The 288358-nt window shown below is 44.9% G+C and overlaps 1 protein-coding gene across 2 annotated transcripts; it reads left to right on the top strand.

Moving 5' to 3' along the window:
• The first annotated feature begins 1551 nt into the window (after positions 1-1551).
• NAA60 (N-alpha-acetyltransferase 60, NatF catalytic subunit) lies at positions 1552-108853 on the top strand. 2 transcript variants are annotated; one of them, XM_078663088.1, is made up of 7 exons: positions 1552-1991; positions 11206-11321; positions 59946-60075; positions 66171-66267; positions 67540-67774; positions 99394-99585; positions 104136-108853. In XM_078663088.1, exons 2-6 carry the CDS (start codon positions 11212-11214, stop codon positions 99548-99550), a joined length of 729 nt encoding a protein of 242 aa, XP_078519214.1. In that variant the 5' UTR covers positions 1552-1991; positions 11206-11211; the 3' UTR covers positions 99551-99585; positions 104136-108853. The 2 variants fall into 2 exon arrangements, 1 of the variants encoding a protein (XP_078519214.1); XR_013601630.1 differs by having other exon boundaries at positions 1556-1991; positions 99394-99672.
• Positions 108854-288358: the final 179505 nt, after the last annotated feature.

Here is a 288358-nt window from a genome sequence, read left to right on the forward strand (position 1 = left end):
GCTGAAGTATGATGAAACTATATCTGTTCAAATGTTCCATACGATTTTATTATCATTAGTATTTAAGTTCACCTGCTGTAATGTCTGATGTTATAATGCTTGTTATAAAGGTTTCACTGTTGTGCTCCGGAAAATAGTTTTAGTACAACGTTTTGTTAAAATCCGAGTAAAACGATGTTTCCGTGCTGCTATTTGCCGACTTACACTATTTGTGTATAGTTGTCATGGCAATTGAAGATGGCCGCCATGCGTCGAGGACGTAATGTCGTGGAGATGCGTAGCGTTCATCAGCGTGATTCAGCGTTGAGGCGCGATGATGCACAAAGTAATGACGCGTGAGATAGATTGCTGAGTTATGCGTGCAGCGCACTTGAAAGTCAACAAAGCACGCGAGTGAAGATTTGTAAATAAACACTGTAACGAATATGTTATCCAGTACTAACGATCTCCAGCATGTAAGTTTCTTTTTCGAAAGGCAACAGCTTAATCCAATTTACGATTAAAATGCAGAGAAGAACCACGTTCTAAGTTCAAAATGTAATATACATTCAGGCGGTTGCGAACGATATGAAGGTTAAAACTTTTGTTGTTTATACATGAATGCAGGTTAAAAATTAAGTAGTTTAAAAATCGTGCAGAAATAGATTTTATCTATAGATAACTACAAATTACAAGGAACCTTTGAATATAGCTATCAGCCTTAGGGGTTGAGAAAAATTTTCAGAAGTTTGAAGAACTTTTCATCAGTAATTCTTCACAGATTCATTCATTTCTCCATAAATGCAGTATAGAGAATCTTCAAACCGATCCCATCCTCGTGGCCACTGAAATGACTTGATGTACGCGGATTGTAGGTATAAAGTAGGTTTAATCATCCATTCAACCCCATAGGCAATCAAGGACCAACTCCATCAGCAACCAAGTTATTCTCCTTCTGCCACCTGGATTCCACATTCTAGAATCCAGTAAGCAAGGCATTGTAACATTAGCATTTAAAGGAATATACATCATTAACAAGATATAACACAAACCAGTCTGTAGTACTCATTAGGGGTGAGCCTCGGTCTTACAACAGGAACCACACATTTCTCACACAATTAGCCTCCTGAAACTAACCAAGAAATGTTTTGTGAAAGATTGCACTCCATGAATGTGGGACACTTTTTGCGTAGCCCAGGTCGATTTTTGGTCCCAACCCGACCCTGTACATACATATTGAGCTGCAGCACTTTTTACGCTGCGTCACACTACGTACATCATACAAACACTCATGAATGGCCGAAACGCAGTGACATGTCAGAGCGTTACATTTACTAGATTTGAGTGAATAAAGGGTTATTGAGGCTGATGATATTCATTCAGGCGTGCAATTTAGCACCACGATACGTGACATTGACTTATAACAACAAAAGCTACGCCGACTAATAGAACAAAATGCTGTTCTCGTCCGTTTTCCATGTCAATTCTTATGAATACTTTTTCGGCTTCTCGTCCTTCTTCTACTTCGATGACAGCGAGTCTGTCTTCTGTTTGTATTCGTGAGGTAACACCGGAAGTAAATAATATGTGTCGGGTGCGCGCCGGTGACGCAAGAACTGACAGCGCAGAGGACAAGCGTAAGCCCTGGGCCCGGTTCCCGTAGCATGGACTGATCGGAAGACCCCCGCACCAACACGGCAACCCCGCCCAGGGCCCGTTAGCGACGCACGGGATAAGACTGACATAAAACGGCACCTGTAACGTCCATCCGTCTCGGTCTAATGCCCATTATTAGGTAAAGAGCAGGCCTCCCAGTGCCGATGTATATCTACCGTCTGTCCAGAAGCAGTCTGCTTTGGAGCGAAAACACTTCACTTAGGATCAGCCTCCTTCAAGCAAAAAGCATAACAGAGCATCTCACCGAAGATCAGTCCCCCAGTCGCTGTCCCACCGCCCGACTGCAGAAACCCATCACACGCTCACGACTAATCCACAGAAAATCAGACGTCGAAGTGAGTTCCACTGTTATTTTTTACTGCTAAATAGTTCTACTGCTTTACTCCCGAGAAGACCACAGTGACTGGAAACACGTCCACTCATCCTCGTCACATTAATTACGTACAGGATACAAGACCTAAAACAAGCATTTGCAATGCATACGTTCTCACATTTGTTAACATTAGAGGAGTTGGCGTTTAAAATGACAGTCGTTTAAACTTTTTTTTAAATTTGCAGTGAAGTACTTATATTTGCATAGCGCTATTGTCATTTGTATGAACTCGCTGCGCTTGAGAATCAGAGAATGGGAACTAGGTTATGAGGGAGGGGAGAGGAGTAATATGCTGCCTGAAGTAATAAAAGTTACAGCATCTTGGAAAAAGCAAATGCTGATGAGGAATGCAACAGTAAGTAAAGAATGTGAAATGTAAGCAGGAACAACATAGATGCAGCGCTGAAGTTGCAAGTAAAAGATGAAGCATATCATAGTACCTCCTGGAATGTTGTACTGCCCCACCCACGGCGGGCTGCTTGTAGATGAAGGCGCGGTGGGTCCTGGAGGAGCGTAAAATTAGCGGCCTTTGTTTTGTGGTGGGACCCCTCTGGGAATGTGCAGCACCGAAGCTGCAAATAAAAGATAAAAAGCGGCGCTCGTAAAACGGGAGCTGCACTGATAGTATGTTCCTAATTATTAAAAAAAATGGCAGCGATATAGCAGCGCCTTGCAGAAGAAAAGAAAGGCATGGCCTCCATACTACTAGATAAAGCTTGGCATGCCATGCTGCAACAATTACAAACCAGTAATAAACAACAAACTGGTAAGAGCTGTGGTGCTGAAGAAAAAGCGTGACCGCCATGTTAAAAGCTGAGACTCTACGGCTGCTGTTTTGCAGAAATAGAACAAGCCATGAACTGAAGCGCTTGCAACAAATGTTATCTCCTATGCTGTGTGACGCTGCAATTATACCCCAGGGCGGTTGCGGAAGCTGGAGAGCATGTTGTGCCTGCAACGGCAGCTAGGAGAACGTCATTAGGAAAGTAATGATGACAAACTGTAAATGAAACATACTGAGGAAGATCACATGTAAACAGGGCAGTCCTCATGGGAGGTTACAACTGGAGAAAAGGAGGGACTACTAAACAAATTAACCAACAAAATCAAGCATATCAAAAAAACAGTGAAAGGAGCCAATTGAAATCATGGTCGGGAAATTGGTGGATCATAAAGCCCATATTCTGAATACAGTATACAGCAACAATCGGTTCATTCAAGAAATGCACGCTTTCTAATGGAAAATAACATTTATCCTGATATATTCAGAAATGCCACTCAATGGCGCACTGTCTACGTCAGAATAATGAAGCTGACACAAAATATCCTACACAGTATATATACATTCATATATAGTGAAGGAACACATAGATCGTATATCCAAGGCACAGGACTATTATATAAAATATATAATTACATATATAAGTGCCATATAGAAGGTACATTGCATAAAACATAATCCAAAAAACAGGACACTGGACATGATGCAATACACAGAAAATTTACTCAGTTGGACTTCCATTCATTACTGGAAAAATTGTTCAAACATAGCCTTATTCCTTAGGTGTAGGTATGTAAGACATTGAGATGGAACACCTATGCTTATCATCGACGTTTTAATCCTCAACGCAAAGTGTGTGAGTACAACACATCACATTGGGTCTTCTTCAGGACAAAATAAATTAAAAACAGCCATAATCCAATAGGTTCGGCATTTAACTTTGTGTAGGTAGAGGAACATCAAAACCTCCAAGATTTATACAAAATGTGGGGTCCTCAATCTGGACCTTCAGTTAAGTAACCTGTGTGTATCATTAAAAAGGTGCCTATTCATTTCACAACACTATAGCCATAAAATGGGAGCTAAATATTGGCTTTTATATTCAAGGATTCAAAAGGATTCTCTTATTCATATTGAGAGATGGAATAAAGCCAACCTGTTCTGCCTCACGTCTGGAATAGAGCAGGTTGGGTTTATTCCCCATTGAGGACCCCACATTTTGTATAAATCTTGGAGATGTTTTGATCTACGGCTAAAAATAGAGCTTGGCCACAACTTGCAGTGGTACAGTCAATCTGTGTCACTTTTCCTGGATACTTGTATTACACTTTTTTCAGGGGAGAGGTGATCTCTTGTATTTGCGGTTGGTTTCCCGATGTTTATGACAGATATCTCGTATTAACCTGGGGCTTGCGGGAAGAGATGCCACCAATTGAATCTGCATTAAAAGGTTCTGTAATCAGTGAATTTGTAAACAAAGTGACCTGCTTTTGCATGTCTGTAAAAGTGTACCTGCAGGTGCAGCTTTGACTCTTTCTAGAAAAATCTGATCTTTAAGAAGGTTTCTGATGGGTACTCGTCTGCATTAGTTTATTATTTAGTATTTACCTGTCGATAGCATTTAAACTAATCTTTCTTTGTAGTGTGTACATTAATTATGTTTTGTTGGAGATAGGAGACAATATCCTCCTGATCACAGGGCAGCTTCTGACTTATTAACTCAATGTTATGTAAGCAGTTGTGATTTCATTTCGTTTTAAGCTCTTGCATAAATATGATTTCAACTATGTGACCTTTATAGTAGTTGTTACTTCTAGTGGACTGTCTGAATTATTTCTCCATTGTAAAATAATGTATTTTTCCCCTGGATCCTGTTCCTTGTTAAAGTAGGAGTCTTTCAAACTAGTCCACCTGATTGGCAGTCTTGTTTTTCATTCTTCCAAGCCAGCTGTGGAAGTAAAGCAATATGCTCATATATCACAGAGGATCAATTTCTTTGCACTCTGTTGCAGAAAGAAAAGCTCTATGTAAATAAGGCATGTTTGTGTAGCTACTGTCCTTTAAAACATTTTATAGCCTAGTGAAGTGCATTACTTTCTTAATACAAACTCAAACTCTTTATTTGTTTCTCTTTGGACTTACAAAGTACTAAACTTCCTTTACTTGTACATAAAGACTGAGATTACCAGAAGGAATTAGAAAACTGGGTACATTTCACTTGCCTTTGGTGGCGGTGTAGTTCTTTTGTTTACAGAGCTATGCTGGAGAGGGATTCCTACATTTGCCCATAACAACAGTAGGTATCGCTATAAGTGGGTACAGAAATGAAATGTCAAGATCCTTGGCCTGTTGGTAGCAATGTTACTTCCATCCCCCATTCTACATGCTGGACTTATAGTCTGTTACTTAGTCAATGATATTGTAAGTGGTATCAATGTTGATCAGTTGTAAAAGAAATGTTGATCAGTAGTGCCTTATCCTCCAGTTAGCCACTGTTCCCTCTTCTCTGTGACACTGACCTGTCTGTCTAACATCCCCTCTTTTCGTGTCATCCCCTTGGCTTCAGGAAGTCTGATGTAGATCACAGCCCGCACGATGAACACCATCCACTCCGGATCACCAACCGACCCCTGCCCCCACCACGTCTTCAACAAGGCCGACTCCACCATCGCACCCCAACTCCGGAACATCATCAACACCTCCTTCAACACCGCCACCTTCCCGGAGAGCTGGAAGCATGCCGAGCTCAGCGCCCTACTGAAGAAACCAACAGCGGACCCCACCGACCACAAGAATTTCCGCCCCATCTCGCTCCTCCCTTTTCCTGCCAAAGTCATCGAGAAGATCGTCAACAGACAGCTTGCCACCTTCCTCGAGACGAACGGATCCCTCGACCCCTCACAGTCCGGTTTCAGAGCCAACCACAGCACCGAGACCGCCCTCATCGCAGCCACCGACGATATCCGTGCCCTGCTCGACAACGGGGAAACAGCGGCACTCATCCTCCTGGACCTCTCTGCAGCGTTCAACACTGTCTGCCACCGCACCCTAGTTCAACGCCTCAACAACATCGGCATCCAAGAGAAGGCACTGGAGTGGATCATCTCATTCCTCGCCGGAAGAACACAGAGAGTCCGCCTCCCCCCGTTTTGATCCGAGGCCACCGAAGTCATCTGCGGCGTCCCGCAAGGATCATCCCTCAGCCCCACCCTCTTCAACGTCTACATGAGACCTCTTGCAACCATCGCACGCCAACACAACCTCAACATCATCACCTACGCCGACGACACCCAGTTGATCCTCTCCCTCACCAGAGACCCCAACACCGCCAGAACCAGCCTACACGAAGGGATGAAAGACGTCGCCGAGTGGATGAAGAACAGCCGCCTGAAAGTGAACTCGGACAAGACGGAAGTCCTCATCCTTGGACCATCGCCCTCCGCCTGGGACGACTCCTGGTGGCCCTGGGCAGCGTACCCAAGCCAACAGACCATGCACGCAACCTGGGCTTCATCCTGGACTCCTCCCTCTCGATGACCAGACAAGTCAACGCCGTCTCCTCATCATGCTTTCACACCCTTCGCATGCTCCCCAAGATCTTCCGATGGATCCCGACCGCAACCAGGAAGACGGTCACCCAGGCACTCGTCACCAGCCGACTGGACTACGGAAACACCCTCTACGCCGGAACAACAGCCAAGCTACAGAAAAGGCTAAACGCATCCAGAACGCCTCCGCCGACTCATCCTGGACATCCCCCGATGCAGCCACATCACCGGCCACCTGAGGAACCTGCACTGGCTCCCCGTCAACAAGAGGATCACGTTCAGGCTCCTCACCCACGCACACAAGTCTCTCCACGACCTGGGCCCCAAGTACCTCAACGACCGCCTGACATTCTACACGCCCACCAGCCAGCTACGATCTACTAGCCTCGCCCTCGCCACCGTGCCTCGCATCCGAAGAGCCACCGCCGGAGGCAGATCCTTCTCCTACCTGGCGGCCAAGACATGGAACTCCCTCCCCATCCACCTTCGGCTGACCCAGGTCCATCTCGCCTTCAGGAGACAACTCAAGACCTGGCTGTTCGAGCAGTAACGGACCCCCTCCCCCAAGCGCCTTGAGACCCTTACGGGTGAGTAGTGCGCTATACAAGTGTTATGATTGATTGATTGATAGATCCAGGAGGGCTGGAACCATGTCAGATTTTCGGATATTAACATAAAATAAAAACGCACACAATGAAAATGAATCTCGATGGAACGCCTCTTCGTAGTTTAATTGTTATCCTGAAAATCTGACATGGGTAAAGAACTTCTGGAACTCATTTTACAGTCCTGGCGTAGTTGTGTTTTTATTCCAGGTAGGATGGACAGAACAATACTGCTGGCCTAGTTTACTCAGTAGGGCGATGCAGATGAGTTTTTTTTTTTAAAGGTTTTTCAGAATGCAGGAGTTTGTCTTGTTTTCATAGTTTATAGTGCCTCTCATCAGTCTCTTGCCTCTGTACTTCGTTCATGCCACAGGTTTCCATTTGTCAGCCTATCCTTTTTGTCATCTGGCTTATAATACCCACAGGTGTCCTCCAATTGAGTCCACAGACTGCCAGTAAATTTTTTTCCTGATCTAATGGGTAAGGACCATCTCATTCCCCTGTCCCTTGAGGATCTGTTGCCTTTGTGTACAGTTCAGTTGAAAATTGAACTCTGGATTCTAAGGGGCAGGCAGCACAATTTAGTAGTAGGCAATGTCCTCCTTTCTTGAATGGGCTTGGTTGAAGTGACAAGATTCTCATACAACCTTACCCATCCCCGGATACAGACCACTTGTAAATAAAGTTCTGGTCATAGTTTTATAATATTTGAGATAACCAAAGGGAATATATTTAATTAATCAGCATTGTATTGTGTGTGTGGAAAACGTCCAGGGTTGCATGTCCTTAGTTGTCCACTAGGCCAACCATACAATTTTCTTCCCTTATCTACACCTATTTTTGCGCATTGGCCTTCTGGTCCTGAAGACCCAAATGGAAACAGAAATGAATAGTCTCCCATTTCTGCAGATTATGGCCGGTGAGTGAGGGACACCGGAATTGTGACACCACACTTACTCAAAGAGGGTGGCCCATCCCCACCATGCTATGAGTAGTTTAATGGTTAAAGACCTTGATTTCGTAATCCTGGGTACAGACTTTTTAACCTGCATTGCTAGGAAAGAAGCTCGTTAGCACCCTCAATAAAAACATTTTAGTCCCCCATAACTGTGCACTCTCCCTGAATGGGTGCTTTTAGTTATGCATGGTTTACTGCAGTTCTGTTTCACAGTTCGATGCATTTGTGTGTTATGTAATGGACTGTTTTTGCACAAGGGGGTTCCTCACATAAATATAGAAAAAAGGGACAACCTGACCCCAATCACCGACCCCCTGTTCGTGTTCTTGGACGTGAAGGCCAAAGCTTATCTCTAAATTCTACTTAAGGAGTTAGTGTCTTTGGCACTCAAGGCCAAGATATCCCCTTCTATCAAACGGGATTTAGGAGACACTCTTTCATGCTGTAAAACACAGCAGCCCAATCTTACTTGGTTGACTGCAGCTTTCGACCTTCTCGGCTGCACTTATTTACATGTGTTTTTTACTCTGCGGCCTTTGATGGAATCATTCGAAATAAATGTGGTGTAAATGAGCGGATTGAAGGTATTCGAATAAAGTGAAGTTTCGATGTACGACTATCTAGGTGTATGGTTCTCAGACACTGGCAAGGCCAGCCAGGATTTCTGCAGGGTTCATATTTGCCTTATCCAAACTAAACTGTCATCTTTTTGCACCTTGAACGGAAGCCATCACTCAAGTCACATCGGCCAAGATAATACCTACACTTTCATATGGTCATCTAGCTGATCTAGGGAAGTTTGCTTCTATTTTAGATATACTACAATGTACTGCCTATAGAAGATAATTCCATTTCTTAAATATACCACTGTTCATTACTTCTCCTAAAATTTGGTCTATCTGACCAAGATCTTAAATGCAAGGCTTTCTTTCTTAAATATTATTATTCGTTACAGCAAGCCAAACCGAGCTCTCTGAAAACTGCCTTACAAGAGATCTTCTGTCAGTCAGACAATCCTTGGTCACAGTATTTAAAACAGATGATCATAGATTTACACGTGGATGTGGCCACCTTAACCACTGTCTTAATTCCGTATTCAGGTGTAAAATCCACCTGATGATACAGGCCCGATTTCTCTTGAGGATGGCGGATCTCAATTCGGTCCAAGCTTGCAGCTATGCTGCGTCAATTGCAAATCCTATGAAGGAATGGAATTGTAATCCTATTTGAAAGCTTCACTCAGTAGGGGTCAGACTTAAAGTTCTCTCCGCAAGACTGATAGTCTTACCAATCAATGACTTTTCACTCCAGCTGGGATTATGATTTCAGGACTGGTCCTTGCAGATTAAGTTTCTATAAGAGAAAGTCCATGCTTCTTTTACTTTGCTCCTGTCCAGAATTGTTTAATGTACGACTCACCTTGCTGAGCCAATGTTCGAAACATGTGGGGTATCTACCAGTAAGGATGTTTGTAACGTCTGTTTGACATCTGACATCCCGATGACCTTGTCTTGCTATGGCAAGTGTATGAATGTAATCTTTACTTCCTTCCCGTCTCCAAACCTGTTATTAGGAGTTTGGGAATGTGGTTGGATGAATCACTTAAATTTGATTCCCAAGTAGTAAAGCTTGATGCGGTCTGTTTTGGTATGTGGATGATGCTTTATAAAATTCTCCCTATCCCTCCGCCCCTGCCCCCCACCCCCACTTCGAAGAAGATGGCAGTCCAGGCGCTTATACTCTCTTGCCTGGACTACGGCAACTCTCTCTATTTGGGAGCACCCAAAGCCACAATAAACAAAATGCAGGTAGTTCAGAACACTGCTGCCTGGATACTGCCCAATATTCCCAGACACCAATCTGCCCAGCAATCTCTCTGCCTTCTCCATTGGCTCCCTCTTGCAGAGAGAAATACATTTAAATCACTGCATTGCTCATAGGCCCCCGTTTAGAAAGGGCCTCTGATTTCATGTGCACTGATGTCCTCCTACACTACCGGGCGATCTAGGCGTTCCTCCAATGCTCATCTTGCCAAAGTACCTGTCATTAAGAGGGCAAAATACAAAGGACCCTTCTTTGTATACAATGCTGATAAATTGTGGGAAAGCCACCCACTCTCTTCACTCAATCAAAAACGTGGCTTTTTAAGATCGGGTCACTTTCATTCTTCGTAACGATTCTATGCCACACCTTTAGCGCTGGGATACCGACCGGTAGCTTTTCAAGTGCTTCTTAGAATAGAATAGACTTCCATTAAACTAACTGTGAGTGCAGGCTTCAGGTGCATTTGATCATGGTTGCAGCCGTTTTCAGTATCGCACTTTTTTATGGTTTTATTTGTTTTTAAATTGCTCTTGCTTGCACTTTGTGAAACTCTGGGCACTTTATTACACATTTTATCAGACTACTAAGTATCCCATGCACTGAGATTGTTAGTGATTTTTACCACCCTTTTACGTATCTGTGCAATTTGTAATTCATTTACACATTAAATAAATACATAAATATGCATTTATGTGTTGTGTAACTGTATGTTTTTGCACAAGGTGATTCCTCGCATAAAGGGCAATGTAATCTTGGTAAGGTTCCTCAGGTCTTGATAAGGAAACCTCATTGTTGTTTTCGAGCTATCTGGCCTGTGATGTTAAATAAATGTCTAGCTGGGCACATGTTGTCCCCTCCTTTCTCTTCTTAAAAGCTTTTGAAAGGGAGACCCTCCTTTTGTTTGTTGGTCACCTGAATTCAAAGATGGCATCAAAATGTTTTTGATACTGGTGCCCTGAACCTTGAATACGTGCTCTCCCTGTAGAGCCACCATCTAGCAACGTTTCTAAAAGTTCAACTCACTAAAAGCGTTTATTTTTAGAACCGTTAAACAAGGATACTTTTTAAACGGCATTGTCAAATATGTTACAAATTATTTTAATATGAAGGATAGATTAGGGAATACAGTTTTAGACAAGTTTTAATGAAATTCTGTTTCTCTGCAGTGAAATTCATTGTTGCTGTTTCGCTTCAGTAGTGCAATTGATTATTTTAAGAAATCTAGTTTGGGGTAGTTTTTGTAGTAGTTTTTTTTATCAAAGATATTCTGCATAATGATAAAGTTCGTCCCCAAAACCAGGGGAAAGGCCTAACAGAAGATAGTAGAGGAATTCGAGTAGGGTACTTTAGACTACCTTTAGAAAAAAAGGAAATGAGGACCGGCTATATGGGTCAGTTGATTTACATGCTGCCTCTTGTTAGGTTAGCAGTTTTACTAAACAATTTTCTTTCTATTGTAGGCGTGAATGACAGAGGAGGTCCCAATCACAGCGCTTAGCGAGACAACATTGCGTCTTCTCTGTCGCGATGACATAGACATTGTAAAACAGCTCTGTGCTGACTGGTTCCCGATCGAGTAAGTAACATGACTAATATCTGTTTTTTAAAGTAGTATTAAAACTATGGGTATGTTTCCTGACATAAGTAGTGGTTGTGCTTTTGATAGTGCATTATTGTGGAGTGCAGTTGCAGAAAGATGGATCTCTGTATGTCCGATAGAAGGGGCGGGTTGATAAAACTAAAATGGCTGTTCTGTATATTTATGAAGCCTTCAAAATAGGAGGGAGTTGTGTGTGATTATTAATTAATCAGAGAACAGTCTAATCATACTCTTCCTACCTTTGTGCAGTATTCCTAAGTTTGTTGAACCTCTGCCTAGATTGCGGGCATGCTGCGTTCTGGCGTTCCCAAAACACAGATCCTTAAGCTCAGCAGACTGCAGAATTTGGAATGTGCTCAACTCTCAAAATAAATTATCATACAACACTTTACACACATTTCTGTACTGGCTTCTGGTTGTACAAAGGATTTAATTTACTGTACTGTGGAACGTGTGTAAGGCAGTTTGTGACCAAGGTCCCAAATGCCTGCAATCTAACCACAGGCCATAACCCAGCGGAAACCAAAAAGTTAGTTGCTCATTATAAGGCAGCATAAGATTAGAAAGAAACAAAGACAGCACAAGTACCATCCAAGAGCAGGGATCCATGCTCTGGAAAAACATCCCTTTTTCTCAAAACATTTGGCCATCAACAAATTGGCTTCTATGACTCCTCTCCTTCCATATTTTTCCCATCCTCTTCGGACAAACTTTAATACAAGAGCATGTCTGACTGTCAAACTATAGAGAAGCTCTCATAAGTAATTGCCTCCTTGCCTATAAAAGCATGTTTTGGTCTAAGATGGTCTGGAACCAGGGCATGATTCGAACCACTTAGCATATGATCCTTTCTAAGAACGTCATTGATCATCACACAGAAGTCTAAAGTAGATAAAAGGCAGTATGTTTAGCACTATATAAGACTCCCTTATAAATAATTCAATATTTGAAAAAATGCTATCGCCACTACAGATGTTGTTGCCTGGAAGCACTCTTTGACGTAACACACAACTTACAAACTAGAAAGCAGAAAGGAATGAAGTTTTGCTGTGTTTCTGAGGCATACTTCAGCTCACCAGGCTGCATCCTTTGTACAGGCCATTGCATCTGCAAGTAAATCATGTTCAGATGAATAATTAACATTTTGAAAAGCACACCTTTTACCGAGAGGAAAGGTGACTTGTAACCAATAAGAGTGTCTGGCATTAAAATAATACCAGAAAACCTGCCTGTAGCTAAAACGAGGTTGAGAACAGTCTGATTTGGGAGCTAATTTTTGAATGATAAGACTGTGCAGAGCTCCAACAGCTTTAGGGAGGCGGGTTGACAGGTTAAACAATGAAAACAAGCTTAGTTACCAAAGTAAACTTATTATTGAGAGGACCCTTACTCAAAGAGACCCCTTCATTACTTAGTGGCACCCCACCCCTGATTTGTGTTAAGAACTCCATAGGAATGCATACTTTTTTCGAGCAGACTCCCTTCCGTACTTCTGTCCCTCTGCTCTGCTCTCCGTCGCCCACCCCCTCCCTAATGCACTTGCACATGTGCTTCTTCTCATTGCCTCCATAAGTTACTTCCGGTGTTGAATCAATAGTACAAGCAATGCTGCTGAAGCGTAACACACACCCATCGTTTTCGGCTGTTGTTTTTGGATGGCACATACCCACTTGGTTCTGTTGAGGGGCACCGTACGGATGCTCTGTCAATGTGATCTCTCCTTATGTTTTCGGTCTCCGCCTATCAAAGGCTGCGCTTGCGCAGTCTCGCTGGGGAGATCTTATGTTTTACAGAGTGGGGCTTGAACCCGCCCCTCTTCTCCATTGGCTGGCTTCCTAAACGGAGGCCAGCCATTGGAGGAGAGGGGCGTCGCTCCATTCAAGCCCTGATACCGTTCTTTCTCTCCTCTTCCCATTGGCTGGAATTTTACATTCCAGCCAATGGGAAGAGGAGAGAACGAAAACCACGCCCCCGAATCACAAAATGGCGCTGCGTTTCTCCGAGGCATTTCCGCATGACCTCGGAGAAACATGGTGGTGTTTACATGTCGTGGGAGCGGGTGAGTCATTGTAGGACGGGGCCTGGTTGCCCCCAGTCTTCCCCCCCCCGCCGTACTTCGGCTCTTTCTGGAGCTGCTCGGCTCCGCTTGCCCCCCCGTTCCCTCTGCCCGCAGCCCTCCTCCGTCCCACTCTCGCCTCCCCCCTTCCCTCTGCCATACTTTGGGACGAGTCAGCTACAGTGTTGATCGCCAAACTCTAAGATCCATTCTCTGTGCAAACTTGGATTTTCCACCAAACTCAAAATCAGTGCCATGACTCCGTTCAAGGACAATCCCAGAACGTAAAGTGCACCTAAATTCCTAAAGCACTTTGGGGCGCACACAAATGTTAGTAATCCACTTAAAATTAATAAAACAACGGCCGTAGGCTGGTGGCTTGACACTTCCCTGACTTTCGTCGTGATTGAAGGGCGGTCGCTTTATTGCTCCTTTTGTCAGCTTATACTAGTGATAATAATGGGATGCATGTAAATCAGTCAACACCCCGTTATCGTCGCCATCAAGGAAACGGATACTGAATGTCCGCCCCAGAAGTACCTCTTCCTATGAAGAGAAATGAGCGCTGCCCACGGCCAGTGACCAGGAGGGTGGCATATGCCCAGAAACGGAACATCTGTCATGAAAGAAGAGGGAGATAAATGATCCCATCGCTGCCAGGGTTGTAGCGCTCACTTTGCAGTCTGGCCCCCTGGGAGTGAAGGCAGCCCCCTGCCCACCCCATCTGCTGCCCTTGCTCTGGCTGAGTCCCTCACCATGCCAGCAGCCATGAGGACAATACCAGCTAAACTACACCTCTCCCATCTGCTACCACCAGACTACAGTGGAAAGGTGGCCCCGCAGCCGGCGAGCGGCGTTCGTGGATTGGCAGCCCGGCCTCCCAGCCCCTGAACGACAAAGAATGGGGGGCGTGAAGAGCGGGAGGGATTAATCCTACAGGAGGTGCCGCCGTGGACCCGGGCTGCTTTCATCCCTCCGCCTCGGGGCGCTGAGGGCTCTCGCCGCTCCTGCCTCGCGAAGCCCCGGCCGGTGCACCACACCGACCCCGGGAGGACCATGAAGCTCCATGCGGTCCCCGGCGGGCAGAGAGGAGGCCGAGGGTTAGTGAAAACTAACGGAAAACAAAAGCATTTCCTCCGCACCCGCTCTCACTGAGGAGACGGGACAAACATATTCATGCAGCGGCTGGGTGGCGTGGGGAGGGTGGGTTGTTAGGCACGTGCGCACCTGAGCTCCAAGGTGGGGGTCCAGGTCATCTATGGGTAGTAAACCAGGTGTGTGGTGTCGCGTCTCGCACACATCGTCTCGCTGACAACCACAGGAGAAAACAGTAGGAGCGGCATCACTGCTGTCCTATTCCAAAAAAAATTCAAGAGTGTGTGTCATATTCAACACGACGTCACTTGTTTAGAAAAATCAAAATAAAGTCCACGAATTCACACCACTTGTGTTTTTAGGTTTCTGCCCGTATGTGTGTGTGGCTCTTTGTGTGTGGCTCTCTGTGTGTGTGTGTGGCTCTGTGTGTGTGTGTGTGGCTCTGTGTGTGTGGCTCTGTGTGTCTGTGTGTGGCTCTGTCTGTGGGTCTGTGTGTGGGTGCAAATGCAATAGGTCTCGCATTTGCAAGAGATTAAGCTAGTGGCATTGTAAATGACAATGCCATTTATTTATCTGTTTTCAAAACCAACACATAAATAAAAATGTTGTAATTTACAATGCCAATAGCTCTAACTTTTGCAGAAGCGAGACCGTTGCATTGTAAATGCTTGTTATAATGTGATGTTGTACATTCTTTGTCCCTGCACCATGTAGTTTGCTGACATTGACCCTCAAGGTTTTGTAACATTGTTTCAGTCTTGTTATTGCGCTGTGTGCTTGTTAGAGCTACTAAAACATAGCTGGTAATACGCATAAAGTAAAAGATTTGCCAGTCAGCATCTATACTGCTAGTTGAAGCCTCCCTAGGCAAGCTGTCGAAAATCTTTTTATATGTGGCGCAGAGAAGGAAACGGGTTCATGTTTAATTCCATAACGAAAATTATTTGTGTTACAAGTCACGGTCTGCGGTAGTGAGTGTGAGTCTGCAGCACCTTTTTTTGACAGTGGCTCCTCCCATAAGCTATCCTCGTCGGCCATTCCCTCAGTTGTCAGGAAAAATGTAGTGTCTTCATTTGTAGGTTTATTTTCTAAATGAGCAACACATCATTCGGTAGACTTGTAATAAATAGATTTAATTCATAAATTGGAAATGCCTTCTGATTTACTGTCCTAGTCATATGCACTCTCCTGGCACTATGGAAAAGCCTTGCTGGTAGCACACTGACACCTCTCTTCTCTCTTGAAAGTTCGAAGACATGAAAGGGTATCATAAACATGTCTGATTAACTTCCAAATAGTAATCCAAAGACTGCTATAACCCAAACCTCACTAATCTCCATGTCACAGTGCAACCATCATCATTCCAGCTATGTCTTAAAAAATGACATTTTGCTCTTGTGAATAGCACATTAGTGTCCACTTGTGAAGCTACAACACCTCTTGCCAGGGTAAAAGGCACAGAAATGAAAAATTCAAAATATTGCTTTGTTCGATACTGCTATCTTTGGGCTTCAGACTTACTGTGACATTTTTTTAATCAGCTGTCCCTGTTAAAGTGTTTTTGCAACAATATCTAAACTGTATATTGTCATGGTTACTTTCATAGTACTAACTAAGTCTGTCCTCATTCTATTGATCCATAGCGAAAGGTACTTTCTTAGCAAGGAGAAAGAGTTCAAGAATGTAAGCAAAACGTGTAGGCAGAATGGTTGTTACCAAGTATCAAAATTATTAAAATGTCCCCTTGTGTACAAGGAAATAAATATTGCAAGCCATCTATTAATTCTGTAACCTTAAAAAAGAGCTTATCTTTGACCCATTCTTCTCTTGGGTCACAGAATTCCTCCTTGGTGACATGCAATATCCTCATAATGTACAGTATGTTCAATGCCACTAAAATTATGCGTCAAGGCAATAAAAAATTTGTGACCGTTTTGACTGAATTATGCGGCAACAAAAAGGAGATTATCTGGTGTAATGTAACATATTTTGTACTAGTATAACTTCGATATCCTGTCTTATTTTAATTCTGGCATGCCAGACAACCTATAGTTTTGTGTAGTTAAGAGCCTCTTGTGGACCTTACCAAAAACCTACAGTGAGCTTGGAGTCTGACCATTTGTTCACCTTATTGTTACTATTGTTTGCTTGTTAATTATTAGATATCCTTCCTTCCTCTAATGTTTGTACCTTCACTGGAGCATAGCTTCCCTTCTTTAGTTTGGCTGACTTGTATCCTTCCACTACTCTCTTTAAGAAACCACTTTTTTTTCTTGTAAAGCACCTCTTTTTTTCACTTTGAGGGAGTTTATTTGTTTTCCATCGCTCTCAGGCTTCTCCATCCTACAAATACTCGCACCCATGTGCTCCGTGTTGCTGCCTCTTTATGTGCTTCTACTCCTGCCAAGGACAGTTTGCTCTTTCCTGAGGCAGAAGCCGGGAAAGTTAGTTGCCGCATTTTTAATCTTGTTTTTTAATTTGTGTTACTTTGCACGAGCCTACCTACCTCCTCACTGCACTTCACCCCTCGCAGCCGATTAGGCCCTGTCGCGGGGAACATCCAGGGTAAGCCGCCATCTTGGGGGAAGTTCCGGGTTGCCGTTCCAGTTGCTTGGCCCTTCACCAGCACATAAGCCGCGCCAGGACTCATGCACGCTGATTAGACAGTTTGCTCTTTCCTGAGGCGGAGGCCGAGAAAGTTAGGTGCCTCATTTTTTTATCTTTTTAAATTTGTGTTACTTTGCACGAGCCTACCTACCTCATCACTGCACTTCACCCCTCGCAGCCGATTAGGCGCTGTCGCGGGGAACATCCAGGGTAAGCCGCCATCTTGGGGGAAGTTCCGGGTTGCCGGTCCAGTTGCTTGGCCCCTCCCGCCCTCACCAGCACATATGCCGCGCCAGGACTCATGCGCGCTGATTAGACCGTTTGCTCTTTCCTGAGGCGGAAGCCAGGAAAGTTAGTTGCCACATTTTTTAATCTTGTTTTTGAATTTGTGTTACTTTGCACAAGCCTACCTACCTCATCACTGCACTTCAACCCTCGCAGCCGATTAGGCGCTGTCGCGTGGAACATCCAGGGTAAGCCGCCATCTTGGGGGAAGTTCCGGGTTGCCGGTCCAGTTGCTTGGCCCCTCCCGCACTCATCTGCATATAATGACCATCTGTACCCGGCCGCGCAGCGGGCCGCCAAAGGCAAGCCCGTCTGCGCCCGTCCGCGGCAAGCCGGGCCCAGGGGCCACGACCCCTGACCAAAAACCCACGACACAGTTTATCTACTCCTCATCCCAACTTTATTCTCTGAGACCTCAGGGGAACCGTGATTGTAGCATTCTCCATGTGGACCTTCATAGCCCCAGTTTTTGTCCCAACAGCAAATTCTTCCTAGATGCACCCCAGTTATGCCGTCGGTATGCACCTAGCATGAAGTCTTCATCCAATTTTAAGTTCCTTAGCTTAATTTGCCGTTCATACCCAAGCATAAAAGGGACATTTACGCTCTCTTAAATGACGAGCTACCCGACGCCTTGTTTCTTACTGAGACATGGCTTCATGATAGTTCGGGTCCGGACATCGCCGAAGCTCTGCCATCCAATTATGCCATTGTCAGTGTTGATAGACCTAACAAAATTGGGGGGGGGGCATTGCTATAATATTCAAAAACACCTTTCAATGTAGGCTTGAACCAATTACTTTGAGCAATTGTGAGGCTGTTCTCTTCAAACTAACCCTACACCCTCACCGGCTTATTAGTCTACCGGCCTCCTGGTCCTGTACACGCATGGGCGACCCAATTTTCGGACATCATAGCCTCGATACTCGTGAACTCCAGCAATATCTCTATTTTGGGAGACCTTAATCTACATCTAGAGGACTCCGAAAACGCTACGGGCAACAACCTTATTGCCGATCTTGCGGCTATGAATATCACGCTATGTAACTCTGGTCCCACTCATAGAGGTGGCCACCTACTCGACCCAATATTCTCCAACCTTTCCCTTATACACTGTCTTCCTGCACTTCCTCTTCACTGGTCGGATCATTTTTTATCCAAATTTAGTCTCACTGTCCCTGTTGCCCTGGTTCCTTCAAACGTGACATCAAATATCTGCAAAAGAGACAGGAAAAAGTTAGACATTAACTTCCTTAAGCATGTCCTAGACACCCATCTCCCCTTGGATTTTAGAGATACGGACGATGTGGAAGATGCATCCACTAAGATAAACATCTGGCTCACTGAGGCCATTGACACTTGTCTTTCCCTGTCTTATATAAAAGCGAAAGCCCACAAATCTCCAGCACTCTGGTTCAATGATTTGCTAAAAGCTGATAAGTCCAAATGCAAATGCTTAGAACTGATCTGGAGGAAAGACTACTCCCTAGCATCAGGAGTTGCTTACAAAAAATAATTTAAGCTATATCACAAAGCTTGCTCCACGACTAGGGCCAGCTATGTCGCTAGGACTATTGCAGAGGCAACAAACAAATCCAAAACACTTTTTGGTCTAGTTAAAGAACTAGCGGGCTCTCAGACCATAGCCAAACCACCTCCCCTGAGTAGCAATCAATGTGAAGAACTTGCGCAGTTTTTCACAAAGAAAATAGAAAATATCTATCAGGATATATCGAAACAGCACTGTAATAGTCCCCAGCAGCTTCAGGTTACTGGTCCGAATAGCACAAATCACCTCACTGCTTCCCCTCTATCCCTTACTTATGATGCCTTAAATTCTTAGCCAGACATCAACCTAGATTCAGAGATACAGAGATTCTACGTAAACTGAAATCGGGCTCACCAGCTGACCCACTTCCCACCCCGATACTCAAACTACTTGACACTCCTCAGCTTTCCATGATATGTAAAACCCTCAATCTCTCATTAAAAAATTCAACTGTCCCGGCAAGCTGGAAACATGCCATGGTGACACCTTTTCTGAAAAAGCCCACTTCTGACCCTAAAATTCTCTCTAATTTCCGCCCCATCTCACTTCTGCCTGCCTTCTCCAAAATCTTGGAGAGGCACATCCACTTCCTTCTTGCCCAGTTCATCGAGGCGATTGACATACTTCACCCTTCCCAATCTGATTTCCGCCCTGGGTTCTCCACCGAAACAACTTTGCTGGGCGTCACAGAAAACCTTCGTCATCTTTTGGACAGAGGAGACACAGCTGCGCTGATTCTGCTTGATCTCAGCGCAGCATTTGATACCATTTCTCACACCATACTCATTCAGGGCCAGATGTAGGACGGCAAGTACCGGTCGGTAACGGCCGATTTCGGCCGTTACCGACCGGTATTTGGAGTTTCAGATGTAGGGGGCCAAAATATTACTGAATCTGTAAATTTACCGAATCGGTAAATTTACAGATTCGGTAATATGGGATGTAGGTAGCACTGAAAACAGTGCCACAGGCCCTTAATAATTTGTTATTTACCATCAAATACTATTTGATGGTAAATAACGAATTCCTGTGTACATGCACATCTGTGCATGTACACCTGTGCCATGTGGCACACATACATGCCCTAAGGGCATGTATGTGTGTCACATGGCACACAGGCCTGAATCCGGGGTGCAACGGTGTCAAAGTGACACCCTGTCCCCCTTGTAAAATCGGTAATTTTACCGAATCTGTATTTACCGATTCGGTAATTGCCATTGGTTCCTATGGGCCTCAAGGCCCATAGGAATCAATGGCAATCACCGAATCGGTAAATACCGATTCGGTAATTACCGAATGTTACCGATTCGGTAAGTATTTCGGTAAAAATACCTACATAGCATTTACCGATTTGTAAATACCGAATCAGTAAAATTCGGTATTTAAGAATCGGTAAATTCTAATTACCTACATCGGGCCCAAAGTCTCTTACCTCGATGGGCATCGGCGGCCAGGCTCTGGGCTGGCTGGCATCCTTTCTTACTCACAGTACTTTACAAATCTTCTCAAACACTGCTACCTCCAATATCCATGCGTCCCCCTATGGAGTACCACAGGGCTCGGTACTTAGCCCTCTTCTATTTAACCTATATGTAACACCACTGGCCCACATTGCTGAACAAGAAGGTCTTACTCTGTTCACATATGCCGATGACTCCCAGATCGCTTTTTCCCTCTCTAATTCGGACCAAGCCTCCACCTCCCTCCTCCAGTCAGGCCTAAAGAAAATTTCAAACTGGATGAACGACAATTTGCTCAAATTGAATGGAGGAAAAACCAAAGTCTTCGTTCTAGGTCAAAAGCATGACCTTTGGAGTTCCAAGCATTGGCCATCAGAGATGGGTGCCCTCCCTCTTCCATCTGACCATGTGGGTAACTTGGGGGTTATCATGGACAAAGGTTTAACTATGCAGCATCAAGTAAATAAGGTGACAGCCATCTGCTTTACCATTCTGCGATGGCTAAAGAAAATTATTTGGATGCTGCCTTGCGATACCCAGAAGTCTGTGATCAGTGCCCTGATAACCTCTTGGTTGAACTATGGCAATGTCCTTTACCTAGGGGCAACTAATGCAGTAACAAGATGCCTACAGCTTGTTCAAAATGCCGCTGCGAGACTGCTATGTAAAAGTCACAGAACTGATCACATTACAGGGCACCTCCGTGACTTACATTGACTTAGAGTGGTGAATCAGGTCAAATTTAAAACCCTGAGCTACATGTATAAAATAAAATGGGGTACTGCCCCCCGCTACATGCAATCCCTTGTCCACACCTACACTCCTGCACGCTGCCTCCGATCTTTATCCCAAGGCTATTTCAGCGTGCCCAAATTCAGACTCGCTAGAATGGGTGGTAGTTCCTTTTCTCTTTTAGGACCTAAACTGTGGAATTCTCTCCCCATGAATATCCGTACAGAAACCAGCTATGTCCGATTTCACAGAGCCATCAAGACCTGGCTGTTCAATCAATAACTTTCCAGTACGTAGGAATCTTTCAGGCCTCTAGCACACTGCCTTTTTCAGCGCCGGGAAACCCTTATTGGGTAGCTGTCGCGCTCTATAAGCTTAATTAATTAATAAATAAATAAATAAATAAATAGACATCCATTGTGCTTTTTTTTGCGCTCTCCCTCTTGTGGTGTTTTTACCCTGCTTTTCCTCCACTCCTTTTAATTTACCCCCACCCCATTCACTCCCTTTTGCTCCCCCCACCCACTCTGCCGTTGGTCACCCACCTCGATCAGCCCTTTAAAATATTTTTAAAGCATTTTTTAAAGGGCCGGATACCTCTCATAGGCTGCTGGACTGCATTGCTTGCTAAAATGCAATAAAAAACAAGCATTAGAAATGCAATCGGGCTCGGATTTATTTGAGTTTGAGCTAATGGCATTGTAAATGCCAATGTATTGTTGCTATGTGTTATGGAGTGTGTTCATGTGGTATATACTGCCAGTGATCTCCTTGTGAGTGTGAGAATATTGCACCGTTACTGCCTGTGATGTCCTACTTGTGAGTGTGAGAAGCTTGCACCTCTGCTGCCTGTGGTCTCCTTGTGAGTGTAAGAAGCTTGCACTGCTGCTGCCTGTGATGTCGTTCTTGTGAGTGTGAGAAGCTTGCACCTCAGCTGCCTGTGGTCTCCTTGTGAGTGTGAGAAGCTTGCACAGCTGCTGCCTGTGATGTTGTACTCACTACTCTACTCAATACTCTACTCACTACTCTACTCACTACTCTACTCTACTCTACTCCTCTACTCACTACTCTACTCACTACTCTACTCACTACTCTACTCACTACTCTACTCACTACTCACTACTCTACTCACTACTCACTACTCTACTCACTACTCTACTCACTACTCTACTCACTACTCTACTCACTACTCTACTCACTACTCTACTCACTACTCTACTCACTACTCTACACTCACTACTCACTACTCTACACTCACTACTCTACACTCACTACTCTACACTCACTACTCTACACTCACTACTCTACACTCACTACTCTATACTCTCTACTCTCCACTCACTACTCTACTCACTACTCTACTCACTACTCTACTCACTACTCTACTCACTACTCTACTCACTACTCTACACTCACTACTCTACACTCACTACTCTACACTCACTACTCTACACTCACTACTCTCTCTCTACTCGCTGCTCTACACTCACTACTCTACTCACTACTCTACTCACTACTCTACTCACTACTCTACTCACTACTCTACTCACTACTCTACTCACTACTCACTACTCTACTCACTACTCTGCACTCACTACTCACTACACTACTCACTACTCTACTCACTACTCTACTCACTACTCTACTCACTACTCTACTCACTACTCTACTCACTACTCGCTACACTACTCTACTCACTACTCTACTCACTACTCTACTCACTACTCTACTCACTACTCTACTCACTACTCTACTCACTACTCTACTCACTACTCTACTCACTACTCTACTCACTACTCTACTCACTACTCTACTCACTACTCTACACTCACTACTCACTACACTACTCTACTCACTACTCTACTCACTACTCTACTCACTACTCTACTCACTACTCTACTCACTACTCTACTCACTACTCTACACTCACTACTCTACACTCACTACTCTACACTCACTACTCTGCACTCACTACTCACTACTCTACTCACTACTCTACTCACTACTCTACTCACTACTCTACTCACTACTCTACTCACTACTCTACTCACTACTCTACTCACTACTCTACTCACTACTCTACTCACTACTCTACACTCACTACTCTACACTCACTACTCTGCACTCACTACTCTACACTCACTACTCTACACTCACTACTCTACACTCACTACTCTACACTCACTACTCTACACTCACTACTCTACACTCACTACTGTACTCACTACTGTACTCACTACTGTACTCACTACTCTACTCACTACTCTACTCACTACTCTACTCACTACTCTACTCACTACTCTACTCACTACTCTACTCACTACTCTACTCACTACTCTACTCACTACTCTGCACTCACTACTCTACTCACTACTCTACTCACTACTCTACTCACTATACTCACTACTCACTACACTACTCACTACTGTACTCACTACTGTACTCACTTCACTACTCTACTCACTACTCTACTCACTACTCTACTCACTACTCTACTCACTACTCTACTCACTACTCTACTCACTACTCTACTCACTACTCTACTCACTACTCTACTCACTACTCTACTCACTACTCTACTCACTACTCTACTCACTACTCTACTCACTACTCTACTCACTACTCACTACTCTACTCACTACTCTCTACACTCACTACTCACTACTGTACTCACTACACTACTCTCTACTCTCTACTCTCTACTCTCTACTCTCTACTCACTACTCTACACTCACTACTCTACACTCACTACTCTACACTCACTACTCTACTCACTACTCTACTCACTACACTACTCACTACACTACTCTCTACCCTGAATGGGCGCGCGAGGAAAGCTGACATTAAACAGCGTTGCTTGACTTTGTTTCATTGCCATGGCAAAAATAGACTTTGGGGAATGCTGACTCTAAAACTAAAATGTAAAAAAAGCTTGGCACGGCGTTCATGCGTTGAACACGTTATTCTAGTATTGTTGATGGCGGCAGAAGGTGATTGCGTTACAAAGGCACTTTGGGAATATCTTGCTAACGTTAGCAGAGCCTAGGAAGGAAACAGAAAAGAGATAGATAAAAAAATAACTTGTACGTTAATTCTTTCATAACTGCTTTAAAAATTAGAAAATGCTTTTGAGATGAGAAAGAAATGCTACAATAGTTATAATAGCCCCGAATTAGGACAGTAACTGTGGTTTGTTTATTGCATTTGCATAGCGGATCACCTCTGATTAACCAATGTGCTGTGTGCATTCTTGAAAGAAGTGCGTATGTTTACAGCGCCAAATAGTACTCGTTATTATTAGTACAATCTTACTTAAAATGCATTAAAATGTAATTGCATCTAGGTTCTAAAGCCGGTAGACCACTATTTTACATAATATGGTTGTTACGTACATCTTAAGCATTAAAGAGTAAATAAACCGGGGTAGGAAAATCTCGACATTTGCGCTTTTGCAGGTGATAGGTTTGTTGAGCTTCATATAACGCTGCATGCCACATGGGATTGGTTGTCTGATGAAACTCATTCTAATTTATGTTAGCAACTTGGTAAAAGTATATCATGGGGCCTACCACACAAGCAATGAAACGCCCGACAAACACACTGCTAGATCGTGAACGCGCGCACACCATCTGGAATGCATTACACGGCCACCCTGACAGCTCCTAATTAAGATTAATGCACTTTCCAGCTCGTAGCCGCACGAAATATGCCCAAAATGGCGCCCGAAAATTACAACTGCCCAATAGCATCTAAACTACTAAAAATACATCACCGCGAACACCAATGACCATTCACATAATAAAAAAACTAAGGAATGTGTCTTTCGCTAGCCCTTAACACACTTTTTTTCTTTCTGTACTAATAGGATCTCGGCGCTGCGCCCCGAGCCCTAAAAAATGTTTTATTTACTGCCCCAAGTGGTGTTTGCCTTCTCAGATGGATAAATATTACTCTAAATAAAATGGCACCCTCATCATTCAGTAGGTACATGCATATATGGCATGCATCCTGTCTCATCAAGCTTGCACAAGCGTACTGAATGCACACACCATTAGCGCCATGACCCAATTTAATTTTCTTCATTTGTAAACCCAAAAGGTCCCAAAGGCAAGGCCTATTGGCTTTAACAGTGCTTTTTAATTTTTAGGTTGAGCCTGAGCCAGTGCGCATGCGCTGCTCTGCGAGGCTTCTTGTAAGCACTCTAAACTACTTTATGTGCCTCTGACTGTCCCCACGCACTGGGTTGTTAGTTGCCTGTCATTTCATTATCGTAGCCTGCAAATGGCTAAAGTACAAAAAAGGGGTTGGCCCTTACGAACTCCAGACCTGGGTCAGTGAATCATTACAAAAATAGGGTTGGTCAGAGTTTAGAAATTTCAATTGGGCTTACAGACAGCCAATTCTTTAAATGTCCAATGTTCACACAATCAACAACTTCATTTTAAATTAAACTTAGAGATTCAATTTAGACAATTCAATTCAAAATCTTTTTTGGCATTTATTTACGCAAAGTTCCAATCAAATTGCAGCCAAAGGTTCATTATAACGATAAAGTAAACATGTAATTGTAAATTCATTACATTCGAACATTCAAAACAGTGCTCTCAGTGAGAAGGGAAGGGGTGAGTGAAGTGAGTGGGACACGGTAAAGGTGTGGTGACATTTTTGTGGCATCATTTCGCAATTAAGAAGCCTTTACACCTAAATCAATTGGCAAAGGTTCCAAACAATCATCACACATAGAGGGCGAGACACAGTCTCTTATTTCAGTCCTATGGTGTGAAGTAAGCAAAGCGTAGTTCTACGTTTCGACCCCTGGATTACGCTAAAGGGTTGCTTTCAGCCTCATGTTGGGGTCTTCATCAGGAAAGAGGGGGGAGAGCCTAGGGGGTAAGATAGACACATGTATCAGTGATTGTGTGTTTAATTAAATAAGAAGTGAGTACAAGAGACAAGGGATGTGGTATTTACCTACATCGAAAGACGGTAGACGTCTGTGCCGTCTATAACGGGGCCATGGTACAGCTCCCAAAGTTTATCTGAAACATTAATGAATTAAAGATCGGCGTCAAGGTGCTAGTTAATACCAAACTGCCAGGGGGTGAATGGTCGAAAGGAAAGGGACTTACTTATACGTTGTACTGTTCAGGAAAAACGCTGTGGGCACATCCCTCAATCACGGGGACCTCAAGTGCTCCTTAGCTGCAGTGATAAAAAGGTAGCGCATTGAAACATGCCGGACAAGGGCATGGATAGGCAAACAAAGTTTGTGAGAAGAGCTAATTCTATGGTCAGGCAGGAAGGGTTGTGATCTCACCTTGGGACGGGACCGCAATAGCTGGATTCCCGCTCCAGCTGCGCGCTGCATCCGAGTGAAGACTCGCGGTGCAGCCGCTGGGTGCCGGTAATGCGAAAAAGGGGGCTCGTCACAGGCGGCCAATCAGCGCGGAGGTAGGGCGGAACCGCTCTGGACGATCAAGGGAGCGTCTACTCAAAAATAACTTTGTGCGGAGGATTGCAAGGGGGGATCTGTAAACAACCAGGATCGGTTGTCACAGTAAAGAGTTTAAAAGGCCACCCCGTGATGTTTCAGTAAATGGCAATCGCTTTTGCAGCAAATAGAATTAAATAGAATTAATCGAGCAGACATGAAACTGTAATGTACACAAACGATTTTCGCATGTCATTTCGAGATATTGACAGAATAAAGTTTGATCATTAACAAATAATCCTACATTGTGGTTATGGGATATGTTAGAAAGTCCAATATCAAACATTGTATCTTAATAAAATCACAAACGTCATAAAATCAGAACACATTCAAGTGTGAATAGTTGTGGCACATTCAGAGGTCGGTGGTGAGTTGAGCGTGCGCCACATAACAGAATTGACAGTGTATCTTATAGAACAGCAAGTGACCGGAGTCAGAGCACATTCTGGTATGAATAGTTATGGCACATGGTGGTCAATTCAGTGTGGGCTATACACCAGAATTAAGTAGTCATTCATGGATATGCCGGTAATGTATGCGAGGTCGTAGCAAAGGACCAAAAGCAATTTAAAAAGCCATAAATTGTTGTAGGATATAAATAAAACAACAAGAGTAATCACTATTCAGCTAATGCACTAGAATGGGAATTATGTGGAGGAGGAATTCAAGAGTCTATGATGACCCAGAGTGTTCATTCTGGACATAAACTAGCCATCTGAGAGAAGTTAGCCTCGAGTTCATTCAGCCCTCTCCTTATAGTTTGGAATTTTTGCATCCACTTGCATTCTCTGGTGTTGAGGATGGAGGTAAGGTTCCATGAATGACTACTTAATTCTGGTGTATAGCCCACACTGAATTGACCACCATGTGCCATAACTATTCATACCAGAATGTGCTCTGACTCCGGTCACTTGCTGTTCTATAAGATACACTGTCAATTCTGTTATGTGGCGCACGCTCAACTCACCACCGACCTCTGAATGTGCCACAACTATTCACACTTGAATGTGTTCTGATTTTATGACGTTTGTGATTTTATTAAGATACAATGTTTGATATTGGACTTTCTAACATATCCCATAACCACAATGTAGGATTATTTGTTAATGATCAAACTTTGTTCTGTCAATATCTCGAAATGACATGCGAAAATCGTTTGTGTACATTACAGTTTCATGTCTGCTCGATTAATTCTATTTAATTCTATTTGCTGCAAAAGCGATTGCCATTTACTGAAACATCACGGGGTGGCCTTTTAAACTCTTTACTGTGACAACCGATCCTGGTTGTTTACAGATCCCCCCTTGCAATCCTCCGCACAAAGTTATTTTTGAGTAGACGCTCCCTTGATCGTCCAGAGCGGTTCCGCCCTACCTCCGCGCTGATTGGCCGCCTGTGACGAGCCCCCTTTTTCGCATTACCGGCACCCAGCGGCTGCACCGCGAGTCTTCACTCGGATGCAGCGCGCAGCTGGAGCGGGAATCCAGCTATTGCGGTCCCGTCCCAAGGTGAGATCACAACCCTTCCTGCCTGACCATAGAATTAGCTCTTCTCACAAACTTTGTTTGCCTATCCATGCCCTTGTCCGGCATGTTTCAATGCGCTACCTTTTTATCACTGCAGCTAAGGAGCACTTGAGGTCCCCGTGATTGAGGGATGTGCCCACAGCGTTTTTCCTGAACAGTACAACGTATAAGTAAGTCCCTTTCCTTTCGACCATTCACCCCCTGGCAGTTTGGTATTAACTAGCACCTTGACGCCGATCTTTAATTCATTAATGTTTCAGATAAACTTTGGGAGCTGTACCATGGCCCCGTTATAGACGGCACAGACGTCTACCGTCTTTCGATGTAGGTAAATACCACATCCCTTGTCTCTTGTACTCACTTCTTATTTAATTAAACACACAATCACTGATACATGTGTCTATCTTACCCCCTAGGCTCTCCCCCCTCTTTCCTGATGAAGACCCCAACATGAGGCTGAAAGCAACCCTTTAGCGTAATCCAGGGGTCGAAACGTAGAACTACGCTTTGCTTACTTCACACCATAGGACTGAAATAAGAGACTGTGTCTCGCCCTCTATGTGTGATGATTGTTTGGAACATTTGCCAATTGATTTAGGTGTAAAGGCTTCTTAATTGCGAAATGATGCCACAAAAATGTCACCACACCTTTACCGTGTCCCACTCACTTCACTCACCCCTTCCCTTCTCACTGAGAGCACTGCTTTGAATGTTCGAATGTAATGAATTTACAATTACATGTTTACTTTATCGTTATAATGAACCTTTGGCTGCAATTTGATTGGAACTTTGCGTAAATAAATGCCAAAAAAGATTTTGAATTGAATTGTCTAAATTGAATCTCTTTAAGTTTAATTTAAAATGAAGTTGTTGATTGTGTGAACATTGGACATTTAAAGAATTGGCTGTCTGTAAGCCCAATTGAAATTTCTAAACTCTGACCAACCCTATTTTTGTAATGATGCAAATGGCTAAAGGCGGACGCATGTCCCACCTCTTTTGCAAAGGTTCACTCCCACAGAGTTTTGCTTGCGGGAGCGAGCAGCGGCGCCCAGGGTGTTAGCTGCATTCCTCTTTTTTTCTTCCTTACAGCGCCTGCGCACCACTCGCGGGACTCTGTTCTTTATGTAAGGTGTGTTTCTGATTTTTTTAGGTGTGTCCGTAGTGATTTATGTCTCCACAGTGTCGGTTTAGCCCCACCCTTCCCTTCTCATGCCTTGCAGTTCATTTGTATTTATTAAGGCGCTGCAGCGATTTTGGGCTTGAGGGTGACTGTGTCCGTGCTGCTTCAGCCCCACCATTTCCCTTCTCATGTTGTGCAGTTAATTTGCATTTACTAACCATGCGAATATTGATTTCTTCATTTTGAACAGTGCGCAGACCGCACTTTCACTTTCCTAGTAGCTGCTACACGCTCTACGCCTTCCAGCGCTGCTGCTCCCCCGGACTCCTATGATACCCCCACTCTCCACCCCCACTCCTGAGCAGCAGAAGCCAGGAGCAGCGATGCCACCCGGTCTCAAATGCCACCCTGCACGAAGAAAGCAGGCGGCAATGCAAGGTAATTGGCATGAGATCCGCTTTTGTCAGTGTATCCCCTTGAAGTGGATGTGTGGACATTGCAGGCAGGAGTTACCCTCGGAAGTGTGAACTTTTGCAGGTCATTCTGAACATAAACTTGCAAATATTCCCTTCCTCCGGGGCCTTCAATTTCACGGCACTAACAGCGCGTGCCATCATTCCTTCATGAATACATCTCCAGACCAGTTAGGGACGCGAACTTCGGGTCTGTTTTTGTTGGTGAATAAAATATACACTGTATAACGCAGGTTTTGCAATATTCTGTGTGTACAACTTTGGATCAAAGTCTCAATGTCTCATTTCTTGTGTTTGTGAAATCATTTGTAAAACACGCTACTAAGTCTAAGAGTGCTTGTTTCATGGACCTCGTTGCAACATGCTTGTTCCTCTTCATTGTCCCCAGTAAGTCAGATAAGCTTTATGCATCATGCCTCAGTATTGGTAAAACAAGTGAAAGTACCAGAGGTGCAGTACAAATGAGCATGTGCAATGCAATGAAAGTTTGAGCTACTGGCGTTGCATTATTATTTGCAATGCCAATAGTTCAGACTTTTAGCATTGTAAGACCTATTGCATTGCAAATGCTTGTTTTTATTATTGCTTATTTATTGCACAGCTATGAGACATGTCATTTTCTGTTATTAAACTTCACTAAATCAAAAAGATAATTTTGCCTTCAAAAACTAGGCTGCACATTTAGGAACCTAGCTGGTGTCAAATGTTATGAAGCAAGAGCAGTAGCATGCATCTGCAGAAATCTTCAGTTCGTCTAGTTTTTTTCTTTAATTTTTCAGTCTTCCTGCTTTGGCAACAACTGACCTGATAAATGAGAATTAGCTAGAGAAAAGCTTATTCCCGGATTCCATGTTCCGTCAATGGCTAATTGAATTAGGCATGTTGAAGAGACTATTTCTTCATAGGTTTTCCCTATTTCCACAGTTTTTATTTAGTGGCTTACCTCAAACAGTTTCTTGATCTGCAGTAATATTTGGACATTTTCTATTTCTTTGCTAAGGCTGTGCCATTTTCACAGGCATTTCTGTTAAGTGTGCTTGACTTTTCTGATCATTAGGGTGCCCTTCATATCAAGTGCATGGTGAATTAATGCGTGTTTGTTGCTTGCGATTCAGTGTGTTAGACATCAAAGACTATATTTTAATTTTTGCAGTGGCTTGCGAGTTTCTTTTCCTTCAAACAGCTATGGACTGATTCCTGGGCTAAAGCCAATGCTTAGTCATGAACAGAGACCATGCTTCTTTCTGCACCTTTTCAAGATGAAAACCGGGTATTTGTTGAGTAGTCCATTTTTCAAAGTCTCATCAGTAGTTTTTCTCACAGGGATGTGCACTTTTCTGGTACCATAATCCATTTGTATAGGTGAACAGTCCAGCCCGTATCAACAATGCTTCCCCAGCCATTATACAGGCCCTCCAGGTAGTAGTCTGGTTTTTTAGGTCTCGTGACCTATCAATGCGCATGCGCATTGAGAGAAGCGAGACTATAGGGCTTTAAACAAAGTTTACCTAACTGCGGCGATTTGGTGCTGTGCCCGTGGCTTTTAGGTCAATGCGCAAGCGCATTGACCTAAAATGCGCGTGCACATCACCAAATCGCCGTCTGTTCCCTCAGCCGCACTCCTCCCACACCTTTGAAGTGAAGCCTAGCTTCACTTCAAAGGCCCCGGCTGCTTCACACCCTCATGCCGCTCTCCCCGCTCCGCCCCCTCCTCTGCCCGCCGTGTGCATTTCTCCTCCCCCCCCCTCCCCACAGCAATGCCCTCCGTCTTGTTTCCTTTCTTGTTTTTCTTTCAGGTGAGATATCTTTTCCATCATTTGCGATAATACAGTTCTCATATGCATTTTTTAATTATTAGCAGCATATACACAGGCGCCCCTTCGGCGCTTTTGCTCTCAACCCTACTATCCTGTCAGCCGCATCTCTATAAGTTACTCGAAGCATGGCCTGACATGTGCACAGCTTATTCGGGCACCACCATCCTGCCAGACGCTTCTGCTTTGTTCGCCCACCGCATGGCCCTATTTGTGCACATTTTACTTTCGTGCATACCCTTACCCGCAGCCTCTCCTTCCCCACTTCTGCCTTTTCGGGTCTCACGCTCACCGCAGACCCCTTCACATGGCTCACACCCACATTTTTTTCAGGTTACCATGCCAGGTTACCTCACTCACCCTCAACCCCTCACCCCTCACCCCCTCACCCTCACTCACCCTCACTCACCCTCACTCACCCTCAACCCCTCACCCTCAACCCCTCACCCTCACTCACCCTCACCCTCACTCACCCTCAACCCCTCACCCTCACTCACCCTCAACCCCTCACCCTCACTCACCCTCAACCCCTCACCCTCACTCACCCTCACTCACCCTCACTCACCATCACTCACCCTCACTCACCCTCACCCTCAACCCCTCACCCTCAACCCCTCACCCTCACTCACCCTCACTGACCCTCACCCCTCACTGACCCTCACTCACCCTCACTCACCCTCACTCACCCTCACTCACCCTCACTCACCCTCACTCACCCTCACTCACCCTCACCCGCACTCACCCTCACTCACCCTCACTCATCCTCAACCCCTCACCCTCACCCACCCTCACCCACCCTCACTCACCCTCAACCCCTCACCCTCACTCACCCTCAACCCCTCACCCTCACTCACCCTCAACCCCTCACCCTCACTCACCCTCAACCCCTCACCCTCAACCCCTCACTCACCCTCACTCTCACTCACCCTCACTCACCCTCAACCCCTCACCCTCACTCACCCTCACCCTCACTCACCCTCACTCACCCTCACTCACCCTCACCCTCACTCACCCTCACCCACCCTCACCCTCACCCTCACTCACCCTCAACCCCTCACCCTCACCCTCCCTCACCCTCACTCACCCTCAACCCCTCACCCTCCCTCAACCCCTCACCCACCCTCAACCCCTCTCACCCTCACCCTCACCCTCACTCACCCTCACTCACCCTCACTCACCCTCACTCACCCTCAACCCCTCACCCTCACCCTAACTCACCCTCAACCCCTCACCCTCACTCACCCTCAACCCCTCACCCTCACCCTCACTCACCCTCACTCACCCACCCTCACTCACCCTCACTCACCCTCACTCACCCTCACTCACCCTCACTCACCCTCACTCACCCTCAACCCCTCACCCTCACTCACCCTCACTCACCCTCACTCACCCTCAACCCCTCACCCTCACTCACTCACCCTCACTCACTCACCCTCACTCACCCTCAACCCCTTACCCTCACTCACCCTCAACCCCTCACCCTCACCCTCACTCACCCTCAACCCCTCACCCTCACCCTCACTCACCCTCAACCCCTCACCCTCACTCACCCTCAACCCCTCACCCACCCTCAACCCCTCACCCCCAATCCCTCAATCACCCTCACTCTCACCCACCCTCAACCCCTCACCCTCACTCACCCTCAACCCCTCACCCTCACTCACCCTCAACCCCTCACCCTCACTCACCCTCAACCCCTCACCCTCACTCACACTCACCCTCACCCTCACTCACCCTCACTCACCCTCACTCACCCTCACTCACCCTCACCCACCCCCACCCACCCTCACCCTCACCCTCACTCACCCTCAACCCCTCACCCTCACTCGCCCTCACCCACCCTCACCCACCCTCACCCACACTCACCCTCACTCACCCTCACTCACCCTCAACCCCTCACCCTCAACCCCTCACCCTCACCCACCCTCAACCCCTCACCCTCAATCCCTCAATCACCCTCACTCTCACTCACCCTCAACCCCTCACCCTCACTCACACTCACCCTCACTCACCCTCAACCCCTCACCCTCACTCACCCTCAACCCCTCACCCTCACTCACCCTCAACCCCTCACCCTCACTCACCCTCACCCTCACTCACCCTCACTCACCCTCAACCCCTCACCCTCAACCCCTCACCCTCACTCACCCTCAACCCCTCACCCTCACTCACCCTCACCCTCACTCACCCTCACCCTCACTCACCCTCACCCTCACCCTCAACCCCTCACCCTCAACCCCTCACCCTCAACCCCTCACCCTCAACCCCTCACCCTCAACCTCACTCACCCTCACTCACCCTCACCCTCACTCACCCTCACTCACCCTCACCCCCTCACCCACCCTCCCTCACCCTCACCCACCCTCACTCACCCTCACCCACCCTCACCCACCCTCACCCACCCTCACCCACCCTCACTCACCCTCACTCACTCACCCTCACTCACTCACCCTCACTCACTCACCCTCACTCACTCACCCTCACTCACCCTCACTCACCCTCACCCACCCTCACTCACTCACCCTCACTCACCCTCACTCACCCTCACCCTCAACCCCTCACCCTCACTCACCCTCAACCCCCACTCACCCTCACTCACCCTCACTCACCCTCACCCTCACTCACCCTCAACCCCTCACCCTCACTCACCCTCACCCTCACTCACCCTCACCCTCACTCACCCTCAACCCCTCACCCTCCCCTCAACCCCTCACCCTCACTCACCCTCAACCCCTCACCCTCCCTCAACCCCTCACCCTCACTCACCCTCAACCCCTCACTCACCCTCACCCTCACCCTCACCCTCACCCTCACTCACCCTCACTCACCCTCACTCACCCTCACTCACCCTCACTCACCCTCAACCACTCACCCTCACTCACCCTCAACCCCTCACCCTCACTCACCCTCACTCACCCTCACTCACCCACCCTCACCCACCCTCACTCACCCTCACTCACCCTCACTCACCCTCACCACCCTCAACCCCTCACCCTCAACCCCTCACCCTCACTCACCCTCACTCACCCTCTCACCCTCACTCACCCTCACTCACCCTCACCCTCACTCACCCTCACTCACTCACCCTCACTCACCCTCAACCCCTTACCCTCACTCACCCTCAACCCCTCACCCTCACTCACCCTCAACCCTCACCCTCACTCACCCTCAACCCCTCACCCTCACCCTCACTCACCCTCAACCCCTCACCCTCACTCACCCTCAACCCCTCACCCTCACCCTCACTCACCCTCAACCCCTCACCCTCAATCCCTCAATCACCCTCACTCTCACCCACCCTCAACCCCTCACCCTCACTCACCCTCACCCCCACCCCTCACTCACCCTCAACCCCTCACCCTCACTCACCCTCAACCCCTCACCCTCACTCACCCTCAACCCCTCACCCTCACTCACCCTCACCCTCACTCACCCTCACCCTCACTCACCCTCACTCACCCTCACCCTCACTCACCCTCACCCTCACTCACCCTCACCCACCCTCACCAACCCTCACCCACCCTCACCAACCCTCACCCTCACTCACCCTCACTCACCCTCAACCCCTCACCCTCACTCCCCTCACTCGCCCTCACCCTCACCCACCCTCACCCTCACTCACCCACACTCACCCTCACTCACCCTCAACCCCTCACCCTCACTCACCCTCAACCCCCCACCCTCACCCTCACTCACCCCCTCACCCTCACCCGCCCTCACCCGCCCTCACCCACCCTCACCCTCACTCACCCTCACTCACCCTCAACCCCTCACCCACCCTCAACCCCTCACCCTCACTCACCCTCAACCCCTCACCCTCAATCCCTCAATCACCCTCACTCTCACTCACCCTCAACCCCTCACCCTCACTCACACTCACCCTCACTCACCCCTCAACCCTCACCCTCACTCACCCTCAACCCCTCACCCTCACTCAACCCTCAACCCCTCACCCTCACTCACCCTCACCCTCACTCACCCTCACCCTCACTCACCCTCAACCCCTCACCCTCAACCCCTCACCCTCACTCACCCTCAACCCCTCACCCTCACTCACCCTCACCCTCACTCACCCTCACCCTCACCCTCAACCCCTCACCCTCAACCCCTCACCCTCAACCCCTCACCCTCAACCCCTCACCCTCAACCTCAACCCCTCACCCTCAACCCCTCACCCTCCCTCACCCACCCTCAACCCCTCACCCTCTCACCCTCACCCACCCTCAACCCCTCACCCTCACTCACCCTCAACCCCTCACCCTCAACCCCTCACCCTCAACCCCTCACCCTCAACCCCTCACCCTCAACCCCTCACCCTCCCTCACCCACCCTCAACCCCTCACCCTCACTCACCCTCACTCACCCTCACCCCCTCACCCTCACTCACCCTCACCCTCACCCACCCTCAACCCCTCACCCTCACTCACCCCACCCACCCTCAACCCCTCACCCTCACCCACCCTCAACCCCTCACCCTCACTCACCCTCAACCCCTCACCCTCAACCCCTCACCCTCAACCCCTCAACCCCTCAACCCCTCAACCCCTCAACCCCTCAACCCCTCAACCCCTCAACCCCTCAACCCCTCAACCCCTCACCCTCCCTCACCCTCCCTCACCCTCCCTCACCCTCCCTCACCCTCCCTCACCCTCCCTCACCCTCCCTCACCCTCCCTCACCCTCAACCCCTCACCCTCACTCACCCTCAACCCCTCACCCTCACTCACCCTCAACCCCTCACCCTCACTCACCCTCAACCCCTCACTCACCCTCAACCCCTCAACCCCTCACCCTCACTCACCCTCAACCCCTCACCCTCACTCACCCTCACCCTCACTCACCCTCACTCACCCTCACTCACCCCTCAACCCCTCACCCTCACTCACCCTCAACCCCTCACCCTCAACCCCTCACCCTCACTCACCCTCAACCCCTCACCCTCACTCACCCTCAACCCCTCACCCACCCTCAACCCCTCACCCTCACTCACCCTCAACCCCTCACCCTCACTCACCCTCAACCCCTCACCCTCACTCACCCTCAACCCCTCACCCTCACTCACCCTCAACCCCTCACCCTCACTCACCCTCAACCCCTCACCCTCACTCACCCTCAACCCTCAACCCCTCCCTCACCCTCACCCTCCCTCACCCTCACCCTCCCCCTCACCCTCACTCACCCTCACTCACCCTCACTCACCCTCAACCCCTCACCCTCACTCACCCTCAACCCCTCATCCTCACTCACCCTCACTCTCACTCACCCTCACTCACCCTCAACCCCTCACCCTCACTCACCCTCACTCACCCTCAACCCCTCACCATCCCTCACCCTCCCTCACCCTCACCCTCCCTCACTCACCCCTCAACCCCTCACCCTCACTCACCCTCACCCACCCTCAACCCCTCACCCTCGCTCACCCTCACTCACCCTCAACCCCTCAACCCCAACCCCTCAACCCCCCTCACCCTCACCCTCCCTCACCCTCACCCTCCCTCACCCTCCCTCACCCTCCCTCACCCTCCCTCACCCTCCCTCACCCTCCCCTAAAGACCATCACCCTCACTCACCCTCACTCACCCTCACTCACCCTCAACCCCTCACCCACCCTCACCCACCCTCAACCCTCACTCGCCCTCGCCCTCACTCGCCCTCACTCGCCCTCAACCCCTCACCCTCACTCGCCCTCAACCCCTCACCCTCACTCACCCTCACCCTCACTCACCCTCAACCCCTCACCCTCACTCACCCTCAACCCCTCACCCTCACTCACCCTCAACCCCTCACTCACCCTCAACCCCTCACCCCTCACCCTCACTCACCCTCAACCCCTCACCCTCACTCACCCTCACCCTCACTCACCCTCAACCCCTCACCCTCACTCACCCTCAACCCCTCACCCTCAACCCCTCACCCTCAACCCCTCACCCTCACTCACCCTCAACCCCTCACCCACCCTCAACCCCTCACCCTCACTCACCCTCAACCCCTCACCCTCACTCACCCTCAACCCCTCACCCTCACTCACCCTCAACCCCTCACCCTCACTCACCCTCAACCCCTCACCCTCACTCACCCTCAACCCCTCTCCCTCACTCACCCTCACCCACCCTCAACCCCTCACCCTCACTCACCCTCAACCCCTCACCCTCACTCACCCTCAACCCCTCACCCTCACTCACCCTCAACCCCTCAACCCCTCAACCCTCACCCTCACTCACCCTCACCCTCCCTCACCCCACCCTCACTCACCCTCACCCTCACTCACCCTCAACCCCTCACCCTCACTCACCCTCAACCCCTCATCCTCACTCACCCTCACTCTCACTCACCCTCACTCACCCTCAACCCCTCACCCTCACTCACCCTCACTCACCCTCAACCCCTCACCATCCCTCACCCTCCCTCACCCTCACCCTCCCTCACTCACCCTCAACCCCTCACCCTCACTCACCCTCACCCACCCTCAACCCCTCACCCTCGCTCACCCTCACTCACCCTCAACCCCTCAACCCCTCAACCCCTCAACCCCTCACCCTCACTCACCCTCACCCTCCCTCACCCTCACCCTCACTCACCCTCACTCACCCTCACCCTCACTCACCCTCAACCCCTCACCCTCACTCACCCTCAACCCCTCATCCTCACTCACCCTCACTCTCACTCACCCTCACTCACCCTCAACCCCTCACCCTCACTCACCCTCACTCACCCTCAACCCCTCACCATCCCTCACCCTCCCTCACCCTCACCCTCCCTCACCCTCACCCTCCCTCACCCTCACCCTCCCTCACTCACCCTCAACCCCTCACCCTCACTCACCCTCACCCACCCTCAACCCCTCACCCTCGCTCACCCTCACTCACCCTCAACCCCTCAACCCCAACCCCTCAACCCCCCTCACCCTCACCCTCCCTCACCCTCACCCTCCCTCACCCTCCTCACCCTCCCTCACCCTCCCTCACCCTCCCTCACCCTCCCTCACCCTCACTCGCCCTCACTCGCCCTCACTCGCCCTCAACCCCTCACCCTCACTCGCCCTCAACCCCTCACCCTCACTCGCCCTCAACCCCTCACCCTCACTCGCCCTCAACCCCTCACCCTCACTCGCCCTCAACCCCTCACCCTCACTCGCCCTCAACCCCTCACCCGCCCTCAACCCCTCACCCTCACTCACCCTCAACCCCTCACCCCCTCACTCACCCTCACTCACCCTCAACCCCTCACCCTCACTCACCCTCAACCCCTCACCCTCACTCACCCTCAACCCCTCACCCTCAACCCCTCACCCTCACTCACCCTCAACCCCTCACTCACCCTCACTCACCCTCAACCCCTCACCCTCAATCACCCTCACCCTCACCCTCAACCCCTCACCCTCACTCACCCTCACCCTCACCCACCCTCAACCCCTCACCCTCACCCACCCTCAACCCCTCACCCTCACTCGCCCTCAACCCCTCACCCTCACCCTCACTCGCCCTCAACCCCTCACCCTCACCCTCACTCGCCCTCAACCCCTCACCCTCACTCGCCCTCAACCCCTCACCCTCACTCGCCCTCAACCCCTCACCCTCACTCGCCCTCAACCCCTCACCCTCACTCACCCTCAACCCCTCACCCTCAACCCCTCACTCACCCTCACTCACCCTCAACCCCTCACCCTCACTCACCCTCACCCTCACCCTCACTCACCCTCACCCTCACTCACCCTCAACCCCTCACCCTCACTCACCCTCACCCACCCTCAACCCCTCACCCTCAACCCCTCACCCTCACCCTCACTCAACCCCTCACCCTCACTCACCCTCACTCACCCTCACTCACCCTCACCCTCACTCACCCTCAACCCCTCACCCTCAACCCCTCACCCTCAACCCCTCACCCTCAACCCCTCACCCTCAACCCCTCACCCTCAACCCCTCACCCACCCTCACCCTCACCCACCCTCACCCACCCTCACCCACCCTCACCCACCCTCACCCACCCTCACCCACCCTCACCCACCCTCACTCACCCTCACTCACCCTCACTCACCCTCACTCACCCTCACTCACCCTCACTCACCCTCACTCACCCTCACTCACCCTCAACCCCTCACTCACCCTCAACCCCTCACTCACCCTCAACCCCTCACTCACCCTCAACCCCTCACTCACCCTCACCCTCACCCTCACTCACTCACCCTCACTCACCCTCACTCACTCACCCTCACCCTCACCCTCACTCACCCTCACTCACCCTCAACCCCTCACTCACCCTCAACCCCTCACTCACCCTCACCCTCACCCTCACTCACTCACCCTCACTCACCCTCACTCACCCTCACTCACTCACCCTCACTCACCCTCACTCACCCTCAACCCCCCTCACTCACCCTCAACCCCTCACCCTCAACCCCTCACCCTCACTCACCCTCAACCCCTCACCCTCAACCCCCCCTCAACCCCTCACCCTCAACCCCTCACTCACCCTCACTCTCACTCACCCTCACTCACCCTCACTCACCCTCACTCACCCTCACTCACCCTCACTCACCCTCAACCCCTCACCCTCACCCTCACCCACCCTCAACCCCTCACCCACCCTCAACCCCTCACCCACCCTCAACCCCTCACCCACCCTCACCCTCACCCACCCTCACCCTCACTCACCCTCACTCACCCTCAACCCCTCACCCTCACTCACCCTCACCCTCACTCACCCTCAACCCCTCACCCTCAACCCCTCACCCTCACTCACCCTCAACCCCTCACCCTCACTCACCCTCAACCCCTCACCCTCACTCACCCTCAACCCCTTACCCTCACTCACCCTCACAACACATATTGTGTTACAATAGGTGTCACATTTGCGAAAGATAAAACTATTGGCATTGTAAATAACAAAGCTATTAATTTCGCTATTTTCAAAACAAGCACATAAATAAAAAATGTGTCCTTTACAATACCAATAGCTCAAACTTTCCTAATGCGAGACCTATTGCATTGCTGTGCTTCTCTCCCCTGCTGCACTCTCCTGCTCTCTAGAGATGTGGCCTAACAACCAGAGCTGCCATCTAAGTGACGTAAATACAAAACATGTTGCATTCCAAATGCTATAGGTGTCACATTCGCGAAAGTTATAACTATTGGCATTGTAAATGACAAAGCCATCAATTTAGCAATTTTAAAAACCAACAAATAAATAAAATATGTCATTTACAAGACCAATAACTCCAACTTTTCTAATGCGAGACCTATTGCATTTCCAATGCTTGTCTTTTAGGTGGAGGCACTGCTAAAGACATTTAGGGGCATTTTGGAAAGCTTGCTGGGAACGCATTCCACCCATTGCTTACCATTGGCTTTGTGATTTGTAATTCACATTTGCCTGGTTTCTATTTGCTAGCTGCATTTGTTTTCAGCTGTCCAGTTTGAGTTTGTCCTTCCGGTAGTGTATCCCTTGTTTACTGTATCCTTTCATCAGTGTTCGATTTCTGTGACCAGGCCTTTAAATCTTGTTATCTTGTAACACTTGGTGTGTATTCCAACACCAAGGCCAAATGCCAGGCTCTGTCTTCCCATGGAGCTCGGTGTTTATCTTTGTGTCCCAGGCTTCAAAGTGAAAGGATTTATATGACCGTCATGCTGCCTACATGGAGGTGTGCTGAAGTGAGGATGTGGGATGCTATTTCTTCTAGCACACTACAACATTTAAATGTCTGTAAATTAAATGTGAAGATATAAAAAAAATATAAGTTTGGTGGAATTTAAAAAAAATACCATAACAAATAAAAACACTAGGTAATGACATTTCCCCACATTAACATTTGTACGCTGTATAGTTTTATCAACAAAACTGTATGTCTGTGCAAACGTAATGGTCATTCAAGTGAAGATGTGTTGTATGTAATGGCAGTTTACTACCACACCATGCGTACTCCACTTTATGGCACTCCACTTCACTCTGCACCACTCTATGCCACTGTACTCTGCACCACTCCATTTTACACCTCTCTACTCTGTACCACTCTACTGTATGCCAATGCACTCTACCCCCCTCTCCATTCTAGCCTGTTGTGCTCTGCTCTACTCTATGCCATGTCCCTCCACTCTGCCACTGTACTCTACGTTAATGCACTCTACTCTGTACTACTCCACTCTGCACCAGTGCATTCTATGCCAATCCACTGTACACCACTTTAATCTACCCTGCACCACTACACTCTACACCACTTTACTCTACACCACTCTACTTTTTGTCACAACACTCTACCTTGCACCACTTCTCTCTACGCTACTTCACTCTATTCTGAAACACTCTATGCCACTGCACTCTACACTGTACCACTCCTCTCTAATCCACTCTACACTAGGCCATTACACTCTACACTATTCTTCTCTAACCAGTGCACATTATACCACTGCACTCTACACCAATGCACTCTTAACCACTTTACTCAAAACCAATGCACTCTGCCATTCCAATGCACTCTACGTCACTGCACCCTATGCCACTCTACTCTACGCCACTGCTTTCTACGCCACTCGATTCTGCACCACTGCACTCTACGGCACCCTACTCTATGACCCTCTAATCTGCAACACTGCACTCTCTGCCACTGAACTCTGCGCAACTATGCACCACTGCACTCTATGCCACTCTAGTCTATACCACTGCAGTCTACGCCACTCTAATCTACTCCACTCTAGGGCACTTCACTCTACTCTAAAACAATCTACTGTATGCTGCTGCACTCTATGCAACTCAACTGTACGCTACACCACTCCAATCTACTCTGCATCACTCCAGTCTGTCATGCGCTACTCTACTCTGCACCCCTGTATGCCACTGCACTCTCTATCACTACACTGTACCAACAATCTACTCTTCCCCGCTGTACTCTAATCTACACCACTGTATGCCACTCCAATGTACTCTGCACCACTGCACTCTATGCCACTGCTGTCTACTTCGCACTGCACTCTGAAGCCCTCTACTATGCACTCTACGCCACCCTATTCTACTCTGCACCATTGTACTTTATGCCACTCTACTCTGCCCCACTCTACACCACGGCACTGTATCCCACTCTATACTACTGCCCTCTGTGACACTGAACTCTACGCCACTCTACACCACTGCATTCTATCTACTCTGTGCCACTCTCCTGCACTATCCACCAGTGCACTGTATGCCACTACACTCTATATACCACTCTACTCTGCATCACTGCTATCTTCACCTCTGCACTCTACTCTAATTTGCACCAATACTCTGCACCACAACACTCTACAACACAGCACTCTGCACCATTGCACTCTGTGTCACTGCAGTCTATGCTGTGCCAATCCACACTGCGCCATTCTACCCTTCACCGCTCTACTCTAAGCTATTGCTCTGTACCCTAAACCAGTGCACTCTATACCACTTTACTCAAAACCTATACACTCTATGGCACTGCACTCTACGCTAGCCAACTCCTCACCCCTGTACTTTCTGCCACTTCAATCTAGACCTGTCTACAACACTTCACTCTGACATTACGCTCCATGATACTCCACTAAGACACGCTACTCCATTAAACTCTACTCCACTCTGTGCCACTCTGACACTTTACTCCATTCTGTGACTCTCTACCCTGCTCCATGCCACTTTACTCCACGCCACTTTACTCCACTCTATTCTGAGACACACTACTCCACTCTATGCTACACCACAATACTCTATGCCACTAGAATCTGATACTCTGCACCACTCCACTCGATTCAATGCCTCTCCACTGTATGCCAATATACTACACTCAAACACATTCTATTCAACTCTCTCTGCCACTTCACGTTACTTTATTCCACCCTGCGCCACCCTACTCTTCTTTATGCCTCTCCACTCTGACACTCTACTCACTTCACGACACCCTAAGCCACACCAATCGACGACACTCTACGGCACACCATTCTCTTTATGCAATGCACTTTTAGCCATGCTGAACAGTAGCCACGCTAGTGTACAACATGGCTAAAACACTCTGACAAAGCCAATAGCTTTTGCATAGTAAAGACCTGGCTTTGCCAATACCTTTTTTTTTTTTTTTAAACGTGTTTTATTGATTTTAGCTCAGCACTATACAGCATACAAATTGTGGTTATAACATACATGTATAAGCATTTTTACATTTCCTTTCGAAAGCTACCAGTTAGCAGAGTATCACTGAGTAACTTATGTCTTACGAGAACATTAGAAATGGACCTGTCTGCATAAATCAGTTGCTTACTTGAGCAAACAAACATTACACAATGTAGTTTGACAGGGAGTTGATATTCTCATGGTGACATGACCTGTATATATTTATATATTTTAATTTCTTTATTTGGTTTTGTAACTATGAAAAACAATGCCCATGCAATTTCAGTACATTGTGTATATATAGGGATCATTTGTGCTGTAATAAATACATCTGGCTTATGCAGCTCAAAATCAGTCCAGTTCAGGATGACACATTCAAGTATGTTTCATGTTAAGGGCACCCAATGCCATATAAATTCAGCCATATATAATAAGTTGTGCTTAAAAGTATATAACATTTCCCCGTTTTGTCTTTGTAGCTATCCAGAAATGTGTGACAGTGGGGCTGAAGTGGGGGCACCGGGGTGTATCTCAGATACTATGTGGCATCAAGAAAGCCAGGCCTCTCCATGTGCCTGTGGATGTCTGTTGCAATAGGGAGAGGGCCCTCACAATTGCCACTGCGGTCACGCCTGCTGGACTACTGTCCATCCACGAATCTGCCAAGAGTTTGCTGCGGAGGCCTCTGTAGTCTTCTATGCACTATGTAGCTCCCTCAGCCAGCACCCAGCTCACAACCTCTGTCTGTGTGGTGGGCCATCTGGAGATTTCCTATTGTAGGCAATGTCCCTGCGGGCCAGGCCCATAGCGAAGGTCAGGTACCTATTACCAGTTTCCCTCCCTGCTCTTCTACTTGGAGGCCAAGCAAGCAGACCTCTACTGTATGCAGCCTTTGCCTATTTAGTGTTCTATTTAGCTCCATTGTAACCTGAAGTCAAAAATGAGTTATCACTTGGCAGCTCCACACCATGTGGGCAAAGTCCGCATCAACAAGAGCACATCTGGGGCAGCTTTAAGTCAGCTGTGTGTTGCATGGCACTCATTCTGTGGGATGTTTGGAAGGTTGTACGAAGGGAGTTGAACTGTGTGAATTTAAATAGTGTATTTTGTAAGATAATGTGCGTGCATTTCTAGGGTCTGTTCCCACTCCTTCCCATGAAATTGTGTGCCTATGATGGTCTTCCATCTGGTGCTCAAAGTTGTCAGGTTTTCATATATCATGGCAATCATAGTCTTGTAGAGCCAAGAGAACAAATGGTGGCCATGTCCGAAAGTTAGTAAAAACAGGCCATGTGCAGGAGGTTCTGTATCTAACGCCCCTAGAATTGGTGCCATCGCTAGCGCTCCATTGAGTAGGAATTGGGTACCCGGGAGCTAGCTCTCTATAAACAGGTTCTCTAGGCTCCGAATGGTGCTCTCAGAGTAACAGTCCCCTATTGTTATTATTTCCACATCTGTCCACTACATCATCCAGCAGTCAGTGAAGAAACTCCCCTTTAGGTTCGACAGGCCCACTAGGGGGCATATAGGGTGGTGCGCCCCAAGCGCTAGAGTGCCCGCTCCAACACCTGAGGGTGATGGTGAAGAATTTTGGTTTCCTGTTTTCCTTCATGAGCCAGTTTCGCCCACAGGAATAGTGCCAGAAGGGCACCCTCCTGTTGGGTCTCCCAAACTCCCCCACTTCAGCAAGACCAGTTCCAGCTTGGTATTGAGCAGGTCTTTTTAGCTGTGCCACAAAGTAATATCACTCGTAGTCAGGGATACCCAGGCTTCCCCTGCATGGAAGTATTTGAAGTGGGTGCAAAGAAACATAGTTACACCACCCATCCCACATCAATTCCCAGAGCAGTGTACTTAAGGTTCAAAACCAATCCCTTGGAGTTCAGATCAGTAGATTTGCGAAGCAGTAGTCTACTCTGGGCAGTGCAATCAATTCTGCCAGCCCCATTATAGCTATAACGGGAAGACTGAGCGTCTGCCAGAAGACAATATTTCCCCTCATGCAATGGAATACGCACCCCAAGTTATCCTCTAGTAACCCTATTGAGTGGTACACTTTGACTCACAGGTATTTGAAGATTCTGGGCTCCCACTGGAAGTTCAGACGCTGTAAAGGTCTCAGAGTCTAGCAGCTACAAAGACACATGGCCTACACACTCTTCCAAGTTCTTCTAGGAGCCTCACACACTACGGAATCCTAATTTGGGCTTCTTTTAGGTATAAGAGCATGCAATTTGCACATGCTCTCTGTTGCGCAGTTCGTTTCTCCATCACGTTTCTCAGCTCTTGATCTGCTAGCGAATGGGTCAACTGCCAGCGTGAAAACAGAGAGATCAGGCAACCCTGTCTGTCCCATGATAAATGGTAAAGGGGTCCTATATGCACTGGCCCATACAGACTTGCGCCTGCGTGTTCGTGTACAGCAAAGCGACTCATTTGTTCCAGCGTTCACCCAATGACATCAGCAAAGCGACTCATTTGTTCCAGCGTTCACCCAATGACATCCCATTTGGGACCACTCTCAAATAATCCCATCTCATGGTGTCAAACGCATTTTAGATATCAATCGACAAGACCACTGCCTCTGGGTAATGAGACAGGGGCATCTCATCCATGACATAATATAGGCGCCATTTATTGTAGTAGGTATTACTTTGAAGGATAAAAGCATTTTGGCCCTTGTGTGCCAGAGTATACAAGTGGGATTGTAGCCTATTGGCTAGTATCTTACTGATAATTTTATAATCCAAATTTTACATGGAAAGAGTTCTTTAGGCCTCCACATCGATTGCATCACCCAAAGGTTTGGGAATGGAGACTATTAGGGCTTCTCTAGTCTTGTCTGGCAGGGACCCATATTCCATCACTTTAGCATACTTTCTGCTATTTTCGACACCAAGAGTAACGGGTACATCTGATGAATTTATACCTGTAGGCCATCCGTATCAGTCGATTTATCCCATGCCAATTTCTTAAGGGCCTCTCTTAATTAAGGTTCAAAGATAGGCACTCCCAATACATCCTCATGATTAGCCTGTTGAGTGTTGATGATCGCTCACGTCGGTCCAGTTATCTGGATTATTGGGTACCCCACTACCCTCTGTTCGACTAGCCAGGAGAGCATACTACCTGCCTGGCCCGCCTCAGCGCGAGGGAAGGTCAGATAATCCCATCTATGCAGGACATAGGTGGGACCATGGGTTATGTGGAGATTCCCTTTCCAGTCTGCAGATTCCAGTGTAGACTGCTCATTCCTGAGTGATTTCTGAACCCCTACCGAATGACTGAGGCAGTACCCTCAGATGATTGCCTTGAAGGCATACCAGTCGACATTAGTGTGTGATGTCGTATTTTGATTAGTGCAAAATGTATCTCCAATCATGTCTGCCAAAGAGTCTCTGAAAGTTGGCTTGTATAGGTAATTTGAAGAGAGCTGCCAGGTGGGAATAGGCGATGCATGTTTGCCCCACTGGATATGTAGGAGCAACGGGTAGTGGTCCGGCAGCGTGCAGCCCAGGTATTCTATAAGTATGACTTGTGCATTGATTTCTAGGGAGCACAGAAGCTTATCCAGTCAGGCATGCAGATCATAAACCGGGGAGGAAAATAAATATTCCCCTGTTCCATGTTTCTCAGTCTCCATTCGTTGTGGGGGCTCCTGTCGCCCAGCTACTCCCTGAAATCAAGCACCAACCGCACTGTTGGGAAATCTGCAAAAGGGGGGACCAAAATATCCAGGGTGGTATCTGCAACACAAGTGCAATTCGTACAGACCACTGTCACTTATCAACACAGATGCCAAGATTCTAGCAAAGAATCTAGCATCACGACTCTGTTTGCTATTGCCCATGAGGGTTCTGCCGGACAAGTCCGGTTTATACCGGTGCCGTCAACCTCATACAATTTGCGCACTGTTCGCGGTTTTGCATCAACTAGAACCTAAGCTCCCAGCTGTGGCTGCCAAAGCTTTTGATTCACTTCAATGAAAGTACATGTTTGCAGTGCTACGTTGCATGGGAGTACCATCAGCACACACGAAACAGATTACGCTATTGTACAACAACCCAGTCACTTGGGTGCAATTCAATGGGCACACATCGGGAACATGATCGATTCACTGAGCCACTCGACAGGGGTGCCCACTGACACCCCTGCTATTTGCTGTGCCACTAGAGCCTCTTGCATGTGTACTGCGGCAAAGGCATGCAGATACGGCGTTACGGTTTTGTCAGCAACCGCTGGCGGTGTCGCTGTATGCTGATGAAATGGTGCTGTACGTCGGGAACCCCAGGGAACCCTTGGAGCGTCTTCCACATGAATAAGTGTGTTTTGAATGGTACTCGGGGTTAGGCATCAATTGGTCCAAATCGGTCATTTTCACTTTAACTGTAGGCACAATACCCTATGAAATGGGCTACCCTTTGGAATGGTGTGAGGACCCGGTAAAGTTTCTAGGGATATGGATTCATAAGGAACCCCAACTGGTTCTGCAGTCAAATTGTGGCAGGGAAATCTCATTCTTTGAAGAACAAGTGACGAGGTGGATAAGACTCCCGCTATCGCAACCCGATTGAATAGCATTGATGAAAATGGTGGTACTACCCACATTTTTAGGTCTCGTGACCTATCAATGCGCATGCGCATTGAGAGAAGCGAGACTATAGGGCTTTAAACAAAGTTTACCTAACTGTGGCGATTTGGTGCTGTGCCCGTGGCTTTTAGGTCAATGCGCAAGCCATACTTTAACAAGTCAAATAATTTTCACAATGAAACAAGCAGAGGAAACACACCTCAAAGCTAGTTAAGTCTTGAAAGTTGCCTCAATGCGTTCCTGCATATAAGCTTCTGTTGCAATAATAAACTGTGTGAGCAGTGAAAGGTTGTCTATATTTAGCGCACTCTACTCAAGCACATTATACTGAGCGTGTGTGACATTCCCAGCATGCACGGAGAAAACGTCACACAACCATGACGGCACGCATTGGTACACGAATGTCTCAGGAGGCTGACGTGCACAGCTTGGAACAGCGCGCGCAATAGACTCAAGGCAGTAGGATGTGGGGTTCAAAATCTGCACATGAAGCACGTAACGATGTAGTGATTTTTTTGTTTGAATCTGTTATTTGAGTTTTTCAAGATTTCCAAAATAGTACAACATGCACATAGCTCATATAATTGTTCGAGGTTCGTGTCAGACAGTTACAGGGAAATTAACTCGTGATTCAAATACTGCTAAAAATAAAACAGAAAACTGTAATAATAAAACAAGCACTGGCATAGCCAATAGGCCTCGCCTTTGGAACCTTATATGAACCCATCTCAACCCCTCACCCTCACACCTCAACCCCTCACCCTCACCCCCTCACCCTCAACCCCTCACTCACCCCCTCACCCTCAACCCCTCACCCTCACCCCCTCACTCACCCTCAACCCCTCACCCTCACCCCCTCACCCTCACACTCACACTCACCCTCAACCCCTCACCCTCACTCACCCTCAACCCCTCACCCTCACTCACCCTCACTCACCCTCAACCCCTCACCCTCACTCACCCTCAACCCCTCACCCTCACCCACCCTCAACCCCTCACCCACCCTCAACCCCTCACCCACCCTCAACCCCTCACCCTCACCCACCCTCAACCCCTCACCCTCAACCCCTCACCCCCTCACTCACCCTCACCCACCCTCAACCCCTCACCCCCTCACCCTCAACCCCTCACCCACCCTCACTCTCACTCACCCTCACTCACCCTCAACCCCTCACCCTCACTTACCCTCACCCTCACTCACCCTCAACCCCTCACCCTCACTCACCCTCACTCACCCTCAACCTCACCCTCAACCACCCTCACCCTCAACCCCTCACCCTCACTCACCCTCACCCTCACTCACCCTCAACCCCTCACCCTCACCCTCACTCACCCTCAACCCCTCACCCTCACTCACCCTCAACCCCTCACCCTCACTCACCCTCACCCTCACTCACCCTCACCCACCCTCACCCTCACTCACCCTCACTCACCCTCACTCACCCTCAACCCCTCACCCTCACTCACCCTCAACCCCTCACCCTCACTCACCCTCAACCCCTCACCCTCACCCTCACTCACCCTCACCCTCACTCACCCTCACCCTTACTCACCCTCACTCCCTCACCCTCACTCACCCTCACTCACCCTCACTCACCCTCAACCCCTCACCCTCAACCCCTCACCCTCAACCCCTCACCCTCAACCCCTCACCCACCCTCACCCTCACTCACCCTCAACCCCTCACCCTCACTCACCCTCAACCCCTCACCCTCACCCACCCTCACAACACATATTGTGTTACAATAGGTGTCACATTTGCGAAAGATAAAACTATTGGCATTGTAAATAACAAAGCTATTAATTTCGCTATTTTCAAAACAAGCACATAAATAAAAAATGTGTCCTTTACAATACCAATAGCTCAAACTTTCCTAATGCGAGACCTATTGCATTGCTGTGCTTCTCTCCCCTGCTGCACTCTCCTGCTCTCTAGAGATGTGGCCTAACGGTCAGAGCTGCCATCTAAGTCACGTAAATACAAAACATGTTGCATTCCAAATGCTATAGGTGTCACATTCGCGAAAGTTATAACTATTGGCATTGTAAATGACAAAGCCATCAATTTAGCAATTTTAAAAACCAACAAATAAATAAAATATGTCATTTACAAGACCAATAACTCCAACTTTTCTAATGCGAGACCTATTGCATTTCCAATGCTTGTTATACTTATTTACCAATATGTCAATACGCTTATCCCAACACTTCTTCACTACACTACTCTCACTTCTTGTTAGGCTGGCTTGGGCGGGGAAGCAGCTGTGACTCAAATGGGAGATGTTAATGCTCCCATATAGCCAGGGAGGTTTTACAGCCCCATATCGAAGTTGTACTACTTATGTGCACAGGCACACTTCGCCTATTACTGGCACCATGCACCGAAGTATACCCCACACTTGGATGTGGAAGGAGATGCAGTGCACCCTGTCTCTTTCAAGGCTATGATCTCCAAAGAAAGCTTAATAGTTGAACATGGGGAAATAGACACGGTACAATGCACGGTTCATGCTTGGAAGTGACTTGTGTGTAGAGCACAAATTGACCCCTTGTATACTCTTACCCTACCACTTGTGCACCATTTTGATATTCCCGTCACGAGAGAGGTAGGCTCGTTGACCACTCTGAAAGCGGTGGAACTTCACACCATGGGAGATGTCTACCGGGAGGGCAGATTGATAAATTCCTTTGTGTTCTCAATGGAAGGTTAATGGATCTCCCATGCTTCTTTTTGCATACAGCAGACTTTGAGCAGCTCTGCATGCATTATATCCACAGTTTCCAACTGAACCTGGGGCTCTGGGGGCACTCCAACTGATCACACACCTGTATAACACACCACAGATAGATACACAGACCATGGCGGAAGGGCCCCTGGCCAAGTGGAACGCTGTCCTTTTCACACCAATTGACATGGATGATTGAAAATTCTTCTGTAATCTAACAGGACAGCTAACCGCAAATGCTAACTTTAGGATTATACATTTTAAGTACCTACATTAATTATATAATACTCCAGCACAGCTCTGTAGATTTGGGTTACGAGAGGAAGCAGAATGTGTTCAATGTGGGGCACCAACCGCAGATTTTATACATTTGGTGGGTGGGCTTGTCCGGGGATACTGACATATTGGGAGCAGGTTACAAGCACACTTACTGCAATAGTTATGAAGCAAGTGGAATGCACCCCACAGTTGTCTGCTAGGCCTGACCAAAGCCATACAACCACTCAACAGCAAAATAGTAGCTATAACTTTATTGCTGGCCAAACTGAGGGTTTCCATTTACTGGGGGGTAAGGTCATCCCAAAACATGAGCATTGGATACGGGATATGACGTATTGTTGTGATCATCTTAACTGATATGCTGAAGAACTACCTCTGGCTTCGCACCCTCTGGATATATGGGGCCCCTTTACTGCATATTTGTTTGCCAAATCTGCCAACTAATGTATACAGAAATAATTCATAATGAAATAGAGGTACTGTTTTGATGTGAAATTTAACTTACAGGAAATTGAATGTAACAATTAATGTATTGTACGAATCATGCTGCCGCTATGTAACCGGAAAAATGGCTATCTTGTTTTTTTGTGATGTTTATATCTGAAAACTTGAATAAATAAATAAAAAAATTTAAAAATAATTCTTTCCCACCACAGCCAATTGTAACTTTTTCTTCAAATAATGCTTAAAGTGCTTGACCAAACCTTTGCATTGTGGCTCATATAAGGCTGTACTGTACATACATGCTTTAGCTTGTGAGTATGAAGAAACTGTGTCATCTAATTTGAAATAAATTACACACCATTGTCTGCGACCAATTTCTCAGGATAGCCTTCTCTATCAAATACTTCATGAGAAATTCAATCACTGCACTGGTGCTTACTTTCTCCACAAACTTTACCTCTGGCCACTTGGAATGAAAGTCTATAAGGACTATTGCGTACCCCATCTCACCTGGTAAGTTCACTGATGGTCCCACAATGTGTAACACCACCTTTTGCCATTGGCCTTCCAGCCATGGCGTTGCTTGCATAGGTGATATCAGGGTTTTGCAATTTTTGTCGGAAAATTTGCATACAATACACTGTCTTACAAAATGATCAGCTTCACCATCTATCCCCGGTCATCAGTAATATTTCCACATTTGGTTTTTGAATGCAGTCATTCTCATGTGCCCTTGGTGACTCCATTCAAGGAGACGGTTCCGCAATTTCTCTGGTCAGATAAGTTTGCCATTGCAAAACAGGGATTCCCCGTTCAGATAATTTAGATGCAACCTGGGCAAAGGAATGTAAGGGACCTACAAGACCTTTAGTACTGAGCCAACTTCCACAAGGTACGTTTTGACCATATTGAGTTCGACATCCTTTGAATATTCTCAAATCCACATATCTTCATAGTCAATGTCTGCATTACCTCAACATACATCACTTACACTGGCGCCATATCAAAATACTCCCCCTCATTCATTTTTTCTCTTTCATCACAATGGGGTAACCTGAAGATTGTTATCTTCTCTTTGTTCAATCAGCAAAGGCACATAACTAATAACAGAAGCATACTCCTGTAACTTGGAGGACAATCTTGCAGTACAGACAGTAGAATTTCTTCCACCTCTTGGAGATAAAATGGGTATAAGGGGCATGTAATCTGCCACAGTATCAAAAACCCACACAAAATATCTTAAGTGATTTGTAGCCCTCACACATGCCAATAACCTGCGTTCAATAACTGAATACTTGGGATCCGCTTTGTTTAACCGCATGCGTGCGGGCGGAATTCCGCCCGTACGCTGGGTTTTTTAAAATCGCACTTTACGTGACGAGCTGGGCTCGTCATGAGCGTGCGAGGAGGCTACGCCATGACGAGCCCAGCTCGTCATGAGCGTCGAAGGGGTTAATGTCTTAGAAGCATACGCTACCACCCACTCAGTTCCACCTGCTCTTTGCAACAACACAGCACCTAGCTCTAGAGCACTTGCATTCACTTATATCACACACTTCTTTTCTTCACAAAAGGCTGAAGGGCAAGCACATTTACTATTTGCCGTTGAATACACTCAAATGCATTCTGTTGATCAGTTTCCCACACATACTCGCAATCTTTGCGTGACAACTTCTTAAGCTTCCAGCACAGTGGCAAAATCTTTCACAACCCTCCCGTAGTATTCACCCAGCCATATAAAGGACATCAATTTCTCTTTATCATCTGGTGCTTGTTTGATAACATCTGTAACACTCTTTGGGTACCATACCTTTGGCAGATATTGTATGTCCCAAGTAATCCAACTGGGACTCAAACATTTACATTTTTCAACACATAAAAAAAGATCTTTTAGAGAGTCACTTGCAAACACCTTGCAGAACCCAAAGTGCTCCTCCTCTGTTTCGGCGTGCACCAAGATATCATCCTGAAAGCCCCTTACTTGAGTCTCCATATCCCTGAACATATGTTGTATGGTTTTCTGGAAAACAGAAGATGCTGAAACCAGTCCGAATGGCATCCTTTTGAACTGGTACACACTACAGGGCGTGATAAAAGCTGTCAAATGTTTTGACTTTTTTGCCAAATTTATGATGGTAGGCACTATGTGTCTAAAGTGGAAAACACCGTGGCACCATTGAACATAGAAAGCAGATAATTTATCTTTGGCAAGGGATACCTGTAAACGATGATGTTTTCATTAAGCGCCCTCAAGTCTATGCATAACTGTGGTTTGCCATAATTGTCTTGGCCAAAACCACCTTGGAAATCCATGCTGATGTTTTTATCTCCTCAATGACGTACCCTTTAAGCATATGATCTAATAGTAAATTATTGTCTTACACTGAATGGTAACAGCCTCACTTTTTGTTTGAAGGGTTCAGCACCACTTTTCAATTTTAATTCATGTTCATACCCGTGCAACTTTCCCAATTTCTCACTTAATACTTCAGGAAAAGATGAAATGATCTTTTCTTAACTTGTGGTTCATGTACCACCAGTACAGGATCCACAGCATTAGGATCGAGTTCAGTGCCTATTTTTCTTTTGTCCCTACATCTAATCACATTTGCTCCTTTTTTGGCTACATAAATCTTTAACTGGGCCCTTCTTCCTTTGAACACTGTCATGGCCCCAAGATAACCTGTGAAATCATTGCGTCGCCAATCAAAAGTGACCGCTGTAACATCCGGTTTTAACAAAGATGGCTTTTTATTTTTAAACTTGGTATCAAAGTATGCCTGAGATATTATACAAGAGTCTGTCGTAACAGACAACTCTGACCCAAGCACTTGCAAATTGCACCTAGGTGGTTTAATGGGTGCATCCTCATCTGTTTTCTCCATGCACCATTAGCACCACGCTTTTCTCTGCAACATCACTTTCTCTCAAATATGTGCCTTCTGATACCTGCACAACAGGTTATCTTTTCACATCACTGCACATCTTTGAAAAGAAACCTTCTTTATTGCAATTATTAGACTACATGTTAAGTGCAAGACAATTTCTTGAAGGCGGTAAATGGTTAGGATCACCACATCTAAAGCAGTACGTCTTGCTGTCCTTGCACCCACCTTTGTCTCTCATTTTTCACATATTTTCCTGTAACAGCACAAACTTCCTTCTCTTTTTTTACCAAGTTGAGATTCATTTACTTCCTTTACCCAGTTGATGGATTGTTCTCTGTCTTTGGCTAAAGCCACCACTTCATCCATGGTGGGATCTCCCATGATCCACAAGCGTTCTTGGTTGCGTTTATTGTTTGTGCTAACCCATAGTTGATCACGTATCATTTTGTTGGTTTTGTTTCCAAAATTACATGTGTTAGATAAACTTCTCAGTACAGTTAGAGATTCATCAATAGATTCTTCTTCTTTCTGTTTCCTCATATAGAAGTGATATCTCTCAAGAGAGGTACTAATAGTGGGGTTAAAGCGGGCTTCTAGTCTCAAAAGTGTGTCATCAAATTAATTAATGCCTCATCTTCATTCTTGACTCTCGGCAAGGACCTGAAGACCTGTTGTCCTTCCGACCACAAAGAATGTAAAAGGATATTTTTTTTCCTAATAGCTGGCATTCTGTTACTATCAATTGCCATTAAATGTTAAAAACTCCTCCTTCCATCTTTTCCAGGTATTAGGTGGTTCACCTTTTTTTTTTTTTTAAATAATGACTAACTGCATGTTTATACTTCACTCGTTTCCAATAACAAGAATAAAGTCACTGCAATATATATATATATATATATATATATATATATATATATACACATTGAGAAAGGCGTTCCACGCTGAAACGCGTCTGTCAGCATGAGGGGGGGGGGACTTTTAAAAATAAATATGGGCCGAAGACAATCGACGAGTGTGCCTATTTGTTTGGTATGACCACGCCGCTGTGTAGAAATAAATATATATATATATATATATATATATATATATATATATATATATTTTTTATTTATTTCTCCTTCAAATGGCACTGAATCTCTCAATTTACCAAGGAAATGTTTAAACTGTCCGTAGACATCCCTTAAGATGCCCACCGATATAGCTGGAACGCATAAACTGATAATAATAGACTGGGATGTCAAAATGGCAGCCAAAACCGAAATGAGGCTTGAAGCGCCATGTGACTTGCTCTTGTCTTGAGGATGGTTTTCCCCTGGCTCCTTCTAGGAGGCGTGTTCATAGTCGAGAGCTCCCTCTCGGGCGGTCCTGGCCACCTGCCATAGCGGGGAAACACCCAACATGCTTGAAACGCTAAACTCAGCAGGGAAATACCCACCGTGCTAGACACTTACTGCGCACTGTCGACTTCACTCCGACAATACACTGTGTTCTTCCTGCTAGTGGCACTCACAGGCCCCGTCTCTCGTCGCCACAGAATTATGTAGTAATGCAGGTAGATTTGAATGAAGGTATCACAAGGTCCTGAATGTAGCAGGCATGTCTTTATTCAATGTCTGATCTCCACAACTTGTACGGTAATCCCAACCGTCACATACAACTGTCAACCCATAGAACCCCCATGACAGGAACATTCCGGGCAGGAGCCCAGTATCCACTCTGTGCAAAGGATGGAAAAAGGGTAGAAGAAAGAGAGGAAGGGGAACACGGGAACGGGCTATGAAGTGGAAGGAGGATCTACTACGGTATGTACGCTGAATTAAAACATGACAATGACATTACAGGTAATGTAATTTAGCATTATATTGACTGATAGAAGGGAGTGATTGAGTGCCAGCTGAGCTAGTCTCCAAAAAGGTGAAAGGGGAAGAAGAAAATTTACTGCCAAAAAGCATTTCATAATAACACTCTTAACGATGAGCAGCCAGTGTAGACGGGCAAGATGACAAGCAACAGAAGTCTGATGAGTGATCCCTAAATAAAATGCTTGGCTCTGTTCCGAACTAGGTGCAGTCTGAACACTAGATATTCAAATAGGCCTAAAAAGGCTATTGTGAAAGATAGCTGTAGGAAAATTATGGGTTGAACTATCGTCTTCCAACAAGATAATGATGGACAGGGAAGGTATATTTTGCCTTGGAACTATGAGAAAAAAATACAGTTGGTAGGAGCTTTATTAAATTGGGTTGTAAGAGACAAGATCAGTGTCCCAAATTAAGCTTAAATAGTGGACTAAAGTGGTGTAAGAGAAGGGAACCCATATTTCCGGGCAACTAATCATCTAATGAGAAGAATGGGACTACTCGCACTAGGACCTCTGTTCTTTTGGAGTTTAATTTCAGAGAATCTGGGCTACTTATCAACTGGCACTCTTGATAAAGGGTGGCAATATGTTTGTGCCCCCCTTCTGCTGTGTAAATGGGTAGGGAGGTGACCGTCCCTGCTTTGGCAGGGTGGTAATGTTAGTTGCCCTTGCCGTTGCATTGAACAAGGCGGGGAAGGGGGAATTTCTCACCCTCGTATTGGAAGAGGCAGGGGTTAGTATACACTACATTGTCACCCCCACCTGTTTTGCCTAACTGCCCTCTTTGTGAATTTGTTGTTCCCCTTACCAAGCCCCCCTCCCTTGCAGAAGGGTGATGGAATTTTAGAAAGAAAAATGAAACAAATCATCCAGTCGTCTTCACTCAATCTTGATTTCCACCTTTGCCATACACTGTCTGTCATTTCGTTCCCACCTATTACAAGTCATGGCAGGCGTGGGAGTTATGATGATGGAGAGGTGGTATGTAAACTACACATGGCATCTTTGGCGGTAAGGAGAAAATAAGATGTCAGTGAGAGATAGAGGAGTGTATGGATAACTGTGCTCTGGCTAAAGATTTTACTTCAGTAAAATAAGAAGAGAGTGAGGATCTGAAAGTGCTCGTCCTTCTCCCCTGAATAATCTATATAAACAACAAGAAAGGGCTCGAGAAAGTCAACTGCATCCAAAAGCAAACGTGTGTTTCTCCACAAGTTTGCTCTTGGATACAGCCGACTTTCTCGTGCCCGTTCTTGTTGTTTATATAACGATTTAAATCAACATTTTTCATTATGTCAATCAATCAGGGGATTTAAAGAGCACTACTCTCCCGTGAGGGCCTCAAGGTGCTGGGGGAGGGGGTGGGGTGCGAGCAGCTCCGTTGGTCATTCGAAAAGCCAGGTCTTGAAGTTCTTTCTAAATTGGTGCAGTGTTGGGCTTCGTCGGATGTGGTAAGGGAGTTCGTTCCAGGTCTTGGCCACGAGGTTGGAGAAGGATCTGCCACCTGCTCTGGTCCAGCAGATGAGGGGGACCATGGCTAGAGTGAATTCGGCAGAGCGGAGGCTTCTCTTGGGGGCGTGGAAAGAGATTTGCTCGTTGAAGTATTGGGGACCTGTGTTTTGGAGGGCTTTGTCCGCATGTGTGAGCAGTTAATCCTTTTTTCGACGGGGAGCTAGTAGAGGTCATGGAGTTGTTGGGTGATGCGGTCATGTCGTGAGATGTCGAGGATGAGTCTGGCTGCGGTGTTCTGGATGGTCTGGAGTTTTCGGAGGAGTTTTCTGTTGAAGTCGGTCATAGTTGGGGTAGGAGTGCAGTTGAGGGCGGAGGTGAGGTTTTCTTTGGAGATGTTGTTCCAGCTTCCTTGTGGGGGGCGGGACGCGCCCTTGCGAACAGTGGGTTTCGAGAAGGAGAAATGGATGCAGGTGTGGTCTGTCCAGAGCGGTTCCATGGTGTGGCTGAAGCGCATGTTTCCTCTGGCAAAGATGGGGTTGAGTGTGTGTCCTGCTGTGTGAGTGGAAGTGGAGACAAGATGCTTAAGTCCTATGTTGGTGAGGTTCTCTAGGAGGGCGGTGGTGTTGGGATCTCTATGGTTCTCTAGGTGGAATTTCAGGTCTCCGAGCAGTATGTAGTCTGTGGAGGTGAGGGCATGGGGAGCGATGTGGTCTGCAATGATGTTGGTGAAGGGGGTGCGGGGTCCCGGTGGTCTGTAGGTGAGTGTTCAGTGGACCGTCGTTCTCGGGTTGGGCTGGATCTGGAAGTGGATGTGTTCCATGAGGAGCGAGGCGTCTTCCGTGTTGATGGTTGTTAGTTAGAGGGAGCCTTTGTGGATGATGGCGAGGCCTCCTCCTTGGCGGTTGAGGCAGTCCTTCCTCAGGATATTGTGTCCGTCTGAGATGGCGGTTGCGATGTTGGGTGCTGAGCTGGCATTGGTCCAGGTTTCTGTGAGGAATGCGACATCGAGCGAGCGAGGGTTGAGGAGGTCCCAGATTTCTACGGCGGGTATGTGCAGGGAGTGTACGTTGAGGAGGATGCAGCTCAGTGGCTTGTGTGCGGTGGCGTCCGGTGGGTTGGGAGTAGCTGCCTGGGTCCAAAGGTGCAGTAGCATTGTTGGCAGGAGGTCGGGCCCTGGCTGTTGCTCGGCGGTGAGAGCTGAAAGTTGTTGTTGCGTCCAGGGTTGAGTGCATGGAGAGAGCTGAGGTCGTATCAGTGGGTGGTCAAGGGACCAGGGTCCCTGTCGCTGGACGCGATCGGATCGCAGACATGCTTGCCTTTGACACGTCAGCGTCGCTCATGCTGCGCACGGTCGCCATTAAGTAGGGGTGAGGGTGTTGAGCCCCTCGGAGGCAGGAGCCGAAACACCCTGGGGAAGAGGGGCCACTGGGGCAGCAGTGGCGGGGAAAAGGCAACCAGAAGGGCCAAACAGAAAAAGGCAGAACAGAAAAAGGCAGAACAGAAAGGAGGACACACACACACACACAGCAGACTAGCAGAAGAGTAGGCTTTTCCACTAGACCACCAGGGATGAGGCGCAGGCAGGAGCCTGCGAGTGGAGGAGGGCTTTGAACACCTACCTGAAGCTCAAGTTGGCGCTAAGGGCAGTGCCTTAAAGGTGGAGCTGCCCGAGGGCAGAGCGGTGCCTGACCAGGAGGTCAGAGGTCTTACTCTAACGTACGCTTGTATGTGTGGGATTATGTTTTATGTTGAAAACAATGTATGCTGGTTATGTTAATTGTATGATGGTTAAGATTTAGCGAGAAAGGCAGGCATATGAGCTAAAGCTAAAGTCTCATAGCTTGTGAATTTTGTTTCTATTTGGGTGTGTACTGTAGCCCCCATTAACTCCTTGTCAACCACAACCCTCTCAATCATACCTTCCCATTAAGTGTATTGTTTATCAGGGAAAATATACCTATATAAGCATGCCAAAGAGAAGTTACTTTGTTACACACTTACTGGGAATTACTGTGTTTGACTCTCTTATTTCTTTGGCTAGGTATCCGGACTCATGGTATCGGGACATCACATCCAACAAAAAGTTCTTCTCTGTCGCTGCGGAATACAGAGGGGTCATTGTGGGAATGATAGTAGCAGAAATAAAAGGCCGGACGAAAGTGCATAAGGAGGTTAGTGCGCTACCTTGGGCCTGGGATGCTCCACAATTTGAGGGCTGTTGATATGAGTAATGGAAGTTTTGGAGAAAAGTGCTCACTGAGTCGAGGAGCAAGAATGCTTGATAGTTGGGCTATTTTTATGTACATGGTCAAGGCATGGATGCGTAAGACCCAATGAGAAAATATCTGCAGTACTTCAATGATGTCCTCTATTATGAAGAGCACACATTGTTAGGGAGGAACCATCTAAAAACAAGTTAAATTGCGTTGTTCTTATACCTGGTTTTGACAGCCATTTACACTTGAGTAAGCGATGTGACCGTATGCATTGGCAGTTGAGATCTTAAAGTATCAGTTACTGTCAATGACTTATGACCCATAGCCCTCCCCTTTGGACAGTTATTAGGGTGAGTTGCGTGACATGTTCCAGCTTGCAATACGTCTTTTTTTTATTGTCCTTTATTGTACTGCTTGGGCTGCCATTTTTAGGTCTCCCCTATTCCATTCCGCAGGAATGAATATGCGAGTCTAATGCCGCTAAACCACCGCTAAACCAAGACTTGAACCCAAGGCTCTCAAAAGGTAGCCTTCCAGCAGCATTTCTCCTCCCCTTACCACCATTTGCTCCTGCCTCCGAGAGCTTCAAAGGGATCTGCTTCCCCGCCCACTGCTTCACACTTTACGGCCGCCAGGCCGTGACTCGCATTTCTCCTTCCTTCGTGCCCAGCCCCCCTCCCAGCGCTGTTTTGTTCTAAAGTCCATCTGTGGCTCCTCTTAATCTCGTCCATCTTCCCTTTCTTTCCCTTGCCTTCGATCCCTTCATGCCCTCTCTCTTCTTCCCGACACTTTGCCTCCCCTCCCTTCTTCTCTCCTCTCTCCTGCTTTCTCTCCTCCTTTTACACCCTTGCCATTCAGCCATTCCCAAATCATACTTAAGGCACACAATGCGCCACTGCTTGTGGGTGCCCCGTCTGGCATTAATTATTAACAAAAAGGGGTGGTGATGGACAGAGTCTCTGAATTAAGAAGAGTACTCTCACCCAGTCAAGAGAGAATAGGGCTAGATCCAACACCGTTTTTTAGCTCATTGCACCATCCCAGTTTCAGAACCTGGCTGTATGCAAATTAGTCTGTCCCTGGCCCAGTGCATCATGGGAACAGGGCAGACCAGACTACAAAAGCCAATTCTTACACTGGGAAGGAAACAAGCTTCCGGGGACCGGTTTCTGCCATTTCAGGCGTCTTCGGCCCGGCTTGCTTGAATCCTGATGGTGCAATGAGCAAGGGACTCACATCTGAGTATACCCTTCCACGCTTAGGGTGGACAAAATTATTAACAACAAGGGGTGGTGATGGACAGAGTCTCTGAATTAAGCAGAGTACTCTCACCCAGTCAAGAGATCAGGGCTAGATCCAACACCGTTTTTTAGCTCATTGCACCATCCCAGTTTCAGAACCTGGCTGTATGCAAATTAGTCTGTCCCTGGCCCAGTGCATCATGGGAACAGGGCAGACCAGACTACAAAAGCCAATTCTTACACTGGGAAGGAAACAAGCTTCCGGGGACCGGTTTCTGCCATTTCAGGCGTCTTCGGCCCGGCTTGCTTGAATCCTGATGGTGCAATGAGCAAGGGACTCACATCTGAGTATACCCTTCCACGCTTAGGGTGGACAAAATTATTAACAACAAGGGGTGGTGATGGACAGAGTCTCTGAATTAAGCAGAGTACTCTCACCCAGTCAAGAGATCAGGGCTAGATCCAACACCGTTTTTTAGCTCATTGCACCATCCCAGTTTCAGAACCTGGCTGTATGCAAATTAGTCTGTCCCTGGCCCAGTGCATCATGGGAACAGGGCAGACCAGACTACAAAAGCCAATTCTTACACTGGGAAGGAAACAAGCTTCCGGGGACCGGTTTCTGCCATTTCAGGCGTCTTCGGCCCGGCTTGCTTGAATCCTGATGGTGCAATGAGCAAGGGACTCACATCTGAGTATACCCTTCCACGCTTAGGGTGGACAAAATTATTAACAACAGGTTCTGAGCTGGGATGGGGCAGTGAGATAAATAACGGTGATGGATCAAGCCCTGATCTTTGGACTGGGTAAGAGTGGTCTGCTTAATTCAGACACTCTGTTCATCACCACCCCCTTTTCTGTATCGTTTTTGGCCACTATAGGTGTGGCAGGGTATACTCAGACATGAGTCCCTTTCTCACTGCTCCATCAGGATTCAAGCAAGCCGGGCCGAAGAGGCTGAAATGCCAGAAACCGGTCCCCGGTAGCTTGTCTCCTTTCTGGTGAAGAATTGGCTTGGTAGTTTGGTCTGCCCTGTTCCCATGATGCACTGGGCCAGGACAGACTAATTTGCATATAGCCAGGTTCTGAGCTGGGATGGGGCAGTGAGATAAATAACGGTGATGGATCAAGCCCTGATCTTTGGACTGGGTAAGAGTGGTCTGCTTAATTCAGACACTCTGTTCATCACCACCCCCTTTTCTGTATCGTTTTTGGCCACTATAGGTGTGGCAGGGTATACTCAGACATGAGTCCCTTTCTCACTGCTCCATCAGGATTCAAGCAAGCCGGGCCGAAGAGGCTGAAATGCCAGAAACCGGTCCCCGGTAGCTTGTCTCCTTTCTGGTGAAGAATTGGCTTGGTAGTTTGGTCTGCCCTGTTCCCATGATGCACTGGGCCAGGACAGACTAATTTGCATATAGCCAGGTTCTGAGCTGGGATGGGGCAGTGAGATAAATAACGGTGATGGATCAAGCCCTGATCTTTGGACTGGGTAAGAGTGGTCTGCTTAATTCAGACACTCTGTTCATCACCACCCCCTTTTCTGTACCGTCTGGCATTAAGCCACATTTCCTCTCGGAATAGATGCGGACATGCACTCTAATGTGGCGTAACAGTCAGATCTGCCGACTTTGGAACTGGAGAAACAGGTTCGCGCCTCGGCGTCGTCTCAACATCCTGTGATTCTGGGCAAATCACTCCCCGTGCCTACCAAAACATGAATGTATACTTGTCTAACGCAACTGACGCTTATGTAAATCCCTCCATATCTTCGGGAGGAGTTCGCGCAATATAAAACTGAAAAAAAACAAAAAAAATTGCATGCTTTTCGTTTCTTGAAAGAGCAATATGAATAGGCATACTTCGGAATCGTTTCTAGTATGCTTAATTTTTATGGCGCTCTTCCCAAACTATCAATCTCCTGCAAGTTAACATTATACTTTGTGATAGCTCGCCCATTCTTTTTAAGCGATGGTGGCCCAGTTTGTTTTATTTTCTACTTTGGGTTCTTCACTCTGTGTTTTGGCAGTCGCGGGAGAGATTTACACGCTGTTTGGTAAAGAAAACTGTAGCGCTACTGACACCTAGTGGCTCAGTGATATAGTTACAAAGACGGCCTGGCTATAATCTTCATATATTCCAGTTGATGAAATAAGGTTTTTTTGGGAAATCTCACTGAAACTTCCTAAGCAAAAGTACAGTTGCGTCTTTCAAGTATGGCATGAGGTTAAAATGAAATGAAACCTTAACGCCTTATAGGCTGTACTCACACAATGTACATCACATCATTGCCGACATTCTGACCTGATAACGATATTGAGGCATGCATGTGACAATGATCAGCCGCGTGGCTTCCAGGGGAGCTGCTAATTGCTTTATTCAGCTGCCCCAGGGAGCGCGCAGCCTGGCAGTTTAGCGCTGGCCCGCCGCCTCTGTTATTTACCCTAATGCCTTTGATTCAGTGCTGCTGGGGACGACGGCGAGGGGGGTGGGGTTACACAGTCGCAGCCTTTTGTGCACCTTCATTTTGTGACCTTCTCTCCCCACTTCCTCTCTTCTCGGACTTCTCTTCCCCTCCTCCATTCTCCCCCTCCTCCGTACCAATACATTTCCCTTCCTCTCTCCCCCGCTCCTTCACCTGCCCTCTCCTTCACACCCCCGCAACCCCTTCTCGTTCCCTACACACCTCTCCTGCCTGCTCGCGCCTAGCAATACGCAGAGTAATTTAAAGCTGTTTTGTGGCCTGTAATGCGCTCTCTTTTTATTAACAGCTTTTGCCTCCATGTCACAGTTTAACAATAATCTCTGCAATAATCTCCCTTCTCCCCTTCATCCCAAAGCCCTGATTTCTCAACTATCACTTGTATTGCTCCATCTTTCTACATTTCTTCATCATGTCTCTTTGCTTCCCCTTCTCCTCCTATTCCTCATTTACCTCCACTTCTTCCTCGCTCTCCACGTTTTTACATCCTCCTCCTCTTTTTAGGTCAAGCCAATTTATAAGCGCAAACCTTCAAGTACACGCAGTTAAAAAAATGTCCAGCGCAACTACCACTGTTAAACAAAATGGAATGGTTGCTTTGTATTCTTTCTAATGTTTGGAAACTTGCAGCTTGTAATTCTTATGTCTTTTCATTCCCTTTTACAATTTCTCTCCAGCCTCCTCGTGCTCCATTTTTTTTTCTTCCTCTTTCCTTTTTCTGCCTTGCTGTCCCCTCCCTTCTTCTCCCACTAACACCTCATATTTCTCTATTTTCTCTCCTCCTCTCAACATTCTGCCTTCCACTCACTTCTGTTGTTCTCTGTCTCTCTTACTAACGTCCCTTTAGACCCGTTTACATGCTCCCCTCTCTCCTTCGTTCACCGTGTCATTGCATTTTCTTCTTTATCCCTTGGTCTCATTCTATCTATCGCCCTCACTCTGTCTATCTATTGCCCTCACTCTGTCTATCTATCTCCCTCACTCTATCGCCACCACTCTGTCTGTCTATCGATCGCCCACACTCTTATCTGTCTGTCTATCGATCGCCCTCACTCTATCTCTCGCACTCACTCTATCTCTCGCACTCTATCTCTCGCACTCACTCTATCTCTCGCACTCACTCTATCTAACTATCGCATCACCACAGCATCACTCAGGGGCACCACAACATCACTATGCGCTACCACAGCATCACTGAACGCCACCGCATCACTCGTCGCGACCACAACATCACTCAGCGCCTCCACCTCATCAATGTGTGCAACCATTCAACAACAACTGGTTCAAATATGTTCTCTCAAAGTTTCAAGCTTTATTACAAATGTCACAAAAAGATGTTAATATTTCACTTCTGTTCTTGGATTTTCGTCACAATAAAATACAATGAACATAATCTTCTTAAAAAAAATTAAAAGCCATTGTTATTTGTAATATCAATACATCTAAGTCACATAAATACTACACATATTGCATTACAAATGCTATAGGTGTCACATTTGCGAAAGTTATAACTATTGGCATTGTAAATTACAAAGCTTTTAATTTCGCTATTTTCAAAACCAACACATAAATACAAAAATTATCATTTACAATAATAGCTCAAACTTTCCTAATGAGAGACCTATTGCATTGCAAATGCTTGTTTGATAAAGGAAAGCATATACTTTTGAATGGCATTGACCCTTTTCTCTAATCTCTTCTGTGCCCTGTATTTCTTTCTGTCTCTTTTCCTTTCTGTCTTCTCTTTCTCTTTAGTTGCTTCCTCTAATCGCTATGCTTGTTTTTCACTTATTTTTATCTTCCTCCTTCTCTCTTACTGCTTCTCTCTCTCCCCTCCTTAACTTCCTTCCTCTCAAGACTACGTTTGTTTACCGTTTTACAGTCTCGTCTTTCTCTTTTCCTTCCCCCATGACTCCTCGCTCACCTTGTATTTCCTCTTTGTCACTCATGCTCTCCCCACTGTTTTGCTTCTGTGTACCTTGTTCCTACAACTTTACACATATCCCTACTCCATATTTCTTTATTTCCTCCTTCCTGTCATCCTTCCGTCTTCATTCTTTCTCTTCACCTCGCTGTTTTTCACTTAACTCTTTTTTTCTACTATCATCTGTCCCTGAGCTTCCCTTTTCACTTCTCTTCTCTATTGCTCCTCTTCATCTACGTTCTGCCATCTCTTCTCCTCTGTTACTTCCGGTGTTCCTATTTCCACACCTTTCTTTACTATCTCTACTAACCACTTATCTCTTGCAGTCACGTTTGCTTTTCCCACATTCCCTCTCTGATTTTAAGTTGTTCTTATGTTACTTTTTGTGTCTTGTCTCTCTTAGGATGGGGATATTCTTGCCTCCAATTTCCCTGTTGATACCCAGGTTGCATATATCCTAAGTCTAGGAGTCGTAAAAGACTTTAGAAAACATGGAATTGGTAAGTATAAACTGTCTAGAGGTCATTAGTCCGGTCATCTGATGAATGATCTGCGGCGGCGTGCTTTAGTCTCTTTTTGGTAGCTGAGCAGCATTTGCGTCACATTGATTACTCTGCAATGAATTTTTGCATTGATGCCTATCCAGCAGGTAAATATTCTTGTGATATTTTACACTGTTTAACAGTAAAGTTTTCCAAGTGTTTGTGGTCCTCTGCCTGATGGTAGTGTTTGCTGTTTTTGTTTGTAAGACTTTGCATCTAAAGTTTGGGTGTTCTCTGTATGGGTTTACTATTGTGCTTGTGTTTACATTCTTCAGATTGCAGTGCAGTGTTTTGCCATTTGGAGGTTAATCTTGTATGAGTCTGTGGTGTTTTTCCTATGTCTTCATATGCACGTCTTGCTTGAAGATCAAACATCCACAAGCATGTGTCTGTAAGAAAGGTGCATTGCACATTTTTGTTTTTTTCTTTGTGTTTCACCTATATGAAAAACAACTCTATTCATTGGACACTGCCTTTTGTTTGATTCGTTTTATAAGCAGTTGCAGGGTGGGAAACGACCTGCAAGATGTTTGTGGATTTCCACTGCATTTTGCATGGCCAACCCTCTGCAGTGCCTCCCTTGATTCCCCAGCCCCCAGCTTAGGGCAGGGGAGAATATTCGTGCTGGCAGAATTTCTTCGAGGCTAAAGGTTTACTAGACCTAATTCTATGAATCGAAATATAGTATTTTTAAGTGCAAGCAAGCTATTTATTTGTGTGGGGAAAAAGTTTAAAAATCATCAGGCTTCTCTGTTCAACTTTGTGAGTTTTTCCCTTGTGTCTTGGGCATTGTGTCTTGTGTTCACCTTGTTAAGGCTGTGGGTTTGCAGGTGTGCATGTGCTACCAGTTTTCTTTGACTGGTTTGCCTGTGATGTGTACTTTGCATCCTTGTGTCTATCCCTTGCCTTTTTTGCTCTTTCCTCCCGCCATTCTTCAGTGTTGTATCTTTGAGTCTGAGTTTTTCTGTAGTAGGCACAGTTTCTTTCCACAATTCATCTGGTGTGCATTTCTGGCGTCCTTTGGCTGATATGTATATTTACTGGGTGCTTTGCCAGCCTTTGATTTTTTGTAAACAAACTTTATTCAGTTTTTCATTTACCATACACACGACATTCCCCCTTTCTTGTGCATATTGCTTCTAAGTTTACATCATTACGCCATTTTTGCCAGCCTTTGATGTATGGTTTGTGTGGCAGATGCATATGACACTTTACCCCCTTAACTTCCAGGCTCCCTTTTACTTGAAAGCCTAAAGGATCATATCTCCACCACAGCTCAAGATCACTGCAAAGCCATCTACCTGCACGTCCTAACCACAAACAACACAGCAATCAACTTCTACGAGAACCGTGACTTCAAACAGCACCATTACCTTCCATATTACTATTCCATCCGGGGTGTATTGAAAGATGGCTTCACCTACGTCCTCTACATCAATGGTGGACATCCTCCGTGGACACTCTTATATCCTTTACTGATCTTAGTGCTCCACTCCTCTCTTATTCAGGAGTCTTTTGCGTAATTTAGACATTGTAACAATAGGTAGGTGGAAGAAGTGGATCTGGTTATGATCCAATAGGGCTAAGATTACCATTCAAGGAAAGGAGAATGGAAGATCCAGCCACAGTCAGAGCCCCAAAATCGGTGAACAAAATGACTGAGCTGTTCCTAAAGAAAAGGAGAAGGGAACGGTCACAGAGGTAGGAAGGATAGTGCTCAATGGAGGACCACCCTTGGGTATCCAATTAGTTGGATATAATGGCCTCACACACCCTTGCGAGTGTCATGCTTCATCATCGGCAATGCTCCTCGTTGGGCAGGCGGTGCAATGCCCAACGGGCTCACCTCAAAGAGGGGCTCTTTATCGGAGATCTTTTATCCAACTGCCTATGGGTGAAGTGTGGGTGAGGGGCCAGGAAAGGGTAGATAGTGTGGGTGAGGATAAAATGTGGCACAAGGTACCGGAAAACAATTTTATTCTGGTGGTCCTCTGCCGCAAGTAAAAACAAAAGTAGTCTGTGATCGCTGAAAGTTAGGTTTCCAAAACACGATACAGAACTAGCGTGCAACTGGTGTGGTCAACATGTTTCTCGCTTTATAGTGCATTGTCTGCGATTCTTCACGACCTAATAAAAACTACTATCAACAAAACATGACCTATAATAGTATCAGTTTAAATTACAGTACATAGGTTGTACTACCTGTTTGACACTGCTCTTGCCTAAAGGTTAGAGTATAAAGGTGTCAACAGTACCCGGTAGGTCTGACATCAAGGGGGAAACCATAGTGGTTTAAGGTTTCAGCTGCCTTAGTCAGTGCCCGTTGTGCCTACCCATCACTACCGGGTCATGTTTTGTTGATAGTAGTTTTTATTAGGTCCTGAAGAATCGCAGTCAATGCACTATAAAGCGAGAAACATGTTGACCACACCAGTTGCACGCTAGTTCTGTATCGTGTTTTGGAAACCTAAGTTCTGGGAATGCTGCCTCCCCCCTCCATTCCTCCCGCATCTCGCCGAAAAGACGGGGGCCCTTTTCCAGTAAGCGGCGGAAACTGGAGTCTCAGCGGTCGGGGTCCCGACCATGACCGGAACCTCCTAAAGTTTCCACCTGGCTGAGGTCATCCTGAGAAGTGCAACATCTTTTCTACTTAAAAGGGAAAAGAAAACCAGACACCTCCGACACCTCAAGCTTAGATTTTAAAACTCCTGTTTTCAGGTATTTTGGGGGTGAAAAAGTTGGTAACTGGGGTAGGAGTCCTATAGGAAGTATCTGAACATCAAGGAATCTTGTCAATTTTGGTCAGACCACTAATATATGAGTAGTGGAAAAAGGTAAGTTGTATTATTGAAGCATGAAAATCCCCACAAAGCTGATTAGCAGTTATGTCTTGGCAGGGTATTTTTTGAGTTTTCCATCGTACAAAAATAGATTATGTAAATAAGGCAGCTTCATTATGTTGGTGTCCTGTTTCGCCATTCTTAATACCCATATTTTATTAAGGCAGAGAGCCCAGCCTCATCCCTCTTTTTATTATTGTTTGTGTAGATTGACTATTAATCATGGATCTAATTGAAGGTTTGACAGTGTCAGCATGTATAACTTTGGAAAATGTAGAGCACATCTGAATATTTGTGAGGTTGCCAAGATGTATTGCCATTTTGGACAGACAAAGGCATTTTGGCCCTCTAGTGGAAGTGTGTTTTTTTTTTCCTACACTCAAAATCTATTACAGTGATCATACTCCTAATATGTACTTGACAATTTCAGGGAAGCTTTCCAGTTTCTATGGCCAAGAGGTCCATCACTGCCCACTCTGTGAGCTCCTCAGTCTTTTCTTAATTTTTGATCAGTCTATCCTCCGCTATTGCCCTTTCTGTTAAATCTTTTGCCAGGCCTGCTTCTGCAGACCAACTTGCTGTAGCAAATGAATACCTGCACATCAATTAGCTAAAATCTTAACCCGCATCACAAATTTGTATTTCATCTTTCCATTTTGGGCTTAGGAGCTGCTTCAAGTATGCATTGCTTTACTGTATATGTGAGTATGCCACCTGTAATGGTGTTTAGTGTATCTAGTTAGTATAGTATTCCAGTATCTCTCCACTGTGTTCTCCGATTGGTTAAGCGAACACAAGGAGATGATGGACGGAGCGCTGAAACCTTTCAGACACTCACCCCCAGTCTCAGATCTTGGTTGAATCCATTATCATTCTTTAGCTCACTTCACCACTCCAGTTCAGACACAGCCATATGCAAATCAGTCTTGACCCTGTCCCTCATCGGAACAGTCCAGCCCGAACTGCCAAGCCAGGTCTTCCCTGTACCGGAAAGAAGCACCCTGGGATCTGTAGCCAATGGCTTTATCATACACTTTCACATGACAGTTGAGGACCACTTTAGGTTAGTTTGCAGAATAATGGGCTGGATCCTTCTTTTTCAATTTGCTCCGGATTTTATAATTTTGTTTAGATTTGTTTTTGGAGTCTCATTTCAGAGCAAAGCGTTTTCCTCCTCGGTGACCTCTACATCCTCTATCAAGACCATTTGTTGATAGGCTACATCTATCATCCTTGACTCCAACTTCTTACCTCTATTTTCAGCTCTTATGTTTATACTAATATTAATATCAGAGCTGGATTTAGTGAGGACGGTTTCATAGGTGTCTGTTTCTTCTTTTGCCTGACTCTGTAGTGTCGGGTGTTTCTTCCCTGTGATATGAGGACGGCCAATATAATATCAACTCTAAGGTCTAGGAATCTTAAAGCCTAATCTTAAGATAGTGTCTCCTTCTGAACAGTGACGGCCTCTAGATCTCTTTAGTACAATGCTGTGCAGATTAATGTTAATGTACACTATTGCTTGTAATTGATGGAAAAACATTGGAACTTGACCTAATTCCAAGTTGTTAGCGATTTGTCTACTAGTTCTTAGTTATTTATTTTTAACTGATGAACAGTAGTATTAACCTCCCCGTTTAAGGTCCTTGGGCTATCTTTAACTCAGATAGGACCTGGTTTATAGTTTGGCGGAGAGGGTACTCTGTCATAAAGGCGATGAAGTACCTTCTCCTCCAAACAGAAGGTCTGTCCTTCTCACTTAGTTGGGCAGTTCTTCAGTATGTCAACCACTGTCTCCCCGCTGACATACACCTTCGACAACCAGAGGGAATAATGGCCGTCAGAGGTTTTTCCATTTGCCTGCCCTAATTACAGGAAAACTGCAAAATGACCCAGGTATACTGGAAAAAACACCCAATGGCAGGCGGGAGGGGTGGCTATTTATTCATTTATTACACATAAACAAAATCCTGGTTTGTTTTTTGGGAGAAAAAAATATATGTTTAAAGCTTGGTATACTTTTTTAATGTTTTCACTGGTGGGCATGCAACTCCTTAATTTGGTACACAGCCTACTACCTTGACCACCGAGTCCAGGAGTAAAATCAGCCTGTAGCAGTGTGTGCTGTCACCATCACTCTTTTTAAAAACGGGTACTATAGTCGAGGTGGCCCAGGACTCAGGGCATCCATTCCAGGCCTCTGCATTGAATATGGCCACAAGGACCAGGGCCCACAAAAGGGGGTCAGATTTAAAGAGATCTGGGGGGTGCCATTTGGTCCCGGTGTTTTGTTGCTAGTTAACCCGCAATACCCACCTCAACCTCCCCCTGCTCAAAAACTAATGTGGGGCGTCCATCTCACGGCCTGGCTGACAAATTTGCTCACGCGGAATTTCAAACATGGTTTTAAAATGGAGCACCCATTCATTCTCAATGATGTGCGTACCAGGTTCACTACCTTGTTCATACTCTAAAAACGGTCTATTAACAATACTCCAAAACCTAGAGCTATTCCTCAGGGTACTTGACTCAATCAGCTCCCTCCAAGCCTCCGCCGCCAGGATGCATTTTGCCAATATCAGTTTATACTCTGTACGGCAAGCTCTAACCAAGGTTAGATCTCTCGGGCTACCATTAAGGGCTTCCCTCAACTTTGTAGCCACCTGTGAACTGGTCGAGTCAAACCATCTAGGGGTCGGGATGGCTGTTCTGTGTGCCGGGGCACTTAAAAATAGTGTTAAAAACACTGATAACCTCCCCCGGGGATATACCTGAAGAGGTACACAGCACTAATTCAGTGGCACAGGATTCTTTTACTGCAATATAAAAAGCATCTGGGGAGATCTGAGTCCTTCTGAGCCGTCGTCTGCCGTCTATTGGTCTTTTCATCTCATTATGCTCCACTCTTCCTTTTATGTCATTAATGGTCCACTCATTTGGACACAGAGCGTGTTATGGTCACTGTAGGCACTTTCCAGAATAGTAAAACCACAGAATAAAGACAGTAAAAGAGATGAAATTATAAAAAAATCTATATAAGAACCACTACCTCTCCCTTTAAAGGAGGGGACAGGTGCCTTGCTGTACGGGTCAGATAATGACATGAGGGACATTAAGTCAAATTCATGTAGTAGATTATTCAATACTTCCCTCTGGGTAGAATGTTCGAAATGGTTCCCCCTCACCCGAGGGCAGCCCAAGTCAGCTATGCTGGTGGTCCTTGGGTCTCCGCAAGGGTGTATGTTAAAATCCCCCAAGACCATGAACACACTATATTGTTTCATAAAGTGTATCCAATTAGGATCAGAGAACTTGTTAGCCAGACCTACAATATTCCTCAATATTATATTAACAGCTGAACGAGGGCCCACCAGTCTTGCACTGGGGGATCCTTCTGGTTTGGGACTATCTCTGGGCCAGTCAGTGAGGGGCTTATCAGTCAATTGCACGCCTCCATCATCGCTATTGGGGAAAATCTGTTAAATAACTCCAAAGCGGGCGGAACAAAGTGCTGGTGACCTGAGGGCAACTGGTTTGAGTGAGCTGCAGTGGGGGCAGTTGTGAGTAAACAGGAGGAAATCTATGTGACAGACATTCTAGAGGGGCCTCAGTGTTGGTGTTCCTGTGGGTGTACCCTGTTATATTTGGTTTATAAAAGAATCCAAGTGGTAATGCCCTAACGGACGACCTGGAGCCGGGAGGAGCAGAATATGCGTCCATGAACCGGATCCTTTCAGCTAAATGAGGTCTATTACAATTTCAATAGCACAATCACCCATTCTGGTTTTACGTGTACTACCTATCCAGCTAACTCTACGCACCATGTTGATATTTGTTTCCACCCTTAGTCCCAATGTGGTGTTATTTGATAACCAATTAAGTACTTTGTTCTTCAACTAGCCAAAATCATGTTTAGTTCCCTGGGGGAAAGATGGTACATTCCCTAAAACCACTACATTAGGGGTAGATTCAGGTGGCCGATGGGTAGCTGGTAGGCACTGAGAGTGGACCTCACTTCCCCCCTGCATCCAGCTATCTAAACATTGATTTCCTTCCAGAGCCCATGCCTGTATAGGTATATCCCTGCTATTACTTGGGCCTTGGCTCGTTGTTGCAAGCCCCCTGTGCTTGAGACTGCGGCTGGGACTGTAACTGTTCCATGTTATTATTGGACGGATTTGCCAAAGTAAGGGAGTCCATTGCAGTGCTCTGTCCCAGTTGGACCCTTAACCCTCCTATTAAAGAAGGTAATTCAGTATGGTTGAAGGCTGATGAGATTTTCTCTATCACTGTCAGCCGATCGATTATCGGACCCAATTTTGAGTCTAGCAAGTTTGTCATCACTGCCTGGAAGGATTCCAGTGCACCCATTAGATCCAATGTGGGGAGGTATTGAGGAAGATGTCGAGGGTTTTGGAATCATGTTGGGTTTAGATTTCTCTTCCAGGGGATCCTCATCAATAGTCATAAGCATTAGAATATTCCCGCCCATGTGCGGGACCCCGGAAACACTATATTATATGTGCCCCACATATATATACTCATATATATATATAAATACATATATATATATAACATGCAATATCAGCCAATAAAAACAGAGCTGAAATATGCTGTGTAGAATTTCCACCATACATGTAATAATAATAAGCATTAGAAACATGAGAAACAACAAAAAAGTTTGTTTAGAAATTGTTTTAATGCTCAGAAAGCAGTAGAAATTCTTATAACTCACTGGAAGCATAGAAAGCTCCCAGGCTGCATTGCAAATACACAGTCTAAAAAGACTGAAAAGCTAACCTGTAGCTGCATAGCAATAAACTGACACCGTGCCTTTAAGGCACTCATGACCCCCAGTATCCCATCATGCCTCAGGGGTGACAGTTAGGTCAGTTGTTCTTTCCGGCTCCTTCAGAGAAGGACCCTGGTTACACAGCTCCACTAATTTTCCTGTTTTTTGACAGAAAACTCTTCACTTTTGACAATTTTTTGTTCTTACTCGACATTTAACAACTAGTCAAGTAAGATACTGTCTTTTTCAGTCATTTTGGTGAGCATTTTATCCTGAAAATGCCTTCACTCTTTGACAAATGCCCTTCTTGTGGCAACAAGAAGGCCAAGTCAGACAACCACGACGTCTGTATCCTGTGTCTGCCTGAGGAACATGATCCAGGCACCTGTCCTCATTGTGAACACCTGTCAGGAAGAACTTTAAAAGACAGGGAGAGGATTCGCATTTATGGCCTAGCTCATAGGTCATCAAGAGGAAGATCTCCGGTGAGGAAGGGCTCCAAGAAGACTCATTCATCTTCCAGAAAGAAGTCTTCACGCCCCTCACCCTCAGCGTCGGGCTCGGCGCTGAGAAAAGAACCACCGGTGGATCATTCATCGTCTAAACTAACGTCGACGGCGGGCTCGCCGTCGAAGAGAAGACCAGGTACGTCGACGACGTCGAAGGATCCAGTTCCATCGTTGAAATCCCCTCCGTCGGCGTCAACCGGGCGACGTCCGACGTCGAGGAAGGGAACTCCGCCGCCGTCAACCGGGCGACGGTCGGCGTCGAGTTCCAAGACCCCTCCGCCGTCAACCAGGCGACGACCGGCGTCGAGGGAGGTCACCCCTCCGCCGTCGTCATCCAGACGTCGACCGGCGTCGAGAAGTGTGACTCCTCCGCCGTCGTCGAAGAAGCGACGTTCGGCGTCGAGGACCAAGACCCCTCCGCCGTCGACAGGGAAGAGTCGATCGGCGTCGAGGATGCAGTCTCCGTCGGTGTCTCGTCAGCTCTCGGCGTCGAGGGTGTCCAATACCCCTCCACCGTCGTCGCACAGACATTCGACGTCGAGGCAGAAATCTCCGTTGACGGCTGATCATCACCGTTCGACGTCGAGAGAAAGACCTCCGTCGACGATTAGACATCGTCACTCGACGTCGAGGCAGGGTGCTTCGTCGACGACAGGACATCGTCGTTCGACGTTGAGACTTCCGTCGACGACTGGGCATCGTCGTTCGACGTCGAGAGAGAGGGCTCCGTCGACGGCCGGTACTCGCCGTTCGACGTCGAGACATGGAACTCCGTCGGCGGCTGCTCATCGCCGCTCGACGTCGAGAGACCATACATCCTCGCATAGACATTCAAAAACAAGTTTGTTTGATCCGCCGACTCCCCGAAAGCACTCGACCACGAGGGAAGAGCGCTCGGCGTCGAGATGTTCAGATGTGGTGATGGTAACGGAGTCCGCTTCCCGTCATTCCACCTCAAGGTCCTCTGGCTCCTCAACTGCATCGTCGAAGTCCAGAAGTCCGGTACGCAAGTCACCTGAGCGTCGGACGGACCCTTGGGCGGATAAAGTCAGACGTTCACCTAGATGGTACAGGTCTTTGGAACATTGGAGAGATTCTGGGGCTGCAAAACGTATGCAGGACTACGCCAGCTCGCAGCACAGGTCTCCTCTTCAGGATCTGGTGGAGGAGATGGACAAGCATAGCCCTCCCAGGCGCAAATCTCCTGTGAGAACGCCAACCAGATCTCCCAGAAGGACCCGATCTCCCAGAAAAGAACCAGAGGAGCGGGTCAGGTCTCTTCTCTCCTAGACGAGAAGAGCGTTCGAAACGATCAAAAGAGAGGAGGCACAGTGTCCACCGTTGACGTCGACGAACTCCGTCTACTTCCTCTACCTCTTCTTCCAGGTCTTCCAAGAGGGACTACTCCCCTACTTTGACGGACAGTCCTACGTCCCGATCCTCCCCAGTGGATGACATTGGCACGTATCTGGATGTCTTGCAAAGAGGAGCTCAGAAGCTGAACATTGAAATGTCTGTCCCTCAGGTTACAACGACAGTCATTTTTGAGACTTTGCACAAAAAGGCGATCACCTGTCCTCTACTGCCATTAGTCCCGGGGAGTATAGATCCTGTCAAGGAGGTATTCCTAACTCCGGCGGCTATCAGAGCGGTGCCAGCCCGCATCCAAAAGAAATACAAACCGGCCTCTTCTGACCCGGTTTTTGTAAGATCGGACCCGCCAGCAGCTCTGTTATTGTGGCGGCGGCGAGGAAGACACACGCAGTGGCAGGTTCTTCTTCAGTCCCCCCAGACAAGGACAGCAAGACTCAAGACTCCTGGGGTCGCAAAGTTTGCAGCTCAGCTGCGTCGACTCTTAAGGTTTCTAGTGCGGCTGCACTTCTGGGTCGGTACGACAGAGCCTTATGGGACTCTATGGAAAGGTTCAAAGCCAAGCTGCCAAAAGAAGACCAGCAGGACTTTGAAGAGACCGTGACTGAAGGATGTCTGGTGGCGAATCAGATGATAAGCGCGGCTGCGGATGGTGCTGTCCTGTCGGCGCATTCCTATTCTCATGGGGTTTGTGCCAGGAGATCGGCATGGTTGCGCTTGACAGGCCTGAAGCCGGATGCTCAACATCGCATCCTTAATCTCCCCTTTTCGGGTTCCGCTCTTTTCGGTGAGCATGCTGACGAAGAAATGACCCGAATGAAGACGGAACTGGACACAGTGAAAGCGGTGGGCTTGGAAAAGAAGAAAGAGTTCAAGCGTCGTTTCAAGCCCAACAGGGGGAGAGGGGCTCAACAGAGGGTTCAAACCCCTCAATGGTCCCAAAGTAAAGCCCAAGGAAAACCCCAGTTTCGAGGTAAACCTGGCAGAGGTAGAGGAGGTCATCCACAATCCTCTACCACTACAAGAGGAGGAAAAGCCTGATCAGTGGCTTCCTCTGGCGCCGTTGCCCACTCCAGTGGGAGGAAGTGCTTCACAACACCTGGCAGAGTGGGTCAGCATCACCAAGGATCAGTGGGTGCTGAATATACTGCACAATGGATACAAACTACGTTTCCTTGCTCCTCCAAAGAACATACCTCCAAAGAGCGCTTCCCCTCACCAACTAAGCTTGCTCCGAAGAGACGTAAAAGTCCTACTACAAAAGCGAGCGATAGAGGAGGTTCCTCTCGCTCAAAGAGGAAAGGGAGTTTACTCCAGGTACTTTCTTGTCCCCAAAAAAGATCAGGAGGACAAGTTCAGACCAATACTCGATCTACGACTTCTAAACAAGATCATCATCAGAGAAAAGTTCCGCATGCTGGCTCTTCACCAAATATGCCCACATCTTCAAGTCGGAGATTGGATGTGTTCGGTGGACCTGCAAGATGCGTACTTTCACATCCCAATTGCTCAGCAACATCGCAAGTACTTGAGGTTTGTCGTAGGGAACAAACACTATCAGTACGCAGTGCTACCCTTCGGTCTCAAGTCCGCACCACGAGTCTTCACCAAATGCATGGCAGTGGTGGCGGCTTTTCTGCACAAGAAGGGGCTCTTCCTATACCCATACTTGGATGACTGGCTCCTAAAAGGTCCGTCTCCGGTGCGGGTAAAACACGATCTACATCTGTGTCTTCTCCAATTGCACAGGCTCGGTCTCCATGTGAATCTGGAGAAGTCAGTCCAACGGCCTACACAGTCAATTCACTACCTAGACTCCGTTCTGGACACAAAAGTGGGAAAAGCGTTTCCTTCGGAGGAGAGACTTTTTTCCCTGAACCAGAAATGTGGAATTCTGCTAGAATCTCGGCTTCCAACAGCCCGACAAGTAGCATCCCTGCTGGGTTCCATGGCATCCTGCATCTTTCTCATCCCAAACGCCAGGCTGAGAATGCAGCCTCTACAGCAGGCCCTGGAGGATCAATGGGACCAGGCGACAGGTCTTTGGGAGGATCGCATCAAGCTCTCCCAAGCGACGAAAGACGCCATCAAATGGTGGACACGGAGAAAGAATCTGCTGGTGGGGATTCGGTTTCACCAGCCTCTTCCAAGCCAGTCGATAGTGACGGATGCCTCTCTGCAAGGTTGGGGAGCACATATGGGTCCGCTTCAGATTCAAGGCCTGTGGTCTGCGCAGGAGCAGACATACCACATCAATATGCTGGAACTCAGAGCGGTATTCCTGGCTCTCAAAGCTTTTTTACCAGCGATAGAGTCCAACTCAGTCCTAGTTCAGACGGACAACACGACCACCATGTTCTATCTGAACAAACAAGGAGGCACAAGATCTTGCCCTCTGTCTCGAGAGGCTCAGGCAATCTGGCATTGGCTCCTCTATCGAGGCCTCACGATAGTGGCGGTGCACCTTCCAGGCGAGTTGAACGTAAAAGCAGACGCACTCAGCAGGCACTTCGAAGATCAGCCAGACTGGGTGCTAAACGACAAAGTGGTGGACGAGCTTTTTCGTTGCTGGGGTCGTCCAACCATAGATTTGTTTGCAGACGACGAAAACTCCAAATGCCACGCCTTCGCGTCCAGGTTCCAACGGCCAGGGACTCAGGGGAATGCTTTATTGATGGATTGGTCAGGGACATTCGCTTACGCGTTTCCCCCCCTGGCTCTGATTCCGAGAGTAGTTTCCAAGCTCTGCAGGTCGAACATGGACATGATCCTGATAGCTCCGGATTGGCCACGGCAGTGGTGGTACCCGGACCTTCTACATCTGTCTGTGTGTCCACACAGACGACTCCCTTGCAGGCCGGACCTGTTGAGCAAGATGAACGGGAGGATAATGCATTCCAACCTCCCATCATTGAACCTAACAGCATGGCTCCTGAGGTCCTGCAATATGGGCATTTGAACTTGCCTCCTGAGTGCATGAACATTTTAAAGGAGGCCAAGAGACCTTCCACGAGAGCGTCCTATGCGTTTAAGTGGAAACGGTTTTTCATATGGTGTAGAGATCATCACCTTGACCCGACTAAAGGACAGGAGGACGTCATCTTGCCATACCTCCTTTCCCTAGCTACTGCTGGTTTGAAATACGCTTCTATTAGGGTGCATTTGTCAGCCATAGTAGCATACAGAAAATCACCAGATCAGGTTTCTTTCTTTCAGGTTCCAGTGGTTAAGGACTTCCTCCAGGGGTTGCAGAAAGTCTATCCCCCTGTGCGAAATCCTTCTCCTCCATGGGAATTAAACCTGGTGCTATCCAGGTTAATCTAACAACAATACGTAGCGATATGCACTCCTATTTTATGCAATATACTATTTTATACTTTCAACAAATTAAATCTGGTGCTAACCCATGTATTGACTAGCTCCTAGTCAAGTTGCTAACAATAAAGAGAATCCACAGCAGCCCGTGGTATGGGAAGCACTATACACTCAGTCACTATGACGTGATTGCTATTTTTTGTGATTATCATCCATATATACAATTCAACATTAACATCATAACTTAAATATCTTTGTGTTATCGAAAAACTTCACACATTCAAAAATAAATTCACAGTTTTTTGATCAAATGTGAGAGTCTTAACCCTTTCAAAGTAAATGCTTATGAAACAGTAATCGTGTTTCTTTTCTTCAAAGATGATTTATTTCTTCTTGTTCATCAATGAATGCAATGATATTCTTCAAACAACTTTCCAAAAGTCAACAAATAATGACATATCCCAATGCATTTCGGTATGCACCTTCGTCAGGGGAATGCACTATAAATAACAAAAACATTTTTTCCAATGAGTACTCTATTTACATTCATACATACAATGGTTTCATAATTTTACACTACTATAACCAGAAGATCTCCTCATGTGATGTCGGATATCTGATGTGTATTCAAAGTCATGCTCACAAAAACTCATCTATCACCATCTCCATAAAAAATATATATATAACAGTTAAAAGAACTGAATTCCAAAACCTACAGTGCAGCCTAAAGTACCACCACCTTGTGCTCACTCGTAAACTAGCCGGACTCGCATGCCAAGAGTCACAGGGCATGCCATTATCAAGTGTATCGCCTTAAAACTTGAGTTCCTACCTCATTGAGCTTGTCGGAAAAAAACGGTTAACCACCATCGGAATTCATATGAATTTTCTGTCAAAGACACACAGAATGCCGCCCTTAGTGTTTAGCATATAATGCTCCCTTCATCGTTATGTACACACTAACCGGTACTCACTTAGTCAAGAAGACCCGTGCTTCAAATCCCTGCACCGCTATTATGCCACTCAAACTTCGTTTCACCCACGTCGATGTAGTGATCTGTAACACAGTTAAGGATGTGGCTCCTTAATATCTGCACAAGTTGCATTATACTTGGCCCTTAACTCCCAAAGATTACCGTCAGCTTACCTCAATCTCTTTCTGACCGCTTCCGCGCTGTTCTCAATACGTTATTCACCTGCCGTTTTTCGCTATGCTGAACCCTCTCGCCGAGGCACCAAAGTATGGCGTCTGACGTCACCGCTATGGACATAGACAACGGACTCCGATATTTCTGACCTATCCAAAATGGCCCCCATGTCTTTCAACTCGTATGTAAGGCGAGTTAACACTATTCACTACACCCATAATCTTAAAAAAGAATGTACTCTCGTTACCCATTCTTAATTTGCTCAGAATACAAATAATCTCAGAATGAAAAGTTCTAAACCATACATATGGACGAAAAATACAAACAAAAAACTAAAAAACTAAAAAACGTGGAGTTTTGTGAACGTGAGTGTAAATACCACCTGCATCACATTTACAGACTAGCATATTAAATACAGCCACATATTACATTATTTACAAAAAACAGATCATTTCAATTTTGTCATTGAGCCCATAGGGCGTCAACGTCCTAAGGGACTTAATCCAATATGTTTCTCTTTGTGCCAACATTCTATTGACGTCAACATGTGGTTGTTCCACCAATCGTTCTAATACAGTGAATTTCAGTTGCGGTATTGAATGTCCCTTCTCTTGCCAGTGTGCAGCTAAACATGACTTCATGTTTTTAGTACGTATCATACTTTTATGTTCGGTCATCCGAACCTTCACCTTCCTGCTGGTACGTCCAACATAGACCAAACCACATGGACATTTGATTGCATATATTAAAACACTCGAGTTACAATCCGACGTATGCTTCAAGGTGATGTTTTTGCCTGTTTGGGGGTGAGAGAAAGAGTTACCCACCAATACATTCCCACAATGTCCACAATTTAAACACTTTCTCATGCCTTTCTGTCCTGTGTCTGATATTCCTAGTTTACGATCCTTAAGGTGTTCTTTGATATTCTTAGACCTTGAATGTGCAAAAAGAGGTTTGTCCAAAAATACCTGCTTAAAATCAGGTTCTTGCTCAATTATTTCCCAACGCTTTTTTACACATTTTTTTATGGCCGCTGTGGCTGTGGAAAATTTTAATACATAGACTTCCCTCTTATTTTCACTCCTTTCTCTTTTGTCCAACATCGCAGATCTGGGCATGGTTTTTGCTCTGATCTCAGCTTGTTCAAGGATATTATCTGGATACCCCCTTGTCTGATACTCTGCACGCATACTGGCAATAGTTTCAAACCCTTGTTTCTCATCTGAGCAAATCCTTCTTGCTCTAATAAATTGTGATAGTGGTAGGTGTCTTTTCAATGATTCTGGATGGAAACTATCAAAATGTAAGGCATTATTTCTATCTGTTGGCTTCTTGAATACCGTCGTCACTAGTGTATTCCCCTCTCTTTTGACCAAAATGTCTAGATAGCTTATTTGTTCTGAACTAATGGTGTGAGTGAATTTAATAAAAGCATGACAGTTGTTCAATTCATGTAGTTGTTCTCTTAGCTTTTCTTCTGGACCCTTCCATACAACAAGTATATCATCGATATACCTAAGGTATAAAGCTAAATGTTGCTGCCAGTTTTCATTGCGTAGTATGTGCTCATCTTCAAATTTAGACATAAACATATTTGCATATGTCGGTGCCCCGGTAAAACCCATTGAGGTACCCGTCTTTTGTAGAAAGAAAACATTCTGCCACTCAAAGTACCCATGATATAAACAAAATTGCAGTAACTCTAACAAAAAGATGTTGTGCCCCTCCTCATACTCATGTCTCAACAGCATCCACTCTGCTGCCTCCAAGCCTTCCATATGTGGGATTGAAGTGTACAAGGCTGAAACATCAACCGTGCACAACCACACTTCCTCATCAACTGCAATGGGTACACTTTGTAATTTCCGTAAACAATCTGTTGTGTCTTGTACGAATGTCGACCATTGTTGCACCAGAGGTTGCATAAAATGGTCTAGATATCTCCCCACTGGTTCATGTAGTGACCCACATCCCGACACAATGGGTCGAAATGGTGGGTCTACCGGGTCTTTGTGCATCTTGGGCAGCATATATATATGCGGCCTTTGCGGATAGTTTGTGGTCAGATATCTTTTAGTTTGTTCATCAATCCTGCCCAATTCACATGCTCTTTTTAGAATTTCTGATAGAATCGCCTGGAACTCTATTGTAGGGTCCATTTCTAACTGTATGTAGGTGTTGGTGTCTTTCACATGTTGATCTACTTTCTGGTGGTAATAGGCGTTTCCCCCCCTGGCTCTGATTCCGAGAGTAGTTTCCAAGCTCTGCAGGTCGAACATGGACATGATCCTGATAGCTCCGGATTGGCCACGGCAGTGGTGGTACCCGGACCTTCTACATCTGTCTGTGTGTCCACACAGACGACTCCCTTGCAGGCCGGACCTGTTGAGCAAGATGAACGGGAGGATAATGCATTCCAACCTCCCATCATTGAACCTAACAGCATGGCTCCTGAGGTCCTGCAATATGGGCATTTGAACTTGCCTCCTGAGTGCATGAACATTTTAAAGGAGGCCAAGAGACCTTCCACGAGAGCGTCCTATGCGTTTAAGTGGAAGCGGTTTTTCATATGGTGTAGAGATCATCACCTTGACCCGACTAAAGGACAGGAGGACGTCATCTTGCCATACCTCCTTTCCCTAGCTACTGCTGGTTTGAAATACGCTTCTATTAGGGTGCATTTGTCAGCCATAGTAGCATACAGAAAATCACCAGATCAGGTTTCTTTCTTTCAGGTTCCAGTGGTTAAGGACTTCCTCCAGGGGTTGAAGAAAGTCTATCCCCCTGTGCGAAATCCTTCTCCTCCATGGGAATTAAACCTGGTGCTATCCAGGTTAATGTCACCACCTTTTGAGCCCATCCACAAGGCCTCTTTGCAACATCTATCTTGGAAGGCGGCCTTTTTGGTGGCAATTACCTCTGCTCGCAGAGTCAGCGAGATTCAAGCTCTCTGTGCGAAAGAACCATACACTATCTTTCATCACAATAGGGTAGTCCTAAGGGCTCATCCTGCTTTCTTACCTAAAGTCATCTCTGATTTTCATATAAATCAGTCCATTTCCCTCCCGTAATTTTTTCCAAATCCTACGACCCCAGCCGAGCGGTCACTTCACTCCTTAGATCTTAAAAGAGTGCTCAAGTTCTATTTGGAAATGACCAAAGGGATTAGGAAAACGGATCAACTGTTTGTGAACTATGGTTCAATGCGAACAGGTTTTCCAGCGGCCAAGAGGTCCATCGCAAGATGGATTGTCTCTTGCATTAAATTGGCTTATCAGCTTGCAGGCAAGCCTTTGTTGCAGTCACCCAAAGCGCATTCCACTAGAGGGAAGGCCGCTACAGTAGCCTTCTTGCACGACATTCCAATGTCGGAGATATGCAAGGCTGCGACTTGGAAATCAGTTCATACCTTTACGAGACATTACTGTCTCAAGTCTGATTCCAGGGCCGATACTCAAGTAGGACAAGCCTCTTTGAGGAATCTATTTGGGTAGCCTACGGCCTATACGAGCTTAGTGTTTACTAGGCTTAATATGGTTTATTACTGTATTGTTACTCCTTTGCCCGCAGGGAGGTGAGGTGAGGCTCGCTATTCTATTCTAATGCTTATGACTATTGATGAGGATCCCCTGGAAGAGAAGGATTAGTTACTTACCTGTAATCCTAGTTCTCTTCCAGGGGTATCCTCATCAAAGTCATAAGCAACCCTCCCGCCTCCCCGGGCAAAGGACATTCTTTAATAAGGAGATATTGTTAACCTATTTGTTATTGGGTTTATTTTCAGTCTCCGAAAAGAACAACTGACCTAACTGTCACCCCTGAGGCATGATGGGATACTGGGGGTCATGAGTGCCTTAAAGGCACGGTGTCAGTTTATTGCTATGCAGCTACAGGTTAGCTTTTCAGTCTTTTTAGACTGTGTATTTGCAATGCAGCCTGGGAGCTTTCTATGCTTCCAGTGAGTTATAAGAATTTCTACTGCTTTCTGAGCATTAAAACAATTTCTAAACAAACTTTTTTGTTGTTTCTCATGTTTCTAATGCTTATTATTATTACATGTATGGTGGAAATTCTACACAGCATATTTCAGCTCTGTTTTTATTGGCTGCTATTGCATGTTATATATATATATATATATATATATATATATATATATATATATATATATATATATATGTATTTATATATATATGAGTATATATATGTGGGGCACATATAATATAGTGTTTCCGGGGTCCCGCACATGGGCGGGAATATTCTAATGCTTATGACTTTGATGAGGATACCCCTGGAAGAGAACTAGGATTACAGGTAAGTAACTAATCCTTCTTGGCTTTACCCCAATTACTTGAGATTACCTTTTAGTGCCTGCACCTAACCGTGGGCCCTCCTCGTCGGCCAAGAATAAATCCACACGCCTAGTGGCTGATGAGGTTTCCGATTGCTTACTAGTTGTGATAACCAGTTTTCCTTGTGTTGGAGAGGCTTCAAAACCCCCCTTATTGCTTATTATAACAGCAGGAAAAAAGGCCAGTGGCATGGACGGCGGATAAACTATTGGTTGGCTAAATGTCTCAACACTGGCCTGCATGCTCTCATGATTCCCGGTGATATTAGACAGGCTCAAAAGTTCATTGTCAATCCCTGCCGGAGACACTTGAGTATCAACATGCGGGGAATAAAAGGCAATATTTGGAGACCTAGAAATGAGTCTTATTAACCAGCGCAATCTCCTTGTCTAGTTACTGAAGCTATGGTACCAGTCTTTGCCCTTGCAGTAGCTAGTGTTGCTTTGCGCCTAACCATGGCTCAACAGATAAAATACCAATAAAAGGTTCCAAGGACAATGTGATAGAGCGTTACACCATAAATACCAAATAAAGCTGTCCAGAGTCATCAAAGTCATGGGACAGTGGGACCAGAGTCAAGATGCGCTGTGACAACCCGCATGCAAGCAACTTCTCTTTGTCATACCTCCCGGTACCTCCCGGTACCTCCACAATGCGCCAACTGCTACTGACTTTGTCTGCCCTGGTCACAACAGACACAACTATTGCGTCTTGAGCGTAGCGGGAGGAAAGGGTCCAGCAACTACAGCCACAGCCACGAGACTAGCTGTGTCTCCAAGTCAGCCTCACCATTGCGTCTCCCTCCGTTCTAATGAGAATTGCCCCCAGAGGCGCATCAGGTGCGCTCAGTATTATGCCACCCACAATCTCTGTGCTAGTCAATAGCCCACTGGGCACTCAAGGCAGTCTACGGATGGGCCCCCGTACATAGGAGGGGCAAAGTGAAGAGGAGCAGAGAACTGTACCTCCGCTTAAGTGCTCTCCAGTGCAGGCCTCCCTCCTAGGCACCTCCGGTGCACTTAACAGTCAATCTCCAGCACTGGGGGGGTCAAGGTCCGGGTCCGCAGCCCCCACCACCAGACGCTCTCTCCATCTGCCAGGGAGCGATGAGGACAGCCGGTGAACAATCGTTTAAGGCGCCCTTCACCGCGGAGCCCCAGCGGCCTAGCCACAATCCGTGTTCCGCTCCGCCACTGCTCTGCTCCGTCCCTGGCTCCGCCTCCCGCCCTCCCAGTCAGTGCTCCGCTTAGTCCATCCAGAAAGCACTCCATAATGTGCTTCGCTCTTAGCAGCCACCGACTGTCGACGTCTGCACTCGCTGAGCCGGTGTAATCCGTCAATACTGAGGGCAGGTTCCCGGCAGTAAATGGCAGGCAGGGGGGCGGAATTGGGTTGAGCCGGAATCGCGTTGAGCCGGGCAAAACAAAGCCCGATAAGCTCACTTACATAAGTTGTCCTGAAGGCTTTTCTCCCGTCATTCAAGACCAACTCTCTCCTTGTTCAAAAAGACAATACAACAACCATACATCATCTGAACAAACGGGCAGGAATGAGATCCAGACCTCTGTTCCTGAAAGTATAAACAATCTGGAAATGGCTTCTACCCAGGAATCTCAAAATTAGTTGGCCACCACCTTGGAACCCAGAATGCTTAAGCGGACACTCTAAGCAAAATCATTCAAAAAATCATGAATGAGTACCAAACGACGCTGTACTCCAAAACATCTTTTTCGATTGAGGTTTTCCTGAAATAGATCTTTTTGCAGATGAAGAAAAGAAGAAATGACCAAACTTTGGCCTAAGATTCTACCAACCAGGCACACTGGGAATGGCCTATGGATCGACTGAAAAGTAAAAAATGTTTACGTCTTTCCCCTGATTCCCATACGGCCAACATTGATCAACAAGTTCTCACACTCTAGGCCAGAACAACTCTTGTTGCCCCAACAGTAGTGGTTCACGGATCTCCCTCACCTCTGAGTGTCCACACAGGAGGCTACCATGCAGACCAGATCTTCTTCAGAAGTATGTAGGCCAGATTCATCATCCCAACCTTCACTTTGTTGAATTTGGCTGCATAACTCCTGAACTTATACAATATGGTCACCTGAATCTCCCTCGAGAATGCATCTATGTTCTGAGAGAAGCCAAAAGACCATCCACTAGAACTTCTAGAAAATCAAAGCAACTCCTTTGTCAACTATGGTCGTATGTAGACAGGATATGCCACTTTTAAACAATCCTTCTCTAGATGGATTGTTTCCTGCATAATCCTTTGTTATCAAAAAGCAAACAAAACCCTATCTGGTAGATCTAAAGCCCACTCTACTAGAGGTAAATCATCTACTGCTGCTTTATTTAGGAACATCCTAATTGCTGAGCTTTGCAAAGCTGCAACTTGGACGTAAGTTCACAGCTTTACAAGACACTATTGTCTTGATTCGGGCACTAAGGCTGATGCCCAAGTGGGGCAAGCATCTCTAAAGATTTGTTTGTCTAATTATACTATTCTTTATGTTGATCTCTTCCTTCGTGGGATTTTGGGGGGTGAGCTAGCTAATCTGTTCCGTGCGTATGATCATATGTGGCTATCCCCTAAGAGAGAAGGTATAGTTTCTTACCTGTAATCCTAGTTCTCTCTCATAATTTTTATTCTAAAAGTAATTATTTGTCTCTTAATCACATTCCTTTTTCTCTCTTCCATGGAATTCCTGCTAGCAGTTAAGCTTTCTTTCAAATTAGTCTCTGTTTTTACCTAGGTCGCCTAAGGTTGCCCAGCTTTCTCTAAGGTTTATGGGAGAGTGGAAAGCAACAAGATGTCACCCACTTACATTGTTTATTCTTTTTCTGGGACATGACTGAGTTTTTGAGGTAAAGATTAACAACTGTTTGATAGGTGCGCCATAGAAATGCAAATTGTTGATTGACTATTTAACCTTGGTGCCGGCTTTAAAGTAGAAGTTTCTAGAGGGTTTCATCCCCAAAGGTGTTTGAAATGTCCTGCCCCGTCTGGGGGAATAAAAGACTAGTGTGAAACCCTTTGTAAGTGTATTGAGGCAGCATCTTTGTGATGTGCAAGTGTGGTAGGTCACAGCTCCTCCCCCATCAAGTCAGGAATGGCTTGTCCTGCCAACACTTATTACCCCTTTGTCACACTATCTGGGAGCAATACACCAAAACCAACTGCCAGATATACCCAGTCATGTGACCCATCGTAGAGGGTGCAGGCATCAAATCGTTGGGACAAGAAACTGTCAACTTTGTAAAAGTGGCATTTTCAGAATTGTGACTTAAATTCCAAATTTACCATTTAATTGGATTTTAAATTGCAATTCTTTAGACACCAAACTCTCAATTGAAAGTCATCACTTATGAAATGTAATAAGGTTACCCAATGTTATCCTATCTGAGAGGTAGGCCTTGCAGCAGTCAAAAACGGATGTGAGTTTTTCACTACCACGACACGTAAAACTTAAAAGCTTTTTAAATACACTGTACCCTTCCCTATGAGTTGTTTAGGGCCTACCTTGGGTGCAAATTGTATGTATTAAACAAGAAGGTTATGCCTGGAAAAAGGTTTACTTTGCCAGGTTGAAATGTCAGTATAAAACTGCATACATGAGCTGCAATGGCAGGCCTGAGACCTGTTTGAAGGGCTACCTTAGTCCACGCACAATGGGTGTTGCAGGCCCACTAGTAGAATTTAGTTTACGGGCTCTGGGTACATGTAGTACCTCTTTACTAGGGACTTAAACGTAAATTGAATGTGCCATTTGGGTGCCAGCCAATTTCACCATTTTTAAGGGAGAGCACTAGCACTTTGTCACAGGTTAGCAGTGGTAAAGTGTTCAGAGTCCTACAAGCCAACAAGAACTGATTCAGAAAACAGGTGGGTGAAGGCAAAATGTTTGAGGATGGCCATGCAGAGTGGAGGGACAAGTCCAACCTGACCGCACTCCAGCCAAAAGCCATGGTGGAGTAACCAATACCTTGATGGGATTTCCTGCTTATGTAAAATAACATGGCTGAAGGGCCTGTTGTGTAGGGGTACATGTGAGTTCAATGCCTCTTTGAACTCAGTTGGACCCCTCTGTATATATTCTCCTGAGCCACTGGACTGATTCTTGGGGAACCCTTTGTCTTCCTTATAGACTCCATCTCTGAAAAAACCTATCCATAACTTGTTCAAAAATGCATCCCAATAGACAGACAGTACCACCATGACCAACAAAGTGATGTGGTCCATTCCGACCCCATGATCAGACTTCTGTCCCCAACCCAAAGAGGACTCTCCCCAGAAGGACTGCAACCAACAGTAGCCACTGTCAGTGTCAGGAGCTAGGCCTGGGCAATCCTTCCAGGTGGAAATCCACAACTGGGACATTGGGTAGACCTCTGTTCCCTCTTTGTGGCTGGGATGGAATTCCCAATGGGCTACAAGGTATCTGAGTGGGGGGTGGAGGGGCAACAGGCCCTGGTGTTAGGCACCCTACTTCCACCAGTCCCAGGCTGGTATTCTTTGGCTATCTTTAGCCCAGTGTCTGTACCATTAGCCTGAGCAGGGGTGGGTGAGTCCTTCGGACCACCGTCCCTCCATTTGGGCTTCCTTACCCTCTGTTTGAGAGTGATACCTCCAAAAAACTGACTTCAGAGAGCCCTAGGTGACTGCCCCTTTCAGGTCACTGACAACTGATGGAACTGTAGTACCTAGAATGCGGTCAACAGGCATCTGGGAGCTATCCACTATTGGTTGGTACCCTTTAGTACAGATCAGACCCCCTCACTTGTGCTCCAGCTGGGAGCAATCAAAGCACTGGGTGTTGGTAATGGGTCTCCCTGGGCAACCATCCACCTGAAAATCCTCTCCAAGTTTTAGAATCAGAACCTTTTACCCACACTATTCTGTGACATTTCTGTGTCACTCTATACCTCCCCCTCACTCTGTTGGGGAAAACCTGTGCCACCCCCTTCAGGATCACTTCTAGGTACCTTCTCAGACACTCTGGTACTAACTCAGAGGTATGCTCCTTTGCAAGCCCCCTCGGATCAGTGAGCTTACAGTCAACCAGCTGTTTGTACAACTCTGAGAAACAGTTACTGAGCAAGAACACTCTCAAAATTAGATTATATAGCCCTTCATAACTACTCACTAGGCTGCCTTCACCCAACCATTCAGCGCCTTTCGAGAGAAGTCCAGAATATCTGCCAAAGATTGGTCAGTCAGCCAGGGACTGTCCCTAAACCTTAAATGGTATCCCTGTGTGGTGCAGCTAAAGTTAGTGATAAGGGCTGCTTTCACAGGGGTTTAGGACATCAAGTCAGTCCTAAAGCCAACAGGGTATACCTCCCTACAGCTGGCATGTGCTCCAAATATTGCCACCCCCCCAAACAAAACCTCCTCTAGGACCCTATATATTCTGATGGCTAGCTCATAGGCTGCAAACCACCTATCAGTATCACCCCTCATCTCAAAGCTGGGCACCAGGTCTAGGGGTATATGGACTCCTTAATCTCCATTGGACACTGTTCTGTTGCTGCAACCATTACTGTTGAACTCTGAGGCTTATTTGAGCTTTGGGTCCAGTTCCTTTTGACTCAGTTCATGAGGCCATACCATCCTCTTTTCTGCAAAGGCCCTTTCAGCCTCCGCCTTCATCTTATTTAACACTCTTTCTGTCTTAACTTTTCTCTCTTCTACAGCCAGCTCAGCTATCTGCAGCTTCAGGTCCATCTCAGCTTGTCTGTCCTTTGGCTCTTCATGAGACTGGATGTGGGATTACATTGCTTCCTGCATTAGATCCATCAGGGGACTCCATTTCTGTGGGCCCTCCTCTTTCCTCTGGAGCCATTCCAAAGTAATTTCCTTCCTCCTCATCCTTCTCAGGGACTTTATGGTCCTGGATGCATGTTGAAGCCTTCCACCAGCGTGCTTTCTCAAAAGCATACAGGGCAACCCAAAGGTCCTGCTTAGTGTTCCCCTTTTTTACGGCCATCCCCCTCTTTGCAGAACTTCTGCATCTCAGCCTTGCTAAAGTCATCTCTGTGGACCAGCGTCCATATATCGTCATCTAATGGGCAGTTTGGATCCATTTCCATTCTGGCAAAGTATCACAGGTGCAACAACAACATTACATTTGGAAATATTACCAATTTGAGAGGAGAAAAAAGGATAATTTACAAAGATGTTGAATCTGGTATCAAATTATATAACTGGGATTTTAGCGTTATACAAATTCACTGTATTGCACCACACAAACATAAGTACTGAATCTCACTGCTGAACACTGATGTAGGAAATTGGGTTACTGGTTGAGGGGTGTGTGAAATCCTACTCAAGAAGCACCCACAATTCGTGTCAGGGTGAAGTCTCACAAAGCGATACAAAAGGGGATGATGGACGGAGCGTTTGAGCAAATCAAACACTCACCCCCAGTCAACTGATCTGGGTTTAATCCATCACCATTCTTTAGCTCACTCAGCCACCCCAGTTCAGACATGGCCATATGCAAATCAGTCTGACCCTGTGCCTCATGGGAACAGTCCAGCCCGAACTGCTAAGCCATGTCTTCCCTTGACCGGAAACAAGCATCCTGGGACCGGTTTCGGATTCATAATCCTCATCAGCCAGGCTATCTTTAATCCAGTGGCCAAGTGAGCAAGGGACTCACGTCTGAGCAGACCCTGCCAACTTAGGGCGAACAAAGTGATACAAAAGGAGATGATGGACGGAGCGTTTGAGCAAATCAAACACTCACCCCCAGTCAACTGATCTGGGTTTAATCCATCACCATTCTTTAGCTCACTCAGCCACCCCAGTTCAGACATGGCCATATGCAAATCAGTCTGACCCTGTGCCTCATGGGAACAGTCCAGCCCGAACTGCTAAGCCATGTCTTCCCTGGACCGGAAACAAGCATCCTGGGACCGGTTTCGGATTCATAATCCTCATCAGCCAGGCTATCTTGAATCCAGTGGCCAAGTGAGCAAGGGACTCACGTCTGAGCATACCCTGCCAACTTAGGGCGAACAAAGCGATCTAAAAGGGGAAGTCTCACACAAACCCCACATTAACCTTCTTTTAGCTTGACACAAAGCAGCCGGCTGAACTTACATGCAATGTGTTAAGTATTTCTGCTACACTTCAAACAGTAATAAAATGAAACCACAACACAAGAACTATCCCACACCAATTTAGAAACGTAGAGTAACATTTTATAAACTATTTGAGACCAAAATGACAAAAATCCAATTAGTAAAACTGGAGATATGCAAATAATTTCTTTTAGGTAAATATAGTGCTTAAAAACTCAAGGCGCCAACTGTGGTCATCTGTTTGTGCTGGACTGGTACACAGTCACAATTTCAGGCTGGCTGTGATGGAGCACAGGCCGGCTACAGGGATCCAGTTGAGTCTGCTGGATAGTACCTCATGTCTATGGTGCACGGTCTGTGTGGAGTTGCTTTGCGAGGTTTCGTGTCCCGTAGCGTCGGACCCAAGTAGCTGCAAGGGCTGCGATGTGAGGTCCTGTGTCGAGTTGCGTCGTGCTGCATTGGTCCGTTGAAGAGCTATGAGGGCTGCAATGTGAAGTGCTGCATAGGGTTGGGTTGCACTTCGTTAGCTCCTATGAAGATGTGTGGCAAGGCTTTGCATTGAGTTGCGTCTGTTCCAATGGGGCTTGGAGGCGAGACTTTGCGTTTCTTGGTATCGATTCTGTCGAGGCTGACATCTGTGGTGAGGCTCTTTGTCGCTCGATGTCTGTTCCAATGATGCTTGTAGCTGTGCGGTGGATCATTCCACCGGATTTGATGACCACAGCTGGACTGGCAAAGCACCTTTATTCCAAATTCCAAGGGTCCTTTCCTGGAGGGGCAACCCTTCAAGGATAGGACTCACAGCAGGCAGAGTCCAGATGCAGAGTTCAAGTGAATTGGAGCCGTTTCTGTCCATGAGACTTCGATTAGAAGTACAGCCAGCTAGCCCATGGAGTCACTCTTTTGGTCCTGGTTTCAAGATGCAGGTCCAGTCCTCTCTCAGGCAGGAGGGCAGCAGGATGGCAGGGCAGCAGTTTTTCTTTTAATAGAGTAGCACATCCTTCCTTCTTAGTCTTCCAAAGGTCTAGGTGTGGTCTGAAGGGACCAGCTTTGAGGTAGGACTTTCTACAGGGTTTCACCCCAAAGGTGGCTGGAATTTCCTTCTTCCCTGCCCCATCTTGTCTGAGGACGCAAAATACTAGTATGAACACCTTGAGAGTGTACTGAGGCAGAGTATTGTTGATGTGCCGGTGTAGTAGGATGACAGCTCAGTCCCCTCCAAGTCAAAGATGGCCCATCCTGCCAACACCTATTCTGGCTTTGCCTTCTTGTCCAGAAACAATATACAAGCACCAATTGCCAGCCACACCTAGTCATGTGATACAGGATGCAGGCACCAAATGGTTGGGACAAGAAAATGCCAACTGTGTAAAAGTGGCTTTTCAGAATTATGACTTTAAATCCGACTTTACGATTAAAAAGGGGTTTAAATTGCAATTCTTTAGGTGCCAAACTCGATATTCCTACCTGTTCCTAAGTGAAAGTTATCAGTTATTAGTTGTAATACCATAACCCAAAGTTATCCTATGGGAGAGGTAGGCTTTGCAGTAGTGTAGAATTTATTTAGCTATTCTTTATTACTAGGACATGTAAAAATTAAAAGTACATGTCCAACTTTTTCATTACACTTCACCCTGCCCTATGGGCTGCTTAGGGCCTACCCTAGGTGTGACTTGTATGTTTTAAAAATGAAGGTTAGGCCTGGTAAAAGGTTTATTTTGTCAGGTCAAAATGGCAATTTACAACTGCACACACAAGCTTGCAAGGGCAGGCTTGAGACCTGGCTTGAGACCTATTTAAAGGGCTACTTAAGTGGGTGGCATAGTGAGTGCTGTAGGCACACTACTAGCATTTAATGTACAGGCCCTGGTACATGTTTTACCACTTTACCGGGGATGTGCAAGTAAATTAAATGTGCCTGTTGGGTCTAAGCCAGTGTCGCCATTTTTAAGGGAGGGAGCACAAGCACTTTATCATTGCTTATAATGGTAAAGTGCTCAGTCCTAAAGCTAACAAAAACAGGTTCTGAAAACAGGAGGATGTAGTCAAAGCTGGGAATGACCAAACGGAGAGAGCCAAGTCCAGCACTGTTCCCAATCCAGCGTAAGCAACCGTAGGGAACTTTGGAGGGGTCAAATGTATTAATCTCACTCCAATATAAGCAACAATATGAAAAGTCTTAGGCTTTGAATGGGTCAAAATTGCTATTCTCACTCCAGTATAAGCATCAGAAGGTATTTGTAAGACTAAGGGTACCCCTGACGCAATTTCCGAAATCAGGGTGTGTTAAATCAAATGTAAACAAAACAAAGTAGGAAAGTTGAAGGTAATTTATGGACCTAAACAGCATACACAATATAATACAAATACACCCTGTCAAATTGGATATAGAAAAAGGTATTTTTTATTTATTTATTTATTTATTTATGGGTTTGTAATGCGCCGGAATCACACCCGGAGGTGTATCTCCGCGCAATGCTGTAATAGGAGAGTGCGATGAAAGGGGCGTTAGTATTGAAACGGCACTGTTTTTAAACTTTTCCTGAAAATTAAGTGGCTGGTGCATTGCCTAAGGGAGAAAGGGAGGCTGTTCCACCGCAGAGGGCCCATAACAGAGAGGGCGCGTCCTCCTTGTCTGGCCTTTCTGACTCGGGGAACCTGTAGTAACAACTGGTTACTAGAGCGGAGGTTGCGTGTGGGGCGATGAGGGACAAATCTATCGGCCAGATAGAGCGGTCCCAGATTATGCAAGCTTTTATGCACCACACAGCAGGTCTTAAATTCGATACGTTTTCGAATTGGTAACCAGTGTAGCTGGTCAAGAAGGGGCCGGGACGGAGTTCTGGGAGGGGCGTTTACCACCAGTCGTGCGGCGGTGTTCTGCACTACCTGAAGTTTGTTCAAAATGCCCTCATTAGCCGCCAATAACAGACCATTACAATAGTCCAGGCGACTCAGCACGAGAGCCTGAACCAGAGTCTTCCTAGAGCTATCGGGTAGGAGGGGGAATACCTTCCGAAGAAGACTGATGACGTGAAAACAGGACCCCACAATGATGTTGGTATGATATTGAAGTGTGAGGTCCTGGTCGAGACAGACCCCCAGAATTTTTACCACCTGTTTAGGAGAGGGGGCCACTCCTAGGCTAGCAGGCAGAATTTTAGCTTCCCCGAACAGCATGACTTCGGACTTTCCCACATTGCATTGGAGAAAGTTATTGGCCATCCAGCTGGAGACCGCCGTCATGCCGTTCGAGAAAGCTTGCCTTACCGCAAGAGTAAAGGTTTTAAAGGTGAACAACAGCTGGGTATCATCAGCGTAAAATATGGGTACAAACCCATAGGATCTCATGATTCCAGCCAAAGGGGCAACATAAACATTAAACAGCGTAGGGCTGAGACAGGAGCCCTGCGGAACTCCTTTAGTGATTTTGGATGAGGCAGAACTAAATGCCCCCATGTTCACCCGCTGGGTGCGATCTGTTAGGAAGCTAGCAAACCACGCCAGAGCAGATTTTTCTAGTCCAATCTCCTCCAGCCTTTTTAAAAGGATGGCATGGGATATGGTGTCGAATGCTGCTGATAAATCCAGCAGCACCAACACCACAGACAGACCTCTGTCTAAGGACATACGTATGTTATCCGTGACAGATAGCAGGGCGGTTTCGGTACTATATTTCGGCCTGAACCCAGATTGGGAGTGGTCCAGGCACCCGACCCGCTCAATGAAACTCGAGCGATGGTAATTGACATGTTTCTCCATTAATTTACTAAGATAAGGCAGGAGAGAGATAGGCATCAAATTAGACATGTCAGACCAAGGGACTGATGTGTTTTTTCCTAATGGGTTTTACTAGGGCGTTCTTCCACTCCGATGGAACTGAACCTTCAGATAGAGAAAGATTGATCAGTGTCTGAATAGTCGGGCTGAGTGTGTCTCCTATTAGATGCATCACTCGGGCAGGGACAAGGTCCGCCGGACATCCTGATTTAACTGTGCCAATCAGATTATTGACATTATCCAACTATTTATGGAACTAATGTCTACAGTCCCCTGTAATGAGCCCTGGGGAGGATCACTGGTGTCGGCTACAAGTCTTGATTGAGCGATTTTTTTCGTAGATGGACTCAATTTTATTCAGGAAGTATCTGGCAGTATCGTCACAGAGTTGTTGAGACACAGTCTCAGGATTTTCACAAGCTATGGGTTTGGTAAACGTTTGAAGAACCTGATATAATACTTTCGGGTCCTTACCTGCCTCAGCCAATTGAGAGATAATGTGATTCTTCCGTGCTGCTCTAATATTTTTATGATAGATTCTCAAGGCAGAGTGATAATAGGTTTTATCTACTATAGTACGGGAGTTTCTCCAGGTCTTCTCCAACTTCCTACATACTTTCTTTTCAGATCGCAGCAGGTCTGAGTACAGCAATTCCTGGCGGTGATTAGACCGCTGATTACAGGCTCCTAAAGGAGCGATAGAATTCACTGCAGTGTCTAGAACTATGTTGAATTTGGAGAGAGCAATGTCAGAGGTTTCAGAGGTAAGAATGCCCGGGGATTCAAAAGTGTCTTTAAAAACCTCTGAAGACACTTTGTACCACTGTCTGCGCCAGAGTGGTAGAAGGGCAGGTTGAGGGCGTTCCTCTATCAGGGTGGGTAAAATGAATTCTATCACAGAGTGATCCGTCCATTCTACCTGTTTGGGAGGAAAACAGGTCAGCATGTGGGAGTTCGACAGAATTAAGTCTAGGGTGTGTCCGGCCTGATGGGTGGGCCATTATTACACTGTTTCAGGCCCAAAGTGGCTAAATCTGTTAACATAGTTTGAGCTTCTACATTGTCCAAGAGTTCGCTATGAATGTTAAAATCTCCGAGGAGTAAGAAGTTGGTCCCCATACAGATGTGGGGTGCCAAAGTCTCCATTAAAATCGTAGAGACAGCCATACAGGGGCCAGGGGGACGATACACCAATGCCCCCTTCCAGCTGGTCCCCATGTGGTTGCTTATTTTAAAAACCAAAATTTCAATGTCGCTGGTACAGCTTTGGTCCAAGATGGTAATCGTGAAAATTTCCTTATAGACCATGGCCACCCCCCCCCCCCACCAGTTTTCACGGGGCGATCTAGCCTAATTATTTTATATCCCAATGGAATCCCAAGCGTAATAGCTGGGACCAAATGCGGTTTTAACCATGTCTCAGTACAGAAACAAAAATCTGGAAGAGCAGAATGAATCAGGTTCCAAACCTCAGAGTAGTGCTTGGATAATGACCTAACATTACAAAGAATGCTGTTGCCTATGGGAGAAGAAATCTTAAGGTTCTCCGGCAGTCTCTTATCCAAGCGCTCTTTACTGGGGATGGACTGATATTTACAAATCTTGCACGAGAACGGGCCATCCGGAAGAGGCCATGGGTCCTCCACACAACTCGAGAGGGAGATAAATTGTAAATTGCGTAGTTCTTGGGCTGAATAGCTTATCCTCCTAAGAGAGCTCGGGCATTGCGCAGGAGATGTAGGGATCATGGCCCCTGGCCCCGTCCGGTCCTCTCTGGCTCGTCTCAGGCGCGTCCTAAGGCTACGCGCTCGGGGCGACGAGTGGGCTTAATAGCCCTGCCTGCTGCACAACTAGAGCGCTAACCGCGCGTGAGACTGGGGTGGGGTGACTGGCTCTTCCTGTCCCGCCCTCCGCTCAACGGCACTGGTTGCCGAGTCGGACCGGGGCGGGCAGGTGGAAGGTCGAGCACAGCCCCTCTCACTACTGGAAAAGCTCCAATGGACCCCTAGTGCCCCCTGAATTAGTATCGGCAACAGAGGTGAATAAAAATAAAACGATAAAATTACAAAGAGCGAATTTTAAAAATAACACAGCTCAGAGGTATCAGGCAGTTTTTAGGAGCAGTGCGCACTCATGCACTCACGGTCAGCAAATGATGTACAAGCGGGTCGGGGAGACTCTGCCACCGTCCTCCCTATATTATTGATATAGACTATTCTATTTCTGTACAATTTAAAAGAACATGCTGAGAGGATGATGCCCTTTATAATCAAAAAATGCATAATATTTACACATTTATTGGATTTTTTCTATATCGAATTTGACAGGGTGTATTTATATTATGTTGTGTATGCTGTTTAGGTCTATAAATTACCTTCAACTTTCCTAATTTGTTTTGTTTACATTTAAGCATCTGAAGGTAAAATGTTAAACTTTAGAAATCTGAGTTTGAATTTTGAAAATAAATAATGTATATATAAATAAACATAAAATATATCTCTCTAAATAAATAAAATGTTTTCATATAATTTATATTAAAAGTTAAACACATTTAACACATAAAAGTATGCATATAATGATATCAAACAATTAAAACATTCATTAAATTAGTAAGAGAAAAAATAGCAATTCACTTTAGTGTTAAAAGTAATAACTCCGTAAAATTAATATACAAAAAGCGTAATATACTTAATATCCAAATATTTAAAACCAACTAATTATTACAGTCAAATATCTAATTATCCAATTACCAAAACATTACCTTAGTTGGCAAGTTATTAATTAATACAAGTAATATACATAATTAATCAAGTAACACATATACAAATAACTCTTATAACCCATAAAAAAATTTTAAACTTCCCATCCCCCTTCAAACCCTACAACCCCCCGAAAAATTGACATAAAATAAAAAACAATCTATTATTAAATTTAAAAAGCACAAAAACGAATGAAGTAAACTTAAACATTAAAATAATTAATACATTTTTAAAACTAATACAACTAATAAAACTATAAACCAATTTTATATACAACTTTAACACTAAAAACAATGTTCTCACTTCAAATCTTCTGTCCCAAGATATTTTTAGCACAATGTATGTCTCACAGTATTTTGTAAAGATTCTTTTATTTGAATACAGTGAATATTAATTCATATAGAGCATAGCCATAGATATAGGCCGGGGGTACATTGGAATTAGTTTAAACATTATCCCTATAAAGTGGCGGACCATGCAGACAGTTATCTTCCTCACTTCTAGATAACTGACTGGGTTATACTGAGGAGACCCAGCCACTGCTGGTACCCTGTATGGTCTTGTGCTGCCCTGGCTGCTTAAATGTCAGTAGTGAACAGAAATGTATCCAAAAGAATTCACACTGCTATATACAATATGTACACCAAAACAGGCCCATAAGATACACCATTCGGTCTGCCCATTGCACAATTAGTGTTGCAAACTCATTGAAGGGGCAAGGGATTGGAAGCTTGTAACTTTAGATGCTTTAAGGTGAGACAGTGACAAATGCTCACCAGTCTGTGCTCTTGGAGCTAGGTGGGAGTGATAACCTTAGGACAGCATGAATGGTGCAGATAATGCTTGGTACACTTCTTGTAGTCCTGGATAAACGAGTGCAACACAGGTTTGCATTGGAGTGCCACCCCACAGAAGTCACTCAGGAGAAGTAACCTATCTGGAAATGGACGCATATCTAGATGATGTTCAAGGACTGCATCCTGTTGAGACGTATTGTGTGCCTTTGTGGACCTTTCTGATATCATTAATATCCCACTATCCTTGTAAGATTCTGTTAAGATGTGACTGTAGTTTCATCTGCTGTTTCATATGCTTTCTTTTTTTAATTTCCTTGACTACGGTTTACTGATTATCTTCAGCATTTTGGGTCTACATTAGCGAACCTCAGCCCGTGTTCCATTCCCCAGCGAATTTACCGGCAAGCACAGACTCTTCTGCGTAGCCTACTGCCCTGGTCTGGCATCTCGGCAAAGAGTGGCATTGCCTACAGTCGAACTATGTGACCACAAGGAAATCTGGGCTGAAGTCAACGATGGAGGTACTGTGGCAGGAGCCAGGGATCTATAATTCTTAGAAGGCGATGTTGAGTGGAAGCAGTAGAGGCCAAAGACAACACTAAGGGAATGTGAGTAATAAAGGTATCACTTGAATACAACTGTTAAACTAAGGAATAGCTTACAAGTGATTGTAAGCGAATGCATTAGAATGCTGATAAACAAGGTGCGCGTGGAGATATGCCTTCTGCAAAGGTGCAAAACACTGAAATCGGACAGAACATCAAGAGAATATTTATTACAAGGGCTTAGTAGGAATATATGATGGTGGACCGAGTGAAAAACGTGGAACAAAACTAATATGATATCTAAGAGTAGTGTCAGTTGTTGAGTAGCATGAAATGAAGTGCCTATGAATGCAGTAATCCTTTTTGTACAAAATGACAGACCTTCCCCTCTTGAATTTTATGAGCCAGTCCTGACATCCATGGTGTAAAGAGTATACAATTAGCCATATGTCCCCATAGCCCTGTTACTTCCTCCACAAGCTGCACAGAAGACTTATGCACCGATAGTCAAATTTTAAAAAGGAATTCTTCTTTATCATTCAAAGTGAAACCGCCGTTTCCAACTCCTTTTTACAGTTTTAGTACAAGGTTTATAAAATGCATTGCTAGGGTATACTGATGCCATAGTTTTGGAACTGTTTCTTGGTCCCTTCTATTTCTAATGTGCTATTCAAGCTCACTACGATGAGTGCCATTTATTTTCAGTAATCAGTAACACACACAGTCCACGGCCTCTTCCTTGACTTTTTCTTGGAGGCTTAAAGCGCATGTATTTGTTTCTAACTGCATGACTATGTGACCTCATTTTGCATTACATACTACAAATCCTGACCACTAACGGTCTGTGTCAAATATTGGTCACATTGAAAGAAGAGGCATTCAGGATAGAATTTTTCCTTGATCATTGCAGATGAAAGTTTGATACTTGACAGAGGTGCTTCATGCCTGGGAATGCAGTGCAGTCTTAATACTTCTTTTGCTCAGTGGATATACAAAATGAGTACTTCAGTATCCCAATGAGTGAAGTACATCAGGTTTCTCACATTTTTGTGGGGGTAAGTGCTTGTAATAGGTGTTCAAATCCAACCTTAATGTGGCCCTGCGCAACGCCGATACACGGCAATATTTTACATGGAACATGGGCCATTGTGAGCAACCAGTCGTGATTGGTTGCGAAATGCCGATACACGGCAGGATCATTTTCTTTCTGATAATTGCAGAAACAATGTTGCAGTTAAACAATTTCGAGCTATAATGATTGTGGCATGTTTTATTTTGGTTAAAGAATAAGAAAGAGAGATGTTTACTCCATTCAAATATGGCACGCATTACGAAGAGCGTCTTTGCTGGCTGATTCTGTTGCCATGGTAATATGTAAACTTAAAATGGTGCCCCGGCATGTGTAGCGCTAACAACACTGAAGAAGGAATTTCTACGAAACGTTTCGTTTACTTGAAAATTAAAACTCTGCTGCAGTAAAGTCCTGCGCATGCCGCCTTTTCTTTTGTGGAGACAAGAAGCTTTTTGAGCGTTCATACTTACACGGAGCACTACCGTGAAGCGGCAGCCGTCCATTGAGTGACTCGCGCTGAGTGCAAACCGAAGCGTTATATATATATAAAAAATCTGATTTGCCTCGTGTGGATGAAGCCTCAGTTCCAAAGAACAAAGCGCTCTTGTTTCATACAGCTATACAAAAAGCACTCAACTGGCAGGTGTATTACAAAGTGCTGAGATATTGCTCCTAGGAAAAGTAAGAAAACCAGTTGGTAATATCACTGAAACACTCTTGTTTGAGATAATTGGTTTTTTTGTTTACAGAGTTCGACAGGTACATCATCTCGAATCAAATCTTTTTATATAGCTCAGTTATACAACTTGCTTTGGTTTCTTTGTGAACAAGCAAATCTAGTTATCAGATTTAGCCCAGGATGTGAACCAGGTACTCCCGATCATTCAGAGAGTTCCCTTTATCAAGCTAGTGTGATTAAAGATTTACGTATCTCCAACTGTCTGACTCTGCCACATCTCATGCTGAGACCATTACCATGTTGGTTCTAAAACAAATATACAATTACCCCCCCCCCCCCCCCCCCCCGCCATCTGTTTCTTAAACTACTACTTTTCTTTCATGGTGTAGAGCCCAGTTGCTAACTGGTTGTGGAGAAACTGGGCAATCTTTTCTATAGCTCAGCTAATGCACTAATCCAGCCTGTCATCATCATAGCTAAAGTAACTGGACGGAGGCCTAAATATATTGCTACAGTCAACCAGATATACTGCCAACAGAATTTAATGTCCTTCAGAAAGCATATATGTAAGAGTTTCAATGAGTGTATCACATCCAGCATACTCTATTGTGCCTTACTCTTTTGCTTGAAGGTTTTCGGGTGTAGTTTATTGTTGGGGCGATCCCAGCATAATTTTAATGCACTGCTTCGTTCGCTGGCCTGGAGAAAAGGCTATCCTGAAGTGCTCGTCTTAATTTCCTCAAATATAATTTCAGGAGCTATTCTCTAACTACAATTTACATTACAGCTGTGATTGTGTTTGTGACAGCCTATAGAAGGGGCAGCATTAATCCATCATCACCAGCTTGTTTCATATGATTTGTTTCAACATGATGCGAAAAGTATTTAAAATACTTTTAGAGTAAAGATACTTGAGCTAACGCATGATTGCAAACCAGTTTTTCTGTCTTTGAGAGAGTTAACAACATCATTACACCTAATTCAGGTGGGGCATAGCCTCCTTCTCTAAATGACTGATGTTCTTGTTGAATCCATTTCTGTCTGGATTTCCACTGTAACTGGTTCATATCCTGCGGACAGGTGTGGAACAGCTCATATTAGCTCATCTTCTTCCAGTTCTCCATAACTTAGCCCACAAGGAGTGGCTCTCTTCCAGCTGCCTTCATCAGGAGTAATTTAGAGGTTTTCGTTACCAATGTATATTAAACCCTTGATTAGCACACTGGTAACTTCAAAACCACGGTTCCGTTTTTTTAAAGAGATTCAGGATGAACTCCTCCAACAGCATGGCAACAAGCAGACTGATCAGTAGAATGATGTCTGTGGGTTACTCCATCATTTTAATGGCCTTAAGTTTACTAGACCAGCGGTTCTTAACCTTTGGCTTGTGAACACCTAGGTCTGTGACAACTACTTACAGGACCACGACTGATTTGAAAATTAAATGATATTAGCAGGTTATTAAGGCATATATAACGTGAAGGAATGTATATATGCTAAGATGGTATCCTTAGTGTGATTTGTGGGAGAAGTGTTTATATACCAAACAGAATAAAGTATGCAGGATGTGTTGCCTTAATTGAAGTGCTGACAAAAAGAGAGCATGCATTAGGGATCAAAATAGACCGTGATTATGCTAGAGACTAGCATATTGCTTCATCTTTTAGAATTAGAAAACACATTTTGAAAAGCTCTAAATCTCCCATTGAAATTTTCTTTTCATATATTTGGGAATTAAATTAAATATTTCATAATTTCTCTATTTGTTTAGCGTCTACACGTTTCTGTACTTCTGTGTATTGTTTTGAGTTCAAGTCATTGAAATCGCTTAGACCAGAGTCCCTGACTTCTAGTAATGCGTCGGGTAGGGTTCCGCAAATTCTAGTAATGATTCATTGGGTGTTTACAGCAGGTAAAAGGTTAAGAATAGCTGTACTAGACTGTTGGAAACATGTACTGTTAGTATCCATTGTTTATTTACAGAGACTGTGGCTCATCCTTCTCCAACTTATGAATAGGGTGAATATGCTTCTATTTTCTTACTGATCTCATCATCTTATGTGGCGAACACAAATGTGTCAGCGATATATAAAGTAATACCAGCCAAATCATTGTGTCACAATCAAATATGTAAAATTTCTTTCTATGCACTTGCATCGGAGCAAAGTCCGCTTCTGCAGCCTCCAGCAGTATATATTACTCTGGACTTTATCTGCAAGGCTCCTACGTGGAACACTCAGCACACCTTTCCAGAGATCATGAGTTGTATATGAGCTCTCATTTAGTCACACATTTAGGTCATTATCTATTGGGCTTTGTCCTTTTCTCTGGTTAAATGCTTCCACTGCCATGTAACTGTGAATATTTCAGATGTTCTCAATGAGCGTGGGAAAAAGTACAAGACCCTCTCATGTGTAACATGCTAACTGGACCCCTTTCCACCAGTACAAAAACTGTGCTATTTCTGTCCTGTTCAAAGAATATTGACAGGTTTAATAATGTTTGATATATTTTAAATAAATTGTATCAGGAGTTGCCTGAAATTCATGATTTGTTTGGCTGTTACTAACAAGGTTAGATTTAGTAAATTACAGGGTGAGCTAAGAGTGATGGGCAGTGTCTTCCAGTTCATCAGTGTGGAATGGGGGGGGGGTGTCTTGTAAGAAATGAGGTGGAAGGAAAACATCTTTTCATTGTACCACATTTACAGTCTATGCATATGAATCCGTATGCAGTAGTAATAGGGTATGTTTTCTCTCTTTTTTGTTTTTTAAGGTTCTTCTTTTCCTGCTGGGCTGAGAATGCTTGATTCCATATTTGCTTCGGATTGTACAATGGAGGCCTACAAAGTTGGGGTCCCTGCTCTTGTTGACCAAGTTATAATGGACACCTTTCCTGGATGGCGCTTTCTCCTTTTTCACGTTCAGAAATCTAGTCCTGCAGACTTGTGCCAGAAATTGACCAACGACTAACATTTAAAGTGCCGTTTCCAACCCCTGCGCACAGCGCTTTGTGCTCCCATCCTGGGCCACTTTCGTGTTGTGTCATCAATGTGATGTATTTGTGCTGTCTGTGTTTTAAAGAAACAAGTGGAAAAAAAGGTAGTTGCTACTCTTTTGATCATTGCTACCGGGGAGTCTTAACTATAGTGTACAATTGTTATATATTTTTTAAATATTAGTGAGGAGTCTTAGAAATTCAGGGGCAGAAATGTGTTTTGGTGTACACTGAACCAGGTCTGCTGCAATATATCCAAAGAACACACCCTAAACCATCATAATTTCTAACATCTAATACCTTTTTCAAGTGTTCTTTTATTATTTGACCCAATTCAGTCTTCACCTGAATATTCATTCTGCAATATATGCACCAGGACACTTTATTGACTAATGCCATAGGAAGTTACTAGAAGGGTACAGGCGTGAAGTATTAACACATACATCGGTCATCAAAACAGCAGTTCATATTGAGCAACTCACCAAAGATCTTATTTTTGAAAATGAGTAACATACTCGAACGCTACTCATTTTGATCATATTAACTAACCATTTTCCAAGAAAGGCCATGATCATACCTGCAACTGATGTTTCTGCATTTTTTTTCTTCGAATTTTTATTCAACTTTTCGATTGACATCTCGACCACACACACTATCTCCAAACCTATCTAGTGTATTCAGTGACCATCTACCAATGTATTTATTTCACTCTGTTACTGGTCATCAAAAGTCCTGGTTTGCTGCTGTCAAGCTTTTGGAATATTTTATGGAAGTCTTTTGGAAACCTAGTCTTCTTCAGAGTTGGCTGTTTACTTTAACTTTCTCGTCAAGTGTTTTAGATCTTATTTGTTGTTTTGCTGTGAGTAATTCAAATGTTTTCAGTTTTTTTTTTAACTTATTAATGTGAATGTGGGTTTATCTTCAGAAGACCTGCCAGAAATAGGACTAAAATACCATGGAGGTGATATGAGCCAGGTACATTTTTAACCCCTTCGACGCTCATGACGGAACGGTTCTGTCATGAGCGTCGGTTGAGCTGTGCTCATGACGGAACCGTTCCGTCATGAGCCCGTTGGCTCATTGGAACGTTCAGCACAGCGCAGGAATCTGCGCCGCGCTGATGTGATTAAAATGTTCATTATTATTACAAAGACAGTGAGAAAGATTAATTCGGACTTGCGGTGTGCCAAGAACAGCAGCAAATCATGTAGCCCATAAACCAAGAGACATTTGCTGCAGAGTCATTAACCCTCCATGATAATGCAGGTAAGATCAGGAGATGTGTACTACTTTTAAATGTAGAGGAATGTGGAACCCAAAAGAAAGTCATGAAGAGCTCTTTCTGCTTAGATGGTATGTTCATGACGTTGAGACCCTGGATAGTCAGCCATCTCTCTGTAAACACTATGTGAAACCTCTTTTTATAGACACTATGCTCTTGGCTTTGTCAATGCTATCAGTATTGAGGAGTTTTCCCTCGGCAAAGATCAAGTATTTTTGAGCATTCACCTTCCTATATTCTTTCTTCCACATTGAGCCTTGCACCATCATTGTACAGTACATGAAGGGGCCATTTTATCTTACCTTTACATCATAATATTTCGGCCTCGTCCAGTCATTTACCTATGTTTTTCAGGAATATTAAGGGGCAGAGGTCCGCCATTTCCATTCAAATGATGTTAGAAGACACAAAACGTGTTTTAGTACTCCTTTTCTATGGAGTTCTGGATTTCACCATCATTATTACCAGTAGGTAATATTGAGATGTACTGATTTACTGTAAAAATAAGATACAGCAGTGTTGGTTTTGCTGTAAACTAACTTCAAAGCGGCTTAATTGAAATTTACGTTCTACTCTAGAATTCTATCTTGCTTGACGACCCTTTATACATTTTTTCCTGTCGGCACATGAGGAATTACATTAACTCTTGGAGGGAAATAATCTTAATTCTTTTTTCTTTAAATTGTCATTTTAGTTAGTGTTCCGCTTGCAGTTTTTCTTTATTAGAGCATTCATTTCCGTGTTGACTACCTTTCTCTCGAACATCTACATTAAGGTAGCAATGTTTGTTGCTGTACAGCGGATATTTTTTGCACATTTTATTGAAATTCTACATTGTGTGGCATAGGACCCTCCTGCCAGCGGGTTTCATAGGTTTTTTATGGTGTCATTAAATTCACCTTGCCCTCAATGAAATTCCTCAGAATTTAATATTGGTCGCAGTACATTTCCACAGGACTTTTCTTCCATCAAGCTGAAACGACTGTTAAAGTAGTATACAACTAAAAATGATTTGTCTGACACGTCTTTAATAAAAACTCAGTAAAACTAATTTTATCAACTTGTGAAGGATTGTATATGAGGCGGCCATGTTAGGAATGAATCAAACCTTTGATTGATGAGTTTCCGGTGAGTACCTCATCTCACTTTGCTCTATTCTCAAAAGCACTTGCCGTTCTTACTGTTTTATATTGGTGTCTTTTTTTCAGGACATTGTCCTTTTATGGCTATTGATCATTGTTTTGAAAGGTTAAGAAATTTTAAAGAGGGAAGCTACAGCAGGCAGTGAGGTACCTTCTATAAACATGTCTGAAGTCCTTATAATATGTATCCAGTCACTACTTCTGTTCTGTAGAGATTGTAATTTTGGTGCTGAGATGTCAGCAATGACACTGCAAGTTGGTATAGAAAGACTGGCAATCCAGATAGAGAAGTATGTTGGCTAATTCTTATTCTGGAAGAGCCACCTTTTGAGTCCTAGGTTGTTGAGGGTCGATTTTGTTTTTCAGCTCTGGCATTCCTTCTTCCTGCACCGTCAAGGGCTGCTGAATGTACATTATTGTGTTATACATTTCATTGAATGCCGTGAACATTTTCATAACATTCTATATAATTCCAGCAACTTCTGCTTGTTGTCCTGGTATCCAGTAGTAGTAGTCCATGATTCCTCCGGTCCCATTCTGGGTTGTTGCTTGGACACCGTTATTGCTTCACAATTCCATGGGGGCTCACCCCTTGTTCCTCTTCTAACTCAAGAGCCTCCTAACTTTGGCAGTGCTGTCTTTCAGTTGTAGTCCAGTGCTTCTCCTTAGGCAACCCACCTCCTCCGCTCTCAAGAAACATGTTTTTAATTTCATCTATTGAGTATGGCTTCCATCTCTTGACAAAAAAGTGAGCCAGAGCTTAATACACTTAGAGAAAGTTGGGTTTTATAAAAAAAAAATATATATTTCTAGACAATAAGGAGATAATTAATGAGTAGCATCAGCAGAGGGAACCCTGTGACTTGTGTCTGAAGGATATCCCATTATGATCACATTAATGATAACCTGCCCTGAAAATTCCAGTTTAAGGAGGGCAAGTCCTAAATCTCAAAGATTCCTCAATCAGACTTCAATTCATCACGAGATTGGTTTGCCAGTTGTTGTCGTAGTTTGCATCATTCATGTAATATTAGCTTTCTTATAATCGTATAGCTAATTGTAGGTTTACTATACTTAACTGCACTTTTATGTATCCTGACACTATATGTACAGCTTTCTAACAGACACTCTGTATAGTCAGCCCACCAATTCCACTAAAATTATAAGATACTAAAGGAGACAAATACGTTTTTTACATTCTGTACCAAGAAATACATGTATTAGAGTTGCCATTCACAGACCTAGGTTTGCTCTATAACTGAGAAGGGATCAGTAAGAATGGTCTTGTATGGGCATTGTATCAGTGCCCACGAGTCTTGCATGCTAGATGACCAGTATGTCAATGTATAGTCCAATTATAAGCACAGCATATGGTCTTATATGAAATTGTTTTCTAGGACCACTTTTAATTGTTGCAAAGGGTTATGGAACCGGCAACACAAAATTTCACACAACCCTTTAAGTGTGCAAACCATGCTGCTAACGTAATGACAAAAGGAATGCCTAGAAGGAGGTATGAATAGTTGGAAGTACATGATCTTACATCAGTGAATCTTCATGTCAGACTCTTGCTAGGGCAGATCGGTGTGCATATGTTTCTTACACCTGCCTCTTAGACATTATTATTTTATAAATAAACTCTAAATGTTGTGCCTCTTATTTAGGTTTAGAAAAGCTTTTCAACAAGATTTCCTCATTCCCGCCAGAAGGCCAATTTACTGAACTATTCTTTGTAATTCAAAAACTCTGGGAGAAGGATCTCCCTCTTTCTAACATTAATCATTTCTTCTTTTTCATGCATTGATGAAGATATGTGAGGATTCATTGATTTTATTATTTTTGTACGTTAGAACCTGGAAGGGTTACAGTCTTTATTTAGTAACATTTATAATTGCACCATGTTGGGGATAAAACAAATCATTACATTCTTCTCACCTCCTTCATTATCTGGAAGTCAGTACAATGCTTTAATCAGAAGCTACTGAGAAAATGCTCTGGTGGGGAAATTGGAACAACAAATTATTTTGTAGATAGTTAAAGATACATTAAAAATCAGAGATTCAAAATTGTAACTAAGATTCTTCGAAATGTTAAAAAAATAACTTGTTTGCACTTGATTTGAAATTTGGACACTTTGCTACCCATATGCTGCCAGGAACTTATTGTGTTTTTGAGCATTCAGATCTCATTATAAATGAAAAGCCTTACTAGTCATTCCCCACACTGCACCCGCTGTTTCAACTAACTGGTAGTAGCAGCACGTATCGAGATGGATTGTACATGCTAGTTTTTGAGCTTGTCAAGAAAAGTTTTATATTATACCACTAAGTATGACCCTCTTCTTTGCCGCTTGGGATGTCTAGGCCAGCTTCTGAAATCAGTACCTTAAACCCAGTCTGTACTAGTATTTATTGTATGGAAGCCCTTTGAAGCTCTAGCTGCCACTTAATCACCGGACCTGGCCCTACCTGATCAGACGGCCTGCATTAAGTCACGGGAAAAAGCAGCAAAGTCAATATTGAAAGTAGGCAAATTCTAAGAAGGTGAGAACCCTCTCATTGGCAAGCTCTTGAACACATGCACAACTACTAAGCATACATTTGTTTTACATTGGCTTATGTTTCTAACATGAATATAGAATGACATAAATTGCAAACCTGTAGTTAATGATTCAATCTCTAAGGTCTACAGATGTGTAGAAAATTTCTTTTGAAGGTTCACCCCCAATTTCTGCTCCTACGTTTTGATGACCTAAGTGTAGTTTTTTGACTCTGTAGTGCACTGGGCCTTGTTGTCCAGGCACCAGTGAATGTGCTCCATCCGCTTTCAAAGTCTGTGCACAATTAGCTCATTCCTGATTGGCATATTTAACTTACCAATAAGTCCTATAGGTATATGGTAGAAGAGGTACTGAGGAGGTTAGTAAGTTAAATGTCACTAAAAGACTGACACACTTAATTGTGTCACAACTGCAATGATAAGGGGTAAACGCGACTCTAGTCGTTCCACTACAGCCTAGTTGCTCAGCTTTAAACTGCCAACTGAGTGAGGCAAGATAAGCCCTTTTTTCCATATCAAAACCTTCCTTTTTTATACTGAGAAGACAACCCTGGGTAAGTCCATGGCAGGCCACCACGCAGTGTGGTAAATATTAAAAAGAAGGGCATGTTCCTTTAGTGTTTAAAATGCCCTTACAATAAAATCTCCGTAATATTAAAAAAATAAGGGTCCCCCTGCTAAGGATGCTGCGATGACGGAAAAAAGTATACTACAGAGAAACCCCATCTAACCTACTATATCACTTTATATCACTAAGGATATATATATATATATATATCGGCGAAGAGTTTCTCGATAGATTCAAACGAGGAACAAGCAGACTCACACTCCAGTGATCCGTGTAGACACAAGTGTTTATTGGTGACGTGTTTCGACCAGGTGGTCTTTTTCATTATCCAAAGGCGTACATATGACAACACCATTTTAAAGTGCACAAAAAGTAGAAATTGTGGTAGGACCAAGGTACGGGGGGACAGAAACGCAATGGAGCTGGTAAACAGACTATCAGGTTACACTGTTACCATTACACATGCTATTGAGCGTCTTAGCTGCCAATACATCAGAAACAATTCTGATAATGATTATTAATATTGCATAATTCACGGATCTGTGCATGCATGTGATGTAATGGAAATTCAGTGATGAGATAACCATGTCCATTTGATAATTGGGGATCCATGAGAAAAACACATAAGGCTTCCAGGCCAAGTGGCCTTGTGCATTCTGTCCAGAAAAACATTGTGTGAACATTGATTGCAATCTGGCCCAAGTGGCCTAATCATGTGAATCGTTCCATATGTAAACATACTTCATACAGGTTAAAAAAAGCTGTACAATTTTTGCAAGGCATTACATGAAGAAGAAAATTCATACACAAGAGTCAATGTGGGTATGCAATCATAGGAATCAAAACACAATATGCATTTGGATGGTCCTTTAGAAAAATCGATACTGGTCCAAGCCTGGAACCAAAGTCGAAATAGTGCAATCAAGTGACCCTATACTTAAAATATACAAAGCTAAAGTTCAACCAAAGAGTGACAGGGCAATGCGGTGAGTGGAAGTGAGATGTGCAAAAAATATAAAAATTAACAAGAACGAAAAAAGGAGAGAATAACCCAGAGTAAATTGAGATACATAGAATTCTTAGGGTTACAGATAACTGTTGTCAAGAAATTATAAAAGCATGATATGGGTAAAGATGTATTACTGGGAATGGATCGTGGCCCGTAGTCCAGCGATGGTAATCACACTAGAGTATTTTAGGCTATTCTGTGAAATTTCAATGTCCTATCTGTTGAGACAAAGAAGAGAGCCCTCTTCCAAGTTACAGTGTGGTCATAGAAATTGGCTATCACAACAGCAGAAATTCCAGGTTAGAAGCAGGCAGTACAGAAACAGTGAGCTCATGTGCAGAGTACTTATCCAATATGGACATTTAACTCCTCATCCAGGCCAAAGGGGTTCTTGGAATTGAGATGAACGATGTAACGTGATTCAAGGATTCTCAATTGTTTGATTCTGTCACCGCCTCTGGGATTAGGTGGTACTCTGTCAATTTAAAAAAATGAGAGACAATTAACATCATTGTTGTGATACCGCAACCAGTGGCGCGCAGTGGCATAGCTCATATCCCCATTCTTGATTGCCCTCATATGCTCAAGGACGCGTTTTTTGATGAGGAAGATCGTGCTCCCTACGTAAAACTTATCGCACGGGCATGCAATGACAGACACAAAAATCAGTATTGCAGTTCATGAATTTGCCAATGAGTTCAGTTGTACCCGTCGGCACACGGTAAGATTTCACATTTTTGCTTGTCCCACACGCCTTGCATTTTCCACACTTGAAAAAGCCCTTCTGTTCCTTCAGCCAGGACCGTTTCTTGGGGGGGCCCCCATGTAGCTGCTGACTAACATATCTTTAAGAGAGCGTGCCTTCCTGTAGGTAACTTGTGGTTGTGTGCTGACTGCGCTCCCTATCACAGGATCGTTTTTCACAATGTGCCAGTGTTTCTTTAAGGTGTCACGGACTTTATGTGCTTCCACATTGTATGTGGTTATCATCCTGACATTGTGGGTGGGTCTAGGCTCTTTAGTTTTCTTAACAAGAAGTTCTGTTCTGTCTCTGGACTTGGCTTTTTTGTGGCTGCTTTCAGTACTTTGTCGCGGTAACCCCTGACCCTGAATCTTTCGGTCATGGATGTACGTTCTCTCTCAAAGGCTGTCTGGGAACTGCAATTACGCTTAGCTCTAAGGAGCTCCCCGTACGGGATTCTGTTCTTAAGGCTGACAGGGTGTTGACTACTAGCGTGTAAAACGCTGTTGCCTAATGTGGACTTCCTGTAAAGGCTGGTGTGTAACTTCCCGTCCTCAACCTTGACTGTTGTATCCAAAAAATCCATTTCTACCTGATCTTGTTTGTTGGTAAATCTGAGATTTATGTTGTTCTTATTCAATGAGTAGAGGAACCTATCCAGATCTTTTTTAGGGCCCCCCCAGATCATGAAGATGTCATCTATATAACGGGTATAGAAGGCAATGTGGCGTGTGAGATTTTCATTCTCACCTGTCCAAAGCATTTGCTCCTCCCACCACCCCATTAGCATACACGCGTAACTAGGCGCAAAGCAGCTTCCCATCGCAGTACCCACCTCCTGTTTAAACCACCTATCAAATAGAAAAAAGTTGTTTAGTAGACAAAATTCTAACATTTCAAGTAGCATCTCAGTTTGTTTTAGAAGGAAAAAGGATCTGTCCCTAAAGAAGTGCTTGCAGGCATTTATGCCATCATGGTGCCTGATGCATGTGTACATGGAAATTACATCAATCGTGACAAGCCAGAAATTTTCTTCCCATGTAATTCCCTCTATTTTGTTGATGAAGTCTGTACTGTCTCTGCAGTAGGAGGGAAGATTGAGAACATAGGGGATAAGGAAGGTGTCTAAAAAAGTGGAGGTATTTTCAAGGAGACTGCCATTTGCAGACACAATAGGTCTGCCAGGAGGATTGTTGCCATCCTTGTGAACCTTGGGCAACATGTAAAAACAAGGTGCAACAGGGTGTTTGTTGTATAAAAACCTGTATTCTGCCTCCGCAAGAAGACCACCCTCCTTCCACACCCTTAACTTCTCACAGTAGCTGTCAACGCTCGACAAGTATTCCTCCTTGTTGGACTTTCTGTAATTACTAGAAAGTCCCAACTGTTTGCCTCATCCTTGTACATATTGATGTCTCACAGAACCACGTTTCCCCCTTTGTCGGATGGCTTTATGAGGAAGCTTGGCCTGATGTATGATGTCTCCAATTCTGGGGGCACCTTATATCAGTCCAAACAATCCCTTATGGTGGTGGTTGTAAGTCAACCTTAAAGACAAGCTATCCTAGAGGTAGCATGGACTAAGCAGCATATTGGCTTAACTCAAGAGGACATGTGAAGCCTGCTGTTTTACCATATGCAATCCTGTAATATCAAATGAAAGGACACCACACAAGTTCTATATTATAAAAATATGTATTTATTCGCAGAATAATCCCCTGTACTCTTTATGAGTATAGAAGCACAAGCGTTTAAACAAAAGCACAGTATAACATATGAAAGTTGCACGTTTATGGATGAGGCCGGTGGCCACTCAAACCATATATCAAAAAAGTGGTATAAATATCACTAATCGATCAGTGGTAAGGCCTAGGGCCTTGGGAATCGCTGGGACTACACTGGACTAACAGCAGTTAGGACGGGAGTAGCCTGCGGGAATCGGGTGCAGCGCTTAAAGCACACGCATGCACCAATGCAAAGTCAATGGTGCGTAAAAGTTATCGAGTTACAGTTTTAAGAGTCTTCCGACTGGACTAGAAGGACAAAACTTTAGACTTAGACACTAGAGGTGTAAACCACTACAGGAGCACCGGCGTTCAAGAGTTACCTCACCCACAGGAAACGGGTGCACAGGTGCAAAAGCGTGTCGGGTCTCGTTGTGTAGATCTAGGGTGCCTGGAGATGAAGATGCTGCAGGCGGCCAGTAGAGAAGAGTCCGGTTGGATCCAAGGGTGGTTCGAAGATGTAGAGTACCTGAAAGAAAATGGGACAGAGTCTGGGTCACTAGCCAGTGACCAGGAAGGAACCAGGCAATGTCGGGCGCAGTCAGGTGGTTGTCGTGAAGCTTGTCTCCGCTGCCACGTGGACTCTGGGGCACCGAGGATGTCCTGGAGTGAATCACGAGCTGTCCCACGAAGGCTCTCGCTGTCGGCGGTGTCTGCTTCCGGATCGGAGTCAACAGGCCTTGGCAAATGCAACCCACGCAGGATTCAAAGATCGCTTCTTACTCGGACCAGCAAGGTCAGAGCGGGTGCTCCTTTTCAGGGGAGCGAGGGCCAGTCTGGAGCAACCAGACTAGCAGAGCAAATTCAAAGGTTCGTCGGTACTGGGGCCACTAGCCAACGGGCAAGCGACCGGACCAACGCGTCGAGCAGGAAAATGCAAAAGGGCCCCACGCAGCACTCGATGAGTGTGGAGGGGTGAGCTTCGGTGCAAAAGCTGCTCGGGGCTGGAGCTTCTCAAACACCAATGCACAGCTTCAAGGGAGCCTCGGATGCTGCACGGTCAGCACTTTGTCGTTTTTCCAAGATGGCCGGCCCCACGCTTCAGGTCGCCTCCACGGGTCTCAGCTTTGCAGGACTGTGGATCGGGCTGTTGGAAGGCAGGCACGCTGGGTCTTGTTGATCTCTGTCGCTCGAGTTCCGGCGGGAACTGCAACAAAGCAAATGGTGACGAGCTGGATGGTGCCTTTTTGCACAGGGTGGTCACTCCTTGACCTCAAGGGAGATTCTTCAGTCTTCCACGTCGAGTGGGATGTCGAAGGGTCCAGAGTTTCGATTCATAAGTTTCAGTCAGGATAATCTGATGTGCATCTGCCCAATTCCTACCTTTATTCCAAATCAAGGGGCTGGATTACCTGCTAGGTCCCTCCTATGGGTGGGACCCAGGAAGGGGGTGGTTACACCCCTTTCCCTTTGTCCAGTTTCGTGCCAGAGCTGGGGCTGGAGTGCCCCAGAACCGGTTTGACTGGATTTTGCATGGGACACCTTGTGTGCCCCAGGCAGTGTCTAGTTTCTTTCAACCCTCCCTGCTCCAATCCACTATCTCCTGTCTGGGGTGGTGTAGCACCTCCCTGTGACAGGAAACCCTTTGTACAGGCCTCCCCTGCCAAGTTTCGGTCAGCAGCAGGAGGTCAGACTTGTGTCGGGGCAGCAGCATCCATTTTGTGATGCTGAGGCTCTGGTTAGGATTAACCGCGTTTTAAGTAAAGTAACATGTCTTCTCCCTCTAGAAGGGTGGAATGCTACCCCCGTCGACAGAACTGGCGAGGGGGTAGTATTCCAAAGTGTATGACACCAAACACGACATGTTTTGATAAAGCCAAACCAAAGTTAGCATTAACCGCGAGGATTATAATGCACTTAAGAGTATATGGTATGGCAGTATCACTGGAACAGCAGTAAGGAAATGGTTCCGAACACTGCAGATAGGCTCAGCTCATGCTAGAGCACCATCTGACATAAAACCAAGCACTCTGCCTCCAGGATTGTAAAGGCCTGCCATAGGAGTGATTTATAGGTGCATATGTGCCCAGATATAGGTTTAGACATAGGTATACTATATCTAAGCAAGGGGTGAGTACACCACCTTGCCCCAGCTGTGTGAACAGCCAGTTGTGTCGGTTTAAGTACCAGCCAGGGGTGGCAAAAGATATGCTGCAGCCCCTGGTAGGCCTTGGATGCACCTATGCCCTGAGCACCTATAGTGCATGGTGCAGGGGCTGACAAGGTGTCCAGTACCAAATTGGTGATGTACCTATAGTACATGATTATGAATTTAGAGAGAGAACAGCAGGCTGTGGATCTGATTAGCAGGCCCACAGCCACATTAAGTCGAAAACCAGTGAAGCAAAAAGCCAAAATTGGGGTGACCATAGGATAGCAGACCCTACTCTCCTACACACTACCTTTCCATACATACAACAGGTCCCTGATTACAACTTCGTGGAAGGTGTCCAAGCTGTCATGTTGTGTAATGGGGTTAAATGTAGACTTAGGCCTGAAGTTTGTGGTGTCAATCCCTGCAAGTGTAAGCCCCATGCATTCTAGCATTTCCGAATCATTTAGACCCTCAATATCTGTACCACATAGCTCTAATGCACATGCTAGACTCTCCACATCCTGTATTGCCAGTACCTTTGATGCATTTGTGCTCCAACCTGCTTCATTAACCCTTTGGTCTAAAGCACGCTTTTTCTTTTGCATAAACATTTTCATGAGTTTAAGTTTCCTTACAAAAAGGAAAACATCGATTCTGGTCCGGCTGTAATCGAAATTGGCCATGGGGCAAAAAGTCAAGCCCAATTCCAATACCGATCTCTCAGCCAAAGTTAAAGTATGAGAGGAAAGGTTCACAATTGTCAAATTGGGCTCACCCATCATTGTTGCTTGGTCTGTCGTGTTGATCTCCCATAAGACATTGCTCCTCTTGTGTTTCCTTCCTCCCCTCCTCTTTGGCCTCCTCTTGCGTTTATGCCTCTTCCCCTTCCGTATCTCTGTTCTGGTGGTCTTGTCCGTAGTGTCATTCCCGACTGTAAAAAAAGATACTCTTCCAGGGGTCCGAAGGTCAAGATGTTCCTGCTGCTGGTGTCCATTGTTTCATCCGACTCCGAGTAGTTCTCTGATCCAGACTCAGATATTGTCGTGTTGCGTTGCTGTGAAGTAGCACCTGATTGTTTAAACTGTTTTATAGCTCCATCATACTTTTTGCCAAAGGTCAGGATCCGCCCGCTGGCATAGTCCTGTTTATCACGAAGGAATTTGCTTTTTTTCTTTTGTTTGATTTCATCCTCATATTTATTAAGCCTCTTCTCCATGTGCTCCAATGCTTTTTTAATTTAATCTTTGGCATCATGTTTATCAAGCGCATCTTTCAGTTTTTCTATGTCCTTAATGACCTGCTCCAGTTCGATGGCTGCATATTTGGATAAAAGCACCAGCATATTCTTGCAAGTACCGGCCATGAGCCCCGACCAGTCTTCTATGAGTTTGGGATGAGGATTTTGATAGGTCGGTGTGATTAGAATTCGCAGCCCTCTTGGTACTCTGCCAACCTCGATAAGTTGTCTAGGGATGTCACCTCCCACCAACGGTTGATCTCTTTTTTCAGGAGTTTCTCATATTGGAATAACATCTGTTTGAGACTGGTGTCAGTGGGTGAATATATATATATATATATATATATATATATATATATACTTTATTTGTGCAGTACATTCTAACAGAAAAACTTTGATAACAAAAATGACATCTCTGATTATTTAAACAGCCTCAAATATTTCAAGCACTGGTCTTTTGGATAACATAAATAGTACTCCATAAAAAACAAACTGACTCATCCACTAACTACATACTGCATGTGCACTCCTTCTTCCATTCAGTCATTCGTTGATATATGTGTAGAAAACGGCATATTCATGTTTAGAGGATTGTAGTACTGCATACATACCACTATAAAGCCTGTACATTCAAATAGTTCCCAAAAATTGGCATCAACATATGAATCAACTAATATACTTCAGCTGTAATTATGTCATTACCATCACTTGGGTAGACTATACAATACGCTAACTTTTCATTAAGTAGTAGCATCCATTTGCTATTTCCTTTTTTTGTGAGAAGACTACACTCTTGCCCATCTAATACTTTTTTGTATATTGTGGCTTTATACAAATCTGTCAATTAGAGTTTCGTCAATTCAGCCATGCACTTTTCTTTCTTTTTGGGAGGAGGGGTTTTAAGAGAGATTTTGCCTTTTAATCTCATGGGTGAATTCTAAAATATTTGAATTGTACCTGTTCAGCTCAGTAGGGCTCTGTATTATGGGTTTGCAGGTAATCTGAATACTAAGTGGGGTCTGAAAATATGTAGCGGTCCTGATGAAGACGTTTCACTCCGTAACATTCGTTGATGGATCTGTATAAAGCCACAATATGCAAAAAGATTTCAATTGACAAGAGTGCAGTGTTCCAAACAAAAAAGGAAATAGCAAAAGGATGCATCTACTTAACGAAAATGTTTCTTGTTGTATGTCTCTACATAAGTGCTAACACCATTACAGCTGAAGTATCATAGTTGATTCATATGTTGATGCCAATTTTGGGGAAATATGACTATTATTGTTATGGTATTTATGCAGCACTAATACCCTGTAATTGTGAATACGAAGTTTTCTACAAATATATAAATGAGTTATTGTTTGGAAGAATGAATGAGTACATGTTATTCATGTTGGGGGTGAGTCTGTTTGGTGTTTATGAAGTATTGTTTCTGTTATCCTAGAGACGAGAGTTTGAAATATTTCAGACCATTTAAATAATGAAGGAGATGTAATTTTTCCTAACAAAGATTTATTCTGTAATCGTGTTCTGAAAATGAACGAATATAGGATTTGTCAATATAAAACCTCTCTAAGCCATGTGCACCTATATATATATATATATATATATATATATATATATATATATATATATATATATATATATATATCCTGAATAAGCATAAACCGTGATATATTGGAAGGTTAGATGGGGTTTGTTTCTTTGTAACTAAATGATGGTCTCATTCACTAAAATGGAGTTCCACTAGTCACTGTGCTAAGTGCTAACTTCCATTTGGGACTGCCAAAGATGTTACTCCAAAGTATCAAGTCAATTGTTACATTAAGCCCAACTCTTTGAGGATACCCAATTTAAGATAAAATGTAATAGGAAGGTGACCTTAGAAAGTCACCACTTTGATGTTCAAACCACCGGTAGCATATTCTGTCTCTCTGCAGCAGTTTTCACCCGATATATGCTGCCCCATTGCTAGGATATGTGAAACGCTACCAGGAACAGGGAACAAAGAGAACTGTTGGTAGGAGGAGCTGTGACCTTCTCCTGCAGGATGCTTACTAGGCTGTGACCACAGATGGCCTAGCTTGAGAAAGAATACTGCTGCAGTGGAGCAAATGACGATCACACCTTCACCTGCCAGCTCCATTGTGTAAGCAGACAGGCTTGCATCCGTTGCATAGCCGGAAAATCTGTTACAGAACCGGTCTTCCAGGAGTAGTGGCTCATTATGCTGGGCACACCACACCTGGGGTGTGCCCAGGGCTCTTAATAGGGAAGACTTGCACCTTCTTGGATTAGGATAGAGAACGGTATCCTGGGATTGTTTGGTGGCCAAACCCCCAGGAAGTGCTGTAAAGTGGAAATGGTTGTCTTGTGGGAACTATTGCCTCTTTGGCCTCTGAGTCCTCCCCTACCATAAACACTAAGATGGCATAAAAGTTTCACTCCAGATACACAGCTCTCAGATCCCTACTGGATTGGAAAATAGACAGAAGTAGTACTGCCCTGGATTCCCATTGACCCAGCAAAGAGAGGCAGGACTAAAGAATGGATCACACTCCCTGCTCCCAAGGGACCCACAAAGGGGATTGTTCCTGTTGTGCCCACTTGTGAAAAAAGCTCCACTTGGGCCAGGAAGGATGACGTGACTCCAAGGGCTAGTTGGCTAGCCTGTTAAGCTTCAGGACCTCCAAAAGCTAAGCAACACTGCACTCCTCAATAGCCCAGCTGCCCAGGAATGCCTACCCTCTGCTAGTTGCCAAAGTGCCTTCTGGGCAGCCAATTCCGGACCTTCCTGAGGTGTCTACAGGTCCACTAAATCATCTGTAAATGGGATACTTGTTGACCAGTGGTGACTCGACCTGCACTGGACTCCTCAGCTGCCTCTTGTGAGATAGAGTCCTGAGGACTCAGACCACCCTTGGTGCTCGTGGATGCAAGGGTGGACCCAGGAATTCTCACTGCATCTCTTCAGGATTAGGAACATTTCTTGGTTGAACTTCAATACTGGATAACATTTAGAAAAGGCCCTGAGATTGCTGGACCCGCAGTTAAATGTCTCCCTGGACCTTAGTGGTCCTTGTGGCTGGCCCTCAACTCATTGTGGCTGTTTAGTGAAAAGAAGTAGCAGCGCTAGCCATATCGTTAACCCCTTCGGGGCTAATGACGAGCTGGGCTCGTCATCGCGCTTACCTGTCCTGCGCGGATGACAAGGCCAGCTCGTCATCAGCCCCACCCTCGGGGGAAGCGCTGGCGCTCCCCCCGAGGCTCTCAGATCGTCATTGTTTTGCTGGGGGCGGCAGTGGAAGAGCTTCCGCTGCCGCCCCCGCCCCCCCCCATGGTAATCCCTGATGACGTCAGCGCGCACAGCGCGCGCTGACATCATCAGGGATTCCCAGCGCTCGGGAAGCCATTTGCTTCCTGCGCGCTTCAGAAGAAGGTAGGTTTTGGGACTCCGGCGGGGGTTTGGGGCAGCGAAGAGGCATCAGGGGAGAGGAAAGAGATTTTCCTTTCCCCTGATGTCTCTTTGCAGGGCATTTCTGCCTCACGATCGCGCACAGCGTCGCGATTGTGCGGCGGAAATGCCCCCACTAGACACCAGGGATATACTTTTAGTTTTTAGGAAGTGACCCCTTGGGCAAGGGTCACTTCCAGGCTGGCTGGCAATATGTTTTCGTTTTTCTGCCCCCCCTGGGGGGAAATCGGCCCGTTTTTTCGGCCGTTTTGCCCCCAGGGGGGGCAGAAATTCCCCACTAGCACCAGGGATATAGATTTGTACAAAGATGGCGGCCATTTATTTTGTTTACGTTTTTCTGTCCCCCCTGGGGGCAAATCGGCCCGTTTTTTTTTGCCGTTTTGCCCCCAGGGGGGACAGAAAATGCCCACTAGACACCAGGGATGTAATTTTAGTTTTTAGGAAGCGACCCCTTGGGCAAGGGTCGCTTCCAGGTGGGGTCTGAGTATGTTTTCGTTTTTCTGCCCCCCCTGGGGGGAAATCGGCCCGTTTTTCGGCCGTTTTGCCCCCAGGGGGGGCAGAAATTACCCACTAGAACCAGGGATTTTTGTTGGGGCAATGTGTTTGTTTTGGGAAGCGACCCCTTGGGTAAGGGTCGCTTCCAGGTGGACATGATTGTGTTTTTGTTTTTCTGTCCACCCTGGGGGCAAATCGGCCTGTTTTTTTTGCCGTTTTGCCCCCAGGGGGGGCGGAAAATGCCCACTAACACAAAGTTTTTAGGAAGCGACCCCTTGGGCATGTTTGCTGGTGGTGTGTGTGGGGAGTGGTACTTGGCTGGATGGTGTGCGTGGAGCGGTGCTTGGCTGGCGGTGTGTGTGGAGTGGTACTTGGCTGTCGGTGTGCGCTGAGTGGTGTTTGGCTGGCGGTGTGCGTGGAGGGGTACTTGGCTATCTATGCACAGAGTGGTGCTTGGCTGGCGGTGTGTGTGGAGTGGCACTTGGCTGGTGGTGTGTGTAGAGTGGTACTTGGCTGTCTGTGCACGGAGTGGTGCTTGGCTGGCGGTGTGTGTGGAGTGGCGCTTGGCTGGTGGTGTGCGTGGAGTGCTACTTTGCTGTCTGTGCACGGAGTGCTGCTTGGCTGGTGGTGTGTGTGGAGTGGCGCTTGGCTGGTGGTGTGCGTGGAGTGCTACTTTGCTGTCTGTGCACGGAGTGCTGCTTGGCTGGTGGTGTGTGTGGAGTGGCGCTTGGCTGGTGTTGTGCGTGGAGTGCTACTTTGCTGTCTGTGCACGGAGTGCTGCTTGGCTGGCGGTGTGTGTGGAGTGGCGCTTGGCTGGTGGTGTGCGTGGAGTGCTACTTTGCTGTCTGTGCACGGAGTGCTGCTTGGCTGGCGGTGTGTGTGGAGTGGCGCTTGGCTGGTGGTGTGCGTGGAGTGCTACTTTGCTGTCTGTGCACGGAGTGCTGCTTGGCTGGCGGTGTGTGTGGAGTGGCGCTTGGCTGGCGGTGTGTGTGGAGTGGCGCTTGGCTGGATGGTGCTTGGCTGGCGGTGAGTGGTGCTTGGCTGGTGGTGCTTGTGGAGTGGCGCTTGGCAGGTGGTGTGCGTGGAGTGCTACTTTGCTGTCTGTGCACGGAGTGGTGCTTTGCTGGCGGTGTGTGTGGAGTGGCGCTTGGCTGTTAGTGTGCGTGGAGTGCTACTTTGCTGTCTGTGCACGGAGTGCTGCTTGGCTGGCGGTGTGTGTGGAGTGGCGCTTGGCTGGTGGTGTGCGTGGAGTGCTACTTTGCTGTCTGTGCACGGAGTGCTGCTTGGCTGGCGGTGTGTGTGGAGTGGCGCTTGGCTGGTGGTGTGCGTGGAGTGCTACTTTGCTGTCTGTGCACGGAGTGCTGCTTGGCTGGCGGTGTGTGTGGAGTGGCGCTTGGCTGGATGGTGCTTGGCTGGCGGTGAGTGGTGCTTGGCTGGTGGTGCTTGTGGAGTGGCGCCTGGCAGGTGGTGTGCGTGGAGTGCTACTTTGCTGTCTGTGCACGGAGTGGTGCTTGGCTGGCGGTGTGTGTGGAGTGGCGCTTGGCTGTTAGTGTGCGTGGAGTGCTACTTTGCTGTCTGTGCACGGAGTGCTGCTTGGCTGGCGGTGTGTGTGGAGTGGCGCTTGGCTGGTGGTGTGCGTGGAGTGCTACTTTGCTGTCTGTGCACGGAGTGCTGCTTGGCTGGCGGTGTGTGTGGAGTGGCGCTTGGCTGGTGGTGTGCGTGGAGTGCTACTTTGCTGTCTGTGCACGGAGTGCTGCTTGGCTGGCGGTGTGTGTGGAGTGGCGCTTGGCTGGTGGTGTGCGTGGAGTGCTACTTTGCTGTCTGCACGGAGTGCTGCTTGGCTGGCGGTGTGTGTGGAGTGCTGCTTGGCTGGCGGTGTGTGTGGAGTGGCGCTTGGCTGGTGGTGTGCGTGGAGTGCTACTTTGCTGTCTGTGCACAGAGTGCTGCTTGGCTGGCGGTGTGTGTGGAGTGGCGCTTGGCTGGTGGTGTGCGTGGAGTGCTACTTTGCTGTCTGTGCACGGAGTGCTGCTTGGCTGGAGGTGTGTGTTGAGTGGCGCTTGGCTGGTGGTGTGCGTGGAGTGCTGCTTGGCTGGAGGTGTGTGTTGAGTGGCGCTTGGCTGGTGGCGTGCGTGGAGTGCTACTTTGCTGTCTGTGCACGGAGTGCTGCTTGGCTGGCGGTGTGTGTGGAGTGGCGCTTGGCTGGTGGTGTGCGTGGAGTGCTACTTTGCTGTCTGTGCACGGAGTGCTGCTTGGCTGGCGGTGTGTGTCGAGTGGCGCTTGGCTGGTGGTGTGCTGGAGTGCTACTTTGCTGTCTGTGCACGGAGTGCTGCTTGGCTGGCGGTGTGTGTGGAGTGGTGTTTGGCTGGCGGTGTGTGGGGAGTGGTGTTTGGCTGGCGGTGTGTGGGGAGTGGTACTTGGCTGGATGGTGTGCGTGGAGTGGTACTTGGCTGTCGGTGTGCGCTGAGTGGGGTTTGGCTGGCGGTGTGCATGGTCTGGTGCTTGGATGGTGGTGTGGGTGGACTGGAACTCTGCTGGCGGTGTGTGAGTAGTTACTTTCTGTTGGTCACTACACACACTGCTAGTTGAGTGACACTCTACGCAGTCCATCATTTTCTGTAGTTGCTATGTCAGATATGTGGGCGTGTGAAAGTGATGGGCGGCTGGCGGTGTGAATGTTTTGTATGTGTCACACGTACAAAAGGTGTATGAATGTCCTTACTGCCCCTGTGTGATATGGGTACTGGTAGTAGCAAAAGACTGACTGGCACCAAAGTGGTCAGGCACTTTACAAAAATTCAAAAAATTATCCAGTGTCTTGATGTTAAAACTCATCTAATCTCATTTGGTCTAAGCCCTAATTGATGGCCCATCTGGCCGAATTTTAATTTGGGGGGCAAATTTGTGTGTTGTTTTTTTAATTGTTATATTGTTTGTGAAATGTGGTAGTAATTTTTTTTTCTTCTCTATTTTTGTCTTGTTCCAGGCTTTTGCTGTTTGGATTGTTGTAGGTTGCGTGTCTGTTTGCAGCTTGTGTAGTTGCTTGTGCTTGGTAAGTGAATGTATTTTGTACTACTTCTCCTTGATGTTTGTCTTTTTGAAAAAGGTTGTACCTCTAGCAGTTTGTGTGGCTCTGTGTTTTTTTTTTCAGGATTAGTGTTTGATGTGCACTTTGTTTTCTAATGTCATTTCTTTTTTTCTTTCTAGTGGGATTTCATTTCTTTTCGCTGTGTCTCAACAGAGTAGGTGCTGGTGAGTGTAGCTATATTTTGTAAGAGTGAAATTGTTTTGGATTGTATTTATCTTTTAGTGAAAGCCTTACCTTGTTTACTTCTTACTTTGCACAGTGTAGGTTGTTGTTCACTTGTGTGTGCAGTCTTCTTGCTTTGTAAGGATAATGGCTAGTCGCAGGATTACTGCTCAGCAGGTTCTTGGTTTGCTTTTTGAGTCTTCCTCGGACCATGGTTCAGAGTCTGAGTCCGATTCGGACTCCCAGGAAGTGGCAGAAGATTCAGGCAGTGAGTTTTCTCTTCGCATGGAATCATCATCATCGGATGATGACTCTTCTTCTAGTGCTGATGAAGGGCCTATGGTACAGGAGGACATTGTGTTGCCGGTAGTGGGCCAAGAGGCACCTGTGCTGCTGCCTAGGGCCGCAAGGTTTCCTTTCTTTTTACGTCGGCAAGAGGCATGTGGGCTGGAGCCTGCACCCAAAAGGCTTCACATTGCTGTGGTGCGCAAAGGGGCATCTGGTGCTTTTCGTCTTCCTGCTCGTGTAGTGCAGCAAGAGGCATCTGGGGCTGTTAGGCTTCCCATTGGTGTAGAGCGGCAAGAGGCATCTGGGCCTGCTGGGTTTCCCGGTGGTGTAGTGCAGCAAGAAGCATCTCAGGCTGCTGGGCTTCCCGTTGGTGTAGTGCAGGAAGAGCCCTCTGGGGATGCTACGTCTTCTGTTGGTGTTGTGCAGCCAGAAGTATCTGTGGCTGTTAGGCTTCCCGTTGGAGAACAGCAGCAAGATGTTTCGGTGCTGCAGGCTGGGGTGGCTGCTCCCCCCGTTGATAGGGATGGCCTCTGGGTTCCCCCTGGCTTGGTGCAGCCGGCATTGCCAGAGTTCACTGGTGTTCCTGGGTGTAGAGTGAATACAGAGAATTTTCTGCCAATTAATTTTTTTCAGTTGTTTTTTGACGATGTGTTTTTGCAAAAGATTGTTGAGCAAACCAATTTATATGCAGAACAATATTTGAGGGCCAACAGTGCCAGCCTTAAGCCCTATTGTAGAGCAATCCGGTGGACTCCCACCAATGTTGAAGAGATGAAGAAGTTTCTGGGATTAACTTTTTTGATGGGCTTGATAAGGAAGTCATCAATTACTTCATATTGGTCCACTAGTCCCTTGATGGTAACAGCTGTATTTCCAGCAGTCATAAGTCGTGATCGGTATACGCTTCTTCTTCGGATGATGCATTTTGCTGATAATAGTTTAGCGTTGTCACGCGATCACCCTGATTGTGACCGTTTGTTTAAAATTCGGCCTGTCCTTGATCACTTTGTTGATCGTTTTTCTGAGATTTTTGTCCCTGGTAAAGAAATTGCAGTGGATGAGTCTTTGGTGTTGTTCAAGGGCCGCTTGGTTTTTAGGCAATACATTCCTAGTAAGAGGTCACGCTATGGAATCAAACTGTATATGCTGTGTGACAGTGAGACTGGATATGTCTACAATTTCAGGGTGTACACTGGTAAGGAGTCCCGCATTAACCCTCCCGGTTGTCCTTCTACTTTTGGAGTAACTGAGAAAATTGTGTGGGAACTAGGTAGAGGATTATTTAACAAAGGCCATCATTTATATGTAGATAACTTCTACACTGGTGTGCAGTTGTTCAAGGAGTTGGCCAAAGTGGGCACTGTTGCTTGTGGCACAATGCGCAGTAACCGTAAAGGTTTCCCAAAGGAACTTGTTTGCAAAAGGCTTGTGCGGGGACAGTCTACGGCATTGCGATGTGGGGAGCTTTTAGCTGTGAAGTATTCAGACAAGAGAGATGTGTACATGCTGAATACTATCCACGATGAAAGTACTGTACCTGTGCCTGTTTGGGGTCAGGGTGCTGAAGTGCGCAAACCTGTGTGCATTCTAGCTTACAATAAGTTCATGGGTGGTGTTGACAGAGTAGATCAGAGGTTGGAACCTTATGCTGCTCTTCGAAAGGCTTACGTTTGGTACAAGAAGTTGGCTATCCATCTGTTCCACTTGGCATCATTTAATGCTTTCGTTGTGTACCAGAAGTCTTGTTCTGGGACGAAGATGACTTTTCTTAAGTTTCAGGAGTCTATAATAGGCAGCCTTGTACTTGTGCAGCAGGCAAGTGTTCCTAGATTTGGAGTGGTGGAGGAAGTGGCTAGATTGCAAGATCGCCACTTTCCTGAATCTATTCCTTCCACTACTGCTAGAGACTTTCCGACTAGAAGATGCAGAGTCTGTTGGCGAAGAGGCGTGCGGAAGGAGTCTCGTATATACTGTCCTGACTGTCCTTCTAAGCCTGCATTGTGTATGTCAGCTTGTTTTAAATCGTACCACACGCAAAAGAACTATTGGGAGTTTGATTGAGCTGTAAAGTGAATTGCTTGGTCTGCATTCTGTAAAACATTTTTAGTTTGTTTCAAGGATTGGCATTAGTGCAAAGTTTTTATTTTAAGAATTTGTGTTACCTGATTTGTAGGTATTTCCATTTGTTTAGTGTCATTTTCAAAAAAAGAATTCTAAATGTGTTTGTGGTGTGTGCCGGCTGGTGCTTGGCTGGCGGTGTGTGTGGAGTTGCGCTTGGCTGGCGGTGTGTGTGGAGTGGTGCTTGGCTGGCGGTGTGTGTGGAGTGGTGCTTGGCTGGCGGTGTGTGTGGAGTGGTGCTTGGCTGTCTGTGCACGGAGTGGTGCTTTGCTGGCGGTGTGTGTGGAGTGGCGCTTGGCTGGTGGTGTTCGTGGAGTGGTACTTGGCTGTCTGTGCATGGAGTGGTGTTTGGCTGATGGTGTGTGTGGAGTGGTGCTTGGCTGGCGGTGTGTGTGGACTGGTGCTTGGCTGGCGGTGTGTGTGGAGTGGTGCTTGGCTGGCGGTGTGTGTGGAGTGGTGCTTGGCTGGCGGTGTGTGTGGAGTGGTGCTTGGCTGGCGGTGTGTGTGGACTGGTGCTTGGCTGGCGGTGTGTGTGGAGTGGTGCTTGGCTGGTGGTGTGCGCTGAGTGTTTGGCTGGCGGTGTGCATGGTCTGGTGCTTGGCTGGTGGTGTGGGTGGACTGGCGCTCGGCTGGCGGTGTGTGAGTAGTTACTTTCTGTTGGTCACTGCACACACTGCTTGTTGAGTGACACTCCACGCAGTCCATCAATTTGTGTAGTTCCAGTGTCAGAAATGTGGGCGTGTGAAAGTGATGGGCCCTTGAATGGCGCTGTTTGCTGGTGTGAGTGTTGAAATGTGATGGGTCCGCGGCTGGCGGTGTGAATGTTTTGAATGTGTCACACGTACGAAAGGTGTATGAATGGCCTGTAAAGAGGTTGGTGCCTTGACGTGGCTTTACAGCTCACGAGCTGTGAGTCAGTGGTTCAGTTTATCATACTTGCAATTATACACAGTGTATTTCATTTTTGTGAAATTACTTGCGTATACAATTGTATGTACTGAATCATCACTCACCCTCGTGCCAAATCCAACCAGTATGTGTGTGTGCTTGCGGATTAGATGGGTGTGCAGTAATAATTGTTTTTTTCTCTTTCTGCATTAGGGTGTACCTTGTCCCTTATTGTGATTGTTGTAATGTGTTGCTTTTATTCCAGATGGTGTCAGTGGTCTTGTTTGTATCAGGTATGAAAGGTGCGTGAATGGCCTGTAAAACGGTTGGTGCCTTGTCGTGGCTTTACAGCTCACGAGTTGCGAGTCACTAGTTCGGTTTTTATGCATTTATTTATTGACAGAGCATTTCATTTTTTTGAAATATCTTGTTAATAAAATTTTATATACTGAACCATCACTCGCCCTCGTGCCAAATCCAACCTGTATGTGTGTGTCTTTGAGGAATAGATAGCCGTGCTTGAATGTTTGTCTTTTGAGTAACTCTGTTAAGGTGAGGTACCCTTTTACTCGGGAGAACAAGGGGAACGCTGGGTGGTAGGACATTTTTGCCGGCACGGCGATCCCACGGCAAAATTTTTGTAAAAGTGCTATTTTTACCTAATTAAGGTTTGCAAGGAGTTCTGGGTAGGAAAACATTGGGGGACCCACGCATGCCATACCTCCCTGGACTCCCCCGGGTGTCTACTTTTCAGAAATGTGTGGGTTTGGTAGGTTTCCCTAGATGGCTGTCTCGCACGGGGCCAGAAACCCAGGTAACCCCTCTTGCAAAAGCTGGAGAATTCATGTCCACCAGCTTTTGCAAGAGGGGTTACCCGGGTTTTTGGCCCCGTGCGAGACAGCCATCTAGGGAAACCTACCAAACCCACACATTTCTGAAAAGTAGACACCCGGGGGCTTCCAAGGAGGTATGGCTTGCGTGGATCCTCCAACGTTCCTTTACCCAGAATCCCTTGCAAACCTCATTTTTTGCTTGGAAATAATCATTTTTTTTCACACGTTTTAGTGTGGGAAAGCGTGGCATCACTGGGCTCACACAAATTACCTCCCACCCAGCGTTCCCCAAGGTCTCCCGATAAAAATGGTACCTCACTTGCGTGGGTAGGCATAGCGGCTGCTTTAGGAAAAGGCCCAATTCATACTGTGGAGACAAAAACATTACCTTTAGCCAAATAATCTTATTTTTTGAGGGGGTCACCTGAGCTTTTGGCCCGGGGCTTGGCAGGCATCTTTGGAAACTACCAAACCCAAACAGTTCTGAGAACTAGACACCCGGGGGAGTCCAGGGTGGTATGGCATGCGTGGGTCCCCCAATGTTTTCCTACCCAGAAACCCCTGCAAACCTGAAATTTTGGTCCAAAAACCAACTTTTCCATACTTTTTTGGGTGGGATCTCGCTGCGGAACAAATGTCCTACCAACCAGCGTTTCCCTTGTTCTCCCGAGTAAAATGATACCTCACTTGTGTGGGTGGGCCAAAGGCAAGTGACTTAGGCTGGGGTGCTTAATTTGTAAAACGTAAATATGAGTAAAAACTACCTTTTTCAAAATTCATTTTTGGGGTGTTCTACTTTGGGGCACCCACACAAGTGAGGTATCCTTTTACTCGGGAGAACAAGGGGAACGCAGGGTGGTACGACTTTTTTGCCGGCACGGCGATCCCACGCCAAAAAGTTTGGAAAAGTGCAATTTTTACCTAATTTTAAGGTTTGCAGAGAGTTCTGGGTACGAAAACATTGGGGGACCCATGCATGCCATACCTCCCTGGACTCCCCCGGGTGTCTAGTTTTCAGAACTGTTTGGGTTTGCTACTTTGCAAAGAATACCACCGAGCCCCGGGCCACAAATTCAGATCCCCCCCCCCCAAAATCAAGGTAGTTTTGCAATAAGGTAATGTAAATTCACCACCGTACGATTTGAACCGTTTCCTGTTGCAGCCACTATGTCTACCCACGCAAGGGAGGTACCGTTTTTTTCGGGAGACCTGGGGGCACGCTGGGTGGGTGGAAATTTGTTGATCCACGCAGATTCCAGAACTTTCCACCACAGAAATGTGAGGAAAATGTGTTTTTTTGGTCACATTTTTATGTTTTCAAGGAGTTCTGGGTAGGAAAACATTGGGGGACCCACGCATGCCATACCTCCCTGGACTCCCCCGGGTGTCTACTTTTCAGAAATGTGTGGGTTTGGTAGGTTTCCCTAGATGGCTGTCTCGCACGGGGCCAGAAACCCAGGTAACCCCTCTTGCAAAAGCTGGAGAATTCATGTCCACCAGCTTTTGCAAGAGGGGTTACCCGGGTTTTTGGCCCCGTGCGAGACAGCCATCTAGGGAAACCTACCAAACCCACACATTTCTGAAAAGTAGACACCCGGGGGCTTCCAAGGAGGTATGGCTTGCGTGGATCCTCCAACGTTCCTTTACCCAGAATCCCTTGCAAACCTCATTTTTTGCTTGGAAAAAATCTTTTTTTTTCACACGTTTTAGTGTGGGAAAGCGTGGCATCACTGGGCTCACACAAATTACCTCCCACCCAGCGTTCCCCAAGGTCTCCCGATAAAAATGGTACCTCACTTGCGTGGGTAGGCATAGCGGCTGCTTTAGGAAAAGGCCCAATTCATACTGTGGAGACGAAAACATTACCTTTAGCCAAATAATCTTATTTTTTGAGGGGGTCACCTGAGCTTTTGGCCCGGGGCTTGGCAGGCATCTTTGGAAACTACCAAACCCAAACAGTTCTGAGAACTAGACACCCGGGGGAGTCCAGGGTGGTATGGCATGCGTGGGTCCCCCAATGTTTTCCTACCCAGAAACCCCTGCAAACCTGAAATTTTGGTCCAAAAACCAACTTTTCCATACTTTTTTGGGTGGGATCTCGCTGCCGGAACAAATGTCCTACCACCCAGCGTTTCCCTTGTTCTCCCGAGTAAAATGATACCTCACTTGTGTGGGTGGGCCAAAGGCAAGTGACTTAGGCTGGGGTGCTTAATTTGTAAAACGTAAATATGAGTAAAAACTACTTTTTTCAAAATTCATTTTTGGGGTGTTCTGCTTTGGGGCACCCACACAAGTGAGGTATCCTTTTACTCGGGAGAACAAGGGGAACGCAGGGTGGTACGACTTTTTTGCCGGCACGGCGATCCCACGCCAAAAAGTTTGGAAAAGTGCAATTTTTACCTAATTTTAAGGTTTGCAGAGAGTTCTGGGTAGGAAAACATTGGGGGACCCATGCATGCCATACCTCCCTGGACTCCCCCGGGTGTCTAGTTTTCAGAACTGTTTAGGTTTGCTACTTTGCAAAGAATACCACCGAGCCCCGGGCCACAAATTCAGATCCCCCCCCCCAAAATCAAGGTAGTTTTGCAATAAGGTAATGTAAATTCACCACGGTACGATTTGAACCGTTTCCTGTTTCAGCCACTATGTCTACCCACGCAAGTGAGGTACCGTTTTTTTCGGGAGACCTGGGGGCACGCTGGGTGAGTGGAAATTTGTTGATCCACGCAGATTCCAGAACTTTCCACCACAGAAATGTGAGGAAAATGTGTTTTTTTGGTCAAATATTTATGTTTTCAAGGGATTCTGGGTAACAAAACCTGGGGGTAGGCAGACGAGTCACCCCATCCTGAATTCCCCTGGGTGTCTAGTTTTCAAAAATGTATAGGTTTGCTAGGTTTCCTTAGGTGCTGGCAGAGCTACGGCGCAAAAACAAAAGGTAGTCTTTTTGTCCGAATCGTGCAAAATTTCACTGGGAAATTGAGGTGCGACCATGCTGCGTTTTGCGCTGTTTCATGTCGCAGCCACTATGCCTACCCACGCAAGTGAGGTACCATTTTTTTCGGGAGACCTGGGGGCACGCTGGGTGGGTGGAAATTTGTTGATCCACGCAGATTCCAGAACTTTCCACCACAGAAATGTGAGGAAAATGTGTTTTTTTGGTCACATTTTTATGTTTGTAAGGGATTCTGGGTAACAAAACCTGGGGGTAGGCAGACGAGTCACCCCATCCTGAATTGCCCTGGGTGTCTAGTTTTCAGAAATGTATAGGTTTGCTAGTTTTCCCTAGGTGCTGGCAGAGCTACGGCGCAAAAACAAAAGGTAGTCTTTTTGTCCGAATCGTGCTAAATTTCACTGGGAAATTGAGGTGCGACCATGCTGCGTTTTGCGCTGTTTTATGTCGCAGCCACTATGCCTACCCACGCAAGTGAGGTACCATTTTTTTCGGGAGACCTGGGGGCACGCTGGGTGAGTGGAAATTTGTTGATCCACGCAGATTCCAGAACTTTCCACCACAGAAATGTGAGGAAAATGTGTTTTTTTGGACAAATATTTATGTTTTCAAGGGATTCTGGGTAACAAAACCTGGGGGTAGGCAGACGAGTCACCCCATCCTGAATTGCCCTGGGTGTATAGTTTTCAGAAATGTATAGGTTTGCTAGGTTTCCTTAGGTGCTGGCAGAGCTACGGCGCAAAAACAAAAGGTAGTCTTTTTGTCCGAATAGTGCAAAATTTCACTGGGAAATTGAGGTGCGACCATGCTGCGTTTTGCGCCGTTTCATGTCGCAGCCACTATGCCTACCCACGCAAGTGAGGTACCATTTTTTTCGGGAGACCTGGGGGCACGCTGGGTGGGTGGAAATTTGTTGATCCACGCAGATTCCAGAACTTTCCACCACAGAAATGTGAGGAAAATGTGTTTTTTGGTCACATTTTTATGTTTGTAAGGGATTCTGGGTAACAAAACCTGGGGGTAGGCAGACGAGTCACCCCATCCTGAATTGCCCTGGGTGTCTAGTTTTCAGAAATGTATAGGTTTGCTAGTTTTCCCTAGGTGCTGGCAGAGCTACGGCGCAAAAACAAAAGGTAGTCTGTTTGTCCGAATCGTGCTAAATTTCACTGGGAAATTGAGGTGCGACCATGCTGCGTTTTGCGCTGTTTTATGTCGCAGCCACTATGCCTACCCACGCAAGTGAGGTACCATTTTTTTCGGGAGACCTGGGGGCACGCTGGGTGAGTGGAAATTTGTTGATCCACGCAGATTCCAGAACTTTCCACCACAGAAATGTGAGGAAAATGTGTTTTTTTGGACAAATATTTATGTTTTCAAGGGATTCTGGGTAACAAAACCTGGGGGTAGGCAGACGAGTCACCCCATCCTGAATTGCCCTGGGTGTCTAGTTTTCAGAAATGTATAGGTTTGCTAGGTTTCCTTAGGTGCTGGCAGAGCTACGGCGCAAAAACAAAAGGTAGTCTTTTTGTCCGAATAGTGCAAAATTTCACTGGGAAATTGAGGTGCGACCATGCTGCGTTTTGCGCCGTTTCATGTCGCAGCCACTATGCCTACCCACGCAAGTGAGGTACCATTTTTTTCGGGAGACCTGGGGGCACGCTGGGTGGGTGGAAATTTGTTGATCCACGCAGATTCCAGAACTTTCCACCACAGAAATGTGAGGAAAATGTGTTTTTTTGGTCACATTTTTATGTTTGTAAGGGATTCTGGGTAACAAAACCTGGGGGTAGGCAGACGAGTCACCCCATCCTGAATTGCCCTGGGTGTCTAGTTTTCAGAAATGTATAGGTTTGCTAGTTTTCCCTAGGTGCTGGCAGAGCTACGGCGCAAAAACAAAAGGTAGTCTTTTTGTCAGAATCGTGCAAAATTTCACTGGGAAATTGAGGTGCGACCATGCTGCGTTTTGCGCTGTTTCATGTCGCAGCCACTATGCCTACCCACGCAAGTGAGGTACCATTTTTTTCGGGAGACCTGGGGGCACGCTGGGTGGGTGGAAATTTGTTGATCCACGCAGATTCCAGAACTTTCCACCACAGAAATGTGAGGAAAATGTGTTTTTTTGGTCAAATTTTTATGTTTGTAAGGGATTCTGGGTAACAAAACCTGGGGGTAGGCAGACGAGTCACCCCATCCTGAATTGCCCTGGGTGTCTAGTTTTCAGAAATGTATAGGTTTGCTAGTTTTCCCTAGGTGCTGGCAGAGCTATGGCGTAAAAACAAAAGGTAGTCTTTTTGTCCGAATCGTGCTAAATTTCACTGGGAAATTGAGGTGCGACCATGCTGCGTTTTGCGCGGTTTCATGTCGCAGCCACTATGCCTACCCACGCAAGTGAGGTACCATTTTTTTCGGGAGACCTGGGGGCACGCTGGGTGGGTGGAAATTTGTTGATCCACGCAGATTCCAGAACTTTCCACCACAGAAATGTGAGGAAAATGTGTTTTTTTGGTCAAATTTTTATGTTTGTAAGGGATTCTGGGTAACAATACCTAGGGGTAGGCAGACGAGTCACCCCATCCTGAATTGCCCTGGGTGTCTAGTTTTCAGAAATGTATAGGTTTGCTAGGTTTCCCTAGGTGCTGGCAGAGCTACGGCGCAAAAACAAAAGGTAGTCTTTTTGTCTGAATCGTGCTAAATTTCACTGGGAAATTGAGGTGCGATCATGCTGCGTTTTGCGCTGTGTCATGTCGCAGCCACTATGCCTACCCACGCAAGTGAGGTACCATTTTTTTCGGGAGACCTGGGGGCACACTGGATGGATGGAAATTTGTTGATCCACGCAGATTCCAGAACTTTCCACCACAGAAATGTGAGGAAAATGTGTTTTTTTGGTCAAATTTTTTTGTTTGAAAGGGATTCTGGGTAACAAAACCTGGGGGTAGGCAGACGAGTCACCCCATCCTGAATTGCCCTGGGTGTCTAGTTTTCAGAAATGTATAGGTTTGCTAGGTTTCCCTAGGTGCTGGCAGAGCTACGGCGTAAAAACAAAAGGTAGTCTTTTTGTCCGAATCGTGCTAAATTTCACTGGGAAATTGAGGTGCGACCATGCTGCGTTTTGCGCTGTTTCATGTCGCAGCCACTATGCCTACCCACGCAAGTGAGGTACCATTTTTTTCGGGAGACCTGGGGGCACACTGGGTGCATGGAAATTTGATGATCCACGCAGATTCCAGAACTTTCCACCACAGAAATGTGAGGAAAATGTGTTTTTTTGGTCAAATGTTTTTGTTTGAAAGGGATTCTGGGTAACAAAACCTGGGGGTAGGCAGACGAGTCACCCCATCCTGAATTGCCCTGGGTGTCTAGTTTTCAGAAATGTATAGGTTTGCTAGGTTTCCCTAGGTGCTGGCAGAGCTACGGCGCAAAAACAAAAGGTAGTCTTTTTGTCCGAATCGTGCAAAATTTCACTGGGAAATTGAGGTGCGACCATGCTGCGTTTTGCGCTGTTTCATGTCGCAGCCACTATGCCTACCCACGCAAGTGAGGTACCATTTTTTTCGGGAGACCTGGGGGCACACTGGGTGGATGGAAATTTGTTGATCCACGCAGATTCCAGAACTTTCCCCCACAGAAATGTGAGGAAAATGTGTTTTTTTGGTCAAATTTTTTTGTTTGAAAGGGATTCTGGGTAACAAAACCTGGGGGTAGGCAGACGAGTCACCCCATCCTGAATTGCCCTGGTTGTCTAGTTTTCAAAAATGTATAGGGTTGCTAGGTTTCCCTAGGTGCTGGCAGAGCTACGGCGCAAAAACAAAAGGTATTCTTTTTGTCCGAATCGTGCTAAATTTCACTGGGAAATTGAGATGCGACCATGCTGCGTTTTGCGCGGTTTCGTGTCGCAGCCACTATGCCTACCCACGCAAGTGAGGTACCATTTTTTTCGGGAGACCTAGGGGCACGCTGGGTGGGTGCAAATTTGTTGATCCACGCAGATTCCAGAACTTTCCACCACAGAAATGTGAGGAAAATGTGTTTTTTTGGTCAAATATTTATGTTTGCAAGGGATTCTGGGTAACAAAACCTGGGGGTAGGCAGACGAGTCACCCCATCCTGAATTGCCCTGGGTGTCTAGTTTTCAAAAATGTATAGGTTTGCTAGGTTTCCCTAGGTGCTGGTTGAGCTACGGCTCAAAAACAAAAGGTAGTCTCTTTGTCCAAAGAGCTTAAGATTTCACTGGGAAATTGAGGAGCGACCACGTTGCATTTTGTGCCGTTTCCCGTGGTAGGCACAAGGCCGACCCACACAAGTGAGGTACCATTTTTTTCGGGAGACCTGGGGGCACGCTGGGTGGGTGGAAATTTGTTGATCCACGCAGATTCCAGAACTTTCCACCACAGAAATGTGAGGAAAATGTGTTTTTTTTTTCAAAATCTGAGCTTTGCAAGGGATTCTGGGTAACAAAACCTGGTGGTAGGCAGTCGAGTCATCCCATCCCGAATTCCCCTGGGTGTCTACTTTTCAAAAATGTATAGGTTTGCTAGGTTTCCCTAGGTGCCGGAAGAACTAGGGTGCAAAAACTACAGGTAGGCACTTTGCCAAAAAAGGGTCAATTTGTAACTGCAAAATTTAGGTGTGACCACGTTGCATTTTGCGCCGTTTCCTGTCGCAGGCACAAGGCCGACCCACACAAGTGAGGTACCGTTTTTATCGGGACACTTGGGGTAATTCAGATTTGTAAATCAACTGTTATTACCAATTGAGCTTTCTTGCATTTCTCCCTTTGAATGAAAGATATTGTGTAGAAAAAAAAACTTTATGAAAAATGACCAATAATTCTCATGCTAGTATGAGTATTCCCAACTTTGAAAATGTGCAATTATATACTGTTTCTGAACTCTATAATTTGTACCCAATTCATACATACATAGGTGTCTTTCATGCAGATTATTCCATGTGTACATTTTCCAAGACAAAGTGCACTATACCCAGTAAATGAAAAAATACCATTGCAAGTTGCTGCTCAGTTTTTGGATCTGGGTTCGTCGGGTTCTTGGTGAAACTACAAGTCCCATATATCCCCACAACCAGGAAGGTCTAACGGATGTAACGGTATATTGCTTTCCAAGAGCTGTCAAAATTAGAGAAAGTTATAGGTGAAAACGTTGAGACAAAAGGCCGTTGTTTTCAACAAATTTTCAAATATTCCAATATCTAACTGTTAGTTTCTATAACGAACCCTTCATGGATTTAGACAAATGACCCCTTTCTGAATTCAGAATTTTGTCTATTTTTCGGAAATGTAAAGCTTTCCAGGATCCATTATTGCTTTCAAACTCATTTCTACCATTAACTGGAAGGAGGTGGAAAGCTCTAAAAATAGCAAAAATAGGCTATGTCCCAGAAAAATGCCAAAACTGAGTGAAAAATTTCGGTTCTCTGACAAAACACTGTCATTCCCTAAAAGCTGAGAAAATGGAGAATTCAGCCCCACAAACCCTTTTTTGATACCATATTCAGGGAAAAAGCCAGAGGCTTTCATTTGCAGCCCGTTTTTCCCATTTTTCTGAAAAAAACAAAAAAAACACTATATTTTGGTTAATTTCTGGGACCCCTCCAAGGGAATCCACAAACCCTGGGCGCCTTTAGAATCCCCATGATGTTGGAAGAAAAGGACGCAAATTTGGCGCGGATCCCTTATGTGGTCAAAAAGTTACAAGGGCCTAAGCGCGCACTACCCCAAAACACCAAAAAAAGCCTTAGCACAGGAGGGGGAAAAGGCCTAGCAGCGAAGGGGTTAAAGACTACTTAACTGCTTACAGCAATTTTTGCATTTTCCATGAATAAAACTAATGCGATTTACTAATACATAAAATTTCATATCCTGTTTCCCTCAATAGATTTTTGTTGTTTTGGTGCCCTTTTTTATGATACAAATATGCTAAATTTTTATAAAATAGGTGTAAGATTTTTATTAGGTTGCGTTTCTTACTTATTAACTGTTTTTGTACTTCTAAGTGCTGTAAACCTGTTCCTTCGATTAAGCCCTACTTTCGTTTAATAACTTTTTTCGGAGGCAATTAGCCATCCATCCATAAAAGCAATATATAAAACTGTACAAATCTAAAAACATGAAAAAGATACAATTCAATTGACCGCCTCAGAATATATGCATATTTATACCTTAAAACACGGTAGTAAAAAGGGGGTTTACAATCAAATAATACCTCAATATATTAATAAAAAGAGTTGGTGTGCAGCACTTAAAGGGCATTCACAACTGGGTAGATTGTTTCTCCTGGGTTAACACAAAGTTTCTATGACTGGGTTCACCATAATTCAGCAAAACTAGGGTGGAGAAGGAGGACAACATCCTTATATTGGGTCTGCCATGTGCTCCCTACATTCCCTAGCAAGCATACTAAAACCTAATCAGTTATAGGAACATAAATATACAGTAGATGATGTGTACTTAGAACACATATTGCCACGTGGGAAAACACCATAGAGATTGCACTCTAATCTCTTTATTGTGGGAGAGTTAAAAGGATTTTCTTTCTAACATTGAAGACCGCCCACATAAAAGACGCCATACTACAGCAAATCTCCAGAGAAGGAAAGGATTGTAAGTATAAATACGCAGCTCGACATTGCCTGAAGTGTGCAACTCTTAGTATCGGTATAATGTAGCGCTTCCGATGATGGTTATAAACTTTAAAAAAAACACCACATGTATAGTATTCCGGGCCATCACATCATTACAGGGGCTACTGGTTAAAATTGTGGACCAGTCATTCATATTTGGAAAACTGACCAGCTGGTGATAGGTGCCTAGGCTTAGGCAAATCAGAACAAACATATGTCTTGCATTTGAAACTGTTTTAAAATAGGGTTGCCTGTCGAAAGTTGTTAAAATCATTATTTCAGATGTAAGTCTGATGTTCCCTCTATGTGTCATGGTTTAATTTTTTAAAGAGTCCTTTATAATGAGTTCTTAAAAAACCTCCGGGTGGCTCAGATCATTACAAAACCTTTGAATATAAACAAGCCACGGAATACGCTGGTATAGGCTAGATTTAAAACAGTCTTTAATTATGGCACGGTTTGAATCGGTATGTCCAAAAGCCCATACTTTATACCAGAGTAGAATCGGCTGTAGTGTAGTTCCTATATTCCCAATAGGCTCTGCGCATTGGAATAATATATCCTATAGATTAGACTTAGGACTGAGGTCGACTAGGTCTCTATCGAATATATTAAACTTAATAGTGAGTGCCAGCTCGCTCAGAGGTCACTAGAAACTTCCTCGAATTCACAAGAAAGGATTAGTTTCTGACAACCGCCTAAACATGACAACTATGTTTCCCAAGAATAAGAAATATATCTCTAGAGTTGTGGAAACAATAGATAAGTATTTCACTCAGTCAATCGTGCATGCTTCGTTTCTACAGAGTTGCAGAGAAAAAAATGGGTGTTATCAATAAAAAGGTTTATTGAACAGTCTTCTTTCTCATGCAAGAGAGGTGAACTGCTACAATCCTTATGCAGACTGCAAAGTATAATGCGTACAGCGTAAACAGTAATATGAAATAATACTGTAAGAGCATTGTATGGTTTCTAAGCCATATAAAAATACATACATAAATAACAGACTACAAATACCCAACTGGTGCTTCTAAAATTCGCCTACCCAAATGTACCTAACCTAAGTCTAGTACGCAGGAAGAAGTAAGTATGGTGTAGCATAGGTTTTAGTTTTTGCCAAGAATCTACCAAAGATTTCTCTAGGTTCTAATCAGCTCCATATATAATGTTAGAATGATGGAGGTCTGGTATCTCAGTCTCGGGACTCGATTTCCCAACACCCCGCAAGGGGAGCTTAGAAACACTGGAGCTGGATTCTCGGCAGGAGAAAGGCAGTCTCTTGATCAGTGCATCAGCTGGAGAGTCGGCTTCCTTCGGCACTTGCTGTAGCGAGCTCCCTCGGGCAAGTAGATAGCCGAACTGCTCCGAACCACCATGTCTTGCTAGAGCAAGTGAAGGTACATTTATACCTTGAAGGAGTCTAGGAATTCCATAGTTTGACGTAAAGTAGCGCATAATAACGTCAGGAAAGAACCCCTAGGGAATAGTTGTTCTTTGCAAAGTACATGAGTTCTTGGACAAATCAATATTCAAGCAAGGGGAAGTTCCCTAACTGCTTAAGACGATTTGCCATGAAATCGTTGTGACGTTTGGTACAGGTGGAAATAGCCATGCCTGTATTTGGTCTGCATGGGCTATGTCTAAATAAGGGCTTGATTTCTATGCCTATATAAGGGAAATACCTATATAAGGGCATAAATCGTGAGAATTCACTCGGAGCCTAAAACGCCACACAACACCCACTCCACTTTATTATGTATGACATTACTAAGTTCTAAACACATTGAACCATATCTAAATATGTGTTAAAACCCACCCAAAATACATAAAAATTTATTGGTACTGGTTGTACACGAAAAGAGCATTAGTGCTGTACACATTTTTAAAGCAATGTTTCATTCAAAGCATATAGATGACATTTGAAAGTGGTATCCGAATGAATTACGAAATTTACATTTATGAAATGGCTCTTAAATACAGAAGAAAAAAGTCGAGACCATTTCATAGCAGATTATATAAAATGGTTGAATGTGGACAAGGTCAAATATTGTCTCTAGAAGTTTTTCAAAGAATTCTAGTTCTCTATGAATAGTTTTACTTCAAGCAGCTTACTTTGTGCCAAAAAAAGAAAAATACAAATATGGAAAACAAAATTAATCATAGAAAAAAAGAGTTCCAAAGTTAGAACTTTGTTTTGAAAAATGAAGGTCGAATTCAGAATCTCTCAGAACACTGCGTGCCAACTTCAAAAGTCAGTGTTATTGTTTGGGGAAAACATCAACTCTTCTAAGTCTGTAAAGAATTTGTCTACCATTGTAGGTGAAAGTTGGATTACCTAGTTAAGAAGATTAACTGCACATAGATGAGAAGCATCGCCGTCAGCGTTGGTCACATTAGCCATGTTCGAAGTAGATGGTACCTGTGCGCCTGTTCCTCGTACCTCACCGTCAGCATGTTGCTCTGTGAGATCTCAATGAATGCCGTCATCAGAATTGGTAGCCTTTGGGGACAACACAGTGCATGAGCCGTTACTGGTCCAAGCAAAGTATCCACTTCCGTTGGCAGGACTGATGGTAATATGAGACAGATGTCTAACACGCATTCCTCTCCGCATAGCAGGCATCATAGAACAGGTAAGATGCAATCTTGCCATATTGGTCTGAATGATCAAATCCATGTGGTATTCAATTCTCTTAAAAGAGTTAATCCCAAAATTTGGATTATGCGCTCACGACACCTCATCGCCAGAAGAGTGTTCTCCACGGTGATCTGGGCGTCGTTGGTGAGTTGGCTTGCCATATCGGAGCAGAAGGAGCAAAAATTGTATCCCTGCTGGGAGTCCCAAAACGAGAGGCAGTCCGCCAAACATGGTGCACGAAGTTTGGAAATATGCCTAGGACTCCTTAAAAAGGTGCTAACAGTCCCGAAAAAACTGTCTTAAATACATGTACAATACCACTCGTATCAGACATGTTTAAGATATGACCCAACATTTCTGAGAAATGTATAGGGCAATTTGTGGTCAAAAGGGCATGTATCTCTGCAAAAGTCCTTGCAACTTGCAGATCATACGTCTCTTTGCCGAGGTCAATGGCACAGTTTTTTGCAAAAGAATGGCTTTCGTTCTGCTTAAAGTATCAATTCGTAAAGAAGAGACGTTCAGGGAAGGCCATAATGGTGACTCCTGGTCTGTCTTGGTTTTTGGAAACAATACTTGCATACTGCAAGTGACCCTGGCTGACACAGTTACGAGATAGGGTAATCCTGGCAACATGCCACAGCCGCTGTGATCATTCAACATGAGGTAACTTCCATTAGAAAGTTGTCAAAAAATGTGATCAATCACCGCAGCTGATGAACCTTGCAGGTGGCAGGCTAAGTTGTTCGAGGAACCTTCACAGGCCCGGTGTAAGTTAATACCCTGACATAGGAGAGAACCGCTTAGTGCATTTTCACAATTTTTACCACTAAGAAACACTTCTTCACCCCACTCCAACATCTGTGTGTATAAGGTAAATCCCTGGATGTCTTAATGTATTCTTTACCCAACCTTTTTACACGCCTGCTGGTATTAGTTTTAAGCAATACTGAAAATGGAAAATTCTAACAGGCAGAGTGATTGTACTGTGTATTATCCATTCTGTTGCCGGTTTCTCAGAAATAGTTAATGGCAATCTTTCCAGTATTTCAATGCTCAGCACCATATAGTCTGCTCCCCTTTGCGCGAGAGTGATTTGTTTATCTGTGAGATTAAATTCAGAAAACAGTGATGTGGTGTTTATTAGACGCCAAGGCACACAGCCTGAACGTACGTTTTGTAACATCTAGCCCAATAGCAATTGCGACTGACCATGTTGTAACATGACCAAGTCCCTTTCCATTATGTCTATGGCAGAGAATACTATGCTGTCCAAAGAATATATTCTGGATGACTGAGTCGTTAACCCATTGTCAACTACAGAGAGAGATTTCTCTAACTTAATACGATCGATTTCTCGTATTCGTACTGCTGTCTCCGCTTGCGTAATTTTCCATGCTTCATTATAAGCAGCATATATACTGGCGTATATAAAATGTTTATGATGCGGTTTAGTAGGTCCTTGTAAGAAGTCCCTCATGTCAACGCCATCTTTAAGTAAAGATAAGTGTTGTTTTACTTCCTTTAATGTAGATTTTTGTAGCCACTCAATGCACAGTTTCCCTACACTGTATGTTGTTACTGTTCCTGGATGCTGTCTCTGAACATATCTTGGATCTGGCCAAGTGAATGTGAACCCTTGTTTCTGTAGCAGGGGATCTCTGTGTATAGTCATAATCTAGAGAATAGTCCCGCCCATGTGCGTGGACCCCGGAGCAATCAAAAATAATCTCTTAAATTGTCTTTATTGCAGTCCTGCACAGACACTTAAGAGAAAATTAAAGACAGTAATGCAGCCTGTACCTACAAGGCTACACTGTCCAGTACTTCAGCTAGAAATGCCAAGGATATAACATCAAAAACACATTAAACACAATCTGTCAAGTTTCACCCATAGAGAAACTTTCCTCCCCTCCCCAAATCCTTGGAATGATAGAGAGGAAGGTAGGGACAGACAAGCCTCCATAGGCTGCCATTATGTGTCTAGAAAAGGGATACCGTGTCTTTAAGGAACTCTCTGGAGACCCTCGGTATCCCAGCATGCTCAGCCCCTTCCTTTTACTTTCAGTTCTTTTTTCCGGCTCCTGCTAGCAGGACCCTGGAGCATTGAGCTCTCCCTTTTTTGGTTTTTTTTGTCTACAAAGTGCACTTTTAAAGTGTTAGAGTGTGTTCACTCAATGTCTTTTTGCCTTTTCTCCCCTTTACTGGAGTTTCTCTGGTGTTTGGAGTGCTCTTTTATCAAATATGCCTGCCTTATTTGATAAATGCCCCGAGTGCTCTAGGAAAAAGGCAAAATCAGATCCTCACAGGGTGTGCATCCTGTGTCTGCCTTCTTCTGATGTTCCTGAAGAGTGTGATATCTGTCTGCCGTTCCCTAAAAGGACCCTGAAGGACAGGGAGAAGACCAGGCTCCAAGGCCCGGAGCAGAGAAGGCTCTGTTGGGTCGGACCAATTGCTTTTTGAAACATTCAGTAAATGGGAACAAACAAAATCTCTGATACAGGTCTAGTAATTTGAGAAATAAATGCTCAAAAACTTGAAATCATATGATCAATCAATTGTATTAAAAGACTTTCCAAAAACATTTGGTATCTGAATCTCGTGTCAGCGCCAGACACGAGAGGAACAAGCACCTCCGTCTACCCGGAAGAAATTGCTCAGAAGAGAGAATTGGCATTCTTGCCACACCGGTCTCAGGCTGCAGTTACCTGGCCTGCCCCCTAAACTGTCCTTCTCCCGTCTTGAAAAAGACCCGCCGTGACCACCAACTGGGGCACACCAGGGTCGAAACGTCGACGAACTCCCTAGGCCCAGAAAGACCAGGATCCGGATAGGACCTCTAGGATTCCTTGGTTTTCTAAAGACATTTTCTGGCCAATGAAGACAACTGTATAGAATTGTACATATATTGTGTTGTATTTCTTGCCATTCACTGAAGCACTCTCCACTGAAAGTCACTTTGCACTTGACAGTCACCATTAACATTGAATGTTATTTATGAATGATTGCAATTCAGATACCAAATGTTTTTGGAAAGTCTTTTAATACAATTGATTGATCATATGATTTCAAGTTTTTGAGCATTTATTTCTCAAATTACTAGACCTGTATCAGAGATTTTGTTTGTTCCCATTTACTGAATGTTTCAAAAAGCAATTGGTCCGACCCAACAGAACCACTTTCTTCTAAACTACTAATACCCAGGTTCTGAGGGACACAGGGTTACCCCTTTCTATTAAGCAGTGGAGCAGAGAAGGCAGCAAGGACAAGGTGGGTCTGGGCATGAAGGGGCTCCTTCCTCCGCCCGTGCGCAGGCCTCTGGGGGCTCCCCAGTAAGGAAAAGGCCAGAAAACGCCACTGGACTCTGTCGATGGCCTCGGCGTCGAAAGGAATGACCACAGTCTGTTCCCCGTCCCCCCAGGGCTCTGGGTCGAAGCGCCGTCGGCGTTCTACGCCGAGGAGACTGACATTGAGATCTCCGACGAGGTAGACGTCGAGGACTGACTCGTCGTTGGGCCATTATCGATGTCGAGAGGGGTCAAGACACCGGCGCTCGCCGTCGAGGCGACACCGCCGATCACCAACGACGTCGACACGTAAGTCAGCGGCGTCGAGACGGAGGTCGTCGATGCCAAGGAGATCGCCGTCGTCGAGAAGACGATCGCCGTCGAGGCATCGTCTGTCGAAGCGACGGCCATTGACACCGAGCAGACGCTCGTCGGCGTTGAGGCGACGTTCGTCAAGCTCAGCGTCGAGGAGGAAGCCTAGACGTTCTAGGACCAGGACGGAGTCTTCGGCTTCAGCGAGCAGACGGTCGCGGCGGTGCCGTCGCTGGTCTACGAGGGATTGGGCCTCAAGATCGCCCCCTCTGGACAGAAGAAGAAGAAAAGGAGAGTGGGACAGTCTCCGGGCTCTGAGTACTCTCAAGTTTACTCACCCTCCAAACTGAGGTCTCCTACACCTCCTCCTTTGCCCGTGGATCCTCCTCCGCGTACCCTGACTCCTCCTCCTCAACCTCCTACTCCTTCACCGCCTCTGGTTCCTCCTCACCGTCTTCCTCCACCGGCTCCTCCAAGGTCGGCCTCTCTACCTCGGTTGCCGTCGCCGTCTACGGGGCCTCCGCAACCTAGGCTCCACAGCGCCCTCATGTCCGGCCTGTGGAACGTCCTAGGCCGCGGAGGTCGAGGTCTCGCTCACGGTGAGATAGGTCCAGGAGTCGCCGTCGCTCGTCTACAAGGTCCAGACGGTGCCGTAGGAGGGACAGGTCTAGATCCCGCCACACGGATTCGTCCAGTGCCAGGGACTTCTCGCCGACCCTGTCGGACTCCCCTCGGACGAGGGTGTCCCCGATCGGCGACATTGTCTCCTTACAGGAGGTGTTGCTGCGAGGTGCGGCGAAGCTGGACATCACACTCACGGTGCCCACGCCATCGACGTCCGTCATCTTCGAGACCCTGCAGAAGAAACAGTTGTCTCGCCCCTTGTTGCCGTTGGTGCCTGGGCTGGTGGAACCCGCCATGGAGCTCTTCCTCACCCCAGCGGTTACGAAATCAGCGCCTTCCAGGCTGCATAAGAAGTATCGGGCCCCTGACTCAGATCCTGCGTTCCTTGCGCTTGGACCCTGCGCCGGTCAGTGATTGTGACGGCGGCGAGGAAGCAACACGCCACCACCCCGTCATCGACAGTGCCTCCTGACAAGGAGAGCCGCTGGATGGATTCGGCAGGCAGGAAGGTCTGCCGGACGGCATCCACGTCTATGAAGGCCGCAAGTGCCTCGGCCCTGTTGGGACATTATGATCGGTCCCTCTGGGAGACCCTTACACGGTTCGTGGAACTCCTTCCCCGGGAGAACAGGGAGGATTTCCAAGAAATCCTTAATGAAGGACTGATGGTCTCCAACCAGGTGATCAGTTCGGCTGTGGACTCTTCCCTCCTGGCATCGCATGGATACTGCCATGGGGTTAACCTGAGGCGCCACGCCTGGCTGCGTCTGACGTCCTTGAAGCGTGAGGCGCAGCAGAGGGTTGCCAATCTACCCTTCTCGGGTGAGACCCTCTTTGGAAAACATGCGGATGAGGAGATGGCTCGCATGAAGGCAGAGGCAGAGAGATTGACGGCTGTCGGATTAGAGAAGCCGAAGGAACAGAAGAAGACCTTCCGCTCGTTCCAAAGACTGTACGGGGCGCAAGGCAGAGGGCAAGGTCGACATGATGGGCAGCAACAACAACAGCAGCAGCAGCAGTTCCACCGGCGCCCGTTCCAAAAGCGCCAGAGGGGCCGTGGTGGTCAGCAGGCATCATCCGTGACCAAAGGCCCGGCTGGGTCTAGGCCCTGAGGTGCTTCTTCCCCCTCATCCGTTACCCGCTCCGGTGGGGGGAAGCATCCAACATTACCTGGCAGAGTGGAGAAACATTACTCAAGACAAGTGGGTGCTGAATATTGTTTGTAATGGATACAGTCTTCGGTTCACCAGTCCGCCTCAAGCGATTCCACCGGTCAGCTCGCAGTTCCGGCTGTGCGAGCTCCAGGCGGAGGCCGATACCCTGTTAAGAAAAAGGGTGATAGAAGATGTTCCTCTGTCTCAAAGGAGAAAGGGCCTTTACTCGCGCTTCTTCCTAGTCCAGAAGAAGGACAAGAACGAGTTCAAACCCATTCTGGATTTGCGACAAGCAAACAAGTGGATTTGCAGGGAAAAGTTTTGAATGCTGTCTCTGCACCAGATTTATCCTCAGCTGCAGAGAGGAGACTGGCTGGGTGCGATAGATCTGCAAGATGCGTACTTCCATGTGCCCATTGCACGCAAACATCAGAAGTTCCTGCGCTTCCTCGTCGGCGCCAATCACTATCAGTACACTACTACCGTTTGGACTGAAGTCTGCACCCAGGACTTTTTCGAAATGCATGGCTGTGGTAGCAGCGCACCTGAGAAAGAACAAGGTGTTTGTCTACCCGTACCTGGACGACTGGTTGATCAAGGCCTCCACCTTCCAGGAAGCACAGTTGCACTTCAACAGGACGGCCGTCCTGTTGAACAGTCTGGGGTTGCACATAAATCTCTCCAAGTCTGTCCCGATTCCTGTGCAGTGCCTGCAGTACTTGGGAGCCTCCATCAATACGCTGTCGGCAAGCGTGTCTCCTTCGGAGGAGAGACGCTTATCCATCCTTCGGAAGGCTCAGGCTCTCACAGCTGCTCCATCTACAACAGTGAGGACGGTGTCTTCTCTACTGGAAACGATGGCCTCTTGTATCTTCCTCACTCCGCACGCGCGCCTACACATTAGGCCGCTACAGGAATGTTTGGAGGACCAGTGGGACCATAGGAAAGGGTGTTGGGACGACCAGATTCAATTGCCTCTTCACGCACAACAATCCCTGAGATGGTGGTGCTCGGCAGAGAATCTCCTCAGAGGGGTTCCTTTCCACAAGGACATCCCGACTCAGACTATCGTGACGGATGCGTTCCTCCTGGGCTGGGGAGCGCATTCATACCATCTACAGATCCAGGGAACGTGGTCTCCAGCGGAGTCCACGTATCACATCAATTTCCTGGAACTCCGAGCTGTTCACTTGGCACTGAAGGCCTTTAATCCGTCCTTCCAGACCAACTCCTTGCTTGTGCAGACGGACAATACGACCACAATGTATTACCTCAAGAAGCAGGGGGGCTCAAGATCGCGCACACTGTCACGTGAGGCGCAGGCGATCTGGCACTGACTTCTAGCCCGAGGACTGACGATAATGGCAACTCATCTGCCCGGTGTGCAGAATGTTCAGGAGGACACCCTCAGCAGGTTGCTTCAAGAAAACCATGAGTGGGTCATAAACGACGAGGTGCTCGACGACATCTTCGCCATGTGGGGCACTCCAGATGTGGATCTGTTCGCCACCGCCGGAAACAGCAAATGCCGCGACTTCGCCTCGAGGTATTACCAACTGGGGACCCTGGGGAACGCGTTATGGATCAGCTGGTTGAACAGCTTTCTGTACGCTTTTCCACCCATTCCCCTGATTCCGGCGGTGCTCATCAAGCTGGCCCAGTCCCGGGCGCGGATGATCCTCATTGCTCCGGAATGGCCTAGGCAGTGGTGGTTCACGGACCTGCTTCACCGGTCAATCCTGCCGGACCTTCTCACAAAGTTCGGGGGGCAGATGGTGCACCCCAACCTCTCATCGTTGAGTTTGGCGGCATGGCTCCTGAGATAGTGCAATATGGCCACTTGAATCTTCCTGAGGATTGCATGGACGTATTGAAGGAGGCTAAGAGGGCAAGGTCGACAGGATGGGCAGAAACAACAACAGCAGCAGTAGCAGTTCCACCGGCGCCCGTTCCAAAAGCGCCAGAGGGGCCGTGGTGGTCAGCAGGCCTCATCCGTGACCAAAGGCCCGGCTGGGTCTAGGCCCTGAGGTGCTTCTTCCCCCTCATCCGTGACCCGCTCCGGTGGGGGGAAGCATCCATCATTACCTGGCAGAGTGGAGAAACATTACTCCAGACAAGTGGGTGCTGAATATTGTTTGTAATGGATACAGTCTTCGGTTCACCAGTCCGCCTCAAGCGATTCCACCGGTCAGCTCGCAGTTCCGGCTGTGCGAGCTCCAGGCGGAGGCCGATACCCTGTTAAGAAAAAGGGTGATAGAAGATGTTCCTCTGTCTCAAAGGGGAAAGGGCCTTTACTCACGCTTCTTCCTAGTCCAGAAGAAGGACAAGAACGAGTTCAAACCCATTCTGGATTTGCGACAAGCAAACAAGTGGATTTGCAAGGAAAAGTTTTGAATGCTGTCTCTGCACCAGATTTATCCTCAGCTGCACAGAGGAGACTGGCTGGGTGCGATAGATCTGCAAGATGCATACTTCCATGTGCCCATTGCACGGAAACATCGGAAGTTCCTGTGCTTCCTCGTCGGCGCCAATCACTATCAGTACACTGTACTACCGTTTGGACTGAAGTCTGCACCCAGGACTTTTTCGAAATGCATGGCTGTGGTAGCAGCGCACCTGAGAAGGAACAAGGTGTTTGTCTACCCGTACCTGGACGACTGGTTGATCAAGGCCTCCACCTTCCAGGAAGCACAGTTGCACTTCAACGGGACGGCCGTCCTGTTGAACAGTCTGGGGTTGCACATAAATCTGTCCAAGTCTGTTCCGATTCCTGTGCAGTGCCTGCAGTACTTTGGAGCCTCCATCAATACGCTGTCGGCAAGCGTGTCTCCTTCGCAGGAGAGACGCTTATTCATCCATCGGAAGGCTCAGGCTCTCATAGCTGCTCCATCTACAACAGTGAGGACGGTGTCTTCTCTACTGGAATCGATGGCCTCTTGTATCTTCCTCACTCCGCACGTGCGCCTACACATGAGGCCGCTACAGGAATGTTTGGAGGACCAGTGGGACCATAGGAAAGGGTGTTGGGACGACCAGATTCAATTGTCTCTTCATGCACAACAATCCCTGAGATGGTGGTGCTCGGCAGAGAATCTCCTCAGAGGTGTTCCTTTCCACAAGGACATCCCGACTCAGACTATTGTGACGGATGCGTTCCTCCTGGGCTGGGGAGCGCATTCATACCATCTACAGATCCAGGGAACGTGGTCTCCAGCGGAGTCCACGTATCACATCAATTTCCTGGAACTCCGAGCTGTTCACTTGGCACTGAAGGCCTTTCATCCGTCCTTCCAGACCAACTCCTTGCTTGTGCAGACCGACAGTACGACCACAATGTATTACCTCAACAAGCAGAGGGGCTCAAGATCGCGCACACTGTCACGGGAGGCGCAGGCGATCTGGCACTGGCTTCTAGCCTGAGGACTGATGATAATGCAACTCATCTGCCCGGTGTGCAGAATGTTCAGGAGGACGCCCTCAGCAGGTTGCTTCAAGAAAACCATGAGTAGGTCATAAACGACGAGGTGCTCGACGACATCGTCGCCATGTGGGGCACTCCAGACGTGGATCTGTTCGCCACCGCCGAAAACAGCAAATGCCGCGACTTCGCCTCGAGGTATTACCAACCGGGGACCCTGGGGAACGCGTTATGGATCAGCTGGTCGAACAGCTTTCTGTACGCTTTTCCACCCATTCCCCTGATTCTGGCGTTGCTCATCAAGCTGGCCCAGTCCCGGGCGCGGATGATCCTCATTGCTCCGGAATGGCCTAGGCAGTGGTGGTTCACGGACCTGCTTCACCGGTCAATCCTGCCAGACCTTCTCACAAAGTTCGGGGGGCAGATGGTGCCCCCCAACCTCTTATCGTTGAGTTTGGCGGCATGGCTCCTGAGATAGTGCAATATGGCCACTTGAATCTTCCTGAGGATTGCATGGACGTATTGAAGGAGGCTAAGAGGCCATCTACGAGGACCTCTTATGCTTACAAATGGAAGAGATTCTGCATCTGGTGCATGTCTAAGAACTATGATCCAACGACCTGCAAGGAGGATGTTATCCTTCCGTACCTTCTGCATCTAGCTCAGTCTGGCCTTAATTCCCATTCCATTAAGGTTCATCTGGCTGTATTGACTGCTTACAGAAAATGCCCTTCACCGAAATCCTTCTTCCAGATTCCTGTGATTAAGGATTTTTTGGAAGGGTTGAAGAAGGTGTTCCCTCCTGTTCGGCTTCCTTTGCCTTCATGGGAGCTGAATGTGGTGCTGTCCAGGCTGATGAAGGAACCCTTCGAGCCTATTCATAAGGCTTCACTGCAGCACCTGTCTTGCAAGGCGGCGTTCCTCGTGGCCATTACATCGGCCCACAGGGTGAGTGAAATTCAGGCATTGTGTTGCCATGAACCTTATACTGTATTTCATGCTGCTAAGGTTGTTATGCGTACTCACCCTAAGTTCCTTCCCAAGGTGATTTCTGATTTTCATGTTAATCAGACTATAACTTTACCAACATTTTTCCAGAATCCTTCCACTCCAGCGGAACGGTCTCTACATTCCCTGGATGTCAGAAGGGTGTTGAAATTCTATCTGGATTGGACCAAGGATATTCGTAGGTCCGACCAGCTGTTTGTCAACTATGGGTCAGTTAGGGCTGGTCTGGCTAATTCGAAACAGTCCATCTCTAGGTGGATTGTGTCATGTATCCAGCTCTGTTATCAGAAAGCGAATAAGACCTTAGGGGGTAAGCCTAAGGCTCATTCTACCAGGGGCAAAGCAGCTATAACAGCTTTGCTTATAAATGTTCTCATTGCAGAGATCTGCAGGGCGGCCACTTGGAAGTCGGTCCACACCTTTGCTAAGCACTACTGTCTGGACTCGGATGCCAGAGCAGATGCTCAGGTTGGGCAGGCTTCGCTGCGGAATCTGTTCGCTCAATAGTGTTGTCTTTATTTCTTCACCGCCGGATTGTTTTTGGATGGGCTTGCCATTCTATTCACAAGATTATGACTATGCACAGAGATCCCCTACTACAGAAGGAGTAGTTTCTTACATGTAACTCCAGTTCTGTAGAGTATCTCTGTTATAGTCATAAGCGCCCGCCCTCCTCCCCGGTGGAGAAAATGGTACTGTGATGTATGCTTCATTGCACCTTTAAAAAGAACTGAAAGTAAAAGGAAGGGGCTGAGCATGCTGGGATACCGAGGGTCTCTAGAGAGTTCCTTAAAGGCACGGTATCCCTTTTTCAGACACATAATGGCAGCCTATGGAGGCTTGTCTGTCCCTACCTTACTCTCTATCATTCCAAGGATTTGGTGAGGGGAGGAAAGTTTCTGTATGGGTGAAACTTGACAGATTGTGTTTAATGTGTTTTTGATGTTATATCCTTGGCATTTCTAGCTGAAGTACTGGACAGTGTAGCCTTGTAGGTACAGGCTGCATTATTGTCTTTAATTTTCTCTTAAGTGTCTATGCAGGACTGCAATAAAGACAATTTAAGAGATTATTTTTGATCTCCGGGGTCCACGCACATGGGCGGGACTATTCACTAGATTATGACTATAACAGAGATACCCCTACTACAGAACTGGAGTTACAGGTAAGAAACTACTCCGTCTTTTTCAGGAATCTATCTTGACAGGTGTTTGTGTCTGTGGGCCAGATTAACTATTGTTTCCAACCTGGATCTGTTCTCTTTTGAAGTAAAATAGTATGTACGTCAACCTCCCTCTCTGATGTGTTGTTACCATCAGGTGTAGCATTAGGTATGGACGGTTTGTTTATGTCTTTTATCTTGACTAACCCAAGACGTCTGTTGAACAGTGTCATTCAAAAATATTATTTGTTCAGGGATGATGCAGGCTCTAGATAGTGCTTCCAATCCCTCCACATGCCAGTCTTTTGTGCCCCAGACAGTTTTTGTCTCAATGTTGTCTTTCCAAAAGTCAAAACCTAATGTAGACAGCTGAGCATAAAAGGCCGCAGAATAAATTTGCTTGGTCTTTGTCAACATACTTTTCTCTCCTGTTCTATTAACATTTTTAAAGTAAAATGTTTCTGGATTTGAAACATTAAAACCTGAAAAGTACGGAAATTTGTCATAAAACGTTTTTGAACTACCCTTTGGTGGCATAGGACAATGTTCCCATTGGTTATAAGTTAATACATTTCTAGGGTTTGCAGATTTATGCAAAAAATTATGACCATAATGATTATAACAATACATTTGTTCATTATCCGATGAACCTTCTAAGTATTCATGATTTGTAAATTTTGCATACATTTCTAAGTCTGACATCATATTATTAACAGTCTCGAAGTCCCAATCATCAGAAAAGGTACTAGATGAAACAAAGTCACTATAGGAAACCTTGAATTGATGTAGAATCTTCAACAGTTCTGATGGACCAAAAATGTCAAAATCAGATCTGTCCCAAGCTATATCACCTGGTATAGGAACGGCTGTGATGATCACTGATGACAAGTCTGTTTGTTCACGATGTGATGATTTGTGTGGCTTGAGGAGTAAGTTGATGTTCTTACTTGCTGTGTCCTTTTTAACATATCTTCCATTTATCAGCATTCCCAGAGTAAATACAAGAGTCAACCAAAGTAGAAGAAATAGTACACCCAACACAATCCAAGGTTCAATCCATAGTGAAACCAGATAAGTCTTTTCCAGTTGATGAAAAAGTTATGTTGCTTGTTCTTTAAAAGTTCTCTTTACTGGCGTCATTTCAGGTTCACTGGGATCCTCCGAAAACGTATCAAAGTTAATGAAATAGCCAGAGGCAGTTCTGTCAATTGTAGGGATTGGTTCAGGATTTGATGTAATCGCTGGAACCACTTGATCACGTGTCATATTTGTATAGTCAGATGCTATTTCATTGTAGACAGATGTTTCTTGACAAACTGTTATTTGGGTTTCAAGGGGTACAAGTTCCATTGCTTTGTTGCATAGTCCCTCATTTTGCACTGCAGATTCTTCAAAAGTGATGAGTCTCTCAGTTTGAACCTCTTGGATAGTAGCTAGATTAGGGCGTCTGCTACAACTTTGGAGTCCACTTGGCCTACTACTTATGATCGGCCACATGATGTGGTTTGACCAGGTTGATGGACACAAACCTGTTCTCCTTTTTACCAGCAAGAGGCGGAAGTAACACTGTTCTTGATCCGTCGACTGCTAGGACAGGTACTGCTTGTCTGTAAGAAGGCCCAAATTCCTTCTTGTCCGCGATCTTTTCTCTGACTAGATCTTTGGAATCAAGACAGGCCTTGCTGGGACAGATGGTTTCTCTTCAGTGGTCGCTGGCTTCAGGAACACGTTACTTTGGCTTATTCTTATTTCATTTAAGTCCTGCAAAACAGCCAAATGATCTTTGATATCAAAGGATTTTTGTTCCAAGACTGAAGAGTGACAATCAAGGTCCTGAAAAATCATTCTAGTTCAAAAAAGGATTTCATATAGAGTGATTCCCCCTAGAGAACTTCTTGGCAGATTGTTAAGACTACGTTGGCCACTTATTAGATGTTTGACCCACTCGTCACCCGAGCCTAGTACCCTAGCTGTTATGGATTGCTTTATGTCCCGTTTTTTTCTCTCTACTGCTGAATTTCCCTCAGGATGGAATGGACTAGAGGACCTCCATGCAACGCTAAGATTGGCCATGGCCTCCTTGTAAGCTTTGGAGCCAAGCGCAGGACCCTGGTCAGAATGTAGCGTGCCGACTGCGTATGTGCGATAAAGACTCGCAAATCTTTTATAACAGTTCGAGCATCAGCCGAGCACTGAGGCCACATCCAAATGAATCTTGAACACAAATCCACTGCGACCATTATATATTTATAGTTACCATCCCTTTGTAAGGGGCCGCAGTGGTCCAGGTAAACGCAAGCTAATGGTTAATCTGAAATTAATAGGGGCATCTGCGCAGGATGTTTCACAGTAGAGACTTTCATCTTTTGGCAGATTTCACATTCCAAAACATAGTTTCTGGTCTGTTTCCTCATGCGCGGCCACCAGTATCTCTGCTTTAATAATGATACCGTGGCGAAAACACCTGCGTGAGCAGAGGCAAGCCCTTCATGTGCTGCTAAAATTAGTCCTAATCTATGTTCCATGTTTGGAATTACTCTATTCCCCACTCCAGGGATTCGAGCAAACGGAACATTATTTGCATCAGTTATGTATGAGTATTTGAGTGGAAAGGCTTTTGGTAGTGTTTTACCACTGTCTTTACTTGAAGCATTGACAGCTTGCATTATTTTGCTGTCTATTTCTGTTTCTGAACGAGTGATTGCAGCTACGGAAGCCGTTTGCACAGCTGCCTTCGCGGCTTCATCAGCCAATGAATTCCCTGCAACGTGAACGCCATCACGTTGATGACTCCGTGTATGGATCACGTGAGCTTTTTGTAGTTCTTGTCGTAACTGAACTATTTGTTCCCATAGCAACTTATGCTTAATTGTGCCACCTGTTGCATCTTTGAAACCGTTTTCAATCCAGTTCAGCAAGTATTCATTGTAAGATTGAACGCAGTAAAATGAATCGCACACTATAAGTGTGGGGAATTCGCGATCAGTATTTTCAAGCGCCATCTTGAATGCTTGTAGTTCAGCTCACTGAGCTGTACAATCTCCTAGAGATTGCCATTTAGTGACCATTGGTCGGAATTTGCCATCTCTCCAGCGACCTTTAACGATCACGCATGCAGCACTATAAGCTTGTTTACCCCCAATAGCGGGCTGTGCTGATCCGTCAGTATAAATTATACATTCATACTGCTCTAGAGGCAGAATCTCAGTAGACAGAGGACATTCTTGTTTGTATTGTAGAAATTCTTGTGTTTCAAAATAGGGGTAAAAAACATATTCAACGTCGCTTTCGTCACTGCCTCTAAGGCAGGTACAGGAGTAACGACCATTATGCGTTTACCCTGTGCGAGGGCTCTCTCTTTTGCTACTGCAGTTTAGAACCGCTGTCAGAATTTTTTTTGTAGAAGTGAATTTCATTTCTGCTTGTGTGTACAAGAGTGATTTGTAAGCTATTGGTACTTTTTCTCCTTCATTAAAGGTTAAGTATGTAAATCCGCATCTTCCTAGAATTATTCGGATCACTAAATTGCGTTCGTTTACGTGTGTTTGTAAATGTGTTGTTGCTAACATGTCTTTGGACTGAACTCAACATTTCTGTGGGTTTTTGAGTCCAATTAAATGTTTTGAAATCCGGTTTGATTAATTCGTAGAGAGGTTTAACCCTTTCCGCGAAATTTAGGAAACCTAGACTCGACTGAGTTGTTCAGCGTTTTTGGAGGTTGGAGCAGCGCACATTTCTCTAGAAAGTTTGCAGCCAGGCTTTTGCCTTCACTTGACAACTCATATCCTAGAAAAAGGACGTTTAAGTGGGCAATTCTCGATTTCTTGAAATTTAATTTGTACCCTTCTAAGGCGAAACCAAGTATGGTGGTGTTCACCCCGTTCAAGTGCCTGTCCAAGTCATCATCTGTTAGATAGATGTCATCGACATATGATAATGCCTCTTCATCATAGGTTTGTAGTAACTCTGTTACTCTGACTGAAAATACCCCTGGACTATTCTTGAATCCCTGGGGAGACAACAGAATCGATGCTGTGTCCCCATAATTGAGAAAGCGGTCAAATACCTACTTTCATGTGTAATGTTTTGACAGAAGAAACCGTTAGAAATATCTAAAATGGTTTTGTATTTTTTACACACAATGTTATTCATTAGTGCTGCACTGTGTGCGTTTTGTACTGCAAAAGTTTTGCAACAGGAGTTTAAATGTCTATAATCCAAAACTAGACGATATGTATTGTCTGGTTTGGAGACAGGAAACAAAGGATTGTTCATGGACGAGGTGCATGTTTCAATCCCCCCTTGGTATTCAAGTTTATCGAAGATCTCCCTGACCTGTTTTTTAGCTTCTTGCTTAACCGGATACTGCCTTTGCGCGGTTGGTTGAGTTTTCAACTGGATTTTACGTGAGGAGAATCCTCATCCCTTCCTACATGATTTTTATATAATGCAGGAGCCTGGGCTACTGCCCATTTCCTGGCATAAGTATATTTTTTATGAATTGGAACATGATTGGAGAAGGCTGGCCTAATTATTTCTTCGCCATGTGGACACTCCCTGACAAATTCAAGTGGCCAGTCTTGTTCAGCTAGAAGAATATTAGGTCAGGCAAGAAATCCCTTTGGGACACCTTTTAATAATGACACAACGTTCAACAAACAGAGAATTATAACAACAAATAAGTAAACACAATACTGTACTCATGAGGCAAAACACAGATAAAATTATGAAAAATTCTGGTACAATTTATTATACAATGCAATATTAAAATACAATAATTCAACACTAGTTAAAACAGGGGCAGAGCAAAAAAAGAGAAAGGAAACATAAATTCCTATTGGTAAGAAAGGAGGTATAAAAAGAAAAAAGAAAATTAAATTCAACGAAAAAAAAAGTCAGAATTATTTTCTAAACACTACAGTACACAATCCTCCTTTTATCATGCGACGCGTTTCGGTGGATCATATGGTCAGACCACCTTCATCAGGTTTAAACATAATTTCTTCCCCACACAGTTCTAAAACGAGAAAAATTATCTTCTTTTAAAAAAAAAACATTGTTCATTACCTGAAAATAACAATTTAAAAACATTTTTTAAATATATATACATTGTACAACCAATCTCATAATGATCTCGTTATATTGCCTCACATTTACCAAACAATGATAGTGAAAAACATTTTTAAACAAAACACAAGAAATATTTCATCATCTTAAGGCACAACGCACCTTCATTCACTTACATTATATCATATTTCATTACATTCTATCAAAACGAAATACTCCAAGAGACATAATTACATATTACTAAATCATTGGATAAAGAACATGAGACTTTTTATAATCAGCTTCCATTATATTCAGATAACTGCTTATGGTATAAACAAAACATGATTTTGTACCATTTGATTTATAAATACATACTCATGAGAGCAATGCACAAATATTCACATACTTAGTCAGAGCGGGTATGGGGTAAGCTCGCACCAAGAAAATCATCAGTCCATTAAAAATTGATACGTAGGCATATCCTGAAGATGGCGAGGACCCCAGAGAGAGAGCAGCAATAACACCCACAATTTATAGGGGGGCCCTATTAACGTACCTCAAAACTTCTAAGCCACTGAGCCACAACTGCTTCTCATAAGTGGTTCCTACGTGAATAGACCACCTTCTCTCGTCAGGTGAGTTAAAAAACTTCACGGACTCGACAATCTATTTAGGAAAATATGAATAGAAAATTATCTGTTTCCCTAACACTTCACGTAAGCCACATTAGTGATCCATGAGAATGATGTAACAAGTAAGTAACCCACCTTCGTATGTACTTATAGCGGTGTATTTAGAATGGTAGGATAAAACAGCCTCAGACGGTGCTATGAACAGCCGCCGATGCACCGAGCAAATACACGGTAACCCTAGGGATAAATGCCAAACATACTGTAAATATCTAGTTCAGCAACCTTCTACTGCAAAGAGGCAGTGTTTATATTTTTACTTACATCTCCCAATGTTAAAACTCTCCAAGGACACACGGTATGCAACCCCCAAGGTCCCGGATACGAGACGAAGCGCAGGAAATAACTGCCATATAATTGTGGTTCCAATTCACAATACTTCAGGATACCACCCAATTCGCGTCTAGGTAAAAAGAAAGTATTTTATGGACCTTACTAATTCAAAAAACGCAACACCGTCACTATGCTCCATCTTACTCGGAAACAATGTATATGCTTACCAAGATAGATTCAGATTACCGGCGTCCCGTGGTCCAGTCACCTTAACCTTTCGTGAGCCAGCCGTGATTTGAACCCGCGTTTAAATACTTTTTGCAATGGCAACGCGGGAGAATATTCCTACAACAAACGCTAGAATTGGTTAAAGCACAGCAGCTGTGTCTATCGGTCATTCGCATAGACTGCCGCAAGCATCGACACCAAGGAGGGACTAACCCTTGGCCAAGACTTACTTTGTTTACGGAACTAAAAAAGTCCCATCTAATATGGCCGACACATAATTTTCAATTCTAAGAACGAGTGGCCGTGTATGCACACAATCAAAGTCATGTACATTAAACATTTACCATAATTGTGGACAGAAACATTACTTTGTCTGTCCCACAATGTCAGATAGTAATGGATCACATTATATTCACGGAAACACCTTAGGGAATACTGTACATCGCATATTAATCAAAAGGGTCCTCAGACCCAAAGGTCCCAACACAGGTTAAATAAATTACATCAGCCTAATTGTTCCTGTTCCGTACAGCCATTAGGGGTCTAATACACAAGGTGGAACACTGCATATCTATCCCTACGGGGAGTCCCAGTTCTTAAGCTAGAAGAATGTCATAACCCTGAGAGAGCTTCTCTCAAAAGAGTGCTCTTATTTTTCTTGTTATGTCCGCCCTGGAGAGTTACTTCATATAACTTTTGTGGGACACTAACCCTGGTATCTGCAGTTTCAACTTGGATGTACTCATTCAAGTCCACTGTCTCCAGATGATCATTCTAGTTCTTGCAAGATATGGTGACTTCTGCTGCGCTGTTCAACATTGTTTGAGCCCATTCCTCGTTCTTGAGTTGTCTCCTGAAGATCCTCGGCATGTCTGATCTTTTGACCTGCTACCTTCTTTTTGGTGAATTGAATTTTCTTATTTTTTGGAACATGTTGATCGCCTTTGGACTTCACGTGTTCTTCCTTTTGTTCCGACAGTCCTCTCTTATCCAATTTTTGTGAGGAAGTCTGAAAGGTACGAGAGGAACGTGTATCAGTATCTTGATATCTATCAGGTTTTCTCAAATTATGTCTGTTCCTGAGGTTATACCTCCTTTCAGAGGGCTCCTTTTGAGGGCCCTACCTCTGGATTGAGAATGCTTCTCTTTAGAAGTTTGTTTAGTGTTCTCGCACTTCTTTTTAGGAAGTGTAAGAGTGTTTTTAATAAAGACCTTTTCAGGACTTTCTGACAGATGGGGTTTAACTGGTTTCCCACCCAGACTGTCTCTGCCTAATTCTTCATAGGATTTTTCAATTATTCTGGCCAGTTCTTGTGGTTGCTCAGTTACATCAAATTCCCTTAACTTTTGGCGGATCACCACGGCTGCTGCTTCACCTTTAATATTAGCTGATATTATTGTTGAGACCTGTTTGAAATCCTTCAGTAGTTTCATACCTAGATTTAAAGCAGGCTCTGCCCCATATTCATTTTGAATCTGTTTCAGGACGTCTGATATAACCGCCATTGACAGAACACCATGTGTTTTGGTGTAGATTGCAGCAAAGACTGTACCCCAAGTGTCGCAGTCCTCTAGGTGTGGTGCGATCCCCATTGGTAAAGAGATAGTTAGAAATCTGTGTTTCTCATGAGGGGTAGTATCGGGAAATACTGCCTCGATTTGAGTAATTTTTTGACCTATCCAGAATGGAATTTGTTCCCGTTTTGCAGGTAATTTACCAATGACCAATTGTATAGTCTGTGGTGTAATTTTATTTGTGTTCCCCTGGTAAGGGATGTGTTGTGGAATCCTTATAGGAGGTTGGACTGTTAGAGTCCTCATGACATATTGAACCAATTGTCTACGGATTTTGATTAGTTGTTTTAGTTGAACTAATAGTTCTGCACATGACATTTCTTCAATGGCAGGATGTGGTGTATAGCTGGATAATACCGGCCATGTTGCTCCTGGTCTACCTAGTGGACCGAGCCTGGTAATGTGATTTATATGTTTTAGGGCGCCTTTAAACCAGAGTGCATGCTCTTGGTAAGTTAGTGGAATTTCAACATCCTCGAAAGGAATGTATTCCGTTGGAGGTTCCTCTTCTTTGTAGAAGTGAAACAATTTAGTTACTGGATTTGCTTCAGGGAAGATAATCCATGAATAGAATACCTCTGTCTGATGATATTCATGTGCCTCTATCAGAAAATTTACCCTACCACCTATTGTTGATAGGCCATTTTTTATAAGTTTTATAGTGATGGCTCTCCTTAAATTTTCTGGGATGATTATAGCATTAAAGCCTGTTACATCAAAAGTTGCTACGGCATTATTGCCTGTAGTTCGATTTGAGTTGTTGTCCTCGTTTTCAGTCAGTTTGTTGGCTGAAAGTTTGCAGAGAAAGTTTCAAGGAAACAAAGATAAGGTGCACAATATTTTGGAACACTGTATCCTTCAACGTTGAACAAACCAAAAACTAATACATAGGATTTTCGTCCTACTCAGTTATGGCAGACATTATATCCTTTCACCCACTCCAGACGTCTATTGGAGTATTTTACGGGAAAAAGGATCTCTGAGGAAACCAATACTGAGCTACTTTAGTATCTTGCGTTAAATTAGTGCCTTATCAAATGCTGGGCTCCATGTAGTGTAGTTCCTATATCCTCAATAGGCTCTGCGCATTGGAATAATATAGCCTGTAGATTAGAAGTAGGACTGAGGTTGACTAGGTCTCTATCGAATATGCTAAACTTAATAGTGAGTGCCAGCTAGCTCAGACGTAACTTTCTCAAATTCACAAGAAGGGATTAGTTTCTGACAACATAAACATGACAACTTTGTTTCCCAAGAATAAGAAATATATCTCTAGAGTCGTGGAAACAACAGATAAGTATATCACTCAGTCAATCGTGCATGCTTCGTTTCTACAGAGTTGCAGAGAAATAGAGAGACGGGCGTTTTCAATAAAAAGGTTTATTGAACAGTCTTCTTTCTCATGCAAGAGAGGTGAACTGCTACAATCATTATGCAGACTGCAAAGTATAATGCTTACAGCGTAAACAGTAATATGAAATAATACTGTAAGAGCATTGTATGGTTTCTAAGCCATATAAAAATAAATACATAGATAACATAGACTAAAAATACTCAACTGGTGCTTCTAAAATAGGCCTACCCCAATGTCCCTAACCTGAGTCTAGTACACGGGAAGAAGTAAGTATGGTGAAGCATAGGTTTTAGTTTTTGCCACGAATCTACCAAAGATTTCTCTAGGTTCTAATCAGCTCCATATATAATGTTAGAATGAAGGAGGTCTGGTATCTCAGTCCCGGGACTCTATTTCTCAACACCCTGCAAGGGGAGCTTGGAAACACTGGAGCTGGATTTTTGGCAGGAGAAAGGCAGCCTCTTGATCAGTGCGTCAGCTGGAGAGTCGGCTTCCTTCGGCACTGTAGCGAGCTCCATTCGGGCAACTAGATAGTCAAACTGCTCCAAACCACCGTGTCTTGCTAGAGCAAGTGAAGGTATATTTATACCTTGAAGGTGTCTAGGAATGCCATAGTTTGGCGTAAAGTCGGGCATAATAATGCCAGGAAAGAACCCCTAGGGAATAGTTGTTCTTTGCAAAGTACATGAGTTCTTGGACAAATCAATATTCAAGCAAGGGGAAGTTCCCTAACTGCTTAAGCCGATTTTCCAAGAAATCGTTGTGACATTTGGTACGGGTGGAAATAGCCATGCCTGTATTTGGTCTGCATGGGCTGTGTCTAAATAAGGGCTTGATTTCTATGCCTATATAAGGGAAATACCTATATAAGGGCATAAATCTGGAGAATTCACTATCAGGTCTGTGGTAAACGGGGCTCCGAGTTCAGCATGACATACATGTACTGAGGCACTTTTGGGGGTGGTAAGAAGATACCTAAAAAACTTGTTCTCAACAAGTTGAATAGCACCACATTTCTCATGTCCCCCCACACCAGCCCCATAAAGTGCAACACTGAGGCATTTAGCATTATAAATTGACATTCAGCTCTGGTGGATAAGAGCCCAGTCTGGCAAACCCTCTGAGTCACATACAGGCTTTACTGAATTGTAGCTTCCTATTGGAGATTGCCCTATTCCTTACGCACTCTTTATCAAATAACGTTCTCAACTAGGAGAAAGTATTAGCAAAGCTTATAGTTTTACCATGTAGTTTTAGATCTCTACAATTAGCGGTTTTCTTCCCACATTTCATGACAGGTTTTTGATTGGTTTACGAAAAGCCCAAAATCCTTCATGTATTCATCAAAATTTGTCAGCAGGGACTTTAGAGCAAGTGGAGTGCGTGCCATGAGGACGGCGTCGTTGGCGTAGAGAAGGGCCAGTACAGGGCAAGCCCCTACTTGCAGTACATCTTTTAGACGATGCAGGAAGCACTGTGCCCACACTTTATATAGCAGAAAGGGGGCCAGAACCCAGCCCTGTCTCATCCCCCACCACTCTGAATGCTTCAGTGCATTCCCGTCGAATACCATACCTGACCCTTGCATTACATCCCGAGTATAGTCCCCTCAAAAAGCTAATGATTAATGTTTGTACCAACAGCTCTTTCATAATTGACCTCAGTTTGGCATGTGTGATGCAGTCAAAAACTGAGGAGAGATCAACAAAAGCTAAATACATGTTCATCTCTTTGATAGTAACGTACTTCCCAAGTAGCATGCTTAAGTTGAGGCTCTGCCCTACTGTTCCAACTCCGGGACGAAATACATATGGTAAATCTGAGAGGATTCTGTTTGTATCTGCCCAGTCTTGTAATCTATTCAAGATCATACATCCTGCAATCTTCTCCAGGGAATAGAGTAGAGAGATTGGACTATAGCAGGCCAGGTTTGATCGATCTCCCTTTTTGTAAATAGGGACGATAATTGATTAGCCCCATGTTGGCAAGAACCTAGCTGTACAGCATGCCACAAGAACTAAGGTCAATAGAGGCCCCCATAGAGTAATATTCGCTTTAAACAAATCAACTGGGATTACATCTGGACTTGGGACTTTTCCACCTTTACTAGCCAATATTGTATCATTAACTTCTCCCATATTAAAGGGGATCTTCGAGGTAGTCTGTGGGGCTTCTAATATTGTCATGTGATTCTCAAGTATTAGATCGTTCATAGATTCACATGCTTGAATCATCCCCGTTGACATAGTGGGAGTCCCACAGTATACTTATAAAAGCAGTAGATAAAATTACCATAGGCTACCATGCAATGAAAAGTCAGTGCCATAGCCTATCCACCTTCTTTTGTAAAAAGAACCAAATCCAAGCAACAGCCAATCGGGTGATGGCACCCTCTAGTACAATCCCAAGAGAGGCTAGGTTCCTCAGATTTTTGTCTGCACGTCATTTGAAAGGGAGTCTCCCTGAGCTCTGCTCAGTTTTTCTGTGTTTCTTCAAGTTTCTTACCAGTATTTCTTCAAACATGTCTGAATCTTCTAAGAAGGGTCTCTTCAGGTCGTGTGGAAAAAAGAGGCTGCATTCTTAGGATCCACATAAGGACTGCATCTACTGCCTTTACCCTCAACACAAGGTAAAAGATTGCAAGATATGTAGAACTTTTTCTACTAAGACCCTCAAGGACAGGGAGGGTAGACTACTGATTTGGCTTCAATAACTTATGGCAAAATCTGATGTGCTCCCGAAGGATGAGGAGATCTCTACCTCATTGACATCTACAGAAACACCTAAATGGAGAGAACGATCTCTTGAATCTCCTGAGGTTTCTAAAAAGAAGACATCAAAGAAATCTTATCATGAGGTAGAAAGTACCTCACAAAAAGGAAAGCTTCCATTTCCTGCTGAGGAAAAAAACCTTACCAAAGACAAATATTATTTTCATTCCGTGAAGATAAACTTGTCTCGAAGAAGCTTTTACCACTGACTGTGTTAATTTCTGACTCTTCGTTGTCGAGAAAACCATCCTCAAAACAAGTTTCTCCTTCATCGTCATCGAATAAATCTCCATCGCCAACAACGGATTGATGACGATCCTGTCAACTGTGTTTTAGGTGACGACGAGTGATGTACCGCCGACGATCTCATCGTCGACGACAATATCGACAGCGACGACTGCAACTTTTTCGTCGGCGTCCTTGTCGACGACGGTGGTCCTGTCGACGATGGTAGTCTCGAAGACTGTGGTTCTGTCGATGGCTACGTCGACGACCACGACAACAATCTCGTCGACTATACCCACGACAGCTGTATCTGGTCCTATCAAGTCCTCGTCAACAATGCAGACACCTTTACCATCGATGACGTTGCTCTACTCCACGCCTGGCCATAAGCGTCCTTCTTCCCTGCAGCTTACACCAATGTATCCATCGACGACGTTCTCGTCGGCAACACCGTTGACAAGACAATTTTTGCAAAATCCTGCGTTAACTTCTCCTTTACCTCCTTCAACATTCTTGAAGGAATCTGATGATGAAGGGATGTTTGGACCTGCAGATAGTCCTTCCCAATTACATGTAAAGTATCAGGAAGATGATGACGATGACTATGTTGAATACTATCAACAAAAATGCAATATATGGAGCCAGTTTCTGAAACTTTGGTTCACCTTCCTGTTGCAATGGTTCAAGATTTGTTACAAGACTATTGTACACATTTTCCGTCAGCACCTGTTCCTCCACCGCCAATCACCACAACACCTCATATGTCTGAGCCTGTGTCCGCTCCATCCCCGATGGGAAATACTAGTGGGCTGCAACTACATCCAGATACCTCATATGAGGGAGAAATTGAGAATACTCAGCCTCAGAAGGAGGCTCAAACGGGATGAGTGGGATGACGATGTCATATCTACGCAAAATCAGGGGAGAGAATGGACCGCTTGTACCTGTGTGACCAGGGTCATTCAATTGTAAACCTTTCTAAAAAACCCTCATTAGCGTACAGAGGTGGTGGGAGGTATATCTTGATTCTCTGCCTATGTGTGGCGTAGCAGCATCATCATCGGGTTTTATTGTTGGTATGCTAACCTCCACCTGGAGGAAGACCACTATAGCGCCAGAGAAGTGAATATAGTGCCCCAAGTGAAGTGATTTTAAAATTCCCTATACTGCCATGTTAAACAATTCTTTACTGGAATGGTGGTATGGAAAAGTAAAAACAAAGTGGTCCGTGTGCAGATCAAGTTACTAATCAAGTGCACTATTAACCCCTTCGCTGCTAGGCCTTTTCCCCCCTGTGCACTGCCTTTTTTTGGCTATTTGGGGTAAGTTGCGCTTAGGCCCCTGTAACTTTTTGATCACATAAGGTATCCATGCCAAATTTGCGTCATTTTCTTCCAACATCATGGGGATTCAAAAGGTACCCAGGGTTTGTGGATTCCCCTGGAGGGGACCCAGAAATTAGCCAAAATACAGCACAATTGTGGTTATTGAGGGAAAAATGGGAATAAAGTGCTGCAAATGAAAGCGTCTGGTTTTTCCCCTGCAAATGGTATCAAACAAGGGTTTGTGGGGATGAAATCACCATTTTCCCAGTTGTTAGAGAATTCCCTACTTTTGTCAGAAAACCAAACATTTTTTCACAGTTTTGCCATTGTCTGGGACATAGCCTATTTTTGCTATTTTTTGTGTGCTTTCAACCTCCTTCCAGTTAATGGTAGAAATGCTTATAAACGCAATAATGGATCCTGGAAAGCTATACATTTTAGAAAAGTAGACACAATTCGAATTCAGCAAGGGGTCATTTGTGTAGATCCCTCAAGGTATCTTTATAGAAACTAACAGTTAAATATAGGTAAAATTGAAAATTTGTTGAAAAAAACAGCTATTTGTGTCAACATTTTCACATGTAACTTCTTCTAATTATGACAGGTCTTTGAAAGCAACATACCATTACATCCGCTGGACCATCCTGGTTGTGGGGTTATATAGGACTTGTAGGTTCACCAAGAACCCGACGAACCCAGAGCCAAGAACTGTGCAGCGAATTGCAATGCTTTTTTATTATGCACTGGGTATATAGCAATTATTCTTGGAAAATGTATACATGGCAAATCGGTAAGAAAAACACCTATGTATTTCTGAAATGGGAACAAAATATAGAGTTAAGAAACTGTAGATATTTGCACATAACCGAAATTGGGAATACTCATACTCGCATCAGAATTATCGGTCATTTTTCAAAATGACTTCTTTTTTACACATTGTCTTTCATTTGGAAGGCAGAAATACATCAAAAATCAATAGGTAATAACAGTTGCTTTACAAATCTGAATTACCCTAAGTTTCCCGATAAAAATGGTACCTCACTTGTGTGGGTAGGCATAGTGGCCACGACAGGAAATGGCTCAAAACGCATTGTGGATAATTTCACAGTGAAAAAATACCTTTTTTTTGCAAAATGCCTAGATGTTAGTTTTGAACTTTAACTTTGCTGGCACCTAGGGAAACCTACCAAACCTATACATTTTTTAAAACTAGACACCCAGGGGAATCCAAGATGGGGTGACTTGACTGCCTCTCACCAGGTTCTGTTACCCAGAATCCCTTGCAAACCTGAACAAGCATTTGCAATGCAACAGGTCTCGCATTATTAAAGTTTGAGCTATTGGTGTTGCATTATTATTAGCAATGCCTATAGCTCAAACTTTAATAATGCGAGAACTATTGTATTGCAAATGCTTGTTTCGGACTTGTGCCCTGCCCGGCATTCAGCAGCGTCAACAGCCCGCTCTTGAGATGTACAGCCAGCTCTTGAGATATACAACCCTGCGCTTATTTTACTTTTACTAATTAAGCACTGACGCTAATGAAAGGCTCATTCATTGAAAAGCATGGCTACCACGTAGATGTCTGTGCGCTCTGCAGCAGCCCAACCGCGTAGATGTCTGTGCGCTCTGCAGCAGCCCATTGCTAATGCGTCCATTCCTCCTCGCACTACAACGATCTCGAACCTCATCTTTGAACTTGAGTTACACGTTCGGTGAAAGTGAAATTTCCTTTGCGAGCACTGCCTATAGCGAACAATGTATAACTAACAGCCCAAGATCGGTGTCTCGGCCTCATGATAATAAACATGTCAATCTCTCGCCTCGGAGGCACGAGATCTGCTTATCAGAGCTTGCAGCTTCCGCGTTAAACAATATATGGAAGAACAAGCGGCGCGTAAAAACACGCCCGTGAGTGGTGCGCGCGCCACTGCGAGCCATATGTCTTCAATTATCGCGCCCGTGTCTGGGCATGATAATTGAAGACATATGGGCTACATTTTAAAATATAGACTGCACATAATCTGTGTTCTGTATTTGGTATGCGGGAACAAAGTGCCTCTCACCCTCAACACAATTTTAGGTGCTGCAAAAACAAATCATATTTTTGTCTGCAGTCTGATATTTAGTTAGGGAAACATTTAGAAAATATATAGCATACTTTTGGACAGGAAGATTAATCACACCAGTATCAAGAGACTAAGCGCTTGCAATTGCATCGCAAATGACTAATTGTTACCACCAGCGAATTAGTATGCATTTATCACATCTAGCTGGTAAAATAAAATATTGCAAATCCCGCCTTTGAATTTTACTTGCAAGCTGAATTAAGGGAGTTAAAATGGTTTCCTTGGTTGGGATTAGACAGGTCGAGATCAGCTCCTGTACCCTGTAAAGAGTTCCCTATAAAACTCTCCCTAGCCAAGAAAAGTACCCTATATGATTATAGTGCAGTGGTGAAAACCCATTCAGATCTTTGTTTGGCAAGAGCTTTGAGAAGTAATCAACAGAGCCTGACAGGGTTGGTCCCTGTCTAAAGTGCTACCCTGAGCTACAAATAATGAACAGTAATGCAGGCCCTGAATAATTACCAGGGGCTGAGATGAAATAAAGCATTCCACCCATCACTTGTTTACATTTCATTACATGTTCAAGGGCATTATACCACCGGACAGCACTGATATGGGGCACTGTCTAAGTCTATGGGTGTTACTATATCTGGTGTTGCTCTGTGTTTCACTTTCACTACTTTTAAACAGTTACACAACAATTCACATGCTCGTGCTTCAGGGTTGCAACCGGATGAACACATTAATGTGGATGAGTTTTTTTTTTTTGTGTGTGTGTGGGGGGGGGGGTTATATAGAGCAAACTAGACCCGAAGGTAGCAGAGCGCTTTACATGAGCACCAGTTGGTGTTACAGATGGACACATTCATTTTTTGTTAGGCTCAGGAAGATTAAGTGAGTTACCCAAAATCATAGGATGTTGAGCATCCCAGCCAAGTCTCTAACCAGGTTACCCAGCAATGAAGTCACATCCTCTAGCAGTTAGGTCACATCCACTCTTATCAAGCTCAGATGCATGGTTGAATGAAGGTAGCTGTCATCCGCAACAGATCTCTATGAGTTTTGAGTGTTATCGTGAGAGATTGAAGCAGCGTGTTAGCTATCAAGCTCATGTCATTAAAGCGGTTTGAATATCAACATGACAGATGGCTGGACCCAATGGGTATTTAAGAAGCTCAGTTCGGGGTATCCCCTGGTGCTTAGAACAGCATTCCGAGTTTGTGAGCCTTCTTAGAACGAACAGAGTACCGGGTGAACCTATTTTGAGCTCCCTAGTTTCAGTTGCCCAAAATACATTTCTGTTGAGCTATTTTAGGGCCATCTTTCAAATAAGCGATTAACAGTTGATTTGTAGATTACACAGATTTTGCGATGGTTTTTCACTAGTTGTGCTGTTTTCACAACATCAATGGCTGTAGAAAAATTGAATGTGCTCGCTAAAGGTGCATTCCATAGTTCATGTTATGGCGAACTGTCTTTTTAAAGCCTGTTGTATACTCGGTTTCTCTTCAAGCGTGCCAAAGGGGGGTTTACCAGTTGCACTCCCGCTTGGAAAGGGTCTGGTATTTTCTAAATGTGGTTGTTCCATAACACCATGGATGTTTAAAATTCAAGTAACTTTAGTGAAGCTGTACCACATGACCAGCGTTCCTGTTGTGAAACTCATTCCAGCACTTTTGGAAACTACAGAGCTCTGACGTAGCCTGTTTATGAAAGCCAGCCGAGGCTTTCATCTTTCCTCAAGCCCGGTTGCCTGCTTGGGCCCATGCACCGCTATTAACATGATGATCCCTCAGGGACGATCAATGAGTCGAAAGCTACTTCCACTAATCTATCTGTTGCTCTGCTGCGAGTGCTAGCGTGTGGGAGACAACACCAAACACTGCTCGCGACTCAAACTTACAAGCAGTGACATATTTGTTATTTGTCATCCTGGGCTGAGCCAGGACTATCGAGCAACCTACAAGGAAAGACGAGAAAAGGTATCCGCTTTTGCACAGCCCTGACTCCATGCCAGAAACCGACTTTTTACAAAATAACCAACACGCAACTCTTCTAGAATCAACCTCGCCAACAGGTCGAAGCAAAATTCCACAATCGCACTTGCTATGAACGCCCTGTTGTCATACCGCAGTTTGTAGTTTACAGCCCAAACTTGTGGTAATATTATTATTATTGTTAGAACTACTGCTATTCATCTTCTCATTATTATTATTAGTAATAATAACAAGAATAAATGAAGAAAAAGGATCTTGAACCCTTCCAGCCTAATCCACCAACCTATTCATTATCATCGGGCTGCATTAATTACTGTGCCGGACCCAGGGGATTGCTGGCAGATGTGATCCCCTCCATGGAAGCATTCAAGTGACTACGTTTTCATTGAGTGACTCCTGCAGCTCAGAGATGCCGCTGGGGAGGAGAACACACTAGCAGTGGCGTGAGAGGGCCCCAGCGTTTACTTCCCCCAAAAGTGCGAGAGGCATCTAGGCAGGAATGACAACAAACTGATCCAAAGGGGGTTGCTCTAGGAGCCGGGCGCGTTTACTTACAGGAAGATTCAGTTCCGAAGATGGGTGTCCCCCAGATGCCGGTATGCAGAGGAGGGTGAGTGAGGATATGGTCAGGGACACCGACCATCCCCCTCCCGCCTTGGGCATCACTACAAGTTAAACAATTAAAGCAATTTAGACATGAGAGGAGTTTCTTTGGAAGGCGGGGGGTCTCGCGAAAACAAATTAAAATTGAAATAAACAATATTTACACAAGCATTTATGCAGAAAATTCTTGACATTAGATTACAATGAATGTAGACAGGTATCAAAGGGCTAACCTTAACAAATGTCTAATACAGTGTGTTTACTAACCGAATCGAACATCCTACTTATGACTTTTTCTGCATATCCTAGCATATCCTAGTTATGGGCCTACGGCAAGGTCGCTAACCGGTGTCAAATCCTTATTAACCAGCTACGCCCTCACGTATGAGTGCGCATGCGCAGAGGGCCTGTTTACCGAGGGGGTACTTCCCCCCCTCCCGGTTACCCCCGTACGCTCCGTGAACTCCATTAACCAAAAGGGGGGCCCTTGCATTCTGCGCCGTTTAATGACGTCATTGTCAGGATCAGATAATCTCCTCGGGATCTGGGCAAAGCTCAAAGGGGTCCACCTCCTGACATCCCCAACTCTCTGACTTACAAATGTCCAGAGTATTGAGACGATCAAGCGAGGGATAGGGTTAGGAAGGGTGCACCGGGGGAATGGGGCTACCTGTAACAAAAGAAACATAGAATTATAAGTGATCAACAATTCTCACTAGTCTCAGTATTATCTCGCTAATTCCACTTCCATACCTTTGATACGCCTTCACAGACAATAACCGAAACAACTTCTCTGTGGCAGATCTCTCTCTGACCATGAAATCATTTTAACAGATACCTATAACCAAGCACATGCCCATTAATATACATATATATAGATAACTCACGGACATCCACAAGACTTAATTAAGACACATACATACCCTAGTTTCTGCACCCCAAAGAAGAAAAGAAATAGATAGCCAACTCCAAAGAAATCAGAAGATTAGCGGGTGCTAATTAGGGTCCATATCCATGAGTAACCATATGGTTGTCTTCACCAAAGAAGGAAATCCATGGAAATGTACGTACCCTGTAAATCCCCTTAACTTCAATCCACTGGGATATATATACATTGGGAAATCGCAAAGTGTCAAAAAGCATATAAACAAAAAAAACAATACCTCAAGTCTCCTAGGAGAGAAAAGTATTTCAGTGCTTTTCCTTAACTCAAGGTTCCTTCCCTTGCATCTGCAGGTACTCCCCTGCCAGGTACTCCGTGCTAGTTGTGCAATGATAGCAGGCAAAAATCAAATCAGAGCTTCCCCAGAAGAACACCTCCAGCGGCGCTAGGGGAATACTCACAAAAGGAAGTCAGCGCCAGTCCGCGCTTCGCTTCCCGTCCAGGAGGAAAGAAAAAATAAAGAACGAACGACCATCCGTAACACTTTTCCTCGTAGACTGCAGGCCGCGGAACAAAGCACCGAGCACACCCGTGCTTCGGTAATGACGTCGCCTCGGTACTCTAAAGAAACTCCAGAGATGCAGAGCAGCCGCTCTGCATCGGTACATCCGAAAAAAAGCACAGAATCACGTACAACGTTTCGCGCGTTGTGCGTGACTAAATACACTTCCTGTCTCCCAGAAGGACGACGGCCTTCTGGGAGTTGTAGTTCCACCAGTCAAGGTAGGCGCGTACCTGCCTCAGAACCTGACAGTCTGTGCACGTGCGGGGTGGCTAACCAGCCCAAAGAGAGCATGACTCCTCCCTCCCCCGCACCCATCCAACCAAGCGGATGTACCGCCCGTGGAGTTCTAGGAGAGACCAGTTGACCCTCCCCCTGGGCGACCCCATTCAAGAATGGTGACGCCCCCTAAGGACCTTAAATTGACTGCTCACCGATCATGACCTTACCGCCACAGGCCAGCGTAGTTGACCGACTATCTGGCCCTCCTTAACCTCCTCCACTGAAAAGTCATGCCTACCTAGAACCCTCCTAGCCATGCCAAAATGTTATCCATAAAAAGTTTGTTGCCTGCCCGAGTCAGGTGGACCCCATCTTGCAAGAAAAAAATCTTCCCCCAGATGCACCCATGTGGTATATTCTGCAGGTGAGGTGACCAAAATAATTTCTCTATCTAGTTGTTGATCCTCTTTACCGAGTGATTCAATGCCTTAACAGAGTCCCCCCTCCAACTCAGCCTAGGAATCATCTGAGACCATACCATGGTGCAGCCTGGGCGTGTTTTTGCTAACCAGTTCACTACTGAGATTGTAGTGTAGTTCCTATTATCCCAATAGGCTCTGCGCATTGGAATAATACCTTCAATAGTATAGGCCTAGACCAGACGTTAACTAGGTCTACTACTGTCGATATTAGACTTAAAGTTTTGGGTTTGCCAGCTAGCTCAGAGTTCACTAGAAACTTTCTCGAATAGGCAAGGAGTAGTTGAACCTCCCTGTATAGACAAGAAGGGATTTAGTTTCTGACAACCATAGAACATGACAACTTTGCTCTCCCCTAATCAAGAGTGTATCTCTAGAGTCGTGTGAAAACAAAAGACGACTTATTTTACTCAGTCAGTACGTGCATTCTTAGTCTCACCAGATTGTAGAGAAAAGGAAGAGACGGGCGTGTTCAATAAAAGGTGTTATTTATTGATCAGTCTCTTTTCTCATACAAGAGAAATGGATCGATATTATTGCAATACTTATGGTTAAGTAAAGTGCATACAATAAAAGCAGAAGTATAAAATAATACTGTAAAAACATTGATATGGTTTCTAAGCCATATGAAGGTTTAAAATGAATAAAATAGATACATACATATATACATTTGACTAATCGTACTCAACTGGTGTTTCTAACTACGCCTACCCCGTGTACCTGACCTAAGCCTAATACGTGGGTGGGAATAGAAAGTTACAGTTTAAGTTAAGTTTGTTTTGCCAAGTGACTGACTATGGAATTCTCTGTGAGGGGTTATTCAGTTCTGTACCTGGAATCTAGGATGAATGAGGGATGGTATCTCTCGTCTCTGGTCTCGATATTCCAGGCTGCCTGCGAGGGCTACCCGGAAGCGCCGGAGCTGGATTTCTCGGCAGGAGAAAAGGCAGCGTGTCGTTCTCAGCGCGTCAGGAAGGCGGGGCTGCGCCAGCGGGGTCTGCTCTGCTCTGGGCTTCGGCAAGTCTGGCTGCTCCGATCTCGTCACCACCGCGTGTGTTTGCATAGGGCAATATCGGTAATATTTATACCTTTAAGGTGCCGAGATTGACGTAAGGATGGACATAGATACGTCAATAAGGATGTCATACGACTTGGTCGTTAGCACATTCTTTTGCTGAAGTTCTCGATGAAATCAAAACAATGGCCGCAGGGTTTTTCCCAGGTTGTCATAGGTTTGATTTGTTTTGAGAACTCCGTATGCCTTATCAGGGGCTGGAGGAATATCGCTTGTCTAATTAGATGGCAAGCGTTATGACCTAATCAGATAACACGTTCCTGTGCCGTAGTGTGGCTTTCTCAGATAACGGTTCCTGCATCATGGGGGTTTTCAGCACCATGGGCTGGCTGCTAGTTAACTTGTTAACCAGAATAGGGTCAGGAATAGGGGGATCGATACAGAACCTATAGGAATACATCACAAGATTATCTCCTCCATCAGGACCCTCCTGCCCAACTTTACCAGGTCGTTGCCACCCACATGTAAGATAACCACTGTGGGCGGCGGGGTGCACCTATCAAGCAATTCCGTAAAGAACCCCCTCACTTGACTTAGGCAAAGACCCCCCTACCATGAAAGGAAACCTTGAAACCTCCCTGTTCCGCCCTCTGTCTATAGCTGCCCGAAAAGAAAACAGATTTAACGCGCTTCACAAATGAGTGACCAACCACCCATACCACTTGTGTCTCCTTCCTATGTTCTTGGGTCCGCTGTGGTGAGGACACTTGCTGTTGGTGATGATCCGGCAACAGTTTCCGCCCTGCGTCACAGGCTCGAGAAACTGAAATAGAAGCAGACAAAGCAGGTGTCAGGGTACGTACTTTTACCATCACAACATGTGCAGCCGCACATAACGCTTGTAACAGTTGGAAGACCATCTCCCAATCCTTTTTACACTGTTCGCATGCAACCCTCTAGCAGTCGCTTCGGTGGCCGCCCCTATCCTGAAGGAGTGCGTCCCAAAATCCTTTGGATTGAAACCAGCCCTGTCCATTGTCATTGCCAATACTCGTTGGAATTGGAACCTGGTCAGTGGGGTACCGTCTGCATACATTAACAATGCTCCCTAATTTTCGCCTGTTTGCTGTCTGATAAAGGCTTCTACATGGAACACTGGGCAGCAAGGATTATCCCGTGCCCGGTGGAGAACCAGCCCTTCGCCCTGGGCCTCCAGATCAGTTTTTGATTTACGTATGGTAATCAACAGCGTATTGCCCAATACCTTTGTGTGTTCCATCCGAAGACCCCCCGGCCTGTCCAGCTTGCTGCTAGCCCCAGTTCACCTTCCCGGAATGCCCCATAAAAGTCCAAAGTAAAGGCGGCCCTGAACAAGAGTACCTCCACTGATGAACTGCAGGTGTCAGACAAGGCATTCAATACTGTTGCCAGCCGTTCAAAACCTATTGGTTGCCTCGAATCTGCGGAGGTTGCTTATAGGCGCCGCCACCCCTTTAATGCCTTCCACACGATGAAACTCTTCGTGGGATCTCTGGCCCCCTTGTGCTGCGCAAAGAAAGAGACGGCCGCCCTGTGTCTGCTAGCTGTCGCCGCTGAGCGCCCCTCCTTATGTAGTGCCTCTTAGTACTGAGTGAACTTCCCCTCCTGATCCCATTTCTATGCCCAGTCCTGTCCCAAAAAGGAGCAATAAGACAAAAACGCTCCTTCATAAGCTGTTCTGGTCCTGGGGCTAAGCTAGCTGCCACAAGTTTCTGTAGCTGGGGGCAGCAATTTGCCAGAGTGTTGTTGGGAAGTGTGCAGGCGTCGCCTCTGCTGATGGTAGATGTTCCCTGAATACCTGCATCTTAAAGCGAGAGAGTGCGTCAACTGCGTTATTTAACACCCCAGGGACATGTTTGGCCCTAAACTGTACATTGAGTTTCATGCAAACCAGGACAATTTCCTTCAGTAGGCAGAGTATAAATTTACACCGTGCCTCCTGCTTGTTGATACAATCGACTACAGTCATGTTATCAGACCAAAAGATGACAGATTGATTACACAACCGATCAGGCCAAAGTTTTAATGCAACTCAGATTGAAAATAGCTCCAAGAAACTGATGTTAGCTGTCAGGCCGCTCTCCTCCCACCACACCGGCCACCTTTGGGCCACCCACTTTTTTCCAAGTATGGCGCCAAACCCCACATTGCCCGCAGAATCGGTCCATAGACCTAACTCTGCAGACGTCATGGGAGGACCGCACCACACTACTCTGCCATTGAAGCCCTCTAGAAATGCGATCCAAATACGTACGTCCTGGCGGACCTCGGCTGGCAATCTCGTGCGATGGTGTTTCTCCCGCAGACCCGTCATGGCCTGCGAGATTGAGCGGGAGAAGGGGCGCGCCATGGGTATACCTCTTAGTGCGAAATTCAATTGGCCCACAGTCTACTGCAACTGTTGTAGCGTCACTTTGTCTTTGGCCAGACATTGCTGGAGGGCTGCTCTAAACTTCGTGATTTCGTCTTTTGGTAACCTGAAACAACCCTCCACTGAATTCAATTCTATGCCTAAAAATTCCAATGTGGTTGCAGGACCTACCGTCTTCCCAGGTGCCAGCGGGATCCCAAAGCCCGCACGAGCACGCAAAATTCCTGCAATGCCCATGCACACTCCTGTGAGCCCGCCGACCCAAGGAAGAGAAAGTCATCTAGGTAATGCATGACATGATTGAGTCCTGTGGTTTGCCTAAAAGTCCATTCCAAAAAGGAACTAAATTTCTCAAAATAGGCGCATGAAACAGAGCAACCCATGCGCATACACATGTCCATATAGAATTTACCTTGAAAAGAGGAGCCTAGCAGATGCTGACCTACTGGATGAACCGGCAGTAGCTGAAAAGCAGATTCGATGGCTGACTTGGCTAGCAAGGCATCCTGCCCGAGAGCCCTCAACATAACCACTGCCTGGTCAAAAGACGCATATTTAACACTACAAATCTCTTCATTTATAGCGTCATTTAATGATGCGCCTCTAGGTGCCGACAGGTTATGTATGAGCCTGTACTCGCCCTCCTCCTTCTTTGGAGGGGCGAGCAAACAAAATTAGGCACAGGGATGTCAATAAAAGGACCCGCTATCCTGCCCAGGCGCAACTCTTTGGAAATTTCTGTCGCCACCACCTCTGGGTTGTGCCTAACTGACAATTGATTCCTGTATTCTTGTGTTCTGGTATATCCCACCGCTGGGATCCTAAAGCCCTGCAAAAAACTTCTTGCAACATCCTCGCAGAGGCATGGTCAGAGTACCTGTTCAGCCAAGGAGTCATAGCCAGAACGTCGATGGGTGAATGAGCTACCAGCCGGCCGCCCCTCCTACTCCTGTTTCTTTCTTCCCCTGTTTCCAGAGGCGTTACCTTTTGAGCGGCAGGTTGTTTCAGGGTGTGAAGGGAGATTACAGATAGCGCATGCGTGCCTGAACTTACAAGTGCCTTGTGCCCTGGTGCATGAACGCTTGTTAAAATCCCAACACACCCCTTTTCACCCACCAATTTTCTCTGACTTAGTGGCTGTGCCACCCCCATGTGCAGGCTGAAAGGGCTGCTGGGGTTTGGCGGGGTGATTTTTGTTCCAACTTGGTCCAGCGTATCCTGGTTGCCCTGCTGCTCTGCTAAACTGGCCATACCAAGAAATAGAATCCACATGATCCCATGACAGTGAGGGGTAAAACTCTTTGGCCTTCCTGAAATTCATATCATATTCCTTCCACCCGTCCCCCCCTATTTATCACCAAAAGTTGTGATCCTACTCTGGTAACATGCCATTTCTGCCTGTAAGTTAGGGGAACGCTCCACTGTAATTGCCATGAACACTGAGAAGGCCCTGATCCAATTGATCAATGTATCCTCCACTCCGAACCTTGCCATTTCCCCCCGCCATTCGCTAGGCAACATCCAGTCTTTTTGTTTCCTAGCATACTAAATTTCCCTATTGCCCACTAGCAAAGAAAATATATTGACATATTTGCCCGCCCAGATCAAATCCTTCACTTCTTGTGTGACATGTTGTGCCAGATTTTCCCTCCTGGGGGGTATTGTACCTTCCCCTAGTACTGACAATTCCACCTCCTTACCACTTTCAGCGACTCCCGTTGGTTCAACAATCCTGTCTTCCCCAGTGTCGCTGCCCGGAACCTGTTGCTTGTGGAGAAATAGGTGCGCTTGCCCCCCCCTTTCCCACCGCCCCGAGCAATCATGATCTTTGCTACCATTTTTTGGGCCTCCACGGAGGGATCCTCTCCTGCTTTTTTGGCGCCCACCGAAGAAGGTAACATCCCACCAATCCCTAGTCAGGGGAGTACAGCCGCTAGCTGCGCTGCCAGTTCTGGGGGCACCTGACCAACCCCTGGGGGTGCTGGAACCAGGATGGGGGATCCTGTGCCGGGTACTGGGATAGGTGCCGGGTTAAACACATGTACCACTAGGACTACCGCTGGGACCGCCTGAGGCACTATGCTTGGTGTTAGCGCCGGTGTGGCCGTAGCCGGTGTCACCATTAAACTTGCCGGGATTAGGGGAGTAGGTATAGGTGCCACCGGCGGTGTAAGCCCTCCTTCAGGGACCCCTCCAGGCAGCCCCACTTCTCCCTGTTGCTTGGGGACCCGACCGCTACCCCTCTTGGCCCTGACCCGCTTGGGCAAAGCATCCAATTCCCCCCTGGGCTGCGGGGCACTATTACTCGATTGGGTCTCCCAGATGGCCCTGCCTGGTCATCTAACTTCTGTCTGAGCTCTGCCATGCTCCTACCTAACTGGTCCACTTTCCCCAATCTCCTGTCCATTGCTGTCATCTTGCGCATCATGCCCTGCAGCATATGCTTCATGCGGGAACGCTTAGCGCCACGTCCACTAGCCATCCTCTTTTTTGCCTTGCAACAGGTAAAACTACCTACACTTATGCCAACTTTATGAGCACGATGTGTTCCTGCACCCACCAGGGCTTGCCTGGCGTTTACCTGTATCAAGTTGGAGGTACACAGACTGGCCGTAAGCACCACGCAACTGTGACCGCGACACACCAGCTAGCCTGGTGTGTTGGGCGAGCGCACTCTAACGCACTATAGCCCGGCGGCCCAACAGGAGCAGTGAAATGCAGGCCTGCCTATGTCCTCTGGTACCGTTCTCCACCGCGCCACTCTCCGTTGGCTCCGACCGCAATGACGCCTGAATGACAGCCTATGATGAGAAGATAATTAGCATCCCGCAGTAGCACATATACCGACCTAAGTGCCCCTTATAACTGCGCCTCCTTTAATCACAATGTCCCTTTAAAATTGGGCGGACCCACCAAGTTATGCACCTGTGCTCTTGATGGCAAACACTGGCCCCAATGAAGAATTTAAGAAGCCTAACGCACTGATTATAATCGAACTCCGGATCTCTAGTTGATTAACCACTTCGACGCTATTGACGGAACCGTTCAGTCACGCCCCTCGGGTGGGCTGTGCTCATGACGGAACGGTTCCGTCACAGCCCGGCCGCCGCGCCTGCGCGGCACTGATTTCACGCCTGAGCGGCGCTGATTTTGCGCCTGCGCGGCGCGTTTCATTAAGCGGGCGGGGCCGTGACGGAACCGTTCCGTCACAAGCACAGCTCACCCGCGAGCCGTGACGGAACGGTTCTGTCACCCGCGCAGGTGAGCCGCGCGCCCCCCCGCGACCGTTAGTGCTGCGGCGGAATAGCCGCTGCAGCGAAGGTGCTAAACGTGTGCTTTAACCCAATACTGCAATGAAAACCATTGTCCCCTTCTCCTGTGGTGCTCTAAACTAACTTGAACCTTCAAGCGCTTTAAATGAGCACCATATTCACGTTCCGCATTCAGGCATGGGGAGATTAAGAGATTTGCCCAAAATCACAGACCTCTTTCTCTGTTGCTCTAAACTAACATGAGCCTTGGAGCGCTTTAAATGAGTACCGTATTCACTTTCTACATTCAGGCATGGGGAGATTAAGAGATTTGCCCAGAATCACAGGAAGTGTAAAAGTTAAAAAACAACAGTTTTATCCTTTTAGTATTTTTTGCCCCCCACACGGTCTCTCATCCACTTACTACCCAGGCCCGAGCTTGTTTCGCTCAAGCGCCTCTGCCTGCAGACACACGAGGCACCGTCGAGATCTGAAATCGGGATCTCCTACTCACTCGACCGATGTCCTCGGCCCAAACAACAGCTCCTCGTCCAAAAACAATGCCCCGCTCTGTCCGGGCCCCACCTCGTGCACCCCCTGCCTTACTCCAAATCCACATGCTCCTTTGGGCCCCGATAGCAAACACGCTCGAAACCAGCATGCCTGTAATGCTGCGCGCTTCCTCCTTTTCTGCCAACGTGATCGCCCCTGATCACGCTTCTCCGGGCTCGAAACCAGCATGGCTGCCGACAGTCATGCAGCACGCTTCGCCTTTATTCCTGACGCAATCTTAACCTGAAACGATAAAAAACAAATTATCCTGCGCCTCGATGAGGCAATGTGTCAGCCTGGGGAGCACGGGAACAAGAGGGTGCCTCCCGCGCTCCCCCGGCCTTTTTATCCTTCTGGGGGCAGACCAGTTCCAACTGGCCTGCCCCCTCTGGCTACCCCCCTTTGACCCAGAAGCAATTAGATTGCTTCCGGGTCAACGCGGGAGCCAGCACCAATCGGTGATGGGGCGCGCGTCGCGTCATCAAGACGCGGCGGAGGGGCACGCCTCACCACCGAGAGTGCAGTGGAAGGAGGGGGTCGGTGCCCCGCCATACATGCGGGGGTTGAGCGGCACCCCCTTTCCTGAAACGAGGTGCTATGCAGCAGGGGTTGTGGAGCCAGGACCCTGCAAAGACCGGCTGCTGTGCACCAGGACTCGGCGAGGTCTGGAGCGGAGAGCAGCCATTGAATTGGGACAGTGGCGTAAAGAAACTTGAGGGGGGCCCCCCCTGCAAAGCACAATGAGGGGCCCCCACCGCGGCCTGGCCCACCACTTTGCCCCACCGACAAAAATATGCAGTCACCTAAGCCATGTTTTCAGCACTTATCTGTGCATACTTCGAAAAGCAAATATAAATAGAATGCACTTTAATTGTGTTATAGGGCTGCCTGAATGATGAGATCCATTACTGGTAATTAAAGGGAACAAAGAAACAAAAGTCACATTACAAATGAATACATACTTTTTTATTTATAACTCTAGTAAGTGCCAAGACGAGGTCTTTCCAGGCTCTCTAAACACATGGCTGGCATTTGTCTTTTTGCAACACTACTTTATATTCCTTTTCATGAAGTGCATTCTCACACTACAGCAGTAAATTTAAATTTCAAATTCAAGGAATAGGCAGAGTGGTAGCACAGGGAGTACTGGAACCAGAAAAAAAGCTAAGCCTCGGTAACCAGTTTACAAAGGTATGTTGACTGCACCTCGGAGTGCACAGATGACTGTTGTGGTGCACTGTAGCACCCAACAACACTTTTCAATAATGTACATCACATGCCGACATGTAATAGCGCTCCCTGGGTAGAGCTCATATAACACATAGCTCAGAAATACCATATAGATAGATGGCACGCATCTCCCAAGAGCATTGTAAGTAGTTTAAAATACACGCAAGCATCGAACAGAACGCTCTGGACAAACCTTGCATACACCCCATATAGCGCCGATATACTATACAGCTGGCAGCAATGTGACCCCGAAGTGCACTTTTCAATAGCATGGAACGCACACAAACTTCCAACACAACACATTAAATAGAACATTTTGCTTACATCTAACTAAGCACAGACATGGCATTTGAGTTGTGGGCCATATTTTCCATAGAATGCATTATATAAACATAAATAACGTACCATAACATATAATTGCTGCCCATATAGTTGTGTAGCTCTATCTATAACTTGGTCATCAGAATGTGCTACAACAAAGACGATGATACGGTGCTGCTAAACAGGAGAGAGGGCCAACCCATCTTCACTGTTGAGAGGCTCAGAAGCGCATCATTTATTTATGAGGCAGGCCGCCTGGCCACAGGACTGATATTAGGCAACTGGTGAACCCATGCTGCAGCTGCGTGCTACAACTAGTGCGCTGATGTCCCGAACTCTACGCCACTCTACTTTATGCCACTGCACTTTTGGGTAGAGGTGTATCAGTGAGTGAGGTGCCCCAGTACTGGGCTAGAAGTGCAGATCAGAAATGATTGTGCGTATATGCAACTCTGAGTGGATCCTTGTACTGGAATTGCAGAAGGGGGGTGTCCTACAGGCCAGACACATGCTGGGAGAGTGGCCAACTAGACGCTGAGCTTAGGGTTCATCCCCAGAGTGGAAGTGTCACAGCCCAGCACATGCACAACGTTTTGACTTTGGTCCTCACAATGCTGGATTGTGTGCTTGAGTTGACAATATATCAATGGGCTTCAAGGACAGGTCCTCATACCAGTAAAAAACAGTTTTTAGTGTGTAGAAGAACTGTTTTTTCCCATATGTTTCAGTCTACAAATATTCACTTTGGTCCTTTGTATGACATTCAAGACTTCCCTAGTGGACTAGAAGTCTGGAACAGAAAATACACAATTGATAGAAGCCATAGTATGAAACGGAGGAGTTGAAGGCAAAGGAACTGAAAGTGGTGAAGGGAACCCCTGGGTGCAGAGGCAATGAAGCGTGGAATCACTTGGATGATGCAAAGCCATGGGATCCCAGGCTTGTCAAAAGATAATGTGGGACCCAGGTGAAAAAAAAAACTAGAAATATGGCCCTCTTTCCTTCATTTATGCCAGGTGGCACAGGAATCAAATTTAAAGTATTGAAAAACCTGCGCTATACAAATACACAGTATGTTATGTTATTTTATGTTATGTGCAATTGCCACAATACCCGGGCATAATAATTAGTGCCTTGAAGGGTCACTTCTCATGGTGCACTGAGGATGAAAACGTACTTGTATCAGTGCTATGCTTGCTTTTCTCAGGAGTGTCCAGTTTGTGTCCACGAGGGCTAGACCGATGCCAGTTTTTCGAGCACAACTTTTTCTTTGCAATGACCATATAGGCAGTCCCCTCCGGGGAGAAGGCGGCCCCGGAACCTATTGAAAGAAGTTAAAGCTAACATGGGTGCCAAAAAAGGGGTAGGTGCAATTTGTACACTTCACCAAGCCTAGATAATTTGAGACTTCTTATTTCCAGGCTAATCACTTACAATTCAAACTATTCCTGTTTAAATGGAATACTGAGAAATGTTTTTAATGTGTATATACTTTGAAAATCTGACAAAGCCCTCCCCACACCCAGCATGGATCATTGTTTGGTATGCATGTCCTATGCTGTCTTGCATACTATGCGATGCACAATTTAATCGGATATCACACTTTCTGCCTGTGGCCTTACACTCCTTGCGCCCAAGCACCCTTTGCTATCACAACTTCTCTCTGCTTCTAGAGTGCCAGCAAATAAAGAGCACATAAAAGAAGTCAAGGGTCTGTGGGGGGAGGGTGTGATATCCCACTTGATCAGTAGAGGAATGGCACCCAGAGAAAGTGGAAGATTTACTGACAGGCTGTGCATTTGGAAAGGCCGCACCACAAGCTGTGTACCCCTTGTGAATGGACATCCCAGCACTACAGCCATTTCAAACGCACCAGACTGTCAGGAAATGCCACACTTTCACAAGGGACAGGCAGAGAGACTGTTGAAATGCCTAAAAAAACAAGGCGGCCAGAAGCAACACAAGAGGCCTGTTAAGCACACACCCTGCTAACAAGTGATTTCCTGAGCCCCTCTAGCGATTTTAAAGTGAGGGATATCCTGCCAATGGCGACGGCAGTTGCCTGTGCTCCTGGGCTCAGTCACCTGGAGCACCCGCATGGCCCACCTTTGGAGCATGACCCGTGTCTCCCCTGGCAGCAGGCACCTGACTCTTTTCTGTTTTTATACAAATACACACACATTCCATTTAAAAAATGGAGGTTGAAAATTATGCCATGTGAGACAACTTTTCAAACTTGAGAATGTGTAGGTGACAGACTGACTCCCCTGAGGCCTGGCCTGCAGCTTCAGTGGCAGGCGCCAGAAGACCGGGAAAGGTTAGCATTGGCAATAATTAAATTAGGCCGCACCAGTCCGTCCTGGGGCGTAAGCAGTTAGATATGTATTTCAGAAAATAGAAGACACCGCAGGAAAGCAAGTCAATCCCCTAAATATATCAATTCGCTGCTTTCTGTGAAGAAAGTGCTTTCTGATTTAAAGAATAAAATAAAGAAACGTTCCGTGAATACTGCCGAAAGTACTGAGTTCTATCCCTGCAGCTTTATCAGACTGCCCCATTAACGAAACATCTGGTTTTAATGCTGATATAAGCCATGCGATTTTGGCTGCTCTTGCATCTTACATTTTTCCATCCTTTTATCGGATCACTGAAAGAATATCGACGGACAGAATATCGACCATCAAAAATATCGTTGAGAAAATATCGACAGTCAAAATATCGAGTTTCTATCTACAAACAGGTAAGTACAAAAATATCGAGTTAAAAATATTGTTTACAAAAATATCGAGTTAAAAATATCGTTTACAAAAATATAGTTGTAAAAAATATCGTATTTACTAAAAACAGTGTTAAATTAAATTAATATTAATAATTAATTACTAAAATATACTTAAAATTACTTAAATTAACTTATAATAATTAAATAATTAATGAAAGTTAAATAAATATTTTTTTATTTCATATTTATTAAACATATATATATATATATATAAATAAAATATAATAAAATAATACCCAAAAACTGAAAACTGACCCTGAACCCTAAAAATACCCCTTTACCCAAAAACTGAAAACTGACCCTGAACCCTAAAAATACCCCTTTACCCAAAAACTGAAAACTGACCCTGAACCCTAAAAATACCCCTTTGCCCAAAAACTGAAAACTGACCCTGAACCCTAAAAATACCCCTTTACCCAAAAACCCAAAACTGACCCTGAACCCTAAAAATACCCCTTTACCCAAAAACCCAAAACTGACCCTGAACCCTAAAAATAAAAACGATATTACTTCACTTACCTTAAAAACGATATTACTTCACTTACCTTAAAAACGATATTTTGGCTGTCGATATTCTGTCCTGTCGATATTTTCTGCAAACGATATTTTGGAGTCGATATTATGTCCAAACGATATTTTGGAGTCGATATTATGTCTGTGTACCCCTTTTATCAGTGCCTGTGTCAACCGTTTGATGAAGTTAAATTGACTGCACTTAATGTTACTCACCCAGTAAAAATAAAGTAATTTTGGGGGACTATCTGGGTTTGCGATTCCCTTTTTGAATTTTGCTAAAATATGAAATGATTCTAAGGTGCTTAACAATCTCTTTCCACGTGCGTGGTTGTTCAAACAAGCAGCTATTGCATGATTTGCATACCCAGTTGATGATATGAACCAAAATGAAGTTGACCCCTGAAATGAGTTTTGGGCCTCCAGTTTCCGCACCCGGGAGAGCATTTGGCATTGATACTGGCCCACCGGCGTTTCTGGTGTGGCATGGCACAGCTGGCAAATGTTGCCTGCGAAAATTAAAGGAGGGAGGTGAGCTTGGAGATCGTGTTCACACCTCATCATGTCCCACAAAATTGAATTTGTCAAGGTTACCATTTGGAGAAATGCTTGGGCGAGCTTTTGGCTAAAGAACTGGCACCTTCTTGTGAAGCAGCTACAACATGCTGGCTGATTGCATATAATTAAACTGTATTTATCGGTCTTCTGCCTGCCCTCCGTGTATCTATCTATCTGTTGCTATCTATCTACCTATGTGTGTATCCGTGCCAATCTGTAGTTTGACTATCTATTTTAGTGTCTATCTGTATCTCCTCTGCATGTATTCCCATCTATCTATGCATTTCGTTATCAACCTGTCTTTGTATATTGTTTTACTGTTATCCAATGTCCTTATGCAGTAGTAGAGACCAAACCCTTCTGATCCTAAAATTGCGCCATAAAGTGGCAGCCAGCAGTGGTACTGTGAGATATTCAAATATTCACACTTCCGTTCTTTCCCGGTGCTTAATTTTTCCCCTCTTTGCCGTTCCCAAAAATATAAGGAATGATTATGCACATTTTAAGATGAACGTGAACATGTGTATACCATCGCCTAACTTTAAAAAAAAACTAATTGCTGCACCCATAAATTAATTTTGGAACCAGAGCACCAATTCATTAGTAAACCTGCAGTCTGCTGCCAGCGACACCTGTCCCTGTGCTGTTGGTTAGCGCGGCTGGAAGCAAGGACTCTTATCACTTGCTATAAGGCAGCTTTGTGAAACGTAGAACAGCTGGGGACCGAGGCGCCTTCCTGCGCTGCGTTTAATTGATACCAGGCCTGGCCCGCTCAGGGGGAGACCGGGACAAGGCCTCAAAGTTAAAATAAATATTGATTCAATTCCTTTTGCTATTATCAATAGACTTTTTTGCATGTCCTCTGTACTTTAAATTACTTGTCCTCTTTCGCCCGGCGCATTTTCTGCCTGCACGGTTGTTTACTTTACCTTCCTGACTCGCCTGGCCGCATGGTCCCTCTCAGCCGCCTCGTCCCTCTCAGCCGCCTCGTCCCTCTCAGCCGCCTCACCTCATGCCGTAACGCACAATTTAAATTGCGCAAAGTGGCGCTTATGCGCATGAGAATCAATAACCAGACCAACCATAGTGTGCTCTGAGGTGAAGACCGGGCAGATGCGACTGCGCTTGTAACTATGGCGAGCATTAAGCAACGTAAGTTACGTAACTCCCAGCATCCGAGAAGGATCGGATCACGTGTGGAGTGCTAAGTGATTGCTGACTGTGCAGCCACAGAGGGGGTCCCTGGTGCGCGGGCCCCCCGCACCGCAGGGGCTGCGGTGGCCTGTGTTACGCACCTGCATTGGGAATGCCTTTGTCACAAAGTGTAGACGGCGTCGAGCTTGACGTGCAAATCATTCCCCGGGAAGAAGAAGCGCTGGCGCAGGGGCACTGGTGTAAAATAAATAAATAAATAAATGGAGCGCGGTGTCCCTAAAGTGGGCACCGCGCTCCGATGTAAACTGTGAATTATTTGGCCGCACATGCAGGGGTCTGCTGAACGGCATTATGCCAGTGGCCCAGGTTGTAGACACGCTGTCTGCACTACTAGTTGGCGGATGTCTAAATAATGTAGCATGGAACAGCTGTGATTGGAAGCCCATAAATGGAGCGCGGTGTCCCTAAAGTGGGCACTGTGTTCCTATGTAAACTGAATTATTTGGCCGCACATGCAGGGGTCTGCTGAACTGCATTATGCCAGTGCCCCAGGTTGTAGACACGCTGTCTGCACTACTAGTTGGCGGATGCATAAATAATGTAGCATGGAATTAATGTGATCGGAAGCCCATAATTTGAGCGCAGTGTTCGTAAAGTGGGCACTGCGCTCCAATACAAATTGTGAATTATTTGGCCCCACATGCAGGGGTCTGCTGAACAGCATTATGCCAGTGCCCCAGGTTGTAGACACGCTGTCTGCACTACTAGTTGGCGGATGCATAAATAATGTAGCATGGAATTGCTGTGATCAGAAGCCCTTCTAGATCGATGCGTTAGCTGAAATGCAAACAAAAAAGTGCGTCGGGAGTAATAAAGGGGAGAATGTCACGCCGCCTGTAACAAATCAAATCCCGGTGGGTGTGGCTAAAAGGAGACAGGGTGGCAACAAGCAGCGATTGACATGCCTTGAACGCAATCATTGCACTGCCTTCGGCATAATTCGTGATGCCAATCGATGCGCACGAATCAACACTGAAGGCAGAGCTGGGATGAGGCTTCTGGAATCGTATCGATTCTAAGAAGCCTCGTAAGACGAGAGCAGCGCATGCGCTGCTTACGTCACGAGACCTAAAATTTTTCAAAAAAACTAATTTTCCTCACATTTCTGTGGTGGAAAGTTCTGGAATCTGCGTGGATCCACCAATGGCCACCCACCTTGTGTTCCCCAAAGACTTCTGAGGAAAATGGTACCTCACTTGTGTGGGTAGGCCTAGTGCCCGCGACAGGAAATGACGCAAAGCGCAATGTAGACACCCCAATTTCACAGTGAAAAATGACACTTTTTTGGCAAAGTGCCTAGCTGTAGTTTTTTAACCCTGCTTCTGCCGGCACCTAGGGAAACCTAGCACAACTATACATTTTTTTAAACTAGACACCCAGGAAAATCCAGGATGGGATGACTTGACTGCCTCTCGCCAGGTTCTGTTACCCAGAATCCATTGCAAACCTAAACAAATGTCAAAAAAACAAATTGTCCTCACATTTCTGTGGTGGAAAGTTCAGGAATCTGCGTGGATCCACAAATTGCCACCTACCCCGCGTTCCCCAAAGTCTTCTGAGAAAAATGGTACCTCATTTGTGTGGGTAGGCCTAGTGCCTGCAAAAGGAAACGGCGCGAATCGCAACATGGACACATCATAATTTCATAATGAAAAATGATCCTTTTTTGGCAAAGTGCCTAAATGTAGTTTTTGAACCCTAGCTCTGCCGGCACCTAGGGAAACCTAGCAAACCTATACATTTTTGAAAACTAGACAACCTGGGGAATCCAGGATGGGGTGACTTGACTGCCTCGCACCATGTTAAGTTACCCAGAATCCCTTGCAAACCAAAAGATTGCCAAAAAGAACACATTTTTCTCACACTTCTGTGGTGGAAAGTTCAGGAATCTGCGTGGATCCACAAATTGCCACCTACCCCGCGTTCCCCAAAGTCTTCTGAGAAAAATGGTACCTCATTTGTGTGGGTAGGCCTAGTGCCTGCAATAGGAAACGGCGCGAAACGCAACATGGACACATCATAATTTCATAATGAAAAATGATCCTTTTTTGGCAAAGTGCCTAAATGTAGTTTTTGAACCCTAGCTCTGCCGGCACCTAGGGAAACCTAGCAAACCTATACATTTTTGAAAACTAGACAACCTGGGGAATCCAGGATGGGGTGACTTGACTGCCTCGCACCCTGTTAAGTTACCCAGAATCCCTTGCAAACCAAAAGATTGCCAAAAAGAACACATTTTTCTCACACTTCTGTGGTGGAAAGTTCTGGAATCTGCGTGGATTCACGAATGTCCACCCACCCCGCGTTCCCCAACGTCTTCCAAGAAAAATGGTACCTCACTTATCTGGGTAGGCCTAGTACCCGCTAGAGGAAACGGCGCAAAACGCAACGTGGGAACACCACAATTTCACAGTGAAAAATGACCCATTTTTTGCAAAGTGCCTGGCTGTAGTTTTTTAACCCTAGCTCTGCCGGCACCTAGGGAAACCTAGCAAACCTATAAAGTTTTCAAAACTAGATACCCAGGAGAATCCAGGATGGATGGGGTGACTTGACTGCCTCTCACCAGGTTCTGTTACCCAAAATCCCTTGCAAACCTAAAAAATTGTCAAAAAAACTACATTTTCCTCACATTTCTCGGGTGGAAAGTTCTGGAATCTGCGTGTATCCACAAATTTCCACCCACCTCGCGTTCCCCAATGTGTTCCGAGAAAAATGGTGCCTCACTTGCATGGTTGGGTCAAGGACCTACGACAGGCAAGGGCCCAAAACCTATTGAGGCGACATCAAATTTACCTATCACAAACCAACCTGGTTTTGCAAGGGGGTTCACATAAGTTTTTGGCCCGGGGCTCGTGGCCATCTAGGGAAACCTACCAAACCCACACATTTCTGGAAACTATTAGCGAGGTATGGATTGCGTGGGTCCCCAAATATTCTCCTACCCAGAATACCCTGCAAAGTGCAACTTTTGCTGGAAAAATCACTTTTTTCTCAAATTTCTGTGTGGGAAAGTTCTGGAATCTGGGTGGATATACAACATTCCACCCACCCGCGTTCCCCGAAGTCTTCTGAGAAAAATGTACCTCACTTGCATGGGTGGGTCAAGGACCCGCGACAAGCAAGGTCCCAAAACCTATTGAGGCGACATCAAAATTACCTATCACCAACGAACCTGGTTTTGCAAGGGGGTTCCCATGAGTTGTTGGCACCGGGGCTCGGCGGCCATCTAGGGAAACGTACCAAACCCACACATTTCTGGAAACTAGACACCTGGGGGAGTCCAGCGAGGTATGGCTCCCAACATTCACCTACCCAGAATCCTCTGCAATCCTCAAATTTCACTGAAACAAATCCCTTTTTTCTCAGATTTCTGTGTGGGAAAGTTCTGGAATCTGCGTGGATCCACAAATTTCCTCCCACCCAGCGTTCCCCCAGGTCTCCTGATAAAATGGTACCTCACTTGGGTAGGTAGGCATAGTGGCTGCAACAGGAAATGGCCCAAATCATACTGTCGAGACATCAAAATTACCTAAACAAAACTACCTGGTTTCAGGGGGGCACCTGGGATTTTGGCCCGGACTCGGCGGCCATCTTGGGAAAGTACCAAACCCAAACATTTCTGAAAACTAGACACCCGGGGTAGTCTAATGATGTATGGCTTGCGTGGATCCCCCAACGTTTTCCTACCTAGAATGCCATGCAAACCTCAAATTTGGCTGAAAAAATCAAATTTTCCACATATTTTTGCCTGGAATCACCGTGCCGGCACAAATGTCCTACCCCACAGCGTTCCCCTGAGTCTCCCAAGTAAAATAATACCTCACTTGTGTGGGTGGTGCAAGAGCCTGTGACTGGGAAGAGCCCAAAACATAGGAAATAAGGGTATAGCACCGAGAATTCTAAGCGCTACATTTTTAAATAACTACGTTTTCAGCCAATTCTGCATTGGACAGCCACACAAGTAAGGTACCATTTTACTCGGGACATTAAGGCGAACACTGTGGGGTAGGACATTTCTACCATCACAGTGATTCCACACAAAAATATGTGGAAAATGTGATTCTTTCAGCTAAATTTGAAGTTTGCATGGCATTCTGGATAGGAAAACATTGGAGGATCCACGCAAGCCATACCTCATTGGACTCCCCCAAGTGTCTAGTTTTCAGAAATGTTTGGCTTTGGTACTTTCCCATGATAGCCACCTAGCCCGGGGCCAAAATCTCAGGTGCCCACTCCCCCCAAAACCAAGTCGTTTTGTTATAGGTCATTTTGAAGTCTCCACAGTACGATTTGGGCCATTTCCTGTTGCAGCCACAAGTTAGGTATCATTTTTATCGGGAGACCTGGGGGAACGCTGGGTGGGAGGAAATTTGTGGCTCCGCACAGAATCCAAAACTTTCCCACAGAAATTTGAGAGAAAAAGTGTTTTTTTCAGCAAAATTTGAGGTTTGCAGGGGATTCTGGCTAGGAGAATGTAATAATAATTGAAAGGACGAGAAACTGAACCACTGACTTACAGCTCGTGAGCTGTAAAGCCACAACAAGGCACCAACTGCTTTACAGGCCATTCATACACCTTTCATACATGTGACATATACAAAACCATTCACACCGCCAGCCACAGGCAAAACACATTACAACACTCACACCAGCAGACAGCGCCATTCAAGGGCCCATCGCTTTCACACTCCCACATTCCTGACACAGCAGGCACACCGGCTCACGGGAGTGGCGTTTAGCTAGCAATGTGTGTAGTGACCAGCAGCAAGTCACTACTCACACATCGCCAGCCAAGCGCACGCCCACGCACACCGCCAGCCAAGTGCCAGTCCACACACACCGCCAGTCCACACACACCACCAGCCAAGCACCAGTCCACGCACACTGCCAGCCAAGCGCTAATCCACACACACCGCCAGCCAAGCGCCAGTCCACACACACCACCAGCCAAGCGCCAATGCATTAATACCACCAGCCAAGTGCCAGTCCACGCACACCACCAGCCAAGTGCCAGTCCACGCACACCGCCAGCCAAGCGCCAGTCCACTCACCGCCAGCCAAGCACCAGTCCACGCACACTGCCCTTACAGGGATTGTTTTTTTTGGACGTGAGAAGAATTAAATCAGGAAAGTTGCGATCTTTCAATCTAGCCACATCCTCCACCACTCCTACTCTAGGAACACTTGCATGTTCCACAACAACAAGGCTGCCTATTACAGACTCCTGAAACTTAACAAAAGTCATCTTTGACGCAGAAGAACACTCCTTGTACACAACCAATCAATCAATCAATAAATTTATAGAGCGCGCTACTCACCCATGAGGGTCTCAAGGCGCTAAAGGGAGGGGTGCTGTCATTGCTCGAATAGCCAGGTCTTGAGGTGTTTCCTGAAGGTGAGGTGGTCCTGGGTCAGTCAAAGGGGTGCGAGGAGTGAGTTCCATGTTTTTGCGGCCAGGTAGGAGAAAGACCTTCCTCCAGCGGTGGTTCTGTGGATCCGTGGAATGGTGGCGAGGGCGAGGCTGGCTGAGGGGAGCTGGCGGGTGGGGGTGTAGAACAAGAGGCGGTCATTGAGGTATATGGGTCCTTTGTCTTGGAGTGCTTTGTGTGTGTGGGTGAGGAGCCTAAATGTGATCCTCTTGTTGACGGGGAGCCAGTGCAGGTTTCTTAAGTGGGCGGATATGTGGCTGTGGCGGGGGATGTCGAGGATGAGTCGGCAAAGGCGTTTTGTATGCGCTGAAGCAGTTTCTGGAGTTTGGCTGTGGTTCCTGCGTAGAGGGCGTTTCCGTAGTCCAGTCGGCTGGTGACGAGGGCCTGGGTGACAGTCTTTTTGGTTTCTGTGGGGATACCCCTGAAGATTTTTCGGAGCATGCGCAGGGTGTTGAAGCAGGTTGAGGATACGGCGTTGACTTGCCTGGCCAACGAGAGGGAGGAGTCCAGGATGTATCCCAGGTTGCGTGCGTGGTCCGCGGGTGTTGGTGCGGTGCCCAGCGCTGTGGGCCACCAGGAGTCGTCCCAGGTGGATGGGGATTGTCTGAGGATGAGGACCTCCGTCTTGCCTGAGTTCAGTTTCAGCCGACTGAGCTTCATCCATTCTGCGACGTCTTTCATTCCTTCCTGGAGGTTGGTTTTGGCGGTGGCTGGGTCCTTGGTGAGCGAGAGTATCAGTTGGGTGTCGTCGGCATAGGAGATGATGTTGATGTTGTGTTTGCGAGTGATGGCGGCGAGGGGGATCATGTAGATATTGAAGAGGGTTGGGCTGAATGAGGAGCCCTGGGGTACACCGCAGATGATCTTGGTGGCTTCGGAGCGGAAGGGAGGGAGGCGGACTCTCTGGGTTCTATCGGAGAGGAATGATGTAATCCAGTCCAGGGCCTTTCCTTGGATTCCAGTGTTGTAGAGGTGAGTTATTAGGGTGCGGTGGCAGATGGTGTCAAAGGCTGCCGAGAGGTCTAGGAGAATGAGGGCGGTTGTTTCTCCGTTGTCCATCATGGTCCTGATGTCGTCGGTGGCTGCGATGAGAGCGGTTTCGGTGCTGTGGTTTGCTCGGAATCCGGACTGGGACGGGTCGAGCGAGTTGTTCGTCTCAAGGAAAGCGGTCAGCTGTTTATTGACGGTCTTCTCAATGACTTTGGCTGGGAAGGGAAGAAGAGAGATGGGGCGGAAGTTCTTGAGGTCTTTGGGATCCGCCGTGGGTTTTTTCAGAGGGCGTTGATCTCTGCGTGTTTCCAGCTCTCCGGGAAGGTGGCTGACGTGAAGAAGCTGTTCATGACGTTCCGGAGGTGGGGTGCGATGATGCTGTCCGCTTTGTAAAAGATGTGGTGGGGGCATGGGTCAGAGGGTGATCCGGAGTGGATGGTGATCATGACGTGGGTGGTGTCTTCCGTGCTGATGGGTGTCTATGCGTTGAGGGTGGTGGTAGGGGTTGTTGGTTCTGTGATTGGAGGTGGAATTTGGGGTCCGAAGCTGTTGTGTATATCAGTGATCTTACTGTGGAAGAATGTAGCGAGGGAGTTGCAGAGGTCTTGTGACGGTGTGATTTCGTTGTTGTTGGCGCTGGGGTTGGAGAGCTCTTTGACGATGCTCAAGAGTTTCTTGCTGTTGTGGGTGTTCTTGTCCAGTTGCTCTTTGAACGATGTCCTTTTGGTGGTGAGGATCAGCTGGTGGTGTTCGCGGGTGGGGTTTTTGAGGGCTGTCATGTTTTCTGAAGTCCCATCGTGGCGCCCGGTTTTTTCGAGGGTCCGGCAGGATTTCTTTGATTCTTTGAGGGTGTCAGTGGACCATGATGTTTTCTTGTTGCCGGTCGTACCTGGGGGGTTCTTCAGTGGAGCGAGGTCGTCGGCGCAGCTGTTGATCCATTGTGCGAGGTTGTGGGCTGCGTTGTTGGGGTCAGCGGAGTCGGCTGGTGGGTTCTGGCTTAGTGATGAGAGGAGCTGGTCTGTGGTGATTTTGCTCCAGCATCTGTGGGGGATTTGTTGTGTGCGATGGTGGGATGTATTCTTTTTGAAGGTGAAGTGGATGCATCTGTGGTCGGTCCAGTGTAGTTCTGTGGAGTGGCTGAAGGAGACGTGGTTGCTGGCGGAGAAGATGGGGTTGAGCGTGTGGCCGGCGCGGTGGGTGGGTGTGTAGACCAGTTGCTTGAGTCCGAAGTTGGCCAGGTTGTCGAGCAGGGTGGTGGTGTTTTTGTTGTTGTTTTTCTCTAGGTGGAAGTTCAGGTCCCCTAGGAGGATGTATTCTGGTGAGGCTAGGGCGTGGGGGCTGTGGTTTCTCTAAATTGTGTGTGTGGGCCCGGGGGTCTGTAGATGAGCGTTCCTCTCAGGGTGGTCTTGGGGTCAGTGTGTATTTGGAAGTATAGGTGTTCGGCAGTGGAGAGTGTGTCTTTAGCGTTGGTCATGATCTTGATGGTGTTCTTGTAGATGATGGCGATTCCTCCTCCGGTTTGGTTGGTGCGGTCCTTCCGGGTGATCTTGTAGTCGTCCGGGACTGCTATGGCGATGTCGGGGGCCGAGGACGTGTTCATCCAGGTCTCTGTGAGGAAGGCGACATCTGGTGTTGTTGAGTCGAGGAGGTCCCAGAGTTCGATGGCGTGTTTGTGGACGGAGCGGGTGTTGAGGAGGATGCACTTGAGGTGGTTGTCGTTGTTGCTTGGCGTGGCTGGCGGGGGGCGGGGTCTGAGGCAGGTGAATTTGCAGGCTTGACAGGTGAAGGGTCCGTGGGTGCGTTTTGGGTGGCTCGGTAGCAGGCGGGTGGTCGTCCGGAGTTGAGTGCGTTGAGGGCAGCGGAGTCGTATTTTAGTCGGGTATCCTGGGTCCGGCGGGATCCAGGGGATCTGGTGCTGGGCGCAGTCCAGGCACGGACGGGCGCAGACGGGCTTGCCTTTGGCGCACCTGCTGCGTGCTTCCGCTGCGCGGCCGCTTCGTGGTCTCCATAAGAGGGAAACCGGGAGGGAGGATCAGCTGGGTGGCGGGAGCGAGGCGGTGAATTGGCTTGGTGGGGGCGGGGCCGCAGGGAGGCAGCGGCGGGAAAGTACGGCAAGACTGGCAGGCAGCAGCGGCGTGGGGGCGACCTAGCCTGAGAGCAGGGTCAGAGGTCGCTCCCTGTGCTGCCCCGTGGTCCCCTTAAGAGGGAAACCAGGAGGGAGGAGCAGCTGGGTGGCGGGAGCGGGGCGGCGAATGGGCTTGGTGGGGGTGGGGCCGCAGGGAGGCAGCGGCAGGAAAGTGCGGCGGGAAAGTGCAGCAAGACTGGCAGGCAGCAGCGGCATGGGGGTGACCTAGCCTGAGAGCAGGGTCAGAGGTCGCTCACTGCGCCGCCGCGTGGTCCCCTTAAGAGGGAAACCGGGAGGGAGGATCAGCTGGGTGGCGGGAGCGGGGCGGCGAATGGACTTGGTGGGGGCGGGGCAGCAGGGAGGCAGCAGCGGGAAAGTGCGGCAAGACTGGCAGGCAGCAGCGGCGTGGGGGCGACCTAGCCTGAGAGCAGGGTCAGGGGCAACAGCATTGAAAGTTGCTAAATTGAAGAGGTGGATGGCCAACTTCTTATACCAAATGTAAGCCTTACGAATAGCAATGTAAGGTTCCAACCTCTGATCTACTCTATCGACACCACCCTGTGCTTATTGTAGTGCACTGTCCTCTCTGAAGCGTTTTGCAAACAAGCTCTTTTGGGTAACCTTTACGGTTAGAGCGGATTGTGCCACAAGCTAAAGTGTCCACTTTGAACAATTCCTTAAACAATTGCACAGCAGTGTAGAAGTTATAAAGGTACAAATGGTGGCCTCTGTTAACCCGTTTCATGCGCCGCCGATTTTGCAGAAGTGCGGCACTTCCGCAAAACGGGCGGGGAAGCCTCGGCCATTGGCTGACGGCAGCACTGGGCGGGTAGTGCTGCCATCAGCCAATGGCTGATGGCAGCATGGAAGGGGTTAAACAGTCCTCCAGCAAGATCCCACACAATTTTCTCTGAAACTCCAAAAGTGTACGGACAACCAGGGGGGCCAATAGTGGAATCCCTACCAGTGTACACCCGGAAATTAAAGATATATCCTGTCCTACTCTTAGACAACATATACATCTTAATTCCATATCATGCCCTCTTGCTAGGAATGTACTGCCTAAAAACCAAACGGCCCTTGAACAGGACCAAAGACTCATCAACAGATATTTCTTTGCCTGGAGTATAGATCTCTGAAAATCGATCTACAAAGTGATCAAGAACAGGCCGAATCTTAAAAAGACGGTCACAGGCAGGGTGATCTTGTGGCAACGCCAAAGCATTATCAACAAAATGGCGCATCTGAAGCAAAAGTAAATACTGATCACGACTCATAATTGCAGGAAATATGGCCGTTGCCATCAAGGGACTGGTAGACAAATATGAAGCCAGGGACGGCTTCCTTATCAAGCCCATCAAAGAAGTCAAACCCAAAAAACTTCTTCATCTCATCCAGATTTGTGGGAGTCCACCGGGTAGCTCTATAGCAGGGCTTAAGTCTGGCATAGGTGTCCCTCAAAAACTGTTCAGCATACAAATTAGTCTGCTCAACAATCTCACCCAAAAATACACCATCCATTAACAACTGAAAAAACTGTACAGGCAAACATTGTTCACAATCCACTCTAGACCCTGCATCACCACTAAAGGCAGGCAGTTCCGGCTGCACCATGTTTGGATCAACCCAGAGTCCAGCACTTCCAGTAGGAAGCCTAGCAGCCTCAGGCTGTAATCCAGATGCCTCTAGCATCATCGGCACAGCAGTGTCCTCCTCTAAAACAGACTCTTCATCTGCACTGAGAGTAGCTTTATCCGCACTGAGAGTATCTTCATCATCCGATGATTCCACGTGGAGAGAAAACTCACTGCCTGAATCTTCCCCTCCCTCCTCTCCCTCAGAGGCACTGTCAGTCTCATAATTCTGCTCAGAGGAAGATTCAAGAAGCATACCAACCACCTGCTGAGCAGTCATTCTATGGCAAGCCATAATGCTTACTAATAAAGGTAACTTGTCAAGCAAGTCAACAACAACAAACCCTTTGTAAAAAAAGAAATGAACAAAATGTAGCTTTATCACAAAGACCTATGTACCCCAACACTATACCACTCACTTGCCTGAAGCAGCTAGACTAACCACCATCTACTCTGCACAGACACAGTAAGGATCAAGAATATCCCACGAAAAAGAAAAGAAAATGACACATAAGTCAATGCAAAACACATCACAAAGAATTTCATTCTCAAACCACTAACTAAATATGCTGCCATTATGACACCACTTACAAAACAATTCATTCATGCATGACAATAATACTCATTTGGAGTAAATACAACAAAAAAAAATGTCTTACCAAAAAAAAGCAAATATACAAAACTGCAGAACAACAACTGCATAAACCGCAAACTGGGATCAAAAGCTTTACACTAGAATAAAAAGGAGAAAAAAACATTATAATCACATATGCAAATAATGCACCAGTCCACACACAATCCACCAGCCAAGCTAAGGGGTAGGTGGGCCTAAGAGTATAAATAAAATATTCACCCCTGTAAAAGGGGAGCAACCCTTGCCCTTGAGGCCACTCCCCAACACAAAAATTTAAAAACCCTTGTTGTCTAGTGGCTTCTGCCCCCCCCCCCCCCTTCAGGGCAGATGGGCCTAAAAACATACTGCTAATCTGCAACCCAATGAGAACAGAAATGGCCACAATCATCCTCCCATAAAGGAGAGCGACTCTTGCCCAAGGGGCCGCTTCCCAACATAAAAAAATAAATAACCCTGGTGGCATAGTGGCCATACAAAACAAAAATCAGCCAATCTATCCCTTGGGGGCAGAAACGCCAAATTCATGTTCCCCAAAGGGGAGCGACCTTTTGCCCAAAGGGCCACTACCCACAAATAAATCCATGGTGGCCTAGTGGCCATACAAAAAAAAATATGCCGATCTGCCCCCAGGGGAGCGGAAATGGCCAAATTAATAGGCCTGGGCAGTAAATTCCGTTCTGCTCGTGGAATTTGCGGAATTTGGGTAATTTCGCGTTTCGCGGAGAACGCAAAATTGGCCAAAATTCTGCGTTCCGCGACTTCGCGAAATTTTTTGCTTGGTAGTGCTCTCAAAATGCGTGTTTGCGAGATATTTCCCCCCAAGCACGCAAACAGTGATTGCGAATAGGATAAAAGCATCACAAACAAGCAATTCCGTGTGTTTGCAGAATTTTTGCGTGTTCGTGGAGATTTTTACCATTTTGCGGAGATTTGCGTAACACAATTACGCAAATTCCGCCCACCCCTACTTATAAGTAAATGCTTATGCATAGTGTAAATTTGTTGAGGAGCAGAGTTTTATAGAGTGCTGAACTTTTGACCTTTCTTGACAGTTGACTTTTGCATGATCTGTTGGGGGTAGGGTGGAAAGTTATGTCAGTTGGAAATGTTTGAAATGTTGAACCAATAGAAATTTGTGTTTGGTTTTGAATTAATGTGTGAAGGATTTTGATGTGTTATTTACAGGTGTAGAACTGTACATTGAGAGGGAAAATGTACCATTTCTTGGTTCTGCTGCAGACACCGGACTAGAGAGATTCTGTATGAGAATATCTAAGGGGAGATGATAAATTGTAAGGGAATATATGTGGTACATTTTGTTTTTAGTAAGTGTAATGTATTCTCTGCATTTGGATAACTATTATGATTAAATCATTTGCTAAGTTTATTTGTTTTGTGAGTCAACTTTGTACAATAAAGCGCAGTACTAAAAAATGTAGAATGTGTGCAGTCAATTTTTTTGTTGTTGAGTAGTTAATAGTGTTGGTTGTTTAGAATTAGGTTTGTGTTCTATATCAATTTTGCAGTCAGTATACATACACTGCTGTATACACTCTTGGGCAGATTTACAAGTAAATGTGTTTTGATAACATGCATGGTGTCATATTTTTTCTGTAATATCACACTGTGCATGTGTGTACATTAAGGAATTATATTTGCCCCTTTTGAAACGTTTTACAGTAGTGAATGTGTTTTGATAAAATGCATGGTCTCATTTTTTTCTGTAATATCACACTGTGCATCTGTGTACATTAAGGAATTATATTTGCCCCTTTTGAAACGTTTTACAGTACTAAATGTGTTTTGGTATAATGCATGGTGTTATATTTTTTTGTTTAATATCACACTGTGCGCCTGTGTACATTAAGGATTTATATTTGCCCCTTTTTCCATATTTTCTACCCTCTCTTGTGATACTCCCTCTATTCTCCTCTTACTCCTTCCTTTCTCATGGTACTACCCTCTTTTTGTTATGTTCTCCTCTGTCTACATACTGCCCTTCTTTGTGTTTATATTTCCCTGTGTCTCCCCATATTCTTTCTGTCTCCTTATTTTCTTCCCTGTCTCTTCATATTTCATTTTTCTCTTCAAACTCCCTGATCTGTCTTCTTACTGTTTCCTTTCTCCCTTCATACATTCTGGGGCAGATTTGCAAGCCCCCTGTGTGTGTTTGTTGTTCTATTGTGTCACTTTTTTAATGTAATGTTGGCAAGAGTAATGTAGTAAATTGCATATGTATTTGCAAAATGAGTCAGAGTTGTTCACTGAAATGTAGTAGTTATATACATGGAATGTGTATACTTACTTAAACGTTTTTCATTCGTAAATGTGTTTTGGTATAATGCATGGTCTCATATTTTTTGTTTAATATCACACTGTGCGTCTGTGTACATTAAGGAATTATATTTGCCCCTTTTTCAATATTTTCTAACATCTCTTGTCATACTTCCCCCTCTCTATTCTTATTTCTTCATCTTTCCTGGTACTACCCTCTTTTTCTTATATTCTTCTCTGTCTTCATATTGCCCTTTGTGTTTATTTTCCCCTATCTCTCCTCATATTCCAGTTGTCTTCTCATTTCTTCCCTCTCTTTTTATACTTCAATTTTCTGTTCATAATCTCTGTACTTTCCTCTTTTTCCTTTCTCTCTCTCTGTATATACTCTGAGCATATGTACAAGCCCCTTGTGCGTTTTTGTTGTTTTATTGTGTCACTTTTTTTTATGTAATGTTGGCGAAAATAATGTAAATTGCATATGTATTTGCAAAATGAGGCAGGGTTGTTTACTGAAGTGTAGTAATTCTATACATGGAATGTGTATTGTAAGTTAAACGTTTTTCAGTAGTAAATAGTAATATAGTGATATTTTTTTTGTCTAGTATCACACTGTGCATCTGTGTACATTAAGGAATTATATTCGCCTCTTTTTAAACGTTTTACAGTAGTAAATGTGTTGTGGTATAATGCATGGTGTTATATTTTTTTGTTTAATATCACACTGTGCGTCTGTGTACATTAAGGAATTATATTTGACCCTTTTTACATATTTTCTACCCTCTCTCCTCTTAGTTCTTCCTCTCCTGATAGTACCCTCTTTTTCTTATATTCTCCTCTGTCCTCATACTGCCCTTGTTTGTGTTTATATTTCCCTGTCTCTGCTCATATTCCTTCTGTCTCCTCATTTTCTTCCCTCTCTCTTTATATTTAATTTTTCTGTTGATACTCCGGTTTTGTCCTTTTTTTCCTTTCTCTCCCTCTGTATACACTCTGGGCAGATTTACAAGCCCCTTTTGCGTCTTTGTTGTTTTATTGTGTCAGTTTTTTTCATCAAATGTTGGCAGAAATAATGTAGTAAATTGCATATGTATTTACAAAATGAGTCAGGGTTGTTCACTGAAATGTAGTAATTATATATATTAAATGTGTATAGTCACTTAAACGTTTTTCAGTAGTAAATAGTAATATGCATGGTCTCTCTTTTTTTGTCTAATATCACACTGTATGTCTGTGTATATCAAAGAATTATATTCACCCCTTTTTCCATATTTTCTACACTCTCTTGTCATACTCCCTCCTCTCTCCTCTTACTGCGTCCTCTCTCATCATACTACCTCCTTTTTCATATATTATCCTCTCTTCTTATACTTTTCTTTTCTCGTCATACGTGCTCCTCTTTTTGCATACTTCCTCTACTCTTTATATTCTTGCTTGTCTTTATATTCACCCCTGTCCTCATAGTTCTCACTGTCTCCTGATAGTACTCCCTCCCTCCTTATACACTAAGTCTTCTCTTATATTTGTCTTTTCTCCACATTTTCTCTCTTTATATTCTTTCCTCTTTCTTCATATATACACTTCTCTTCTTGTATTCTCTTTTTCCTTTTATTCATGCTCTTCTTTGCACATACTCCCTATTCTTTTCTCATACTTTTCTTTACTTCTCATACTCCCCTCTCTCTGCTCACACGTTTTCTCTCTTTTCTTATACTTCCCACTCTCTACTGATATTGCCCTCTTTTCTTATTGTGACATTCCTCTCTTCATTGTCCCCCCTGTCCTTATACTCCCTCCTGTTTTAATATTCTCTTCTCTCTTCTCTTATTTCTCCATGTCTCCTCATGCTACTGCCTTTTTGTTTCATTCCTGTTTGTCCTATACTTCTTCTCTCTGTGTTCATATGTTCCTGTTTCTCTTTATATTCCTTTTATATTTTCATTTTCTGTTCTCTCTGTTTAAACTTCTTCTTTCTGTTGATAGTGCTTGCTCTCGTCTTACTCCTCCTTGACTCCCTGCATACACTCTGCAGCACTTTCCTTATACTCTCCGTCTTTTCATACTGACCTCTCTCTTTATATTTGTTTCTCTTGTCATACTCCTGCCTCTTTCTTTATACACTTTTCACTCTTCATATTACTTCTTTTCTCTTTATTGTACTTCTCTCCCTTTTTATACTTCCCCTCTCTCTGCTCACACTCTCTTTCTTTCTTCTTATACTCTTCCTTCTCTCCTTATACTTCCACCTTTCTCGTCATACTCCCTCTTACCTCTTCATACTTTCCAGTCTGTTCATACTCCCTTTATCTCTTTATATTGCAGTGTCTGCTTATACTCCCCTTTCTCCTCATATTTTCCCTTGTGTCATACTCCTTCTTCTTTTGTTGTAAGTCCTTCTATTTTCATAGTCCCACCTTTGTCCTTATAATCCTCCTTCTCTTCTTTTAAGTAATTTAGTAGTATATTTCATATATTTATTTTTGTAATGTTATATATATTTTTTATAATAGATTCTATTTATCAACACTGAAAAAAAATCATCATGCCTACAAAAGCTCAAAAGAGGAAACTACGAAAGAAAGGTGTTTATTTAAAGAGAAATCATCCACAAAATTTACATGAGGAACAATGTGTTAAGAATAAGAAAAAAGTCCTGGTAAGAGAACGAAGACTTTTCTCAGGAAATTATCAAACACTAAGAGTAGTGTGCACAATGTGAAAAATATAAATTGTGTATCTGCAAATAAAAAGAAAAGCAAGAAGAAAGAGAACAGCCATGTAAATTCACCTTGTAGAAAAGAAGTGTATGGTAAAAAGAGGAAGAATCAATTTCAGGAAATTAGAAAAAGAATGTTTTATAATAGAGTTTTGTCGAGCTTGTTGGAAGAAGTCAAGAAATTTTTAAAAAACTGCTTTTTATAAGAAAAGAAAACATATAGAAAATGTAGTTGAGAAAGCTTTCGAATTGAAAAAAAATTGTTTATTTTAGTAATCAATAGAATTCGATCACTAGATAAGCCAATCCATTTAATGAAGGCCAAAAGTAAGTGGATAAGAGTAATTAACAGAAGTAATTTTTCAGAGGTTTTTTTGGGTGAATGGAAACATAGTTCAAGTTCTGAGCCTTGTTTTAATGTAGAGAGTTATCTTAAAAGTAATGATTTGTTGCATGCAGTTGACACTAGTGGTCATGCTTATGAGGTTAGAAATGGTTGTGCTATTGAGAAAGAGAAAATTGTTCCTAGAAATGCAGAAGAGGTGTTAGCTGATGAAGTTTTAAGGAGACATCCTAAAGCTCAAGTGTACACTTGGAATTGTAGTAGTATTTGTAGTGTACGGCAAGAATCTATTGATTTTGTACGCGATTTCTTACGTAACTATAGTAAGAAAAGTGTTAAACAAAAGATTAAGATGTTGCAAGAATTAGACCCTTGCAGAGGGAGAGAAAATACTGGTTTGCAAGGTCATTCTCTGGCTTGTCTTTCTAAAAAAAGTATGTCGAAGTGTTTTTCACCATTTCAGGATGTTAGCAGTTCATCATACTCAAATGAGGAAATTAGTCAGAACATTGTATTACGCAAAAAGTCCAGCACTAATGTTAAAAAAGTTGAACAGTGCTCTTTTGCGTGGATCTGTATCAGATGTAACAAATGTTTGTGATGAAATTCAGCTTAGTTACTTTGGTCCTCAGGAAGACAGTGCAGAAACTAAGATATTAATAGAAGAAAATGTGGAAGAGAATGTACAATGTTGTGCTGTAGAAAATTTTGAGCAAGAAATTACAATGTTTAAGGTGATTTCAGGTGAAATGCCAAATTATTCTTGTACTTGTTGTCGAAGAACTCATTATAAAAATCAGACCAGGACTGTTGATCTGTATTTAAAAAGTGAAAAGGAAAATAATAATGAGTGGAAGGATTTTGCAACTTATTTGTTGGTAGAGAATTGTTTTGATTTGGGTTCTGATCAGCGTATTTGTAAATATTGTTATAACAAATTAGACGACAACAAAATGCCTGCTAGAGCTGTGCATAATAATCTTGAGTTGGTAAGTATTTCTTCTGAACTGATGGATTTAAATACCTATGAGTCTATTCTTATTCAATGTGTGCATCCAAATTCAAATTCAAATTTTTTTTATTTCGATCATAGAAGATCATAAAAGATATATACAAGTAAATTGATCGTTGATCATAAAAAATGCATTTAGAACACATTAAAAGCGTTATACAAATACACAGTATCTTAGAATATAATTCTAAAAAAATGGATGTGCCGAATGCTATATATAATACAGTTTTAGAAAAGACAACTATGCCGAATGCAAGGGGGTGGGAGGGGTGTTTCACGAGGTTGTAGTGTCCTTAATTATTCGGGCACGCGCCCGCCACATTGCAGTCAGGAATTTTGCCATAGCGAAGACTGTTGGCGCAGATAGATCCGTCTTTAAGACTCTGTAAGCCGGGGCGTATGTTCTGAAGCCCAAGTTTTTTAGATGAGGAACCAGCCAGTGTCTCCTAATTCTAGTGTAGGCTCCACAAAACAAAACCACATGCAAGTCACTCTCCAGTTTGTATGCACAAGCCGGGCACGCCCCTGTCTCTGATCCACCAACCCAAGCCTTTGTAAAGGATCTTAGGGGAGAGACCCATACCTCCATTGCAAGAAGATCTTCCGTGTAAACGCCGGTGTCATGCCATCTAGAACACATTCATGACTATACGAGTCTTTAATTTTAATAAAGAGGTCAGTTAGGGACCCTTCCCGGGTGGTATCCAGTGTTTTTTAAGCATAAAGTTGTAGAACAGAGTGGACAGTGCTTTTCTGGAGATCCTTACAGACGCACTTTCCGGATCTGACCATAGCTCAGGCACTCCGAGAGTTGCACACATTCGCCTGATGTAGTTTAGCCAGGGAATTTTAGTGGCGTTGGGTAACTTAAGAAATTCCTGAAGCTCCTCTCTGTAATTGACAAGGTCCTGGCTACTCCACAGGCGACGCCAGTAGGTCAAAGGTTTGAGGCCCAGTTCTTCCGTAATAGGTCTCAAAGCCAGGTCTAGTCTTAATGGGAGAAGTGGAGTACTTGGGGGGAGGCCGACCAGCTGCCTTATGAATTTGTTTTCTATGGTCTGGATAGTATGTGTCGAGGTATGGCCCCAAAGCTCACTGCCATAGATGATTGCCCCCCGAGCCTGAGCTTTGTAGATATGGATGGCAGGTGCCAACGGGCGAAGTGGGGATTTCCTAGCAATTCTCGTGATGCCTCCCGCCCTCTGAGCTAATTTCGTACTAGCTTTTGTTATGTGGGCCAACCATGTTAAGTTCTGGTTTAGGGTTATTCCAAGATATTCTATTGTATAAACCCTTTCCAGAAATGTTGTGCCAAGGCGGGGATTTGAACGATTGTTGGCCTTAGGGTTAAGAATCATAAATTTTGTCTTTACAGGGTTGATTTCAAGCCCCCTTTCATTGCAGAAGCCTAAGAAACCATCTAAGACCCTCTGTAACCCCATTGGCGATTTGGACAGCAGCAGGTGTCATCCGCAAACATAATCGCGGGAACCCTGCTGCCGTTCAATTTTGGTGCATCAATGTTGGGAATCCTCCTCAAATAATCTATCACCCCGTTCACAAAGAGGCAGAACAGGGTCGGGGCTAGTACGCAACCCTGCCGTACCCCTCTGCGAACGGGGAACCTGTCAGTCAGCTTGCCGCCTTTCCCGCATCTAACTCGGGCGTAATTATCTTTATGGAGTCTAATTAGGATTTCAAGAATGTCTCCCGGGACGCCCAGCTCGTCCATTACCTCCCACAGTTTTGCCCTGGGGACCAAATCGAAGGCGGCACGTAGGTCCACGAAGACCGCATAAAGAGTGCCGCCCTCGATCAGTGCTGTCTTCCAGTAAATAATATTTAATCGAAATATTTGGTCGACTGTGGAGATTCCTTTTCTAAATCCTGATTGTAGTGGACTAAGGGTGTCAGTCTCTTCCAGCCAGGTTTGTAACCTATTCAGTATTAGCCTGCCAAATAGCTTCTGCGATACATCAATGAGGCTTATTGGGCGATAGTTGGCTGGAAGCAGGGGAGATCCCTTTTTAAAGATCGGGACCACCTCCGCCCCCAGCCAAGTATCGGGTAGTTCCATCCCCTCAAGAACTGCATTGAACATCAGCAGAAGGTAGGGTGCCCAGATGCCTGGTTCCTGTTTGAATAAATCTCCCGGCATCCATTTCAGGCTATAGTTTGTATGGAGCCTAAGACAGGGAAATTGCCTCCTTCAGATTTACAGAGAGGATTAAAGGGAAGAGTTGTATATTTGCCTCTAGATTTAAAGAAAAATATTGAAACAATTGATGTAGAAAATGTAGAAGATGAACCTCTAGTTATTCTTGTTAATGGCGTTCCTACAAAGAGTAAAAAAATCTGGCAAGAATTTGTGGATGTTAGGAAAGTGAAAAAGGCAACGTTGTATCCGGTAAAAAATAATCAATATTATAAAAATGTGTATGTGAGAGAAGAAGAAATAACTGTAGAAGAAGATAGTGAGTCGCCATCTGGACAAATTGAAAAAGTGGATGTGTCCAGAACTGAAGAAATCTATGAACATTATAGTGTGCCTCCACTTCACTCTAAAGAAGTGATGGGGAATTCTATAGAGTTATTCCAAATGAAAGAAGCAAAAGGAAGTCCCATTAGTGTATGGGAAAAAAGCTTGGAAGCTCGTTGTTTCCCTCAGTTGTTTCCCACAGGAAAAGGAGGACGATATGATGACCAACCTGTGTAGATTCCTGCATCTGAATACCGGACATCAAGATTATATGCAGAAGATCCAAGATTTCGACAATGTATTCCATATTTGTTTCATCTTTTGTTTGAGAGTGATTTGTCTGGACTTTCTTATGCAGTAAACCATATATTGAAAACAGGTGTTCATCTGCAAAATGTCATGGCATGTCAGCGTGGTACTAATGCGTACTGGTACCGTCATCATGGAGAACTGAAATGTATGCTAAGGAACTTAGGAACTCCTACATGGTTCCTTACTCAAAGCTGTGCTGAGTACGCTTGGGATGATGTACTTCAATTTCTTCGAGAGGCAAATACAAATATACTAAATATTGAATACAAGACACCTGGAGAATTGTGCTCTTTGGATCCAGTTAATGTATGCAGGTATTTCAGTCATAGATTCAAAGCTATGATGTCTTTTATCACCAATAAAAAACATCCTCCTCTTGGAGAGGTTCTGGATTTCTTTTGGAGAAAGGAGTATCAAGCGAGAGGTGCTCCTCACATACATATGCTAATATGGATCAAAGATGCTCCCAAATTTGGAACAGACTCAGATGATACTGTTGTCTTTTATTAAAGAATATGCTACATGTGATATACCCAAAAATACACAAGATAAGGAATTAAGACAAGTCTTACGATTCCAAAGCCATCGTTGTGGGAAATACTGTCATCGAAAGTACAAATCGAAGGACAAGTTCTACACCAAATGTCGTTTTGGATTTCCACTTCCTGTAATATCGAAAGGAGGAGTGAACAGTTTTATGTCATCTTTGCGACATACTATCACAAGAAAGTCTCCCAAAAATACCTACAACTGGGGAGGAGCCACGCTAGCAACCAAGATGGCCGCGTAGGCTCCCGGCTCCGCCGACCTCTTACTCCCGCCGGAATATCCTGATATTTATCCTGTCCTTGCGCCCAGCCACAGTGTGTATGAAGCTGCCGTGAGATTAATGGTGCTTTCCCGAGATCTCTACTTGCTCGGCTGACGAAGATATGTCGAGTGGAAGTTTGCAGCCTAGATTTGCCCAGAAGCCGGGGTCTCGAGTACTGGCCCATCCGGGTTTCAGTTAAACAACATCGGTTGTGGTGGTGTGATTGGGTCCGGTCTACCGGAGTAGGGGAAAAAAAAAATGTTCTTCGCTTTTTCAGAGTGATGTGGATGACGGTTGGCTGCCTTGCTGAAAGTCGGAGGAGGGGTGACAACTCAACGCTTGCAGCTGTGGACGGGGGCCCTGCCCGGTGACCCGGTAACGGGCCCGCTGGTGTTCGCTGGGTTTGGATCTCCGTCAACGTTGGCGGCCCTAGGATATCGTCGAAACAACCGATAAGTCTCCCTCTACAGTCGACCGCTTCCTGTTCGCCCGTCCCCCTCTGAGACATCGAGCTTGCCGGGGGAAGCGATCATGATCGACACCCATCGAAGAGTGGTTGAACGGAATGTGGGTGATCCGTCGCTACGAACTGTATTGGCAGCCATTGAGTCAATTCATGTGTACGTTGAAGACCGCATTCAGACGATGATGGCGCGCTTGGCTGAGATGGAACGAATTGGACCGGACCCTACTCCACTACAAGAAACAGCGATAACCGAGACACCCAATATGGCCACTCTAATGAAGGAAATAGACCCCCTATCGTGTGAGGTATCGGAGCCTTTGACCAGTGTTTTGGACGATGAACACAAGCTTGATGCCACCAATGGATTGTTTAACCTAAGATCGTTGCCGACTATGGAAGGACTAATTGATGTTCCCACTCTAGAAACTTTTGACGAGAATTGTTATCGGAATGAAACTGCGCCACTTCCCTACGCATCAGAGCTGCTAAGATGGCGGACGAATCAACGATGGGAGTTCATAACGGGAGAGGGAGTCTCTGGACCTGACGATGTTCACGGCACTTTCGTTCTACTACTTTGTCTTGCATTAAGTTCTATTACAGTCTTTTCGTACTCGGACTGTCCTGTGGAAGAGGTGGTTTATTCGGAGGGGACTCGTGTCTGATCGGGAGGGGCAAGGATGAGATCAAAAGACTGGGTTTGACTCAAGTATCGATGGGCACGGGATCTGCTAAACATATGATATAGTATGGCTGGGCGGTGTTTGAAGATCCCCTTGTTGAGATACATATTCGCTATCTGATAGATTTCTTGACTTCAATTTGGGGATCCTTGGTTCTGGCGGGGGGGAGGGGCGACCGGGAGCCTGTACAAACATGCCCTCCTCCACTTCTCTTCTCTACTTCGGTAGATTCTTCTTTTAGAACCTTGTTAGTTGGGGCGACAGGCACGCTGCTACTGGGGGTTAGGCGATAGCCGTTTGCAGGGGTGCAGGGCGGGGGATGGGTTTATTGATTTCTTTTTGTTATCGCCCATATGTTTTTTTTCTCTTTTTCATTTTTTTCTCAGTCTTTTCTTTACTTGTAATCTTTGCGAAATATCCTGACTTTGATCCTTAACCTCTAGTATCTGGTTGCCATGATTCTCCTGCCGTTTCGATTTTATGGGTGGGAAGGTATTGAGGACTCACAACTAAACTGTTAACCGATTATATTGATGCACATTTTGTTTTGTGATTAACTATGCGAACCTCTTGAATATATTGGTTGCTCTACGTCTATCCTGTTTTTGTACCAATTCACCCTGTCATTACTGGATGTATGTATGGCAGCGGATATGTCTGTTTATTTTTTTCACTTTAAAATAATAAAAAAGATTTAAAAAAAAAAAAATACCGACAACTTAAAAAGAAATGAAGAGTCAAAATACATAAATGACTACCACTCAGTCATTTTGTGCATGTGGAATGCTAACATGGATATTCAATATGTTGCAGACAATTCAATTGCTGTTGCTCGATATGTAACATCATACATAACAAAATCAGAAAAGACAGAATTTAAGAAGATGTAGGAAGAGATTTCCCACGAGAAGAGTCTAAGTAAGAAAATATATAGTTACAGTTTGAAGATGTTATCTCAACGCGAAATTGGAGCGTATGAATGTTCAGATCACTTATCATCTGCAAGTCTTTACTCCAAATCTAGAAGAATCATTTGGGTGAGTCTAGGTCTTGCTGCAACACGAAATCGAGTACTTAAATCTGTACAAGAAATTGAATATTTAGCTGAAAAAGAGCCAGAAAGTACAGATATTGTGAAAACAAATATGTTGGATACATATTATCCAAATAGAAGTCATCATCTTGAGAACATGTGTCTCTATGAAGTGCTTCAAAACTATATTTTTAAACGGCATGTTACAGAAAACATCAATATTGATATATATGCTGTGGTTGGTTCTGAAGGAAGTTTGGTGAAACAAAGAAAAGGACATTTGATTAATCACCGTAAACTGAGTTGCGAAACTCCTGACAAAATGGAATTTTACTACTGAGCTCTTTTGCAACTTTTTTAACCATGGCGTTCAGAATTGGAATTACTTGCAGATTTTGAGAGCTATGAAGATTCCTTTAACGCAAGTAAAGATACTATAGCATGTCCTGTTTTTGCTAATTATGTGAAAATGTTGAACAACGAAATTGAGCAAGAAGCTACAATTACAGCCGAGATTGCTAAAGACAGTTCTCAAGACAGTACAACTTCTGCTCCATTGAGTCAGGACCCACTAGGAGAACCAATTGTTCAAAATGAAGCAGCAACTGCTATGGAAGAGGTGGAAACAGCAATGTATCAAGCTCAAGGAGATGTAACAAACCTAGGAAACTTGGAAGAACAACTAAATGTTGAGCAGAAAAAAATATATGAGCAAGTGAGAGAACAGATTCACCATGGATTACTTCATGAGAAGAAACAGTGCTCTTGCTCATCATTTGAACCTATCAGAATGTACGTGAGTGGACAAGCTGGAACAGGGAAAAGTTTTTTAATTAAAGTAATCACAACTTTTCTACAGAAAACAACTGAGTCACATTTGTCTTGTGTTGTCACTGCTCCAACTGGATTAGCAGCCCACAATATTAAAGGAATTACTTTACATCATTTATTAATGCTACCAGTAGAGCATGAAAACAAATTAGAATACCACGGCTATCTGGAGAAGCTTGTTGTGAAGTTTCAAGAGTCTTGAGGAAAATGAAACTTCTCATTATTCATGAGGTTAGCATGGTATCAAACTTAATGCTTGCCTTTGTGCATTTAAGAATGCAGCAAATTCTTAAAACAGAGTATGACGTAATATTTGGAGGAAAATACGTCATAGTTTTTGGAGATCTACTACAACTTACTCCTATAAAAGGACAACCAGTGTTTAAAACACTGACGCATAAAGATACCAGAAAGTCTTTGGGGAGCATTGGAAATGTAAACATTTGGTCATGTTTTGAATATAAGGAACTCATTACAAATATGCGACAGGCAAATTATGTTGATTATGGAACTATTCTTCAAGATATAAGAATTGGGAAAGTGACTATACATGGCGAAGAAGCTTTACAGAGAAGATTACTTTCTAATTTGTTGCCAAATTAAAATATTGTCTCAGAGAAAATATATATGAGAATTTCAGAAAAGAAATCTGTCATCTGCTTAATACCAACACTGCGTGAATGTTCTCTATTCAATGAAGAAATGTTAAAGTTGGAAAATGAAGAAATTATAAAATTGGAAGCTATTGATAAAATAGAACATGAAAGAATCACTATTATTTTGACTGAAAATTTGAAGAGGAAATTGGATTCTTTAGAGAAATCGATAAGTAAAACTGCTGGTTTAGAAAATAATTTATATGCATGTGTAAACTGTAGGGTAATTTTACGACGTAATTTGCATGTGGAAAAAGGTTTAGTAAATGGAGCAATGGGTAAAATTGTTGATTTTGTTAATTATGTAAATAGAGATGGTATAGAATTTTTGAAAATCAAATTTGATGAAATTGAAGAAGTGCAACAATTTAGTTGTTGTTCAGCTCGGTTTTTGCTTGTAAAAGATTTGTATGTTCGCAGAAATCAGTTTCCTATTAATTTGGCGTATGCGGTGACCATTCATAAATCTCAAGGTTTAAGTGTAGATAGTGCTTTAGTGAATATTGGCAGTACTGTGTTTAAAGAGGGTATGGCATATGTTGCTTTGTCTCGAGTGAGAACTTTATCTTGGTTGTATTTGATTGACTTTGATGAGACAAAGATTAGTGCAGATGCAAGTTGTGTGAAAGAGTATAATAGGTTAAGAAGAGAATATGCACCCAATCTAGGTCAATTTCCAATATTTGAAAAGCGTGTGGTAGGTAGAAAAAGAAGATTTGAGAATATCTGTAGTGAAGCTGTAGAGAAAGAAAAAAAAACAAGACGAAGTTGTGATTGGAGGCAAAAAGAAAAAGGACAGTGTTGAAGAGAATGTTGGTTATCAGTTTGAAAATAGTTCTGGTGTCAACTGCTATGCTAATGTAGTTGTTAATGTTGTTTTTTTTCTTGAAAGTTTGCAACAACAAATTGTTGAAAATCGGAAAGAAAGATTCTGTTCGTTGTTGCATTCTGTTTATGAGAAATGTAGTAGTGATAAAAGTAAAATAGAAAGTGTTTCTGATATTCGAAATGTTTTGGACATATGTTCTGGTTCTACTCAATTTACGCGGAATATTCAGCAAGATTGTCAGGAATTTCTAATGTATATGCTTGTTGTGTTGGAAGATGAAGGTATAGATATTGAAAATCTTTTTGACCTTTCTTATAAATGGGAACATAACTGTGAAAATTGTTTGTTTACATGTAGTAGTAACATTGACAGTGAAACGTTCATATATTTGACTTTATCTGACTGTGAATCAGTGTCTTTTAACAATCTAATTAGAGGAGCAAGTCAAAACAATGTAAATCAGAAATGTCATCAACATTATTTATACAAAGATATGGACAGTATGTTATTTTAGTGCTGTAACGTTGTAGAGCTGATGGAAGAAAATTGGAAACTTTAATTAAAAATGTTGTAGCTGGTCAAGTATCAATATCAGGAAGAACTTTTGTAGCTGTTGCAATTATTTTTCATGATGAACCTTCTACAACATGTGGACATTACACTGTTTACTTAAAATGTCTGAAAGGTTGGATACATTGTAATGATAGTCAATTGGTTTTTAAACCACGTTTGCCTAAAGAGATACCAAATTCTTACCTAATATTTTTAAAGCCAAAATTTTAACAACAAAATTTGGCCTTTCAGGATTACTGCTGTTAGAATTGGTTGGACTGGTGTTGTAGAGTACTTTGTCAGTGAGGGTTAGCAGCTTGAACGTGATGCTCTTGTTGACGTACAGCCAGTATAGGTCTCTCAGGGGGTGGGAGATGTGCCTGCGGCAGTGGACGTTGATGATCAGTCGGGCGGAGGTGTTTTGGATTCGTTGAACTCCTTGTAGGTGTTTGTTCGAGTTGAGATTTAGAGTGTTGATCCTTATGCATTTGGTTTCATCTTTCAGTGGTGTGTGGCTCCATGGTGAGGGAGAACATGAGTTGGGTGTCGTTGCCTTAGCAGATAATGTTGAGGTTGTGATGGTGGGCCATTTGTGTAAGGGTGCCATGAAGATGTTGAATAGCGACAAGTTGAAGAATGATCCCTGGGGGATGTTGCAAATGATGTCGGAGGTTTTGCATCAGAAAGGTGGGAGACGGATTGTGAGAATTACTATTGAGGAAGTTCTTTACTACGAATTTGAGATACACTATTTGGCCATGAGGAAACCTGTATAAAACTATTAATGAGTATTTGTTGTCTATTTTCTCAGCATATATTTAAAAGTAATCTTCTTTACTGTTTGTTGGAAATTAATAAGTGTTTTGTTATTTGAAGATTCTTTGAGATATTTCATAGTTACGTAAGAAGTTGCTGTTTTTTAAGATAATCTTATTGATTGTCTATTTTTTGCCCGCTGTTATGTGATGAGTACTATTGAATTCACTATTTCTAGTGAAATTCAATATATTCTGATAACAGCAAAAAAGGCAAATGAAATGTTTTACAAATTATTTGGTGTTGTAAATGATATATTGTAACTGTATTTTTTTTGTTTTCCACAGATGCTTATTTCATAATATATAATTGTATTATTATTTATTATGTTTAAGGTAAGTATATATAACTGTTAAGAATGGCCAATGGAGTGCGCTTCTACAGAGGTGAAATAACAAAACATAGATGGACTACATAAGTGTTCAAAAATGGTTATCTTTTATATACATTTGAAAAATTAAAAATATAAATATACTGAATGTTCCAGTATTGTTTGTATTTTACTACAACACATCTACTAGTTTGGAGCAGGTAAGGTGAATAGACATATTGTACTTTTTTTTAGTACTGCATTTTATAATAACAGCCTGGATTTTTCCGATAGTGATAAGGAGTGACTGGTTTGATAATTTAAGAAATCTTAAAACTGAACGTTCATATAAATAATTATAATTATATAATGTTATAAAGTAGTTGAGAATGGTATTTATGTAATATTTTTAAAGGGCAAATTAGTTGTTAAAGCTAGTTTTGTGTTCTGTATTAGGAAAAATGATAAAATAAAGTGTTTATGTTTTTGTTGAAGGACCTCAGCATAACAAATCTACAATGGAAAATCAAGAAAACAATATGGAACACAATTTTGAAAATACTAACACTGTCGTAGAAAAGATGAACATATCTTTTACGAGCAAGGTTAATAAAGTGGAAGAAATGAATGCTGGAGATATCAGCTGTGATTTTCTTGATGAAACCTTTGGGTGATGCTTTTGTAGAAGCATTAGATGAGATTGAGATTCATCATATGACTTTTGAAATTGATAACCAGGAAAATGAAATACCTGATGACATTATTTTAGAAGCTGTATTAAATTATGAAATGTGACAAGAATACATTTATTATTATATAATAATAATGTTTTGAGACACTCTGCTTCCAGAATTGTAATCATTCAGCTACTACCCAAGTACTCATGGTGGAAAGTGGGCCTCAGGGTATAGACTGCTTCAAACCCTTATAGACTACATATGTATTTTTTTATGCACTGGAAAACTTGTCTTTTATAGCTTCTATTCCCCAGTCTGTATCATTAGACTTTCAACAAACACTCTCACACTACTGTTTCAATGTTGTAGTGAGTCATTCAACAGTATGTGCTTATGTATATACTGTTCTAAAAGTGAAGCTGCTATACATTCAGCCAGACACTGTCACTCTCACTCTCACGTGGCACTTTCACATTCACCAAATAGTACTAATGTATTCATTAATTCATTTATGAACTACACATTCATTTTGACAAACTTTTACACTCTAACATAGAAATATAGTTCTTTCTTTGACCAGTGAAGGTAGTTCTGAAAAGAACAGTTTTTTTGTCTTTTTAGTTTTCTATGTTTTTGGTATTTTTTCAACAAGTTTAAAAAAAAATTGAACTGGGAACAAAAAAACTGTGGAACAGGAACAAAATAGTAAAAAATAAAATTAATGTTTTGGACAACGGTGCTCTTCTTTCCTCTTCACAATCAGATCAATAGACTGCTCACCGTAACAAAGTAATTTGTTGCAATATTTACAAAGAAATTTCAGATCCGCAAACTGTGGCACAATAATATGATACGTACTGCTCGGAGGAGGTGGTGGTGCAGTTGAGGTACTAGGAACTGCAGGTTGAGGATTCTCCTGCAACCTTTGTGTTGCCATCCTTGCATAGTTATTTGGATGAAAATTTTTGACATGGCGAAACATGCTGGCTGTACCGAAAGAGTACTTTTTTTGGGATCACCCCTGGGAAGAGTAACCTCACAGATCTTGCAAGTTACTTTCGGTGCATTGACTTTTTTCTGTCCGTCTGGATATGTCAAAAACTTCCAAATGAAAGCTTCTTTTCTCTTTTTCTGAGTTTGCTCAGCAACAAATTCTTCCTCAGAGGAATGTTCTGATGAAGTCTCAAAAAGAGCAACCATTGTATAGTTTGGCTCTAAAGGACTACAGCTCCACAGAATAGATGCTTCTCCTGAGAAAGTCCAAGTAGAATGATCATAATGGGAAGGGTCTTTCTACAGTTGAAATAGGAAGTATTAAGAACCAATCAAAACTTTCCTTTTATGGTCACATGGCTTTGTGTACGCTAACGGTGCATTTACGGTGCGTTTACGCTGCGAGTACGTACGACGTACCATTGCGATTTTCGTAACTGCTTTCAAAAGTAAAATACCCTTATTTAAATTTAAAAAAAGTATTTTCATGATTATCCCGGATAATGTCTTCCTTTAGTATGTACATTATATACATAAATATATGTTTTTAACAATTAGAAACTTTCGCGCCGTAGGCGCATGGGGCACCGTACATGACGTCACACGGAAGCGTTAATGCGATGCGTAACGTCAAAGCGCATTCGTAATGTATGCGAGGGGACGCGCAGAGTACGATTTGCTGTACGAAGTAAGGTGCGATCACAGTACGCGTACCGTACGGTTACAAAAAAAAACAATAAAAAAGGAATTATATAGAATTTAATTTTAAAATACTATTTAAAAATGTAATCAATAAAAAAATATTTTTTAATTTAGTTTTGTTATTATTTTACATTAAGAATGTGAAATATAATTATAACAGTAAAATAAATATAAATATTTATAATAAAAATGTAAGAAATTAGTATAAAAAGAAAAGAATACAATAATTAATACATTTAATAATTATCATTTACAAAACCTTTGAAATTAACTGAAAAAACCATAGGTTTCACACACTTTACAGTTAGGAATTAGCATTTAAAAAACCTTAGAAATTCACTGAAAAAAACATAGGTTTCACACATGTTATAGTTAGCTGGACATTTCACTCATACAAAACCATTGAAATTCCCCCGTTATAGTTAGTCCAGCTAACTATACCTCGCGCACCCGCAATGCACTGCTGATGACGTCACATATTACATCACTCATGACATCATTGATGACATCTCAAATGACATCACTGATGACATCATCCTTGTGACAGAGTGGCAGACCTCCTCTCAGCGTAATATAACCTTTGATACACACATTAAAAATAAAAAATAAAATTTGCAAAAAAATGGAGATACCAATACCAGTTACAACAACCTATTCAGTAATTCCAACATCTACATACACATACACTCATTCACCAACAGTTCTATATTGTCACTCATACATGTACTCACTCATCATATGTACTCAAACACCTATACATCCTGTTACACACCGATACTCATCCATAGAGTTACTTACACACATGCAAATAAACTATCAAACATCCATTTACTTACATATACAGCCATACACACACCACTACACTTACTTCTACAGAAACATACACGTACTTACTCTCTTAAACAATCACTTATAGAAACACATACTTATTTATACAGGAACTCTTCCAATCTCTCACTCTCACATAAATTCACTTATATACATCAATACTCACATATACTAGGTTAAAACATATGTAGTTACTCATAAAGATGCTATTGAGACAGTCATTCACTCACTAACACACCCATACACACACTCATCCACCCATACAGTCCTGCACACATGCTGTCTTCAAAACACATACAGTGACTCGCTCATTCATGCATCTATGCGCTAAGTAATACCCCCACCGAACCATACAGACACTCATACTGATACTCAAAAAAACAACTAATAACCCATATAGACACTCGTGTAGCTACTCACCAACCAATTCAGCCACTTATAGACCAAGTGAGACACTGATACAGATATTTACATATTTAAACATTACTCACTAATACATGTATTCCCTAAGCTACACTTAATAAGTCAGTTATGCAATCATTTTTACAAAAAAAACATTTAGACACTTATTTTCCCATTTATTTTCCATCGACCTTCAGATATACATATATAAAAAGTATTTATTTTTCAGAAAGACACACATTCACTGGACCGTGCTCACTCGTTGTTTGGGCTGATACAATGCGCAACTGAATTTGAGCTTCAACTCGGGCACCTGCTTATCTGTAAGTGCTTCCTGTTGAGGTTTAATTTTTGTGACAGGAGCATCCTGCCAGAATGAATCCTGCCTGCATATTTATCCACGAAGATGCCACTGTGTTGTGCCATACCTCTACTCAACTGGAGTACTTTCTACTGGCTAATCAGTAAGTGCTACCTCGTTGGGTAAATGTATAGTGCTTTTGCTACACTACAGCTGCGTTAAGGGCCAGAAGAGTTGTCTCCAGTGACCACATGTGTCTGTAACTTTGCCACCGCGCCGAAAGGGACCGAGGTCCCTCGAGTGAGCTGTCAGTCATAGTGAGGAAAGGGCAGGAAGATGTTTCATACCCTAGTGTGTGTGTGGCGGGGCCAAACGGGCGGGGCTTCTATGCGAGTTCACATGCCTCTTGTTTATAAAGGGTCAGAGACCAATCAGAGCAGCAGATGAGAAGAAAGCAGCCTCCTGGTCACAGGATTTACACGGGGATTGCGCTCGAGAAAAAAGTGGATGCAAAGACCTCCATCAAGGATTACATCTAATTGTAGATGGTAGATATAGGGAGGAAGCACACCTGCCTAGCCTAGACCGTGCTCACTAGTTGTTTGGGCTGATTTAACTGAGCTTCAACTCGGGCATGTGCAAAAATCTGCCCGTGAGCGAATTTGCGAATTTTTGGGCAATTTCGCGAGATTCGCTGATCGCGAAATTGACGAAAATTCGCAAATTACGCGAGCAGAACGGATTTTTTGGCCATACTTACTTATAAGTACCAATAAAGAGAAAAAGTCTCATTACAACTAACCAACATATAAACACATAAACTTGATAGATATCTGTAAAATATATATTTTTTAATTGATTTTTTCTTGCTTACGTACGGGTATGGAACGACATAGAGAATTCGCACTGTACGTCGTCCGTACGTGCATGGTACGCGTACGATAAATCTACCGTAAAAAAAAAATAGCCTCTATCACTAATTTTTTATAATCCCCGGGAACCCCATCCCCCAGGGCTCAAATATAACGTTGGGCACTGCGGGGGGAGCCCCAAAGCCCCCACGATCCCAGCCAGCTCTCTGCATCCTTCAGGAGCCAGCGTTGCTTTTCGTCAGAGAGAGCAGCTTACATGCTGCTCTCTCTCACGAAAAGCAATCTGCTTTCATACTTGAAAGATAGAACAGCCCTAGGGGATCAGGAAGGCCTATAGCAAATAGCAAACTTTTCCTCTCAATCTACACACAAATACAAATAAATAACAAATCACATTTATTCCCACGTTACATCAAAAAGAAACACACTTTTATATTGCTTGAACTTTTTAACCTTTTTCCAACTGACAAAACTTTCAACCCATTCCACATTCTGCCAGTTACCATAGAAACACTTCAGGGAACACCTAACTGAGAACACAGGTGAAAAGTTCATCAAACAATGTTGCAAATAAAAACAGCAAGTGTGCTTGAGTTGTCAATATAGCAGCTTATCTAAAGTAACGTTCTTTTCTATCACATTTCAGGCTTTCAAAAAACTAATAATTGCACCCTAGTTTCTGTGTAAATTTTTTTCAAACATCCAATCATTTCTTTACTTTTTTCCAAAACTACATCTTATCCACCATTTTAGAAAAATCTTATTTTTCAAACTGCCATTTCATTTACAGGGACCATCTGAGTGCACCCAAACCTCTCTTCAAGATGCTTAAGGTGTGGACTGTGGGACACAGCTATATTTTCTGGAGCCAAAGGTGCGCAGAACAGAAAGGACATCACAAAGACCTAGGTTTACCAAACGAAGACATTAAATGGATTGGCCAGAGAGGGTTAAAGTGGCACCAATTGATGCCATTGGTGAAATCCTTTTTGCATATCCAACACCCTGACCTCATAATTGTGCACTGTGGTGGCACTGACCTAGGCACTTTGAAAGGGGTAGGTCTGGAAATGCTTATGAAGGACACCTTTCGACAAATGATGACACTTTTCCCCAAAACTGCCTTCGTCTATTCTAATATATGCCAAAGGCAGAAATGGAACTGGTCCAACCACCATTGTCCACAGATTGAGAAAGCTAGGAAACATGCGAATAAATATGTTTCTGCCTTTCTCCGAGACTATAGAATGTGGTTCATCTACCACAACAATCTGCGTTTCAATATGTATGACATTTATAGGAGAGACGGTGTACATTTTACAGATGAAGGGAACAGAGTCTTCCTCATAAACTTAAGACTCTGCATCGGTACTTACTTGTGTAGGTACTAAAATCTCCCAACAAACACACGGGCTCTTTTTAGAGCCACCCAACATGTAAACACATACACTTGATGAATCTCTAAAAAATATTTTTTTTTCTAGCTTACTTACGCGTATGGGACGACTTACAGACTTCGCACCGTACGTCGTACTTACGGGCATAGTACGCGTACGCTAAATCGACCGTAAAAAAAAAGTAGCCTTTATGACTAATTTACATGCTGCTCTCACCCAGTTAAAGATTATCCAGGTTCTCAACCTAAACACGTCACAAATCATCTCTCATCACTTTGTCTTCTTTTTTACTGTATTGTATGACGTAGAGTGCGTGACCCTATGCCCAGAGCCGTCGAAGGTTCTGGAGATTGCCACGCCTGAGGATCAGCTCCTGCAGTGTCCCGGAGCCGCGCGGCCCCTCTCCCAACATTTGAAAAACCCGGGGGAAGATGGTAAATTAATCAAGACTGAATACGTTAGTACAGGCCACTCTTACGATACCAGGAAAACACAACAACAGTATACGGCCCAGATTTCCATTGTACTAATTTCTTAGTTGCAGGTCTAGTTGTCAAATCGGCACACACAATCCCTCATGGCTGGTACACACCCACACCACAACCATCCAGCAAATTCGTCACTACACACGTGACCCTATGGATCACTGACATAATATCGAGGGACATAATATCGACTAGCAAAAATATCGGCGAAAAAATATCGACAGACAGAATAACGACTTTGTATCTACAAACAGGTAAGTACAAAAATATCGAGTAAAAAATATAATTTACAAAAATATAGTTTATAAAAATATCGAATTTATTAAAAACAATGTTAAATTAAATTAATATTAAAAATTAATGACTTAAAAATACTTAAATTACCTTATAATAATAAAAAAAGTTGCACAATCATATTTGTTAAAACATATATATATATAGTAACATAATATAATGAAAAATATCCAATATACCGTAGGATAGCGGAAGTGTAAAAATTACTATTCCCACTCCAGAGAGTGCAACAGTAGGTAAGGCGCTGGATAGCGTAGAGGTCAAAATTACTATTCCCATTCCAGAGGGTGCAACAGTAGGGAAAGCGTTGGATAGCGTAGGGGTACAAATTACTATTCCCACTCCAGAGAGTGCAACAGTAGGGAAAGCGTTGGATAGCGTAGGGGTAAAAATTACCATTCCCACTCCAGAGAGTGCAACAGTAGGGAAAGTAGATATTTCATATATTATTTAAAAATATATTTATATTAATATCTATAATTAAAAAAATTTAAAAGTTATTACCAATGTAATATAATATATTATTTAATTAAGTACAAATACTAATTTAAATCATTACAATTAGTTATCTATTAATACTAATTAATTACAAATTAACAATTAATTATTTAGTAATTAAAAAGTTACTTAACAATTAAAATCTAATAAATACCAACAAAAAAATTAACATATGTAATTAGTTATAATTAAATTACTTCCCATCCTATTCCCCTATAAACCCACAACCCACTACAGAAAATAAATTAGTAAAATTAACATAATTATCAATTAATTAATTTAATAACATTAATTGTCAATTAAAATTTAATTAATTACCAAATAACAATTAATTATAAATAAATACCAATACATAAATTAACATATTTAATTAATTACTTCCCACCCTATTCCCCTATAAACCCACAACCCGCTACAGAAATTAAATTAGTTAAATTAACATAATTATCAATTAATCAATTAAATAACATTAATTGGCAATTAAAATGTGATTAATTACAAAATACAAATTAATGAACAATTAATTATAAACAAATACCAATAAATACATTTACATATTTAATTAATTATAATTAAATTACTTCCCACCCTATTCCCCTATAAACCCACAACCCGCTACAGAATTAAATTACGCAAAATTTAAATAACATTAAATTCATTAATTAAATTACATTATAACATAAATAAACACTTTTCACACATAAAATACACTATAAAAAATTCGATATTATTACATTTTAGATATTTTTATTAACCTATATTATGTACTTCGATATTTTGACTATCTATATTTTAAAATTCGATATTACATTACTTACCTTCAAAACGATATTTTTGATGTCTATATTCTGTCCATTCGATATTTTGTCCAGCCTATATTTTGTACTCGATATTATGTCCATTCGATATTTTTTAGTCGATATTTTGTCTGTTTACCGACCCTATGTATAAAAAAGACGGAGCGCACGTGTTGTACGCCATTTTAGAGTTGTTCCAAAAGCATCGAACAAGGGGCCCACTACTACATGCGTGGCCTCTTTGGTCACTGAGTTAGTGGTGCCCGAAGCACTGAGCGGGTGAAGAACCTGCGATGGTGATGATCGGAGCACGAGTATGTCATTAGCCATAGAGATATCAAGACTCTGCACCATATATGAGACGTCTTTGTTGGAGATCGGGAGTACATCATGCATAAGGTGTCTTTTCCACGAAAAACTGAGCAGTGAGGCTTGAGTACGCATCGGAGAGAGTGACGGTTGTAGCAGACTAGATACAAAAACGTGACTTACCGTTTTAGACGAACACACTCCTATATAGTGTATTAATTTACATGTATACATTTTTTCCCAATAGCAGGAACGTTTTTATAATCGCTGAAATGTCCGGAATATTACCAATACAAACAGTTTGTAAAAATGTGAAAAGGAACGTGTATAAAAGCGCGATGTTATCTAACTCCAAATAAACATAGTAACAATTACCAATCATAACATCTTTCTTTTTAATATCTTTTAGATGTAGTGCTTCACGATGCATTATGTAACAAGGACGACGTCAATGGCACAAGGTGAGCAAACCAGCTTGTTTCTGAAAGAAGAACAAGTTATCTGTGAAACAAGAGAATGTGTAGTATGCAGCAGGCGCGCAAAACACACATTGGGCTAACAGGGCTTCAGCTAAGATCAGATACCTTCTTGTGCCCACACAGTCGCACCTGAGTGCTTCACAGGTCTTTTAAAGACATTTTGCTTGTTAAAGAGACTTTGATGTACCCCCCTCCCCGCTTACAGCCCCTGCAGCTCCACTCTTCTTTTTGCTAGAAGTTAAGCCCCCCCTGAATTTTTTTTTTAGCCCCCCCCCGATATTTTTGACTGTGGTTGCGCCTCTGGCTTCAGACAACCCCCCCCCCCTCCATATTGTGTGTGTCTCTCCCACGTTGTAATGTCCTTTTTTCTCTCTTTCCCTTTCTTACTCTCTCATATTGTTTCTATTTTTTTTTAAAGTTTTGTACGCTGCTATCTCCAGTCTACTATATACAACCTTATCTGAGTTGAAGTGGTCAACTCTCTTAATTACTGTGAAGGCTTCTTTAACACCCTCTTTCAATCACACCAATGGCACTAGGTGAGCAAAGAATTTTGTTTCCAAAACAACAAGAAATTATTTGTGAAAAGAGAGACTGAGTACTGTGCAGCAGCTTCACTATGTAGAAATATATAATTACATCCGAGCAGTGACAACAAATAGGTTTCAACAGTCTGCGAAACAGATCTACAACCTTATTGCAGCACTTTTGTGCCACTTGTAACATGGGAAAAGTGGTGCAAGGAGCTTGTAAATCTGTGTCTGACTTTTCAAGAAAAAATCTCAACTCCAGACTCTGCGAGACAGTTTTAATGTTGTTTTCCCTCTCCTTCTCTTTTTCACTCTCTGTGACATCATTTCTCTTTCTCTTTTAAAGTTATAGACACTGCTGTCTACTTTGACGTGTAGAAGCATAGGTGTGTTGAAGTTGTGAACTCCGGTGGCCGCAGCGTTTGGCCGCAGTGAATATACAAGGTAAGCACAGCGGCCTAGATATACAATGCCTCCATTGCAATGCATTAGAAATAAGTCGGCCTATTTACAATCCCGTTGTACCACTTTTGTGTCAGTAACGCAGTAGGCCCTTCCATATAGACACCACTTGAATGCGGGACTATGACAGAAGTGAAATGTACTAGACACACTGCACACGTAAAATCGTAATGTTACCTTCACTTGTAATGCTTCACCTTATTTAGTCACATCTACATAACTTTAAACTATATTTTTCTTTTTTGTTTTGCAGATTACCTACCCAACGTCTTTTGGAGTCCACATCACAATTTGTTTATAATACTGTTTTATTAAAGTTAGTTTTCTAGTTGTTTATTACATTATCTTTAAGTTATGTTTACAGTTATTGTTGTTTTAATAAAAGTTAATTAAAAAAAACTATATACTTGTTTTATTTTTTTTGGGGGGGGAGGGGGGAACGGTCCACAACAAAAATATTTATAATTTGAAATACTATAGTAAGATGTTTGACCGTAGGGTTGAAAAGTACTAGCTGTACAATAACTTATATTTTCTCTGAATGGACTACAACATACAAAGGAAATCAAAATAAAACAATGTGTAGCACATTTACAAAGCTCTTGCGACATTTTTGTGTGCAAACCTACCCCCCTACAAAATTAACTATGTGGACCTCAATGACGCCCCTCAAAACACGAAAACGACCACCCCCGGAGATTTCTTTATAGTGTGAGGGAGGCTGCGTGGCTCACCGCATAATGCCCTGGAGTCCGCCACACCCAGACCCGGTTCTAGCAGTATCCTGGGGGAAAACAGCCATTACAACGCGGTCATAACCACGCGTGATCGTCACCACGAATTCATTAGCACGCATATGGCTTTACCACGCATGCCTTTACCATGCATGCTTTTACAACTAGTATACATTTACCACGCATGATAACGCCATAAGCATGATAATGGCTTTGTGGTGACGGACACGCTTTATAATGGGTGTGGCTTACATGCTTCAAATTCTGGCCTAAAGATCCATGTGGGACCCCCTGAGCAGGCCTAGAGGGTCAGGATGTTTCTACCCTGCCCCCTTTCCTTATTTTTCAACTTTGTTTTACTGTTTTTTTGTGACTCGGCTCTACCCAAACTTTCAGGGAAGGAGCAAAGCCGAGCAGGCCATTTTCTTGGAGAAATTAGCAAAGATTCGTCCACCAGCGCCAAAGGTATTCCAAATAGAATGTTGTGGATTTCCTACAGAAAGTAGGTCCTAACTATAACTACCTACTGGTGACCGCCAGTAGGTAATACTTATTTAAATATCGACCCAAACCACATTCACTGGGTGATGTCATCAGTGATGTCATTTGAGATGTCATCAGTAATAACACTGACCATGTCATGAATGATGTAATACGTGACATCATCAGCAGTGGATTGCGGGCGCGCGAGATATAGTTAGTACAACTAACTAGAACAGAGGAATTTCAATGGTGAAATGTCCAGCTAACTATTACACCACTAAAACCTGTTTTTTTCAGTGAATATATATATATGTTTTCATGCTCAACTAAAAGAGCAATAAAGACACAATTGTGAAACAAACCAAGCCTCCTCGATTATAGATTCCATTCCCAGTCTCCTACAGTGCTACTTCAGAGATTTATTCTTATGTTGTGGAGTCACCACCTACATAGACTGATAGATATCATATGTTCTTAGCTGTATACTTATTCTTTGATAAAGGGAAAGAGTATGTTATGTCTGCATTAGTAGATTCTGGAGCCACAGGAGTATTTGCAGATTGGGGATTCGCTAAGAAAATGGGCTGGCTAGATATCAAGAAAGACCAAGTGTGGTACGTTAGGGCAGTTGATGGTAAAGAATTTAGCAAGGGACTTGGCAGTTCGGGCTGGACTGTTCCCATGAGGCACAGGGTCAGACTGATTTGCATATGGCCATGTCTGAACTGGGGTGGCAGAGTGGGCTAAAAATCGATGCTGGATTAAACCCAGATCTGTTGACTGGGTGTGAGTGTTTGATTGGTTCAGATGCTCCGTCCATCACCACCCCTTTTTGAACCGCTTTGTTCACCATAAGTTGGCAAGGTATGCTCAGACGTGAGTCCCTTGCTCACTTTGCCACTGGATTCAAGCAAGCCTGGCTGAAGACTGCTGAAATGCCAGAAACCGGTCCTAGGAAGCTTGTTTCCGGTCCAGGGAAGGCATGGCTTGGCAGTTCGGGCTGGACTGTTCCCATGAGGCACAAGGTCAGACTGATTTGCATATGGTCATGTCAGAACTGGGGTGGCAGAGTGGGCTAAAGAATGGTGATGATTAAACCCAGATCTGTTGACTGGGTGTGAGTGTTTGATTGGTTCAGATGCTCCGTCCATCACCACCCCTTTTTAGGTCTCGCTGGCGTTGCAGCGCGAAGCGCTGCCGCCAACGAGACTTATAGCCGCCTTCCTCCCTGCCAAGGGAGTCAGAGCTGTGAGCGAGCCGATACAGACCTGGGCTCGAGCCGACCCAGGTCTGTGAACGCGCTTCACAGTGAACAGCTTGTGCGCGTTAATTAGGTCTCGCTAGAGACCGTGGACGCGCACCTACAGGCACACACAGGCACACACAGGCACACATGCACACAGGCACCCCCCCCCACACACACGCACACACACACACACATCCCCTCCCTCTCACACCCCCCCCACACTCACCGGGCTCTTTGCGTGTCCTCACAGCAGGCAGACTCGGAGGTCGGCGTGTCTTCTCCGGCAATCTTCAGCGTGCGCCGATGTGCACGCTCACGGCACTGCATCTCGTGCACTCTCACCGCGCTGTTTCGCGCCCGGCGTTCCTCACTCAGCTTGTTTTAATCAACGTGTTTGCTGCATCCGGAAACTGATCTTCCTTCTCAGAGGGCCTGAGAACTCGAAACCGTGCCAATCCGACGGTTCCTGCAGTAAACCACGGCCTTGTCCTTGTCGTTCACGGTTGTACTGGCACCACTCGACCCCAGATTTATTTTTTGCTCTTTTACATAAAAAAAACAAAATGATTGCACTATTTTTTGCAATGGGCGGTGGAGGAGCGCACGGCCAGTGGGCTATGGCTCTCGGCGGGTTTGTACATCGAGTGGCTCTCCAGCTCTCCTCGCCACGTCCATGGTACAGTGAGTTCCGTCAGATGCACACGCAGTTGCCGCAAGCGGCCGCGGCGGACGTGTTGCTGTACCTGGGCTTACCTGTTAGTTGTCACACGCCCCTCCTCCGCTATTTCAGTTTTTCCTCCTTCCATTTTCTTCTCCTGTCTTCCAAATTCCAAGCTGGAGGACTGGAGGCGTAATCTGAAAGCAGATGGCCCAAGTTCAGATTTCCTACTTAAATCATATTTTCACTTGTTGGGTGATGAGGCGGGTACCCTTTTGTAAAAAACAAAAAACAAACAAACCAACAATAAATGTGTATGTCATGCCATGGTGGCCTGGAGAGATCGGGCGGGCTCTGTGAGGGAAATAATACATTTCATAGTCCTGAAAGTGCGAGAGGGGATTTTCTTCCTAAATAATTGGCGAGGAATTAAGAGACTTTGATTAAATGTAGTTTGTAAATAATCGTTTGGTGTAACGTAACGTTAAGTGCAATTTCTATAGTACAGTGTACACACTGAATTGTTCCCAAAAGAGTTGCTTCTGCCGCCCTGGAACTCATTTCATCTGCTATGAACGGTGAAAGGGTGAGTCGGCCTGTCCTGTCTCAAACAAGTGGCTTGCTCGTATTGCGTACATCTGTACCCCGTTTGCTTTTTCAGAACTTGCATTGCATTTGCCTTTCTGTAGCCCCCCTGAGTAAACAGCTATAATCTTTCCTGGCTAGCCTATAAGAAAATAGTTGATGAATAATTCAAAAATACTTATAAGGAGAATGTCCTCGAACGGGCCGTAAATTAGGGAGGGGGTGTGAGAGTGGCCTTCAGTGCCACATTTGTGTTAGGACAGTCGGGGGTAACGCTATTGACCACGATATTTATGGTGCTGTGTGGTAAAGCTGTTCCTCATAACGCTACAAAACTGGTTTTGCAGGCACTGTTTTAATCATCTTACTTACAATTGCGTTAGTATTCTGAGAAGAATGAATTAAAGGCTCGTAAAGAGAGTTCATTGTCGGTAAAAGGATGCCACGGAACCTATTTCAGCCCGCCGCTCTGTGCCTTTTTAGGTCTCGCGACCTGTCAATGCGCATGCACATTGAGCGGAGCGAGACTATAGGGGCTTAAACAGACCTTACCTAGACTTGCGATTTGATGCTGTGCCCGTGCGCTTTTAGGTCAATGCGCAAGCGCATTGACCTAAAATGCGCGTGCACAGCATCAAATTGTCAGCCATCTGTTGCCCAGCTTGGTGCCGCTCCACCCCCTGCGGCATCAAAGGCTTTCACGGCCGGCCGGCCGTGCTTTCAGTTTCACGGCCGGCCGTGTCTCCTTTTCTTTTAACTTGTTTCTTGCTTTCTTTTTTCACCCACCCATTCTCACCTGCCCTCAGCAGCACACAGCATGTTTCCTTTCATCAACCCCCTGCTGGATCAAAGGCTTTCACGGCCGGCCGGCCGTGCTTGCCCAGCTTGTTTTCCCTGTTCTCATCTTCATCTCCCCCTTTCTCCTCCCCCCTAATTATTCACCCCTGCTGTTGTTCAGACCTGCCACAGCAATGCTGCCCTCCATCGCTGCCGGCCGTCAAGCATTTTCTGCCTGCAGTCAGAGCTTGTTTATATCTAATTCTGCACTTCGTGTCTCCTTTCTTGCTTTCTTCCTTGTGTGGTTCTTCTCCCTGCCACCAAGCTTTTTCTTTCTGCTTTCACCCCCAGCCACCATTTGTCCATTGCTCCCCTGATCCAATCCCCATAGAAAAAAAATATATGTCTAAAGTATTTTTTTTAAGCCCCCTGTGGAGCCTCTTGTTTTTCTGGTTGCCTCGGTACGTTCCCTTTAAGAGTGCTCAAAGTTTTTCTGCCAGCAAGGAGGCAGCCCACATTTCTTATTCAGCTGCATTTCAGCATTCATTTCCAAAACTACTCTTGTGATGCTGGATCCATCTGTCCTCATAATTTTCAGTCTACAATTACAGTATCAAACGTGAAAGAGCAATTAGCAAGTATTTGTAATGCAATAGGTCTCGCATTTGCTCGAGTTTAAGCTATTGGCATTATCAATGACAATGCCTTTTATTTATGTTATAAAAACCAAAACATAAATAAAAGGCATTGTCATTTACAATGCCAATTGCTCAAACTCGCGCAAATGCGAGACCTATTGCATTGCCCACCACTTCACCCAATGCGCCCCCCTTTCAAACTAGCGTGAAAGGGGGCCTTATGTGCAAGGCAGCGTTAAGTGGCTTAACGCTGCCCCTATCGCCACCACAACGTCGGTAAAAGTGACGTTGTGGTGGCGATAGGGGCTTGTACATATGCCCTCATGTGTGGCTCTATGTGATATACACTCTTACTTAAAATCAGAGACAGGACAAGAAGGGTGGGTTCACAGATGATTGGTGGTTGCTGCCTTAACACAAGTTTCTCTGCATTCGGTTCCTCCAATTACTTCAGTGCACGTTCAGAAAACAAGTAAAGACTCAACATAATTTAACTTCTACGCATGCTTTGCAGTCATGTTGTGTACCTTTGGATTTATGAACTAGTGGTTCAGACTGCAGTCAGGTGCATCACCATGGCGACTATTTAAACATACTCTGAATATAGATCTGTGCTTCCCAACTGTTGATGCTGTGGTGGCTGTTTAAGGAGGACGTTGTAATCTCTGCCTTGGCAGATATTCTTTTTCAAGGACTCCTGACTGCTCATCAGAAAGAGAACAGTTTTTTTCTGATTATTGCTTTAAGAAAAGCGTATACAATTGCTGTTTATCTTGCATGGTTTAAAGAGACTGAAATTCATAAAATATTTCTAACACTAGGTGGGTGAGTCTACAGTGTTACTTGAAGGGTCAACATTACCATCTAGTGATTAAAAGCAGAACTTCTCTACAAACTAATGAATTGAATTTAAAGATAGCATTTGTTCGTATTTGTTGGAAGGAAAAACTACAGAAGAGTGTGAAGTAAACAGCTCTGGAGTTATTGTTTGGCATGAAAAATGTCAAAAATATAGAAAAGCATATTCTAATCACGAGGTATCCATGCTCTAGAATTATTGGGGCACAAGCTTTGAAAGAGTATATTAATGCCACCCTCATGTTCCAAGTTTTTATTTGATCCCTTTTCGGGTTTATTAAGCTTCCCACTCGTCACCATGACTCTTGGCCTGTGAGATATTGACATCCCCTAATAAAGATGGGGCTGATAAAATGTTAACTAGCATCTCATTGTAAGCTAAACCCACTTTGTGTGGGTGATCAGTGCAGGTGTAGACACCTGGATCGGTTTGTGATGTTGCTTGCATCATATTTTCTACTGTGGTGGGGATGTTTCTTTAACATTCCTGACTGACCTTCTCGCAAATGTATTTGGTTCCTTTTATACCCCTATAGTCTCATAATAGATTCCCATAAAAGAAAACCTCCCAGAGCTGAGCAGCTGTACTGAGAACCTATATCACAACAGTGGGGGAGGTTGAGGAGAGTTAGCGAATGGTGTCAACGTGCTTCCTCTAAAGTAAGTTAGCCACGAAAGTACTCCACATACCTTAATAGTACTATAATACTACTGGGAATTTCTATGTTTTCTGAAATGGAACCACATGAAGTGGCTTTCCCTTTAAAAAAAGATGAAGGCCCTCCCTCACCAGGGTAACAGTCTTCATCATAAGGGCTCCTCCACCATGGAAACGGCACTGGTAACCATGGTGGGCTCTCCCTAGAGCTTCTTTAGATGAAGGAATAGGTAGGTATTCCTGTTTGTTTCCAATCATCCTCAGGGATCAAAAACTAGAAATGTAAAAATGGATAGAGGAGTTATGTTTTGTGTAATTTTTATTGCTCACTCCATATCATGCAATTAAAAACAAAGAACTTGGGAAGGTTGTGTGATGAGGTCCCCTAGTATTATGTTAAGATGTTTCTGCCCATATTTAAGGCCAGTTGGGTCCGGGCCTGACTGCATAAACCACATACACAGAAACCACATACCCCTCCTAGTTCCAAGCGCCACTGTATGCAGAAAACGGTAACCCTCCCCATTCAACCCCCTACGACCAGAAGTGTAAGCAGTCCAAATAAGATTTTGGAGATGTTATCTAATTTTTTAATTTGCTCCACTTTTGCTTCTTGGTATGCAGTTTGGGGTGTAAGTACACTCTTTTAACCTCTAGCTTCTTTCGACTTTTTCATCACATACTTTCTCAGCTAGATCCTCTGCAGAAATAGGGTGGTCAATATCATTGATACTTTACACAAACTACAGAGCCCAACTTGGTTGGATCAATCGAAGACCCTCCGTTGACCTAAGGGGAAAAGAATCATTTTGCTTTAAAGAACTCTCGCCTACCAGGGTTACGCCTGGTGGCAATCTTCATCATAGAGCTCCTTCTGGTTCTATTGCAGAACGGGGTGTGCAACAAACTGTGAGATGCGCGGGAGCACTTTGTTGGAAAAGAAATAGGGTAGTGAGTGGGGGTAGGGTTACTCTTTAAAAATACCTGTCTGTTAGCCCTAACACTTTAATCGGGTGCCAGCCAAAATGATTAGAAATGGGAAAAGTTAAGAAGTCCTGGGGCCCTAGTTACCCCTACTTCCTCTTACCGTCAACACGTTTCTTCCACTTATGATCCCAAATGCTAATGGCTTACATCAGGACCGATAATACTACCACAATCACACCCATTCCATAGTGCCGATGTAACTGGTGAATTTACCGTACATCTATCAAGCACACCTAAACCACCTACTTGGTGTCCGTAAATGGGTATATATTAAGGCACTTAATAGTGCTCCATAGGTACAAGGAGGAGGAGCATGCCTGTTGTCACACAGACTCCAAGTTCCCCCCGGGGGCCTGCTCACCTAAAATACCTCCGTCTATGCCTGGCAACGGAATGGGAAGGGACTCTAAGATGAAGCATGCCACCAAGGGGTACCCCTGGTGGGTGAGAGTTCTTTAAAGAAAAATGATTATTTACCCCTTAGGTCAATGGGCCGGTCTTAGATTGATTCAATCGAGTTGGGCTCTATAGTTTATATTAAGTTCTGTGTCAGAGGAGGGTTAGCACATACTCTACAGCACCTCTTAAATCCCTTTAATTTGTTCATTAATAGCATTGATATTCTGCCCGACATCAGGATTTGATTGAGGCTAATGCACCTTTCATAGTTGACATTTTGTTCTCCTCTCCATGTTCCCTGTGGTCTCCTGCAGCTCTTTAAGAGTTGCCATACCAATTTATAAGTGAATCCACCCATGTAAAGGAGAACAGTGCCATACCAGCAGACTCCGTCTTTATGTCATCTTTGGAGGGGGGGGTGGACTACTTTTTCTTTCACATGTTGTTTCGCTTAAGTGTGTACTGGATTTCTTGTGTTCTCTCCAATACATACGCTTATTTGCCAATATTCACACTAGAGGGAGAAAAGAGCCCATTATTAGCCTGGGGGTCAACCTATCCTCCTCTCGGTGGCCAGTTTCACCATTTCATGTTCTCACCTCAGCTTCTTCCAGCCATGGGACCCACTCACTTCGGGTTCTGCAAAGGGATTTCAGGTGTGGCTCTGCATAGTCTGAGTGGCCCTTCTCTGGTGAAGTGAAGGCACGCTTCTCTGGTGATGCGGCGGCGAACAGCGGCGGCACGCTTCCTCAGTGATGCGACCGGCCCTTCGACACACTTCTCTGGTGATGCGACTGCACCCTCTGTGGTGGCAACACGCTTCTCCGGTGATGCGGTGGCGAACAGCGGCAGCAGCAGCATGCTTCCTCTGCGATGCGACGGCAGCTGCTGCGGCAGCGTCACTCTTCTCCCTCGTTGCGTCGCGCTTCCAGCTCCCAACAGCAGAGGCCTCACACACTGTTACAGGCACCTACTGGCAGGTCAGAACTCCCAGCAAGGAAGTTAAGGGAAGCTGGGGTGAAGCCCTTTTGTTCCTGGGACTTCAAAAACAGGAAGCCAGCTCTTCTCAGGCTCTTGGAGGCTTTTCTTCAGATGGACGCAGCACACAGTAAAATCCTTCTTCAAGCAGGGGACACAACACACAGCAAAGTCCCTTTGTACTCTCATCAGTAGAAACAGCAAACTGCAGGCCAACCCCAGACACACAGCAAGGGCATTACTTCTCCTCAGTCTGTTCAGCTGTCCTCTTTGGCAACAGGTTCCTCTTGATCATGAAGTAGTCTAATTTTACAGGGGTTTCAGCTCTTACTTTTATACCCCAAAAGTCTTTTTTCTCTATGTGTTAGAGGTCCTGTTCCCAGTTCAAACCAGTTCTGGGTGCACTCTGTCCGTGCACAACTTCTTCCTTTGTGAATGTTTGCCAGGGTCTTTAGACACACCACAGGAGGTGGAACCAGCATTGTGGAAGGCAGGCACAGCCCTATTCAGGCCCAGGTGCTACTCCTCCCACCATTCCAAATGCAGATAGGTCTATTCAGCATAGTGCTGACTCACCCAGACTCCTGGAGCCACCACAACCCCTGTCACTCTCAAGCCAGATAGTCAATCCACAAACAGGCAGAGGCACACAGAAAGGTTGAACAAGAAAATAGCCACTTTCTAATAGTGCTATTTTCAAACATAGAATTTAAAAACCATCTTTACTAAAAGATGTGTTATTAAATTCTGAGTTCATGGGTACCATACTCCAATTTTCTATCTCACTCCTATGGGAAGATATGCAGGTAACCATGTTACACAGCATTCCCCTTTCTGTCCTATGGGCAAGATAGCCATTTAATAGTGAAAAACTAAATTGACAGTATTTCACTATCAGGACATGGTACACACACCAGTACATGTCTTACCTTTTACATACACTGCACCCTGCCCAGGGGGGTACCTGGGGCTTACGATAGGGGTTCCCTATGTGTAAGAGAAGGGAAGGGTAAGGCCTGGCAAGTGGGTACACTGGCCAGGTAAACATGGCAGTTTGCAAACTGCAAACAGACACTGTGGTGGCAGGCATGAGACCTCTTTTCAGGGCTACTCATGTGGGTGGCACAATCAGAGCTGCAAACCCACTAGTAGCATTTAAATTACCAGCCCTGGCACACTTACTGCACTTTACTAGGGACCTACTGGGAAAGCAAATATGCCAATCATGGATAACCAATCACAATAACAATTTACACAGGGAGCACGTGCACTTTTGCACTGATCAGCAGTGGCAAAGTGCCCAAAGCATCTAAACCAGCAACAACGAAATCCAGCACAGTGTCAAAAATACAGGAGGTAGAGGCAAAAAGTCTGGGGAAACCACGCCAAGGATGCCAGGTCGAACAGGTAGTTTTTAGGCTCAGGCGGGGGTTGGGTTGTTTATAGGGCAGGGGCCAGGGTTTTAGGGCTCAGTGCGGGGAGGGGTTTGGGGTAGTATTAGGTTTTAGGGATTGGGGTAGTTTTTTAGGGCTCGAGGGGTTGGTTATAGGACAGGGCACTTTTTTTTAGGGCTCAGTGTGGAGGGGCTGGGGGTGTGATCTTTACCACACATCCCTTTAACAATCATGCAATTACCACGAAATTGCATGAAAAAGGCATGCATGTAAAGGAATGCGTTGCGTAGCCACATCTGTTGTTCGGGCTGCGTTATAGAGGCACACATGGTTTAGCCATGCATGCCTCTATCATACAACCCTTAATGGGACATGATGTGGCATTTGCAATGCCTGTAAAGGGTTAGAATGTATTGTTGAGTAGGTCACTGAGCAGATATGTGTTTTCTACAAGGTGTGAAAGGGCCAGAGCATTAACTATTGTTGTGAAGTCGGATTCTGGTAGGTAGGATATCACTTTTTTCGAGAAGGTCAGCAAGTACCTGGTAGGATTTGTTTTCCTACTGATGTGTTCTTTGAAGGTGAGGTTTATTTTGACTGTGAAGCCACAGGATACTGAATTGTCCGTCAACTGAGGAGTGAAGCTTTCTTGGTTTATGTTGGTTAGACAGGCTTGGATCTTAGGATGTTTGGAGCTGTTGAGGAGTTGCAGGTACACCTTCATATTTGCACTCAGCTTTAGGTAGGTACTTGAGGTCCAATTCTGGATTAGTTCAAGGCAGGTGTTGTTTCACTGATTGTGGTTGATCTAAAGGCTTAAAGGTACAGTGTAGTGTCATTGGTGATTGCATTGGTGGATTTTAGTTGTCCATGGTGAACAGGCTCTGAGGGTTTTCATGTAGAGACTGAAGATGATGGATGAAAGGATGGATGTTACTCTTCAGGAGACTTCTAGGATTTTGCGGTTGCGATCTTTAAGAATAGTTGCCAGTTGGTGAGGTATTAGATGAATCAAAGCAGAACTCTAGCTGAGAATCCCATGCTTGGTTGCATGGTGTGGTTTATTGCTTGCTCATCAATTGTTCCAGGATTGCAAAGAGACTGAGCGGCACCAGGAGACACTGGTTATTCTTAGTTATTGGTGAGAAGAGCATCATCATCTACATGAAGAAGGGATGGCTCCATGTTTCAGCATGTTCTACTAACGCATGACATTTTCATTATCTGAAGATACTAAGGCTACGTTTATGGTTGATTATTCTTACAATTACACCAAAATTAACTGCAACTAAAATGATGATGTTAAGGTGTTGGGTGGTGAAATAATATGCTTGGAACAATAAGACAAGAAACCAGGTAATCGTACTTTAAAAACAATGTTTAAGCCCCGCAGCTCTAAATACTCCGCCTCAGGTCAATGTTTGGCTGGTGCTTAAAGAAATTTTATGGTCAGCGCCAGGGTTCGATTGGGATTAAAAATCGGCCCGTGCACGATAAAAAAAAGTGGCCCACATTTGCATATGGTCTTTGCAAAACACTACTTCGGAGGAGTTTTATTAAAAAAAACGGGGGTGGGGGGTTAAAAAAATGCACGGATTAGCTTGCACTGGTGAAACACACCTGAATACAACTAAGGCCACTTTTGCTCCGGCCCCCTGCTCCCGCTCAATAAGCATATGTTAATGGGCCGGCCCCAGATAGAGAAAGGGAGTGACACCTCTGCCCTTTGATAAAAGGGAAGTAATTGAGGCCCATCTGCCTCCAGAAAGGCCACTCAGGCTCCCACTGGGCCGCTGGCGGCATCAGAACAACTCAAAAACCGCTAAATTGCACCCTAGACTGCTAAAAAAAATGGAGCCCAGAGCTGGGACTGGCCACCGGCCTCTCGGGCATTGCCCGAGTGTCTGTGTTACCAATCCGATGCTGGTCAGCGCCTAATAAATACCCTCACAGTAATAAAAGGAACAATTATAATAACAACAATAATAATAATAACAACAACATTAATAACAACATAAATAGCACATTGGGGAACGACATGCTAATACTTTTTTTTTTAATATAGCCAAAACAGTTCCTCTACTTTTTGTTACAAATCAACTGTCCCAGAATGGTTATTGCTGACAGTTATGTCTTGGCTGAACCAGAGACGTCTACTGTGTTGTGGAGAAAAGAAAGGGACAGAGTTAAAGAAGCTGCAGGCCCTTTCGCTGGGATGTCTGTCTGCTACCTGAAAGAGAGGTAACCGTGCATAGATGGTTTACCAGCAAATGTAAAGTCTTCTTTGGAGCTAATATATGTTTTAATTCACGGAGGCTCTTGATGATTCCTAGTGACAAAGATTTATTTTGTTTGAGATATAATGGAACGGTGTTACCAGCTGAGTGCGTACTTTTAACGGGCATTAATAAAAGTCTTTGCACTAGGTGCCATATGTTTGTATATCACTAAACTTTATATTTTGAAAGCACTTGTTTAATTTTGAACTTAAATCTTTTGTGCAGTTTGCATCAGATTATCATTTAGTGTGTGTAATGCAATTTAAAAACAAATTCCTGACATATTGACAGTGCTTTCTGTCACTATTTGAGACCTGGTGGGTCTAAAAACACACCCTTCATTATTCTGCACTGATGCAGGATTCAAATGTGTGGTCTCTTGTTGCATACACAAACACCTGCAATGATGCTACTGACCAATAGAGGTCTCATAACGTAAAAGAGTGCATTTCCCACTGATCACTTTAACTTGCAATTACTTTAATTGGTTTTATTTTCATTTCAGGTGTGTGCGTTATTTTATATAAATATGTTCATATTATATGCCCACCAAATTAGTTATAGAATATTTTGTTCTTTTCAGCCATGCCTTTGAGCCCTCGCTCTCTGACCTGGACCCCTTTGCAGTCAGGATCACAATTTAATGCACATCGAACAATGGAAGAGAGGGAGAGAGACGAGCATTTTTATACTTAGCTTGCATTCATGACCGAGGTTAATCTCGCACATGCTAGGTCACACATTCGGAAACATTTTTGGGGTAAAATTTGATTCTGCCGAACGGATTTCCCTCCTTTAGCACATTTCTTAAAAATAATTTAATCTAATTGAATGTTATCTTCATATCTCTTATTATATCGCTCATTGGAAATGAGAATACATTTTTTTAAAAAGTAGTCTACCTCTATGCTCTCCAGGAGTCATCGAGTAATCGACACTTCAGTAGCAGAAAGCCGCCTTTAATGAGCATCCTGGTAAGCTTTCGTTCAGGTCATTTTTTTTTGTGTAGGAGCACTGCCATCTTGTGGTTGCTACTGGAATACAGACAGCGTCTGTTTAAATGCTACAGGAAAATGCAAGCCCTGTAGTGGTTTCACTGCTTAATGTAAGACTGTGGTTGGAGGTGGGGCCCAATAGCATTAATTTTCTGGACCAATAATTCTTTTTCGCCATCAGCCGTTGACCTAGAGGTTAGGGACAAAAAGTTAACAAAGGATGTAAGAAGGGGAAGCGAAAGACAGAAAATATGCAAAACGGAGAGAGTAAGGAAGAAAAAGAACCTGCATGAGTGAGAAAAAGATACAGGGGGGCTGATATACAAGAAACTTGCACCACCGGTGCATTACTTTTAATATGGAGAAAAGTGATGTACCAGCGGCGCAAGGGGCTTGTAAATAAGACGCAAGTGGTACTACTATAAAGACAAAATGTATCTGCCTGTGATAGAGCGCGCAGGTCACCCGACTATAATTTTACCATACTCACCTGGGCCCATAATCAAAAACACATTTCTTAATCAGGTAACCTTCTCTCTACTACCAGATATTTTACCTACTAGATCCTATACCATTGACTTATCAATCCTTGTCACTGGTACCTGTAAACCTATTGGATCAGGGTGTTAGCATAATAGGAAAAATAACATTTGCACTCATATAATAACTACAGACTCGGTAAAGTTTTAAACTCATTATCAAAATTTCTTAAATGGTCATGGTCCAAAGATTAAACACCACAAGACTCTCAATAATGAAAATCAGTACCAGAATGTAACTATGCAAAAGATGAATTAACCTAATTTCGATCATTTAGCAATAAGGGTAGGTAAGAAAAGGAACATAATATGCAATCACAAACGATTTGAGCATTTAACTATAGGGAGGGAGGGAAAAATGCTATTTAATCGAAAACGAATTGAACATTTATCAAAGGAAGGGTAAGAAAAGGGAAACATATGCAATGAAAGCTTTTAACGAAAGAGAAGGTAAAGAGGAAAGAAACATATGCAATGACGAACCCACACAGATTTATATTTACCTAGAATGGTGTGAAGACCAACCCAGGCCACGGGTCAGTAAAGGACAGAAACCCCCAAAAGTTGCAGTCGCCAGTAGGTCAGCAGGTGCAGATTAGAATCAGGACAGTGAAAACCAGATTTGGATCAGGACAGGACCACCAAAGGTTAAGACTAGCACCCGCAGTTCAGTTGCAACGCCTGCGCTACTCCCTCTCTGCAGCTAATAGCCAGAACCCCGATTGGGTTATCGAATTCGCCGACAAAGTGCTTCGCCAGCACCTCAGCTTCCCGGACCCCGATTGGGTCAGTGAATCTTCTGACAGAGTGCTTTGCAGCACCTCTGCTCTCGATCACCTATTGAGTGCGTTGGGTCAGTGACAGGTCAGCTATTCAGACAAGTCGGATAAATTAACTAGCTAAGCCTACCTTAGTTATACTACTTTCCAGGTCAGTGTACCACCCCCCAATGTTGCAAGTGTAAGGATCCCCAATTTTGATTGGACAGAGAGTGAGGAGAGGTCATCACACCACCCCAAAAATGAAACTTTTACGTCTCATATTTAAATTTATGTTCCTGCCCATCAATTTAGGTTCTCATGACATCTTTATTCTACCCAACAATGGAGAATTTAATATTGAATACATTGTAATACAATGGGTACAGTTTAGCAGGGTTAAAGTTCAGCTTCCCAGGCGCTTCTTGGATGTGACTGTCTTTGGCTCTGATTCAATGACAAATGACTTCAGCTCCCTCCAAAGTTTTGACATGCGCAGATTGATTTTCAAGATGGAGTAATAACACCTCCCAGGCCCAAAGATTACGATACATAAAAAGTAGAAGAGAAACAATATTAAAACACTGAATAAATGATTGTACTGTATACAACTTATTTCTACTCTATTCCCATTACTTTATTTTTAACTATTGCGTTATGGTTAGGCAGTACAAACAGCTTAGCAAAAGCAGCAGTGCAAGCTTCATGCATGCAGTTACACAAGGAAGCCATTTTAATTCTAGTGCGCAGAAGCGAAGATTTCCCCCCAAGCGAAAGGTACGTCATGTCACGTGAGTAGGACCGACGTATGCACAGTAGAAAACTCAGCATAGCAGCAGCCATTTTAGTGCAAGCAGATTAATATTAGTAAAACACATATGCAAGCTTCATGTAAAATGCGATATCAGTAAGACAAACATGCTGATTAATTTATTAACGTTAGGACGAGAGGGCTGATAACAAGCAAGTCGCGTTACATGCGAATCCTTGCTCCATCAATCCCCTCTTTGATGATATCTTATATCATCACCAATTAATGAAACAGATGCCAACTTTCTCATAATTCACCCATCTCAATCTCTTCAAACTTTCTATTTTGTTTATTCTCATTATTGTTGTGAAAATTTTTCATTTTCTTGTATATTTTCCCATTTATTTCTTCTAATTCAAGCTCCTCAATATTTCTCTTTACTCCCCGCCTATTTACGGAATATGTCTTTTTATGCTTCTGAAATTTGCAACAGATTATTATTCTTAAAATTAGTAAGCCTATTCCCATCATTGGCATCAGTATTCTACCTACAAAACTTTTTCCTACATTAGAAAGACAACGACCTATAGAGGAGAGACCATCAGTAAGTCTCTTCCAGGCACTATCAACCTCCAGTGGTTTAAGCTCTTTTTCTAAATTAGTAATATTTCTCACATACCTCTTAATTTCAACACTTTTGTCAGGTATGTAAGTGCAACAATGTTGCGCTTTCAACATTCTACAGACTCCGCCCTCTTTTGCCAAATATGTATCAAGAACAAGTCAGTTTTGTAAAATCATTGATCTGATCTCAACCAATTCGGTATTGACCATCAGGAATCCTCCAGCAGTGTCAGTTGATAACCGATCCACTACTGTTGACAATTTGCAGATTCTGTGTGTATTCAGAGCTACTCCCACTGTAGGTATCAATGCACTAAATATATCACCTACTATTTCACCAAAACTAGCTCTTTTACTACGTATTAATCCATTAGTTTCTTCATTGTTTCCAGTGATATTATCCACATGATATATCTTTGGGAAGACTATTCCAAAATAACAGCTCCCATACCAGTGATCTGGCAATTTGTAATAAGCCTTGTTTCCACATATAAAATAAATTCCAGGAAACACAGGTTCAGTTCCATCTTTGAAACCCCAACCCCCAATTACCTTATAATTGTGATCACATTCACTGGAACCAATGAATATATTGTTATAGTAACTAGTTCTTTCCCGGTGGAAACAGAGTTTCCCTTTCTTTTCGAAATCCAGCAACATAGCAGCATGGGCCTTGCCATTTGGGGTGTACCCTACATTTTCAGCCCATTTAGGAATTTTATGATTTTTATCATCTGCCTTTCTTTGGAAATTCTCTCTCCTTTTCTCAACCATATTCAAAAATATTTTCTCCTTTTCTTGTAACAAACATGTTAAATTATTTTTGTGTGCTTCAGCTATATCTTTAGTACCTATTGTTAGAAAATATTCACCCATATAACGTGCTACATCACTAGTAGTATGTACAGGATTCAGGTTACTACGTATAGGAAGTTCAGAAAATATCACATCTGAATTAGAATAGTAATACTGTAAAGGTCCTTTTCTTATAGAATAGGCTAGCTAAAACACTACATGAAATTCCATATTTTAGTGGCAAATGGTGGTAAGTCACACCTTCGGCTACTGAAGTAGGTAGCTTCATACAAACATAGCAATCTTCTATTTCCATAGCTTCTACATAGTGTACTAATAGGTTAACAAATACATTTAAGTGAGTTCTGTTTTTAATTCCAGTGAAATGTAGTCCTTCCTCATCTTCTGTTGTCTAATGCTAAGTGCTTTCTCTTGTATATCTATTCTTTTAGGTGTATCTTCCGCTTGTAGCTCGTCTGTATCTACTGTTTGTTGCTTATTAGTATCATTCTACATATCTCTACTAATTATGTAAGGAATAGCTATTGTCAGTCCTAACCATACTATGAATACTATTGCTATACTACATGTGCATATTCTATAGCATGTTTTTAAACAATTTCTTTTTGGTCTTTCATTAACAATACGATCAGCCATTTTTGACTTAGGAGATTTAACCCCTCTTTGTAACTTTTATACAGCCTTTTTACCCTGTGTAGTTTTCAGGTTGGTCTCACTTCTCCGTCAGTTTGATCAACAATCAATTCTTCATCACTTTCGTCACTTATCTCCAAGTTTTCAAAATCTTCCAATACGATGTAGGTCCATTCAGGGCCTTTGTATTTATTATTCAGCCTCTTCAATCGTGGACTTCTCCTTCTTGGTTGTATTACAGGTTGATCTATTTGACTTGTTATTTCCTTCACTTGTTCAGGTGCTTCATTAATTGTCTTTAAACTTAGTTTCAGTCTTTTGACAAACCTAGGCCACTTGTCTCCTTTTCTGAGTCTTTTAACTGGCACTGTGCTTTGGGCCTCTTCCAACACTCTTTTATTTTCATTCAGTTGTGGCACATCTATTTCAATGCTGTCTTCTGTATCCCTCTCTATCTGACTAGGTCCAGGTCTTATTTCTGTTTCTTCTGCCTGGGTACTAATCTGGCCTTGTTTAGGTATCTGCTGAATTTGACTTTGATCTGATTCACCTTCTTCTTCCTGAACACATTTTACTACTCCTGTCTGGCCCTGCTCAAGCTCTTTGAACCCTTGATTTTCTTCTGCTCGAGCTTCCGCCCTATTTACTATCTGTCCCTTCTCAGATTCTGGAGTTTTTGGTGGAGTGTCGATTATCTGATTTTTCCCTATCTGGTCCTCCTCAGAATCACTTTTGACTTATATTTCTATGATCTGAGTACCTTCTTCTAAACCTGTCTCGTCCTCACTATCACTCTGTCTATTTAAATAAGTTTGACTTCTGGTTCTCACATATGCTGCAGGTATGTCGTTTACTGGAATCCAATCATCCTGACTGGTGCTCGGTTGTTCCTCTTCAGCTACTTCAGGATCGATGTTGTGAGACCCTTCAGCTGCACAACCTTCATCTTCAGTTACATCAGGTTCAGTCACCCTTTTTGTGTGATTGGCATGAATCCAGTGTGGAACTCCTGCACAGTTTACAGCTGTGGTGGTTACCAAAATTACTTGACGTGGTTTTCCCCACCTCGGTGCAAGGCAAGATTTTCGTGTGTGTATCTTTAACACTACTCAGTCACCTGGGTTCAGGTCATGTGCTGGAGTTGCATGTCTGGCAACAGTGTCTTCCCCAACCTGGTGAGAGAGAGAACGCACTTGGTCAGCCAGTTCTTTGCAGTACTCCAGTACTAAATCATCAGATATATTTATCAGCTTGTGTCCGGGCACCCATGCTTGCCTCATTGCTCTTCCCATTAGTATTTCATGTGTACTCAAGCCTGTGTTCTGGTCTGGAATACTTCTGAGCCCCATTAGAACAAGTGGCAAAGCATCTGGCCACTCCAATCGGGTAGACTCATACATTTTTCCCAGTCTTGACTTGATTGTGCCATTCAGTTGTTCTACCACTCCAGAAGCCTCTGGGCGATATGCACAGTGTAGCTTGTGCTTAATATTGAATGCTTCACAGATGAGAACAATTATTTCATTATTAAAATGGCAGCCTCGGTCTGATTCAATCGTTACTGGAAAACCGAAACGTGGTATAAGCTCTCTAAGTAGAAGTTTGCTACGGTGATGCTATCATTCCTGCGTGTGGGGTAAGCTTCTAACCATTTTGAAAACAGGCAGACAATGACAAGAATATATTTTAGTCCTCGACAAGTGGGTAACTGAATAAAATCAATCTGCAATTGTATAAAGGGACCCTCTGCCTTCCCAATCCTTCCTGTTAGCACTACTGTATTCTTCCCTTGGTTCATTTGTTGGCAAATCAGTCATCCGCCAAAGGTAGGAGGCACGGCCTTAAGAAACCTAATATATGCCGATGATCTGGCTCTGTTTACCCTCACAAGGGTCGGGTTGCAAAGGCTTCTTGATACACTGATGCGATACACAACTATGAACCAACTGGAAGTCAATATAAAGAAGACCCAAGTTGTCCCGCTTGGTAAGAAACAACACGCCGGTGGCGGATGGTTATTTAACAACTCAAGCCTCGCCATCGGTAAGTCTTATAAATATTTAGGAGTTCATCTGGACTCCAGGGGCAACCTTATAAAACAGCGCAATGAGATTGCAGTCAAAGCTACGACATTAGCAGTATCACTAACTAAGCTGTAAAAAAAACTCTCAGGTCCAACTCTTTCGCCCCTCCTAGAAGTCCTAAGAGCAAAGATTGGACCCACCCTATCGTTTGGTATAGGGACATTTAAAGGCAAATTGAACACCACCTTAAATCAGCACACTACTAAAATTTACAAAAAGGTGCTCCAATTGCCAAGTTCCGCATCCCCCGCACAGATAAGACTAGAGATGGGGCTACCAAATTATGAAATTTCTAGTGTTGGTACATATCTAAATCTCTGTCATAAATTAAGGCAGGCAGATCCAGGGACTCTAGAATCTTTAGTCTGGCAAGAAATTAACGAGAGAAACCCAGGAGGAACTTTTGGTCGCCTTTTTAAGGATTACATCCAACAAATGTCAGCGGCAGACCTCTGGGCCCTTAATCCCAGTCAACCTGCATTTAAAAAGGCAATTAAAAAATGCATGAGTATGAGATCACTTACCATTGATAAAGCACTCCTCACGAAACGCAGCCACTCCTGGGCAGTTGTCAACTCCTATAACCGGTTAATTCCTGCCACGTACTTCTCCCGCACATACTCGCTGTATTTAAAGCGTAGCCTAACAGCCATAAGAATGGGTGACTGGCGATTTTTACAAAATCTACCCCCTTGGCGATGCATGGCGGAGGATACAACTTGCAGAGGGTGCGGCAAGGAGGCAGAAACGCTGCTGCATGTAGTCTGTGTCTGCCCAGCCTTTAACTCCCAACGTAGGGGCAAGCTCAGGGCCGAATGGAACAGGTTGGGGGTCCGGACTTGTAGGCAAGCCATTATTGTAGCTCTGAGCCCTGACAATACAGTATTAAATACAAGACTGGCAAATTTTATTCAGCAAGTGTACCGTAATTTTAAGCCAAAGAGGGCTGCTACGGCTTCTTTACTAACCTGTTAAACTAAACATTGTATGTAGTGTAAATGGCCAGGCAGTCCGCAAGAGAAATGGTATTGTTCAGTACTCTTTTATAGAATAGCCCTAACTTGTAATTCTTTTTTTAAGTTTTGTTTGAGTTTTAACAATGTATCAAATGTGTTGTATTGCTTTTATTTTTTTCAATTCCTTTTTCTCTTAATTTGTACACAATGCGATTTGGGAATTTCTTTTAAAGATATTTGTTTTATGTCTAAATAAAGATTTGTATGTATATATGTTGGCAAATCAGGCATCTCTGGCAAAGTGCCTCTGCTATGTTCTTGAATTTCGCATTGAACCATGACTGTCTGAACAGACGTATCATAGCATCTCTTCCCAAATGAGAATCTCCATGGAACATCCTAGCCATAGGAGCAAGCATACAGTCTGGCAACACTGGCCTCCCATCAAGATAAACAATGACACCATCTTCAACCCTTCTCTGACAACCTATCTTCCTCTACTCTTCCTTTTCTTTTGGTTGTGCTCCATTTTGCAAGTCTCTCACTTCTTCCCACGTGCTCACACCTTCTAGCAACATAAGTTGGCAGCTGTTTCCGCCCACCTCAATTTTCTTGTTAACAGCCATTTTAAATCTTGCACAATGTTGGGCTAACTGGTCAGCATATCGGTTACCAGCTGTCACCTTATCATTTCCAGATTTGTGAGCAGCACACTTGACCACAGCCACTTCTTTTGGTAATTGGATCGCTTCAAGTAAATCTTTTACATAATGACCATTTTTAATTGGAGTACCTGAAGAAGTCAGAAACTCCCTTTGCATCCATGGATGGCCATAGTCGTGCACAACCCCATAACCATACTGGCTGTCAGTGTATATGGTTACCTTCCAATTTTTCCCAAATTTACAGGCTTTTGCTAATGCAACCAATTTGGCTATTTGTGCATACTTGACTCCAGGTAAGTAGGATGCTTCAATTGGACCTCCCAATGTACACACTGCGTAAGCAGCGCTTAGACCTCCTTCCTCATGTCTCATACAGGAGCCATCTACAAACAGCTCATATTCAGAATCAATTAGTGGCACTTCTCTTATGTCTGGTCGTGGTTTTGTACTATATTCAGTCAGGTCAATACAGCCATGTTCAATTTCTCCCTTTACTTCTGCAAAATGTGAATTAGGTAGCAGTGTTGCTGGGTTCAGAATATTACACCTAGCAATGGTTACATTTTCTGCACCTACAAGGATTCTCTCATACTTAGTCAGCCGACTAGGCGTGAGATACTGGGTCTTGGTTCTGGTTAACAGGATCACAACTGCATGTGGAACATATACAGTTACAGGATGTCCCATAATAATGGACTCACTCTGCTCAGGACTCATGCTGGTTGCAGCTACTGCTTTCAGACATCCGGGCAATGCAGATGCCACTGAATCTAATGTGGGAGAGAAATATGCCACAGGACGTCTCATCAGGCCGTGAATTTGAGTCAAAACTGAAAGTGCACAATTATCTCATGTGTCACAGAAAAGTGAAAAATCTTTTGAATAGTCAGGCATCCCTAATGCTGGAGCTGTACAAAGGCATTCTCTTAATTTCAAGAAAGCAGTCATGCTTTCGTCATCCCATTCTACTGGGTCCTTTGCTCTTTTCTTTGTCATTCGTATTAATGGCTTTGCTAGGACTGAAAATCCCACAATCCACTGCCTGCAGTATCCTACATCTCCAAGAAACATTCTGATCTCTTTCTGAGTTTGAGGCAAATTCATGTTTCTAATTATTCTGATTCTTTCTGAGGTAACCCTTCTGATGCCTCTTTCTATCTGGTGCCCCAGATATTTTACTGACGTTGTGCATAATTGTAATTTCTCTGGTGACACTTTATGTCCTCCTTCACCTAAATGATTCAGTAAGGCAATAGTATCAACAACACAGTCATTTTGAGTTTTAGACGCCACCAGCAGGTCGACTATATACTGGACCAGAACTGACTGTCCAGGCAGCACCAAAGACTCAAGGCACTTTTTCAAAATCTGATTAAAAATCGATAGACTCTCTCTATACCCTTGAGGAACGTGTTTCCAGACGTATACATGACTGTCGAATTCAAATGAGAAAAGAAATTTGCTATCTGGGTGTAATGGAATCAAGAAAAATGCATGACACAAGTCTATTACGGTAAACCATCCAGCCTCCCACGGTAACTGATACAGAACCACTGCAGCATGAGACAACAATTGTATTAATTTTGCGGAGGTCTTGTATGACCCTATACTTGCCACTCGGTTTCTTTATTCCAATTATAGGCGAATTACATGGACTGCTCATTATTTCTTGTAAAATGCCTGCTTCTACCAAATGTTTTTTTTCTGCTGCAACACCTGCTTTTATTTCTGGGCTCATTTTGTACTGTCGAGTATTTGGGTAAACTGCACCTTCTTTCACTGACACTTTTATTGGATTGACCTTTGCCATTAATCCTACATCTTTTCCAGTAAAATCCCATACACTAGGTTTTAGAGTCTGTTGTAGTTCTTCTGGCAAGTCTTCTATTGTCAGCTTTTTAGTCTCTGTCTCTTGTTTTGCTAACATCAGTTTATAAACTCCGTCTTCGTCTGGGGTTTGAATTTCAACACCACTTGGGGTACAGAAAATGGTGCAATTCATTTTGCACAACAAGTCTTGACCTAACAGGTTTACTGGACTTGAATCACACACAACAAATCTATGCATTTCTTTAAAATTGCCTATTCTAACTTCCATTGGTTCTGTAACTGGGGTACTAATTCGTTTATTAGAAACGCCCACTACTTGGATCGCTTCTCCCGAGAGGGGTAGGTTTGGAACGTCTGCTATTCTCACAGTAGAATGGGTAGCACCAGTATCCAATAGAAAGGTGACATAATTTCCTTCAACCTTTCCTTCAATGTATGGACCTGACTGATCTACCGTCAAGGAGGCGCCAAGCACGCACTCCTCGTTCTCCTCTCTCAGGCACCGTCAGTAGGTGTCTTCACTGAAAAATGTATCACTCAATAGAAATTGTGAAGTTGCTGTATCTCTTCTTTCACTTCCCTCCCAATTTGTGGTATCCACACTCTGTTGTGCTCTCTTCCTGTAATTTGGCATAAGTGCAGGAGGTAACTGGTTTTGTATTACCTGCTGCTTCTGTTTCAGTTGGCAGGGTATGCTCAGACGTGAGTCCCTTGCTCACTTTGCCACTGGAGTCAAGCAAGCCCGGCTGAAGACGGCTGTAAAGCCAGAAACCGGTCCTGGGAAGCTTGATTCCGGTCCAGGGAAGACATGGCTTAGCAGTTTGGGCTGGACTGTTCCCATGAGGCACAGGGTCAGACTGATTTGCATATGGCCATGTCCGAACTGGGGTGGCGGAGTGAGCTAAAGAACGGTGATGGATTAAACCCAGATCAGTTGACTGGGGGTGAGTGTTTGTATTGTCAACGCTCCGTCCATCACCACCTTTGGTTTTTCTTTGCTTCTGCTTCCGCGAGCCCTCATTCTGCGTCTGTGGATTCAAATCGTTAGTGGAAACATTACCATTTTGTACCTCCTTGCACTCATTTCTCCAATGCCCTAACTTACCGCACCCATGACGGGGAACTTTTTCTTTGCTTCTTCCCTATTGAATTACCCTCTGGGTTTACCTCCATTAACATCACCCTGATTCTGGTTATTATTTATTTGGCTTAACTGAAGCTCTTGTTGCTCTGCTAATTTTACTTGTGCCCACATTACCTTTTCCTTTAACTCTTTTCGTTTATTATCGAGCTCATCTTCACAATATTTAGCATATTTAAGGATTTCATCAATTGGCTTGGCCTGCCAACAAATTTTATGGTCCTTAATCCATTGTGAAATTTCTGGTCTTAGGCTTGATATAAATCGATAAATGAAATGCGTCATATCCTTCATATCTATGTTATCTAGTCCACTGTACTGTTTGAATACTTGTAATAAGCGTTCATATTATGCATGCACAGATTAATCTTTATTCTGAGTGGTTCTATATATTCTCGTCCAGTCTGTCTCCTTTGCAGGCACCTTCCCCTTGAGGTAGAGGGATCCCTGATCAAATATCGATAACAAAAACACCGACCTACAAAAACATCGCCGCAGAAATATCGTTAACAATAATATCGTCACCATATACTTAAACAAGGATTTACACAAATATCGATATTTTATTATCGACAGCAAAAATATCGTTTTAAATTATATTGACTACAAACATATGGACTACAAAATTATCGAAAATACTTTAAATAATATGAAACACTACAAATATATCGACACCACTATTATCGACTTACATACAACCTATTAACGAATACAAAAAATATCGACAATTTTATTTAACATTAAATACACACTCCTCTCAACAACATAACAATTTAATTATTAATAACTTTTAAATAAATACTAAATAAACATATATAAATATAGTATATATTTAAAATATGTATAAATTAATTAATAATACACCAATAAATATAAATATACTTAATAAATCAAATATACTCAATAACAAATATTTATTAACACACATTACATATATAAACATTTTTTAAATTATAAACCAAACGTATACATTTAAATATAAAACACATACCAAACATAATTAATTATATAATACTACTAAATAACAAATAAAACACCCTTTTTAAAAAACTAACGGATACCAAATTTAAACGAAACTTCTCAACCAATAAATTTAAAATAAATCTCTATCAACCAATCAAAATGCAGAAGTACTTAACTAACTACTATAAAAACAATTACATAATTAACTAAAATTACCATTTTTGGAACAAACACGAAGAAAAATGGTTACTTTGCTGAAGAAAAAAGAAAACAAACCTAGAACAACTACTACAACAGATTATACAATAACACAAGTAAGTACATTCCCATTTTATGTACTATTAAAGACTCAAGAAACTTAGCTAAAATTCCTAAAATATAAATGCTCTCTTTTTTTAGTTAAAACAAAACTTCCTATCAGCAACAGCAAAAATGAATAAATGTACAAAAATAATGTCCAACCTTATCAATACCTACATAGAAATGTAACAAATAAATAATTATTTAGCAAACTAAAGGTTAAAATGAAATTACACTGTCTAAGCTGTAAAGAAATACAAATATAATACACAACTAATACAAATACTTATTATTTCAGCTTCAACAAACTTCATCTACCAAACTACATCTATGCAAACAAAAGCTTCTACCAAAGAAAGTAAGTATACTCACAGTCTAAATAAATAATAACAAAAGAGAAGTAACTAAGTATCAAACAATATTATGAATTAAAATTATGTTCAACCACAACTACAGGAATAACAACAGTGAACTCCAATAAAAAGAAATAAAGACATCAGGAAAACAGAAAGAACAACATTGTAAGTATAATTTTAAAATTACTAATTAAACCAGGAAATTGACATAAAATGATTGCATATTTACTGAAAACACATATATATGTCTTCACAGATATACCCTAGAAATGGCAGAAGTAGCTACTTTTATAACATCTCAAAAAGGAAAAATAATGCTCAGCTACATGCATTATACCTACACCCAAGAAAAAGTAAAAGATAACAAAACACATTGGAAATGTAGCAAATACTATTCAACTGCATGTTATGGTAGAGCTACAACTGTAGATAACAATGTTGTAAATGTAAGAGAGCATAACCACCCACCCAATGTGACCGAAGTAGAAGTAAGGGAAGCATTAGAAACACTTAGAGAAGCAAGTACAGGCTCCCAACAAACAAGCACTGAAATTTTGAAAAATGTATTGACCAAAGTACCAGAACACGTAACAGGACAGTTGCCCTCAATCCCCAACTTGAAACGATTAATAGCTAAAACTAAAAGAGCATCGGATCCAACTCCACCTCCAGCCCAAACGTTTCAAGAAATTAAAATATATCCTGAATATACTATTACCCATAAAGAAGACAAATTCTTGATGTATGATAACGAAAGCCATGATAAAAGAATTCTACTTTTTGCAACAAATAACAACTTGCAAAAACTAAAAAAGTGTGAAACATGGATGATGGACGGTACTTTTAAAGTGTTTCCAAAACCTTTTTATCAACTTTATACCATCCATGGTGAATGCCAGGAAACTAATATCCCCTTAATTTATACATTGCTGTCACATAAAACAAACTCAACCTACATAGAAATATTAACAACAATCAAAGAATTAACAGATAATTACTATCCACAAAGAATCATAATAAACTTTGAAATAGCTATTGTACAAGCTATACTAAAAATATACCCACACACTGCCATACAAGGGTGTTATTATCACTACAATCAAAGTATATGGAGACACTTACAAAAAGCTACCTTAAGTATAGACTACTCTACAAACAGCAACTTTGCTTACCAGATCAAAAAATTAATAGCACTAGCATACGTCCCAACAACAGAAGTGGCAAATTACTACAATTTATTAATTGACAGTCCTTTCTACCGCACTAATGAAAAAAAATTAACTCCCTTGTAGACTATTTCAAAGACACCTGGGTAGGAAGATTGCATCGTTCAGGTCACCGCAGACAACCTAAATTCCAAATTCCCTGGTGGAATGTCTACGCTAGCACTATAGCACAAAAAGCCAAAACAAATAACGCGGTAGAAGGATGGAATAATGCCTTCCAAGACACAATAGGGAGAGGACAGCCAACACTTCACAAACTTATCCACTGCATCAAAAAACAACAAAGCTACCAAGAGCCTAGAATAGAACAATCTTGATCAAAAATAGGACCAAAACTAAACAAACAAACAATAAATATGTACGAATACCTCCAACAAAAAACAAGAATGTACCCAAGTATCCAAGGTCTAGAATACATAGACCTAATAGCAAAATCCATCCTTTAATAAAATACAAATAGCAAACCATAAAAACATATATAACACAGATCAAATTTCTTTTGTTTAATATTAGTTAAATTATGTCATGTAATGTAAAATAGAAATTAATATCACAAGACATAATATAACTAATAAAAATACAAATCCCCAAATAAACATGACCCACCCCAAAAAAATATTAAAAAATAACTTACGGTTCTGTAGCTGTAGAATATGTCCCAAATAGATGCTTTAAAAACCAATCCAAGCAAAAAACAATCCACATAGGGATGACAAACCCCCAAAAATGTAAAAATACAACTGTATAAAAAGAAACCAATGTAGCAATCCTTTCAATAACGAAACCATAAAAACCTGAAAATAATTCACTATAAAAAACACACCAAAATCCCGAAAAACAAGGAAATTTGTGTAAACTAGTAAAAAACACTAGTAACAACAATTTCCTTAATTTAAAAAAAAAAAAAAGCGAGAGCAATTCCGTCCATTCACCAAACCCGGCACCTGTAAATAAAGTACAAACAAAACCCACCCATAACAAATAATAAATCCACAAATCGAATAAAGAACATATAAAACGTATTAATATACATAAAGTAATGATTAAAAGCAAAACATTAACATTACATTAATATTAGATAGTAAACAAACTACGCTATCACTAACGTACTTAAATAACACGTACATTTTACATAAACAGTTAAATAACACACATAGCAACACATATACACTACTACTAACTACAAAATACCTTAAAACTACCTTAAAAGTAATTAAAATCAAACTTACATTAACAAACACGAAGCAGCTCCCAACCGCGATGTTCCGTCTTCACAAATGACCCAAACAACAATGTAGATAATCTAAAAAGTGAACTAAGTGAAAAAAAATGGCGGCATAATTAAAACAAAAACAGGACTAAATCCCTATATAAATGAATAGAAACAAATTAAAAATTGTTAAATATTTGTTTATTTTTTTTAATTATTTTTAAAATGTGTAAAATAAACATATTAATATTGTAAAATATAAATTAATTACTTTATGTTAAAATATATATAATAAAAAAATTAATGTATATTACAAATATGTTTATAACATTAACTCTTTATTTAGTTATAATAAACAAATGTTACAAATTTATGTATGTACTTTTGTAAATGCAAATTATTTGTAAATTATTTAACATATTAAATTTTATTGAAATAAAATAAAATGTATTATGCTAATTAATAAAACATTATATTTAAAAATGTACAATGTATATATATTACAAATACTGCAAGGTTATACATCATTAAATACAAATGTTAAAAAAAATGTATAAATGTTTTCATTTACAAACAGAAACAACACAATAAAGACTGTTTATTTTAGAAAAAATGTTAGTTACTTTATAATGATACATGCATGTGAAATAAATAATAAAATGTTACAAAAATGTGTAATTCATTTTTATACATATGTTATTAAATATAATGTATTAAATACTTCAAAATACATTACAGAATATTGAAAGAAAAGAATTAAAACAATAATAATTGGTATTTATTTATAATATTGTAATAAAAAAATTATTCACAAAACATAATTCAGTATTATAATTCCAAATATTATTAAAGTAAAATACAACACTATATAGTAAATAAAATAAAAATAATATTCTAATTCCAAACTCTATGTAACTCGCTGAGAATGCTGGACAGTAAACCATAATAAATTACTATTCTAACTCCACATCCAACACAACTCAGAGAAAGTGCTGGACAGTAAACCATGATAATTTACTATTCTAAATCCAAGTCCAACATAACTCAGGGAAAGTGCTGGACAGTAAACCATAATAATTTACTATTCTAACTCTAAAACTAACATAACTCAGTGAAAGTGCTGGACAGTAAACCATAATAATTTACTATTCTAACTCCAGGTCCAACATAACTCAGGGAAAGTGCTGTTCAGCAAACCATAATAATTTACTATTCTAACTCCAAATCTAACATAACTCAGGGAAAGTGCTGGACAGTAAACCATAATAATTTACTATTCTAACTACAAAACTAACATAACTCATGGAAAGTGCTGGACAGTAAACCATAATAGTTTACTATTCTAACTCCAAGTCCAGCATAACTCAGGGAAGGTGCTGGAAAGTAAACCATAATAATTTACTATTCTAACTCCAAGTCCAACATAACTCAGGGAAAGTGCTGGACAGTAAACCATAATAGTTTACTATTCTAACTCCAAGTCCAGCATAACTCAGGGAAAGTGCTGGAAAGTAAACCATAATAATTTACTATTCTAACTCCAAGTCCAACATAACTCAGGGAAAGTGCTGGACAGTAAACCATAATAATTTACTATTCTAACTCCAAGTCCAACATAACTCAGGGAAAGTGCTGGCCAGTAAACCATAATAATTTACTATTCTAACTCCAAATACAACAAAACTCAGGGAAAGTGCTGGACAGTAAACCATAATAATTTACTATTCTAACTCCAAAACTAACATAACTCATGGAAAGTGCTGGACAGTCAACCATAATAATTTACTATTCTAACTCCAAGTCTAACATAACTCAGGGAAAGTGCTGGACAGTAAACCATAACTATTTACTATTCTAACTCCAAGTCTAACATAACTCAGGGAAAGTGCTGGACAGTAAACAATAATAATTTACTATTCTAAATCCAAATCCAACATAACTCAGGGAAAGTGCTGGACAGTAAACCATAATAATTTACTATTCTAACTCCAAATCCAACAAAACTCAGGGAAAGTGCTGGACAGTAAACCATAATAATTCACTATTCTAACTCCAAATCTAACATAACTCAGGGAAAGTGCTGGACAGTAAACCATAATAATTTACTATACTAACTCCAAGTCCAACATAATTCAGGTAAAGTGCTGGACAGTAAAAATATCAGAAATTAGAAATTTAAAAATTTAAAATTCAAATTTAAAATTTTGAATTATAAATTATAATAAATTCTAATTTTCAAAATGTATATACATTTAATCTGAACTTTATTAAATTATTACCCACCCTTATCCCCTATAAATACAATAATCCACTCCCTAAATATATATACAATATTTAATAATATATACTATATTTTCATTAAAATAAAATTGTAATTTTCCAATTTTTAAATTTCAAAACTTTTAAATGTTTTACTCCAAATTATATTTTTTATTAAATTTTTATAAACCACATTTGTAAATTACTACCCACAATTCAATCAATCAATCAATCAGGTCATTTGTATAGCGCACTACTCACCCGTAGGGTCTCAAGGCGCTGGGAGGGGGGGGGGGGGTGCCGCTACTGCTCGAACAGCCAGGTCTTGAGCTTCTTCCTGAAGGAGAGGTGGTCTTGGGTCAGGCGCAGATTGGTCGGAAGTGAGTTCCAGGTCTTGGCGGCCAGGTAGGAGAAGGATCTTCCTCCTGTTGTCGCTCTTCGGATTCGGGGGACGGCGGCGAGGGCGTGGTTGGTTGATCTGAGGAGGCGCTTGGGAGTGTAGAAGTTGATCCGGTTGTTGAGGTAGCTCGGGCCTTGGTCGTGTAGGGCTTTGTGCGCGTGGGTGAGGAGCCGGAAGGTGATTCTCTTGTTGACCGGGAGCCAGTGCAGATCTCTCAGGTGTCCGGAGATGTGGCTGCGTCGGGGGATGTCGAGGATGAGTCTCGCCGAGGCGTTCTGGATCCGCTGGAGTCTCTTCTGGAGTTTGGCAGTGGTTCCGGCGTAGAGGGCGTTGCCGTAGTCCAGTCGGCTGGTGACGAGGGCTTGGGTGACCGTCTTCCTCGTCTCGGTGGGGATCCACCGGAAGATCTTACGTAGCATGCGCAGGATGTTGAAGCACGACGAGGAGACGGCGTTGACTTGTCTGGTCATGGAGAGGGAGGAGTCCAGGATGAAGCCCAGGTTGCGTGCGTGGTCCGTCGGTTTGGGTGCGGTGCCCAGGGCGGGGGGCCACCAGGAGTCGTCCCAGGCGGAGGGCGTGGAGCCCAGGATGAGGACCTCCGTCTTGTCTGAGTTCAGTTTCAGGCGGCTGGTCGTCATCCATTCGGCTACGTCTCTCATCCCTTCGTGCAGGTTGGCTCTGGCGGTGGCGGGGTCGTTGGTCAGGGAGAGGATCAGCTGGGTGTCGTCGGCGTAGGAGATGATGTTCAGGTTGTGTTGGCGTGCGATGGCCGCGAGGGGGCTCATGTAGACGTTGAAGAGGGTTGGGCTCAGCGAGGATCCTTGGGGTACGCCGCAGATGACTTTGGTGGCCTCTGACTTGTACGGTGGTAGGCGGACTCTTTGTGTTCTTCCGTCGAGGAAGGAGGTGATCCATTCCAGTGCCTTCTCCTGGATTCCGATGTTGCTGAGGCGCTGTACTAGGGTGCGGTGGCAGACAGTGTCGAAAGCCGCGGAGAGGTCCAGGAGGATGAGGGCCGCTGTTTCTCCGTTGTCCATCAGGGTTCGAAGGTCGTCGGTGGCGGCGATGAGGGCGGTCTCGGTGCTGTGGTTCGCTCGGAAGCCGGACTGTGAGGGGTCGAGGGATCCATTCGTCTCGAGGAAGGCGGCCAGCTGTTTGTTGACGGTCTTCTCGATGACTTTGGCCGGGAACGGGAGGAGCGAGATGGGACGGTAGTTCTTGAGGTCGGTGGGGTCTGCTGTGGGTTTCTTGAGGAGAGCGCTGAGTTCGGCGTGCTTCCAGCTCTCAGGGAAGGTGGCGGAGTCGAAGGAGGTGTTGATGATGTCCCGCAGGTGGGGTGCGAGGACAGCGTCGGCCTTGTTGAAGACGTGGTGAGGGCAGGGGTCAGTCGGAGATCCGGAATGGATGGAGTTCATGGTGCGGATGGTGTCTTCGGTGCTGATCGGGGTCCAGGTGCGGAGGGTGGTGGATGGTGGCGTCGTTGCGGTTGTGGCTTGCGTTGGTTGGTTGTTGAAGCTGTTGTGTATGTCCGTGATCTTGTTGTGGAAGTAGGACGCGAGGGAGTTGCAGAGGTCTTGCGACGGGGTGATGTCGTTGTTTCCGGCGTTGGGGTTGGAGAGCTCTTTCACGATGTTGAAGAGTTCCTTGCAGTTGTGTGCGTTGTTGTCCAGCCGGTCCTTGTATGCCTTTTTCTTGGTGGCGCGGATCAGTTGGTGGTGTTTCCGGGTGGCGAGCTTGAGGGTGTTCATGTTGTCCGTCGTTGGTTCCCTTCTCCAGGCTTTCTCGAGGGCTCGACAGTTCTTCTTGGAGCACTTGAGTTCGTCGGTGAACCATGGTGTTTTTCTGCTGCAGGATCTGCTGGGCGGGGTCCTCAGAGGGGCGAGTTCGTCCGCGCAGTTGCTGATCCACTTCGTGAGGTTGTCGGCGGCCTGGCTGGGGTTCGCTGAGTTGGCGGGAGGGTGCTGGCTCAGGGAGGCGGTGAGCTGGTCGGCTGTGATCTTGTTCCAGCTTCTTCGAGCAACCTGTTGCTGGAGGTGGTGGATCGTCGTTCTTCTGAAGGTGAAGTGGACGCAGCTGTGGTCCGTCCAGTGGAGTCCTGTTGCGTGGCTGAAGGTGACGTCTTTGCTGGATGAGAAGACGGCGTCGAGTGTGTGTCCGGCGAGGTGGGTGGGGGTGGTCACTAGCTGCTTGAGTCCGAGGTTGTCGAGGTTGTCAAGCAGGGTGATGGTGTTGCGGTCGTTGTTGTTCTCCAGGTGGAAGTTGAGGTCCCCCAGGAGGATGTAGTCGGCGGAGGGGAGAGCGTGCGGGCTGACGAAGTCGGCGATGTCCTCGCTGAATCGTGTGCGCGGTCCCGGGGGTCGGTAGATCAGGGTGCCTCTGAGGGTGGTCTTTGGGTTGGTGTGGATCTGGAAGTGCAGGTGTTCGGCGGTGGTGAGGGTGTCGTCGGTGTTGGTCGTGATGCGGATGGTGTCTCTGTGGATGATGGCGATGCCTCCTCCGGTCTGGTTGTCGCGGTCCCTCCGGGTGATCTTGTAGCCCTCTGGGATGGCGATGGCGATGTCTGGGGCTGAGGAGGCGTTCATCCAGGTCTCGGTGATGAAGGCAACGTCGGGGGCGGTGGTGTCGAGCAGGTTCCAGAGTTCTACGGCGTGTCTGTGGACGGAGCGGGTGTTGAGCAGGATACACTTGAGGTGGGTGCTGCTGGAGTTCGGCTTGGCGGGTGCAGGGAAGGTCCGGATGCAGGTGAACTTGCAGGCGTGGCAGCTGAAGGGTCCGTGGGTGTGCTTCGGGGCGGCTCGGTGACATCCTGGGATGTGGCCGGTGTTGAGTGCGATGAGGTCGGCGGCGCTGTAGGTTCGTCGGGTCGGCTTCCGTCGGTGGGGGCCAGGGGTCCTGGCGCTGGGCGCGATCCAGGCGCGGACGGGCGCAGACGGGCTTACCTTTGGCGCGCCTTCGGCGCACAATCGGCGCGCCCGCTGCGCGTGACCGCTGCGCGTTCGCACGGTCGCCATTTAAGGCGAAGTGCGCGGGTGGGCGGAGCAGCTGGGAGGCGGGAGCGGGGAGGGATTTAAGGCGAAGTGCGCGGGTGGGCGGAGCAGCTGGGAGGCGGCTTAGTCTATAAGCACAACTAAGCCAATCAAAACTATTTACAAATTTTATAATATATAAAAAAATATGAAAACTAAATAGTTTCTATTTTCAAATATTAAATTTCGAAATCTAAAATGTATTTCCTACTAATTTTTAATTATTGTAAAATATTCACACAACTTTTTTAATTTACTACCCACCCTTATCCCCTATAAACCCAACAACCCACTCCTAAATATTTACACATTTTATAATATATTAAAATTAAAAATATTTAAAAAAATCTATTTTCAAATGTAAAATTTCGAAATTAGAAATGTATTTTCTTCAAATTGAATTTTTTTCAAATTTTCACACACGTTTTTTAAATTACTACCCACCCCTATCCCCTATAAACCCAACAACCCGCTCCTAAAATATTTACACATTTTAGAATATATAAAAATAAGAAATACAAAATAAAAAATTCTATTTTCACATTTAAAATTTTGAAATTATAAAGTTATTTCCCTTAATTTTTAAATTAATTTAAAATGTTCACACAAATTTTTTAAATTACTACCCACCCTTATCCACATAAACCCAACAACCCGCTCCTAAAATATTTACTAAAAAAATAAAAAATATTATTAAATTACATTTATTATTCACATAAAAACATTAAAAATATTTTTTTTTAAAACAGAACTATCAAACAAGTAAACAAATTATACCATTAAAAACATAATATCGATTTTTTTTACATCTATATTTATTTCAACTATATTTACTACAACGATATTTAACAATGTCGATATTTCTGCAGTACTAAAAAAACGATATTTACTACATCGATATTTAAATCATCGATATTTCACACACACGATATTCTTATCTCGATATTTCTGCTTGTCGATATTTCCCCGTCGATATTCCTGCTGTATACCGAGGTAGAGTATTACCTGATTGTACTTTTTCATAACTTCTTCGAAAGGAGCCCTTGTCTTTGGGTCTCTGGGATACTCATCACTAGGCCAATCAACAGCAATTTTACATTCTGTCTACAAATCCACAGGAACCACAATGTCAAATAATCCATCTAAATCTTTCAAAAGACATTTTAAAACTTTCACAAATCTCTCGACTTGTCTGTACCATTCTACGGGGTTTTCACGAAGTTTTGGGAAATCATTTGTAAATGACAAAATATCCTGTCGGGACCATAGGACATGCACATAACCTCCACCTGGTACCTCTCTCATAGGACATAATTTTTCCACCTTTTCTGTCTCTTTTAATATATATTCAGAAGCAATTTGTTTTGATCGAGCCTCTTCCTTTTTCTTTGCCCATCTAGTTTTCCATTTTTCTAGTTCACCCCATTTCTGCAATAATGTCATTAGTTCCCTGATTTGTACCCTTTTCCCTGACACATTCATATTTTCTAGATCAGGGGTACTCAAAGTACGGCCCGCGGGCCAGTGGCGGCCCGGCAAGCCTTCAGTGGCGGCCCGCGGAGCTTGAGACATCGCACCTGTGTGTGTGTTTTTTTTTAACTTCAGCAAACACCTCCGGGAGCAGCAGTGCGAGTCAGAGACACTGCTCTGTGGGGGCCCGGGCGATTCCAGCCACAGTCAAGAGTGGAGCTGCAGGGGCGCAAAGAGGTGAACAAAGCCTCATTAACAAACAAATGGTTGTTTAAAGACGTGTTAAGTACTGGGGTGCCCGGGAGGCTGTGTCAGCCAGGCTGACGCACAGGGAAGAGGGGGTGAGAGGGGGAGGACAGCAGGAACTGAGAGCTGGGTGAGGTGTGGGGGCAGAGCAGGGAGTGAGAGCCCGGGTGAGGGAGGTGGAGGGCAGAGCAGGGAGTGAGAGCCCGGGTGAGGGAGGTGGAGGGCAGAACTGGGAGTTAGAGCCCGGGTGAGGGAGGTGGAGGGCAGAGCAGGGAGTGAGAGCCCGGGTGAGGGAGGTGGAGGGCAGAGCAGGGAGTGAGAGCCCGGGTGAGGGAGGTGGAGGGCAGAGCAGGGAGTGAGAGCCCGGGTGAGGGAGGTGGAGGGCAGAGCAGGGAGTTTGAGCCCGGGTGAGGGAGGTGGAGGGCAACACGGAGTGAGAGCCGGGTGAGGGAGGTGGAGGGCAGAGCAGGGAGTGAGAGCCGGGGTGAGGGAGGTGGAGGGCAGAGCAGGGAGTGGGCGCCCGGGTGAGGGAGGTGGAGGGCAGCAGGGAGTGAGAGCCGGGTGAGGGAGGTGGAGGGCAGAGCAGGGAGTGAGACCCGGGTGAGGGAGGTGGAGGGCAGCAGGGAGTGACAGCTGGGTGAGGGAGGTGGGAGGGCAGAGCAGGGAGTGAGAGCCTGGGTGAGGGAGGTGGGAGGGCAGCTGGGAGTGAGAGCCCGGGTGAGGTAGGAGGGCAGAGCAAGGAGTGAGAGCCCTGTGAGGTGGGAGGACAGAGCAGGGAGTGAGAGCCCGGGTGATAGAGGTGGAGGGCAACAGGGAGTGAGAGCCCGGGTGAGGGAGGTGGAGGGCAGCAGGGAGTGAGAGCCCGGGTGAGGGAGGTGGAGGGCAGCAGGGAGTCAGAGCCTGGGTGTGGGAGGTGGGAGGTGGGAAGGCAGAGCAGGGAGTGAGAGCCCTGTGAGGTGGGAGGGCAGAGCAGGGAGTGAGAGCCCAGGTGAGGGAGGTGGGAGGGCAGAGCATGGAGTGAGTGCCCGGGTGTGGGAGGTGGGAGGGCAGAGCAGGGAGTGAGAGCCCGGGTGAGGGAGGGGGAGGGCAGAGCAGGGAGTGAGAGCCCGGGTGAGGGAGGTGGAGGGCAGAGCAGGGAGTGAGAGCCCAGGTGAGGGAGGTGGATGGCCGAGCAGGGAGTGAGAGCCCGGGTGAGGGAGGTGGAGGGCAGAGCAGGGAGTTTGAGCCCGGGTGAGGGAGGTGGAGGGCAACAGGGAGTGAGAGCCGGGTGAGGGAGGTGGAGGGCAGAGTAGGGAGTGAGAGCCCGGGTGAGGGAGGTGGAGGGCAGAGCAGGGAGTGGGAGCCCGGGTGAGGGAGGTGGAGGGCAGCAGGGAGTGAGAGCCGGGTGAGGGAGGTGGAGGGCAGAGCAGGGAGTGAGAGCCCGGGTGAGGGAGGTGGAGGGCAGAGCAGGGAGTGAGAGCCGGGTGAGGGAGGTGGAGGGCAGCAGGGAGTGACAGCTGGGTGAAGGTGGTGGGAGGGCAGAGCAGGGAGTGAGAGCCTGGGTGAGGGAGGTGGGAGGGCAGCTGGGTGTGAGTGCCCGGGTGAGGTGGGAGGGCAGAGCAAGGAGTGAGAGCCCTGTGAGGTGGGAGGACAGAGCATGGAGTGAGAGCCCGGGTGAGGGAGGTGGAGGGCAACAGGGAGTGAGAGCCCGGGTGAGGGAGGTGGAGGGCAGCAGGGAGTGAGAGCCCGGGTGAGGGAGGTGGGAGGGCAGAGCAGGGAGTGAGAGCCCTGTGAGGTGGGAGGGCAGAGCAGGGAGTGAGAGCCCAGGTGAGGGAGGTGGGAGGGCAGAGCATGGAGTGAGTGCCCGGGTGTGGGAGGTGGGAGGGCAGAGCGGGGAGTGAGAGCCCGGGTGAGGGAGGTGGAGGGCAGAGCAGGGAGTGAGAGCCCGGGTGAGGGAGGTGGAGGGCAGAGCAGGGAGTGAGAGCCTGGGTGAGGGAGGTGGAGGGCAGCAGGGAGTCAGAGCCTGGGTGAGGGAGGTGGGAGGGCAGAGCAGGGAGTGAGAGCCCTGTGAGGTGGGAGGGCAGAGCAGGGAGTGAGAGCCTGGGTGAGGGAGGTGGGAGGGCAGAGCAGGGAGTGAGAGCCCTGTGAGGTGTGGGAGGGCAGAGCAGGGAGTGAGAGCCCGGGTGAGGGAGGTGGGAGGGCAGAGCATGGAGTGAGAGCCCGGGTGTGGGAGGTGGGAGGGCAGCAGTGAGTGAGAGCCTGGGTGTGGGAGGTGGGAGGTGGGAGGGCAGAGCAGGGAGTGAGAGCCCAGGTGAGGGAGGTGGGAGGGCAGAGCATGGAGTGAGTGCCCGGGTGTGGGAGGTGGGAGGGCAGAGCAGGGAGTGAGAGCCCGGGTGAGGGAAGTGGAGGGCAGAGGAGGGAGTGAGAGCCCGGGTGAGGGAGGTGGAGGGCAGAGCAGGGAGTGAGAGCCCGGGTGAGGGAGGTGGAGGGCAGAGCAGGGAGTGATAGCCCGGGTGAGGGAGGTGGAGGGCAGAGCAGGGAGTTTGAGCCCAGGTGAGGGAGGTGGAGGGCAACAGGGAGTGAGAGCCGGGTGAGGGAGATGGAGGGCAGAGCAGGGAGTGAGAGCCCGGGTGAGGGAGGTAGAGGGCAGAGCAGGGAGTGGGAGCCCGGGTGAGGGAGGTGGAGGGCAGCAGGGAGTGAGAGCCGGGTGAGGGAGGTGGAGGGCAGAGCAGGGAGTGAGAGCCCGGGTGAGGGAGGTGGAAGGCAGAGCAGGGAGTGAGAGCAGGGGTGTGGGAGGTGGGAGGGCAGAGCAGGGAGTGAGAGCCCGGGTGAGGGAGGTGGAGGGCAGAGCAGGGAGTGAGAGCCGGGTGAGGGAGGTGGAGGGCAGCAGGGAGTGACAGCTGGGTGAGGGTGGTGGGAGGGCAGAGCAGGGAGTGAGAGCCTGGGTGAGGGAGGTGGGAGGGCAGCTGGGTGTGAGTGCCCGGGTGAGATGGGAGGGCAGAGCAAGGAGTGAGAGCCCTGTGAGGTGGGAGGACAGAGCAGGGAGTGAGAGCCCGGGTGAGGGAGGTGGAGGGCAACAGGGAGTGAGAGCCCGGGTGAGGGAGGTGGAGGGCAGCAGGGAGTGAGAGCCCGGGTGAGGGAGGTGGAGGGCAGCAGGGAGTCAGAGCCTGGGTGTGGGAGGTGGGAGGGCAGAGCCGGGGGAGTGAGAGCCCTGTGAGGTGGGAGGGCAGAGCAGGGAGTGAGAGCCCAGGTGAGGGAGGTGGGAGGGCAGAGCATGGAGTGAGTGCCCGGGTGTGGGAGGTGGGAGGGCAGAGCAGGGAGTGAGAGCCCGGGTGAGGGAGGTGGAGGGCAGAGCAGGGAGTGAGAGCCCGGGTGAGGGAGGTGGAGGGCAGAGCAGGGAGTGAGAGCCTGGGTGAGGGAGGTGGAGGGCAGCAGGGAGTCAGAGCCTGGGTGAGGGAGGTGGGAGGGCAGAGCAGGGAGTCAGAGCCCTGTGAGGTGGGAGGGCAGAGCAGGGAGTGAGAGCCTGGGTGAGGGAGGTGGGAGGGCAGAGCAGGGAGTGAGAGCCCAGGTGAGGGAGGTGGGAGGGCAGAGCATGGAGTGAGAGCCCGGGTGTGGGAGGTGGGAGGGCAGCAGTGAGTGAGAGCCCGGTGAGGTGGGAGGGCAGCAGTGAGTGAGGGCCAGGTGAGGTGACAGAGGGCAGCATGGAGTGAGAGCCGGGTGAGGTGGGAGGGCAGAGCAGGGAGTGAGAGCCGGGTGAGGTGACAGAGGACAGAACAGGGAGTGAGAGCCCGGGTGTGGGAGGTGGGAGGGCAGCAGTGAGTGAGATCCCGGTAATGTGGGAGGGCAGCAGGGAGTGAGAGCCTCGTGAGGTGGGAGGGCAGCAGTGAGTGAGAGCCAGGTGAGGTGACGGAGGGCAGCAGGGAGTTAGATCCGGGTGAGGTGACTAGAGGGCAGCAGGGAGTGAGCCGGGTGAGGTGACAGAGGGCAACAGGAAGTTAGAGCCGGGTGAGGTGGGAGGGCAGCAGAGAATGAGAGCCGGGTGAGGTGACAGAGGGCAGCAGGAAGTGAGAGCTGGGTGAGGTGAGACAGAGATAGAGACAGATAAAGACATATAGAGACAGATAGAGGCAGAGACAGGCAGAGACAGATAGAGACAGGGACAGACGGAGCTAGATAGGGTCAGAGACAGAGACAGACAGAGACAGGCAGAGGCAGAGACAGACAGCGATAGAGACAGACAGCGATATAGACAGCGATAGAGACAGACAGACAGAGAGAGAGACAGACAGAGAGACAGACAAGAGACAGAGGGAGAGAGGGAGACAGACATAGGAAGGGATGGAGACAGACTGAGAGAGACAGACAGAGGGAGACAGACAGAGGGAGAGAGGGAGACAGACAGAGGGAGACAGACAGAGGGAGACAGACAGAGGGAGGGAGACAGACAGACAGAGGGAGGGAGACAGACAGACAGAGGGAGGGAGACAGACAGACAGAGGGAGGGAGACAGACAGAGGGAGGGAGACAGACAGACAGAGGGAGGGATGGAGACAGACAGAGGGAGACAGACAGAGCGAGGGAGGCAGAGGGAGACAGAGGGAGAGAGGGAGACAGACAGAGGGAGGTAGACAGAAAGACAGAGTGAGACAGACAGAGGGAGGGGGGGAGACAGACAGAGGGAGGAAGGGAGACAGAGGGAGGGAGGGAGGGAAACGGAGGGATGGAGACAGACAGAGGGAGGGAGGGAGACAGACAGAGGGCAGACGGAGGTAGGGAGACAGAGGGAGATGGACAATGGGACACAGATAGAGGGAGACAGATGGAGGGAGACGGAGAGAGGGAAGGAAAGAGAGGGAGGGAGACAGAGAGAGAAGAGAGGTAAGACAGAGGGAAACAGAGAGAGGGAAGGAGGGAGCAAGAGAGAGAGATAGAAGGAGGGAGAGATAGGGAGAGAGAGAGAGAGAGAAAGAGAGATGTGCGTGTATGTTGGTCTGTTGGCTCAGTGGATGAACGCGTCAGCTGCAGGGGCCTGTGTTCAACTTCATGGTCACAGTTTTTTTCTTTCTAGCCCCTTCCCCCTCCCCCACTGACCCCGCCTCCACCGGTGCGGCCCTCGGCCACAAACCACACTGTAAATTTGGCCCCCGAGAGAAAGTTTGTGAGTACCCATGTTCTAGATCTTTGTCAGAAAATTCAACTCGATATGGTTTTTGTAATACTTTAGTCTTGCCAATGTCGATTCCCATGCTAGCTGCTGTGTCCATTAATTTTTCATGAAACACTTTTGTATTTCTAGTAATGCTTTTACATATAAATAATAATTCATCTTGACTAAATGTATTTAACCTGTCCAATCCCACATTCCCAGCCATCATTTCCTCCAATTCAATTCTTAATTTATATATATCCAATGGCTTTGGCTGTGTCTTTGGTTTCTCTATTTCTCGTGTTCACCTCTCTATTTCCCTTTTACTACTGTGGCACTTCTCGTACCTGAGGATGTCTCCATCTGTACTTCTCTTGAATTTAAAGGAGTGGTTTTCCTAATCGAACTACTCTCTGGTTCTCTTATTGGCAAATCCATTAAGGAGATTACTGACTCACACTCACTTGCCTGATCGTCTACTATCAAAGGTTCTTTTCTTGGCTGTACTACCAGTGGAGTTTTAGGACTAGCTTGTTTATCTCCGTACAAAGGGACAACTGGGCCAATAGTTACCGGTATTGTCAAAGCCTCGGGACTTGTACTTAATTGAGAAATTTTCCGATTTAACTCAGTTCTCTGTTTATTTAATGCTTCTCTTTCTCTATCATGCAATACCTTTTCTATTGAAGTCTCATGTATCACTTGCGGAATCAGAGGTGGTTTCAGAAACGGAGCATTTGGATTTACTGTGCTTGGTTCCTCATTATAAGGTGGTGGATGTTTCATTAATAAATCCTCCATATCATCATCATCTGACTCGCCACTAGTCATTAAATGTTTTGTTTTCTCGGTCCTTTTACTTCCAGTGGGCTCTTCTAAAGATAATACAGGATATAATCCTTCCACTATCATGTTCACTCTCCATTGTTTCATTTGTTTATCTCTTGTTTCTTTAGGAAATCTGGGATAGCATTTACTCCAATTCCTATTACTTCTCGGTCTATCTCTCTCATAGGCCTCGATCTCCCATTCCTCTAATGCCTCATACTGCGTTAATCTAGGTCTAGGATCTAATTCATTCATACGAGTTCTCAAATTGTACAAAACTCTGCCATTAAACGTACCATTCTCTGGAAAGGCCAAAACCCCATCATCTTTTGTATATTCCATCCAATTTTCTATCCACACACAAGTGTTATAGCCCCTTTCGAGCATCATGTATGATGCGGGCGTATTTGGTGGCAGAATAATAATTCCTTCTCTCATTTTAATTGCTTTATCTTTCTTCCCCCAAGTATTTCCTATCGGGTCTGTTTCTGTCAAGAGGACCTATTTATTTATTTATTTATTTATTTTGAGAGTTTTAGATAGCGCGAACAAGATCTTTGCAGATAACAGAGCGCTTTACAAAGGCAGGTGGAAGGGTAGGGGAACAGGGGGCATAGTAAGGAGGTAGATCATCAAGTTCATGTACATAGCAAAAATATTACATATAGTACAGGTATGAGGTAGCATGACATGGTTAGAGCCTAGGTCAACAAAGCAATGTAATAATACCGAAATAGAGAAAAATACAGATATGAGGGAGCAGGAATCTAAGCACTTTAGTCTAGTACCTGTCAAGCACACGTGCATAGGAATATATAGGCTATATAATAATATAATACTGGTACTACTGATCGACGCATTGTAAATCAAACGTAATTGTTCAAATGTATTTAGCCATAAGGATATTTTTGACTTCTTTCTTAAAAAGTAGGGAGGAGGAGATGAGCCTGGTTTCAGGAGGAAGTGCGTTCCAGATCCTAGGTGCCATTCCTGAGAAGGAGCGTTTGTAAGTTTTTTCCTTCTGGAATCTTCTCGGTTTCAACAGAAGATTGTTTGTACTTCTGGTATTTCTGGACCCAGTTCTATGCCACATATATTTTTTACTGGGGTTCGAAATTTTCAATTACTCTCGATTGTTTACCTAAAGTGCTTCCAATACCAACCAATCAACAATGTAGTTTCAAATAACATTAACCACTGATTGCGTGGCTTATCTCGTGAGACGAGTTCCCACACTCCTGCGCTCACCCCTCCTTTACAATTACTATCTCAGCTACATGCCCGCTGTCTCAACCAATACCAGCGCGGCTCTGTGTGACGTCAACGCAGCTCCGCGACTGACTCCCTCTTTTGCAAGGTAATATGAAACTTAATTTCTTTCACCTTTAATGCAAAAATGTTATTATTCAACAACGTAAAACATTCGCCACTGTACCTGAGTGACTAATTCAAAGAAAAGATGAATTTCACTCACTAAGAGTAAATCCCTTCCGCTTACTCTTCATATACTACGAGTAGATCCCTTTCACCTACCTTTCACGCAAGCATTAGAGAACCCTCTACTCCTTCAGACTTATCCCTTCTGGGATATACTAAGGCCAAAGTTTCACCAGCGAACCCCTTTGCTATCAATCAAGCTCAGACGAACCTGTTACTCCTTCCGTGTGACCCTTTCTAGGTGATATCACACTAAATGTTTTGCTAGCGAACTCTTTGCTATCATTTGTTCACACATTCATACAGAAACCCCTATATAGTGCTTCCGGTTCTACCTAACCATGCACTAATTTCCTCTAGGTAAGTGACCTCACTGCAGTGTGGCTTCCATTTACCACCCGCTATTCTGCCCCCGGGGATTCCAGACAAAACATATAACAAGTACGAACAATTTTGGTTAATACATAAATTCAATACAGCATCAATAAATCAATGTAACATCATTTTTGATCGATCATCAGTTCATAACTTAACTAACTAACCACCTATCTTAACTAAACCCTAACCATACTACTGCTACCAAAAGAATATACTGATAGAGCGTGCAGGTCACCCGACTATAATTTTACCATACTCACCTGGGCCCATAATCAAAAACACATTTCTTAATCAGGTAACCTTCGCTCTACTACCAGATATTTTACCTACTAGATCCTATACCATTGACTTACCAATCCTTGTCACTGGTACCTGTAAACCTATTGGATCAGGGTGTTAGCATAGTAGGAAAAATAACATTGGCACTCATATAATAACCACAGACTCGGGAAAGTTTTAAACTCTTTATCAAAATTTCTTAAATGGTCAATGGTCCAAAGATTGAAAACGACCAGACTCTCAATAATCAAAATCAGTAACAGAATGTAACTATGCAAAAGATGAATTAACCTAATTTCGATCATTTAGCAATAAGGGTAGGTAAGAAAAGGAACATAATATGCAATCACAAATGATTTGAGCATTTAACTATAGGGAGGGAAAAAAGGGAAACATGCTATTTAATCGAAAACGAATTGAACATTTATCAAAGGAAGAGTAAGAAAAGGGAAACATATGCAATGAAAGCTTTTAACGAAAGAGAAGGTAAAGAGGAAAGAAACATATGCAATGACGAACCCACACAGATTTATATTTACCTAGAATGGTGTGAAGACCAACCCTAGCCACAGGTCAGTAAAGGACAGAAACCCCCAAAAGTTGCAGTCGCCAGTAGGTCAGCAGGTGCAGATTAGAATCAGGACAGTGAAAACCAGATTTGGATCAGGACAGGACCACTAACGGTTAAGACCAGCACCCCTAGTTCAGTTGCAACGCCTGCGCTACTCCCTCTCTGCAGCTAATAGCCAGAACCCCGATTGGGATATCGAATTTGCCGACAAAGTGCTTTGCCAGCACCTCAGCTTCCCGGACCCCGATTAGGTCAGCGAATCTTCTGACAGAGTGCTTCGCAGCACCTCTGCTCTCAATCACCTATTCAGTGCGTTGGGTCAGTGACAGGTCAGCTATTCGGACAAGTCGGACAAATTAACTAGCTAAGCCTACCTTAGTTATACTATTTTCCAGGTCAGTGTACCACCCCCCAATGTTGCAAGTGTAAGGATCCCCAATTTTGATTGGACAGAGAGTGAGGAGAGGTCATCACACCACACCAAAAATGAAACTTTTACCGTCTCATATTTAAATTTATGTTCCCGCCCATCAATTTAGGTTCTCATGACATCTTTATTCCACCCAACAATGGAGAATTTAATATCGAATGCATTGTAATACAATGGGTACAGTTTAGCTTCCTCTAGCAGGGTTAAAGTTCAGCTTCCCAGGCGCATCTTGATTTTCAAGATGGAGTACTAACACCTCCCAGGCCCAAAGATTGTGATACATGAAAAGTAGAAGAGAAACAATATTAAAATACTGAATAAATGATTGTTCTGTGTACCACTTATTCCTACTCCATTCCCATTACTTTATTTTTAACTATTGCGTTATGGTTAGGCAGTAGAAACAGCTTAGCAAAAGCAGCAGTGCAAGCTTCATGCATACGGTTACACAAAGAAGCCATTTTAATTCTAGTGCGCAGAAGCGAAGATTTCCCCCCAAGCGAAAGGTACGTCATGTCACGTGAGTATGATAGGTGCATGCACAGTAGAAAACGCTGCATAGCAGCAGCCATTTTAGTGCAAGCAGATTAATATTAGTAAAACACATAAGCAAGCTTAATTTAGATACCCAATGTTTATGTAACATGCGATATTAGTAAAACAAACATGTTTATTAATTTATTAACGTTAGGACGAGAGGGCTGATAACAAGCAAGTCGCGTTACATGCAAATCCTTGCTCCATCACCTCTGTAGAAAATCACAATATGCTAATAGTCATTAATATGAATACCGTAAACATGAAACACTGGCCTTCCAGTATATAATACACAGAAACATTTAACACGAAAAATATCGACTTTATTTAATAGATGTAATTTTGTTTGTTATATAAAAATACAAAGAATATTATACCACGATAGTCCAAGCTCATCCTACATCACACATGCACATTCGTTCGACCAAACAGAAACATACCCATACATACTAATACCTCTTACGGAATAATGGTTCAATATATACAAAATAACAATATATACATTAACAGTGAAACTCCCCACACAACATGAGACAATTGCTAGTTCTGTGAAATTACACTGAGGTGAAACAAATAAGGTCAATTGCAAAATGTGCACATAATTACACAATCAATTGATGGTACATTTAATGCTAGGAGTCCACTCGTTTACTCATCATATACATAATTGGAGGAGGGAGAGAGACAACACATTTAACAGATTAACAGGAAAAACTCCAGTGCCAATGCGGGTTTCAGTGCGTGACCCAAATATGGGTCCCACCTTCTTCAGAGCGCAATGATCAGGTAAAAAACACGGGAGGACTTGCCTGGAAATCCAGAAAATAGTACACACTATATATAATGCGTTAAAAACAGTGCTATGTGCCATGGATGTGCACATCTAATGCCAGCACTACATAAATTGACAGAAGGCACAGTTTCCAGACAACTGGAAATACTATAAACAGACCCTCCAGGATTTCACGATTTTGCGGTTTGCCGCGAAATCGGCACTTTTATAAAAATGCCGCGATTTTAACAAAAGTGAGCCGAAATCCAGACATGCCCATTTAGCTGAAAACGTGTCTCAGGCACACAACTTTATAAATGGCCTGAACATAAAATGGAACCAGTATTACTATAGGCTACAACAAAAACTACTAGCCCTACAATGCAATGCGGCGTTCCGAGCTTCACAAAAAGGCAGCAGCTACAGCAATTCACACGGGGTGCACACACACAATTCTCCAGCTGGAGTCTTAAAGCGAAACCGCGGCTCAGCTGCTGACATGCCCCTGCAGGCCTCACTGTTCATTGTCCTCGTTGAAGCGCCCGCCGCTCTTAATAGAGCTGGGCCAGGATTGGTGGATAGAGGTGGGCCGGCAAACTAGCAGCTGTTGCTTCACTTTTCGGCTGTATCGAGGAAGTGAAGAGAGACATAAAGACCTGTGCTGGGAGCCGGGTAAGGAACGGCTCTTACAGCTTCTGCTGGCATAGAGCCACTTGGCTGGGGCAGCATGTTCTTCTGTACCTCATTTATAACCTCTCGTATAATCATATCTGAGGACATATGGAAAGGGGATAATGGCAAATCAATAACCATGCCGGCTGCATCCTACGAGAATTACAGGGGCAGCTGCTGCCAAGTTTGTATTATTGTGCCAGGCAGTCTTCACTTGCCGCAAGACCCCTTTTGTCAGCAAATGAGGAAGCTGCAGGCAGTGGCATGTGCATGGCAATGAGTGAGCCAGCGATGTAGCCCTCGTCATAGAGTTTTGTGGTGGAAAAGTAATAATAAGCAATACATAGGTGTGAGGATTCCACGATTGAAATTAGGACATTGAAATGCTGTAGCAATTGAAATGTAAGGGGGCCGTATATAAACTTTGTAGGGTAATAGTTGCAGCATTCTTTCTTTCTTTCTGTCTACTTTTATTCTTAAAGGAAATGATGATGAAATAAGGCACCATTCCATGAGGGGCACTTCACAGCTGTGCCTTTGTAAATTTCACTAGATTTAATTTTAAAAGTAATATAGTGGATGATGTTTTATTTATTTCTGGTATACGCCTGAAATCATCATTGTGCTTTAAATATTGCCGACTGAGCCATTCGTTCTGTTATCAGCCTCAGAAGTTTGAAAGTCAGAGTCAACAACGTAGGTGTTTTAACTTGTTGACCCCTCTGGTTACTTAGAGATCTTGTTCTCAAGTACATTAACCCAATGAGATGATGCTTTGTCACACTCTGAACTATTGCATGTTTTTACTCTAAATGATCGTTGTAACGTAAGTACAAAGACTGTAATATGCAGCCACTGTAATTCTGTTTGAGCAGGCATATCACTTCTGGAAGCATGCATGCAGTGTTGTGAGGACTTGCCTTGAAATCCAAAAATACTGTTCCATGACCCAGACGAATGGGCAGTACAACCTGAGAAGAAGGAGTTCATTTCGTGTAGTAAAATGAAGTCTCGTTGCATAAAACAGTTTGAAGGCACAATCATATTTCCCTCGGTAGGTCACCTGCTAAATATGAACTTACTACACTTTTCTGATTTTATTCGGAGCCTTTTGTATTAGTCATTTGACATGTGCTAGATAAGGCCGGTAGAGTTAGGGCCTTATCTGGCCCCGTTCATCTGGGGCTGAGTCTGTCACATGTCAAACAGAACCCTTAACTGACCGCCTCCTCAGCTCGAATAGACTTGCGAAGCCATTGGCTGCGACCTTACATTCTTAAGATGGCCTTTTAAGTCCTCTGCAGCTGAGGCTCTGCTCCATTCAAAATTTAGTTTATGAGGCTCTTCTGTCTTAAAACCCTAAGTGGAGCTTGTTCTGTTGCGATAGGACGTGTCAAGCACAATATTTTAACCTGCCAAAAAAGAAGTCACCATCGCTCAAAAATCAATACAAACAACAGCGCTAGAGACAGCATAGAGACAGCTAAGAGTGTAAAAAACAAGCTGGCTCTGTGGAGCGACGGGGGTAGGGTAACTGAAGGCGTGCGATACGCGTGCTGCCAGCCTCTGGGGACAGGAATTTGCACGCGTACGGAATGCACATCTCCTGTCCACACGTGTGCACATCTCCTGTCCGCGCGTGCCACCTCCTGTCTCCCTTCGGGACAGAAATCGGCAGCAATAGAGTCTCATAGCTACATGTTGTTAAATAACTCAAAAAACAAAGACATCAGTGTTTGTTGTAGGAAAAATGGCCAAATAAAATGCCGCAAAATTGCCGCTAAAGTTCCATATTTGTACCGCTAAATTTCCATTTTTGTGCCGCTAAATTTGCTAATCCATGCCGCTATATCCTGGGGGGTCTGGGATAGATAAGGGAGGACGTGCACACTGGAAGAAAGCAATCAAGGTTATGTAGACCAATATACCCAACAACATAGGAAACAGTCATCACCAAATACCACTGAGTCCAAACTCAGTGGCTGAATAGGAAAACTTGTAGTGTTTGTGAACATGCTCACACAATAGTGCTCCCAGTGATAAGAAACAGACAAAATAAATAAATGATACCTGGAAAAAACTAGAAGGCTATCTACAAAAATGTCACATTTAGGTAAATGACGAGTGAACTCATGGCCCGGACCTGAGAGAACATAATAGCTTTGGTCAAATACTTCTCAAGGAAGATTGAGATGTACACAAAATAGGACAGCAGCTTACCAGTTTTAATGGAGGGCCGTATCACTCAGTCAGGAAAATATAAAATCAGAGTCCCCGCAATCAGGACCCCAAATGGCATATTAGAGAGTCCAAGAATAAATTGGTTCCTGATAGGAACCATAGGTCCTCTCCAGAATGTGACCCAGGAATGGCACAACTAATAGTCCATGGTAACTGAAAGACCTAAAATGCAAAAGGCCCAAGGGGTGCCTTATGGTGGATGAAGGTGGCGTGAGGTAGAATTAAGACTTTGAAGTCAGGCACCCTGGGGAGCATATTTATATACCCTATCACTACAGGAACATCACTTTTTTTGATGATTCTGTGGTGATACAGGCTTTGCCTTATTTACAAGGCAGTGTTAAGCCACTTAACATGGCTTAACGCTGATTTTTAGGTAAGGCAACCTTTCAAGCTGTTGAGGTGGGCGTTCCACCACCACCATTCATTTTGATGATTCCCCATATTTACAAGGGTGGCATAAATATAGGGCGGTGCCAAAATTAAGACAAAAAAAAACCTGATCTTAACACGGTGCAACGAGGAGAAATGCTTTATTTCTCCTTGTTTTTGCTGTTTCTATGTGTGCTGCATTGTGCAGGACATATAGAAACAACAAAATGCCATGCTTGATTGTTTATGTGCAGGAAGGTGCAAATAACGAGTTGCAACTTCTATGTGTGCTGCACAAAGCAGCACACATAGAATTTACAAATCACCATCTAAGATTGTTTATGTGCACCTCTTGTATATATTTTCACAAATTTGTCACCGTACGCCTTTCGCTGTTTTCACTTTGTCACTTGCGTCGCCACTTAGATGTGTCACGGGCACATTTGTGCACCAAGTTCAATTCGGGCTGCCTATGCATTATATGCCTACAGTGCTGGTACAACTGTACCGTTTTGAAATTTTGACCCTAAATATTTGATGCCCTGTGCACATTTGAAAATCTTGTTGTGAGTCTCCCTCTTTCCTTCCTTGTAATGCAGTTTACATACTCGTTGAACTGACTCCCCTAATGATACCAGTTGAGATATTGTTGCTTCTTATCGTTTTTTCTATGTGGCATGTAAGGCAGAACAAGGGTACGGACTTTTGTTTTATGAATGGAATCACCAGAGCCAATAAAATACTCCAGCTAGTTTTGCATGCACCGAATATAATGCATTATAGTACTGTGATCTAATGCTACTGAAAAACATCTACTAAAGAATTACTAACGGCACCATTGTGGTCTTGATGGGATTGGTGCATGCTCATGGAGCCCACACATCATTGGCTAGCAAGGAACCAATAAGACAGACCCTCCAGGATTTCGCGATTTGCAAAATAATCGCGAAATCGTCCGTTTTGTAAAAATGCCGCGATTTTTACAAAACGGCCCGCGAAATTTGAAAAATGTGAATTCATGCCGGGATTTATTTCTGCGTTCTCGATGGCACAGAAATTTTAAATGTGGGGAAACATTTTGATCGTAATCTCTTGGTCTTCCTTCCATATTAGATAGTAGTATATCGCCCTCAAGTGGTTATTTATAGAATTACGCTGCAGATTATTCTGAGAGGACTTTAAAAAGTGCTCAGACCTGGAAACGAAGCACACCGTGGCCAGCGAGGGACAACAGAACCAGCCAGAGAAAAAAGACAGGACAAGGGGGCTTGCAAGCTACCAGGAATAAAAAGTGCCAATCGCTGGGGTGTCAGATGTACTCGATTGAAAAAATAAAATTGAGTAAGTTTAAATCTAGCATTACTGGCTACTCAGCAGACCTGTGTAAATGCTCTCATCCACTTGCCCTCCGTAAGCGGAGCAGCGAGGTACGCTTCCCACCTATCTTTAGTTTGAAAAAGCTCAATAGTACGGTCTGCCTTTAGGGATTTATATAGACTCGAGATCAATCCTCTGGTGGAACCTGGGTCAATAATTAATGACCATGTATGGTATTCTACCCGTTCATCTGGGAACGAGGGCCAGATCTCCTGGGCTGTGCATGTTATTTTTGCATGTTGCAAGACCTGGCCATCTGTGACCTGGTACCAGTCTTTCTCCTCTTGGAACGTCAAACACATTCCATTTGTATTTTGGTCTCCGGCAGTTAGACAACCCCTTTCATACCACTTCATGATGTCCGTTACTGTTTGGATTTGGGAAAATCCCTGCAACCATTGTAGGGGGAGTGCTCTGGCTTATGGGGCCCTCCGGATAATCAGGGTGACTGCTTGTTCCCATGCTGTCGCCACTTGCCGTACTATGCAAGGGCATTCTTTAGGGGTGCGAGCGCCCATCATGATGTAGTGTGGGAGTGTCATACCGTTATTCAGATCCGACAACAGTTCTTTCTCTGTGTTCCAGTCCTCCACGCATCATTGTGTCGCAAATTGTATAAGTCCCTCAAGATAGTAGAGCCTAAACCCTGGGAGACCCAGGTCACCCGATTCTGTATCAAGCTTAAGGAGATCTAATTTGACTCTGCTGCACCCTCCAGCCCATACTAAGGAGATCAAGAGACTGTTCGGTGTGTCAAACATGGCTTTTCGTATTGTACAGATAAGGTGCTTGTCGTATCTTTCAAGCACCTATGCAGCTGTTTGGAAGAAAAGATTTATGGCCCTGAGGATGGGCGAATGGCCATTTTTAAAACACTTGCCTGCATGGCGTGGTTCAAATGAGGACACTAATTGTAGGGGCTGTGGTCATTACACGGAATCAATTGAGCATGTGGTGTGTGTTTGCCCAGCATTTCTCAAGGATAGAAGGCGATTGTTGCGAGGTGAATGGATCAGGTAACTGCAAACACAACAATGATGGACAGAATGTGGATCAATGTCACACATTCACCCCAGTCCAAAGATCTGGGCCCAAATCCATCGTTTTTCCACTCCACACCACCCTGGGTTAGACAATGGCGATATGCAAATCAGCGCTGACCCTGTGCCCCATGGGAACAGTCCAGTCCGAACTACAAAAGCCATGTCCTTCCCAGAACGGAAACAAGCATCCGAGGACCGGCCCGGTTTCGAGGTAACACCTCTCATCAGCCCGGCTAGCTTGATTCCAGTGGTGTGGAGTGCCTGGGACTCACGTCTGAGCATCCCCAGTACACTTAGAGTGGTAACTGCAAACACAACAATGATGGACAGAATGTGGATCAATGTCACACATTCACCCCAGTCCAAAGATCTGGGCCCAAATCCATCGTTTTTCCACTCCACACCACCCTGGGTTAGACAATGGCGATATGCAAATCAGCGCTGACCTTGTGCCCCATGGGAACAGTCCAGTCCGAACTACAAAAGCCATGTCCTTCCCAGAACGGAAACAAGCATCCGAGGACCGGCCCGGTTTTGAGGTAACACCTCTCATCAGCCCGGCTAGCTTGATTCCAGTGGTGTGGAGTGCCTGGGACTCACGTCTGAGCATCCCCAGTACACTTAGAGAGGTAACTGCAAACACAACAATGATGGACAGAATGTGGATCAATGTCACACATTCACCCCAGTCCAAAGATCTGGGTCCAAATCCATTGTTTTTCCACTCCACACCACCCTGGGTTAGACAATGGCGATATGCAAATCAGCGCTGACCCTGTGCCCCATGGGAACAGTCCAGTCCGAACTACAAAAGCCATGTCCTTCCCAGAACGGAAACAAGCATCCGAGGACCGGCCCGGTTTCGAGGTAACACCTCTCATCAGCCCGGCTAGCTTGATTCCAGTGGTGTGGAGTGCCTGGGACTCACGTCTGAGCATCCCCAGTACACTTAGAGCGGTAACTGCAAACACAACAATGATGGACAGAATGTGGATCAATGTCACACATTCACCCCAGTCCAAAGATCTGGGCCCAAATCCATCGTTTTTCCACTCCACACCACCCTGGGTTAGACAATGGCGATATGCAAATCAGCGCTGACCCTGTGCCCCATGGGAACAGTCCAGTCCGAACTACAAAAGCCATGTCCTTCCCAGAACGGAAACAAGCATCCGAGGACCGGCCCGGTTTCGAGGTAACACCTCTCATCAGCCCGGCTAGCTTGATTCCAGTGGTGTGGAGTGCCTGGGACTCACGTCTGAGCATCCCCAGTACACTTAGAGCGGTAACTGCAAACACAACAATGATGGACAGAATGTGGATCAATGTCACACATTCACCCCAGTCCAAAGATCTGGGCCCAAATCCATCGTTTTTACACTCCACACCACCCTGGGTTAGACAATGGCGATATGCAAATCAGCGCTGACCCTGTGCCCCATGGGAACAGTCCAGTCCGAACTACAACAGCCATGTCCTTCCCAGAACGGAAACAAGCATCCGAGGACCGGCCCGGTTTCGAGGTAAAACCTCTCATCAGCCCGGCTAGCTTGATTCCAGTGGTGTGGAGTGCCTGGGACTCACGTCTGAGCATCCCCAGTACACTTAGAGCGGTAACTGCAAACACAACAATGATGGACAGAATGTGGATCAATGTCACACATTCACCCCAGTCCAAAGATCTGGGCCCAAATCCATCGTTTTTCCACTCCACACCACCCTGGGTTAGACAATGGCGATATGCAAATCAGCGCTGACCCTGTGCCCCATGGGAACAGTCCAGTCCGAACTACAAAAGCCATGTCCTTCCTAGAACGCAAACAAGCATCCGAGGACCGGCCCGGTTTCGAGGTAACACCTCTCATCAGCCCAGCTAGCTTGATTCCAGTGGTGTGGAGTGCCTGGGACTCACGTCTGAGCATCCCCAGTACACTTAGAGCGGTAACTGCAAACACAACAATGATGGACAGAATGTGGATCAATGTCACACATTCACCCCAGTCCAAAGATCTGGGCCCAAATCCATCGTTTTTCCACTCCACACCACCCTGGGTTAGACAATGGCGATATGCAAATCAGCGCTGACCCTGTGCCCCATGGGAACAGTCCAGTCCGAACTACAAAAGCCATGTCCTTCCCAGAACGGAAACAAGCATCCGAGGACCGGCCCGGTTTCGAGGTAACACCTCTCATCAGCCCGGCTAGCTTGATTCCAGTGGTGTGGAGTGCCTGGGACTCACGTCTGAGCATCCCCAGTACACTTAGAGCGGTAACTGCAAACACAACAATGATGGACAGAATGTGGATCAATGTCACACATTCACCCCAGTCCAAAGATCTGGGCCCAAATCCATCGTTTTTCCACTCCACACCACCCTGGGTTAGACAATGGCGATATGCAAATCAGCGCTGACCCTGTGCCCCATGGGAACAGTCCAGTCCGAACTACAAAAGCCATGTCCTTCCCAGAACGGAAACAAGCATCCGAGGACAACGAAAACGATGGATTTGGGCCCAGATCTTTGGACTGGGGTGAATGTGTGACATTGATCCACATTCTGTCCATCATTGTTGTGTTTGCAGGTACCGCTCTAAGTGTACTGGGGATGCTCAGACGTGAGTCCCAGGCACTCCACACCACTGGAATCAAGCTAGCCGGGCTGATGAGAGGTGTTACCTCGAAACCGGGCCGGTCCTCGGATGCTTGTTTCCGTTCTGGGAAGGACATGGCTTTTGTAGTTCGGACTGGACTGTTCCCATGGGGCACAGGGTCAGCGCTGATTTGCATATCGCCATTGTCTAACCCAGGGTGGTGTGGAGTGGAAAAACGATGGATTTGGGCCCAGATCTTTGGACTGGGGTGAATGTGTGACATTGATCCACATTCTGTCCATCATTGTTGTGTTTGCAGGTACCGCTCTAAGTGTACTGGGGATGCTCAGACGTGAGTCCCAGGCACTCCACACCACTGGAATCAAGCTAGCCGGGCTGATGAGAGGTGTTACCTCGAAACCGGGCCGGTCCTCGGATGCTTGTTTCCGTTCTGGGAAGGACATGGCTTTTGTAGTTCGGACTGGACTGTTCCCATGGGGCACAGGGTCAGCGCTGATTTGCATATCGCCTTTGTCTAACCCAGGGTGGTGTGGAGTGGAAAAACGATGGATTTGGGCCCAGATCTTTGGACTGGGGTGAATGTGTGACATTGATCCACATTCTGTCCATCATTGTTGTGTTTGCAGGTACCGCTCTAAGTGTACTGGGGATGCTCAGACGTGAGTCCCAGGCACTCCACACCACTGGAATCAAGCTAGCCGGGCTGATGAGAGGTGTTACCTCAAAACCGGGCCGGTCCTCGGATGCTTGTTTCCGTTCTGGGAAGGACATGGCGTTTGTAGTTCGGACTGGACTGTTCCCATGGGGCACAGGGTCAGCGCTGATTTGCATATCGCCATTGTCTAACCCAGGGTGGTGTGGAGTGGAAAAACGATGGATTTGGGCCCAGATCTTTGGACTGGGGTGAATGTGTGACATTGATCCACATTCTGTCCATCATTGTTGTGTTTGCAGGTACCGCTCTAAGTGTACTGGGGATGCTCAGACGTGAGTCCCAGGCACTCCTCACCACTGGAATCAAGCTAGCCGGGCTGATGAGAGGTGTTACCTCGAAACCGGGCCGGTCCTCGGATGCTTGTTTCCGTTCTGGGAAGGACATGGTTTTTGTAGTTCGGACTGGACTGTTCCCATGGGGCACAGGGTCAGCGCTGATTTGCATATCGCCATTGTCTAACCCAGGGTGGTGTGGAGTGGAAAAACGATGGATTTGGGCCCAGATCTTTGGACTGGGGTGAATGTGTGACATTGATCCACATTCTGTCCATCATTGTTGTGTTTGCAGGTACCGCTCTAAGTGTACTGGGGATGCTCAGACGTGAGTCCCAGGCACTCCACACCACTGGAATGAAGCTAGCCGGGCTGATGAGAGGTGTTACCTCGAAACCGGCCGGTCCTCGGATGCTTGTTTCCGTTCTGGGAAGGACATGGCTTTTGTAGTTCGGACTGGACTGTTCCCATGGGGCAGAGGGTCAGCGCTGATTTGCATATCGCCATTGTCTAACCCAGGGTGGTGTGGAGTGGAAAAACGATGGATTTGGGCCCAGATCTTTGGACTGGGGTGAATGTGTGACATTGATCCACATTCTGTCCATCATTGTTGTGTTTGCAGGTACCGCTCTAAGTGTACTGGGGATGCTCAGACGTGAGTCCCAGGCACGCCACACCACTGGAATCAAGCTAGCCGGGCTGATGAGAGGTGTTACCTCGAAACCGGTCCGGTCCTCGGATGCTTGTTTCCGTTCTGGGAAGGACATGGCTTTTGTAGTTCGGACTGGACTGTTCCCATGGGGCACAGGGTCAGCGCTGATTTGCATATCGCCATTGTCTAACCCAGGGTGGTGTGGAGTGGAAAAACGATGGATTTGGGCCCAGATCTTTGGACTGGGGTGAATGTGTGACATTGATCCACATTCTGTCCATCATTGTTGTGTTTGCAGGTACCGCTCTAAGTGTACTGGGGATGCTCAGACGTGAGTCCCAGGCACTCCACACCACTGGAATCAAGCTAGCCGGGCTGATGAGAGGTGTTACCTCAAAACCGGGCCGGTCCTCGGATGCTTGTTTCCGTTCTGGGAAGGACATGGCTTTTGTAGTTCGGACTGGACTGTTCCCATGGGGCACAGGGTCAGCGCTGATTTGCATATCGCCATTGTCTAACCCAGGGTGGTGTGGAGTGGAAAAACGATGGATTTGGGCCCAGATCTTTGGACTGGGGTGAATGTGTGACATTGATCCACATTCTGTCCATCATTGTTGTGTTTGCAGGTACCGCTCTAAGTGTACTGGGGATGCTCAGACGTGAGTCCCAGGCACTCCACACCACTGGAATCAAGCTAGCCGGGCTGATGAGAGGTGTTACCTCGAAACCGGGCCGGTCCTCGGATGCTTGTTTCCGTTCTGGGAAGGACATGGCTTTTGTAGTTCGGACTGGACTGTTCCCATGGGGCAGAGGGTCAGCGCTGATTTGCATATCGCCATTGTCTAACCCAGGGTGGTGTGGAGTGGAAAAACGATGGATTTGGGCCCAGATCTTTGGACTGGGGTGAATGTGTGACATTGATCCACATTCTGTCCATCATTGTTGTGTTTGCAGGTACCGCTCTAAGTGTACTGGGGATGCTCAGACGTGAGTCCCCGGCACTCCACACCACTGGAATCAAGCTAGCCGGGCTGATGAGAGGTGTTACCTCGAAACCGGGCCGGTCCTCGGATGCTTGTTTCCGTTCTGGGAAGGACATGGCTTTTGTAGTTCGGACTGGACTGTTCCCATGGGGCACAGGGTCAGCGCTGATTTGCATATCGCCATTGTCTAACCCAGGGTGGTGTGGAGTGGAAAAACGATGGATTTGGGCCCAGATCTTTGGACTGGGGTGAATGTGTGACATTGATCCACATTCTGTCCATCATTGTTGTGTTTGCAGGTACCGCTCTAAGTGTACTGGGGATGCTCAGACGTGAGTCCCAGGCACTCCACACCACTGGAATCAAGCTAGCCGGGCTGATGAGAGGTGTTACCTCAAAACCGGGCCGGTCCTCGGATGCTTGTTTCCGTTCTGGGAAGGACATGGCTTTTGTAGTTTGGACTGGACTGTTCCCATGGGGCAGAGGGTCAGCGCTGATTTGCATATCGCCATTGTCTAACCCAGGGTGGTGTGGAGTGGAAAAACGATGGATTTGGGCCCAGATCTTTGGACTGGGGTGAATGTGTGACATTGATCCACATTCTGTCCATCATTGTTGTGTTTGCAGGTACCGCTCTAAGTGTACTGGGGATGCTCAGACGTGAGTCCCAGGCACTCCACACCACTGGAATCAAGCTAGCCGGGCTGATGAGAGGTGTTACCTCGAAACCGGGCCGGTCCTCGGATGCTTGTTTCCGTTCTGGGAAGGACATGGTTTTTGTAGTTCGGACTGGACTGTTCCCATGGGGCACAGGGTCAGCGCTGATTTGCATATCGCCATTGTCTAACCCAGGGTGGTGTGGAGTGGAAAAACGATGGATTTGGGCCCAGATCTCTGGACTGGGGTGAATGTGTGACATTGATCCACATTCTGTCCATCATTGTTGTGTTTGCAGGTACCGCTCTAAGTGTACTGGGGATGCTCAGACGTGAGTCCCAGGCACTCCACACCACTGGAATCAAGCTAGCCGGGCTGATGAGAGGTGTTACCTCGAAACCGGCCGGTCCTCGGATGCTTGTTTCCGTTCTGGGAAGGACATGGCTTTTGTAGTTCGAACTGGACTGTTCCCATGGGGCAGAGGGTCAGCGCTGATTTGCATATCGCCATTGTCTAACCCAGGGTGGTGTGGAGTGGAAAAACGATGGATTTGGGCCCAGATCTTTGGACTGGGGTGAATGTGTGACATTGATCCACATTCTGTCCATCATTGTTGTGTTTGCAGGTACCGCTCTAAGTGTACTGGGGATGCTCAGACGTGAGTCCCAGGCACTCCACACCACTGGAATCAAGCTAGCCGGGCTGATGAGAGGTGTTACCTCGAAACCGGGCCGGTCCTCGGATGCTTGTTTCCGTTCTGGGAAGGACATGGCTTTTGTAGTTCGGACTGGACTGTTCCCATGGGGCACAGGGTCAGCGCTGATTTGCATATCGCCATTGTCTAACCCAGGGTGGTGTGGAGTGGAAAAACGATGGATTTGGGCCCAGATCTTTGGACTGGGGTGAATGTGTGACATTGATCCACATTCTGTCCATCATTGTTATGTTTGGAGGTGAATGGATCAAGCACAAGCAATGAAGATATCCGGTAGGGTGTGGCTGTCAAGTTGGAGCAAAATATTGCGGAGAAGGACAGGGCACCTCCTTCCTCAAGAAGATCCCTGGCAGAGAAGGCAAGGACACTGCACTCTTTTGCATATGGCAAGGGTGATGAGGGGAATACTGGAGATTATGGGGACAGAAAAGCTATATGGTCAGCTGTAGTATTGGTCCTTCAGCATAGTGGTAGGGTGAGCGCGGGGATAGAGAGTAGAAGGCAAGTGTTAAGGTTGTCCGGCATGCCAAGAGTAGGATCGGACGTATGGTAAATCTACATTTCAATCAAACCAAACAAAGTGTCTACATTGTAAATAAACCAAATATACATAGCTTTGTGCTGTTAAATAACTAAAAAAACAAAGATATATGTGTTTGTTGTAGGAAAATTGGGCAAATAAAATGCCGCAAAATTGCCGCTAAATTTCCATATTTGTGCCGCAAAATTTCCATTTTTGTGCCGCTAAATTTGCTAATCCATGGGGGGTCTGATAAGAGCAAGGCAAGCCTCTGTACAAAAGAATATGGTGAGAGAGTGATTCCATTTATTGGCATTGATAAAGACTAGGGGGCCGATTAGGATGGCGATTTTTCCGCATCCTCCGGGCCGGCGGAAGTGTCCGCCGGCCTGGAGGATGCGGAAAAACCGCGGCGGAGACTCCAAAGACCCACCGCCAAATTAGGATGGCTGGTGGGTCTGGAATTCCGTCCGCCGCTTTTCCGCCGCGGTCGGCTTCCGACCGCGGCGGAAAAGCTATAACATGGCAGGCGGTGTCTATGAGACACCGTCCGCCATATCATGATGTGTGTGTAAATATGCTTTTCCACGGCGGCATTGCCGCCATGGAAAAGCATACGGACCTTCACTTCGGGGGCCCGTTGCGGGCCCCCTGGGTGAAGGGGTGGTGGTGGGTGCACATGGGGGGTACCTATGGTACCCCCCTGCATTTGCGTGCACAATGCAGCAGGCACCGCGCGGTGCCTGCCGCTTTGTGCACGCAAATGCTGTGCATGCATTTTTTACATTGGGGCGGGTGCAGCTTGAAGCTGCACCCACCGCAATGTTAGAGACAGAGGATGTGACCGCCACCCTGGCGGTCACATCCTAATCAGATCGGAGGGAACGCCGCAGCCCATGCGGACGTTCCCTCCTCCTCAGGGGTCGCGGACGGACTCAAGTCCGTCCGCGATCCTAATCGACCCCAAAGTGTTGTCGAAACGCATCTGCCGATCAAGAATACATGAACATTTTGACCCGCTGAGTGCTCCTGGTTCTTTTGGAAAATTGGTGAGGAATATGATACCGTGCAGCCACATACAAGGGCAGGAGGCACCCGTTCGTCAGTGTTCAGCAAGTGGAATGTGGCTTTGGTGGACATAATGGAATAATTAGAATTTTTTTTATAGATTTTATGTTATTTGTAAATGTGTATATATATATATGCGAGCCGAAACGTCATGAGACTGAACCTGCACCTCTATTAAATAACTTGGAGCATGTTACTTGGTCCGTGCCCGTTATTTCCCTTCTTGGCTGGAGTGGATCCAGAGCGTGAGAGGAGAGGCGGTGTATTGGATATATATAGATAAAACATAAAAACTAGAAAGAACCACTCTAATTAAATTAAAATATTAAAATATTTAAAAGTCTTTACATTTAGCAAACATTATTATTCAAATTACAAATATTAATAATCAAAAATATTATCATTTCAAATAAACAAAACATAGCAATATAAATTATAACAATACAAAACTAAATTATAACATTTAATACACATACTATTCCAACTCGAATTTAAATAAAACTACACAAATTATTAAAGTAAATTTGTAAAAAATGCACCACTCCCACTTAGGGCCACACATAAATATTAAGACTGGATAAAATAAATATACAAATCTCCCTCCGATAAATGCAACAGTAGTAAAAGTGATGGATTGCACATAGGTAATATTTACTGCACCCATTCCAGCAAATACAACACCAAGGAAACTGTTAAAGAGCAGGGGGTAAAATTTACTTTTCCCACTCCACTGAGTGTAACAGTAGAGAAAGTGTTAGATAGTGGAGGGCGAAAAATTACTATTCCGACTCCAGTGAGTGCAACAATAGAAAAAGTGTTGGATTGCAGAGGGATAACATTTACTATTCCCACTCCAGTGAGTGCAACAGTAGGGAAAGTGTTGGATAGCGTAGGGATAAAAGTTACTATTGCCACTCCAGTCAGTACAAAAGTAGGGAATGTGTTGGATTGCGAGGGGTAACATTTACTATTCCCACCCCAAACAGTTAAAAATTAAGGAACAAACAAAATACCATCAACATGGCAGTGCGATGGGGAGCTGCTTTGCTCACAGCTACGCATATCTCTAAATGGGCTGATGGGAGGAGCAAACTGTGACTAACATCCATCTTTTGATGAACAATTAGTGCTCTGGGCCTGCTACATTCATGATATTTTCGTCATTTGGGAAGGGCCCAAACAGCTTGCTCTCCAATTTGTTGAGGTACTCAATTGGAATGATTTGAACCTGAGCTTCACTAATAATATTCATGAAAACACTCTTGAATTTCTTGATTTAAAACTTATGATTAATATCTCCCAGATTGAGACTAAGCTATTCCATAAAGAGACTGCTGGCAACAGTACATTATATGCTACCAGCAACCACCCAGAGAACTTAGGGCCTGATTGAGATCTTGGTCGGATGGGTTAATCCACCATAACGGAAATGTTAATCCTGTCTTCCGAAATATAAATGCAATTATATTCTACAAGATTTATATTTCAGCTGATGGGATATCCGTCACCGTTGTGACAGAGACAACCGTCTGCCAAGATCTAAATCAAGCCCTTAGTCTACAGTATCCCTTATGGGGAGTTAATATGAGCCTGATGTAACTGTAGCAACGATACTGAATTTGAGACAGAAAATAAAATATTGATGTACAGGTTTCACATGAGGGGATACTCTTAAGGTTTATCACTACATATAGCAAACAAGCCAATAAACTAAGAGTGGTAATACAAAATCATTGGCATGTGTTGCAAATGGATGATACTATCTCCAAGTATGTGGCAACCCATCCTAAAATCTCCTTCAGAAGGAGTAAATATCTCAAAGACATGTTATTCAGAAACATGATTTCTAGTCAATAGGATGTTGGGGGATTTATAAGGATGTCTGGATTTGTGACATGTATAAAATGCAAAGCATATAAATCAAGCAGAAGTGTACTATCTATCATTCTACCTCATGCCATCCACGCATTTAAGATCCTTAAGAGTTGCAACCCTGATTTTTGTATATATGCCCTGAAATGTCCTTGCAACCTGTATTATATTGCCAGCACCATTCACAAGGTAAAATGTGTGTATTGGAACACATGAGAGCCATAATCCACTGTGATAAAGAGTACCCAGTTGCAAGGCATTTCATGGAATGTCACTCAAATGACACAGGCTAATTTCAATTATTTTTATTTATTTTTATTTTTTATTTAATAAATATCAGAGGTATACAAAAATAATTTTCCCATTAAAACAGATGTTCCAATGCAATACCAATCAATCTACAAAAAATGTAATAACAGTTCATCATAAAAATCCATAAATACATTAATACATCATGATTAAATATGGGTCAGGATTTATCCGAGGAATAAAAGAGTTGGGTATCCATCAATTACTACATTCTAGCATCCCTCCAGCTCGAAAGGGGGGCCCAGATCTTTTGCCTCAGCTCCCTCATCCTTCTACCCCTGCGGGAGTACAAGGACGCTTCCATATTGTGGATGCCAAGCAATCTTGATAGCCACATTTGGAAAGAGGGTGCCGAGGAATTCTTCCACCGTGCAGCCACAAGTATTTTTAAAACTGATATACAAATAAAAACAAAAGCTTCCTCCTCCTTTTTCAATCTTAACTTAGAATCCATTCCAAATATCATCAATACCGGGGATAGGGTGATCTTAATCCCTAGCAGCCCCTCCCAGAATTTTTCAATCTCCGCGCCAAGTTTATTCAGTGCACTGCATTCGTAAAACATGAGCACTAAATTTGCCGGCCCTAAGGAACACCGTGGGAACCTATCGTCATCTCTTTTCCCCCACTCAAACAGCTTGGCTGGAGTAAAATATAGCTTATACAGCGTCTTATAATGTTGTGCCCTAAGGTTCGAGGAGCGGAATAGATCACTAGCCATCTGCTGCGCTCTATCCAAATCTACATCTGAGTCCCCTAACTTCAGCGCCCAGGAAGCCTCCACCTTCTCCATCTCGTCTTGCAGTGTATCAGATAGAGCCCCATATATCGTGCCGATGCTGGTACCACCCCCAAGAACATAATCGATGATCTTGATTCTTCCACCTGGGTTAATCCAGGGTCTGATGGACATTAGGGTTTGGAATATTTGCATGTACTTAAAACTATGTTTACCCTCAACCCCAAATTTCTGTTGGAGCTCCATAAAGCTCATCGGGGCAGCGCCTTCCCAAAATTCCCCTATTCTGCTAATTCCTTGCAATTCCCAAGCAACCCACCCTCCATCACTACTCAGATGAGGAAAGAGTTTTGACTTCCAGAACGATGTATAATAATTATATTTCGGAATTCCTAGCGCCTTCCTGACCACTTTCCATACCCCCCCAAACACTATCCAACACCTTATATCTTTTTTTATTATAGTATCGGCGGTCAGTATTACGGAACAAGAACCCTACTGCTTCTTTCCCCAACAACAATTCATAAATAGAGGGGGGATAGGTACTTACAGATTGGCTATTAGGATAACCAAAGGTGTTGTCCACAAGTATCGCCATTTGGCTAAACAGAGAGGCCACTAAGTAATATCTAATATTCGGTGCCCCCAAACCTCCTCTTTCTTGCGATAACGACAAATATTTTAGGGATCTTCTTATCTTTCCATACTGCCATAAAAAATTGCTAAATGCTGATTTGATAGATTTTAACACATTTTCCCCCACCATAAGCGGGATCGATTGAAAAAGATACAGCAATTTCGGAAGCATGGTCATTTTTAAGACATTAATTCACCCTATTAATGAAAGATGGATGACATCTATCCTCTTTAGCTCCGATATAATTGAGTCAACCAACGGCTCATAATTTTCTTTAATTATAGACTCCATTGAAGAGCTGATTCTAACCCCCAAGTAGATTGCTGAGTCTGTATATCTACCATCCCACTTTTCGATATTATTTGAGCAGACTATCTGGGTCTTTTTTTCATTAAGTAGATACCTGGAACAACAACCAAACTCTGAGGTAATTGCCTTCAGAGCGGACATAGCAGTGTCAGGATCTGTAGTTATAACTGATATGTCATCCGCATAGGCTAACACTTTTGTTTCGAATCCATTCTGTACCACTGCTTTAATGTCCCTACACCCCAGAATCTTGCTTATTAACGGATCTATATATAGGGCAAATAAAATTGGGGAGCAAGAGCACCCTTGACGGGTCCCCCGGGAGATGAAAATTCTGTCTGAGCCACCACCCATTAACTGAACTCTAGCATACAGGTCAGTATACATTGCCTTAATGGCCTTAATTATTTTAGGGCCTAAGCCCCTCGTTCCAATATTCCCCATAAATACATCCAGGTGACGTGGTCAAACACTTTTTTGGCATCGAGAAGGATCATGGCGAACCGACCCCCGAGGCAGCAAGTGCATCAAACAGCGTGATAGCACGCCTTATATGGTCCGTTGTACCCCAACCCGGGATAAACCCATGCTGCCAAGGGGAGACCAAACCACCAATGACCCCTCCCAGCCCATTAGCCAAGACCTTCGAATAGATTTCAGTGTCTGCATTTATGAGGGATATTGGACGGTACGACCGGGGGTCCTCCTTAACTTTACCCTTTTTATGGAAGATTATGATATTCGTCTCTTTCCATGAGTCTGGAATTACACCAAAACATGAAATACCACTAAATAGGTCCAATAATATTGGGGCCAGCACTTCCTGCAGACACTTATACACTTCAGCTGGGATATTATCTGGCCGAGCGGCCTTGCCAGCTGGTGAGTTCTGCAGTGACATTACCACTTCATTCAATTCAATGTCCCTATCTAATATATTCCTCTCTTCATAAGCAGATGGTGCCCACAGTCCTCAAATGCTAAACTGAGGGGATCTGCCCTAGTCTCCTCTTGATACCGTTTTTGGTAGAATTTAATGAATATCCTTCTGATGTCTTCTGGTTCTGTATATTCGTGATTATTAACCTGTATTCTACCTATCAGATTTTTACTAAACCCCTGCCTAATCCTCAATGCTAATAGCTTACCAGCCTGTTCCCCAGTCTCTTCCCTTATGTACCTGGTAGTCATCAGCACTTTTCTGAGCATCCACCTTATAAATTTCCACCTTAAGAGCTAGGATCTTGCATAGGCTTTCATTTGCATCTTTCCCCTCTGCGATATCTCTTACATGTTGTTCCTCTCTCAATACTAGTTGAGCCACTATCGTCTTGTGTACTTCCTGAGCTTTTTTCCTTTGTCTAGCAGAAAAACTGATTACCCCCCTCTCATTTTTTTTTTAAATTTCTTTTTTATTAGCAACTTAGAAAAGGTGGTGGTCATCACAATCATGGAATACATTAATTACATTTGTACCTTAGGAAAAACACAGAGCATACATAGCGTCTTCGTTATCAGCATGTTACAGCAGTGTATCTCAAAGTCAATTCACAGTGTGAGCAGCTCGTCAACAGGAGCAATTTGGGGGGGCTCACATATATTACCTCTGTACTCGTTCCACTTGGACCACACCTCTACCCATTTTCAGGGGCACCCCCGTGCCACGATTACCTCCCCTCTTAATGCTGCCTTGAAGGCGTCCCAAACGGAGTTACGAGGTGCACTATTCCTGTTCATATCGAAATAGCCCTGGGTCCAGTTCTTAATATGGTTCACAAATTCAGGGTCTAGTAATAGTCTCCCCGTAAACGTCCACCTATAGGGGGAGTTTACTACATTCACCATCTCGTATTCTAGAATCAATGGGCTGTGGTCTGATATTACCTT

Source organism: Lissotriton helveticus, chromosome 10 (assembly GCF_964261635.1).
Source record: "Lissotriton helveticus chromosome 10, aLisHel1.1, whole genome shotgun sequence".
NCBI lineage: Eukaryota > Metazoa > Chordata > Amphibia > Caudata > Salamandridae > Lissotriton > Lissotriton helveticus.

Excerpts from the sequence above, each read along its gene's own strand:
- NAA60 (XM_078663088.1), top strand. The coding sequence starts at position 11,212 with ATGACAGAGGAGGTCCCAATCACAGCGCTTAGCGAGACAACATTGCGT. Across the intron at positions 60,076-66,170 it reads GGACGAAAGTGCATAAGGAG|GATGGGGATATTCTTGCCTC; the intron begins GTTAGTGCGCTA and ends TGTCTCTCTTAG. Across the intron at positions 67,775-99,393 it reads CATCCTCCGTGGACACTCTT|TGATTATCTTCAGCATTTTG; the intron begins ATATCCTTTACT and ends ACTACGGTTTAC.